General features: G+C 41.2%; 11 protein-coding genes across 13 annotated transcripts in view; 9 read left to right on the top strand and 2 right to left on the bottom strand.

Annotated features, from left to right (window-relative positions):
• Positions 1-13,343: 13,343 nt before the first annotated feature.
• Positions 13,344-81,368, top strand: LOC137901733 (protocadherin-16-like). Its single transcript, XM_068745778.1, has 21 exons — positions 13,344-15,143; positions 64,237-64,425; positions 65,120-65,351; positions 65,461-65,697; positions 66,145-67,173; positions 68,309-68,496; positions 68,584-68,680; positions 69,459-69,638; positions 70,427-70,431; positions 70,601-71,441; positions 73,715-73,954; positions 74,488-74,613; positions 74,736-74,945; positions 75,219-76,085; positions 76,177-76,290; positions 76,374-76,585; positions 76,780-76,931; positions 77,456-77,586; positions 77,748-78,034; positions 78,150-78,291; positions 78,784-81,368. Exons 1-21 carry the CDS (start codon positions 13,344-13,346, stop codon positions 81,366-81,368), a joined length of 9,864 nt encoding a protein of 3,287 aa, XP_068601879.1.
• A 24,434-nt stretch (positions 81,369-105,802) lies between these two features.
• LOC137901325 (arfaptin-2-like) lies at positions 105,803-111,113 on the top strand. Its single transcript, XM_068745346.1, has 9 exons — positions 105,803-105,898; positions 106,679-106,787; positions 107,596-107,658; positions 108,196-108,282; positions 108,411-108,514; positions 108,631-108,852; positions 108,932-109,089; positions 109,186-109,360; positions 109,891-111,113. Exons 1-9 carry the CDS (start codon positions 105,803-105,805, stop codon positions 110,044-110,046), a joined length of 1,170 nt encoding a protein of 389 aa, XP_068601447.1. The 3' UTR covers positions 110,047-111,113.
• Positions 111,114-114,187: 3,074 nt separating this feature from the next.
• LOC137901732 (FH2 domain-containing protein 1-like) lies at positions 114,188-120,040 on the top strand. Its single transcript, XM_068745777.1, has 11 exons — positions 114,188-114,241; positions 114,358-114,419; positions 115,687-115,789; positions 116,237-116,322; positions 116,404-116,504; positions 116,600-116,670; positions 116,753-116,860; positions 116,945-117,015; positions 117,111-117,228; positions 117,361-117,525; positions 117,622-120,040. The coding sequence occupies exons 1-11, from the start codon at positions 114,188-114,190 to the stop codon at positions 118,840-118,842; spliced, it is 2,160 nt and encodes a 719-aa protein (XP_068601878.1). The 3' UTR covers positions 118,843-120,040.
• A 4,474-nt stretch (positions 120,041-124,514) lies between these two features.
• Positions 124,515-125,747, top strand: LOC137901731 (general transcription factor II-I repeat domain-containing protein 2B-like). The gene has a single exon (XM_068745776.1). It carries the CDS (start codon positions 124,515-124,517, stop codon positions 125,745-125,747), a length of 1,233 nt encoding a protein of 410 aa, XP_068601877.1.
• Positions 125,748-127,766: 2,019 nt separating this feature from the next.
• Positions 127,767-133,243, top strand: LOC137901220 (tripartite motif-containing protein 3-like). 2 transcript variants are annotated; one of them, XM_068745231.1, is made up of 12 exons: positions 127,767-127,912; positions 128,415-128,655; positions 128,840-128,991; positions 129,241-129,421; positions 129,513-130,242; positions 130,361-130,464; positions 130,541-130,708; positions 130,800-130,968; positions 131,501-131,560; positions 131,764-131,834; positions 132,866-133,006; positions 133,091-133,243. In XM_068745231.1, the coding sequence occupies exons 1-12, from the start codon at positions 127,767-127,769 to the stop codon at positions 133,241-133,243; spliced, it is 2,316 nt and encodes a 771-aa protein (XP_068601332.1). The 2 variants fall into 2 exon arrangements, with proteins under 2 accessions (XP_068601332.1, XP_068601333.1); XM_068745232.1 differs by lacking the exon at positions 131,501-131,560.
• A 4,003-nt stretch (positions 133,244-137,246) lies between these two features.
• On the bottom strand, positions 137,247-183,090 carry frem2b (FRAS1 related extracellular matrix 2b). Its single transcript, XM_068745326.1, has 24 exons — positions 178,080-183,090; positions 177,213-177,302; positions 161,478-161,624; positions 157,704-157,934; positions 155,462-155,587; positions 154,534-154,785; positions 147,869-148,018; positions 146,964-147,173; positions 146,675-146,872; positions 146,378-146,542; positions 145,743-145,925; positions 145,532-145,662; positions 145,248-145,403; positions 144,671-144,974; positions 144,358-144,489; positions 143,877-144,208; positions 141,775-141,967; positions 141,578-141,682; positions 141,257-141,384; positions 141,042-141,176; positions 138,918-139,044; positions 138,441-138,628; positions 138,208-138,354; positions 137,247-137,753 (listed from the first exon to the last, which is right to left on the bottom strand). The coding sequence occupies exons 1-24, from the start codon at positions 183,088-183,090 to the stop codon at positions 137,247-137,249; spliced, it is 9,348 nt and encodes a 3,115-aa protein (XP_068601427.1).
• Positions 183,091-191,132: 8,042 nt separating this feature from the next.
• On the top strand, positions 191,133-198,615 carry trpc4b (transient receptor potential cation channel, subfamily C, member 4b). Its single transcript, XM_068745105.1, has 10 exons — positions 191,133-191,513; positions 192,700-193,218; positions 195,736-196,072; positions 196,296-196,435; positions 196,653-196,966; positions 197,080-197,275; positions 197,385-197,579; positions 197,768-197,809; positions 197,923-198,012; positions 198,103-198,615. The coding sequence occupies exons 1-10, from the start codon at positions 191,133-191,135 to the stop codon at positions 198,613-198,615; spliced, it is 2,727 nt and encodes a 908-aa protein (XP_068601206.1).
• Positions 198,616-203,565: 4,950 nt separating this feature from the next.
• postnb (periostin, osteoblast specific factor b) lies at positions 203,566-216,190 on the top strand. Its single transcript, XM_068745184.1, has 22 exons — positions 203,566-203,684; positions 204,115-204,213; positions 206,717-206,781; positions 207,012-207,169; positions 207,250-207,414; positions 207,498-207,644; positions 208,004-208,145; positions 209,985-210,197; positions 210,334-210,468; positions 210,609-210,757; positions 210,893-211,029; positions 211,202-211,332; positions 211,435-211,565; positions 211,845-211,947; positions 212,029-212,096; positions 212,330-212,375; positions 212,500-212,529; positions 212,922-213,641; positions 213,751-213,798; positions 214,202-214,261; positions 214,520-214,558; positions 215,615-216,190. Exons 1-22 carry the CDS (start codon positions 203,566-203,568, stop codon positions 215,641-215,643), a joined length of 2,934 nt encoding a protein of 977 aa, XP_068601285.1. The 3' UTR covers positions 215,644-216,190.
• Positions 216,191-243,428: 27,238 nt separating this feature from the next.
• spartb (spartin b) lies at positions 243,429-249,514 on the top strand. The gene is made up of 8 exons (XM_068745372.1): positions 243,429-243,518; positions 243,990-244,789; positions 245,528-245,725; positions 246,430-246,574; positions 246,662-246,856; positions 246,943-247,101; positions 247,167-247,257; positions 248,026-249,514. The coding sequence occupies exons 2-8, from the start codon at positions 243,995-243,997 to the stop codon at positions 248,228-248,230; spliced, it is 1,788 nt and encodes a 595-aa protein (XP_068601473.1). The 5' UTR covers positions 243,429-243,518; positions 243,990-243,994; the 3' UTR covers positions 248,231-249,514.
• Positions 249,515-251,322: 1,808 nt separating this feature from the next.
• dclk1b (doublecortin-like kinase 1b) lies at positions 251,323-263,855 on the top strand. 2 transcript variants are annotated; one of them, XM_068745179.1, is made up of 15 exons: positions 251,323-251,680; positions 251,885-252,231; positions 255,553-255,652; positions 256,521-256,631; positions 257,120-257,214; positions 258,224-258,311; positions 258,396-258,565; positions 260,255-260,374; positions 260,579-260,725; positions 261,136-261,269; positions 261,440-261,517; positions 261,605-261,701; positions 261,787-261,867; positions 261,954-262,070; positions 263,688-263,855. In XM_068745179.1, the coding sequence occupies exons 1-15, from the start codon at positions 251,323-251,325 to the stop codon at positions 263,853-263,855; spliced, it is 2,211 nt and encodes a 736-aa protein (XP_068601280.1). The 2 variants fall into 2 exon arrangements, with proteins under 2 accessions (XP_068601280.1, XP_068601279.1); XM_068745178.1 differs by having other exon boundaries at positions 256,521-256,637.
• An 8,161-nt stretch (positions 263,856-272,016) lies between these two features.
• nbeab (neurobeachin b) overlaps positions 272,017-288,358 on the bottom strand; it is a 143,968-nt gene continuing 127,626 nt past the window's right edge. The window contains 11 exon segments of the mRNA XM_068745474.1: positions 272,017-272,107; positions 273,460-273,611; positions 273,939-274,135; positions 274,323-274,424; positions 277,203-277,373; positions 278,063-278,218; positions 278,395-278,466; positions 279,221-279,413; positions 280,338-280,427; positions 284,842-285,009; positions 288,021-288,173. Of these exon segments, the coding sequence (XP_068601575.1) occupies positions 272,017-272,107; positions 273,460-273,611; positions 273,939-274,135; positions 274,323-274,424; positions 277,203-277,373; positions 278,063-278,218; positions 278,395-278,466; positions 279,221-279,413; positions 280,338-280,427; positions 284,842-285,009; positions 288,021-288,173 (1,545 nt within the window).

Below are 288,358 nucleotides of genomic sequence, written 5' to 3'. Positions count from 1 at the left end.
CTCTTCTGAAGTGTGATATAGATTTGTACATGTTTATGTTTTTTAACTCCACTTTCCCAAGATGTATCTTACTTAACTTGCTAATGCAGTTTTCACTTGGCATGGATCTCAGCTGACCAACTTGTCCAGATCTCGGAAAATTGATGTACAAGGTCACAGCTGAGGCTTACTGCTCTTTGATGTCACAGAATTACTGATATTCTCCATATGAATATGAGGTGAACTTCATAGATCCAGCAGCTGAGCCTGGCCACCGCAAAATAGAAGTTTTGCACTTTGAAGTCTCCACTTCAAGGATAAATACAGCAAAGGGACCGGAGGCCATATAGTCATCTTCATATCCGTCAATTCTTAATTACAATATAATATTTAGGTATATAAGTAGAAAGATTAATAGAAATATACGATTATTATTTGATAATACCTTTCGATATGATCAGAATGATTATGTGATGTTGCAAAATAGGCTGTGATGAACTCTAAATAAAAAGCACTTTCATTGTGCCTAGTTTAGCTAAATGCCAAAAAAACAAAGATAAATACTCAATCTAACAAAATTTTATTAAATGTTACATTTTGATATATTAATCATATTCTATATTATCACCTATAATATGCACTATTTCATTTTATTCTGAGTATTTAATTCATGATCTGTGGCCATGACTTGTGAATTATGTACATATGAAGCCAGAAAATATGTGCACAAATGGCACTTGTGGATTATGAATTACTAGAGATTTACAGCCTAAGGATGAGGAGGCATATCCTCCTGAGACCCAGCCCGTTGACATGTGTCCTCTGTCGTGGATAGTAAATGTATTGGACCATAGAGTAGGATGTCGACCCCACCATTGGAGAGGGTTTAGAAAACCCTGAGGATGAATATTCTCCAGGCTAAGCAGCTCCCGTTTCTTTTCATTGTTGCTACTCGGTGTTGGTGAAGGATAACCTTTACTTAATTGTCCAAAAACCTTACTGTTTTAAGACGTACTTCCTCAAATGACCAGAGACAATTGGCGTCTTATCCAATATTCCTGTTGGAAAAATCGCTCGAGTGATTATGACAGTAAAACCTTCTATGGCTTTCAGGGATCATGTGATGTGTTTGGAAAACAAAATAGAAATGAAAAAATAAGTTTATGTGGACAGCCATTGCAAAAATATCAAACAAAACTGATTGCACCTATTAAACCTAATAATAAAAATGCAGACTAATGACAAGTGAAAAAAAGAAATACATTCGGTGATCCTGCTTTTACATTTGGAACTTCACAGAATAACATGACTATCAAAATACTGGTGGAATATTATACACTAGGTATATTTTTTACATTTGAATAAGGTTAAACAGATATATATATATATATATAAAGAGTAAATCCTCAATTTAATTTCTTAAAATATCTCATAGTCAGCGTTCAGAAAGTGTTCAATTTGCATTTCTATAAGGAACTGTTTACCATTTCCAAGTATTCAGTCCTGTTTCTTGTTATGTTAATGTGAATGTTTTCTCAGGAGAGTGATCTTATGGATCACGTGACCCTTGGATGCTGAAATTGCCAACTACAAGGCCTCACGTCTAACCCATGCAACGTCTGGGGGCATGCGATCCATAATTAGACTAAGCCCTGTTCTAGCCACTGTCTGCATCAGGTCTGCTTCTCCATATGGACTTGATTCAAAGAGGTTAACCCGATTTGGTGAGACATATTTTTCTTTTTTTCCTGTTAACTCAAGCCTGGTCTTTGGCCATTAGTTACAAATCTCTATTTACTTTGTCAATAATCTCATGTGTTGATGCTGATTGACAAATTGAAAGGAGGTTGTGAAATAGGATGACATTTGCTCCCCATGCAGGGATATAATTTAATACAGATAGCAGAGTGTGGCTTATTTATGCCTCTTGAGAAAGCAACTGAAAGCTTCACATCCGCCAAAGAAAATCATCACAGCAACTGACTCGTAGTACAGAAAATATACTTTCAGTGGTAGCCTTTCTATTCCCTTTTATTCTCTCACACCCTTTGAAAAGAGCTTCCTTTTCAGCCATGTCGGTCAGGATTGTATGCTGTGGTCAAGACATGCAGTCTTAAGTGTTCGGTAAGGCTGTCTCGGTGAAGAGATGCAGGAATTTGCCCGGTCCGCTCTGTGCTGACCCTGGTAGTGATTGCTCATTTCATTGCCAAAGCCTGCAGCTATGGTGCGTTTCAAAATGACAGACCACACTTTCAGAAAGCAATGCATTGTCATAGAATTAAGGCTCCCATTACTTCAGTGTGAAGTACTCAAAGAAATGTTTGCTTGAACAATTTAATTGTTTTGGGAATTCCAGAGCATCCCTCTGAATGCTGCACATTCCTTTCTTGCAGAACAGAATGCATTCCTTGAGACTAAAAGTGATCTCCATCAGAATCATTTATAGGCTCCCGACAATGTCTGAGGAATTCCATCCTTCAGAAGAACGACACGCTGCACTGTGTGATTGATAGACTATTAATTAGAAAGCTTTCACTGTGGACAGCCCAAAAGACATGGTTTTTCTGAAGTGGGTGTTATTGTTAAAATTCAGACTGCTGGGTAAGAGCCAGAGGCAGAGCAGATCTGTGTGGCGTTAAAGAAAGAAAGACAACGTGAAAGACAGAGAAAATCTGGGATGTACTCCGATGTTGGCTGTACATACAAAAATGTAGTTTAGATTAATGGCATTAATTGTTATTCATTCTGTAAGACTAAAGCACTCAACATGATTATCACAACACATTAGAGCTGCATCTTCCAGCAACAAAAATCCGCTCATGTTTGGCACGTCTTTTTCATTACAAGTCATTCAGAATCATCAGACTCACAATTATGTTATGTACATAACATGTTATGCAACAGAGATACTTTATTACTGACTGTGACTTTGGATAGGTTGGCCCCTAGGTATACCCATATATTGGGTCACCGTCTGCCTGACTTGGACTCAGTTTACACCTCCCGAGTCCAGAGGAGGGCCAGACGCATCGCCACGGACCCCACCCACCCGGGCAACAGACTGTTTGTCCCGCTCCCATCAGGGAAGCGGTACAGGACTTTAAGAAGCAGCACTGCAAGGCTCAGGAACAGCTTCTTCCCCAGAGCTGTGAAAGCAGTTGTTCCTCTGCAGTGATCTGGGACTCGGAACGGGCGCTCTGTGCTTGTCCCACTGTGCTGCTGTTGCTGCTTTGCACTACTGTTTCTTTGATTCCATTGATGTGTATATATCTCGTTGATTTAAAATATTTTGTTCTTCGTTTTATGTTCCCCTGTGTGCCTTAAGCCGTGGGCCTTCATACAATTTTGTTATGTTAGCATAATGACAATAAAGAATCTTGAATATTGAATATTCAATTCAATTCAATTAGTCTCAGTCTCCATGAGAACATGATCATATTTCATCTGCCACCATTAATCCTGCTGCAATGCGTTTAAGTATTACAGCATTTTAAGACTTCAGCCTTTGGAGGTGGTAAAGAAACATAAAAGCCAAAACCAGACTTTCTCACTTTGTGTCCTTGGTCTATCCATGTTGCTTCAAATGCACCCAACTGAACTCAAAAGCTCTCTTCACTTGCACTAAAATGTGTGGTTTTCTAGATGTTCTTTGAGAACCTGCATCCATGTTTGACCAGTTGAATGTAAACCTTATAGATGCTAATTTAGCAAACCACAGAATGGATGTATACACTAGTTATTACAAGTGTATCTACTGTACTTTTAGCTTGTCCCATCAGGGGTCGCCACAGCAAATCAACTTTCTCCACTTCACCCTGTCCTTTGCATCGTCCTCCCCAACACCAGCCACTCTCATGTCCTCCCTCACTACGTCCATGTATCTTCTCCTGGGTCGACCTCTAGCCCTGTTTCCTGGCAGTTCCATCCTCAGCATCCTTCTACCGATATAGTCCCTATCTCTCTAAACCTTATCTCAGACTCCTTGATTTCATTAAATATATAAAAGACGGATCAGGATCCAATAAAAGGATAAATTATATTTTTTGTTCATAACTCATAAACACATTGTTTGAAATGCAGGGAATGGGATTTCATTTTCAGGCATGTCCAAGAAAAGTGACATCATCATATGGGCGATACACCTCTGAAATAAGTGTCAGAGGAGTTGGTTTTGACGTAACTTGGAAAGACTTTTCTGATTGTTCAGACGCCTGTGATGGTGGTGTTGTTGGAGGTATGAGCGCTCCTTGAGGTTCTAGTCCTTTCTATTTGTTATATAAGTCCGCCTGTGCTTTTCTTGCCATGCAACCAGCCCGTTGTGCTTTGCCTCCTGGAGAGATGATAGACCGTACAATCGTCAGTCCATTTCCTGTTTTAAGTGCATCTATAGAATCAAAGATATAGTAAAAATATAGTAAAACAAACCTATTTATTTTATTAACTGCTACTGTACTTGGTCAGGACTATAATATGTCCCACAGTGCAACAAATCAGAATAAAAATAATTTATAGTGATCATCATCATCAACAACTTTAGTAACTCACTATACCGCCAGGGTACAAAGGAGGTTTTTTTTTTACACTTACAATAACTTAAGATCTTACATTTATAAAGAGTCTGTTAGTCTTGATTTCGTATTTTTAAAGCTTTACATTTAGCTGTCATTATTATTGCATCAAGAGGCAGTAGTAACATTAAACAGAAATAAAGTATATTTTATGTTGTAATAAAAATAAAAAAAGGACAAGGAGAGAATTACCTCTAGCATTCATCTTAACCAAATCAAAACCAGCTGTGCACTCAATATTTAATATCTTTGGAGAGAAAAGCAGTGTTTAAGTTTATATAAAATCTGTGGACACACACATACACACACTACACAGTGTACTTTACCTGACAATACTCTTTAACTTGATCAATAACTGATCTTAGGTCTTCTCATCCATAAAGTAAGTGAAGCACATTCTTTTTGAGGTAAAAAAAACAAAAACATATATCTCATATTTCCTCAAACACAGTCTGCAGGAAATGGTTCAGCAGCTCCTCTGGATAATGTTTTACCCCAATAAAAATCTACGGTAGAACTCTTCTAGGGCAGAGGCCCAATGCACTAAAACCACTGCTGTGGTTTCTCCATCAAATATCCCCAACAATCCACCTGAAGAACAAAAACATTAAAGGCTATGCTGTCCATGTTTATCCAGCGAAGCTCTGGTCGTTCAACAATACTGAGGTTTTAATATTTGTATTTGAAGAAAAAAAAAGGGTCCACAACTTTTTACATTGTGTTAAAGTTCTTTTGTCCCCCCCAATTATAATCTGTGCACTGTTTTTGAAAGAAATGTACTTTGAAGAGTTTAATGTCATAAAAAGAACACAAATGAACAAACTATGAAGAGGCCATGGTCAAATGTAATCATCCTGTTAATTCCTTCAATTATATACAACACTAAACCTGTTTTCCAAATGTTTTAATTGTCTGTCATGTATCAATACAATTGGGTGAAATCGGGGTATGTTGGTTGTTGTAGGATTTTATTGTCCAAGCTGTGATATGTTTCAAACTGTTTTACTCGTGCCCTGCAAGGGTGTATCTTGCCTCTCGACCATCGACTGCTGGGAAAGGCCCCAGCACTACCCGTGGCCCGGTTACGGATGGAGCGGTTATAGGAAGATGAATGCGTTTTACTTATACATATTGTAAATACAGTACCTCTCTTTCGTTACCTACACATGCAAATACAAATAAAAACACTGTAGCACAGACCTCCGAAATCTGTGTTTAAAATATTCAATAGTTTAATGATAAGAACAATCTCATCAAAATGTAGGTAATATTTACAACATCATAGGTTGTTAAGAGATTGGTGCAGCTTGTAAATCACTGGATCGCTTCCCTTTATTACATTTGATGTACAAATGCTACAATGAAATTAATTCCATCAGAGAAGGAGCTGAAACATTAATGCTGATTAAACTTGATGTGCTTGATATTTCTTCAAATGGATGTTCAGCTCAGCTACAGGAGCCAAACTCAGTGGTTTGCCCTCTATTCATGGTCAAATGTTTCTAAAATAGCCATCACAGTAAAATTACTAAGACCACAGCCTTGTGATGCGGACAGCATCCAACCTCAAAGCAGATTTGCAGATTTATGCACAAACCTCTTTTAATTCCGGGTGTCCTATGACTCATAGCAACAGTCAAGATGCTGTCATGCAGTGAAGAAGAGGCACCGGACTCACAAGATTGCATTCACTGAACTGTTTTGTACATGGAAAAGACATGAAAAATGGAGATGGGACCTTGGGTAGGATGAATGTGGATTAAATTTGAATTTTACAGCAAAATCTGATCAGAGTTCTTATTAAACGAAAGTAAAATAGGAGCTACTCTGATGTTCTTCTTATGCAATATACAAACAGTGTAATCCCCAGCCTGCTTACTTTAAAAGCATGAATGAATCCGGTTGACAATTTTGCAGTTTGACTTTCATATCTTTTTATATTTTATCATCCGTGAAAGTACACACAAAGGAATACACGATTCTGTCCAGTAAACACTGTGTCTGATTAGTATGCTGTGTACCAAAATAAAAAACAAGCTTCTCAACAGCTAGTGTTTATTGCATTTGTATGTATATTTACATTCAAGACGCATTGTGGTAATATAATAAAAAGTAATAAATAAAATACCCATTAGGTCATATATTGATGATATAAAACAGTTATATGTGTTTAATTGGATCATACTATAGATAGTTTCCAAAATATGTAAAAGCAACATATCATGATGACTCACACGATCATACGACTCTTTAACGATGAAAATTATCTCCTATAATTTGGAATCATTGGCATCATTATCAGTTTGAGGCTTATTCAACCAAATGTATATTTGAATCAGGATAATGCTGAGTAAGTTTCGAAGATATGTAAGATTTCAGACCAAATTGAGTGACAGCACATATATGATTATATATTATTATCATTTGTTATCTTCCTGAAGGGAATTCTGAGTTTTATTCATGTAAATTATTTGAATGATCATGATCAGACCTACATTGTGTCATTTATGTCCAAGCATTTTGGGAAATAGTTTGTCAGTTGAAAGATTCAGTAATTTTCTATCTGGTGGTATAGATGGTAAAGACATATTTCAAATAATTGAAGCTACAGATAACGACCTGGATCATGACAAAAATCTGAAGGGAGGTCAGCAGATCAAAAGGGGAAGACTGTGCAGCTGGATAGCTGTGAGCTCTACCAACATCATTAGAACGTGTGTGTGAGCATGCCCACGTAAGACATGGTAATGTGTGCATGTCTGGTGTAATAATAAAAATAATAATGGGAACCTGTTTGCTTGGCGATACACCGGGACAGTTCGCAGATTGAGCATGTGCAAACAGAACCAGGAATCCAGGAAGAAAAGTGTGAGCCAGTGCAAATGGATGACTGTTTTTAATTATCAATGCTCTGTCACAACAAGAATGAATAAACCAACGAAAGAAAAGAATGGACGTAAGATGACTGGTTGCAAGCACTTACTCCATTAAAAGTATGCCAACTGTTTCTCAATAACAAATATACTTATTGCCCCAGCGGGGCTTCTCTGTTGTTCATCAGCTCTAAATACAAACCGGCTAATGTCTAATAAGTTTCAGAGTGTTCGCCGAGTGACATGAAAGTCAAACAGGGTTTTGGCTCCAGCATCATTTAAGATAAAAGGAAAGCTCCTCTCGGGGCTCGGCTGGTGATGCCAGCTGTACTCTTTTAAAGACGGGGAGGTGAACTGAAGTTATTGACAAAAATATCCCCAGGAGATTTCTTTACGGCAACATCTGAAGGAAATTATTTCTACAGGTATGCAGGTCGCCCTGTGATGCTGTGGTTCGTTATTGCTGAGATATGCAGATCCCCGCCATGGTTTCAGAACACCTGAATGTAATAAGAAGCTGATGTGTCTGAAGACCTGACGCTGCCACTACTCTCTGCCCAAGTGGAGTAAAAAGGAATATGGAGACATCTCCCAGTGTCCTTTCCTGCAATTCTCCAGTTTGTCTATCACTCCTAACAAAACATGCAAGTGAAATCTGATCCAACTGTTCAGACTGCTGCCACACCAACAATTAGATCCCTGCCAGATTTAGGAGCACACAGTTGTCACGGACAAAAGCAAGTCAGAACCCAAATGCACGACAGTAGAGGGAAAATCCAGAAACTGAGCTTTATTGTCAAAAACCAGGTAGTCAGTCAGTCCAAACCAGCAGACAAAGCAGAAGGCAAATGGAGAGTTCCAGAAATCAGGCAAGGGTGTGTCGCCGAGCTGAGTATATGTGAGTCTGGGCTGATTACGGATTAGCTCCAGGTGAGCCGGAATGAGCTGATTGGAAGACAGGAGACAAGGACAAGCTGTGACACTCGTGGTGGAAGGGGAAAAACAGGATCAGATTCATACCACCAGGAGGGGGAAAAAATAGATCTACGATTAAAATAGATGAATCTGGCTTTCATTCTTTTGTCTGCAGTCTGAACGCAGCCTCTGCGCGCCTCCTCGTTGGAACCAGAACCAGCTCCGTGAGTGCCGGTTCCGTCTGTAATTGACACTTCCCTTCAGCGTAGTGAGGTGGCACCAAAGTTCAGCAACGACCTGGCTCGCCTTTCCGCAGCCGGCTGCGGCTCCTTGTGGCAGCAGCAGCAGCAGCCGCGGAGCGGGAGGCTGCGCGCCGTCACGTGTTGAATACATTACGCACGGAGAGGGACGCCGAGCACGTTGGCTTCACTCACTCAGTGTGCGGCAGCGGAGTCTCCCTGACCGGACGGACTGACGGCCGGTGTGCGCGTAGTTGATCTGCCTCAAGAGGACGCAGAGAAAGTTTTCCTGTTTCATTTTGACCCATTTCTGTTCTGGCAAGTCGGGACGGACTGAGCGGGACTTCAGCAGGAGGCGCAAGTACCGCTCACCGGGCGGAATCTTTCACCGGCCGGTGGTTATTAAGTCCTGGAATGGATGTAACTTTCAGTTTGAACGTCATACGGGAACGCTGAGACGGATTCGGAGAGTTCGGAACTTGGCTTGACTTCGCGTGATTACGCAGGAGCAACAGATGAATGTGAGTAAGCCTGTCCATCAGCGCGCCACCGGTAACTAGATGCGGGGAAGTTTTCCATCAGTGGAATCTACGCAGCTTTTCTTTCACTTATTCTGATGTTTAACTCCGTTCTGCAGTTTTCTAACTTTCTAATGTAGGAATGATGAAAGTCAAGGTTTTTTGTTTTCTGATTTGTTTACAGCGCATCCATGCTCTGTGTGGTCTGGTGATAGACGTGCAGATTATTATTATTATCAGCACGAGTTGTCCTCACTGATCGTGAATGCGTGTCCCTTTCTCTAAAATAATGAATACATTAATTAGGTCTCCGTTGAGCTCCATCACAGCGCACTCTGGCTGTGAGTGCGATGGTTGTCATGGTGCAGCAGAGAATGAAGCTTTTCTGTTTTTTGCTTTTTACTTGAGACATAAAAAGGTGCACCTCTTTCTTCTCCCTTCCTGACCACCGGTCTATCCATTCATCCATCCATCCATCTTTAAATAAGAATAGCGACTAGTGTTTTTTTCCAGGAGTCAGCATTCTAATGCTTCTGTATATCACGGATAAATGAATGAAAAGAGAGAAACAGGAGAAGGTTACAAATGGATAAAACCAAAAATGCAGACCTGCAGCTTTAATAGCAATCCAAGGATTATGTCATGATCCCACACAGTGCATGAAGTAAACATGCCTCGAGTCTTTGGAGCTTGTGTACGTTGTCAGACCGAGTGCTCCAGACTCTGAAAAATAATAAAAAACAAAACAAGAAATGTTTCATTTATTTACTCGCAGTGTCCAAATTGGTAAAAAAACCCAAAACAAACCTGTATTGCAATCGTATCCTTTGGATGTTTTCTTGGACACACATGCATATTTAACTGGTGACTGTTCACAGAGTAGATGAGCTCTGGCTTGACCTGTAGTGAAGTTGCCCTTGCACTTCTTGCACCCCTGCTACTGTAATTTGATGCACATGTGTTTTTAATGATGCAACCACTAGTACCGCCAACGCAATATCAGCCGATGGCATCTTCAAAGACATGAAGTGTGTTTCTTTCATTCGATCCATAACGTCTTGCACAAACATCCGGGCTAACCTATGCTGCTCCTGCTGTGGGAAAGGGATGATCCTCCTCGTCACAGAATCTCAGAGCTCCATGTTTTACCTTTAGCTTCAGAGTCAGGATGGCATGCGAGGCCTGTGAGGACTTCCTCCTGGACTTTTTCCACGCAGAGGGACTGATGTTTCAGAGACGAATGCAATGTGCTTTTGAGAAGCAATAGCTTGGCAAACATTGAACTCTTTAGTTTGTTCTGTGCAAAGCCTGTCACCCTTCTGTCCAGTCAATCTGCAGTTCTGTCTGTGGGTTCCATTGTGGCTTCAATGAGCCTCCTGCAGACCGGCGAGTTCTCCAGACCACATGTTTTCTTTGAGATGACTGCAGTTATAGGATGAAATTAGAAGTTAATTTGACAAGTCTGTCACTGTCGGTGACCCTTTTGGCCTGTTCATTATTAAATGGGTTTGCTGTATTAATTAAAATACTGCAGTTGCGATTTGGTCATTGAGAATATATTTTTAATGAATTGGGAAGCAAGCAATATTAAGGTCTTAAGTTGGGATATCAAATACTCCTAAATTTAATTTATTTGACAATGGATAGTTTGAGACATTGGATTAAGATAATATTTGATAATTTCACAAGGACAGGACTTGTCCAGTTTGATCTTTGATAGTATGCAGTATTATAATATTTAAATGCTTAAAATATTGAATGAAAGGATTTTGATCCTTCTGTGTAACATGGATATTTGCTCATGGAAAGAGGCAGCGGTGATTGTTCAGACTGAGTCAAGCATTGCCAAACCAATGACCTGGATGCCTTGAAGACAACTGATACTTACAGAAAGTTGAAGAGTGAATAATAAATCACCTACTGTGTTTTCAGCTATCACGAAATTAAAATAATATAATTTTTGCCAGATTGATGTAGTATACCGCAGTATAGAGGTAGGGGTTCCCAGAATTCACAAATGCCAGGGAGTTTGATGCTGATTCCGGTCATTGACACATTTCCCAGAATGATATCCAACCGTAATCAAACAGAAGTTTCATTTGAATGCAAATTCTATAAACCTGGGATCTGGTTGTTGGAGTTGCTTTAAGAGAATTCAAGCAAATGTGGGTCAGTTTTATGGAGAAGTGGTAAAACATGTGCTACACAGACATGCTGGCTTCAAGAAAAAGTACACTCAATTAAGCTTTTTCAATGTGCAGATTAATACATTAAATGTTTTCGCTGCTTTGCGTGAGCTTTTCAAAACTCTTCACTGAAGTTAAACTTCTAGCAAGCTGCAGATTTGTCATGATCGAGGACAGCAATGCAGGCAAAAATCTAAGCCACAATGAGATTCACTTGTAAAAAGCAACGGCTTTCAACCATCAGTCGTTATTATGAACAGTTTATTTTCTCACACTCATTTCTTTTAAGCCCAAAACACTTTCCAGTTTGCTATATGGCCAATAACGTTCCAACATGAAGCTCTTGGTAATGGAGGCCGGGGTGTGAGGCAGTATTTCTTATACATTTGGTGAATGCCTTGGCTTTAAAGTTCAGAGTTTTTTTTCTTAAACTTTGCACTGATTCTTTTAAAACCACATGTCCTGCTCAACCTGGTATGGTGCAATTAGCCTACCCGACTGTTTCTGTTATATCCATTAGGCTGCTCATTGTGCAGAGGTCCTTCACTATGGCGCGACCAGAGAATGCAGTATTTCAGTTGTGGCATTTGAACAAAGATTCTGTCTTTGAATAGGCATCCTTTGTGCTTCGAATATATTGTAAAATACATCCCCAGTTTTTAGCAAAGCCTATCATGACTTATAGGTCCTGCCTTGATTTTCAGACCGTTCTGCATGTGCTTACGTTTTGGCTAAGAGCAGCCCTCACAATGCATCTCGCATGATCATATTTTCTAGTGCTCGGCTTTATGGGCATTCCATTTGCAATTATAATGACCTCTGTGAGATTAATATGAATTAGGAATGATTGCTACAATCTGGTCCTCAGTTCCTTTTTTACTCCTAAAACGTTAACCAGTAATTAGTTGCTAGAAAGAATCTCATTTTAGGTTTCTATATCTTTTTTTAAATTCTAAATACAATAATAAATAATTTATGCTCTGTATAATTCAGTCCAGTTTATGATGTTTGAGTTAACATTGATGGTGATGCAGGCTCTGGATCATGGCAGAATGAAATTGGGTCTGGAATCTTGTGTGCTTATGGCCAACTTTCAGCGGTCCTCAATTACAAATCTGCAAAACCGGAGAAAGGAGAGAGGTAGACTACATGGAGCCCCTCAACTCTGCTGTACTGCTCTGTCACTCAAACCCACCGTCACCATGGCGAACACAGATGGGGCCACACTACTTTCAAGGACACGCACTTACACGCACACATCCACGCACCCACACACACACAGGCACGCGCATGCAGGCACAGAATTGTTTTCTTGTAGGTTTTAGTTAAACCACTGGGGGGAGCATTGAGATGTTTTTACTGGAAACTCAATTACTCGGAATGTGATGCAGTATAAGGTTCATTCAGATTAACATTGATTTACTTTTCAGAGAAGCCAAAGCAGTTATGAATTGCTTGAATTTAGACAGAACCACAGAGATTCAAAAGCTCCGCTCTTTATTTAATGGGGAAATTTATTTTCTGTCTGGCATGCCTAGTGGCTTCACATGGAGGGTGGTGACAGTCGTTGTTTCACAACATCCGCGATGCTCATCATTCTCATCTACAGAGCCTTTCCTCTGGTGTGGGACCGTCTTTGTTGTTTATGGAAAGAATTCCAACACGATTGTTAAAATCACTGCTGAAATGATTTCCAGTTTATTGACAACAATGTTCATTTTAAATTAAAAGTTGAATAGCCACAGTCAAGATTCCCTGTTTGAGGTACGACCTGTGGTTTTTAATGTTTCCTTAGCAGAGGAGAGTGTTCTGGTATGTAGGAGGAACAAGGTGTTGACTTGTATAAAAATGTAACGTTCAGGTGCTATTGCATGAGCTGTGGTTGGGAACAGAGCTCTCAAAACATGTGGGAAAGAGCTTAATGCATACACTTATTTTTCTAAAACTTACTGTGTTTTGACACAGCAACAGTACACTTTTGAATTATAGCTTCTGCTGTTTCTCAAGTTGTTATATTGCTTAGTTTTCCTTTTCTGTGTGTTTGCAGGTTTAAAAAGAAGCCAGAATGAAGAAAGCTGCCAAGGGGTTCGGGTTGTCTATAATGGACCCTTCGCACCGTGAGGGGTGGTGCAGCAGGAGGATATTGCTATTGGTGTACGTGGCCTTGGAGCTTCTAACAGTCCATTTACCTGTTGTCCTGGGGACACTTGAGCTACAGCTAGATGAAGAACAGCCAGCTGGTACAATTGTAGGGGACATCAGCGCTGGACTTCCTACTGGCATCACAGCATCCCTGTACTTCATCTCAGACCACGAGGGCACCGGCGTGGGTAGTGATTTGGACATAGACGAGAGCACGGGCATTATTAAAACTGCTAAAGTTCTGGATAGGGAAATTAGAGATAGATACAACTTCATTGCAGTCACCATGACAGGTGTGACTGTGGAGGTGACCATTAAGGTAAATGACATAAATGACCACGCCCCGATGTTTCCAAGAAAGCGAGCCGCATTGAAAATCCCGGAACAGACGGCTATCGGCACCAGGTTTCCTCTTGAGCCAGCTGTGGATGCTGATAAAGGCGAGCTTACCACCCAGGGTTACCTCATCAAGGATGGAAATGTTGGCCAGGCATTCACTTTGGAGACCAGGAGGGCAAGCAGCGAGGTCCTGTATTTAGACTTGGTGGTCAACACTATTCTGGACAGAGAGAAAAGATCCGCCTATACTTTATCTCTGGAGGCCTTTGATGGAGGTTCCCCAAAAAGAACTGATCAAATGACATTCGATATTACTGTACAAGATATTAATGACAACGCTCCTGTTTTCAACCAGAGCCGCTACCATGCCGTAATATCTGAGAACCTCCAGCCAGGAAGCAACATCCTGCAGGTGTTTGCCACAGATGCTGACGAAGGAGGCAATGGGATGGTGCTGTATGAAATCAACAGGAGACAAAGTGACCCTGACCGCTACTTTGATATTAACCCTCACAGTGGCATCATCACACTCAACAAGCCCCTGGACTTTGAGATGCGGAGAGTCCATGAGCTGGTGGTTCAGGCACAAGACAACGCAACCCAACCAGAGGTGACCAATGCTTTTGTCACCATTCACGTCAGAGATTACAATGATAACCAGCCTACCATGACTATCATCTTTCTCAGTGAGGATGGATCTCCCCGAATCTCTGAAGGTGCGCAGCCAGGCCAGTATGTTGCCAGGATCTCGGTCACTGATCCAGACTATGGAGAGTATGCTAATGTTAACGTTTCACTTGAGGGAGGAGATGGAAAATTTGCCCTAACTACTAAGGATAGCATAATCTACCTAATTTGTGTCGACAAGATTCTTGACCGGGAAGAGAGAGATGTCTATGAGCTGAGGGTGATGGCAACGGATTCCGGCACACCTCCTCTCAGAGCGGAATCTTCCTTCGTCATCCAGGTGACTGATGTCAATGACAACCCTCCTCTGTTCGACAAGCCGGTATATAGGCAGCTCATCCCCGAAGTGGTGTTTCCAGGGAGCTTTGTGTTACAGGTGACGGCTAGAGACAAAGACCATGGGCCCAATGGGGACATTAGCTACAGCATCCTGAAGGACTATGGTGCTTACTCTGATTGGTTCAGTATAGACTCGGTTACGGGGATTATCACCACACTCTCACAGCTGGATTATGAAAAGAACCCCAATCCCAGTATAACTGTGGTGGCCTCGGATGGAGGGAAACCGCCCTTGTCCTCCACTGCTGTGGTAAACATTGTGCTTCAGGATATAAATGACAATGAGCCTGCTTTCGAGAAGAACTTCTATAACGTGTCAATCAAGGAGAACTCCGCTCCAGGAACCTGCATTCTTGAGGTAGGGCATTTTCTTGTAGATTTATTTCATTTAAGAAATCTTTGACGTGATTGATGTTTTTTTTTTTAGTTCATTTAAGAGTGTGAACTCAACGTTGGGACATCTGGGAAGAGCTGAACAAAAATAAATGTATCTCTGAGAAGAGAGCATTTCTTATGTTAAAGCTGTTTAAATTGGAGTGTGTTCGTGAAGATTTACCTGCATTTTTAGGCCAAGATGATCTCGTCTTTGGCTGTCCTCCCTTTCACCTCTCAAAGTTGTTTCCAGGGTAACAAAGACAGTGGTCGTCTGTCAGCCCAGACAAAAAGCGTTTTTCCCACTTATTCACAGACAGAGACAAATTTAGGCCTTTATCCAAAGGAAGAAATGTCTCTTCACTCTGAAAAGACATTTAATTAGGCTGGTTTGGCCCAAGATGAGAAGATCAATTACAGCAATCACGACTGCAGTCCATATTTATTCAAATATTTTTAAAATAGTTTTGACTGTCTTATTAAAAGGTAGAACTTATGAAAAGATGGCTTCTGCATCATGCAAGTCATTTCTCAAGTACAGACGTTCATACAAATTCCATTTCACAAGAATCTGCTGTAATATTGTGGGGATCAAGTAGTTGGATACAGAGTGTAGTCCAGACAGACGGGATCTTGGCCCAGCGTTTGGCCTTGGGAGAGGGAGGGGTAAAAGGAGACAGCCTTTACCACGACTTCTTGCTTGACTGCAGAAATAGAAGCTGCAAGGGTTTTTTTTTTTTTTTGGGAGGTCCCATAATTATGAATTACAGGGACCTCAAGGATGAGGAGAAAGCAGAATGTACTGAAATTGATCATAGTATTTTGAAGCAGAACCAAAGAGAAATTTTAAATTGTAGTTTTTGGAGAACTGGAAAGTTCTGTGATCACTCTTTCCAATGCTGGATGAAGTTCATGGTCTATGAAAATGAAATCCTGCATTTTGTTTTCTTTCAAACTAGCGCTGGTCAGATTTTAGGTTCTCTCTGATTGCCTTCAAAAACCATTAGGACCTGCACTCGGGCTCGTCTCAATGTGTGACATGTTTGATGATTTTTTTGACATGGCCTCTTGACATGTGTTTGCCATGCCTGTCTGAGAACAGACTCTTCTTACTCAGGGTGCCAGCTCAATATCCAAACATCTCAGCGAGACATCTGATGACTGCCTTTTCTTCCTTCAGATGATATCACCAATTCCCTTTTTCCATATGCGATACTGTCCAAACAACCATTCCGATAATTATATTGTGATCGGTCACTCAAACGCTTGAAGCAACTTGATGTTTTTGTCCCTCTAGTACCTCGCCATCACAGCAGTTCATGATTATTATAATGTAGTCTGGCTCCAGAGTACCGTTCCTATGATATTTTGTCACTTTTCGTTATACATAGATCTGTTTATGGATGGCTTGAGAATTAGCTTTGTGGGAAAAAAAAAGCAAACTAAATATAAGAACTTAAGCCTGTTAAGAGAAACCAGTCTTGTAATTTAATATAGAAGAATAAAATGGGTCATCCTTGAGAGTGGAAATCAAGTATAACATGAAAACCATATCTGCATTGTGGAATACATTTCATGAGCCATTACTAATTCTATTCTCTTAGTTTTTAAACGTGGTCACATTTTAAAGGAGTTCTGGATGAAATGTAGACGAATAGAACAGGTAGCCTGCAGCTCTACACCACAGATTTGATGCTCGACAAAACCACAATAACAAATTAGCTTGCTATAATATAATACATATGCCTATTTGATTTATTTAATTATGGTACCAAAATAGACTCAATTTTTGCCCTGTGTATTGCAAAGCAAGGAAGCGTTCTGTTACGTGGCACTCTGTCAGCGTGCAGTCTCCAAGAATGATAGGAAGGGTAACAAGATGAAACGACAATTAGTTCAAGATTATTTATTGAATTGGGTCATTAAGTGTCAGGGCTTGTCAACTGACTTGAACGAAGGAGGGGAAAATATGATCTCATATAATTAGGAACCATGAAGTATGTATGCCAGACTCCTTTCACCACTTTCAGGACAGTTATTTGCCATTAACGATCCTTTGTGTTATTTCACGTGTAATCAATAATATATTCCAGTTGGTTATACCTTGAATTATTTTATTTTTTGTTGCTGTCTTTGCAAGAATTGTCCCTCTGTCTGGTTTTTGGGGGTCTATCTGGCTCCAGTAGAGAGGTGTGAGGGGGTCTCCAAGCAGCTGAAGAGGAAATTAACCCTGACAAGCGCTGGCATGAGTGTCGGTGGTGACATGAAGGGGGGCTTCCTTATATGTCTGTAGGTCTGTCCCCCTCAAAATGCTTATCTGATCTCACTTCGTATCTCATTAGCTGGGTGTGAGGACAAGGCAGACCTAATTTTTTAACCCACCTCCACCATGATCGTGATAGAAAGGACTCCTTGTCCTTCAGCAACATGAGACGAACCCCCATTTCTACAGGAGAAGGAGCATTCACCTATTTCTCTTTTTGCCACACAAATATGCATTCATTGGTTCCTTTGCCACCCAATGTGCTTCCTGTCTCAGTGATACCTCTGCAACATTTTGACAAACACACCACTTCCTGCTGAAAAACATCAGTGATCTTGTGGATTTTAATGCGTTGATTTGGATAGCTGGCATGCAACGTAGCACCATGAGCCTGCTGGGTTTTACATTATAGAACAACACATCCAGAGTCTTCTAAAGCAATGTAAGTCACAGTACCCCTCAAATACATTATTTCATTGACTTCTTTAAAGGCCGCCTAGTTGAAAGAGGTACCCCAGTGAAGTGGCACTCCAAATCTGTTCTCCATTCCTGGCAACATAAAAGCAGCCAGTCCGGGGAAAAGGAATAGTCATTGCAGTGGGAAGAAACTATATTCATGATTGAAAGAATGTGTTTCTTTCACACAAGTTCTTTACAATTTCAGGGGCCTTTATATAGTGTAGTAACCGCCTACTGGCAACATCCAGGCAGATGCATATCCCTACTCCTTGAGCCATGGTGTCCTTGAGATATACAAACTAATAAATTCCTAATATAAATTGTTTTTGGAAATGCTTCGTGTGAAAATGCTCCCTCGTCTCTTTCAATAAGAGGCTGACCATATCCACCAGAGAGACTGCTTTCGCTCGAGGCGTGCCGAATCTCTTTTTGTTCTTTCTTTTGCCTCTTGCTCGTTACCAAGCCTCACTGTGGCTCTGCGGTATAACAGTATTTCCATGGAATGGTGAAATTGCGGGAAACTGGATGTGCTACTTAGCGTGTTTTCAAATGTAATACTTCCTTGTACGCTTACTCCTGGGCCTAGCAGGGGCATTGAAGTGAACATAAACACTGATGCACATCTGGATAGAGTGTGGGTGTTCAGGTCAAAGTTGCTGCATGTGCTTTAGACAGCTGAGCACATTTTACTGTGCTCGTACATCCATCCATCAGCATTTCTGCTGCTCCTCTGTTTCCAACAGCACAGGAAGTGGAGAAACCTATGACGAAACATTTAATTTGGTATGGTAGGATACAGAAGCAGAGAGGTTGTGGGTATTTGAACACCAAAATGGAAAAAAAATATTGACAGCATTTACGGACCTTTTATTCATCATTGTTGTTTAAAAATGTATAAATGTAATCATCAATGATGTATGTCTGCCCAACATGAATTTCCAGAGCTTGTGGTGATAAAATAATTTTGTTGTGCTGTGAGAAGCCCAAAACACAATTTTTTTGAGAAACAGTAACTTCACACTTTTCAAGCTGAAACAAGGGAAAGTTTAGCATTTTTTACAAATGTCTCAAAACATTTATCATTTACTGTTGAGCAAATCAAACTGCATGCACATCTGTTTGTTTTTCAGAAAGCCAATTGCTTCGTAATAGTAACAGGTTCCTTTTAATTATCTACATTTTTTTAAACAATGGAGTTATTTCCGCACTGTGACAATATTGTTGCTGTGACAGGTGCAAAAAGCAGCTGTGTTTATTTTCAAAGACTTGCAATCAGAACTCTTTTTTTGGGGTAGGTGTTTTTCAAGAGTTCTAATTGGTGAAATAAGACTTTAGGGGGTTGTAAATTCACTACATACTGTAATGCAGCCATTCAGAATGCGAGCATTCAAGTAAAAACGTTATGTATAAAGTTCTGGAAGGGATTCCAGCCTACATCGGTCGGGGACGGACGATGGGCTAATGTGGTTCTCTTGTGGGACAAAATATTTCACTAACAGGATCTGTCTGCTGCAGGTCAGGCCGACATCTCAGCAGTTCTTCAATTTTCTATGAAAGTGTAAGAGTGTTGTAAAAGGAGACAGACAGAGGAGAAAAGAAAACAGTTGAAAGTTTCCAGAGGGACAGTCTTGCAGCTGTGACAAAGCTCTTACTGAGCAGCTGGATCCAGCTGTTGGTCCCTCTAGCATCCATCCTCTGACTGAGGCGAAGGATGCCTTCATTGTTCTCGTCTTTTCTGTCTGTTTTTCTACTTTCTCTTTGTTCTTGTCTATCCAGACTGCTTATCTCTTCCCACTTCCCTTTCCCACACTGCTGTGTCTCCTCTGTGATCCAGTTTCACCTCTTCACTTCCCCCCGTTTCCCCATGGACTGGTGACATGTGGTTTAGTGCAGGTGAGCGCAGCACATCGTTCGCCTGGGGACGCTAAGGCCTTCCATGCGTAATGCAAACACCTTGTGGGTGGGTGTCTTGAGGGTCCCAGGCAGATCAGGCCCAGGATTATCCAATTTGATGATGTAAGAATTAAATGGGTGTAAATTACAAAAAGACATACTGCTGTGGGTGCCTCATGCCTGTGCTGTCGATGTCACGTTGTGTTCAGAGTCAACAAAAGCACTTTTAACTAACTTTTTACAATTGTGCACTTTAGTGCTGTCCTCCTTTTAGATCAGTGGTCCCCAACCACCGGGCCGCGGCCCGGTACCGGTCCGTGAGACATTTGTTACCGGGCCGCACAGAAAGCATATCTAATGTATACAATTTCCGTTGTATTGATTATTAGCGTCTAGAAGGTGTTTTATTTTGAAAAACGACCTGATTTTTGCCAACGTGACATTCGCCTGTGAAGTTTCATGCTTTACGTGATGCGTTATTAAAAACAGACGTAAACTAGTGAAGATTAACCCTTGTGTGGTGTTCGGGTCTGTGGGACCCGTTTTCACTTTTCAATCAAAGAAAAAGGATACAATTAATTATTTTTTCAAACTGAGACTCACTGGCTTTGGCTCATTTTATGTGAAGAACATATATCAGAATACATATTTAATAACAACACACCATACACCCCCCCTACACATTTCTATTACATATAAGATGTTCGGGTCCACTGGACCCGGAGCTAATAGAAGTGTGGAAATTGATGTTGTGTGTACTACAAACCCACCTACACACCCCCACACACACCCACACACACACACAAACACACCTACACACACAGCCGGCCTAGACAGGAGGATGACAGAATGTAGGTACACAGAAAATCTGTGGGTCAAATGTGCGAGATCTGGGGTGCCTGTGATGCTCAGAGCTCCCACCTCAACTGCTGACTTCAAAGAACAGGCCTGTCAAGTCTTCCAAGTTTGTATAAACGGCTGACACATCCCTGGTATCCTATGTGCCAAAGAAAGGCAAGAATGTGGTACTCATGAGTACACTGCACGGCGATGGAAGAATCTGTGACCAGGAACATCACAAACCAAGATCATCATGGATTATAATGCCACAAGAGGAGGGGTAGACAACATGGGCAAGCTGGTGACGGCCTACAGCTGCAAACGGAGGACTCTACGCTGGCCACTGGTGATATTCTCTCAGCGTACAATGCCTTTGTCATTTGGATGGCACGAACCCAGAGTGGAAACGAGTGAAGCTCCAGAAAAGACGGCTCTTTCTTGAGGCTCTGGGAAAGGCATTGGTAAGACCACAAATCAAGAGAAGAAAACATATCCCCAGAACCCCAGCCTCTGCAGCCATGGTGAGGATGATTCAGGAGGAGAATGCTGGTGCCCTGTCCACCCAACCTACAGAACCACAGTCTGCAGAGCCTGAAGTAAGTGTGTGACGCTGTTGCAGTGCATGTCTGGCACTCATGTCTTGTGAGAGAGAGAGGTGCAGATGTCTGATCTTTTCATTATTCTAGGTTGTGAACACCAGGAACAAGAAGAAGCGGTGCGAAGTGTCCGACCCAAGATGGACAGGAAAACACAATATACATGCATCAAGTGCAAAAAGTATATCTGCAACACACAGTGAAGCTCTGCCCCTCATGTGTTGTATAGGCTAGTGGCTAAAGGCCATGTGTTCAATGGGGCTGATGTGTTCTCTTGACTGATATGTTTACTCTGTGTTCATGTGTTCAGCTTGTGTTGTGCACCTGAATGGGTTAAATTTCAAGTTCAAAGAAATAAAAGTCAGTAGTTTTGAAAAACCTTGCTTCACTTGTAAATGTGTTTCCACTCATATCTTGATTTTAATTGATTTTCTTTATTATGTTTTAAACAAAAGAATTTTTATAAATGTGACCTAACAAAGGTAAAGGGCAAATACTAACCATATATATTGTTTATACTGCTTGTAATTGGGATAAGGTAAACATATGTTCAGTATTTTAATATAAAATTGTGATTGTGAGGCATTAAAAGCCACAAAATGCAACGGGTCCATCAGACCCACGAACACTGGCTGAGTAACAACAATATGAACACCACACAAGGGTTAATAAACAAATGTCTTTGGAGAGCTTCTTTGCTAATGGTAAAGTCCAACTGAGGAGGAAGAAGAGGAGGAACAAAAGAAAACTTCTTTTAACAGACAAACAAGGAGTCAGACCTAAAACTCTGGTTTAACTACAGCTGACAATGAAGGGTTCAAAACTGCTTCGGCACATAGAGACCAAGAACCCTGGATTAAAAGACAAGAATGTGGAATTTATGACACAAAAAAATGTTAACGTTAAGGACAGAAGAAGAAGTTATTGAGAGCACAACTAATGGTGAGTAGATATTGGTGTGATACTTGTTTAATAGTTATTGCAAGTGCATAATATAAAGATTATTGGTAATTACTCCCCCCCCCCCCCCCCCCCAGTCTGCAGAAAAATTGCCCGCCATGAAACCGGTCTATGGCGAAAAAAAAGGTTGGGGACCGCTGTTTTAGGTGTGTGTGTGGGTGGGGGTCTTGCTATGGTGAGGCCTGCCAGACCTTCTGTTCTCACTGCCTATGGTCCCCTGCACATGTGCAAGGCAGTTGGCACAGCCAGCTGGGCATTAGGAAGCATCATCTGCTCATGATATTCATTCTGTTCCAAGCTGAAGGCGTGCTAAATCACCCATCCAGTCCTCTGCTGTCACCAGACTGGACAGCAGATGCAGAGTGACAGCTAGCGAGGCAAGAAAAACCACTCACCAGGAAACTGCATCACAAATGCAAAACAACGATAATGAAGCTTTACATTCACAACGAAACTGCATGCCTTCAAAAACAAAATTCAATAAAAATGTGTAGCTTTCCTTTTAACCATGGCGTAAGTTGTCTCCACGTAGAACCTGACTCTTAGAAAGATGAAAGTGATGAAAGTGTGATGAAAGAATGCATCGCTTCTTCCTGCCAGCAACCCTAAACTCCTTTTTTGCTCCGTTCTCACTGCTGCAGGGAGGACCAGTTGAAGCAATGATTGAGAAAAATGTAAGTGAGCCCAGCAAGCGCATCGAAATAGCATAGCATCCACTTACATGATGTGTGGGAAAAACAATCCTATTTATGATCTCGGTTAGTTCAAGGTTAGTTATGTCTGATTCGGTCTGTGAGGGATCTGTCAGTGCCTCAGCTTCCCTTATGAAAAAAGGTTTTCTTTGTTTAATTGCTCTTGGTATCGTTATACACCAACAATAAAAAGTAAAAGTGAATTGGAGTTTTTAGCTGAATTTTGGCTCTGAAAATGAGATTTTCAGTGTTAACATCAAATCTTTTTCTGGATCACATCGAGAAGACATTTTGCATGCGATTGCATATCGGACCCCTTTATGACTGTGATTTTTGGTAAGTGAATTGAATGCATATTTTATATTTTAAGATGCATTCCATTATAAATCATTTTGAAAATCCGGATTCTTTTGCTTCCAGAATTTTTTTTTCCCCAAGTTAAGATGCCCAATTTACAGCAAAACTAAACATGTTATTTGATCACTGGAGAAAATTTCCACTGGAAACTATAGCAACTGTAAGGTGGCTGAATTTCTTATAACTCCCTTATCTAGAATATTCAATAAACTATTAAAGTTGAATAATGAATGGGATGGGTGCTTTGAGTGACAGGAACAGCAGCCAACAACTGAGTGTTGAGCTTATTCAGAGGCTGAAATGAACACACAAGACAAACACACCTTTAGTGCAGTCATAGCTCTGCCCATAGCTTAGGGCTAATGTGAAGCAAGTTATTCTGCTGTTTGGGAGAATAAAGCAATTAAACATGTAGATGGAGTGTGGATAAATACTTCAGTCACATAAATTAAGGGCAAAAAAACAGCTTCTCTTTAAAAAGAAATATGCTAATGCTGGTGAAGACATTAGTCTCGCTTTCGCGCTCCAGCATGCGTAACTAGCATGTGGTTCGTCTAATTCATTCACTGCCAAAATGGTGACTGCTTGTGAAATCCACCCTGAGCTTCACTATGGCTTTTCAAATCTGCAGGTGATGTCACAGTCACTGCGTGCCTGTTTCATTCTGTCTGTGGGACTAAATTACTGCTTAGGGCTGGCAATGAACATAAAACACTTTTTTGGCTCTTTGCATAGTTTTGAGTTGTTTGTAACGAAATATAGGTAGAGAGGAATTAGCAAATTTTTGCGTTCTAGTTTAATGTTATTTATAGCAATCACCTTTTTAGAACTGTGGTTGCACAATACTTAAGCTAAGGTGTGGTAAAAAGTGTGTTTCTGTTTTGTTTTGACATTTACATATTTAGTAATGTTTAATCTTTTTTTTTCTTAAGCACAATTACCAGATATTTTCTGGTGCTTGTACCTTGACTCTCTTCAAATGAGTACCGGTAAGTACTTTTTCAGAGCTTTATGATATACAAATGATAGTGAGAGAGAGAGAGAGAGAGAGAAAAAACATGAAAAAATAGTTTTTTTGTGGTAAGACGCTCTACTTTTACATTGTGGTCACCCAACATTGTCTGTCATGGCTTCAGACAGAGCGGCACCCAGGCTTGCTCCAACCAGACTCCCAGTCTGTGTGTCCTGATGCTCCATGGTGGTCCTCCCTCACCCTGTTACTTGCATATCTTGAAAACTTTGCCACATCTACCAGAAATTCCCAATGTGTTATAGGAGAGGACATCTGTTATGCCTTATCTTTTTTTTTTTAGGTAGTGCATACACCCTGCAGATTAGTCATACCGAGGAGACTGCTAAACTTAAGGAAATTTAAAAATTTAGGAGGAGAGCTAATTATCACAGGGCTGTGTACCTCATCAATAAGTTTAATTTGGTCTGGTGCCGCAGAGTTTCTGTTGGTGGGGGTGTGCTGCTTCTTACAACCAGCATATTGAAAGGCCAAATCTTTGTTTAGATTATTCTGCACAGCCCGGTGCTGCGAGGAGCCCAGAGGCAGAGAAGGGAGCTGTGGGACTCTCTGCTGCAATTAGGAAGAGATTGTATGCAGAACTCAAGACGTGTGATGTGGTATCAGAAAAAAACCAGAGCCTGCAGTGTGTGTGTCTTGATGTTGACAGAGTCTTGAGGTAGGATAATTTTTTTTTTTTTTTTTATATATCTTTGTCCTTGCTTCTTTGCAGATTTTTTCATAAACATATCAAATGACATAGAAAGCGTCAACACGGGAGAATCAAGAGCAGGGAGATTTATTAAGCAGATATTATTTTGGCTTTCCATGGTCAAAGCAAAAATGATGCACGAGTATTTGGCACCACCTTTTTGTTCTAGTGTGGGTTTCAGGCTGGTCATGCAGCCAATGTGATCCAAATGGGGGCAGAGCCATGCTGAGTTGGAGCACCTTGGAATGTGACTGACCAAACCTTTTTTGTGTTTTTACTGTGAGTGGCCTGTGCTCACTGTACAGAGGTTCTATTCCAGGCTTCCAGTAGGACCTGATGACCCTCAATAGTTGTAGGAAAAAAAAAGATTCTGGTTAGATTCCCAGAAAAAGTGTGTGTTGTCTGCAGCAAAGTCAACTCTCCATTCAAATTGATGCAGACAAGGGGCCGGCCTGTGCAGTAGCCGGGATAATGGAGAATCAAGTTGTTGATGCTCGCTACAAACCTATTCATCATCACCAGAGCTAAAGGCATCCAGACATCTGGATTCAGAAGCTCACTCCATCCAAACCTGGCTGTGTCTTTATTGAGGCTCCTTGGAAATGGTGCATAGCCTAATATATTTCATCAGATCTCTGACGTGGCTACGACGGCATCAAATCCCAGGTGCTTTTCTGAACAGTGTATCATCTTCTCTGGAACCATCCGCTCATTTCAACTCAGTAAACTTTTCCATCACCTGCTGTCTCACTACTTGTCTGGTACAGAAGGCCTGCAGAGGTTTATTATGCTGATGTGATTGGCAAAATATCTAAATGCCCTTGGTTTTTATAGCCATTTGCTTTGATTCCTGAAGAAAACAATATTTCTGATCAGTAAGTCAAGACTTGAACCTGATTAGCCCTGACAGTGGACGTTATGACTCGGCGGTTTGCTTCGTGGAGTCGTATTTTACTGGAAGAGGCACCAACTTATTTAAAGGCCTGCCTCTGTAGTAGTTCTGGATAAATCAATAAATGGCTTCTTGATCCATCCTCTGGCCAAATCACTATGCTTGAGTGTGACCGCAGACGCCTTTTTTGCTGGTTCCCTTGAGCTAAACTAGCCATGAAGCAAAGAGTTTCTTGGCAGATCAGCCAACGTACAAGACACGGGCATTTTCATTAACACAAGTATAACAAACACTTTGATTAAAAATAAATACTGTTTGCAGCCCGGGAAGTCATCGAGCGATGTTTAATGTTGACTTTTACAGCATTCTCCCTGTTTATGTCCAAATAATTTGACTCATTTTCTGACTTTAAATCTCAGCCAGATTCAGTTGGTGTTCTTCTGCTGTCACCAGTCTTGTCATCAGTTTGACTCCACCATTTTTTATTTATGGGCCTTTCCATTCATGTTTTTTCTTTTATCACAAGCTTACTACATTCTTTTATACTAGGCTTGGTGGTCGTCCCCCCCCCAATTTCTATTTGAAATATCGCCCCTCTCAATAAGACATCAGCTGCATATTCTGCTCATGTAACCTGTCTTGGCTACTAGAAGATGTTATTTCTTCAAGAAAGCATATTTTAGAGGGCAAAGAAAGTTTTCCAAAGTCTCTGTATGTGAATTTCTGAGTGGAAGGCTTTCTAAGGGAAACTAATCCAAGCCTCTTTCATTCCTGCAGTTCTGCAAATGACTTGTAAACAGGCTGTTACAGTGTGAAGTCCCCCTATGCCCTGTTGCTTCCGCTCTTTATTCATCACACTAACTCGCATTCACATAGAAGTATGGTGTTTTTACTAAAGGGTTGGGGGGAGGGGCACCACTGCTATTGGACTCGGCAAACTGCATCTGCTTTGTAGAAAGTAATTTCTGCAGAAGAGATACAGTAAAAAAAATACAAATAGACAAACGTGTGCATTAGACACGTTTCTGATTTTTAAATCCAAATCCCTCTCAGCTATTAGAAAGAAAAAAAAAAAGCCAAAAGCAATGATGGAGGTTACCGTGCCCACGCCCTCCCTTCCCTCATCCAAGGCGCGCATGTTCTCTGACAATGCAAACATGGAGACAAGTCAAGTGTTGGCTTGCACAATTTAAAGTGGAAGAGGATTTTATGATTATTAAACATTCAATTTGGGATTTGCCAGTTGTTTGTAAAAACCACCACTAGAAATTACTCTCCATTGAAACAAGTGAGACGGAAAGAAAGCAGCGATCATGAAGTGAGCCACGTCATGCAGTGAATGGAGAGAGGCAGTGCTGTTAACATGAAACAAGCAAGCGAGCCATAGAAATATAACATAATTTTCTTGTGTCTGTGTAGAAACAGCCTCATCTGGAAAAACTGTCAAAGTTTGCATTTTGCAACTGAAGTTGGGTTAAAGAGTGAATACTTACTACTTGTGAAGATGCTAAATGAAAAAAATTAAAAATGGGCAGAAGAACGTACGGCCCTCTGACCTGCACTCTTGAAGAGATTGAGTGGAGCGCATGGAAAATAATTGGAACAAACAATGTGGAGGGACGACGGAAAGCAGATGCTAAGAAGTAAAGGTGATTTACCTCATGCAGTGTACGTGCAAAAGTGGTTTGCAGTTTGAAGCTCAAGTGGTGGTTTGTTACCATGACAATATTGGAAACAAGGGTGAGGTAAACAAGTAATCCCATTGATTTCAAAGGCAAAGCGTCATCCTAAGTGCCTGTTTTCCTCTTGTAATTGCAGCGTAGCATTTATGTGCTAGAACAGTCCTTAGAAGAGGAGTGTAGAGTGGAACATATGAACCCCTGTTCACTCTGCTATACATACACAGTTCAGACATTCTGCTTTTTTAAAGTTCGAGACTGTTAAGTAGTCCTTTTTCCAGAGTTCATTACCATTTATTCTTCCTGTCTCACTGTCTCAGCTATCAAACAGCATTATCAACACACCCTAGAGGTCTGGGCAGCATGCAGCCGAATCTGAGGATGTTTGTTTGGAGTTAGAAACATCATGATCTTTTTGCGAGGGAAGGTACATTTGTCCTTGTGTGTAAACAACCGAGCATAAAAGCATAAACGGAGCTATCAGGTTAATATATATGGTAAATTAAGTGAGGTTTTCCTTTGGAGGTGTAATCAAGGGTGTAGCAGAAGGCTGAATATGTTTATTCAATATGTTCGCCCTCCTCAATTCTCCCATCCTTGCATGCTGTCAGTGACTGGGCCTCTGCATCCGTCATGCCTGACAGACACGGGGGGGTGGGGGGGATTCACGGGGCCTCCGCTCTCCAACTCTGCTTCGACCTTTTCGTCCATGGCTTTTGTCTCGCTGCAGGGACTTCCCTTAACCCATTCTCTCCCAGTCCTCTTGAGTTCTGATATCAGGGGCATCCTAATAAATCCCCTGCCTGATTGGGTTGAGTTTGCACTTCTTTTTCCAAGGGAAGAGCTATCAGTCTAAAAAACACTTCCCTTCAGTAACAGACGCCCCCCCCCCCCCCCCCCCCCCCAAAGATCACAGATTATTGCTAATGTTTGGTCTTTATCACCATGAAATGAGCCATGGGAAGAAACAAACACAAACCTGTTATCTAGGAGTGGAAAATGCCTTTGTGGACAATAGTATAAATACCTTAAAGCATCTGAAGCTTTTATGGGCCTGACGGAACCGGTCTGAGGGATGAGGATGTCCATCAATACATTTTCTGTAACTTCCTATCTCGTGCAGGGCAGCCAGTTCAACACTGGGTCAACACAGAGGGACTGTTCACACATTCATACTTACTTATGGGTGACCAGAGTGACCAATTCATCTCTATCGTGTATTGTGGGACTGTGGGGAGGAAGTGGGGAGAAAAGTAATCATTTATAATTTCATGGGTATTTGGCAGAGTAACGTGCAAAAGTTTCTTTTAAGAAATTTAATATCTGTGAGGTGTGTTTAAAATGAAGATATGGATACATTTTGTAAATAAAGATCTAAATATTTACAAAGAGGAAGTTTACTGAGGGGATGAGTAATGTGAATTCTGCAGTGGTTTGCGTGCAAGTGATCTTTTCCCATTCTGGGAAGGTGGATTTGGCCAGTGTTTGTGCAGCAGGAGAAGAGAGCATCAAGATGAAGCCAAAACACACAAGCTGAAAAGTTTTTTGGCCTGACCATTCAAGAGACAATGCCTCAATCACAGAAGATTCCTCCTCAGTGAACACTGAGATCTGAAAGCAGTCCATGTTTTAACTGACATAATCTTTGCATGTGTGCTTATGATTAAGCTTAACTCATAAAATCGCCCTGCTAATGATAATATATGACAGGAAAAGTACTTAAAGATGGAAGCTAACTGAAGAGAATTGGGTAGTCACTCTGCACACTTAACCAAATATTGTAGATAGAAGACGACCTCTTGTACTAAATTCAGAGTGAAGTCTGTAGAACTTTCTGTGATCGTCTAACAAATGCAAGTGAACTAAACTCTCCGTCTTGTGCAACAACTCCCTTAGTTCTGGCAGCTGTTGTTTAAATTGTGTGGGACTCGTGCCAGTGTAAAGGCGCATGCACAATTTTGCAGTTTCGAATGTTAACTTGCTTTGGGCTCTGTCTGAAGGGAAGTGAGGAATGATGCACTTAATGTCACAGGCCATGATTATGGGAATAAGTAAATGACGAAAGAAGTAGATGATCTTAGAAAAACAGCCCCCATGGATATTTTGTGTAGCTGTGGTAAGCGCTGGCAGCGCAACTTCTGGCCTTTGTAAAAAAGTTTTAACCACTTAGGTCACTTGTTATTTTCAGAAGAGCATTCTGTCATCTATAGAGGCACTAGACTTGAAATTGTTGAAATGATAAATACCCAGCTGATATATTGTAAACCATAATGAAGTGGTTCAATCTTTTCCTTAAAATGACCACGCCAGTATCTTGATATTAAATGAGTGAGTTCAGTGACCTTACCAGTATTTTTTGTTTTCATGTTTTGACTTCTTAACTCCAGGCCTTGGACACAAGTTGCCCATTTTTAAATTCATACCATGCTGTCTTACATTCTTGGATGCATGCGTCCGATCATTGCAGACAGCCAGTTTCCACTCATTTCAGTACGAAAATGAATTGGCAGGCTCTCAAAACTTGTTTAAGTAATATAATCCATTAAATTTCAATCACGTCTGCATAATTCTTTCATAATGTCATGCATGCAGTCCGTAGCATTGGACTGCATGGATATATTAGATTTGAAGCCTATGCTTTGTATTACAATTACTATCATAAAGGATCCATGTCTCGATGGATTACACCATTGAAGTAGGGTTCAAGAGTCTGCCTGCTTATTTTAATTTGACTCAGAAATGAACAGAAGGCTATAGAGGCCAGGAACAAATGAATTGATATGAATACCTGTGATATGAATTACCTGTGATCAGAACACGATCACAGGTAATTTATATTTATAGAATTTATATTTCTAAATGGATTACTAGACCAGGACCTCATTTTTTTCAACTGTACTTTGTCTCCTGCATGCAGAGGTGATGCTTATTATAGTCTTACGAGTTCGACATCACTAGTGCAGCTCTTCAGTAGTTTGCAGAGCGTAGTAATCTTAATTAATTTGATCCCCCAGTGGCGCTCACTTTTCTGCTTAAAGAGGTGACTTCTGGATTTGGCTTGGTCTCCCCAATTCATGGGTGGTATGGATTCACAATGTGACGTCAGATTGCTTTGACTGGACTGTGGCATGATATGTCATCTCATAGCTGTGATCACTCTGGGCAGTAGGTTGGTTTCCAATCCCTGCTTAAGCTTGGGAACCTTAAGATGTGGGCACCAGAGGAAGCCAGTGGAAATGAACACCGTGGCAGCGGCGTGCTCTGTGGATGAGCGAGAGGAAATTGCTTGCTCAGAGAGAAGCAAGCTCTTTCAAGGTTTTCAGATCTTTTCCAGGCTCTCCAAAGGAGGCTATTATATAACTCACTGCTTTTGTTATCTGTTTCTTTGCTCATTAGATATACAAAAACTAAGAACAGAGGGAAAAGTGATTTTTTTCTAAAGCAAAGTGTCAAACTAGATTGATGGATCAACCATTTCTCCATATTCATGCTATTCTACATAGTAAATTATTCAAATTAATTCAAAGCAGCCGGAGCAGCTTATAGAATGCTCTGTGTGACGTGCATTTTTTTGAGACACTGGGCTCATTTAGCCATGGTTGTTTGCAGAGTGACGGGTGATGGTAAAAGGAAAACAGATTGGTTCCAAATAGATCAAATATTTCCTTTATCTACTGCCAGGGCCTTCTGACGTCGATTTATGGTAATGATTTATTTAAGACAGCTTTCCCTCAAGTTTCTAAATTAATGAAAATACTAATATACATTTAGTAGTGTGTTTGATCATGTCTCCAATTTTCACCCTCGGAAAACCGGTCTGCACTGTTTGTTCTAGTCTAGAGTTCTGGTAACCTGTCCTAATGAAGGTGTTATTTATAAGTACATCATCCTGGTTGTAATGTTTCTTTGAACCCAGGCTGCTAATGTGAAGCTCTTCAAAGGATCAGTCTAGACCGTTTTCATTCTGTGAACTTACTGTTGCCAGGCTGTTAAATATGCAGAAGGAGCTGCCACAAAGTTCTTGTATAGAATGGCTTATGGCACAAACAGGGCACTGTCTGTGTCTATAGGGACTGTTGATGTGGGGCAGCTGCTTTATGATGGTAAACTCCTTTCCTGAAAGCTGAGGACCCCCTTCTCCCTCGCCAGCATAACCACATTGTACATGAATGGACTCAACATGTTGGATTAGCTGGTTAAATACAGTGATCATTTCCCTCAAAACTACAAACCTGACATTTAGAGCATTAGAATACCAACAGAGCCTCTTCAATCGTTCTCAGGGCTTTCTTTTCATTTTTAACCTTGGCTCGGTTAAGGACAGATAGCAACCTGCGTGTTAATTATGCTGCTCAAAGCGGCACCAACGAGAAAATTACATGTCGAGGTCAAATCAAAGCTTGATGGAGGAAAAACCATGAAAAGCTGCAGATTTTTTATGTGTGCAATGCCTCTGTTGTGATAGAGATAATTACAGTTTAAAGTACTTCAAATGTATTAATTGCATAGATACTGTACTGCAAAACCAGTCACATGGAGCTCTTGCCATCCTGGCAAGTTTCTGTACAAAATAAATACAGCAATAAAGGAAGTGGGGGGGGGGGGGGGGGTAATATTTGGATCCAGACCAGAAATTAAACTGTGCATAGCTTTTCATTTTTCTGTCATCCGTTCAGGCCGAAACACATCTCAACGTAGACAAAGAGGACAGTAGTGGGGGTAAAAGACAGAAAAGGCAAAGCTAGATATCTGGGAAAAAAAGAGGCCTTAGTAGAGGAGAAAAAAAAGCCAGAAAATGGAATAAAAATAGGCTCATGATGGAGCTGGTGTCTCCATGAGGCAGCCCACTAACCTCAGAGGCGCCACACTCCCTAGCTTATCCCAGCCCAGTGAAAAGGAGGGGCCACACCACAGACCTTTCTGACTGCCAAAGCTCTAGCGCCAGGCCGTCTCTCTCTTTATCTGTCTGGTTGTGCAGGCACCATTCATATTTTAACCAACAGTGGTACTGGTACCTGGAATTTGATATGGAAGTCAACTCTAACTTTGTTAGGAAATGTACTCTCTCTATAATGGTAGAAGTGTAATTCCATCCATTCATTTCCTTGTGGATCAGATGACCGTCTCATCTACAGGCGTTTTACGGGTCAAGGGTGAGCCTATCCCAGCTCGCCATGGGCGAGAGGCAGGGTACACCTTGGACACGTTGCCAGCACATCACGGGGCCACACATAGACAGACAACCACTCGCGCACACACTCATACACTACGGACAATTTTGAGGTAATCAATCACCTAAATTGCATGTTTTTGGAGGTGGGAGGAAACCGGAGAGCCCGGAGAAAACCCACGTTGACACGGGGAGAACATGCAAACGCTGCACAGATAGGATAAAAAAAAAAAAGGCACAATATGGTAAAACAACATTGCTTCATAGGAGAAAGTTCTGGGGTACTATGAAGACTCTCCATGACGATGGGAGGCTGTGGCTCAGGAGTTAAAGCAGGTCGTCCAATAACTGGAGGGTTCATACTCCGCTCCAGTCATTTTCCTTCAACATGTCACTTCACCCACCTTGCTTCCAGTGCCCCTCACACTGGTGTATGAATGTGTTTGGTGGGGGTCGGAGAGACGATGGCGCAAATTGGCATCCACGTTTCTGTCAGTCTGCCTAAGGGCAGCTGCGGCTACAGATTTACCACCACCGGTGTGACTGTGGAGTGAATGAATAATGGATTCAGTGTGAAAGTGCTTCGAGTCCCTCAAAAAAATGTATAGATTCAATCTATTATTACTATTATTATATTTCATTTTTCTTTCCACGGGATACTGTTGCCTTCTGCCCCCTGCATTGGGTTATTCTCTCAGGCAGATGTATTCTCACGTATCACGGGTGGCTCTGATTCAGCATGGATTTGCACAGACATGATTTTGTTTATTCTCATATAGGTATACAGGTTTGTACCCAACTTTAGGAGCCATGCATCTCAAGCTATTTCACACCTTTATTGTGCCGTATTATTCTGTATAAATGGTGACAAAGGCATAACTGTGGGGATTATTTTTGTTCCATCTCTGAACTCTTGCCAGATGTCACAACAGCATTGAATCAATGTCCATGATGATTTAGTGATGCGTTAAGTGTGTGACCCCCAATCAGGGGATTTTAAAATGACAAATAGCAGGAACCTTGAATATCAACTGAAAATGACTTCATTTTGAGATATATCAAAGACTGTGCACTTCTTACGATCTGAAGAGCTTAACGTCAAATAACAGGGAGTCCAATTTTTGTTTCTATCATGTTACTTTGTTGTTTACTCCGTGCATAAGAAAAACTTTGTACTAAACGCCAATGCTGCTCTGTTCAATGTCACACCAGCTTGCAGAGCGCTGGCATTATACGGAAAAACAATTCCACACTGGGGCAGCATTTATTTAGTGTGACAATGGCAGCATTTTCCTTGCAGTGCAATTACATGATCTCTAGCTAAAAAGTATTTAAGATTAAGCAGCAAGCTCCCACACTGCAAGAAGTACGGCTTAATACGTGTGACTTTATCAGTCAGGTTGTTCCAGCTAAGAAACAAGTAGAGGAAGGAAAAGAAAAAAAAAGTAGAGATAATTAATCTCATGTTTCCAGATCTAGGAATCTTGGCAAGTACAGTAATGAAGAAATGCTGTACTAATGCAGCTAAGTGTCACCTCACGTTTGTGTGTTTTTTTTTTCTTGCATGTGTGTGACTGCTGATGTGAGTCTGTTTGGTGAAGTTACTCACTCAGAGTGGGAGTTGGGTGCTCCCGAGTCAGAAGTCTGACATTTGAACTGGCCAGACGGTACGCTGTGGTGGAGGTCGATGTCAGCTCATTGGACAGCAGACACTGAAGCTAGCAGGAGCCCACCAAGCTGGCAGTGACATTTCACAGGGTTATCGTGACTTCCTGCCATCCAGTTCAAATCGTATAGAATATATTGCTTACGCATTTTAGCAATTGAATTGATCAGATTATCAAATCATAAAATAGACCTCAGATCTGCAGTCAGCATCTTTGTACGGGTTACCAGGTGTCTGAGGAGGCAAGGCATAGCCCGTTGTTAAACTGTGCTCATGGTCCGCAGAGTCATTGCAACTGAAATCGCCTTAGTTCTGAGTCTGATCTCAGGAAGTCCACACTGTCGCCTGGGAAATATTGACAGACAAATGAGGGAAGAGAAGTAGACGGGTCAATGTGCGTTCTCATCTGGAGGATATTCAGAGGAAAAATACTGTTTGAAATTTTACATATTAAATGGATTAAGGGGACTACACACACACATTTCTCCTCTATTGGAAAAAGTGCATCTGGATTACATTAGTTATGCCATATGAAAATTGTGATACAGTAAATTTGTCACTTCACAAAATAACTCTATAAAACATGAACAAATGGAATAAATGGTGACATTTTTTGTTTTTTTTCTTCATTTTGGCATCTTGCCTTCATATTGCAAGTACATACAGTATAATTAGATGGTCAACATTTGAAGCCTATATTTTCAAAGCCACAGAGGTTTTAAATCTGCTGAGTGGCTGCATTACTCTTTTATTCTAAATAAGGAATTCTTGCATTTGAGTCTTCCTTTTGTTGGAAACGCTAACGGATTCATTGCAAATGAATCTATGATCATGTACTCTTACTAGAGATTGTTGAAATCAAATGGTTTTTTTAAGTTTTAAAAGTTCAGACTGATGACCTAACTCTCTACTGTTATATAAATAGTACAGGTAGTGTTTCTGAAATTGGGCATCAGATTTTAATCTAACTGCTCTAAAATTGCTATAGTGAAGCACTGCTGTTGAACGAAGAGGAATTAATATGCCTGTAGGGTTATTGATGGGATCTAATATGAAAAGGTTAGCAAACCATAAAATTGATTTGAACAATTTTCCAATCTTTTGTGTTTTTGTGAAGACAAATATAATTTAAGAGATTAGGTTTACACCACAGGTGATCATAGTGGGACTTAAAAACCACAATATAACATTCCGTAATGGAAATGCTTTGTCTTCCAGTTGCAAAGTGTGTATTTTTCATTTCCTCTCAGACATATTCACCCAACAAGCAAGACCAAATGAAAGCCACAAGACGGTGCTGAAAACAGATTTTGTAAAGCATTTTTCTATTGTATTTGAATATGGTCAACCTCAGAAGACCTTTAATACCTCAAAATATATTGCTTTTGGCAAACAGGGAGAATACGTTTTTCCAACAGTCAGCATTTCTTTAATTCAAAATTCTCATTATTGGCCCATTTAGGGCAATTTCATTTCTGTCCATGTCAAAGTGGTGCTCTTTATTTAACGTGGTCCATGATAATACTCAGATACTAGAGCCCGAACTCCATTCAAAACCACCAAGTTTTCACTCCAAGACCTTTTCATCTGGTAGCAATCTCCCCATGAACGGTTTCAGCCACCAGAAGCCCAATCCATCAGCCACTGTCATGTGCTGCCACTGAAATGTGAAGGGGAGCATGAATGCAGAGAGACATAATGCGCTTTTAAAATTGAAAATAGTTTAAACCTGTGTGTAATTGCTTTTTGGATGAGTCGGATGAGAATATGTATTCAAAATTCCACTTATTTAGCTCAAGATGAACGCAGAATGAAACATGTTTCCTAATTTTAGACTTACCGCTTGTCCATTACTTGTAGAATAATGGTGGGATTATGTTAAACGTGTTGCTTTGATTCATACACAAAAGTCTGGTTTTAATTGGTTCTTCTTTCATGTTTTATGTGACCGTCACGTTAGGTCCCGGTGCAGAAAATGAGCAGCAGATTGCTTAAATTCCACTGCAACGATGAAAAACGAGTACTGTGTGCATCCAGTGCAAGTGATTATTGCCACATTATATGCCCCATATGTATTCCTTCAAGAAGGTAGACCTTATTTCCATTTTAATAAAATCCTCCCAAGTTATCACTTAATGCTACCCTATTTACCTGGACCAGATAACGGGTTCCATGCCTTTCAGTCCAAATTGCCTTGAGCTGGTGGACAGATGATAGCAGCACAAGAGGTCAAAGAAGGACAGGACAGCCTTCACCTATCTCCCACACAAAACAAATCATATCCTCTCAACTTAAAGGAGTAAGGCCCGGGATAAAAGGCAATATCAACTGTCTGTCTAAACAGATGAAAGGCATTCTAAGGATATGCAGCCTCCTCACTCCTGCACTGAGCATTGGGCACCCAGTCAATACTGTAGAATCCACCCACAAAGGTCACTGGAGACCTGCATCATGGGATTATGAGATTCAGGATGTCTGTCCTAACTAAACCAAGAGCAGGAAATGAGAGGTGTCTCAATAAAGCCATTTTAAATGAGTCGGAAGAACCAGGAGCAAGTCTCTTGCTTCATCCACATATGGCACGGGGATGAGAGAGTGGCAAACCAGAGAAGGCGGCTAGAAAGAGAGCAAAAGTTGAAGGCAAGCGCGAGGGAGAGAGGGACAGTCTTGTGAATGATAGATGTTAAGACATCAGCCGATGCACAATCATTTAAACAATACATTATTTTTGTTTTCTTTACATTTTCACCAGAAATGACAATGTTTGCACTTTCTTAATAAAATCAATGAAGCTTTTTTGTTGTCTTTGCTTTCTCATCGACATAACTGTGAGTTTTTGAACTGGATGAATGGCGGCCCAGCGAGTAGCCAAATAATGAGCAGCTGCTTCTCATCTTTCTCTACAAGCATGTGTGTTATGACTCCAATCTGATTGGGTATCACATAACTCCCTTGTATCTCCAAAACCCTTTGGGACTAGTCTATAGGCACTGGTTGTTTTATACTTTTATGTAGGCTAACTGCTATGTGATTGCAAAGAACAGGAAAAATACTAATAAATGCTATTTTTTTCATATAGGGGTGGCCATAAATATTGTATTAGTTTAATTTAGCTCATGTGTGCTACACTATTAATGTAATAAAATTGTAAGTACTTTTTTCCCGCTATTGCATAAACCAAAGAAAGCAAATATTTATGAGTGGGTCCACCATTAGTCTCACATCCACCCTCAGTCAACATCACATCTACATTTTCGGTGAAGCCATCTTGCCGAGATATTTTCTCCCTTTTCCTGTTGTTAGGGGTCACTTGTTGAGATATAATCCTGATCTCCTGCCAGACTGTTTTGGAAACGGGTCCTCTCCATGGCTCCTCTACTTCCCACTTCCTGCACGACAGTCCTTAGGTTGTTTGTGAAATGGAAGTAGCGCCCGGCTCCTCTGGGATGTAACAGAGAAGGGAAGGTCTTGCACGCCTTCACCTCTGTGTTCCTGCAGAGTCCCCAGTGGCTCTGCCACTAGAGGTTCTCGCACTTCTGGTCTAAAGACATCTTGTGTGTGTTCACCACAGAAAGAGGTCTTTACGTTTGTGTGTTAAGGGTGAGGTTTTTTTTTTTTTGTGCCTTAGAAACCAATGTCACTTTGAGTTAGTCCAGCCGTCTGCTAAATCCTGGCTAGACTGGAGAACAATATTTTTCCAAGATTGCCCCTGGGTGCTTGTGGCCAAAACGAAGCGATGCTGCTGTCTAAACTTCTGCAGGTTCTTCTTGTTGCTTTGTGTTCTGACTGGGCCAAGGGAAACCTGAGCGCGAAGAGCATCACTGCTCTCTTTCCCGACTCCCAGCAATGGCCATTGCCACAGTAAATGCACTCCGAAATGAGTTAATTTATTTCAGTGTCGGGATGGATGTAGTCCAAACAAGAATCGGAAAAAGCTTCAACACTGTGTCAGTGAAATGTTATACGAGCATAAATTCCATGACACCATTTTATACATTATATGAATAATGGAGAGATGACATTTATGCATTACAAACTCCTGCATATCACAATCTTACACAATGTCCGATATCAAGCAGAGTTCTGGACTATTCCCCAGGGAAACACCAGTTCAACAACATGCTCGTGCACTTACATTATTTCGTAGACCTCTCTGCATTAGTCACCCTCCACCTTTATACTGCAACATTACAACAGGTCAAAAACTGTTTTTTAAAAACAATTTCTCATTGTCACTTAACCCCTTCAACACAGTGAGCTGCAGCGAGTTCTGTAGACTTTTAACCTTATATTCAGGATGCACCAGGCAGACTGCAGTTCTGAGTTCGGGACCCATCCGGTCACACAGTGTCCATACTGTGAAAATCCATCCGATCCATGGTGGGATTGTTCTCTGTTATTTAAGCATAATTTTAAATATGCACACCACTGGTGGGTAATTGATTTGGGTTAACATGGCGCCTCTGGGAAGCTGTATCAGGCAGTGATTGCACACTGTCCAGGCCTGAGTATCAGAATGAGGTGAGAGCAACACACTTGGCTCTCCAACCTTAGCATAAATTCCATGAAACACATGTCGTCTGCCGGCTGTGTTAATCTGAAGCTGACAGTTGTGAAAATAGGGCTGTTTGCTGGTAGATCTCCCTTTATTGATTCAGTCTATGGCAGCCCCCTGACTTAATCTCACAGTTGTCCCCCTGATTAGGGACAAATGTGTCCTTAATCAGCAATCGCTGAAACTAAAATTCCTTATTACTGATGAAAGCTGCAACGGAAGGCATATTAACAAAGTGACTGTCATTATTGAACATTGTCACTAGACTCTCACTTATTTGTAAAATGGTAACGCTGGCATGGATTGAAGTCCATATAGCATGACTGTTGTTGTTTTTTTTAACATTTGTTGCCAGCACATGCTGATATCAGAAGAAAACACTTTAAAAATGCTACAGGCATTGACCAAATGCATCTGAAGGCATAATTTAAAAGTCTTTTGCATGAAATCATAACAAAAAGTGAGAAATCTCAATAGAAATCTGATACATATGGTTCTGACCACAGATTCACACAGGTTCTGTCAGAGAGATGACATTAAACAGGAGGCGTAGCAACAGAGGCAGTCATAAAAACACATGATCGCATGAACAAGCTCTGTTTCATTGATTGATCCTCAATCCCATCTGTTTAGTCAAAATGAAGAAACAATCCAACACAGAGCGTTTCTCCCCATGTCTCCCCTCTCTGTAGCTTTCCCCAGTGCAACTTTTGTCTGTCTGTCTGTCTGGCTATGGTGTGATCCGTTAAATCCATCAGTCAGAGGAGGGCTGTGGCTCCGTCTGAAGGGATATATCAAACTGTCTTATTGGCACATAACATCGCACGGAGAATTGAAGCATGTGCATCAAACGGGAGAAAGGCTGGCAGACAAACAGAATGGAGTCAATAAGCCAATAACCATGGAGACTATTTTGTCTCAGCCGTGGCATTCAAACATGCTGACAAAAGATAGCAATTTGTCATTTTCCGATCAATGCTGATGCAGAATGTGTTTAGAGAGACGAATGAAGGAGATTGAGCCAAACATTTATATTTAGATCTGAGCAGCCAACTGACTTTTTCAAGACTTTAAATCACTTGTGACCAGTTTTTCTTCCCATGTCTCAGTGACTCCTGATCACACAGCTTTGTGTTAACATTTAATAATATATTTTAAAAATAACCATTAAGTTGTAATTTATGGGTCTATTGTGGGGACCCTTTAATAGATCACGGATGCTTTAAGGACGGGCATAAACAGAATATTCTTTGTGTACAGAAAGTAACTGAAAGGAGAAAATTGCAAACAAATTGGCCGAGCCAATGTCTGGATATCCAAAGGACTCCACCGAAAACAGTGGGATAGAAAGTGAGAGGGAGATCAATAAAGCTGATAATACCTTTTGATAAATGCAGTTTTCACATCATCTGTGAATCCATTCAGTCTAAACACCTGCGCCAGCATACAATGATAATTTCTAAGAAAACAAGACAAAATGAAATTAGGTAAATTTGTACTCTCGTTCTTCACACAAAATCAGCGCCAGTCCTGGCTTAGTTGGTTTATGCATGGGCGCCTTGCTATTTCCCATCCTCCAGCCTGGCTCTGTTAGGCAGTGCACAATGTTGTGTTGCTTGCGGTGGCCACGGATGCCATCTAGAAGCCAGGCCTAGAATTGTGAGAAAAGACTGTGATGTGTGATTGGATTAGCTTTGAGTGCCACGTTGCTTAAGTAATGAAAATGACCCAGGAGTGGGGTGTGTCGCCATTGTTAGCATCGGGACAAAGTTGCTGCCTATCAACAATATCCTTACCAGGATGCCAGCAGTTCTTAATTTGTTGCCTTCTTAGACCGCTGCAGAAGGGCCGTTGCGGCTCAGTTGTTGTCTATCCTTTACTTTGGATTTGCAGCCTTTCAGAAAGGCTAAATTTAAATCTAAATTTAAATTGCTTTTTTGTTTTTGTAAAAGTAGTACATTTGGCCAAATGGTAGAAGAGCCTCTGAGTCTTCTGCTCATCATTTGACTCCACATTTAAAATGCGATTCAGCGAACTCACACAATGCATTTATTACACAGAGGAGGAGGAGCCATGGCTCACTTGATGATGTGTGAGCCACTCTCTCTTTCGAGCCTCCTTTCACTCCTCTTCCTTTAACTTCTATTGAAGGGGCATCTACACGTGGCCTGGTATTATGAGGGTAACAAGCCTGCAGCATCTTCTGGAAGGTTCAGTAGTCGAACCGGTGTGACCAGATTAGTTTGCATTCCTCAGTCCTGTCTCTCTGGAAACTATTACCTGGAATTACCCCAAATCAAAGACTTCTTGTTATCTCAGCACATGAGAGAAAGCGGACACTGCTCCAACTAAGATTTTAAAATAACAACACTTCAAGCCTGTTAGGAGTCAGCCAAAATAAGTCGTTCACATTTCAAACGCTTTGACAGCTGCAGTATCATTTGAGGATATTTTCTAAACATAAAAAATTGAAGCTACAATGAATTACTTCTTAAAGTTATGTATTTGCAGAAGTCAAAGACGCACACCGTCGTAACAGAAAATAATTGAGAAGCACTGGTGTAGTGTAATATTAGGACAACTCCAATCTGTAAACTGACACTTAAGTATATTAATTTTAGGATTTCAAATATGCCTGTGCGCCTGTTTGCATTAAATGTTTTAATATTAAGGAATGCTTTTAAACCTCTTGTGTGAATTATTAGTTAATTTATCAAGCTTGTTTGAAATAGGATGTGACATTTGGAAGAACACGAACAAATGAACTTGGTTTCGGAGCTGCATTTCACAACTCCTGTGTTGAAACAGTTTGTCAACCTGAACGTGAAAGGAAAGTTCACTATGTTGCGCACAATGCAGGACTTCTAAACATGCATCTAAGTCACACCTCTAATGGACATTTTAATATATTTTCTGTAATTGAATTCTTATGGCAAAACAATTCAACATAACAGTTATTCTCTTCTTGAAACGGGGACTTGTAGTGTGATACTTTTAAATTCTGATTTAATCAGTTGCGTACAGCAACATTAAAGTTACAATATATTGTGTATTGGAAGTATTTCTGGAACAATATTGTAGCCAACAAAACCATTTATCTTAACAGAGCCATACAGCTTAATTTCTTGATCTGTCCATTCCAAATTCTTATGATGATTTTTCATTTATTGACCAGTCAATGGGCGAGAGGCGGGGTACACCTTGGACAAGCCGCCAGTTCATCGCAGGGCAACACAGAGATGGAAAATCAGCCACACACACACACACACACACACACACACACACACACTCGCACCTAGGGGCAATAACCAATCCACCTAAGGTACATGTTTTTGGTGGTGGGAAGTCGAAGCTGGCGAACCCGGAGAGAACCCACGCAGACACGGGGAGAACGTGCAAACTCCTCACAGAAAGGCCACAAGTCGGATTTGAAACTGCGACCTCCTTGCTGTGTGAGGCAGCAGCACTTACCACTGATGATTTTTGGAGCATCTTAAATCAGCAAGTTTGGGACACTAAAGAAAATGGACCTCTAAATACATCTGCATATGTTTTAACTTCTTCCTTGATGTTTATTTTATCTCTTCTGAAAGCAAAACATGGTTTCAAATTTCTCCTTGGCTCCTTGGAAATTTCTGCTTTTGACAGCATCTGGAATGCCACCTTAAATGGTCCAAGATAAACATTTTAGTATGATCAGTAATGCGTTGTAAACATCTCGGTTTCCATTTCACGATTATAAATTGAATGCATAATTTTTTTAATTAATTGTTACTTTAGAAGAAAAGGAGAAAAGTAGCATATCCTCTGCTGCTTTCCAGTCAGCGAACTGAGCTGTACAGTGTAAACAAATGGCCGGGACAAAAGTCATAAACGAGTTAGATTGCCATTCATTTTGTGCACTATTCACATTCTTCATTTTGGAGTGGTGTTGAGGCTCAAGCTACTTGGTTGGATCTTTCTTTTGGGAGGAGAGCAACAGCTCGAAGACAAATTTGCCTCATAGCGCTAAGACCAAGGTTCCTGGGCAGCTTTCCCATACAAGTGAATTTGTAGTCCACCTTAAGTGCAACAGGCTGTGCGTGTACTGTATGCATGAGTGTACATGAGGGATCTGAAATCTGAAGCGTTCAGCAGAGCATGTATGCAGCACTGCTGACCAAAAAACACAGAGTAACTTTTTACCGTCAATGAATGCGTGCATTAGAGTGATAAACCTGCCAGCATCTTGCTTTCATCGTTGCATCTTCTGTTTCTGCCTGTAAATAAGGCGGTGTCAAATCAAGAATGGTCTTTCATTTCCACCGTTGCTAGATTGGCGGGGAACTTTGGTCTCCGTCCAGCCGGTTTGTGTGATAGGAAAGGTTCTAATCCCTCAGAGCTTAACTGGCCTGCTCTGGGGAAACTCCATATGCTGGTCACAAAAGTGTGTAGCTCGTTGGTCATGCTTGCTGGGTTTTAACAAATTCTCAACAGCAGCATAATCACAATTTGCATAAATCCTCATATGCTGTGAAATTTTTTGAATAGTAATTGGCAAATTATCCTCAAATTATGTGTGTTTGATTCCTTTGAGGTATCTTTTTGTTACATATTTTGTATGATGAGTTCATGGGTAAAATATGTGGTGCTCTTTTAATCATTCAAGCCAAACTGCTATGAAGAGCTGGCGGGCGTCTGAGCGCAGGCAATGACTCAACCACACTAGATCTTGTTTTCACTCGGAGACAGAAAACAAGTTTCGAACCCAACATTCTGTGTCAAACGCTATCAAGATGGGAGCAGCGAAAAGCTTTTATTCCCCTGGCGGTCATTATTAACGCTCAGCACGCTTGAAGTAGAGCGATCGTGTGCAGCCCTGCAGGAATCTACTATTTTAAATGTACATCATAAAAATGTCAGGTAGAGAACAGTCATTTATCGTTTCAGATTAGAAACAAATGGGTCCAGAATGTTGGGGGATGATGCTCCGTAGTTCACAGGCACTTGACACTTACTGCTGCTATCCCAACCTGTAGCTCCCATTAGCTCCCCAGTCGTAGCCCCGTTTGTCCACACAGACATGCACTGATATAGAAGTGTTTGCTTTAAAAACACCTCAGACCCAGGTGTGAAACTAACGTTACTCATGTTTTTAATGAACCGAAACACTCAACAGATAGCAATAGTTTGCAGGCACTGTTTTTATTCATACGCCCTTATATGTTTTTATGTGTAAACCTTATAGGCTCTAACCCCCCACATATGAGGTACATAATTATACACAAGAGCAAACGCCTCTCTGAAGATGACTTGGAAGTGTTGCGACGATAAATATCAGAGGGAAAATAAATGTGACATAAATAATGCAGTGTTTAAAAGCTTTTGGTGCTTTCCCTTAATCATTTTAATATCTGCTCAACTTTACCCGCCAACATCGTCGAGTATGGATTTTAAATTCACGCTTGTATGTCGGTGAAAACAAAAGGTATGCTATGAATTTAAAAGGATCAAAAGGGATATGAAACATTTTGTCGTCGCAGGAAGATAAATAATTGCCGGAGCAAATGTGCCTCGCTCACTGAATCCTAAATAGAGCACATCTGAATATTGCTGATTCCATCTCCAGTACCTGTTGTATCTACAGCATCTGTGAACACTGAACTAATCCTCTAGACAGGCTGTGAAGACCCTGGAATAAACACCTACCGTGTGTGTGATGTAGCCAACATAGACTGTACTGAACTGTTTATAAGATGCTAGAGATAGTCCGTGCTCCATGTTGAACTCAACCGTCAAGGCTGACTTAAACATCAACAATAATAATTAATTAAATACAAATAGAAGAATATTTGTTGCATGGAATCTTTTCACAAGCCTGAGCACAACTCTGCTATGATTAATGCCTTCCAGTCATATCAGAGTTATGAACCGGGTAAATAACTCTGTCTCCCGCTGCTGCATTGTAAACATCATTTGACTTTTCTTGTCATGGACTTTACCATCGCTGCCGTTGATTGGCGCTTCAGCTTTGCACAAAAATAAGTGCTATATTTTTGAGTCACGGTGGTCTGTCCTGAAATGCCTCGTGAATCGCCTGGTACCAACCAACTCTGATACGACATCTCTGTGTGTGTGTGTGTGTGTGTCGGTGGGTGTGTGTGTAACAGGCCACACACGAACACCGCCTTTTCCTTCAGCAAATTTACTCACCGTTCCTCCTTCATTTCTAGGATTCTCATTTGGGCCAACCAAACAGCCACCTAACATGTTTTCACAGCCGGTCTGTGACATCATCACATTTCCAAAACACCCCCGAAACACTAATTCCTTGGCTCAGGTCGGGGTCTGGGAATACACGAATCCACTCCTTCATCCTCGTTGTCATTGTCTCTCTGGTCACAGCGATCTAAGAAACCATGAATGATATGTGCCTCTTAATAAAGTAGTAAATTAAAAAGATAATAGGCTTTTCTTTTTTTTTATAATGCTGCATTATCTTCCCTTTGTTAGCTTCAGCATTAATTACTGATCAGGTTCAGGATGTTTTCCCTGGTTACTGCACTCCAGGTACCAAATTTTCTGTTCCATTAAAGGTTTCCTGGAGCGTCTAAAAATAATCCTGCCTTGAAAAAAAATAAATCTCCTTCAAATAGCAGCAAAATATGAAACAAAGAAGAGCTTACAAAAAGCTCTGGTCTCCGGTCAGCCAAAGGGTCTTAAGTCAGGTTATCATTAATAAGGCCAAAGAATTCAAATTTGAGAAGTGGGATTTTTCCTCTTCACTTTAGACCTATTACTAAAGGCCACACAGTGTGAAGAGCAAAAACGGAAATACTATCAGTAAATATGAGACTTTGATCTCCATAATGAGTGTTTAGCAAAGAATTTAATGCTTTCCAACAAACCCGTTCAGTCAAGCCAGAGTAAAGGCCAAAATCATCATTGACATTCCCTTAAACAGCTCGTTTCTAAGGAGTATGGATATATGTCGCTCATGAATTATTGATTCAAGAGTGAAGCTTTACAACAGGATCAATATTTAAAAAAAAATTGTAAGTAATTGTCAGTGTTTGTTTCTGCTGTGCAGACTTTTTGGTGAATATGTCAGACTTTCTTGTGCTGTGACACCCACGTCTGGGAGGAGAGTAGCAGCAGCTCTTTTTCGTAGTTGCCTGCTCTCTTAAATTAAATGTAATCCCTCTGAGGATCAGTTGAACTGCTTATAGTTTTGTTTCAAACGGACCTTTTTTCTTCCCCCAAGAAATCCATCATGTGACATTTGAATCTTTAACCCATCAAATGAGCTTAAGGTAGATTGGCCAAGCAATGTTCGAAAGATCCCATGACTTGCAAATAATCCACCGTTCCCATTTCCCATTGGCTTTTTAGACTACAATATGTTTTCTTTGTTTGCTTTTTCCTTTCTGCATTAACCACATATAACCTCCGGGGTTCTTTATGAAAACCACATCTAATCCCTCATTAGCCCACATTCAGGCATTTATTGAAATGTTTGCAAGCCTTGTATGCGGCCCTGCTGAATTAGTGGATTCAGCATTTCACACTTGAGAGGTTCCAAAGCACATGTAACACATGCGTGTAGGTAATGCATCTTTTCTGCAGCTCTTTGCAGCAAGGTTATTTTTCTATGTTCTCCCATCTGTCTGTGGAAACCAGGGCCCCTCTCTGCAGCGACTGTTAAAGACACTTTTGTTAGACGCTGACACTGTTTGTAGTTGCAGCGAATGGACTCTAGTGTGCTGATGTAATGTGTTGAAGGGAAGGAAAACATTGTATAGTTGTTGCTGAATGAGCCCTGGAAGGCCCCAGCCATGGAGGAAACTGGCAACAGGGAGTTGGAGGATTACTGGGGTTTTTTTTTTTTTTTTCACAGACTTTACTTTCCCCCACTTTTTTCACCATTTCCTTTCTTTGTAAAATTTGCTTCTGGCCTCTTGAGACAATGCAGCCTTTTACACCGAGATCAAGTAAGAAGGGAAGATTGATCAAAACATCCTTTACAATGCAAGATCTGTTTTTAGCTTGTTTTTCAGAACCAGATCGATTCACCATAGTGCATTAACAGGATTCATTTCAGTTTTCAGAGAAGAACTTTAGATTGAAGCATAAACATGTGGTCACATAATAGTTATGTATTATCTCATAGTTATGTATTATCGCGAGCTTTTTTGGTTTTCTTTAATGTGGCTTATTTTCCAATCTACGCTTCCAATAAAGAGTAGACATCAGCATTTTTTAAACCATAATAGAGTTCAAACCATAATTTCTTTCCCCGTTATGTGCGCAATATACGTCTATAAGTCCCACACTTTGAAACATTCGCAGAGGTTTTCTGTGCCAAGTCCCAAATGTGATGATTTCCCACAAAAAAAAAAATCTAAACCGAGAAGTGCAACAATGAGATTGTTACTCGATCTTTGACATCTCAGATAATGCTACCGCTAATGTTTCCATGACAACTGTCGCAAGGCAGTTCTAATCATCATCAAGTGGTACCACATGCTTTTTTCCTTACAGTTGATCTCCTTCTTTTAGGCTCCTCAAAACGAACCCTGCACTTCAAGAAAATGTGGCAGTTCAGTTCAACTTAATACATCGTAGTTGTCCTGTAAGCCGACACAACAGATGGGTTATTATTTTCTCTCTTTAACAGCTGGCACTAGTGTTTAACAAGCCTCTTCTTCCATTTCACAAACAAAAACATTTTTCTTTCATCTCAAACCAAATCTCGGTCTGCTCTTTATTTTCATTTGAGCTGCTTATTTAGTTAATCTTTCAGCACTTCTCCTCCGACGGGCCTTGGAGGCACTCTGCTGCACACTGCACACGGAACAGGTGACCCTAATCTCAGCCTGGCTGTGTTCTTGTTGGGTCTTCTCCCATTTCAGAAAAGCACCAGAGCCGTAACACATGGGGTGCATGCGTCTTATGAACTGCTTATCCCCCCCCTGCTACAAGGACTTGAATTGCCTAGAAGCCCATGTCATTAAACAGCCCACAAGTATCTTTGATCTTGTCATGGTCCACGACGCTACCTCTTTATCTGCTCTGTTGCATTCGTGACCTCTCCCGCAGGCCTAAATTGAAATATTACTGAGATTGCTGATATCACTTAGTTTCAAAACTAACACCAGTCCTCAAATATACTGACAGTGTTATATCAAGAATGATCTCTTTAAAGTACAAGTACAAAGTACTCTTTTACCGTTCTGCCTTTAATATAAATACCATTTGATGATTCATCTTTAGCCAATTAAAAAATACATATTTCTGAGAAGCTGGGCCATGAAGAATGAAAAGATCAAGAACAATTCACAGGAAGGGTTTTAATTTTGTGAAGAAGAAAACCAAGTTATAATGAGGAGTAACTCCTCATTGAAGAGCAGCAACTTAATCCTCCATCCAAGGACAGCTGGGCCGTCTTGCTGCTTGTGCTCTGGTTGCATTGCAATCAGTGCTGCTAAGTTAGTAAACAGGATTAAACAGAATGGCTTGGATAATTTTGAGGATAATTTAATTTTTCATGATTATATGATTTAAAGTAAACGTTTACCTCGTGCGGTTTACAGTTAGCTTTTGCTGCTGTTGAAAGGCCTCGTATAGTTAGCGATGTTTAGTCTTCTGTCTGTCGTTTCCCTGCATGATTTGAGAGCGCCTGATTGCACCGTGACACCATACCCCCCCCGCGCGCAAATAGACGAGGAAGAGAAACGGCGACCTTTGACTGTTGCTGCTTTGTCTGTTAGGTCGGACACTCTTTACACACGGAGGCGCATTCCACTCCTTCTAATACATCTTTCCTCTGGAATCAAAACTGTGATTTATTGCTGCCATTGTCGCAGGGGTCCAGAGTCAAAGCGCTCAACAGAGTCACGGAGGTTAGTGCCCAGGGTCTCCCAGCAAGATGCGATGCATTAACCCATTCAGTGCTGTGCAATGTCCTCTTACACTGCTTTAATGGGCTAATTTGTTTAACCACTATTGGCCTGTAACTTATAAAAGACTAATGTGCTGGACCATCAATTGTTCAACTGAACAATAGCATTTGCAAGACACACAAACTAATGTAGAGTAATGAGTTTCTCAACCACGGATTACCCCCCCCCCCCCCCTTTTCGCTCCTTCGTCGCACGGCACATCATATTTGACATTCGAGTGATTTGAGTTACGAGGTTGGTCCAAGAACAAATTATACACGTATGTCAAGGTATTACTGATTTTTTATTTAATCTATGTTGGCCCTCCTAAATTTGAGTGCTTCTCATTTAAAGCATAATTAATGTCAGTTTCATTTGCACTGATTTTCATGCTAAATTGTTGTCATTCCATTTGGATTTAAGATGTAATGCACTCGGTTGCATAATAGTAGCAGTTGCTAGTTAAATGTGAGAAACTCACATTGAAGAACCACTCAGGAATTTGACCGGATCAGAACTACATGGAGTTGAAGAGACGTGTGGCATGCCTCCATGGACCAAGGAGTGAGAGAACTGCTGAGGATACAGTACGTCTGATAGTGAGCGATTCTCCAGGTTATGGTGTTCACACCAAATTGATGATGATGATGAAGCTGTGCTGGCATTCAATTAGCTGTTCTTATTCAGATTTGATATGAACCATTGCAAAGCTTTGCTATAAATGGGTCTGCAGATAAGGATTTGACGGATGATGACCAGCTTACCTCTCCTACGTGCACGATGGATCCGTTCAATTAGAATGATGTTTCTATGCTGTGCTCGAGTTCATTTCAGCTCAGTGCAGTTTGTGACTCAGATTTCCATCACTCACAGAACAAGTAGCCACAAATTGAGACAAAATGAAGCACTGATGATGGCAGGAAATGAGGTTACAACATGGCCAATGAGGCATTGATTCCAACATTTAAATGACAGAGTGAGAATGCTGCAAAATTGTAATGTAACGGATTGGAGCATTAGATTAAATGTTGCCTTTTAGCCTCACTTTCCTGTTAATAAGGGGGTTACTACTCGTGGCTTGTTTGAAGACCATTTGCTGGTCTGAGGTGCCCCGTAAAATCATACTCCAAAGCATCAGCGCAGTCTTTAATTACAAAGTCGGAACAACATTTACTTGGATAATGGAAAAACCACCTAAGACTTCAGGAAGACGTTAGGTGCCAATTTGTCTGTTATTTATATTACCCTTCTTTTTTCATGTGCCATAATTCACTTGTCTGTCTCTGGTGAAGGTGGGATGACCTTATATCCCTCCGTGACACAAGTGACATGTGGCTGATGACCAGATAAAAGGCAGAATAGATGGTTGTCAGGCCAAAGGTCACAGAGGTCAGCTGGATTTTTGACTGGCCTGTGATTTAGGACCTTATGTTAGCCATAATGTTTTTCTTGATGGGATTAGATTAGGCATGCTTTGTACCCTTTTGTACCGACAACAGATGCAAACACGATCAAGCACTTAGATGGGTTGCTTTGACACTTGAGACTTTTGGAGATTTCTCAAAGGACTATAGAAATTAATTGGATCCAGTCTCACATTTTTCTAGTCCTGTTCGGTGTCAAATGTAATTTGGTTGGAAATGATAGTGAAACAATATCAGCAGCACTGAGCCAGAAAGTACATTTCCGAACAAATGGAAAACAAAACATTTTAGCTTTATCCAGAGAGAAATTAGGGAAAACATAAGCACTGTATTTTTATTTTCTTTATAGGTGTTTTAATTCATTGTGATTTTATTATTATTCATCCGTTCATTGTCTCGACTGGCCATCTCAGTGTCACAGAGTCTGTAGCCTGTTGTTGTTCCCCTAGGATTATTGGTGGGGGGGGGGGGGGGGGGAGGAGGCACCAATGAATAGGCTATTAAAGTGAATAAATAAAGGTAGATTCAATAAATTCTCTCCATCATCCTGACCTCATGATGTGCCATTGCTTTAACTCTGACCTGAGTGCTAAAAGATGGAGGACATCATTATTTGTAACATTTATTTATTTCTAAACATACCTCGGGTCAACAGTGCAGGCCCTGCTGTTCCCTGATGGAGAATGTGGGAATGAAGTGAAGAATTGTCTGCAGGCAGGCTGGAACGGGTGGAGGAAAGTATCAGGTGTGCTCTGTGATAGTGTCAGCGAGGATGAAGGGGAAACGTCTACAAGACATTGGTGAGGCCAGCCATGTTGGACGGCTTAGAGACGGTGGCTCTGAGGAAAAGACGGGAGGCGGAGCTAGAAGTGGCGAAGATGAAGATGCTGAGGTTCTTCTGGGAGTGACCAGGTTGGATTAGAAATGAGACAATAGAGGAACAGTGAAGGTCAGACGTTTTAGAGATAAGGTCTGTTCTTGATGGTGGGACAGGGCTAGCATCCCTCCCCTGAGCAGTAGAGGATCTATTAGCATCCTCACCACTGGTATTAGGTTAAGGTTGAGTAGGGGCAATTCTGGTGGCAACAGGTGGTGGAGCATTGTGTCTGAAAAATGCATTTATTTTTGCACACTTCAGTCCATGTTCTGTTTCATAAGACACCCATATTTTGGCGGTTGCCCCGCCAAAGGAATTGTAAGAGAAACACTGACATGCATTGGCAGAGAAACATAAAATTCCCTAAACATGCTTACTACTCATTTTACATACCACAATGAGTGAGACGGAGGCTGTAGGAATAGGATCCGTCCATCTGGCCAACTTTTATAGTTTCCAGAGTAGATTTCAAATACTAATTTGTCATGAAACCTTTTTCAACAACCTCCTGAAATTATGCCTTTGCTCTTCAGTGACTTCTTATTTTGGTAGTTGAATTTTGGCTCATTCCGTGAGTGAGATTTGTCTAAGACGAGGATGTCAGGCTAGGCTGTTAGGTGTATAACTAACAAACTGCTCAACATTTTTCAACAAAACTTTATGTGCACACCTCCTGGAGAAATATTTTGTGATATTATTTGGTAATTCAGTGCCTTAAAGTGAATGGAATCAGTCTAAAGGGACTTTGGGAGCATAATGTCTGTTATAGTAGTATATTTTTACTGCTGTTTTGTTTTTTCTTGAGTTGTTGTTTTTCATTTCTCACTCAAGGACATTCTTCCCTTACTTTCAATAAATACTAGATAAATTCTTGATCACAGTGCCAGAGAAAGTTGAACCAAATGTGGTAGGTGGTGCTACCTCTGCAGAACTTCATGCTGATATTACACTCTGCCTTCATAAAAAAATATCCAGCTTCGCCTCCCACACAACTCTACAGTACCTGCCCTCGGTGCACATTTCTGCTTGCTGAGTAGTAGGATATTATTTTAAGTTCTACCCAAGGAATGCATCCAACTTTCTGTTTTTGGTTGAGGTGACTCATGCTTTATTAATGAAAGTAACATTCATATCTCAATATCCTAGGAAATAGTCAGTTCACAGAAATCCGATAAAAACAACAATATTTGTAGATAGCTGTGGGGACATTAATTTTGTGATATCATGACCCCTCCCATCTCACACACACACAAAAGTGTTTGGGTAGACACAAGATTTTCCACAAACATAATTCCAGTGGTTTGATTAAAGTGATTCTGTGATGTGGGTGGACGTTCCTTCAGTGTTACTAGAATATCATCACTGAGCCCCCCCCTTCTACCAGATGCAACAAGTAAGCAAGCTGTAGCTCGGCTGGCCAAGCAATTAATACTGCGGCGCACATTCTGACACTTGATGATAATAACCCCATCTGTGCATGTCTCGTTAGGCAGAAAAAAGCAGGGAATGCAATCACTGAGCAGACGGATGTTTTGAGGATAAGTGCTATCAGGTAATGTGTGAGGTAAATCTGAGGTGTGTGTGAGTATATTGTTGGCATCTTCGGAGGATATCAAGACCAAAGCTCATATTTTGTTTAACCTATAAGCAGGTTTTCAACTTTCAAATGGATTAAACATGTTTAATTCCGATTTGTGTGTGTTCCTTTTGGGAGCTTGCATGAGTAAAATGTTGCAGAAGACATGTTTACTGTGGAAGTCCCTTTTGGTCTGAGAATCAACTGAAGTGTTCACCGACTACCTTATGTATACTCGGAAGGGATTGTTTGAAATGAATCATATGAAGGAGGGGACTGGACACGTATACAAGATAAAATATAATTACCCCATTACCTAAATATTTTGCTGCCAACTAAATAAATATCCTAGCAAGGAAATGAAACCCACCGATTGCTGCGGAGGCTCAAAAGACTGCATGAAAAAAAAAGAGCAATCGGCGTAAACATCAAATGGTAAATATACAAATACGGCACGAACATGTGAAAGAAGAAAGAGGCGGGAAGGTAACGAAGTCTGTTTCGGGTTTGGAGGTGACTTAGTTCTACATGTGGAAATAGAAAATAGCATTTTCACATTTTTGAGCAAGTTTGAAAACAATCTAAAAGTTAGTGCTGGCGGAGGTCCGTATCTCCAAACGACAGCGTCGAGGATTCATGTGGACAGCAGCTCTTGTTTTTTCTTTTTAGGAAACCACTTTGAATGTTACTCCGTTAATGTCTGTTTGCACTCATCTGTCCTGAGTCGTCATCTGCGCTGAAGGGATCGCTGTTGGCTTGCAGTTATGTGTCCTAGTGAAACAAAAGAAAACGATCCAAACAGACACTCGGCTCTGCAGTCCACTTTCATCGCCAGAGCATCTTGTCTTTGTATGTCCAACCCCAGCCGAACCGGGGATGACTTCCTTTAGTTCAGACTTTACCGGAGAAATGCTGTGTACACCAGAACCCCGCCTGGGCAGACTTCATTTGTTTGCAGTGTTTATCAGTCAGTGACAGAGTTTGTTTATGTGCATGGCTCCAGTAGGCCTTCGCGACCCCCGTGTCCCGACTTAACCACCATCACTCTCTTGTCTTCCTCGGCTTGCAGACAGAAATATTAAGCGAGTCATTCGGTTCTCCTTCCACGAGACTGATTACATTACTCGAGACTAACATGGTGAAGCTGTAGCTGCTGGAGACGGGTTGCAATCACCATCTTGTTAGACTTAGAGTCATATAGTCTTGATGAAATCCAGCCGTGTCAGAGGACTCTGAAGCAAAAAATGTCGGCTCGACATGCTGAGTGTAAATGAAGCACAACAATTACTGATGGGTGCAGACAACTGCATTTATTAATATTCATCATGTCTGATCTGTCAGAAAGATGTGAGACAGATTCGTCCTGAAATGCGTCCTGCAGACTTCGTGCTGAATTGATGCTGTGCTTTGTCTAAGTTTTGATTGGGGACGCGCTGTTACCAGTATTGGGCACTGAGATTGACAGAGAGCTGGTGTATTTGCACCTCAACTCACAAAATGAATCCATTACCACCACACCTGATACCACTTTATGTCACTGCAGTATTAACCGTTTGTTGAGCATGTAGCTAGAGGAGGTGCAATGTCCGAAATAGTTTGGAAATAATGTAATGCCATGGATCTTGCTGGCACCATGCTATCAGCTACAGTCACCTTTGCAGAAAACTGTCTCATTAGTGTCCATCAGTCACTGTGTGTGTTGAAATGTCTTTATTTTTTTCTTATTGCAGAAACCATGCTGAGTAATCTTGCATCATCTGCATGCTCGGGTTGTTACGTTGCATCATCGCTACTGTAATTAATAATTCAAGTTCCAAAGTTTCTGAACATCTCGTTATTAATGCAAACTCTGTTTAACTCTGCAGTGGATCGATCAAGAATAGTATTCAAATGTGAGTACAGTTGCTTGCATTTTGTCTACTTTTGTTTCTGTGTGTGGAGGCTGTAAAAAATAAATTGGTTTTTGGCATAGGTACAGTTACATAAAAGGATGAATAACCTAAATTAGGCTGTCAGTATACCACTGAGGTCTTTAAAAATGCAATTAAATGTTTATCTGTCCAAATAAATGTCCATTATTTCACTGAAAAAGCAAGACCATGCTCTGAGCCTCCAAGGGAAATTTGACATAGGTTGACTGATTCTCTTTTAAAGTGAATATAAATTAAATACCTACGTGACTCAGTCAAGCTATTTCATGCAAATAACCTGAAAATAAAAAGCTGCATCTCTGTACAATACTATCACTGAAGCTATGTATTTAAAACAACACGTGTAAGCTGAAGTTCAATTTGTTCGAAAAATTACTTGTGTTTAGTTTTATTGCAAATATGGGCCATCTTGCTGTGGAAGAGTTTAGTTCAGGTGATCGTCCAGAATGTATAAGCGGCTAATGCCACAGTGCCACAATACTCCTAGTTGCACACTTCCTGCTTAAACAGTTATTCAACAGCATTGTGTTAAATGACCATGACAGTAAGACTGTCAATAAACCTGTCCTTTAATCTAGCTAACTGAATAATGTCAACCTCCAAAAACGTAATGTCTTTATGAAAGATGGAGGCAGGTAAAAGTTGGTCTGCTCTATCCTGGATCAGTTGGAGCTGCAGCGCTTTGGAAGACCCTTACCACACTACAGATCTGGCTCCCCCTGCCGCACTGGGAAACTTAACCGGTTCATGACGGACTTGCGTATTGAATGTTGACTTTAGTAGTACCCGAAGGACAGAACTGCAATGGCCAAATAAATGCACACTGCACAAGAATCTATCAACGTTGTTGTGTTTCATGGAGGAGAGAATATAGAAGCAGAATAGAGAGATCAGCTTCCTGATTAGACAAACTGTCAATGCAGACGAGACAATCTGATGTCTTGCGTGTGTTACTCATCGCTGGCAATTATACTATTGTATTGTGCTGCTTTGTGCTGCCCTCTAATGAAGTTAGAATGTGGTTTCATGGAAGTCGCTTTGAACGTCTCCACATGAGATTATCCATTCACGGCAAAATAAGATCTTACTCTCTCCCAGAGGATTCAGGGAAGTTTAACTCCTTTGATTCTGTATTGATAAATGTTTTCTTATTTGTTGCCAGTTGTGATCATACATTTTGCTGAAGGAGCCTGAAGGGAGGAATGTGCAGCCAATCGTGCAGATAGGACTCACAGAGAGGAGTGGAGTGTTGATTAGTCCCAATAAACAGGTTTGTGGATCTCTGGAAACTAGGGTCCAATCTGCAACCACATCTGCACTGTGTATGTGCGTGCCATGCTCAGTGGGCATTCTCCCACCCACTGTAGGCAGCTGGAGCACTAGCCAAGCCCACATCAATGCTCCTGCACCCCCACATGCTGTGCATGGTTCATATTAGCTCCCCTCCCACCTCCCCAGATCCTGGGATTCATCGTCTGGCCTGCCTCAGCCGACCAGAACTCAGCACATCTATTGGATGTTTGTGAAATGGATGAGAAGCTGAATCAGAGCCAAGCGTCAGGCTGACAGGCTCGGCCCCATGCATATCAGATGCATCTTTACCTCCCCTGGTTGGTGTCTTATGAGAGTGGATTGACTCAGCAAACCTTTGTTTACCTACCTCACTGGATCCTGAATGGTTCTCCTGCTAACTTTTGTTGTTTCAGCTTATTGGAGATCATTAGAGGTACTTTGTCCCACAGCAGTGTGCAATGATCTACAATGCCGCTTCAAATAGCGTTCATGTTGATGTTAACCTTTTATATGTAAAGGTTACTTAACATTGTTGTGAAATTGTAATTTAGAGTGATCTGCCTTTTTGTGGTCAGCACATATTATAAACTTGTGTTCAGTAAATAAACTATGCTGACTTTTTAAGTAGAATCCTCTCATATGGGTTGCAGGTTGTTCAGGTGGCAAAGGATGAATAACACACACACACACACACTAGTTCAGTTCCAGTTTGTTTGTTTTTCTATTTTCTATGTGTTTTCTATCTTTTACCGATTTCCACTCAGACATCCTTTACACCCTTCTCCTTTTTCCTCTTTCAGCACGTCCCATCCGGGGTCGCCACAACAAACCAACTATGTCCACTTCACCCTGCCCTTTGCATCCTCCTCCTCACAGCCTTTCCACCCTGGTGCACAACATTTATTTTGAAATGAAAATTGTTGCATGTTTAGAACACAAAAATGCCTTACAAGGTGTTGAAATCACTTTCCTTGTTCATGTCCCAGGGCCTTCTTGCAGACACAGCAGTACGATACACAAACTCTTATTATAAAGCAGGTGCGGACAGCTATATATGGCATTCTTGTTAGTATGCATTGTCATCCTTTTTAGTGCACGAATTAGCATTTTATTAATTAACCTGCACGGATAATTCAAAAGCTGAAAAATACTATTGTCTGCTCTACAGTTCCGCATCTACTCCAATCGGCTCTATTACCTCTACCTGCTTCTCTCAGCTGCGTAATATCTCTGCTCACAGCTCATTTGGCCTTTTCTGGAACCCTTTTTCTTTTTAAATGGTTTGACACGTAATCACTTCCAGATGTAAGGTCCAGATGAAAGACAGATGCTTCAGTTTTAGAGGAAAGACTAATGAAAGCTTTAAAAAAGAAAAAAAAAAAGTAAGGCGCCCAGAATCCAACAACAGAAGTTTATCACAAATCTAAAAATTGGAACTAAAATGAGTATTTACATGTTCTAATAAAGTAAGGTTCTATCAGACTCACTGATATCCTGATGGAGCTCATTTATGTGACTGTTTTGAAAGTTAATCCATCTTTAAAGTTTAACACTAATATCACATAATGGGTGGAATCGTACTATTTTTAGCCAACAGACATGTGTATTGTTTCAGAGAGAAATGTCTTATGCTAACAATAATATAAGGATGTATTAGCAATCATGCAGAAACAGAATTAATCACTACGCTGTGAAAAGATGTTGCCTATTCTTAACCCAGCTGTAATGTTTGCTCTAATCTAAAAGCTAGAATAAAAAATATATTATTTATTGAAATATCAGCACCTCCTCTAGCTAATATTTTCAGAATGTCAAAATCTTTAGTCATAACAATATTTGGTGCTGGAATTACATTTTTAAATTGGATGTTAACTCACATTAATGAATCAGCACATTGACCTACTCGCTTTATGCAGAAGCTCTGTCACAATGTTTTGACTAACGTTTTTCCAGCGGTGTAGTCGTTATGGTGAGTGATGTGTTAGAGGAAAGGAAACAGACAGAAACCTTATCCTGTCCCATATATCGGCACTCCAGAACCAAGTGTCATTTTATCCCTGTCGGCTATTTTACATGCCCTCTGTTCGTCTGCCAAATAAGTAGACCTTACCCGATTCTCGCCTGCTGCCTTTGACCCAAGAAAGACAAAAAGCCTTGTGGAACCATTGTTGATTTAGAAATCAAAACGTCTTTGTCTGCTCCTGTTGGAAAGGACTAAAACAGAGAAGACCATCTCCTTCTAAGAAACTATAATACAGTAGTAGACTCTAATGGGACAGTGAGGAAAGCAAAATGTTGCTTTAATGCTACTAAATGTTCCCCAGGCTGTCATGTTTATCCTTCAAACATGCAAAATGAACATTACTAGCATTTCTTTACAGCTATAGTCTGGTTGAATCTTTAGCACTGCAAGGACAGTTGGAGATCATTTCCTGAAAGAACAGTTTGTGACATGACATGAATAGGAACTGGCATACAACTGTGTTATTACATGCTTATGGAGCTAGATGACATTAACCTCAGTATTCTAATGGACATCTAGACCGATATACAGTACTTGACAAGTCTGATACAGTTGCCATTCATAATTATGAGGAAAAAAATATTCTTCTCCATGTTAAAACCAGCCATGTTAATATTCCTGAGACTGCTACTGCTATGCAAAGGACAATTGCGAGCTGATGCAAAATGCTCAAAGAGACGAGCTAGAATTGCTGAGCGTGTTTTCTGTGAAGTTATTTGTCTCAAACATATTTCCTCCAAGCCAAAAAGCATTTTCACTGAAGTGGTGGTGACACACGCCAACACGCTGCAAACCCTTGTGTTATGTGCATCCTCATTTGGATCAACAGAGGTGGACTCCTCATGTTTGTTCATTCCCATGTAACTCGGATGACTCATGTGGCATTTTGACTTCTTTGCAGTCAAACTTCTGTGTTTTCAATCTCTTGCGCATAATAAGGCTTTCAAGAAAGGTCCATATTTATTTTTAAATCATTGAACATAAGGGTCCTCAGGCAGTGAAATCCAAAGTCAATCGTCACCTCCCAACCTTTCCTGCAAGCATCACTGTCAGTCAAACATTTCTGTTTGTAGACGTGTATCACAATCTATTAGTTACATTTCAGTTAGTTGTAATCAAGTTGTGGTCTCGCTCCAGTGCAACAGAACTTTCATTTTAACTCATGTTTATATTTTTGTCTCAAGCAAAAAAATAGAATGTCAATTTGCAAAGCCCTTCGCCCAGACCTTATGCACTTTTCAAATCACAGTTGAAGTAGTGAAATATGAAAAGTCTATAAATAGTATGAAACTTAGCAGAATAAAATAACACACAATGTTTTAGATAACACACAAACCTTAACTCAATCAATCATTCTAATCTCACACCCAGTTTAGCAAAGTCTGTCAGCCAAGAAAATGGCCCTGTGCGACATCAGTGTTTCTGCCCTGGATTTCTCAGAGACCTGTATGTTGACAAGCTGAAGAATCCAATTACCGGTATATGTCTTTGGTGAACATCCTTCATTATGTCTTTTGAGATTTTAATACTGAAAAAACACTAACGCAGAAACAGCAACACATCACGGTCTAGATTAGAAGAAAGTCAGAACTCTTTAGATGTAACACAAGTCTTAAGCCAGACGAATATTAAGCCAGTTAAGATTTAAGCTTTTCATCCAAGCACCAAAATGGTTCACACAAGGTTTGCCAGAATCGAGACAATGTACTCTACGTGTGGCAAATTTGGGGTTTCACATGCCATCAGCAGGATGTTGGCTTGTTTCCTATTTCTTTATTGGATGGGTTGGTCTCTGTGTAGGTCTTCAGGGTGGTTGTGGACAAGTCACCTGCCTGTCTGCTAGTTTCGTGAGCATGGACAGAAATCCCGAGGAGGTGCTCATTCCCGCTTTCCTCAGAAGTGCTGCCAGGACAATAGAAGCAGCGTAGTGTGCATGACTCCACACCAGCTGTGAAAGCTCAAAGCAACTTTCTGCAACTAAACCACTTTCTTTGAGCCTACGCTTTTCTCTTTGCCTCTCCTGTGTTTTAATGATCTCCATGTCACTCCTATCAATCTGATTGCTCCTGCAGGCGTCCGGCTAATACGGGCTTAAATGATCATGTATGTGATATTTAAAGTGCAAATATATTTTACATTAATTATTATTAAGATATTATTAGATTGATATCTGGAAAGTTTTCACTTTTGGGGAAAATGCATGTCTAGGCCTGTCAAACTGTAAATATCTGATCTCATGGACATAATATGCGGTATCAAAGACGTTTCAGCCAACCACCATGAAGAAGACGTCTTCCATTCGTTCATCTTCTTGAAGACGAGTTCCTAATTGTCTCGTCTTCAGCCGTTTATCCAAAATACAGGTTTGTGGGGGATGCTGGGGCCAATCCAGCTGACTATGGGCGAGAAGCGGGGTACGCGCTTGATGAGATGCCAGCTTATCACAGGGCCACACGGAAGACAACCAGTCACACACACACACTCATGCCTATGGCCAATTTACAGCAACCAAAAGGTGAAAGATATGAATGTTCCTGAGTGTAGCTACATAAGGTTATTAAATTAATAATTTAATTGGAACTCTTTCTGAAAATTATAAAACTTAAGTATTTCTGAACAATTTTTCATGCCACAAAGTTTTAGAGTTTAAATTGGAGAAGAGTCACAAAAGCCACTGTGCTTATTTTATTACTCTTTTGTGAGCTCCTTTCTTTTGCGAAGAATATGTATGCAAAGACAATTGTGGCGGAATGACACTACAAAATCAACTCCACAGCAATCACCACAAAGTTAAAATCGATTACTTTGTTTCCAGTTTTTGCACTTTCAATTCTTTTCTTGTAGCATCTAAGGAAAACCGAAAGAACATTTTCGTGCAGAATTTGATTGATGTCTGTGATCATTTCCCAGTTGGCAACTTCATTTATTACATAATGATATGAGCAGAGCCCCGCAATGGATCCTGAGCGTACCAGGACCTCCCAGCCGCAGTCAGTTGGATAGGCTCCAGCAACACCCGTGATTGAGGTCGTCTCGTCTACAAGAAAATTGATGAATTAGCAGACTGGTTTTGTCTAGATTTAAAATAAACAGATTTTATGTAGACTGGACACTCAAATACAGAGAGAAATATTGAAAATTACATCGCCTTCATTTCATCCCTTGTTGTCCTCTGTGGTTTCAGCTGTACTTCATCTGCTACTTACTATTTCGCAGAAGCTCTTCCTCCAGCAATCTTGCGTGGTTGAGAAGACGAGGACGGATAGAGAAGCAGTAGAATTGGCAACTGCGGTCATGCTGACACACGTGTATGTGTTGACCTATCCAAAAACTATAAGAAGACGACGATCATAGTGGTCACTCCTATACTTCTCTGAGGATTATTACCGGAGTTTTCTGGAAGAGACAGAGTGGAAACATTAAATGGTTAAATGGTTGCTGAGCATCCATAACCTCAGGCTCATTAGCTCATTCAAACATGTTTATCCAAACACATGTAATGATATCACTTGGTCAGAAAGTTTCATCTGGTAGGCTTCTGGAATCTGCTGGGAGAACCGCACAGTGCCATCAGTTATCTTTGGATTCCACCAGCTTGTTTTACTAAGGAGTCGGCCAAACGTTGCCTTTCCCCTGCTGATAAGACAGCTCCCATCATGCCTCACTCACACAGGCGGAGTGCAAAGAGAATACTGCTGGCCGCTGCATATGATCTGAGATCACTCCTGCTTTTGAACTTCAAGCCTTGTGGAAATAGATGGTTTGCATAATAGATGGATGCAACAGTGAGAGTTAAAAGTACGCAGGAAATCGTAAACACGACTCGCGTATCGGTGTCAAGTTAGACTCAATAATTATTATTTTTCCTCCCCCCATGCAGAATGAAAAAAGACTCCTTGACTTCACAACTGGCATATCTTAAATGAGTTTCTTTATCACATACAGGTATTTTTTCATAATAGGCACATCACTCTATTCCTTGTCTCGTCTCATTGTATTTTTTTTTTAGCTCCGTATCTTTATATAGTTTACATTGTACCACTGTACTTCTCTGAAGTTTATACTTTTTAAACTTTTGAATTCAATGTCAACTCCCACCCTGTCACAACAAAGTATTTTTAAACTTTTCCTTTCATTTCTCAGTTTTTCATATTATAGATATAAATGTAGGTTTTTCTGACTTTCTATGAACTCCATGTGGGTGTTTTTATGGATGGTTATAGCTTAAATGGAAAGCGATAAATAATTCATAAAGATTATTGAGAGATGTGTAAATGTGACATGCTATCAGTAGGAAGCCTAAACCTGGGATGATGGTACATGACCATATTCTTCTGGCAGGGGTGATGAGAGGCAGATATGTAGCTCCTGGTCTACAGGACACAGAGTCTCTCTGCACTTGAATAGTGATGCAAGTTAGCTCATTCCACACAGACGTCACTGAAAACGGTCGCAGCATTAGCTTTACTAAAACGGTTGGTTATTCCTTCTTCAGTGATGTCCAAAACCAAGTTAAATTTTAATGTTCCATCTTCCTTGCTCTCTGCCAGTTATTCTTGTGCCACCAGTGGTAAATATTTTGATTTCCAAGGGTCCCAGACCTGCAGAACTGCGCAAAGGTTTCAGATAAAAAAAAAAAAACAGATTAAATATCTGTTATAGAATTTTCTGATGCTGAGAGATCAGACCAGACAGTGTGCTGCATTTTGAATGTTGACTGTGCAGGAGAAAAATGGCCGTGCATGCCATATTCTACAAAGCAAGGTAAAGGGTGAAAAGAAATAGTATTACTGAGTGTCTTAGTCAATACATTAACATTGTGGCATGAGAAACGGGGCATGCACGTTCTGTGTTGTATGAGATGTGTAATAATTTATATTACCATTATAAGTGTAGTTCTTTATGTTTTATTTTGGTAAATTATGTCATGTCAGCAGCATATGCATATTGTTTGGGTCCCCCACCCTCGACAATACCAGATGCCATGTTGACTGTTTTTTTAAAAACACTACTGAATGCAGCTGACACGCATCTTATTACTATCCAAAAAACAAAAGCTGTGGTGTTGTTATGAGCATCTTGTCCCCGTGCAAAATAAGATGCTGCCTCCTTGTATGAAAAGATGTACTCGGTTCCTAGTGTTGCTCTTGGTTTCCCCCTTCCTGCATGGTTTATTATTCTTCTCTTTGGCTTGAGTTCCTGCCAGCTTTACAGCTCCCTTACTCCTACACACCATTCACCCTCTGTCAGGAGTGGAGGGCATGCTCTCGGCTGAGTCCCCCATCTGCCATCTGCTCAGGAAAGAGCTGGAGCCTGAATGACTGCAGCCAAACCTTCATCACCTCCAATGAAGGATTTCCATCTACTCACACTCATACCAATACCATCCTTTTAAAAACTTGGCTTTTGATGATAAACATGCCTTGCTGTATTTTTCTTGGCAATGATCCTGATGACTACTCTGTCTTAAACAGTGGAGCCTCCCCACTGCAGAGTTTTGACGCACCGGAGCATGAATCGAGCCTCTATTTTCCTCCAATTAGTGTTTTCCTAAAATGATCCATTAAAAAAAAGATGCAAACAAACTTTTAATCAACCTTACTGTAATCTCTCATAAACTGTGATGTGAAGCCCATGCTTGTAAACGATTATACTTCTGGTACCCAGGGGCCTGATCTGATTGGTCTATTTGCCTTGTCTTGGGCGATCCTGTAGTAACTGAGTTTGCTCCCTGGCTGATGGCTTGTGAGTTGCTTTTATAGCTCCAGTGGTTACAGTCCTCTGTAGTTGTGCGCCGTTATTAAAACCAGACCTCAAGTGGGACGTTGCATTAGAGTCCAATCCGCTGCGCTGGAGCATACTGTGTGGTATCCCAGCCGACCCGGTCACTGTCCTTTGTATTCTGACGCCACTCCTGTGGCAGTTTTCCCTGTTGGCAGCCATCCCAGAGTCTGCAGAAGTTATCCTCCTTCTCACTGCCCTCCTCCACTCCCTTTTTGCCAAAGGGCCTGTTTGGCTCATGCACGGGCCCAGATAAACAACTAAGATAAGTTCCAAAGATGCTTTCAAAACCCACCTGGTATGGTGCTCTTGTTTCAATTTGTGGAATTACCTTCACTCTTTCAACCCTCTAATCGAGTTTAGCTTTCATCTGCCGTGGTTTTAGAGCAGTTATTAATGAGTACGGGAACATCTAGTAACATATTTTACTCTCAACCCTCTTATTTCTAATTGTGTCGGAATGTATTTCAATGTCGGAATAGCATTTTAACTAGTGCTTTCTTTTCTTTAGGTGACTGCAGCAGATGCTGACAGTGGCTCCTTTGGCTCCATCACCTACACCCTTGGTTCTGGCATTAACAACGCTGCGCCCATTCAGTTCACCATTGGGAAGGAGACTGGCCAGATCTGCACTAACGCTGCACTAGACAGAGATCAAGGGCCAGCCAGCTTCGACTTTACTGTTACTGCAGCGGATGGGGTGAGTGTCTGTATTTTGAAATCATGCTTAATATGAATCCATTGAGCCGCGGCGTAATCCTATAAACACAGCAGTCGTGCTTTTCATGCAGACAGAAGAGCAAAGACACGGCCAACTGTTCAGTAAAACCTTGATTGAGTAGCCAAGTATTAAATAAAAGTCTTGAATGGCTCTTAATGGCAGGTCCTCTCAAAACTTAGTATATCCTGTTCACTTGAAGCCAAATAATACTTTAAAAAAAATAAAGGGTTTTTAATGAAAGAAAATTACGGGTGCCGTGTTAAAGCAATCAGATGCAGAAATGCCTCAGCTGTCAGGCAGTAATATTTTAACAAGTTGGACTGCTGCCTCTTTCGCTTTTGCCACCTGGTCCACATGAAAAGTCCACACTATATTTTCAGCAAATGAAAAGCCTATGAAACCGATTGTTTGGTTGTGGTGAGCTCCCTCGCCCTCGGCAGGTCATGATATATTTCTGTTGTCCGAGGGAAACTATCAATCTCCATCCAGCACAAACCTGCTGGGACCATAGTTTAGAGTCGACCCTACACTTTGAAATTTTAACAGGGTTTACTGCTGTTTTTCTTACTTGCGCCATTAACGTGGCTGAAAGCCTGCTTTCAGGTGTGTTTTTGCTGTTCCCGATGTAACGCATGTGGAGGGTATAACAAAAGATCTTTTTGTTTCTCTGCAGGGTGGACTGAGCTCAGTGGCCTACGTGAAGGTGGATCTGGTCGACGTTAATGATAACAGACCCACTTTCTACCCAGTCAGCTACGCTGTCAGTCTAAGCACGCAGAGTGCTCCCGGGACATCCGTTGTCAGAGTGACCGCTTATGACCCAGATTTAGGAAAGAATGGGAGAATTGTATACAAAACAGCACCTGGAGGCGGCTCCCCTTATTTTACGCTCAACAAAGACACAGGTTGGCACACGAATCATTTTAGTTCCTTTATAAAGTTTAGCTGTATTTTCAAGAGTTCAATAAGGAGTTGATTAAATGTATCCTGCTAATCCCACACGTTTTTTTGTAGGTGTGATCTCCCTGTCTCGATCTGTCTATGGGAAGGCCAACACTGTCATTCCCGTAATAATCTCTGCCCAGGATGGTGGCGGCCTGGTTGCCATCGTCAACGCCAGAGTCAACATTAGCGTGGTGGCAGGACTGGTGGCGCCACCTGTCTTTGAACAGACACAGTACTACTTCGTTGTATCAGAGACCGTCTTGCGGGGAACAGTTGTAGGCACTGTCCGGGCCACAAGTAGGACAGGTGTGGTTCTTCTTTGGTTCTCACTCATTCACTCACTCATTCACTCACTCACTCACAATAGGTGTTAGGCCACTATGCATACATAAGTCTGACAATCAACAATTCCATTTCAAAATTTTGTCACCTCAATATCTCGGTTGATTATTGACCGGTGTTTATGGCATTTGACACAGCCATGTAGGGTGGGGGCCTCTATCTCACCACCTAATTTCATCTGGATCGGATCCAGAATAACGTTGGGGAAAACGTATTGCATTTTAACATTGAAAACTTCATTTACGGATCAACTCCGATTCACTTTTACGTTTCATGGTTGGTGTATAAACAGTCAGGAAAACTTCAAAAATGACAGCTTTGAAATGTATCGTTATTTAAGTCCTTTTAGCGCCGCCTTCTGGGCAGGGTGTGACATGTCTCTGGTTTTGTCATCTTTGTTTGACGATCCAGGTACCTTTCAAGATATATCCTACACCATCAGTACGGGGGACCCTACTGGATACTTCACAGTGGATCCTGAGACTGGAGCCATAAGGACCAGTCTGCCCCTGGATCATGAAGCTCAGTCTGCCCTAGATTTAGAGGTGCAGGCGCGCAGTGGCAACCCCCCTGCCTTTGGGCAGACCCGTGTCCATATTACTATCGCAGATGTCAATGATAACCCACCAGTGTTTTCCCCCTCGTCTTCAGAATCATTGCTACTTCCGGAATTCACAGAAATAGGCACAGTGGTGTATCGGGTCCAAGCTGAGGACATAGACTCTGGAGTCAATGGACAACTCACCTTCGATCTTTCTTCTCCAGCGGGAATCCAGAAGACCTTTAGCATAGAGCGCAGCAGTGGAGAGGTCCGACTGATAGGGGCTCTCCGCTATGACAGTTCTTCCCGTTATGACCTTCAGGTGATTGCCAGGGATGGTGGAGTACCCCAGCTTAGTGCTACCTTCATGCTCGTGGTTCATGTCCAGGCAGAGAATGACCAGGGACCTGTTTTTGATACCCTTACCTACCGTGTAGAGCTAAAAGAAGGGACCCCGATAAACAAACGCTTCTTGCAGGTCAGGGCTTTGAACAGAGAGACCCCTGGCTCAGCTTATCTTAGCCCCCTGGCATATCACCTTCGTCCAGATGGAGATGCGGCAGGGTTTGGCATCGCTGAGGATAGTGGTTGGCTTTTTGTAAAGAGTGCCCTGGACAGAGAAGTCAAGGACATGTATCTTCTAACGGTGCTGGCAACCCAAGGTCATGGACAGTTGAAAAAGACCGGCAGTGCCACGGTGCGGCTATCAGTTACTGATGAGAATGACAACGCTCCTCGACTCACTCAGGAGAGAGTCTTCATGGCAGTGAGAGAAAACCTGCCAGCCGGAACAGGATTTGGTCACGTGTCAGCCACAGACCGAGACAGTGGATCCAACGGACGCCTCAGTTTCCATTTACTGCATCCTGATCGTCACTTCCAGATAAACTCCAACACAGGTTCATTGAAAATGTTTTGCACTTTGATTAATCACAGCAGAGATCACAGCTTTTCTGCTGGCTTGTGGGGTGTTGGGAATTGGTAAAGTTTGCATCATAAGACAAACGGGAGCTTTCAGTTTCAATCTCTGCCAGTTAGTGCTTGGTCAGTTCGCTAAGTCATCTGTAAAATATGAACAACTAGAGTTCTGTCTTCCCCACTGTTATGAATTAGTCAGATTATGGTGGCAGCAGAACGAAGTCTCTGACTGGGCTGTAATTGGCCTCCTGAGCTGGTTCGTCTGTGGGTGGAGACACAGAATCTGAATTATGATAATTTACTGCAGGGGTGTCAAACTCATTTTCTCCGAGGGCCACATCAGCATTATGGTCGCCCTCCAAGGACCAGTTGTAACGGTAACACAGTGTAAATGTAACTAAATGTAATGTAATGTAAATTAAATGTAACTACTCCTTAACATGCTCCTAAATAACTATTTATTATTTATTACTTATTACTACTTGATACTTAATTAAGTTACAAACATTACATATGCAATTGCATAGGTTTAAAAATATATGGCTACCTTGCTGCTGTAATAATCTCCACTGAGGTTATGTAATCGTCGGCGTCTGTCTGTAATTTGTTCCTCAATATCTCGGCTGATTATTGACCAATGTTTGTCAATGAATTTAAATAGGGGTTTCTATCTCACCACCGAATTTCATCTGGATCGGATCCAGAATGGAGTCGGTAACAAATATTTAATTTTAACATTAAAACCCCATTTACAGATTAAAAATCAGTTAAAAATACACATGAACTCTGATTCACTTTTACTTTCAGCATTTTACAAAAACAAACATTGGCACACAGCTCTCGCGAGCCACAAAAAATAACTTGGCGGGCCGCATTTGGCCCCCAGGCCTTGAGTTTGACGCCTATGATTTACTGGATTCCTGCTTCTGCAAAACATCCTCAATTTATATGTGAGTTTGTGCAAATGTATGAATACATCTGCACAATCTAGATATTTCTCACTTGTGTGTCATTGATCAAAGTCTGCTGTTGCATGAGTGTCTCATCATTATTCCAGTGCTCCGGAGTAGTGCCTTGGCATAAAATCCATCTGATCCACCCTTTTCTCCCCCCCAGGTGAAATCAGTACGAGGAGCATTCTGGACAGAGAGCAGCACTCTAGCTACCAGCTGGTGGTGGTGGTTCAAGATAGAGGTTCGCCTCCTCGTAGCGTCACAGGCACAGCCTTCATCACTGTCCTGGATGAGAACGACAATGACCCCGCTTTCACTCACAGCCAGTCGGGCAAAAAGCTCATCATTCAGGTGATACCATGAGACCAGCAACACGGAGGAGCAAAGAATGAGAAAGCTTTCAAATCCGTTGATCTGTATTTCATTTTTTATTTATAGGTGTCAGAGGGTCAGTCCTCTGGAGTTTTACTAGGCACACTGCAAGCCAAAGACCCTGATGAAGGAGAGAATGGCACTGTCTTCTACTCTTTGTCAGGTGCAGTATTATTCTGCAGAATGTAAAAGTGAAAATAAATGTTACAATATTTACATACCTAAAAGTGGTGTGTGTAGTGGCTTAACAAGGTGGGACTCGGGAACTGATTATATCGGTTATGAGGACACCCTTAACCCTGTAAAGCCTGAACTGTTAAATAATTGCCAGAAAGATCTGCTTTTTTAAAGTAGTGTATTTATTGAACCTTCTGACAAACAAGAAAAAAAATACATAACTTGCAACCTTTTTGCTATATGTGCCATTTTTGTCTATGCAAAATGCGAATATATGTATTTGATTGTATAAATCAGGTTTTTCAGGACAACATTATCATTCTTATGATGTAGAGGTCTCAAAAACTCTATGAAATATGATACACTTGGCATTACAGGGTTATGGCTAATTTACCATATAATCTGATGAAAGCATGGATTTTGTATGCTTATGGGAAAAGCATATCATTGGATTTTTTATTCAGAATACTTTATTAATCCCAAGGATTATAAGGGATATTTTATATAGTTTTATTCAGGTTTTTATTTATTTTAATGTGATTTATATGTTAATTTTAGCATGGAGGCCATTGTCACTGTATTTAAAAACAATGGACAATTGGACAATTGAAATGTATAATTTATCCAAGTCGGCAAATTCTGTAAATGTATTACACCATCACTGAGTCTGATTAAAACTCACTCACTAATGCTGACAAAACATTTTTTTTATTGTCCTTCCTGACATACATAATCGTCGGTTAAAGACCCTCTGCCTCTCCCAGGTCCCAGGGCCGAGCGTTTCTCTTTGAACCCAAACTCCGGGGAGCTGCGTTCGTCATCCCCTCTCAGCCACTCGGAGCGAGCCGAGTACACGCTGATGGTGACAGCGACCGACCGAGGACTGCCTCCTCGCAGCACCTCCTGCTCGCTCTCTATTCAGGTCAGACCTTCACTGGAGCTCAGCCAGCACAAACACCTTCCCCACTCACCTATTTAATATCAAAGAATGAACTCGACGCTGAGAGGATCCATGTCTTTGGGCCCCTCAGAAATGCCAGCATATCAGCCTCACTTCTGACAAGCTACCCTCCCATCCCCTCCCTTTTTTTTCCCCTGTGACTTTTCTAAGGGGAAATTTCTATCTGAAATGGAAAAGTGGGTCTGAATCAAATACTCCCAGCTGGCTCATGATGAGGGCCAGCTGTAGACTGCCCTGATCAAGGGCTCAATGGCTTCAACACTTTTTTTTAAATACAGTAGCCCTTGTTGCAATGAGTGCAGGGCTGTACAATCACATAAAACATAGCACTGAACATAATTCAGCTAATATTTCATGTAGAACAGAAAATGGACACAATGGAAGAACCCTGGAAAGAATGTTGATTTATAGGTTCCAGGAAAATAGGTTAACCATATAAGCAGCCCCATTAAGTACCCGTTCAGTTTTTCCCCTTTTCAAATGAAAACAATTTAAAGTCATAATTATTAGTTATTAGGATTAAACAGTACAGTGTTGTTCTTGCTCACTGATGCATTTCTGTCATTTGCTTTAATCATCTTTTCAGACTTATTTCTGAAATGCATCAATGATATGATAGGGCCATAACAATTTACTTCTGGAGCACTTCTTTTCCATCTAATGTGGAACCATTTTATGTGTCTGAGTGTTATTAAGCTTAGCAGGCCGGTTATTTAAGTCCATAAAAACCTCTTGTAAATGGTTTAATTTATTTCTAGTGTGCACAAACAGTACAAGTGAATGAATTGCAAAAAACAAAATGTGTTGCTGCTTTGCCAAAAGTCCATCAAATATTAAGTTTTGTCGATTGTAAATTCAGTTACCACAAAGCACTTAAACAAAGCTTCAGATCCACTGTCATGTTACTACGTCCTTAAACACTCCTTTACTCCTTCTTTATTGCAGGTTGTCGGCACAAATAGACCAACTTCTCGTTCCCGCTCCATGTCTTTCAATTCTGTGGAGGAAACCAAACCTGGCTCTGTAATTGGTTCAGTCCGGCTCAATGAAAAAAAACCCTCGGAGGAAGGAGATATGACCTACACAGTGGTTGGGGGCACAGACAGAGATGGAACCTTTGTTGTGGACCGTCTTACCGGAGACGTGTACCTGGCTCATCCTCTTGACTATGAAAAAGTCTCGCACTACACTCTGGAGATTGAGGTAGATAACTTCTCTGAGGCCCCCCCTAGCAGCACCCTGGTACGCCTGGACATTGATGTTGAGGACAGCAATGACCATGCCCCACAGTTTTCAGAAGATCCTATCACTATTGTCATCTCTGAAAGCATGGAGCACGGTTCATCCATCTATACTTTCCAAGCCATAGATAAGGATGGCAGTGGGCCCAACAGTGAGCTGAGGTACTCCATAATTCATCAGTGGCCAAGCAGCCCTGGCCTACTAACCCTTGACCCATCCACTGGAGTTCTCTATTTGGACCAGGAACTGGACCATGAGATCAGCCCCAAATTAATACTGGTTGTAAAGGCCACAGACTCTGCTCATGATGTCAGTCAGAGGCGCTGGAGTTCTGTCACGGCAAGGGTGTATATAACCGATGAGAATGACAATCAACCAGTATTCAGCTCGCCAACAGCTGTCAGTGTGATGGAGGACCAGCCGGTGGGCTTCGTGGTGCTCTACATCATGGCCAGAGATGCAGACCAAGGGGAGAATAGCAGAGTGACATACAGCATCCAGACAGGCAACAATAGAGGAGCATTCCGCCTCAACTCCAACACAGGTAAGTCCTGCCTAGTTCCAATGCAGGAGATAGTATGTGCATGCTGTTGGCTTTTTTGCAAGGCGGTCAAGCTCACTTGGCATTGTATACATTATTCATGGTGAGTCTGGCTTTAGTAATGAGTAAGTGATCTGAGATAAATCTGTGAAAACAAATGACAATATTCTGTCTGTGTTCATTTTGACTACTGGAACGTCACCTGTTGGAAAGAGAGAGACGTATATGCAATATCATGTTAGTGTCAAAATGATTACTTTCCATTGCTGATGTATATCCCAGTGGGCCCAATCATTCTTGCTCCTGTTTCTTTATAGTAAATATACTGATGTTTTCAGCTTGTCCTCCATCTTAATATTTCCAGCACCTGTTGGGAATTCCAGCACTTATCCCTAGCTCAATTTATAACACTTTCAATTTAGAGAGACAAGCAAATCAGAATTGCTCTTCTTTTTTGTGGTTTCTCATTGACTCTTTGAGCACCTCTAAAATCTACTTTGCTTCGCCTGTCTGCTCACTATTCCATGTACTTCCACACAGCGCCCCACCACAATCACCAAACCTCCCCATCATAAACACACACTCAAGGTCTTGTAGTACTCTGCTTACGTCTAAGTACAGAGCTACTCTTGGTCCACTTTTCATGACTTATTTCTCTGAGTTGGAAGTCAGACAGACAGAGCAGCATGCCAGATATATAAGACACACTCACACGAGAATGCAGAAGTACACACACAACCCATCATCTGTTATTGTGGATCTATTCCCATGAAAGACCAAAGAACCTCCTGCCCGGCCTTCTGGGAACCATTAGAGCAGGGATCAGTTACGTGTGTTGTGTGTGTGTGTGTGTGTGTGTGTGTGTAGGCATGCCCATATGCATGTTTTCCTTGCTCGCATGAGACTCTGTCACTTAGTCAGTGCTGACCTTTGGCTATTTGGCCCTATGGGCTTTGTTGTGGTGTTTGAGACACGTGTCATGGAAAGCCCCGCCTTCCCTTTAAAGACACCAACCAGGATGCCCCCAGAGCAGATGAGGGATAGAAACTTTCAGGGTCTTGTCATGCACGCCACTTCTTCTTCAGCCCAGTACGTGTGTTCACCTGGATGTGTTTTTATGCACACTGGTTATTTGTTAGAATGATGACAGAGTTAATCCTTTGAGCACCTGGTTTGCTTCTGTTTTTAGTCCAGGGACTTGTAGACCCATGACCATCTCTACACACTCTATTTTCATTACTTTGGCATCTAAGTCAACCACAACAGATATAACTCTGCAGCTACTATAATGAATATATAAAGTCATAGTATGAGGCATTTTCTCATCACTCATTGTCAGATGGAAGGTCATTCATTTCCCTCTGAGAGAAGGGAGAGTCCACTGGTGATAATGTGAATTGCTTCTTTGTGAAAGACAACAGTATTCCAGGATTAATACGTCAAATGTTGATGAATGGAAATATGTGTTTGTTGTCTGAGCAACTTCAGCTAACCCTCATGCTGCAATCTACAGAGTTGGTGCCACAAACATCAAATAGGCTTAAGATGTTGGAATTGAAAACATCCCTTTTCCCACTGTCTTTTTTTCCACCTCTGTGTTCTCAGAGACCAGGCATACAGCAGGATCACAATTGAGTCAAATTTGGTAAAATATTCCGGTCTCAAATTCTTACCAGATTAAAGGCTTTGGGGCAAGATTTCTCAGTCCTTGCGAGATACAAGTTAAAAACGTGCTGAAAAAGTTCAAACAAAAACAGGCCAGCTCCCTTTCTTTAACAGTTGCAACTCATTCTAAAGCACCGAATTGAAATTGAATCAATGCCTGGTCTCATCTCTGAGGCTAGGACGATGAAAATGCAAGGGTGCCCCTAATTACCGTAGAGCACGACAGGCCTGGCTGTTGCGTGTCTAGAGTGTGTGTTTACTGCTTCTTTTTCAATGGTTGCGGCATTCTCCTTTGGAAAATCTCGTAAACTGTGGCCAGACTGTGGGCTATAACTGCAGTGGTGGTGGTCGCTCTCAGGTAGGCAGAGCCTTGTGTGGAGGAGATTAGCTCTGATTTATCCCTCGCACGATAAATATTTTCTCGTTTGTTAAATGACTTGACTGCATACGATTGTTGAAAGTGACATGATTTATTGCCTCTGATAGCATGCACACACACACACTGCAGTGTGTGTGTGTAATGGTTGGCGTGAAATTTGCTGTCGAAAAGCACACAAATATACATTCAGAAAATCGATTATGGTATTCAATCCTGTTTCATCTCTCTGCAGGTTCTCTGTCTATTTTCAAACCTCTGGACCGTGAGGAGGAAGATGTCTTTAACCTCACAATAATCGCTGAGGATCATGGGATGCCCCAGCTCTCGTCCAGCCAGCTGCTGTGTGTCCACGTGATTGATGTTAATGATGAAGTGCCGTGGTTCGAGGAGAGCCAGTACGAAGCCCAGATTTCTGAGAACCTGCCTCCAGGAACTAGTGTGTTGACAGTGTCTGCCTCTGATCTTGACCAAGGTGTGAAGCTGCTCTCAGCTAATTTTGTTAGTGCAAATAAATTGGTAAATTAAATATATATTTTTTAGAAAATTATATTTGCTCGTGCTTCGGTAATTTGTATGGCACATTATGAGTAAAGCGCCATATCACCATTATTTCAACACAATTTAATTAGCCAAATTGTAATGTTAAACTATATATTAAAGTATGGCAGCACGGTTGCGTACTGGGTAGAGGTAGAGAACAAAAAGTGTGCATTCTCCCAGACTTAGTCAGAAGAGTATAAAACTGAAAGATTATAAACATTCCTCACAAATGCAGTCATTGAAGTACTCAGATGAGGTTGCCAGAGTCCTCTGTTAGTTCACAATCTGGCTTCCAGACACCTGAGAGGAGTCCATCGATGCCAAAGACTTAGACAGCAAAAAAAAAAACTATTTCCAACAGAAAACCAAATACCTTCTGAATTCCATTTGGCCATTATTTTGTCAACCTTTTGATCTTTTAAAGGTTCTTCGATCCGTATAAGCAGTCACTGTGTTTCTCTTTAGGAGCGAATGGGCAGGTCACGTATGGCGGAATCTCAGAGGAGGGTTTCAGTGTCAACCCAGTTACAGGTGCAGTAACAACAACCAAGTCATTGGACAGAGAGCTCCAGGAGTACTACACCATGACAGGTAGGCAGACAATACCAGAAGACTGACTGCTTCTAAGAACAAAATATTATAATTCATTTTTAACTGTTTCATCTCCCAAACCAAAAATATTGTTGTGGATTTTATCTTGTTTTTTTATATAGTTTATGCAAGAGATGGAGGACTCCCCCCTAATGATGCCAAAACCACGGTGAGGATAAGAGTTCTTGATGAGAATGACAACTCCCCTGTATTTGGGCGTCTCTATAACGGCATCGAGGTGCCTGAAAACCTGGAGGCATTGCCTCTGTTTACCTTGAGAGCAACTGACCAGGATGTAGGAGAGAGTGGGGAACTGAAGTACACAATTACAGGTGAGAATTTCTCAGTTTTCATTCAGTTGGGTAATAAGATCAACTGCTCTAAAGATTCACCTTTTCTTTGTTGAGTGTTTCTCATCATACATTTCAAATACGAAATGTTGTGTCTGTATTTCTTCTTCTGAAAATACTTTTTTTGAATGTCAAAAAGCATGTCCTGCTCTTATCAGAGCATTTTTTTATGGCAAATTTCACAATCTTTTTCTCTATCTTCTTCAACTCATCATCTTCTTATTGTTATTTTTCTCACTCTTTACCATTGCTCAGCTGGAGATCCATCTGGCGACTTCCATTTGGACAGACGTTCAGGTGCGCTGTCTACTACAAGGCCTCTGGATAGGGAGAAGATGGCTCGGTACACGTTAACAATCACAGCTCAGGACCAGGGCCAACCTCCCCTCAGCAGCACCGCGCCGGTGGTTATAACCGTTATGGACATCAATGATCATAGCCCCAAGTTTCACAGCAGCAGCTACACTGTAGACATTTCAGAAGATGTGCTTATTGGCTCGCTGGTTCTGGAGGTAAACGCCATTGATCTGGATCAGGGCCCCAATAGCCAGGTGCTGTACTTTCTAAGTAGTGGCTCCCAGAGCACGTTCATCATAGACCAGGACACAGGCCGTATTATAACAGCAGCACCCTTAGACAGAGAGAGAACTGCCTCTTACACCTTTGAGGCGTGTGCCACTGACTCTTCTCCTGTGAACCCCCGTAACTCCACAGCTCAGGTGACCATCTACGTTCAGGATGTGAATGACAATGCTCCATTCTTCATTCAGGATCCACTTATTGTGAATATCTCTGCGAGCGTCGTGTCCAGCCACAGAGTGCTGGCCACCATGAGGGCAGAGGACAAGGACTTTGGGGCTAATGGCTCTGTATTTTATCGTTTCGCCAACCCTGTGAGGGGCTTCACTATCAACTCACTGACTGGAGACATCCAAGCAACAGAGAAGCTGCAGACTATGACCCAAAACCAGAGGACTTTGATAGTTCAGGCCATGGACCAGGGCAGCCCTGCTCAATCTTCCCTGGGGGTGGTTATCATTTATATCAGGGAACAGAGTTACAGAGGGATCCGCTTCTCCCGCTCGACCCGAGACGTCAGTCTGCAGGAGAACGCTGCTATAGGTTTGAATGATATTAAATTCTAATCATTTTATTAAAAATTGATGAATGTGGAAATAAGATTTTTTTCAACAGTGTGTTTTTCATCTCAAAGGCACAATAGTAACACGAGCTCAGGCCCAGTACCCCGATGGCTCTCAAACTGGCATCAGTTACAGTATTTTCACTGGAAACAGAATGCAATCTTTTGGAATAAACTCCATTACTGGTAAGCGCAGAAATGGCATCACACACACCGCAAAACTGTGTTTTGAGTCTCTCATGTGACTCGTTGTTATTTTGGGGAATTAGGTGAAATATGGGTCCAGAAATCTGAAGGACTAGACTTTGAGGAGACCCCAAAACTCCGCCTCGTGGTGAAAGCTGAGACGGCATCCTCCAACTCCTACGTGGCTGTCAACTTAATCCTGCAGGATGTTAATGACAATTTGCCACGCTTCCAACTCCAGAACTATGTAGCCTACATTAGAGAGGCACAGGGCTATGATTTTCCTATTATCCAGGTGCAGTACCTTGTCCTTCACGCTTAAAAAAATCTTTAGAAATCTGAATCAGAAATGAATGTGTTCTCCATGTTCCAATATACTGTAGAATCACGTGTTCCATGAAACTCATTTGGTAAACTATGAACTTGCATAATATATCTCATATGTTAATGTTTGACTTAAACAGGGATCTGTCTATATGCATTCCTCAGGTTTCTGCAGATGACCTGGACCTCGGTCAGAACGGGCAGGTGACCTACTCTCTCAGATCATCATCCATGAGTGGCCTGTTTAAAATAGACCCATATTCTGGCAGCATCACCACTGCAGCCATCATGGACAGAGAGATCTGGACGCAAACAAAGTGAGTTTTGCTGCTTTACTGTCTTTAGCAATAATCATGTCTCGCCTTGGCGGCTCTTCCTAGTTCGTCACTGCCCTTTACATTTCCATGTACAATGTTTGGAAGTGTGATGATATTCATCCGCTCTCACATGTACCTCAATGGAGCACTCAATAGTGATGCGGATATTTGTTTCTGGGAGAGGACAGCACACTTCAAATTTTGATGAGTGATTTCTCCATAGAAAAATAGAAACATGTGCTTATTGTCTGAGCGACCTCAACTAACCCTCATACTCCAATCTAAATTGTTGGTACCTAAGAGTTTCATTTATTCCTTTAGTTGTTTTTTTTATCATTGAAATTAGATTCCATTCTATAAATTCAAAATTTGTAAAAACAATTCTTGGAAAGAACGAGTTAAAAAAGGAGAAAATAGAGTAAACAAACGTATTCTGTAATTATTTTTTTTATGAAACCGTGAAACATTGTGAAACCACATAAAAGTTAAGGGTCCATGCACTGACATTCATTCTGCGCCACTAGGCTTGTAGTTACAGCAACAGACCGTGGAACCCCACGGCTGGCTGGCTCTGCCACACTCACTGTGATCATCATCGACCTCAATGACAACAGTCCCATGATCCCTCTGCCTCAAGAAATCCGCGTTCCTGAGGGTAAGTCGGCTTCTTTGTGGAAGTTGGTCTTGGAAGTTGGTCATAAAATCCATGTTGCTGGCATCTGAGAGTTACTGTAAGGAAACTTTCCAGAGCAGGATATTTTTTTAATAAAGAAAATTCCCCTCCCTCCCCCCCCCCCCATGCCTTCACACATGCAGATACACTGATTGGAACAGTTATCACCCAAGTAACAGGAAATGACGTGGACTCTGGGCCGGCCCTCTCCTACACACTACACCTTGATACGAACAGCCAAGGTGTGTTTAGTATCCATCATTATGGAGGAGGCGTGTCTCTGACTGCCCCTCTGGACTATGAAGAAAGGACGTGGTACACCCTGACTGTCCGCTCATCTGACTCCAAACATCAAAGTGAGGCCAACCTCACTGTGCTGGTGGATGATGTGAATGATAATGCCCCAACCTTTACGCAGGATTTGTATCAGGTACAGCTCCTCTCATACCTCTCTTCTACTGCTTTTCAGAGTATTGGTATGCATTTTGAATCCGTCTGTATCTGTAATGGGTGTGTATCTACTTGCATTGTGTGTTTCTCATTAGGTGACTGTGTCAGAGCACCTCCCAGCAGGCAGTGCAGTCATCACAGTAACAGCCACTGACTGTGACTTTGGGGAGAATGGCAAGATTTCCTACAGAGTAATGTCAGCAACTAAAGGCATCTTCTACATTGACCCAAACAACGGTAAAGTTCCCTTCTACGTGTTCTGGAGTATTCTGATTGGAGTTCCCCCTCTTTGTCGACGTCCATAAAAACACTATTCCCCAAAGATCTTCTTGGATTCACATTGTTTTTGAGTTTCCAAGAATTTTCAATAAATGTTGCAAAATATTTAAACATTTTATTTATCATGCCATTGAAAGCCAGATTAAATGTTATCTGCATCATATGTTTCGCTTGAAATAACATCTAAACATAACTGAGTTATAAAGAGTGCCTCAAGCTGCTCTATTATTCTGAAATGCAATTACTTTGCCTCAAACGCAACTCCCCTTAATACCTTTTGCCAAACTTGCTGGAGTGTTTTAAGTCAACGTTCATTCATTCACCCTTTTGTGTGTGTGGTTGGCAAGCAACACCACACAACGAAGGCTTCTGATTATTAACTGAATAATATCTGAATAGAAGACTAAAATTAAATATATTTTTCTATATCCATGTTTGTTCACCTCGCAGGTACTCTCTTTGTCAACCAAAAGACAGAGTTTGATTCAGAGAATCCCTCCATCCTTGTGGTAATTGAAGCGCGGGACCACGGCGCGCCAGCTCTTTCAGCCATTTCCACTGTCCAAGTCCAAGTGATCGATGTCAATGACAATGCTCCCATCTTCCACCAGTCAGAATACAGGGCCACTTTGTCTGAAGACGAGCTTCCTGGCTCAACTGTTTTGACCTTGGAAGCTGTGGACGGAGACATGTCCCGGGACAACTGTGGATTTGATTTTGCTATTGCTAGTGGCAACTCGGGTAATACTTTCCAGATTGAGAGCAGCGTGCGTTTCTTGGAGGGACAAGGCTTCCAGACAGTCGGCAGCCTGATCCTGGTGGAAGAGCTCGACTTTGAGGCAATGGCAAGTTATAGCCTGTCCGTCGTGGTGTCAGATCGTGGAATCCCCCAGCGGAGCTCCTGCGTGCCGATCATCATCAGTGTTCTAGATGCCAATGACAACGTTCCGGCTTTCAGCCGAGCAGAGTATAGTGTGGCTCTGAGCGAGGGAGCTGCTGCAGGGACAGAGATTTTGCATCTATCTGCCACAGATCAAGACTCTGCCCCCAATGGCGAAGTGCAGTACTCCATAAGCTCAGGGGACGAAACAGAACTTTTCCAGGTAGACCAGTGGACCGGAGCCTTGAAGCTGACGAGACCTCTAGACAGCAAGAGACAGTCCTCCTATATGATTGTTGTCCAGGCCTCTGATGGCCAAGGGCACTACACTTTGGCCCCAGTCAGTATTGAGGTGAAGGACATCAATGATAATCGGCCCTTCTTTCCCCTCAAACTATTGACTGCGAGCATCAGGGAAAATCAACCCCAAAATGCCTTCGTCACCACACTTCATGCAATTGACCATGACAGAGGTGTTTTTGGACAATTAAGGTACTACATGTTAGACAGCTCTAAAGAGGGAAGCGAGGCCTTCCTCATCAACCAAACTTCGGGAGAAGTGCGAACTCGCTCTTCTTTTGACTTTGAGAAGGTAAACTCCTTCCATTTTTTGGCTGTTGCCATGGACGCTGGTAACTATTCCGCTAGTGTCACAGTGCAGGTTTATGTAATGGGAGAGGATGAATATGATCCTGTGTTCACATCCTCAGATTTCTCATTCGAAGTGCCTGAAGGAGCAACGAAAGGTCAAATCATTGGTAAAATACAAGCCACAGACGAGGACGGGGGTGTTGACGGCACTGTCCTCTACTCGCTAAAGGACAGTTCACCTCATTTTGAAGTCAATAAATCAACGGGGGCAATTTCCTTGAGGATGGATGGCTACAGTAGACAAATGAGTCGCTCTAAAAGAGAGCTGCGTCTAATGACGCTTGACGTGACTGCTCACAGCCCACTGGAGAAATCTCGCATAGCAGTGGCCAAAGTTACCATAGATGTGACTCGTACATCTTTTGGTCTCATCACAAGCGTTAATACTCTGCTTATCAGTGTAATTGCAGTTTCACTTGGGATCATAGTCATACTTATAATAATTGCTGTGGCCCTATTCTTTGTTAAATTAGGGCGTCAGAAGAAGGAGCAGAAAGCTTGTGGTCGAAAACTAGCATCAGGGAACATGCTGCACAAGCTGGAAGAAACCAAAATAGCATCAAATGAAATGATTTACCATCAGGCCCTTCCTGGATACACGGCTGATCAGAGCGGCACTAATGGCGGTCCGTATACACGTGGAGGCTCCTTGGATCCCTCTCATTCAAGCGGCCGTGGCTCAGCAGAGGCCGCAGAGGATGATGAGATCAGAATGATTAATGAACACCCTCGAGTGTCAAGTATCTCATCCTCCATGCAGGAGCGCATCTCTGCTCGAGGTCCAGATTCTGGAATCCAACAGGATGCAGATCAGCTATCCGACGTGTCCTGCGAGCCCTCTGTTGATTGGTTCAGAGGAAAGAAAGCGGGTAGTTTGAATAGTACTTTATTAGCTGGCCAGGTGCCAGTCTACAGGGATGAAGGGGGTGTATATGTGGGTGTGGGTCGTGGACTCAGCATCTCCCACCCAAAAGACTATACTTTTCCAGAAGATGGAAAGCCTGCTGCGGATGGCTCCCTCTCAGCCATCGTAGCCAGTGACGAGGAGTTGCGGGGCAGCTATAACTGGGACTACCTACTTAACTGGTGCCCCCAGTTTCAACCTTTAGCTAACGTTTTCACAGAAATAGCACGTTTGAAAGATGAAACGGCACCTCCTCATCCTCGCAGGTCATTTCATCACAAAGCAAAGGCTGAGTCCAGAATAGACCCGCCTCCTCTAATAACTTCTGTGGCCCATCCTGGGGCCAAAACTGTACCTCCGAAGCCTGCAGTAGGGAGGACATTCCCCCACTTGGCTTCTTTCCGAAGATCTCCGCTCAGCGCCGAGGGGTCCATCTCCTCAGTTGCTATGTCTCCAAGTTTCTCCCCTTCTCTCTCACCACTAGCAGCACGTTCTCCTGCAGTCACACCCTTCAGCGTCTCACAGGGTCCTTCTGCATCAATGATCAGCACAACTGAACACAATCTGGAGCACATTGAGGAGGCAGAGCTGCGGATTTAAAAATTTAGTCATTGCTGCCCCAGACGTCTTGTACTGTATGACTGCAACCTGAAACGAGTCAAAGCTATTTTCATTTCCATTCTCATTCACAACGATGATAAAGCTGTTGTGGTGGTGCTTACTGAAGAAACGCTGAACTTCAACGTGTTTGTGTTGATCCGTGTCATTTTGCACATTCGAGTGAAGATCCATATAAGTTGTCAATATTTTGTTGAAATGCATTGTCCTATATTTTTATACTTACATGTGGCGTCTGACAAGAAATGGCATGAATGTGTCAAAAAGGTTGCCTCAGCCTCAGAATATATTTCTATATTTGTATATTTGTTGCTTGTGGTGTATAAATGTTCATGCTATACTTGTTTAAATCTCTTTATTCTTACTCTTCTGGGTGTAATTGAAGGTCTTCATTAATGCTTTATGATTTTGGATCTTTGTAACAGATTGCTTACAGAGGGAACGACTACCATTCTCGAACAAATGAAACAGTCAGAATGGAACATTGTGTGATCACATTTTCTATAAGCCTAATGTTTGAGCTCATATCAAAAGGTAATCATGAATGTGAATATGATGAGAAGTTGCCCTTGTCTTCAACATACGTCCGTTTATTTTCTGCAAAGCAAAAGGAAGTTTGACGTCCAATGATCTTGTCCTTCACGTGTCCTGGCTTTAATTTCTCACAATGAGCCTTACCGCTTTCATTTTTCGTGTGATATCATGTCATATCGTGTCATAAATCGTGTGAGGGAGAACTTTGAGCTACTTTGTGGCGAGTGTTAAAATGTTTGCTCCATTAGCAGCCTAATGTTTCCAGAGAATGTAAATGAGTGTCGGCGGGTCGTTTGTCTATTTGTCTAATGTTCCTCAGTGAAATATTTAAGACACATTGCTACATCAGTGTTATCCTGACCGTGTCTTTTTCTAATTTGTTTTTCAGATTTATTGTATATATTTACTGGCAAACTGTAATGAAACCATGTCCCTTATTTTCAATGGCACGATAAAAATGTGCTACAGACTTAAAGAAACGCTAACAAATATTTCATATGATGTGATAAAGTCTAAAAAATGTCCAAACACTACCAGAGAATGTTTCTTGTCAATAAGAAGAAATTTGTGAAATATACAGTCATATTCCATTTGATGTTTTTACAGATGCTTACATTATGACTACATTCTTGATTATAGCTGTTTTTTCCAGTCACCCTTATTAAATAAGTGTAATTTCAATTTGCATTAATAATGACCGAAAGCCCTGTTGTGGCTTTAATGCAGATTAGTTTGCGTGTATTGTTTGTGATTTTAGACCTTAATTGTCATAATGTAAAGCAACACTAACATACTGTAATATTTTATTTATTGTATCAGTAAAGAACCGAGAGGCTTGGTAAGTTATTCCCAAGGACACTATTTTGACCATGGCCAAATAAAAATGAACGCTACCTATTGACAGAATGAAGGTGCCTTGCTGTTTTTATTTCTTTGTATTGAACAGTGTTACCTACCTACTTATTTTGCCCAAATTGTATGTATTGTGGTGCCATAGAAGAGAAATCGCTCCAAATGTTCCCACATAGAAATGTTTTGAGCAAAAAGTGCCTGATTAAAGTACTTGCGAACAAACTGTTGCTTCTGTTTTCAACATTTATCAGCCCAGAATAATTATGTATGAAAATGAATCATAATAAATGTTATGTGCAACTAATCCATATATCATTTAAAATGTTTTATTTTTGATTACAAGTGAATTATACAAGTCTGAAATCTTGTAGTTTAAGATTTGCCAAAGCACATAACTTGCTCTATCGTGACGGTACCCCAATCAAAAGTACCCAGCAGTATATTCAGCATCCAAAACCTCCAAAATCTGAGTATAGATAAACTCATTAACATTAACCTGTGACCTTTAATATGCAAAGCAACCCAAAACTCCCAATTTTGATTAATGGCCAAACGTCAGTCAGTCCCAGAGCAATATTTTATTTAATGATATAGCCATTGAGTGTTATTCATAATTTATTTATATGTGTCACAGACCAAGACAGGCAAGAACCCAAATGCACTACAGTAGAGGGGAAATCCAATAACTGAGCTTGATTATCCGAAGCCAGGTAAAAACAGCCAGTCCAAAACAGCAGACAAATCCAGGTAAGGGCAGGCAATGCGACAATTCCAGAGATCAGGCAGAGTTCACAAACCAGGTAATCAGAACAAACAGGCAGACGGATCCGAGGATCAGGCAGGGTCGAAACACGGGAGGTCAATCTGGAATGCTAGAGAGTAGGAATCGTCACTAAACAATCTGGCAGGTGGGTGTGGTAGGAGCAGAACCTACGTAGTGTCAGGACTGATGGGGGATGAGTTGCAGGTGATTGCAGAAACACAGGTGACAGGAATGAGCTGATTGTAGGGGAAGGATCTGGAAGACAGGAGAAGTTAGTGTGTAATATGAAGTAATGTAACTGACCACACCAAAACGCCAACTCCGTTTGGTTTTATCTATAGGTGTATGTAAATTGACATTTTCATTAAAGAATCCAACATTATTTATTATCCCTGTTGTCCCTCCAGTTTTCCTCACTTTTTTAATTCAGAAATGTCAATCTATGTTGATTGTATTGCTAAATGTACGACTATTCACAAATCACATAACAAACAAGAACATTGTGAGAAAAGAAATTAGTAAAATTTTGCAATTACTGTTTAGTTTTCATGTTTTCATTCTGTATATAAAGTGTATATATATATATATAATGTATTCACTACATATTCACTAGTGTGTTTTAATATCTACCTCCTGTCATGGGAATTCATTGCATCACTCTGCCTAAGGCTGGACTATATACCCCTGCTGCTGGATGAAACCGAGCTGAAACTGGACCAGAACAGTTTGCCAGCTCCAAGGCCTGCCTTCGAATGGTCGTGGAGCTGAAACCTGAACCCTGTGGCATTCATTTACACACACACATGCACTCTCACGTGCACACACAAAATACTGAATGATTGTGTATATTTCTTGTCTCCAGACTGAAAATGTGGGTGGAGCTGGACGGCCCGATGATACATGAACTCTGGAGTGAAAACAGGCTCAAGTTATGAGATGAATGCTGCGACCAAAACTGAGAACTTATGATCAGAGGCCAGCGTATACACAACAGAACCGACTATATGAGAAAGAGGGAATAAGCCAAATCATTACTCAAAGCTTAAATTAAAGGCTCAGAGTAAACCAAACGGAATCTATAATTTTCCCGTCTACACAAAGTGAATGCACGGAAGGCTACGATCTTCAGTGGCTTGCTGCTCTGTTACCTTTAAACTTGTCCTATGGGGATGCACTAGTATTATAAATTCTTAATATTGCAGTTTTTTTCAGACAACTATAACTTTTATTAGATTACTGAATAGTTAAATTCCTGTATGTTTTTATCTTATTTTTGAGCTTTAGGAGAGACTGACACAAGCTGAAAATGGCCCCAAGTGCATCCAACATTTATTCCATATGAGTTGAAGTTGAAGCTGTCAGTTAATTCCAATGCTAATTCTTTTGTAACATCAATGCAACTTGATCCAAATTGAACCACAGCCTCACATAGGTATAAATCATTATCATTATAAGGGAATGAATGTCATGTAAGTCTGCCAGCATTGGAAATTAATCCACAATGCTATGTAGTTGTTGTCCAAAAGCTACAGTACACATATTTCCAGGGTTTATTGCTGGTTAGAGTTGGGATGGGGGGTTAAATCTTTTCTTCTGAATTTAATTTGGAAAGAATTAAGTGGCTAGAGCTCTCTGCCCCGATTAACATTGCCTTTGTCACTCACAGCCATCCATTTTCTTGTAGATGAGACAATCTACTGCTTTTCTGCTTTGCGGGTTACGGGTCTACTGGAGCCTATCCCAGTTTGCTATGGGTGAGAGGCAGGCTACACCCCGAATGTGACAACCATTCACGTACACACTCATACGATACGAACAATCTGGCATCATGAATTTGCCTAAATTGCGTGTTTTTGGAGGTAGGAGGAAACCGGAGAAAGCCCACGTGGACATGGGGAGGACATACAAACTCGACACAGATAGGAATTCGAACCCAGTACCTTCTTGCTGTGAGATGGCATTGCTACACACAACGCCACCGTGCCGTCCGTTCCTTGTCACTCATATTTCCTAACTCTCTACTGGAAGTTGTAAATAATATGTTCGTATGAGTACTATATGATGATGGAAAAGAATATGAGAATATAAACGTAGCCCTAAAATATAGGCTCTCATAACTTCCCTTTAAACCTGTGGCAGCTCTATTTATAGTGTATTTCATTGTGTTTGTTAAGCTGCACATTTGTGTTCATGCTTAAAGGGAAAAAAATCCACTTATCAACCTATCACTCGAATTACATGTTTTGTTCATGATTTTCCTTTGTTAACAACCAGGACAGCGTCCTTCAAAAGAGATTGAATATTCTCTTTTCATTGCATAATAGTAAGAATATGAAATAGTTCTGTTGTGATAGCAATCGCTCTGTGAATCATTTTTATTCCAAGACACTTGTATTAGATAGATTCTCAACCATTCGTTCAATTGATTTAATAGAAAACCTGAATAACAAATCAAATTCTACAAACTACAAAAGGAATTGCTGCCATAAAATTCGGAACCATCATCAATTGTACAGGATTCTCTGATCAAGGAATCATTTTTAATACAATTGATACATGTTGTGAATAGTTCCATGTTTACTCCATTGTTTACTTTCTGGCAACATTTGCTGCCTAATTACAACTGCATATTGAGTGTGCTTGTGTTTGTTGCATTGTTTCCTTTCTTTCAGTTTAGCTTTTACCTCCGGGCAGCTTCTGGAGTCCCGAATGCACTCACAAATTAGAGAGCCAATCAGGTATGTCATGGATCTTCGCTGGTGTGGTCAAACAAGCTGTTAGTCATTATCGACAAACGAAGCACATACCTCTGCTGAGGCAAACTGTCTGCATGTGTTAGGCTTGCCATACCCTTGCCCTACCCCTCCACAAAGTTTTGAGAATATTTGTTAGTACAAAAGAAAATTCATTCTCCAGCAATGATATATGTGACTAAATCTGAGTTGGATTTACACCATCCACATGGTTATCTGGATCATCACCAAAAGGTTCTAAATTGCTCTTGGTATCTTTGTACACCATGAAACCATGAAAAGTGAAAGTGAAGTAGTTGATGTGTAATTGTAACAGACTCTTGAATCCGTAAATGGGTTTTTCAATGCTAAAATGTAATGTTTTTTTCACTGACTCCATTCTGGATCAAGATCAAATTCAGTGGTGAGATAGAGCCCCCGTACATGACTGTGTCAAATTCCATAAACATCGCTCAATAATCAACCAAGATATTAAGAAACAAAGTTTGAAGCTACATTGACTGCAATGTTAACAAAAATATCAAAGAGATCCAGAATCCAGATCCAGATCCAGAGATCCATCTGTTCCTGGTAATATTCCCAACATTTCCTGTATATTTTATCAAGATCCATCCAGAACCATTTGAGTTATCTTGCTAACGGCCAGACACACAGACAGACCGATAAACACCTGCGTTTACATAACCTCCGCCGAGGCGAGGCGGATGTTAATAATTTCAACAAAAAATGTTTTTGTTTATAACCTAAAAATAATAGTAGAGCGCAGAGGAAATATTTATGGGCTGCTTTGATTTTTAACTAAGCTTTTTGTCCTTTTTGTTCTTGATTCCTTGCATTGGTGTAATTTGTTCTTATGTTGTTGAATATTATCAAAACGATTGTTAAAAATTGTATTGTTCTTTTATTTGGGAGTAAATGTAATTACACAATGTTTAATGTCAAATTATTTGCATTGGTCAATACTTCAAGAAAAGTACAGCTAATGCAAGGGTAGATTTACACCTCAATCTAGAACGAGTGAAACGTGGAGCCGAACATTTGAAAACTTTCTCTGCAGAGCTACTCCACTAACAAGAAACCGGGACCAAAAATCGAGACCATAATGCCACATGTTGCCAAGAGAAGAAGGGTTTCGAGCTGCGTGCCCACCTGATGGACTCGGGAGCCAAAAAATTTAACCCTGACTCAGTTCTTCCAAAGACCTTTCATGCTCTTTAGCATCAGAGAGCTTATATAGTGCTGAAGGCATAATGACTCCAACGACTAGAGAACATAATGCTTTTAGCATGGCCTCTGCAGAATAGATTGTGCCATTGGTCTCTCGCAATGTCTGGTGTTCAAAAGCCGTTCAATAATGAAGCCTTGACTTAGATATGCATATGCGGTTAATAGAAGCCTCTGGATTTCGATCTTCATGATGAAGTATACAATGTAGGAGATAATATGTGAATCCCAGCTGCAGAGGCATACAGTATCGGTATGCGAAGCGAAGCACAGTGAAGGATGTAGGCTTATGGACATCAGGGATTCTTTGCATTCTGGTGTGAGCTGGTTTATGCTGGTCCTTCAGCAAGGATCAGGCTGGATGAACAGGCTAAAATGAGGCCAGATCAGAGGGAAGTTTTGCTGTTCTTGCTTGGATTACCCATAAACCCCTCATACCTGCAGCTTGCACGGAAGTCTCTGCTCACTGTTCTCTCAACAGAGGGCCAGGCTCCAGGGATGCTCCATCCTCTCCTTTCTCCAAACACTCCAGAGAGGCATTTTCCTTCCTCTGATCATCCTTTCTCTCACGGGTTCTGTTTTTCCCCTGCTCTCTCTTCAAGATCTTGCCAGGCTACTTGCGTGACTGGAGTGAGTGGAAAAAGGCTTCAAAAACCATTGGCACGCGAGCCCCAAATCTATTTTTGGAGAGTGTTCATTTTCTTTGAAAACACAAAAGCCACAGGGATAAATAGGCAAAACTGGGGTGAAGGGGGTCTGTTTCTCATTTGGCCAGGCCTGCCTCCTGTCCTGCCCCGCCAGTGTCAGAACCACCGCACTATGGGGAAAGAGGGTGGTTCACACTCGGGAGGAGAAGTGTTTTTCCTGCAAAACCATGGCCAAAACTACGGACCCTCATTTTATTCCCTGTCACTTGGCAACCAGCCTAACCCAGTTCCCATTAGACCATCTGCTTGTGTTTCAGGCATTGATTTGTTTCACCTCTTTTTACATTTTTTTCTTAACATTTTCATGATTAAATTACAACGTACAATTTTGTGTTTCATTGTTAATTAATTTTAATCAGGCTTACTTTAATAGGCCTGCTGCTGAAGCATTTACCGCCGTGTAGCCCATTGCTTAATTCTATCCTGCCATGATAATTTTGTTGCAGTTACTGTGTCGAACGAGTTTGGGGAGGAGACAAATAAACGACTTCAATAAATCATGTACAAACTGCTCGTTTTTGAGTTAGTTGAATATGTTGTTCATAATTTAAATTGTTGCATGTTATAACTCATGCAGTTATTTGCATGAGTGTAAAACAATTAGCATGCGTATGGAGTAATTTTACAGCTGGTCAATGTCATGCTCTTTGATTAGCCTAAAGTTAAGGCAACCAAAGACACAGGATAAATACTGCCTGTCTGAGAAATACTGTTAGAAATTAAAATGATGATGATGTGAGACTTTTACGCAGAGCTAATAATGTTGACGACAGATCTCGGATTATTATGACAACAGTTGTAATTGTGGTAATTTGGGCGAGTAATGCTGAAGTCTGTCAATCTGATGGGCCAATGCATTATGACCTGAACGAAAATGGAGCGCTTTGTTGTTGTAGTCGTGTATAATGACTCACTGCAGTGTGCTGCTGCTCTGATGACGAAGTGTTTCCCAGCACTGGTTCTGTGATGGGAAATTTCTTGTAGCAATCCACGAGGAAATCATCATCTCAACCAAGTCTAGCCTCTCTATTTCAGCACACTACAACAACAGGGTGCACGGTGAAATGTGTTATTATGCAGTTTTCTTTTACAATGCACACGCATAGATTCCTTATTATCCGTTTGAAAGATCTCGTGTGCAAAGTGTCTATTCTTGCTTCATAAACACAACTGAAAAGGAAAGAGCTAATAACAACAAGTCTTTTAGATTTGTTGCAGGTTGCAATTTTAATCCTTCATTCAATTTTGAGACGCGCAGTCATAGACAAGCACACAATCAAATCTCTCTGTTACATGAGTGAAAACTCATCATGCTCACCTTTATCTGGTTTCTGTTTAAAGAATTGAAGAGGGTTATTTTGAAGGTAGCATATGTCTATCTCAAATGAGTAAAAATGTTCCACAATCTTCAATTCACTGGTGATAAACAGCGGGCTAGTATAACGTGTTCCACGCATGAAATGATTGTGTTGATGAATGAATGCATTTGTCACTGATGACTCATTCAGTATCGGCTTAGTGAGTTATTTTAAAAGTTTGGACACATTTATTTATTTTGCAATGAGCATTTTCCACTGGACCAGCTGATTGAGAACATAAAAAAAGCAACCATTTAATCCTTCATTAATCCCCTGACATCCAAATATCCCAAAAACAGACAGGTAATCCCAGACGATTTGAATTTAAACCCAACCAACAGATTGATAAACAGATTTCTGGATATTTACTCAAACCCATTGCCTTTTTGAACCTGGCCTTTAAGTTGAAATGTGTTTCTGCTTCGCATGTAAAAGAAAAAACAAAAAAAACTGCATAAGATAACAGACTATTTTTGTTTTCTTTGAGCCAGAGGGATTCCAGCATGGTCCCACCAGACGCAAGCACCACTGCCTGCCTTGAGGTTTAAAAAGTGTCTTGACATTTTTAACCTCATCATTCACTGCACACTTTCTCATTTGAATATAATACTTGGCTGGTGGAAAAGGGCTAGGCCCATCGCTGAAGTTGCAGGGGCACCAACAATTTATGATGAGCCTGATAGTTATGTCAAATTCGTACACTCTATTCTGCTTTGAGGATTTATCGAGAACATGTGGCTGTGCTTAGCTGCCAAAGGTTTTTCCTTTTTTCCTCAGACTTACTATCCTCTGAGCTCAATGAAGGTTGCTGCGATTACTAACACTGAATGGGTATATAAACACAAAGGAGCACAGTTACTTATCGTGTCCTTTTCAAGATACAGCTCTCAAATTCCCCTCATTGTCATTATTTTTATTCAGAACAAAACCTCACCGAATGCAGTTAGAATATTTTAGACGAACGAAGTCTATTTAACCTCCTGCAGTCAAACTGTCACACAAAGCTGCTCAATGACTTTGAATGAGTTCTTCTATGTTTGAGAAATAGACAGAATTCCTTGCCATTGGTTTCATTATCCTGCATTATTCCTTCTAATGAACAACTGAGCAACGTCTGAGTCACGGGAATGCAAGTAACTACAATTAACAACCTTTTGTTATACAGAACAAGCTGTACCTTTTAACCAAGTAGATCAGCTCTGACTGTGGTACACTGTTTCAAAATTCTAGCAAACATGCTTTATGGTACGAGTGCAAATATACAGCAACAAATCAAGGTGCTATTGTTTTATGATATTAGACAGAAAGAGGGAGGGAGAGAGACTCTAATACACAACTAGGATCATATCATCCCATACATCATGCAGATTTAGAAAGGGACATCTGTGCTCCTTTTATTCCGATAAATGGGGTTTACTGACTCCATTCTGGATCCGATCTGGTTGAAATTCAGTGGTGAGATGGAGACCCCATCCCTACATGATTGCGTCAAATTCCATGAACATCGGTCACTAATCAACCGAGTAATTAAGGAACACATTTTGAAGCTCCATTGACTGCAATGTTAATGAAAATGATCCGGAAAATGCGATCTCTTCTGGATCGTCACCAAAAGGTTCTAAATGTTTTGCATTATCTTGCTAACAGAAAGACAAACAAACAGACAGACAGACAAACAAACCAATGTAGGCAAAAACATAACCGGTGGAGGTAACAAATCTTGACATTATCTCACCGATCTCATGAGCCAATGAGAAGACATTATTATTTGTTCCATTATTCATCCTTTATTAATCTGTTCCATCTGTGGTTGACCAGCAATGGTGACAAGACAAAATATCTTCTGTGATAACGGTAAACAGCATAGCACTAAAAATCCCCATAGAATTAGACTGGTGGGTCGTTTTCTGGACAAAATGAAATTAATATGTTCTTGCAGAAATGTTTGGTGCTACCATGAAATGGTGAAGTATATTTTCTGTTTTGGAAAATGCCTTAATCTCCTGCAGCATTCTGGCAGATTTATAGCTTTGTGCAAATTTGGTGTTAATTGTGTCACAAAATGGGAATATAATATTAAATGGGAACATGATATGGTTATTATGATGCCTTTGGCTATTAGTTAGCAGCCCAACAAATGACTTTGAAATCCACAAGTCATAATAAATTACTATAGTTATATTTACATAAACACTATAAATCAGACAGTGAAAGAGTATGATTAATAATACAGTTAACAGCATTAAATAAATTAATGCTTTGTAAAAAAAAAACAAAAAAACAATTGTTGTCGTGTTGAATTGGTTTCTTTACATGATGATAAAGCAAAATACAAAATCCGCAGAAGGAATATTGAAAAACATTTTGTATTTTCTGCTGTAAATCATTTCAGTCTCATACTAATCATCATGCATTTCACCTCCCTTACGTAGTGGCAGGCAGGGTCAGGATCTTTATCTAATGGCCGTTTATGTGTGGGCATCACAATCGGGCGTAAAAAAGCCTCTTCAGTTTTCCATCAGGGAACACGTGATTTGCGCACTCCATTTAAAGTTATAACAATGTGCTGTGTGTGTTGAGTAGTGTTGAGAAAAAGGCTACAGTATGAAAACGGTGCCTGTATTTAATTGAACTTTCCATCTGATAGAAGATTTACAGGTCAGTTGAGAGAAAGCTAAAAGCAAAGCACAGCTTTCTGCAAATGTTATAATACTTCACTTATTTACATTCAGACACTTACATCCTACATATAGCTTCAACATTCACATCAGGACATGGCATTTATATCAAGCTATTATTTTAATCTCTCTCATGCATTACATCCTTCTGGTAAAGTATTTGTCTTTTCTGTGTTGCAGCTGTGTTCCTGTACAATGTGCTAATAATACCTAAATACCCATAAGAATACCCTATTTGGTCTGGATTTTCGGGTGCCTTTTTTCTTTTTTTAAATCCCTGTCCCAGGTTTGTCCAGTCCGGAGAGAAGACCTTTGTTGTAAATCAACATTCTACCCAGCAGCAGTGGTGAGAGCTGTGGAAGCGAAGTAGTTTGAACTGCACTCCAGCCGGGCGTCTGGAACGCGCCCAGCTACTGAGAGAACTCAGTACAAGAGCGGTCTACTTCAAGTGGAAAGTATTTTAGCCTACAGTCCCATCTGCTTTCACTTTTATTCCCCTTCTAAACAGATAGTGTCTATAGTGTGTGGAACAATTCTGTGTTTCACACTGCAATTCACTTCAAAAATATTGATGTTATGGAGATTTTCTCTCATCAGCATAAGTTGCTTGCTACGCAGGTCCGCTCAGATCAGAGTTACACACTCAGCATCTCATAAAAGTTATGGCTCATAATTGCAAAACTTTTTTACTGCTCTCAGGAAACTATTCAGTTTGAAGCTTTTCTCTGAATGTCTCTGATATCCTCAGACATTGCCAGATAGGGTTGCAAAACAAAAAAAACCCTGACATTTAATCTAGACGACGTGAAACATTTACACCTGTGTCTAAGTGTGTGCCTTCACTAAAGGCTGCAATATCTTTCTCTTTAAAGTCTGATTTGGCTGTAATAGTGTCCTCAGACCATGTCAACAAAATCTTTCTGTTACTTGTTAAACAAAATGCAAGCCCAGCACTTTGCAGCAAATGTTTACTGGAAAATGCTGTTAAAGCGGAATAGCTTGAATAAATAAAGCAACACTTTATCAGACTTAATCTTGTTAAATGTTTGGGTTTTTCCATTGGCTCGCGCCACTCCAAGACATAATGGCTCCAATAGAGGATGATAGTGCTGTCCATGCTGCCGCAGGCTCTCCATGAACTGATTTTTTTTTTAAAAGAAAGAAAAGAATTGAAAGCCCTGAAAAATGAAGAATGTGGTCATTTCTTCTACCGCTGGGTAGAACGTTGCCACCCTGGGTCGGTCAGCACCTACATCGCCCCACATATTTTACCTCACTAAATGCCTATAGAAGTCTTTCAGGTAATGTTGTCATGTATGACAGGAAGAGGGAGAGTACAACCCCATAACCACAAAAATAAAATTACACCTGTTCTGCTTATCTTATACCTGGAACTATCCTTCTGACATACTGCAGATATACCCATGATCAGTTTTACAAGTGACTTGATGGATCTTATGTTACACAATACCTAGGATGGTTTTTACCTTCCAAGGTTGGGTCAGGTTTGGTTATCGTGATGTTTACTTGGAACGACTACAAAGGACTTGATACCGTTCTACCTAAGACGCAGATGCTGCAAGGCACAGTTCAAAGGCGTATGCAGGGAAAATAATATAATAAAATCATACTCTGATTATTAAATAATGAATTTGTAAACGAGATGACAGACTTGCATTGTTCGGCTGAGCAGGTAACTGCTGTAAAGGGAATATTTACCACCCAAAATTTGACTCATTTAGCTATTTCTGACCCTCAAGAGGGTAATGCTGAGCTTGGATTTGGGGATGTGGATAAAAGAGTAGAATGTTATCTTCATTTTCATTTTCATTTTTTTCTTTGCATAGTTCACATACCATATTTGAATAGTGACTTTACTTTTCTTTATTGTAATCCCTTATATTCTGACAATTAAAAAGGTAAGCATATTTTCTAAGACTACCGGTAGTTGTCAATACTGTTGTTTTTTTTCTTTTCTGTTTTAGTTGTAGTCAGATGAAGATTTTGTGTTGGAACCAAAAAAGTTTTTTTCAGTTTTGTTCTTGTGCTAAGTCCAGATGGATGCTCTGTTTGACGGGTTTCAGGGGTATTCCAGGAAGTCGGATTGTTGGCTCACCTGTAATAAATATTTGGCTAAAAGTTTTTTGATTAACTGACAAGTCCCGATTGGTGCGTTACCCCTACCTGAACTTGAGTCTCTAGTCCATTGCATACAAGGTGCATCAGTCAGATGCTGACGGAAAGTGCGTAGCAAACAGTCCAGATATCTTTCTGCACTTTTCCATGAAAGTAGTGTTACTTTAAAAAAAAATTTTTTATGTATGACCTGTAAAGATGAGGGCGCTTTCTGCAATAAACTTAAAACCATACTCTCTATAGAGCGACATTTCTTTACTGTCATGAGACTTCTATCTTTTTACTATGTTTGCGTATTTAACTTTGTTCAGTGTGCTTTGGTTTAGCAAAGCAGGCACCACTGGTGCAATCACAGCAGCATGGATTAGACCCAAATGTAGACAAAGGCAGCAGTGTAGTGAGTGCAGATCAATTATTTATTTACAAAGTAAGCTTACATGACGATGTGGAAGGCAGGGGTAATAACCAGGGAAGCATTTCAAACACACAAATAATTCCAATGGGGAAAGCAGAAAATCCAAATCCAAAAAAGAAGAAACAAGTTTCAAAAATGAGCCTAATAAAAAAAAGGCAGACAGGTTACAGGAAATTTCTGTTATCATTAATGCAGGTAACAGAGGTTATAGTGATTAAAGGCATGAAGCACATACTCTTCACAATAATGCAGGAGAGGAGTAGAAAGAAGCCAAAAGAAAGAAGCAGGCGAGAGACTGGAGGAGCTCAAGGTAGGTCAGGAGGCAGCGGCTGAGATTGGAGTCAGAGGACTTTCGGTGAGCAGGTAGAAAAAGTAAATGAAAACTTTTGTAGATGTGGGAATCAGGCTGGAGGCAGAGACAAACCAGGTCAGGGTTGGCAGAGTCCAGTGGCTGCAGGAGCAGCACCATCCTGCCAGCATTGTAAGGCAATGACAAAATACAAGGACAGACATTCTTTTCACTTTATTTTCTTGGTCATCCTCTATTTTATTTATTTCTTAATCAGTCCAAAATTGGGCTAGAGAAGCCAAATGAAAATTTTTGAAACATCTGGCCATCGCAACAGGTTTGCTAAGCTCTGTGTTATGGTCGAAAGCTGATCCATAGGGAGGTTCAAAAGCCATTTCATGGCAATTTGGATATTTTTATTTTGACTCTTAAACATTGACTCCTACAATGTACAGAAATTCCTGTTAAATTGGATTTTAAGCCCTCTAGATAGCCCCTTCTGTTTTCAGAGTTGGAACAGATAGAACAATTACATTAAATCTGTCTAGGTGGGAAGCACGGTGGCGCAGTGGGTTGTGCTGCTGTTTCACGGCAAGAGGGTCACAAGTTCGAATCTGACTTGGGGCCTTTCCGTGCAAAGTTTGCATGTTCTCCCTGTGGTTACATTGTTTTTTGAAAATGAATGAATGCAATCTAGACTTGATCTGATCAGCAGGGATTTGGGACTTGCAGACTTTGAGTGGAACTTCACATTAAGAGACTGTCATCCTCTCTTACTGTGTTGACGAGAAGGTGGTGCTCTGATTTACAAGTCTGGTTTGAAACTTCAAAGGGATTCCTTTTGTGCTCTTAGGTTGGAAGGTGAATTCTCATTCCACACTTAAAACTCACAAGACTTATGTCAAGACTGCATCATCATTGTGTGAAAATAGGCCATTATCTCTCTCTCTCTCTCAGACACACACACATTCAGCTGCGCATGTGCACGCAATGAACTTAGTTTCGTTTTAGTTTTCAGAGGCTTTTCTGACAGAGCTGTTTCAGACAGAAAAGAGGGACGCTGTCCTGCAGCATCTGTTTGCTATTTTGACCAAAGACTGTCACAGTTATTTCATAAAAGTGTCTGGGAACTGCGTTAACTTGTGGAAAAAGAGTATAATATGTGATCTTTAAAGTTTAACATCAATGTCTCTCCTACACACACTGAGATACTGGATACAGGGACGTTTGTAAAAACTATACAGGGTAAAATAATCCCATTTGGAAAAAATACTAGTTTTCTCAAGGCTAAAGAAAAACACAATACATTAAATAAGAATTACAGAAGATTGGTATGCAAATATCAGACATACATGCAACATATTCTTTTGTTTACACAATCAAATGATCTCACCCAGAATCTATGTTTTCTACTCAACTTTCACTTTCTTCGTTTACTGGGCCTCACTTCTGTTCAAAATCCGAAACAATTGATTATTGCTGACAAAAGACCCATTTTATGCTGCTTGCCACATACACACATACACTACATAATGTTTAACACAGTGCTGGAAAAAAATATGTTTGCACAGTATTTTCAACTTGGTCGCTATTGGCAGTGATTGGAAACATGTGGTCTGTATCTTATACAATATAGTATGTAGTTTATACATGGAGGAAGATACATGGATGCATTATGGAAGGACTTGAGAGTGGCTGGTGTTGGGGGGAGAAGGATGCAAAGGACAGGGTATGGAAAAGGTTGATTTGCTGTGGCGACCCCGGATGGGACAAGCAGAAAGTACAGGAGTACTTAGTAGCTTATAGAAAATATCAACAGGACCAGGAAAAAGAAGTTGTTACAAGGAATTGGTCATCTAGCAGCGGTGGTTGGCCCCCTCATGGTCATTTTGATTATCTGTTATCATTTGCCTAACTGTCAGAATAAGCCCTGGTAATATAATTATAATTAATAATAATGCAAATTATCGGTTGTGTTGTCTGTTGCATTGGTGTAATAGAAAACAATTGGCTGCCAACTTTCAAAGAGGAGCAGCCAACAGGGAAACACCAACTCTGGATTGGAGCAATCACGGAACTTCATCACGTTGCTACTTAGCTACATCATGGCTAAACCACATCTGTTGAGCTGGCGCCTTGTGGCTTTGGCAAAAAAAAGTGAAAAGTAATTGGCTCAATTCTTCCCATGCCAACCTCTTACAAAACCAATCTGCAGCCTTGTCAGAAACTTTTAATTTAAACGGAATAACCACATGTCTTCTAAAGCCCCCAAATTCTATTATAACAACCTCGAAACAAGATCTGTTCATACCAGTCACCTAATCCGCATTTTCAGTCACATAGAGCTGTATGGGAGAAACATTTACAGAAATCAGACACATATGCTGAATGATACATCACTCGAGCATACCACAGGAAGTGAAAGGATCTTTCTGTCTACGCTTCAGACTTGTCGTTCGTTTGAGTTGTTGCAGCATAACGATGCACATACTGGCAACAATTGTATGTCACCGCAGCTGCACAGGCTCAAGGTGCCAGTCCTGCAGGAACAAGTCAGTGTTCAGTGGCATGATCAAAGAAATGCAGTCATACATCTCCCCTGCACTAGATTCTTTCTAAATGTATTAGGCTTCAGATTTTTATTTTCAAACAGATTTACATATTGCTCCAAAGGACCACTCAGGACCAATTGTTCCTCATACAAAAAAGCAGACAAAAGTTAGAGCTCCAGCTGTTTGTGCACAGCAGATACGGTCTGCAGCTGAGATTTTAACAGGCACGAGACACCTTGTGAAGACGCTTGTGTTTTAATGAGTGACAGAGGACAGTGAGGGATGTCAACTGGAAGAAACTTAAAAGTCTGAGCTGAGCGTGGCAGAGCGGGAAAATTGCTTCATCACATCATACCTGTTCATGTGATTTAGAAAGCAAGGAGCCCACAAGGTGCTGTTTCAATCAACCCTAACCAGGTTCCATATCCAGATGGAACTATGGCATTGTGGCCCATGATTAACGCCACAATGACAATGATTTTACTAAATTGTGGAAAATTGTCCTTGACATTTTGAATTGTTAAATGTCAATTTATTTATACAAACCATTTCTGAAAACAAAACAACTGAAAATTCTGTGAGATGGAGCTCATGCCAGGGCGATAGTTGGTGGTGAATCGTTTCAGAATAATTACAAATTAAAATCACTTGTTTCAGCAAATCTATATTTGTGGAGCATTAATAAACTCTACAAAAAAATTTGTTGTGTGCTGTTAGCGAATTCCCAAAAGCTTAATAGCTGTGTGCAAACTTAGTTCATGACATTGCTTGATAGAACTGCATTTACACAGCAGTGGAAACTTTGGTGTTTTCATAATGTTAAACTCTTGGAACTATTTGCATGTCCATGCCCCTAAAATGCTGCTGTCATGTAAACAGACAACCAGACCACAACAAACGTTTACCTTTTTATGCAAAAACAGTTCTCATGCACACAACCTCTGATTACATTCGAATACAGTATCGTGTTGTGCACTAATATTTATCCATCTCATCATTGTTTGTATAACACTTACAATAGGATTCAAGTAGATTTTTTAAAACATTTTAAGTAAAAAGAATACACCAATCTTATATTGTTTACATATGCTGTCACATGCTGTATATCAGTGGCCTGCACTCTGATCCAGGGGGCTCTGAACCCATATCCTCCACGTATCCTGATGTAGTTCAACTCTATAAACCGGTGAATGAGAGCTGAGCTGAAACACTGAATTCTCTTGATATCGGCAGATGTCGTAAATCAATACGGCACAGCCTTTGTGAAAAATCACAGGTCAGTTTTGAAACATGAATGACGATGTCCATTCTTTCAATACACGGCGCATGTGATTATGTGTTTACCAGGAGTAACACATTCTCTGATAAGCCTCTGCCAAGGCGCGAGAAGTGAGACTGCAGCCAATTGTCGATCCTAGTCAAAAGAAACATTTGGATGCCTTCTTGGTTGCAGAATGTTGAGGTATCACAAGAGTCGGGAACCCTCCCGACATCTGTTTTGTGAATTTGGAAAAAGCTTGCAACCAAGTAACTCAAAGAATGCTGTGTGATGAAGTGCACGAGTATACTTTTTTCCCCCTGTCCTTTTACAATCAGGAGTGAGATGGTTATCTTCTTTATGAAATTGTGGAACACCTTTCGGAGGGATATGTTCACCTCCAAACATGAATAAATATGACCCAGAGCTGAGATGCAGGTGAAGCCACTGGTTGAAGGAAGACTGATATTTAAAAGCCTCTTCAGACCCAGTACTCTTATGAACCGGGGGGATATTATCACAAGTGGACAGCATTGAGTCTGATGGTTGACAACGCCCCCCCCCCCCCCTGACCCTCAGACTCCCCTACCCCCATCTCCATCGTGGACTCTCGGCTTGTTTCCACTGATTCGGATTCTGACGGTGTATCAGACGGTGTATCAAAGTTAGACACAACCACTGAGGTTTGTTGTGTCTTCTTGTTATTTTGGGAGCGCATTAGCAGGGTAGGCAAACATTCAATTTGTCCCTGGACACGTTAATAACAGGTCTGAACAGGCTGTAAATGTTCTCATGTGTAAAAGTTGTCGTGGAAAAAATTGGTTACGGTAAATAATGATCTGAGTCAGTTCACACAAGCTACCCTTCCCCCACTCCACCAATGTAATGTCAACCCCCATCAGTGTTCACACTTCAAAAGAGTTGGTTCAAAGTTTATTTCACGCCGGTCCAAATGAGCTAGTTCCCATTAGGTGTACATTTTGACCTAAGTTCATGGTCTCACTAAATAAACTAGTTCACATTCAAAGTTAAACGAACCCGGGCAGCTGCCAACCAGTAACTGATCTGAGGCTCAAAGACTGCAGCTCTCCCCCAGTACTTGAGTCTGTGTATTTATTGGGCAACAACAGTCCAGAGTATCCTGTTGCTGGAGTTAGTCAGGATAAAGATCCATGGTTGTTGATTTCTTTTTCATCTTCTTTCTACAGTGGAGCCAGAAGCACCGGGTCCTCTGGAAAACCTGGTTTTCCAAGGATGACAGTCCACCCAAATGCATTTTCTATGTTTTCCTGGTGAAAAATTAAACACAAGTGTTGCACATAAAAAGGAATCCAACTTGTGGGACCCTTCGGAGGCGATGCTCAGACTTGGTAGAGGTTTGAGTGATTCTGTGATTGGAGTGTTCTGGTTTCAGACAGGAAGAACTTTCAACATTCTTTTCAGTCATGAAATATGTAATGAAATGAAGTAATAATAGACAATAGGCATTGGGTGGCCATTCATCACTTAATTTAAGCCATAATTTATAGTATCCACAAATGTATTTTGTTATGTTAAAAGGTGCTACAGCATAACTCGAATATTTTATACATATATGTAGATGTCAAGATATTATTGTATAGTTATCATCTATAATGCATTAGAACTTCCAAGAACAACAAAAAAAAGGTTGTTATTAGTGTTTAATTTACATAATCCTAGTTGGATGAATGGATGGTTACATTTAATATGTACTTTAAACCTCCAATGATTCTAAGATGGGATGAATTCATGGTTTGAGGAGAAAGAGGAAACTAAAATAAGTGAGATTTTAAAATTGGAGACCTTCAAGACATAAAATTGCACGACTAAGTAAATAAACAGTATAAAGAAACTAAACAACTGCCCTTTCCGTGCATATCGTGGCCACAGAATTGGTGCGTCAACCAAGGGTAGTATTCTCGAAAACAAAATTAACAACTGCTTTTACACTTCAGTGAAAATGCCAACAAGCCCTTGTGGGATTTACGATTCTTAAATTGGCCCCTCGGTTTATTTGCGGCCACTGACTGGTCGTCCCTCTGATTATGCAGGTGAACCTAATTGAAAACATCAGAGCAATAGCAAGGACTATATTTTCCCAGGGCCAAAGCTCTCACGCCATACGCCCAAAGTCAATGTGTTCATTGCTTCTAGGGTAATTTGAACAGAGGGGGAAATCTGTCCTGAAAGTTAAAACCTTCGTAAAATGTTTATATGTGACATTTACCAAATAACACTCTCAAGTTTGTATTTGTTTCTCTTTTCATGTGTTATTTGAGACTTAACAATTCTTTGTCCTTAGATGAAGAGGATAGTTGTAAGGGATAAAGCAAAGTTGTACTTTTCCAAACTGTGTTTTTCCACCTAGCAGAATAATTTGAAGTTAACACATACATTTATATTTGTTTTAAGAGCAACATTCAATAAAGGAAAAGCTTAAAATATGCCTTGTTCATGATTGTGTGAAAGTCACAGGATACCGGAATTCATTATCGTGCTGTTTCCCTGCAAAAGCATTGATTGAATCACCAATTGAAAAGGTTGAAAGACAGTTTGAAAATGTATTAAAGACACAATAAAAATTGCTTCCACATGCTCTATTTATATGCTCTGTTTTTAATTCCCAAGAAAAAAAGATGCAGGCAGCACTGCTTTTCCTTGATTTTCTGGATTCCCTTGTCTGACTCCGGCATTCTCGTTGGCTGCTGCAAAACACCGGGAACCGTGTGAGGATGAATTTCTCTCCTGACATCTGGAAGCATGCTTAATGATCATTAAAAACAAGATGGACTATTTTCTTAAATGACAGGCAGCGTTGTATATTGTGGTTTAGGTCTCGTGCTTTTTTTCCTCATGCATGTTCTCGCTTAGTGGCATTCAGTGCAATCTCAGGGGAAACCCTGTCTGAGACCTTTAAAATTTAATTTGGTCTTGTTCTAAATTTATAGGCGACACTAAATTTACATTCTCCTGTGAGGGAATTTTCTAACTGAGGGTGAGAGTTTGGAGAGCTTTACGACTGGTAGAAACCCACTGCCAGTGATGTTAAGACATAGAAGTTAGGATTAATCAGATTCACACACTGATCCGTGAGATCATTTCTGATTGCAATCTTATTTAATAAGTCCTACTTACCAACCTGTAAAGCGCTCGTAACTGCTACACATAATTTCCTCTGCCTTCACTGCAAAAAACAAAACTACTAGTTTTAAAATTCAAGCTGCAGCAACAACAGGCTGTTTGTGGCCCGTGAATAATGTGAAGGTCAAAGGTAGCAGAGCTAAAGGATGCCGAGTCGCTGAATCGCTCTCTTACGAAGGTAAGTCAAAACATACCCTTTCAATTATTCACTCACCAAAGCGGAGCTAAAGAAGCTGGCCAACCACACCACAATGCTAAACTTTCAGATGGTGGTACAAGCAACAGCCTCATTACTAATGCACTTCTCTGACCCAGGTTCCTGCCCTTTGAAGAAAAAAAAATACATTCATGGGTTAAAATAGGCGACTGACTAGATGCGTTCATGGCTCATTATGACTAACAACAAAATACAGTACTTGGAAATGTGTGGCAACATTATCAACTGAAGCCTTATTTCTTTGCATTGCAAGTGATGGGATATATATTTTATTATAACTGATTAACTTGGAATCTCACCTAGACTTTTTGAGCATTATTTGGAGAGACTGGGGACAGTTCTAACAAGGGACAGTTCCAACAGCTTGAATTCCTACAGAAAGAAACAACCCAGAGTGGACATGCGCGGTATAAAAATATATTCTTGTTCATTAAAAAAGAGTCGTGTTTGACATTATCAAATACAAGTTGCAAACATATGGCTTACCGTATTTATGCTGCATTTAATGACCCAAATACATGTGTCCATTTCAGATGGTCACATACGCCAATGCATTCTTTTTAATGCTGGCATAGATACGTCCACAAGAGGGCAGTGAAGAGTTAAATACCAAATGAGAAATGTATTATTTATTATATATATATATATATAATTGTCATTGAAGAAAAATGCAAAATGTGTTTAACTTGTCCCTGCTCTCACCTTCTCCTGCATGTCACCAAAGTGCCTTGATTCTACAGCATGCACTAAGAATTTAGAGAACAGGACATTTTAACAGGCCAAGATAGTAAAGTTTGACCTCAACGACTTCCGACTGTCGAGTTCAAACATGTGCATCTGGTTTTAGCTGGTTCTATTGGATTTGCAGGATAGAGTTCACTTTTCTTCAACTTTGACCGTGCAGATGTGCGAGGTTGGCCAATAAAAACATTGACATAATACGTCTAGGAATGAAAAACATGTTCTTCTTCTGTTGCATCACCAGTTCTACTTTATCTGTCTCCAGCTTTTCTCTCATTCACTGTACGAAGTGACAGTGATGACACTGGCAAGTGTTTATTTGTTCCCTGCCTATATCATTGTCTTATTTTGTGTGACTGAGCAAAGGGCCGTTCACTCGACTGTAAGGCCACCGTAGCCTCAAGGCCTGATTATGTTCCACGGTGACTTCCTACCACATCATAGAGAAAAAAAAGACTGTACCTATTACAAATAGCTTTCCACAATGAAATGGAGTCAAATGGTTCAAAAGGGACACTCCACAATGAAATGCACATTAAAAAGGTTTCGAAGCGAAACTCTTAAAGTCTTCCACATTGTCCTTGCAAAAGTGTCTTTTTTTGGGGGTTGGGAGATTCCTTGAATTTTAAATGCACAATGCAAACTTTATGCTACATTCAAGTTCAGGTTTTAAGGAAAGAATGAGAACTAAATCAATCTTTATTTGAAATATATATGCATGCAAATACACACACACACACAATGAAATGTCTTTGGATCCACATGTAACCACATGGCTGACAAAAGGCAAGATATAGAAAAGATTACTTTAATCTATTTACTCTGGGTTTAAACAGATGCAGGCACAATGAATACAATAAGTTATAGAGGACAGAAAACAATTTCAGCCCTGCAAAGCGTTCGTTTCAAAAAGAAACAAAAGAAACACAAACTTAGAGGAGATGGGACAGCCTGGCTGGAATACAGGAACACAAAAAAGTAAACACTGGAGATCATGGGGAAGAATAACAGACACATGGACAAAGAACAGCTTAAATGTGGACGGGCAGGGGACATACAGGGACATAACACGGCAATGAAATGCAGGCGGCAAGGGAGTAGGAGACAATAGCTCCATTTGCACAGCCTTTAAAAGGAGGGACTGGTGTGCCTGTATTCCACCATACTATTCTGTATAACCACAAATGAGTTGTAATGGAAGACTGTGCTGTTCCGCCTCTGTGTCTCCTGTAAGTAGTAAAACAGAATCACACATCTGTGTAAATGAGAGTAAGAAAGACAATACGGTGTTGATGCATTTGATGGCCTATTAGCTAACAGTTGGGAGAAAATCAGCCGTAATTGCCTTATAAGGAGGGTCGGCGTTCTTAAATGAGGAATAACACCAGGGAAGACAAATCTTTGTTTTTGTGAAACCATATGTTAAAAAGTGCTCACGACTTATGACCCTTGACCCAGACAGTGTTGTGTTGTTTGCCAGGAAAGGATGACTTCAATCAACTTACGTCAAGTTGAAACAAATGTGGACATTATGAATACAATATAGTGATTAAGGGAAACACATGAAGCGGCTTTTTGGTCCTTGAACTGGGGGGGGGCAACAGTCAAATTCAGCCGTGTTAAGAATTAAGCTTAAAGAGGAAGAAGGATAAAGAAGAAGCTAGAATTTGTATGAAAACATTTTCTCAACGTGAGACTGTTGTTGAGAGTGAAATGTTGATTCTCTATTCACAGCCGGATCAGTTACGGGAAAAGACTACATTTGGAGAACATGTGCAGTTCCGTTGCTTCCCTGATTGAAATAAATGAGGCAAATAATTGTAAATGTGGTCCCTTGACTAGTGTGAGGTCTACCTGGAGGCCTTTCACGTCTCAAAACAAACGACTGTATTTATACAGTTTGAGTTCTAGAGATATTGCAATCAACGTGGCAGGCTGGACGCGACAACCTTGATTAATACTCAACATCTGAAAACGTAGCGACGTATTGGAATCCGTCCTGTCGCGTGCGCGTGCGCGTGACGTTTTCGTTTTACCACTCAGTGTGTGTCGTGCCTGACATCTTCTGGTGAAGATGAGTACTGCAGCCAAAATAGAGCTACGTCAGCACTGTTGAAGACGTGGAAGAGACAGCGGGGGGGAGGAGCTTGACGACAATGCCACGTTTAAGGTATTGTCCTTCAAAGTAGAGTGCGAATAAATCACAGTAAACTACTCAAAACACTCATTTGTAAAGAAAGTCATAAGAAAGAGCTTGTATTATTTCACCACTCAAAAAGGCGTTCTACTTAAGGTCATGGGCGAGGCTTACAGTAGAAATAAAATCGCAAAAGCTCTTATTTTGAAGAGACATCACCATTCCTGTCAGCTTGGGGGGTGCAGGGATTTTCTGGCTATGTTATGCGAGAACAGCGGGATAAAGCCCGGGCGTTGCGGGAGAAATAATCATGGGCGTAGAATTGAACTATTATTTGAAACAATAGCGCTTTCCTGTTAGAAATATTGTACATTGCAATCTCCGCCATCCGTGTAAACAACGGCTTGTGTCTTCTTTATACCTCCCTACGATATCGGGCTACTGCAGTGGTGAGGAAGCTAAGCTAGCTGTCAATTAGTAGCCCCCTGGGCATCCACATCAGCACCGCTAATATTAGCATCTATATTAGCAACGTAAGCTAAATGTTAATATGCGATGGTACAGATGAGAGCATTTGGTTAAATCAAACGTGGTGTAATCTTTGCATGTCTGTGTTTTGCTGTCTTGTAGTGATTTCATGATGGCAGAAAGCATCATGAGTAAAGCTGCTACCATGGAGATTCCCATTAACAGCAACGGAGACACAGGGACACCAGAGGATGACAGCCTGGAGCAGGTCAGCCAGCTCACATCCTCTCACTTATTGTACACCCATTTAAGAGGAAGTGTTTTTTGTGTGTGTTCACGTTTCACCTGACAGCAGAACCCGGGATCAAGCCATTTGCAGACGTAAAGTAGCACCAGCAGAAACTGCACCCGACACTTGAGATAAGAACAGGAGCGGGAATCCCTCTGAAAGCATGCTTTATTATTGTTATTACCTCCGGCCAGGTGGAGCGTTTGTCCGTCTGTCCGGCCAATCGTTAGCAAGATAACTTAAAAGGTTCAGGACGGATCTAGATGACATTTTCCAGGAAATGTTGGGACAGGAACAGATGATTACATGTTGGTGACGATTGTGGATCGCTTTGAAAGTTCCGTTAGCATTGCAGTCAAGTGGGCTTCCAAACTTGTTCCTCAATATCTTGGGATTATTGACAGATGTTTATGCAATTTAACACAGTCATGTAGGGGGGGGGGCTTTATGTCACTGCTGAATTTTATCTGGAACGGATTCAGATTTGGAGTCAGGAAAAAATATGACATTTTAACACTGAAAACTCCATTTACACATTCATAAATCTGTTACAAAAATACACATAAACTCTGATTCACTTTTACTTTTCCTGGTTGGTGTATAAAGATACCAAGAACAATTTAGAACCTTTTGTCTGCGCTCTCTGAGTGCTTTTCTAGTTAATAATATTAGAATTATTATCATCATTATTAATGAATCAATAATAATAGCTTTCTTTAAACCATATGTTGTCTCAGAATTGTGTTGTGAATCCATTAGGATTTACAGCAGGTGATGGTGTCTGGACCCAACCTGAATGAAACCAGCATTGTCTCAGGAGGTTATGGAGGACCTGCAGGGGGCATCATTCCTACCAGCACCATCAAAGGTACTGCCAGAAAAACAAAATTACCTCCGCTCAGGATGGGATTTTTATTCTGGCATTGGCTTGTCTGTATTCTAATAGGATTACTTAGTTGTGATCAGTTTTTGATTTAATGTTTTAGTTAAGTAGGGAATGGCCCAATAAATTCATTAAATATAGCCATCATGATGATGTGGATGGGGGTAATTACAAGATATCAAATTGAAGCTGAGAGTTTTCATTCAGTAAGATGTCAAAATGTTCAAATATTAAGAGATAAATCCCAAAGAAAGCTGCCATTAGTGAAACATAAGTTTGAAGTAATTTCTGATATAATTCCAAATTCTACGGATGGGTTTTCATAGTTCATATTACAAGGGCCAAACCAATGGGACTGCAACATTTAGGTACAATGATATACTTGATAAAACATCCTGGGTGTAGTTTTGCACTCTCTGGGTGTTTTTTGGCTCACTATAACTTCTAGTAGCTTTTATTCATTTTTTTTATTCTTCTATTTCTCTCAAGGGGTATCCTGATTTTTATGGTAAAGAATAACTTAACTATAATAACTTTAAACTGTTGTAGGGTAATATATTCCTGTAATTACTTCTAACACACAAAGATCTTCTGTATTGTAAATTAACTGCTGTCATGCACTGCCCAAAAACCTGTCAATATGCTGCAATCCTGAAGTCAATGAAAGAAGTCAATCGTTAATGCCCCTCCATGAAACCATAGAGAGCGTTTCCCTCCTGACATTTTGAAGTCTCACTGAGAGCTGCTGACCTCGAGGCTCCTGCTTCATATTACAAACATCCATATCCCATAGGGCCTGCAATTCGCTACAACCCTGCCTATCTGGACAGAAGACGAGCCCCTGCATCAGGACCAGGTGGCAGTGTGTTCTGAGAACCTTTTTTGTGTTCCCTTTATATTTTTGGTTTGCTTTGGCCCCGTATAAAAGTTTTTGGTGTTGCTGGACGACGTTGTATGCGACCTTGCTTGTGATTCTTCAACTCACGGCTTTAGCAACAAGAAATGTTTCAGCAGCTTTCAAAATGAGGGATGTACTAACACTGATATGACAGGGCTGTCTCTTGAAATGTTGTCAATGAAAACATCCCTTTTGTATTTTACAATGCATTTTGGATGACTGCTTCATCATTGCTTCATTCCATGAAGTCATTTTCCATCTTTTTTTTTGTAAATCCTTTCACTCTGCATGGGAAACCTGCATGGTGGATTATTTCAAATCCCCTTAAACTCCAACTTTTTATGTATCCTCCACTACAAAGCATAACTTTCTTCTTTCATTCTACATAATCTGTTTTTCAGCTGCATATATCACTCCAAAGCTTTACTAGCGTATTTCACTCCATGCCTTTTTTCCTCATCCTCACTTTTTTTGTCATCGCCATGCTCATTTCAGACATTCGCATGAAATCCAGGGGTATTAACTTGCCTAACAACCAATCTGCAGCTACTCGACTTGCTCAACACACAAACCAGCATCCAGGTATCACCAGATTCATGATGTCCTCACTGTACTCACTCATCGTCATCATGATTCATGCAATTTCAGTCTGTCTGGTAGAATCTAATAGAATAACATGCAGTAAATCTTAAATTATTCTATTTTGTTAGGGTCTACAAATCACAACGCCAGTAATTCAACTGAAGAAGTTGCTCGTGGCGTGGCTGTGGAGAAACTCGACAGTGTAAAGAAATGGGGCATAAATACATACAAGGTATTTGTGTACTTTGTATTGATACTTAACGTTGTGCATGCCATGAAGTCATGAAATTGTGTTTTGCATTTTTAATGCGTGTCGTAATGGCAGCACTGTTCTGTTCCACCACGCAGTGCACAAAGCAGATGTTCTCAGAGAGGTTTGGAAAAGGTTCGCGGACCGTAGACCTGGAACTGGAAGCTCAGATTGAACTCTTAAGAGACACTAAAGACAAGTACGAGAACATTTTAAGACTATCCACCGCACTCACCAGTCATTTCCAGAGCATGGTGCAGACCCAGCAGGCCCTCGGAGACACCTTTACTGAGCTCAGCCAGAAGTCGCCAGAGTTACAGGTACAGTGTTGCCAAAACTCCCCGTTTGATGTGACAAGAAAATGAAGTCGGCATTCAAAATGCCTGTTTGTGTCTGCAGGACGAGTTTGGGTATAATGCAGAAACTCAAAAGCTGCTGTGTAAGAATGGAGAGGCTCTGCTTGGTGCCATTAGCTTCTTTGTGTCCAGTGTCAACACTTTGGTCAACAAAACAATGGAGGACACTTTGATTACCATAAAGCAGTATGAAAATGCAAGGTAGTAAACCCTGACATCTGTATGTAGAATAATTGATTGGACGATCACCTGAAAAATAAAAGCTTGTGAGAGCCTTAACTGTTGTTTTCTCCACAGACTTGAGTTTGATGCCTATCGTTCTGATCTGGAAGAGCTGAGCTTGGGCCCAAGGGATGCAGCTGCCATGGTACGCATTGAGATGGCTCAGCACGAGTACCAGGCTCACAGAGACAAATATGAACGGCTGCGCAGTGATGTCATGATCAAGCTCAAGTTTCTGGAGGAAAACAAGGTTAGTAGTTACGTTTTTTGAGGTTTGTTTTTGTGCTGACCTACATGTGAAGCATTGGACAGCTTTGACCACGTGCCACCACTCTACTGGTCATCAGAGGAAAATCAGGCTTAATCTTAACGCCTGTGCACAGACGTGCGTTTGCTTTTCTTAGTCAATGCTGAACGGCAAAGTAGGTGGCGCATATTTGCAATATCGTACATTTTAGTGTCTTACACATTTAGAAATTTGTCAAAAGTCATTTTGGAACATTTGTCTGCTTCCTTTAATGCTGTAAATATTTACAGAAAAAGAGAATACCACCATTTTGGTCAAATTGAACACAGACCTCACTGAATCGGATATAGTTTGGGTGTTTTTTTCCAAAATCAATGAAAAATAAAGATCAAGGTCAGCTTTCGTTGCCATATGGGTAATTTGACATTTGAGAAAACATCTGAGAAGATTGTAATGTGTAAATGAATTTTAGGTTGAGTCTTTCTGAACACCTTCTGTATTTATTGTCCACTGGCCTCCTGTTGGTCTTCTAGGTGAAGGTGATGCACAAACAGCTGCTCCTCTTCCATAATGCTATCTCAGCCTACTTTGCTGGAAACCAGCAGCAGTTGGAACAAACTCTAATACAGTTCAACGTGAAGTTAAAGCCAGCTGGGTCGGAGAAGCCATCCTGGCTGGAGGAGCAGTAGAGAGAGCTCACAGGGTTCAGCGCTTTGACACGACGTGTTGGTCAGTGGGAAACTTGGCATTGTGGTTCGACAAGAATTTAATACAGCAAGGAATCTGTTTTAGGAGCAGTGACAAAGAAAAATGAGAAATCGTTTTTCATGATAATGTGTGACATAGATGTTAACTTTTTTTGGTCGACACAAAGTTGACCATTAATTATTTTCTTAATATTTAGGTAGCACAATCGTATACATGGACATGGACTTGTTATTTATGTACACTATACTATAGTCTTCTATTGTGGAGCAACCCCTTTGCAGTTTTGCACATACATTATTTAGTTGTGTGTTTTTTCTATGTTGGCAAATTTTCTTTTCTTTTTTTAATAGTTCGGAATATGTCACAGTAGCGCAATTCCACAAATCAGATTGGTAAAATTAGTGGGATAATGTCCAAAACATTATAAAATATATTATTATTCTGTATTGTTTCTTTTGAGTATGAATGTCAAATTTAGTTCTACAGAGTTAAATTAAAATAATTTATTATCAAAGTTAAACCACTATTCTTTTTATATTGCTTTGTGGAATATCTGCTTGAATGGTCAGTTTATTTTAGACAAAATAAAAAATATATACTACATTGCTTGTGACTCTTCAACTATATATATATATATATATATATATATATATATAGATAGATAGTTGGTCTTTATCATTTGGAATTCCTTCAGATATGTCCTTATAAATCCATCACAGATACAGTAATGTTAATTTAATCCAGAACAGAATATGAAAAGAGGCATCACAAACAGATCAAACATTTAGCTCATTATAAGTCCATATAGGATTGGATGATTAAATACAAGCATCTCAACTATCATAACGAAATCACAATCAGAATGAAAAACGGTGGTGAATTGATCAAGTTTCAGATGTGTCTGTAAATAAAACTAAAACATTAGGGTGGTCTAGTAGGAATGGTAGATTTGTGTGATTTTATATGCATTGTAGGTTATGATACAATTTTATACGTCTTCAAGGGTGGGATGTATGGTTACAGCTTTCTTATTTTACGCTATTTATTTTCCAGTACATAACATTGTATGTAATTTACTTTTATTTCCATTCAAGTTTTGTCTTCTTAATTTCCAATAAAATCTGCTGGAAGTTTTGTTTGCAGTTGATAATTTATGAGATTCACAATATACCGGTATGTAATATTTATTGCACTGTAATTATGTACATGATGATACAGTCTGATATATGTATAAAATGATTCCAGAACAGGTCTGATCTACCAACATGGCAGTCAGTACAACATTAAAATCACAAATGATGATTCCCTTTTCGCACATCCTTCCCAATGAACCCAATCCCATCTGAGTAGTTTCTGACTGCTCCGGGATTAAAAGGACTAAAATACATTTGTTCTGATTTCTGTAAATGCATCCCTAATCTGCTTTTATTTAATGCAAGGCTCCCGGTTCCAAACTGTAACTTGATACATCAATTTCCTTTAGGATTGATAGAATATCTTTAATTTGAAATGACACAAGGAAACATTTATCTAAAAAGCGGAGAATCTTGACACTTAAAATTGTCTGCCTAGTCATAGTCTGGACATGCATGCACCTATTACTCTAACTAGAAAAGCACTTGTGGTTGGTTTATAAAGATACCAAGAACAATTTATAACCTTTTGATGGTGATCCAGATCACCGTGTGGATGGTGTGAATCTAATTATGAGGGGACTGAGCTGCTCGGTGGAGGTCTGCGTTCTCTGAGTGCTTTTCTACTTTCTTTTTGGGTTATAAGTCACACTTTTAAAAATCAATGACTATCTCCGTCAGTGAGGACCTTAATCACCGGGGGAGCCTATAACCCAAGTATAGCTCAACGGAAGACACAGCACTGTCAGAGTTCAGCCAAACCCCCCCCCCCAAAAATAAAAAAAAGTCCTGTTACCAGGAGGGTGTGCGTTGTCCAAGGCAAGCTTGTGCATGAATTTCCTGGGCGTGTCATTCGCACAGAGTGGTTTCAACACCATCCAGGTTGCTGTCAGTATTTCAGATGAAGTTTCTACACGACGCCGGTGGAGTAAACCAGAGGACGAGGACAACGGAGCAGCTTCTGTATTAAAAACAGATGTAAGTTGTTGTTGTTTTTCTAATGAACATTGTAACAAATAATGTGTGTATTATTTTTAAGCTCCAGGTGGATAAGATGATTGGATACAACATGAATCTTCAAATTAACCTTAATTATTAAAATTATTATGTACTATTGCCATGGTGTTTTTCTCAAACACCCCTCTGTAGTAACAAACTCTGTACTGGATTGAACATGTTTATCTTACAATTCTGTGCCAGAGGTTAATCCTACAGCGGCTAGTTAGTATTGAGATCAATTAGGAATATGTGCTATATTGTGATTCCAAAGTGTAGCCTTTTTCATTTTATTATAAGACTTGTGATAACTTGTGTCAATGTTTTACAGCATTACGTTGTATTTTATTTGAAAGCTTTATTCATTCTTAAACAATGTTGCTTACAGGCCGTGTTCATGGCGTGTAGGAATTTAGTAAGCACACGGTATGGAAGAAGCTCATGATTCCTTGAAATAAAGGAATGGTTCTAGTACATGAAAGATGATGCGCATGATTAGTCTTCCGGACCAGACGTCAGTCGTGCTGGGTCCTTTCTCCTCACATGTAATACGGCAGGTAATGTTTTCTAAAATGGAGTCCGCTTCATTTGTCACTTGAGTTACAGTAGAGTGCAACATATCTCCAACCTCGATTTCCTGAGAGACAGGCCGGCCTTATCAGAGCAAATACACAGAATCGCTGAGCAGTATCATGTTCCAGCCTGAATAATAGGATCCAGCTAAGGAATGAGCATTTCTTCACACTTTGGAATTTTTGTTGACACCCGTTTCTTTTTCTTTCAGTTTGAATAGACCATCCTGACCAACAGTACTTTGGACCCCTTGATCCAGCAGAGCTGCAGTATTGTAAATAGTTGTTCATTCTTTATTGGCTTTAGTGCAACCTGTATGTTTGAGGGAGACCATGATAGTAACCCAAACCTGTTGAGAGCTCCTCAACAAAAGATGCAGCCAGGAGGTCCTTCTGCACCATCCGCACCCACCCCATCCCCACCACCACCACCTCCGCCGCCACCCCCACCGCCTCCGGCTCCTGGCCTTCCTCCATTCGGACATGGAATTGGTCTCACATCAAAAGGGAGCAGGAGCTTCAAGATGCGCAATTTCAACTGGGAGACCCTTCCGAAGAACAGCGTGATAGGAAAGCACAACATCTGGACTGTCGATAAGACTGATGAGGAATATGAGCTGGACACTCATCATATGGAGGAGCTGTTCAGTCACAAGCAGGACCAGCAAAAAGTCAAGACCCAGAAGCGCCAGAGCCTGAGGGGCTTGCCAGTCAGTGGCTCCGGGGACCAAATGGTGAGCGCATCAAGACACAGGTTACAGGTAGCAGTTTGTTGTTAGTGTCACCTGGAGAGGTTGAAAACTTTGGCTTTTTCTTTCATTGTGTGATATGGACATACCGTATCACATGACAGTGGATGTCAGTCACATCACCTGGATGTGTTTTATTCTTGATACACAACTGATATAAACAGAAAATATTCTTACCACAGATTACAATCTATGTTATTTGTAAAAAAAAATAGAAATATACTGCTGGTGTTGATGGTAATTTTTAAGAAAAAAATAATCCATTCATTTGTACTTTGCCTAACCACAATAGTAAAAACAAACGCAATTTAATGTCTGTTTGTTCTGATACATAATTATTTGACACAGGGGTGGAGTCTTAATGTTCCCCGTTTGTTTGCTAAAGGAAGTGTTTTAATAATTTCCTCACACAGCACAATTCAATAGAGTAACTGACACCAGTTCCAAACACAAGCCACATAATAAAATAAACTTCATTTGTTTGGATTCATTCAAAGAAAATTCGATGTAATTTCTATTTTTAACCTGTGCTGGCACTATTTTACAGATCAATTAAAGTCATTTTCCAACAGAATTAGGTTAAAATCAGTTAATTCACTTTTACTTTAATCTACGTTGCATTTTCCACGGGAGGCAGAAGCAAAATGTAATAATAATAAAACAAATGCTAAAATGGTATCTTTTCCCTGCCGGTTCAATAAAACCAACCTTTGGAGTCAACAATCTGTTTGGAAAAACAGAGGTATCTGCGTTGCAGTAAACAGCGTTAAGGCCAATAATGAAATTATCTTACTAGCTGACAAGCTGAATGTGTCCACATCTATGTCTGTTTCTAAACCCAGGTTTCCATCCTGAGTGCCAAGAGAAGTATGAATGTCGGAATTTTCCTGAAACAATTCAAGCGGTGAGTCAGCCATAGTGTTCTTAAGGTGTGATTGTTTTTGCACAATGCTCCTCATATTCTCCTCAGGGGAAAAAAACAAAAAACACGATGTAGACAAATATGTCTGCAACTCGGCTAGCTCACGCTCTGAGTGCCAACAAGTCCTGACAGATCTTTTCCATTTCGCTATTTAGCTTCGACAGGTTACTGCACTATAAAAATATGAAAATATGTGCATAGATAATTGAAAATTCATAAAAGTGCACTGCTCCAGGTTATTAGGCATTTAAAGAAGAGCTAACAGGAAATTATACACTATACAGCTGTACTCGAGGGATTTACAAACACAACATGTAATTTTTGTCAAATTTTCTCAATTTGGATGTGTAATAATCTATAATAATTTCTAACACATGATCTTGAGTCATGCTTAACCGACTTTTCTTCCCAGAAGCAAACATTTTAGAGAAATAAAATGACAGCATCATCAAACATGTGAAATGAACACTCACTTTTTAAAGCAACTTACTCTTATAAAAAGAGCGAGTTGCTTCTCGGAGAGAAAATTATACCTGCAATAAAACCACTAATGAAGCAATATGATCACGCTGAAAGGGGCGTAGTCTGCTATGTACGCAGCCAAGGCCATGCTATAATGTAGTCAGTGGAACACCAGAACACCTTGCCACATAAAACAACCCAGAATCGTCATTAATATATCAACCAGCTGCACCTCAACAACAGGCTCAGACCTGCCACTGCAACCCTAAGAAGGATTGCTGACGTAATCAATGCCAATGAGGGCCACCATGATTACTGATTACGCACTACAGTTGCATCACCTGAGAAAATGTATGATCTTAAAATGTTTGGTGCTGTTCTTCTTCTTCTTCTTCTTCTTCTTCTTCTGTATCTCTGTTTTGGTTTCTGATTAAATTTGGATAATCAGGAGCATAATGTTGGTCGTTACTTTAATATGGTGCAAAATACACAAGCAAATTTATGACTAAACTGACTAGTGTGTTTCAGAATCCCTTGATCGTCCAATGCATTAGCATCAAATATGTACACCCAAACAGAAATATATGCCTAGTATTTCTTGCGAAAACAATTTCCAATTTTGAAATAACCTGTTTTGTGTTTGTCTTTGACTAACATCTGTAATTGTCTCCTAAAGCTATTTGAGCAGGTTAAGGCTTGTTGATATAAACATCCTAACATCTCCAAGGATAGAAATGAAATGGTGACTAATGATGATTCCTGTCTGTCTCTCCTTGTCCATGCGCAGGCCTGTGAAAGATATGATTGAAGAAATTAAATTGGGAAATAGTCAAAGTTTTCCTTCTGGGAAACTAAAAGAGTTGTGCAAGCTGCTCCCAGACGAAGAGGAGGTACTTATTTTGTTACAACTTCATTTAATTTGGGATAGGTTTTCTTTATTCTTTCACAACCCCGATTGCTGTTTAAAATCCACACATACTTAACTGAATACAGAATCAAAGACAAAAGCTTTAAAGTTTTTTTTCTTCTTTTTTTTATATGGTTGTTCCAATGGGGGTGGGAAAGTTATGGAATGCTCATAATATGAATTGCATTATTGGTTATACGAGAGGCTTCTGCAAAAATCTCTGTCATGAGGATGGGTTCAACAATTTGCCAAACTACTGTGTCTAAATGGTTACAATATGGGCTGCGGGAATCCTCATAAAACCTCTGCTGGTTGCCCAGGCTTACAGATGATTGCATTCTGTTTTTATCTCCATTGAAAGCAGCCACACAACTTGGTTGGTTATTTTACCCCGATATATGGTATCTTTTTTCTCCCTCTTTGAACGCAGGAGAAGCAGCTGATCAGATTTAAGGGCAGTCCGTCTGCTCTCCCGGAAGCAGATCTTTTTACCCTCATGCTGGTCAGGACTCCCAGGTGACAATCGGAATGCAATTCTCTGTATTTCAGATGTTAAATGTGATATTTTATTAAGGATGTAATCCTTGTGTCTGCTAGCTATAAAGAACGCCTCAGCAGCTTGGTCTTAAAAGAAGAATTTTTCCCCCTCATGGATGAAATGAAAGAATTCATCAGCACCTTGATAGCTGCCGGGAAGGGTATGATTTTACATGGATTTTAAATGGATGACACTCAGGACTCATTTTTGAGCTGAATTACACTTGCAAATCCTCCTCTATGTGTCCTCCTTTAGAGATGTTGGAGTCTGACAGCCTCCATTCTGTCATCCGTCTGGTACTAAAAACTGGAAATTACATGAATGCGGTGAGTGTACGGTACGTTATATGAGGACGACTTCCTTTTCCTTCATGCCGTTTGAAGTTTGACACGAGGAATCTTGCCACAGGGGGGATATGCAGGCTGTGCTGTTGGGTTCCGGATGGCCTCTTTGTTGAAGTTAGCAGACACCAAAGCAAACAAACCTGGAATGAACCTCATGCATTATGTTGTGATGGCAAGTAACTTCTCCAATTTTGAGCAATTGGAAACACAAAGTTTGTAAACTTCATTTTAATGCAAACTTTCATATTCACTTCAGCAATGTCAGAAAGTAGACACAGTCCTGCTTAAGTTTCCACAGCAACTAACACATATTGAAAAGGCAGCAAGGTAAAGAATCTCCTTTCAAATGTATTGAGCATATTTTAAGAATTATTTTCTTTGCTGCAACATCAGAATTTGTTCTCTCTTTTTTCTCCTTTCAGAATAAATAAAGGTGAACTTGAGGCAGAGTTTAAAAGTCAAGTCAAGAATCTACAAGGTGCAAAAGCCAACTCCTTGAAGCAGGAAGACCTAAAGACTCAGATGGAAGGTTTTTTCACGGTGAGGAAGGCTGCTCTTGAATAAGATTCAAGATTCAAGATACTTTATTGTCATTATGCGAGCATAATAATGTTAGTGTAAATTTCAGTTGTGATTAACTGTTCTAATATTTTTTATTTGGTCTCCATTTAGGAGACTCAGGTCTGTTTGGCAGAAATAGAGACAGACCTGCAGAAACTGCAGTCGGTCAGTGACTCTGTGGCGGAGTACTTCTGTGAAGACCCGAGCAAATTCAAACTGGATGAGTGTTGCTCCATTTTCAAATGCTTCTGTGAGAAATTCACACGGGCTATGCAGGTGTGTACGGATCATGCTTGTTCTCTGGCATGCTCTAGTCCCCGAAGTAAAACAAAACAAAACAGAACTCTACTCTTTAACCGTGATTGTCTTTAGGAAAACCGAGCTCGAGAGGTGGCAGAGGTGCAGCGGAGACACAAAGACAGATTGCAGTGCGCTGCCAAGCGCAGGTCCACGGCTACCTGCTCAAGTAGAGACAAGGAAATGGAAGGAGTTGCATTGGAGTCCATACTACAGAACTTCCTGAAAAATCGCGTCTCTCGGAAGAGGTCTGGAAGATCATTTGGAAGCCCCGTGAGCCACAACCCCAACAATGGTAGCCTATCGGAAATTACCTCTCAGATAAACCTCTCCACGGAAAATCAAAAGATAGGAGGCTTTCTTAAAGTCAAAGAGATCGGTAGAAAGCCATGGAATTCAGCAGCAGAACTCACAGAGAACTCTTCACAACAGGAAGTCCAGTTGAATGGAGAGGAAGGTGGGATTACTCTTGAAGTCCTGAAAGTCTCTGAACAAGAGGACTCCAGTTATTTGTCACTTTCAGACAAAGGAACCGCCAATATTTCCTCCTCGGGCGGATCGTTCTCAGCCACCATTGGTGAGATTAAAGAAGATCTAAAGGACAATAATGAGCAAGAGGCCCAAAAGTTGCGTGAAGCATCGAAAAAGGTTTTGCACTTTCAGAAGAGCCGAGTCAGTGTCTCTGTGGACTACACTTTAGAAAATCATAAATCTCCTGGTCCAAGTAATCACATACCTCATCAACGCACCTTCAACGAAGACACTGAGAGGTATCCCGACGACCCAACCAATGAAGATTTGATGAGACTGCTCAATACTCCACCCTCAAAACGTATCCTTGGTCGCCGCCATACTTTACCAACCAAAGTCCTTAGAACTGAGCAAAAGAAAGATAGTCCATCTGATAATCCGCCCCGAGCTATTAAATCTGCAGCGAGAGACAAAGCAACCCTGTCAGCAGAGTGGGCTGAACATAATCAGTCAAGCCAAGTGTTTGACCATACTAACATACCTCCCAGCCCTCTAAAGTCAGCTGCTCAAGATGACAGTTCTCCATCGGCAGAAAGGAAAAGCCAGCCATATTTTTCTGAAATTCTTGAAGAGGAAAAGAAAGATGTTGAATCGTCTGAACTCAGAGATAACCACTCACGGAGAAATAGTGAAAATGTTCCCCCTAAGAGTACATGGGGTAAGACTGAAAGCTCTGGGCTGTTCTTTAACTTTTTAAAACGTCTTGGCGATAAAAGTAAACTCCTGAACAGCAAGGAAACCAAGGGTGCTGGTTCCGGTGTATGAGCTTTGTAAGACATAAAACCCAATGTATCTAAATATAAATATTTAGTGTTCAATGTTTATGACGATGGCTCCCGAAAAAATGGGAATACAAATTGTCTTGGTTTTGTCTGTTCAGGGCTGCTGTAGCAACATAGTGGTGCAGCTTGACTCAGTAGAAAATGACTGACTCCCTCTGTAGATACAAAAAGGTACAGGTGACTGTGGTTGTTCTTTTCAGGTGATATTTAAAATGATATATATATATATATATTGTGAATATTATAATGCTCCTGCCTTATAATCATGACACCTTGAAAGTCAGGGAAGTGCAACTTAAACAGTAAAGCAATGCATCGTGGTGATGACGAGATACGGTTCATGTTACGTTCAGTTAATGGTTGACAGAGGCTGGAAAGAGATGGAGAGAAGGTTCGAGAAAAGTGATTGGAGAATGTTTTTGGTAAGGATGTCCCATTTGTGTGTTTAACCACTAGATGGCAGAATATAACAGGAACGTGGAAAAAGTGTTGCTTGGAAAAAACAAGGGTGTTGTTGACCTCTAGGCCACTGCATATATTCATAAATGAAAGCAGAGAATGTATTGAGGAAGTAAATGAATGGAGAGTGCAAGTGTAAGAGGATAGATCAATGAAATGTCGATAAAATGTAGAACGTGGATTGTTATTATGATGCTTTAGGAGGTTGAAAATAACGCTCTGTCATCAGTGACCGAATGCTCTGAGTGGGTTGTAGGAGAAAGGTGCTGTCCAACAGTAGCCTTAGACACCTTCAAGGACTGTTGTGTTTATCATGCTTTCATTTGCTTGTTGTCTCTTGGTTTTTCTGATCTAATGTTGTCAAAGAATCACATAAAAACTGATGAGGATGCTATCGGGGTCTAACTCTATTCAGCCAACGTTTTGGTATTGCAGTGATGGCCGCAGACTGTCCGATTCAAAGTGTCCATGGTTGTAGGTTCTACACCATGGGTCCATTATAATGAACACAGCATGCCACCGTGCTTTTACTGCTTTACACTCCTCCCAGCAAGGCAAGGCCTCAACCTCAATGCCACCCCTCCCTCCATCCATTTTCTTCCTCTTTTCCGCGTCACGGATCATGGGAGTTGTTATGGGAGAGAGGCGGGGTACACCCCGAATGCTAGTATGAATTACCTTCTGTTTAATATTCTTCTGAATTAAATTTCTCCTGAAGTGATTGTAATGCTTTTTGTATTTCTTTGTGCTGGAACATTGACACAAACTCATTTGTCAGATTGTTCATTGCAAATCAATGTGCATGTGTTTACGTTTACTGACATATACAATCATTTGTTATCAGTGTGTGATGCGGCTGGAAATCTGGATTGCAGAGAGACTTACCTGCAGCATGCTGTGTGACCAGCTGCTGCTGAGCCAGCCTGCAATGGCCGTCTTGACTGAACTACGAGGGAGGCAGTCACCATGGCAACTCCACATTGCAGAATAAAACCACAGAGATGTTTGCCTCTCACACAGGCCCCACCCCCAACAATCTCCCACTGTGTATCCCATCACAGCACCTCACAGAGTGCATCCACACCACACTAAAGTACCATCCGTTCTCATCCTCCATCTCCTGAGACTTCACCTATACAGAATCTTCTCCTCCACCCGTTTCACCTTCTCCTAATAATAATCAAGCATTTGTTGCAATTCCAAGCGGCATTTTCTTCCTTCCACACACAACCTGTACAGCACACATAGTGTACTGACAACAACACCCAGACCCCCACCTTACTCCACCCAAAGACTGTCTCATCCACACGAGAACAAGCGAGACTACATTCATTTTCTTGTAGACAATCACAGATTACAATAGTCTCAAATCATCTTTCTCTACAGCGGACTAACCGCCTTGCAGGTCACGGGTCTGCTGGAGCCGATCTTCATTTCCTTTTGACCTGTTTACTGTTTAACATTGTGAAAACCCTAAAGCATCACACAATAGTGTAGCCACTATGCAAGGACAATAGAGGCTTTCTATTCTATTCAATCCGATATGATGTCAGACTGTGAGGACATAGGTTGTTTTTTCTTTCTTTTTTCAGCCTGGTGGTCTCTTTTTATTTCCGTCCAATAATTCTTTGGATTATTATGATCCAAAGTTTAAACGTCATAACCTGCAAGCCTTTGTCCTTTTATGGGAAATGGGCGGTATGGCAGGAAACCAAACCCTTCTGCACCAGACTGCGTCCCTTACTCAAATAATTTGCATAATCCCTGCCTACCCCATTTGCTATTGGCCTCTTAGACTCCGCCCGTCCAGCATGTGACCAATCCTGACAGCGAGATCCTCCCCTGATCTCCTCCTTTCTCTCCTCCTCCCCCCTCCTCCCCCCTTCTTCCCCAGACAGACCCTGCCCTTTCCTTTCTGTCGCCCGGTCTGTGCGCGTTTGTTGTTGGGGGGGATCGGGACACTGACAATGGGAAGTTTTCTCTGCAATCTGCAAATGCTGACGCTCCAATCCCTGCTGGGAACTCATGTGAGTACAGTCTGGGACCATATTCCTGTTTCTCATCTCTGTTTGTGCTCGTTATCTTTGGAGCCCTCATTTAAACAATCACTGGGAGGAGAACAGATGGATAATGGATTTATTATTCCATCCCATCCAGCATCAGTGCATTAATGATTGTGCTTATTAACTCTGACTTCCAGTCTGGTTAGATGTATTTTTTTTTTTATTCATTAACTTTCAGTAACACAGATCAATATGTTTTTCGTCCAGCTGTAATCCAGATTAAGTGCTGTATTGAATCACTGTGCTGTTCTGGATTATCTTGCTTCCTCAGCCAGCCTACACACTTCTCCATTTTAGCTCCCTGGCTGCTGTGAAGCAGGTGGTGGATCTCTGCTGCGGTCTGAGGGCTGGGCTTTCTATAATTAAGCGTACGCTCTTTTGTTTGGAGGATTAGTGGAGCTGGCGTTGGTTTTCTGATCTGAATTTGCATGGGATTCAAATGCTGGGAAGCTTTGTGTGTGTGTGGCGTGTGCTGATGTCATTCTCAGTCCTTGTGTCTGCCGTACTGCCGCAACAAGCCTCTGTGCCGAGAATGAAAGCAGATTGTTTCTTATTGATTGGCCTTTTGTTCTGAGAGATTGCTCTTCTTTGTGAAATGCTATCTCAAACCACGTATATTGCTGATGCTTGGATTTTCTTTGTGTGCCGCCTGCACTGGGTCATCGTGAGGCTGCAGACGCCGCTGGATGCTGCACCCGAGGGCAGATCCTCAGCAGCAGTTACATCAGTGTTCCATTCGTTCCTGTGAGCTGTGTGGGCTTCTTGTCCCAAGCCATGCTTCTTATTATTTAAGGCAGGCAGGGAAGCACAACCAATGTTTAGTACTCTTAATTACATCAGTAAATCTAAGAAGGTAGTGTACGTCGTATGGAGTCCAAGTGGCAGTGAGCGATATGTAGCACTATAACCTTACCAGATATATTGATGAATATACTTTTAAATAGATTGATTAACCAGGATTCATCTGAAACGACATGACTTTTATCTGAGTGAAACAAATAAACTATGTAAGCAGAACTATAAAGTCTGAACTGAACTGCCTGATTGAACCATATTGCAGTGTAATTTAGATAATTTCCTGTGCTTGCCTCCTCGTGGCCCCGTGCAGCCACACTCCCCTTCGCTTTTTTGCTTTTTATTGTGCAATGATTAAATATTATATATTTATTATTGTTGTTGTTGTTGTTGTAGCAATTGGAAGAGAAACTCGGGTTTCTCTTGCTATGATTCATGCATCTGCTAACTTCAGCAAGGAATAGCAGTAATTCTAATGATCCTCACCGCAGCTTTAAACTATTATAGCCTTAAAACATGCTCAAAAGCAACATTTCACTCTGAAGCAAGCAATTAGTCAATATAATCCATTTAAGCAATTCTCTTCCTGAATAATTTTATAGTAAATGAGTAAACTCCACAATGTGTAGTTTATAAATAAAACTATAATAATTATTATACTAAATATTATTTTAAGTAGCATTGAAGGTGTCACACAGATCTGACCCATAGAACTGTGGCTGAGAGGCAGTGCATCATCCATTTATTCTGAACACTGCTTATTCCAGGGGAACCTTTCCTTATCCAAAACATAAAGCATTGTTCCTTTTTAATTATGGCGAACGGAAAAGCTGTAGAGCGGTGATCTCCAGAGAGCATGCATTGCTCACATCTACAAACACATTACATTCCATGCAGAGATGAAGAGCTGGACTTTGCCACATGATTTCTATGATGCAGATCTATTCCAAGAAGACTAAACTGAGAACATTGTTTTCTCTGAATGCTTCTGAAATCCAAGTAAACCACTCAAATTAGACCTTTTGAGCTCCGTGTCTTCCATGGACACACGGTGACTGTCACTGGCTCACCTGTACACTGTTAATACACAACTCAGTGAGGGGTGTGCTGTAAAGCCAATTTGAGTTGAGTGTGCATGATGGTGTCGTTGAAGTCTGGAAGACGTTGTAATCCAGCTAGCAGACGGGGCCTAGCCCTGCAGGAGGACATTAAGCCACTGAGCTCAGGGGGAGAGTGGCAGGAGATGCTCGGCACTGGTTTCACAAACAGAATTCGGGTTTATCTGATTTGCAGGCATCATCTTCCTGTCTGGCAGATGCAGCACACAGAAGCAGCAGATATGCGTATCTGACCTCATCTGTGTAAACTCCTGATCATACGGTCCCTCTCACGGAGCCTGGAGGAGGATCTGGAAGTCACATGCTGCTCCAAATGTTTCTGTGCACAGCAGATTATCAACTCGAGTCAATATTCTACTGTCTTTTTGTAATCAGTGGTAAGCGCTGTTGCCTCACAGCAGGAAGGTCACAGGTCGGAATCCGACTTGTAGCCGTTCTGTGAGGAGATTGCATGTGTGTGTGTGTGTGTCCGTGTCTGTGTGGGTTCTCTTCGGGTTCTCCGGCTTCCACCCAACACCAAAAAGATGCAAATCAGGTAAAATGGTTACACTAAATTTCCAATATTGTAGGATAGGCTTCAATAAGCATTGCTTCTGCCTATTCCTTTTTTGGTTGTAATGTATATTTAGTTTTGTTTAAGTTGTATTTATTAATTTTTTTGTCTTAATCTGACAACCAAAATAAAAAATCATCATCATCATCATCATCATCAATAGGTGTGAGTGTGTGTGTGTGTGTGTGTGTGAATGATTGTCTCTCTATGTGTGGTGATGAGCTGGCGGCTTGTCCAGGGTGTGCCCCGCCTCAACCGTAGACTGCTGGGATAGGCTCCAGCCCGACCCGCGACCCAGTAACGGACAAAGCGGTTCAGAATATGAATGAATGAATAATGAAATGTTCTTGTCTTGCATTAATCAGATCTAGGTAGATAGATTTATAAGATTTAGTGAGATTCAACTATGCCTATATTTGGTGAAAACCGAACCCTTCAGAGAGAAAGGTTTATATTTAATCCATCTAAAGAAAGAAATCTACAAAGTGTCTCAGTCCAGCAAAATATCACGGGGGTGTTTGTTTTTTTTTTGCAGGAAATGGGAGCTAATGTTGGGTTAAATGTGAAAATCCAAACGTTCAGCATAAACATTCATTATTTGGCCCTGTAGCCATTACAGGGGTGCCCATTGGCGACCGGTCGGGGGAGCGGGAGCGACGCAGCCCAGATGTGCGTCTTCATTCGTATGGTGTTTAGTGATCTCACTGCGAAAGAGGAGCTATTAACAGTACTTGCCATGAAAGAACACGCACGAGGAGAGGAGGTATTTCTGTCGTTTAAAAACTTTATTGAGAAAACTCCGCTTCCAGTGTACAACTTGGTGTCTGTCACCACGGACGGAGCGCCCGCAATGGTTGGCCCCGTGGATGGATTTATTGCCAAGTGCAGGGAGGACGACGCTTTCCCAGACTTCTTGAATTACCATTGCGTAATCCACCAACAAGCGTTATGCGCTAAAATCCTTAACATGAAAGAGATCATGGATGTGGCAACGAAGATCGCCTGTTCTATTCGAGCCAGATCTCTTCAAAGATGGTTATTCGGTGCACATCTTGAGAAGGCTGACTCTGATGTGAGATGGCTGAGTCGAGGGAAATTCCTACAAATATTTCGAGAGCTCTATCCGGAGATTAAGGAGTTTTTCTGCGAGGCTGGACATGCAGAATACGTGCTGTTAAATGACGCTCAGTGGCTGGACTTGGCATTTTTAACCGATCTGACAAACATGCTGAATGATCTTAATCTAGAGCTGCAAGGAAAAGACAAAACAGTGATTAACATGATTAGCTCAGTTAATGCGTTCAAACTAAAGATGAAACATCACTCCTCAAAGCTCCAGCGTCATGATTTGGCAAATTTCCAGAACCTGGCGTTGGAACTGGAGACGCAAGGGAAGGCCAGTGTGCAACTTGACGGCGCTCGCTACACGGAGCAGATTGACAATTGTCTGTCGGAGTTTGACAATCGCTTTCAAGACTTTTCTTTGATCGAGCCAGTCGCTACATTCATGTGCTATCCTTTTCGGGAAGATGCTGATGTTGATTCACTCGCATCAAAAATAGCAACACTGTTTCACCTGAACTGTTCCGGAGTGGAAAATGAAATTTTGACTCTTCAAGCCGACATCGAACTTAAGTCAAGACCTCGTGGACAGGTCTGGAACTTGCTCACGGAGGAAAAGTACCCCAACATGAGGAAGTGTGCTGCCTCCTTCACTGCGTTATGCGGCTCCACTTATTTATGCGAGTCAGCCTTGTCTCACATGAAGATCATTAAGTCCAAGTACCGTTCCACCATGACTGATGAACATTTGGAAGTGTGCTTGAGGCTGGCTGTCAGCAGCTACTGTCCGGACTATGCATCCCTGGCTGATTCAAGTCAATGCAAGTCATCAAAGTAAACTGATGTAAATACAAAAAAATGTTCAGAGTTAATTCAATTGTGTCCATGCGCTTACGCAGGGTACATCAACATGCATTGTAAATAAAGAATCCTTGATATATTTGAAAATAATACTGTGTTTTGCATTTTTTTTAAGTGGGTAGATCTTTGTGACTTGCTCATTTTATAAGTAGCTCGCATGCTGAAAAAGTGTGAGCAGCCCTGCTGTAATGCATTGGAACCTTCAAATGGACAAAAATGACCACCTGCCATGTGTACATGTCATTATTATTATTTTTATTATTCTCCAAATCTTTCAGGTCGAGTCACACGAAGTCACTTTTGATGTGGATTTCAGGATTTTAACCGCTTCCAGCCATTTTGAACACATCTGGGTGCTAAAGGGTCAGGGACCAGATAAAAATGCATTACAGGGTCAAATTCTGGATTCTGCTGATCTTCACTGCCTCACCAAATTGTTTTATATATATATTATTAACCTTTATTTAACCAGGTAGGTCAATTGAGAATTAATTCATTCCTTTTTTTTAAATAATGACCTGGACCTAAGTTGCATGTTGCAATTCCTGTGAGGAGGGTGATTGGCTGTGAGGGAGTTTTGAATTTATTAAAGGCGGAGGGGGGGGTTATTGAAATACAGGAGAAGGGGAGATGCTCAGGGAGGGGAGGGCTTGAAGAGGATTCGAGGGGAGGTGGAAGGAAAGAAGCTGACTGCGTGGACAGTGATTGGTCCACGCAGCGCTCCGTTAGCAGTAGAGACAATAGTCTCTTGGCAAGACGCAACAAAGGGGCCTGGCGTGCTTGAGAAATCTGTAAGATGCCACTACTCTGCTTTCTGAGAGGGACAGCTGCCTCTGTGTCCACTGGGAGTCAAGGGAAGGAACTGGGAGGAATTTGGGGAGTGTTGTTTTAAAGCTTCCTCTTTCCTCTCTTTCCTCTCTTTCCTCTCGATGAAAAGAGGCCGAGCTGTGTTTTTGAAGCCGCTGATCAGAGCTGAAGGGGAAGCTGGGATGAAGGATGAGGCAAGGATGACATACTGCACAGTCATGGCTGTGACTCATGAAGAGGCACTTGGTGACCGGAAATTCCTTCCCAATTGATTTTAGCAGCGATTATAACGAGTGCAGTTGTGCAGCATTAGTAGTAATTATATTTACATTATTTCATAGGCAGGGCAAACTCAACGGGTGTCTTATCCCCAGGTCATAATAAAATACGCATCCTTCGTTTACTTGGCTCCTTTTTCAGCAAACCTCATTTAAAAAATAAATAATAATAATCATATATATATATATATATATATAATAGTATTTTAGGTTTGATCCTTGGTCGTTTCACTCAAACATGATGGCTGAGAGATTTTAACATACCACTGCTCACAATTAGTACAACCATGTCTGTGTAAAACTAGAAACTTAAAAGCCCACCTTGTTGTGCTGATATCAGTTTTAAAGTGATTTTAAAAGCTCCGATGCTCGATAAACTTCATTTGTGCTGTTCAATAAATATATTTCACTCATTCAACTGGACTCTCTGTTAACAACCAGCAGATGTTAAGAAATACAAACCATCACGTTTGGTACAAGATGCAATTAAACATGTTTTTTGCTTACCGCATACTTATATACACAGATACTACTCTACCACTGCAAACACAGACATGCTGGCTCCAAACTGAAACTGTCATGTTTGCACATTCTGTCCTGCAGTTTTGGATCAATGTTTCTTCTGCTGTGTTAATGGACAAAGTCTGAACAAAGTTTGTTGCTTATAAAGTCAAACAATCTCTAGCTGTAATGGTGTTTGTCCAACTGGCATAGTTTGGCAAAATAAAGAGCAGCGAGCATAAAACGGCAGCAGACAGACGGAGGTTTTGTAATATTAACAGGGTGATGACTCATGTAATGACAGCACACAAATACACCCTCATCGCCACGTCGGAATGATTCCTGCAGGCTTTTTATGACCACCTTCTCCCACCCTGTTTTAGGTGAAGTAGTCTCTGCGCTCCCTTTGGATGTCTGTCACCATGGCAAAGCGTGAGACTGGCAGCACCAGCCCTGTGGTCAGGCAGATAGACAAGCAGTTCCTGGTCTGCAGCATTTGCTTGGATCATTATCAAAACCCCAAAGTCCTGCCTTGTCTGCACACCTTCTGTGAGAAGTAAGCTTAGTGACGCTCAAATATTTGTACACCACCTCCTCATAAATTGCAATTTGAACTGTTTTACTGCATGTGACCTAAATATGTGACCCACGTAAATAAAGACTGATGTTGCTTACGGTGAAAAAAGTTAGAAAATAATAAGTAGAATGCATTAAAAGGATGCTTAAAGAAATTAAATATAAGGTCTAACTGCTTGAAATGACATGACTTATGCTGGCTGTCCTCTCACCGATCTGCAGCTACTCTGAGAGAAAACAGGCTGCATTTTTGTATTTGTTGGCAGGAAGCGCTGATTTCCACAGCACTGTTGCTCCCACACAATGACAGACACGCAATACTTGAAAAAGTTCAGTACCCAGTAACACTTGAAGGTTCACGTTCTTATTTTAGTTACTCTGAAATTAACGTTTTGCATCTTCACACCAGGATGATCGTGGAGTAGCTGCTAAATTGTAGCTTCAGCTCTTTAATGGATCTGTTACATCCTCTGCCTGTGTAGATGTCTACAGAACTACATCCCCCCTCAGTCCTTGACACTGTCCTGCCCAGTGTGCAGACAGACATCCATCTTGCCAGAAAAGGGCGTGGCAGCCTTACAGAACAACTTCTTCATCACGAACCTAATGGAGGTATTGCAGCGAGACCCAGAGTGCAGCCGACCAGAGGCCTGTAACGTTCTCGAGTCAGCCAGTGCAGCGACAGCTTCTCAACCCCTCTCCTGCCCCAACCACGAGGGCAAAGTAAGTCCAACAATGCAGTGGGATCTATAGCACAGTCGGTGAAGGCTATAGGTCATCCACAGATTCACGACAACACCGTTGGAAGAGTCCAAACTGAATACGTTTACTTTGAAATGTTTTTTTTGCTTTCCAAGTCACACAGAATTCTATGTATTTGTCATCTGCTCCACTGCACCATCTGCAGGTGATGGAGTTCTACTGCGAGTCATGTGAAACAGCCATGTGCTTGGAGTGCACTGAAGGAGAGCACAGGGAACACGTGACGGTTCCTTTGAGGGATGTTCTGGAACAGCATAAGTCTGCACTAAAAAATCAGTTAGACACCGTGCGCAACAGGTACGTACGATTGTCAGTAGTCGCATCGATTTTACATATAAATAATGTTTGAAAGAAGAGCAAAAAGAAAAATCAACTGGACATGCTTAAGGTTGGTTTGAGGAATTTCACCTTTTCGTCCAAAAGGCTTCTTCAGTTTTTTTTCTTTGCTCTTCTTGATTTATGTCGACCTCCTGGATGAATGAGAAGCTGCACAGAAATATTTTAAAGTGTCATTCTGTCTTCGTCTTCATCTCCTTCCTCTGGCAGACTACCTCAGCTTACGGCTGCCCTGGACCTTGTGAACGAGATCTCCAAGCAGCTTACGGAGCGCAAAAATGAAGCAGTGACTGAAATCAGTAAAACGTTTGAGGAGCTGGAGAAGGCCTTGCACCAACGCAAGAGAGCCCTCGTAACTGAAGTGGAAAATATCTGCGGCACCAAACAGAAGGTCAGCCATTATGAAGTCCCTCCTTCCGTGTTTTAGCGTGAACGCCACTGACTGTCAGCCTCCATCTTTTTTTTTTTTTGCATATTCTTAGGTGCTTCAAGCCCAGCTGACCTCTCTGCTTCAGGGTAAAGAGAATATCCAAAGCAGCTGCAACTTCACGGAGCAGGCCTTGAGCCACGGCAGCGCCACTGAGGTCCTATTGGTCCAGAAACAGATGGGTGAGCGGGTCAGCGCCCTGGCGCGACACAGCTTTCCTGAACATCCTCACGAAAATGGGCATCTTGAGTGCCAGGTGGAGACGGATGGACTGAGGCGGTCCATCCAGAACCTGGGAGTCCTGATCACAACAGGGGCTGTGGGCCACACCAGCGTTGCCACGGGGGAAGGTCTGCGACATGCATTGGTTTGCCAGCACGCAACTGTCACAGTCACAACTAAAGACAAAGACGGTGAACTGGTGAAGACTGGCAATGCTGCTCTGAGGGCAGAGATCGTCTCTGCAGATGGAGCGTGCACTGAGGCCGAGGTGGTGGACAACAAGAATGGCACCTATGAGGTCGGCTATACGATCCGCTCAGAGGGAGAATTCAGCTTCTCCTTGCTGCTGTATGAGCAGCCCGTGAGGGGAAGCCCGTTCCGTTTGCGGGCTGTCAAACCGTCGGACGTCCTGCAGTCGCCAGAGGACGTGAAGAGAAGAGTGAAATCCCCGAGTGGAGGAGGAGGTCATGTTCGACAGAAAGCTGTACGCAGGCCCTCCAGCATGTACAGCACCACCAAGAAAAAAGAAAACCCAATCGAGGATGAGCTGATCTACAGAGTCGGTGGGTGAATATTAGGGCAGTTCTGTTGTTAATGATGCTCGTCACGGTAACGCCAGAATACGCAGAAAGCCAGATGTGCACATTGCTCAAGCGGCGCGCTGTCTTGTTGATATGACAGGGACACGAGGACGAGATAAAGGAGAGTTCACTAACCTACAAGGCATCTCATCCTCCAGCAATGGCCGGATTGTGGTGGCAGACAGCAACAACCAGTGCATTCAGGTCCGCGTCTATGCAAGAGCCTGATTAATTATCCCAACGTCAGGATTCAGAGTAACAGAATGTTTGCTTCTTCTAGGTGTTTTCAAATGATGGCCAGTATAAAATGAGGTTTGGGGTCAGGGGTCGTACACCGGGGCAGCTGCAGCGCCCCACGGGGGTCGCAGTGGACGTGAACGGTGACATAATTGTGGCCGACTATGACAACAGATGGATCAGCATCTTCTCTTCTGATGGCAAGTTCAAGGTGAATCTTCTCAGCCAGACAGATAAATGTTTTCACGGTGCAAATTAAAATGTCCCAGTGAATAGCAAAGCTGTTCCTCTATGTGTCACAGAACAAAATTGGTGCTGGAAGACTGATGGGACCCAAAGGTGTGGCTGTGGATAAGAACGGGCATATCATCACTGTTGACAATAAGGCCTGCTGTGTCTTCATCTTCCAATCAAATGGAAAGCTGGTGACAAAGTTCGGAGCGAGAGGGACGTCAGACAGACACTTTGCTGGTACTGTTTTATACGATATTTATGTCATGAATTATGAATCTAGAGGAAGACAAGATGCACACTGAACAACGCTTCACCCCTCAGGGCATGCGATTCGGCCAGATTTACAATATTATTTATGTTTCATATTCTCTAGCCATGTTCTCATTTCTTTCTATACACCCTTTATGTTTGTCTAAGGTATGTAGGCTTGCAGAATTTGTTCCTTGATTATGACATCAATGCAGTGAATTATCATTCATGGTTGCGCTGTAAACTTGGAGACAATCCTCACAGCACAAGATTTAGACTTAAAGGGGCAAACATTCATAATAGTCATGCATTAAAAAGATCGGCCCTTTAATCTCATTGAACAGGATTTGATGTGGAGGCAAAAAACGAAAACGGAATTGAATTGGAATTTGCTTGCATTTCTGTTTAAATAAGACATTTCTGTTTAAATAAGACTTCAATTGTTGCAGTACTTCATTTCAGTTCAAACTCTTTGCTCTTTCTATTTATTTTCTCACTTGGACCTTTTCTTTTCTTTCAGAAAAGAGTGGTGCAAACATTGCACTGGAACAAAAGCTTAGTAAATCTGGCCCTGTTTTCAGTAAGTAACTAATAAAACAAATCATTATTCTTTTGTGTTAATGCATCAGCTCTGTCATGTGTTTCGTTTTGTCCCACATCAACGAGTCGCATTGTTACCATTGTGTCTTATCCCAAAATAGATTGGCACTTCCTCTGAATGCTGTGTAGCACAAGATGACTAATATTGCCTCTTTTCCTCTTTGTCTCCTCTTCTGTTTTCAGGTCCCCACTTTGTATCCGTAAATAACAAAAATGAAATTGTGGTAACAGACTTTCATAACCATTCAGTGAAGGTACGGTGAATGAGAACATGCGTCCCTATAGTGAACGCATATGGGAAGTATTAAGATGAAAATGGTTCTAAGAGGGGAAATGTCTGGTTTTGAATCAGCAACAGAAAACAGGTTCTTTGTTTTGTGGTGCTTTTATTGTCTGTTTACCTCCGCCGATAAATTTTCAGGAGATGTTTGGAATCTTACCAGGAACATTTGTTTACATTTTTGAGATGATCCAGAAGAGATCCATGTTTATGGATCACTTTGACTTCTTTGGTAACATTGCAGTCAATAGAGCTTCAAAATTTGTTCCTCAATATCTCGGTTCATTATTGACCGGTGTTTATTAGATTTGACACAGTCATGTAGGGTGGAGATCTCTATCTCACCACCAAATTTTATCCAAATTGGATCCAGATTGTGTTTACTGTTGCGATCTGGATTTTCCCATTTACGGGACTTATAATGGATGCTTTTTCACGATCAATCATATTTTGTGAAATATGCATTAAATTCACTCACCAAAAATCACAGTCATAGAGGGGTCTGATATGCACCATCATTCAAAATATCTTCTGGATCTGATCCAGAAGGAATTTAGGAAAAAATATTGAATTTTAACATTGCAAACCCAATTTACTGATTCATAAATCTGTAACACATACACATCAACTCTGATTCACTTTTACTTTTCATGGTTGGTGTATAAAGATACTAAGAACATTTAGAACCTTTTGGTGATGATCCAGAGCACCATGTGGATGTTGTAGATCTTATTATGAGGGGAATGAGCTGCTTGGCGGAGGTCTATGCTCGCTGAGTGATTTTCTATTTATGGATGTTTTTGTCTGGCATTCCATTTGGTATTTTTCTACTTAAATATGATGAGTCTCTTTCATATGTTAATATGAAATCATAAAATAATTCTCAGAAACAGAAACCATTGGGAAAAAAAATGTAATTTAACTTAGTTTTACCAATCATTTTTGCATCTTATATTCTATAGAATCAAGTTTTTATTTATTTTTGTCCATTTTCTGTCTTTGCAGGTGTACAATGCAGATGGGGAGTTCCTGTTTAAGTTTGGCTCCCATGGAGAAGGGAATGGCCAATTCAATGCTCCAACAGGTGTAGCTGTGGATGCCAATGGGAATATTATTGTTGCTGACTGGGGCAACAGTCGGATCCAGGTTAGCTTGAGAATGTGGAGGGCAAATTTGTAAATGTGTTACTCCTTCATCCAACATATTTGCCTGTGCTGTGTAACCATCTAGGTGTTTGACAGCTCTGGGTCCTTCCTGTCCTACATCAACACATCAGCAGACCCTCTCTATGGACCTCAGGGCCTGGCCCTCACATCGGACGGTCATGTGGCTGTGGCAGATTCTGGGAATCATTGCTTCAAGGTCTACCGTTACCTGCAGTAGAGACCCAAGACAGTTAATGCACTGACAACACAACAAAGTATTCCCCAGGTGCAATGACCTTTCCAATGCATCCTCTGGACAAGTATGGCCAGAAGTGGAACTGCTTTTAAAATCTGTTCGTGTTATTATTAGACCACACATCTGTGAGATCTGATGAAGGAAATGTTAAAGTATTTAATGAGCCATAAATTGTCCAAATGCATGAAGATTGATTTTATCTTGATGCCGAGGCAGCAGCACAATATATCCATCAGTTGCTTTTCTCTTGAACTAGCTAATGCTTACAATGAAATTTAAAGCGCAATACTTCTCTAGCAATGAAATATAACATTTAGCATTTACTGACATTTCATAAAAATGTCATCACCATCTGTGTGTACATAAATGTATATTCTGTATATTAGATCACTCCATGTGTTTGCTATAATTACAAAACATGTAGCCTTTTGGCTACTCAGAGAGCAGCAGTCAATGGTTTCAGGATAAAATGTACGACATGCTTTAAGGGAGACTATATTATTGACACAATAATCAATTGTGTTAATATCATTTGTCTTAAAGGGAGAAAAACGAAATAAAAAATTATAATTTATTTTATACACTAGCGCAGCAGTTAGATCTCTTTTTTTTTCTGAACTGAGATGTTCACACTTGATCCTATTCACTTTAAACAAAATTCAGTGTCCTAAATATATGAAAAAATATATTGGTGTTTCCAAAGTGACAGACCCATTTTGTTTTAATCTCAAATGCAAAACGTTTGTCTTCAGAAATAATATCTAAAGATTGGAGTTCACAGAATGAATCTTTTTGCCCTTTTCCATTAAAGAGATGTCTTTGTCATAAACCAGAAATAATGCATATCTCATGTAATAAATCAAAATTAGATTGCCACATTAATGTAAATATTGTTTCTTCTTAATTTTTAGAAACTTTAAGGGCTTTGTGTAAAAAAAAAAACCCCAACTGTTAATTTTCGCAGATGGACTTTGGATTACAAAAATTACAAGGATAAAATATGAAATCTGTTTTACATTGACAGTATTTCATGGCTTTCACATGAGAAACAATGATCATTTATCAGATGCCATTTGATAGAATTATCATCCAAGTTTGAGAATAAACTGACGGACGGTCCTGTTCTGAGATATCTAGCAAAACACTGAGTTTATGCATGCATTACATCATGATTCTGCGGTTTGACTTGCTGCCAAACAAAAGCCAAGATTTGAAGAGTGACTGGCTCATCTGACATAAATATGTAATGTCTTAAATTGTTTGCATTGTTTGTGTCACACCAGTTCAAGTATAATTCTGTTCTATCAATAGGGGATGGTAAAAAAAACACATGGTTTACTGACTTTATGAATAACCACTGTTAATAAAAGCACATGATTTACTGACTATATTCTATATTCTTCTAAGGGACCAGCGCCTAAATGCGTTCATGCGGGTTTTTATTTTATTTTTATTTACGTTTTAGTGACATATGATGTCACCGTCGACCCAGGAAGACTTAGGGTTAGTGGTCGCCGGTGACGCGCTGAGTGAGAATGTTTCCGGTTTATCCAACGTCTCTTTGCTTTGGTGGTGGAGAAGAGTCCGAGACAATAACGCTGTAACAGACCTGGGTCAAAACACACAACAATAATCTGCGTTTTCAAATTTCATGGTTAAGATAAAAATAAAAAATAAAATAAAATAAAATAAAATTACTCTGCTTTTAAACGTTATTCACTTCCTGAACGGCTAAGACGTAAACAGAAACCTGTTGGTACAGGCCCAGCCAATGGCGTCTTAGATTTGTTTGACTAGCAATCTCTTGTTGATAATTCATTGGATCAAAGTACAAAAAGATCTTTGGGAATGAAAATGATGCACAAAAGGTGCCTGTTTCAACCCACAACAGTTTCATTACTGAAACCCTTACAGTGATGCGTGAATGAGCAAAGGGCATATTAGCACATCTGGAGAATGAGCACGATGTAAGATATTGAGTTACAAGGCAGTCGAGCCCCTCTTGGAAATTACAAGTTTAGGATTGCATAGGACCGCAATCCCAAAACAAAATAGAGGATTTCCACTTTCCAACAGACATGAAATACAAAGACACAATAAAAAAATGAAAAAATGGCGTTTCTATTTTGAGTACAGAAGAAAACAGTTTTCAGTATTTTCAGGAAGTCCTTTCATTGGACAAATTGCAGGTTCCCATTTTTCTGCTTTCTGACTACTTTACAGATTCGTTGTCCATTTTGTGTCAGTGTTTATGATGAAAACAATAACGTAATTTGATTATCTCCATACAAACAAGTTAAATGTGTCTCTTTGCTGGTCGTTCTATTTTTTTCTTCAAGGAGCTATTGTCAGCTCAGTGGTTTCTCAGCAGAAGCCATAATTGATTTCTTGAAAAATTATTTATTTGCAGACCATGCTGTTCTCCTGGTCTGTTACAAATACTTACAGAACATTTAATATGCATGTTTTAACAATAACCATTCCCAAAACATCCAAACGGTATAGGTAATACATATGTATATACAAACATGTGCATAAAAAGGTCTGAATGCAGTCCAAGTTGAGTGGACTAAAAGAACCACAGTACAGTGTAACACCGAGATTGCCAAGTAAATTTTGTACACAAAAAAAATCATACTTGGGGTAAACATTTTATGAGTATATCATATTACAGGTTGCATAGAGTTCCTTTGAATTTCAAAATAAAAAGGAAATGCACATAAAGTAGTTATTATGACCTTAGCGTCTATCATGACTATGAGGTAATCAGATTTTATGGCAATCTGGTGCCTGGATCTTTGACAAAAAATACATGGAAATATTGTATGATTGTAATCTTATGTGCACAGAATTAATGCAAATATGACACGTAACCTGTATATGTGTATTGTATATGAAAATGATCAAAACAGGAAATGGTTTCAGAAAGATATGTTAACAGCAACATTAAAAGATGAGGCCATGCGGGTATGATTGATGTCACCACCAAAAGACAAAACAAAAAACAAACATTGAAGAATAAATAAATACATTAAAAAACCAGTGATTCAAGGAGAGTACAGCAGTTGTGACAATTCATACTATTACTGTGGATTTAACGTTTTATCCCCTTTCAGTGGAAGCTGTTAAATGTCAATGCTTCAGAAAAGAAAAACAGCACACAGTAACTCCATGCGCTGTTATGAGAGGGATTGTGTTCCACCTAGTTCTACAGAGCTACAGCAGTAAACACAGACATGTTACATACCAGTTGTACCAAGAGTGGAAAAAGGTCCTGCTGGAAGTTGTGGGCTTCCAGCTTGGAAACAACACTTTGTTTATTACAGACGAGCTCTCTTGAATAACTGCTCCAGTAATACGGACAACTTAGAAATTCCTAACATAATGTTTTAGCAAGTTGACATGAGGGGAAAATGTGCCACTATAATTCACCAAACGTTTGTCATTGGATGCATTGTAAGATAAAAACTGATAATCCAGTAAATTAATTACACATTTGTCAAAATTCCATTCAAAATCAGACTTTGCACTTCTTTTGCTTGCAATTTCAAACAGTCTTAAAATATAAAAACAAATACATGCAAAATGCGCACAACAAAACATGGTGAAAGTTGTTTATGTTTTGAGTAGATGTCTGACTGATAACACAGGAAAAACAAAATGCAATAACTGATGCAGCAAATCAAAACTCACAAAGCCCATAACACCTTTTTTTTTTTTTAATCAAATGGCATCAAAAGCAAATCATTGACTGAATGGTGACAATTTGACAAGTGCCTTGAAACACAGTCCATTTCTACCAGCTACGGTACCGACCACTGCCTGGCTGAAGAAGTGATGCAGTATTTCAAGTAGATTTCTGAATAGAATCAAAGCTCTAGTTTAGTTTGTGTTGCATCACACACAATCTTCAATTACTATCTAAGATGCGAGGCACTTGCAAACCAAAATGATTCATTGAAACTCTCAATCATCAGTCTGTTTGTTACACCTCTGAGCTGTCGCTGCTACCGAGGGCGTGGGTCATCATTGGCTCGGCGCTGCTGGAGCTCTTGGGCGTGTCTTTCTTCTCTTGTTTGGACCGGACCAGTAACACCACGATGACGATGACGAGCAGCGTGAGGAGCAGTCCGACAAAGATACCGATGATCAACACTAATCCGTCATCACTCTCGTCTGTCCGGTTGAGCTCCTCGGGAACGATCCCTTTAGTTATGAACTCACCCTCTGGGCTTTTCCTCCGCTGGCTGCTGCTGTCCAGCATGATGTGGAGGATATTGGTGCCACGGTTGTTACTCGCACCAATCTCCTCCATTAGCTCCGACACATCATCGGCTGATCGTCTGTTGCGGTGTTTGCTCTTAGGAAGCAAATTTGTTGGCTGGCTCATCAAATGGTATTCCAAGCTTCTCTTCCCTATGCCGCGGTTAGCGTTCTCCCGAGAACGGACTGTGTAAATGGTGTGAATGTACCACTCTCTGCCTGCAGACACCTGGAAAGTGCAACAGCATTCATAAAAATAAAGTTCACTTTCATGATATAGCTTTCTGTACGACCAATTATTGATGTTCCTAAAGAATCGAGTAATAAAAAAATCACTAAAAATACAAGTTCGAGGACCAATTTGCTGTCATGTTTTTCCGAGCAAAAGATTAATATTACAACTTTACATGCACACATGTTCACTGTACAATTTTACAACACAATGGATAAAAGTTTTAAACCACTAGCAATAAAGTTTCCAAGAACAGAGAGTCATTCTTTACACAAGCTTCGTAAGAAAAGAGTAATATATGTGTAGAAAGATATAATTTTAGGTCACTTTCTTTGAATTTTGTTGTCAACAGTTGCTTGAATATCTCAAGTGTCTCACAAATTACAGAAATACGTGGATTATACTAATGTTTGTACTGACTGTGTGTCTCATTCTTGTAATTTCTACTGACCTGGAAGAGGGCCGAAGAATCCATTCTGAATCCATCTGACCCGGGCTGCCTCACTAGAGCTAATGCACTAGGATCGTCCACCGCCAGGAAAGCATTAAAGGTTACACTGCCAAAGGATCGGGCCTGTGTCTCTGGCTGGGCCTTGTCCTGTCACGTGAGTTAAATACATACAATAGGTTTGACTCGACAGAAAACATGCTTGACGTGGTGTGAGATATACGGTCGTTGCTTACAATTATCTTGAATCTGTAGAGCAGTGATGGAGCATCAGCCAGGCAGCCGAATTCAAAGTTTGTGGGGTTGTATTTTGGGACATATCCATCAGTTCCAGTGCACAGGAAGACTTTCTCTATGCTACAAATAAAGGAGTCTCCCAGGTTCTGCACTGAATCGACCATCACCAGTCCGTAAATAGTGTCCCCTGAGGGAAGAAAAATATGATTTTCATCGCTGTAAAACACATAAAACACAATGTACCACAATGCATCTTTCAAATGGTCCAAAATTGATGTATAATATGGCAACTAAATTTAAATATTTTAATATAGTGATTCCCCTTTTAGCTGCAAAATGAAGGTAGTTCACTGAGGGAAACATTTATAATTATATTTACTATTTTTGTGATCCTTATGTTTAATCTATAAACACATTCCCGTAAACATGTAAGAGCACGTTGACATTTGATGACTTCCGGTACTTATAAGCCTTACCCAGTGAGAAAGCAATGTCGCTCTCCTGTCCAAAGCCCATGGAGCCATCTGAGAGCCAGAGCGTCTGTTTGGAGAGTAAGATCATCTGTGTGTTGAGACTGAACTCAGCAGCCACGGGGTCGCTAACCTACAAGCACGTGAAGGGCACACAAAACACAGACAATCCATATTAAAGACAGAGATACTGTATGTAAGGGTACAGTAACAACATGTAGACATGAAAAGAAATGCATTTTTAGATTTCACTTTCAGCTGGTGTATATTTTGAAGGGGATTTGTCATATTTGTCCCTTTATTGCAAACTATTCAAGGTGGTCTTTTCAAACTGGGTGGTCACATGCTGGCATCAGCATCAAGAGTTGGACGCATAACACTGCAGCTGCAGGTAAATATTTATTTATTGAGAGGTTTGTTATTTGGAGACTTCCTTCCTGCCAGACTAAGTGAGATGACTGGCAGATTCCCGAGTGCTTAATTAGACGGAACGAACAAAGGGGAGTTTCCTCTGGGATCTTTCATGTAATGAGAGGCAAGAAAATGAAAGACAAGCTGAGAAGCAAGACGTGTGACTTGCAGGAATTAATGGATTAAAAGGAATAGGTGTCACGGCTGTGCCGCTCTCCACGCCCATTTCCCCGCCTCCACAACTCCGCTCTGCAATCAGCTGATCTCTGTCACCTGTGCTCCCGTCACCAGCTGCAGCGGATCAACAATCAACCCCGGCCATTACATAAGCCCAGACAACACACCGACGCCCGATCGTAGTGTCATGTATGTCCTCCTACCAGCAACCTGCCAGCGCGTGCCTCCCCGTGTACCGACCTTGCCTGTCCCCGGAGCCCCGTCTGCTCACCTTCCGTCCCGGACCTGTCTGCCCGACCTGCCTGATCACCTGGTGCCTGACCTTCGCCTGCCCCTTGGACCTGTCTCTGTGCCTGCCCCTAACCTGCTCTGTCTGCTACTCTGGACTGACTCCCTGGTATTGAACATTAAACCTGTTTTTGGACTCCCGCTCAAACCGCCTCGCATTTGGGTTCTTACCTGCCTTAGGCCTGACAATAGGTGAATGGATTAAAAATCTGCTATTCTTATTTCACTTGCAGAAAGATGCAAATGCAGATTTTTCAGGGATCTGTAGTCAAAGATGTGCATCAAGACAAATACGAGACCTAATCCATAGAAAATAGCCTTAATTTTCATCGGTGCAGCTGTTTTAAGTGAGACTGAAGAGTCTCACATGTGATTTCAGCTATCATTAAAGCCAGGAGAATTAAACATGAAAAGCTTTAAAGGTCCCGTATTATGAAAAACTCACTCTTCCCATGTTCCTACTCTACTAGTTTGATGAGTTTGGGTTATTGTCAACCCAAAAACAGCTGAATGAACCATCCACTCAATCCTTCATAGTTTGTGTACTTCTGTAATCAACAACTCAAACGCGTCTGGCAGAAATCCTCGTCCATGTGAAGTCACATGGTCGGCTAAAACGTGCACAAGACGTGCGTGTGCGTGAGTCCCCGTGTCTGCACTCGGCACATTCACGCTCTACCTGCGGCGTGAGTGTACTTTTGCTTCCGGGTTTATGGCGTTTCGAATGACGGACGCTGTCCTGCAGCATCTGTTTGCTATTTTGACCAAAGACTGGCACACATATTTCATATTAGTGCCTCAGAACTGCGTTAACTTGTGGAAAAAGGGTATAATATGTGATCTTTAATATGTATCAACCTGCCGGTAGTCTGAGTTTAAAAACTACTGCCAAAAAACCATTTTAATTTTTATCTTGAATAATAACACTTGATTCAAAATTTACACTAAACACACGTTATTATTCATTAAGATATAGAAATGTTTTGTGAAGAGCTTTGTTGTTTATTGTTGTAGATTGAGAACAGAAAGTACTGCCAAAAATCATTTTTACTTGAGTAGAATATCACTGAAGCAGAAATATATTGATGACTGTCATCTTCTTTTTTACGTTGGTGTCAACTTGACAAATTTGATTACTGTTTTCTACTTATTGTGGCCGGCATTATTTTGACTTGTACCCAATTGCATCTTGCTTTTGCTGACTACGTTTCCCTTTATAGATTGTGCATCGACCACTAGGCAAAGTGAGGTCACCTGTTGAAAGCGGATGTCCATGTCGAAGGTAAGAGGCTCTCTGGGGTTGCAGACAGGAGGGATAGTGTACTCCAGGCCAGGGGGGGATGTACATGGGATCAGTTTCACTGTGTATGTGCCAGAATAGTCACGAACCTGTGAGGGGAAATCTTTTTCAGCAAGCATTATTGAATATATATATATACATATAAAACAATCAAAAAAAGTGCACTCACAGCAAAATCAGAAGCAAATGTCCACTGCTGGATGGGCTGGTTGTACGTCGGCTCATTCCGTACAAGACTGAGGTTAAAGGTCAAACCAGGGTGATCCGGACACATGACCATAGAGGTGAGTGGTGAAGCTGAAGAAATAACAAATCAATTAAATTACGTAAACCATGTTAGCTGATGCAATTTGTTCTGCCTAAAGTCTATTATAGTGCAAACTGAAATGCATCCTCAGCAACAGTCGACATATTCTCCAACAACAAACATGTAAAAAAAACAAAATTTAGACTACACTGTTAAACACCAGCTCTCTACAACATACTGTACCTGGATGTGCAAACACAAACAGGCCTCTGAATCGAGCCTCAGTACGGAAGTTGACAACCAGCCTTCCCTGCACATTGATACGCATGCTGGTTGGGTACAGAGCGCCTGCAAAGATAGTGACAATCAATTTTACTGCAGCTAATTTGTATAACCTAATTTATTAAACATGATTGCAAACGCCTGTCACAGTCTCTAACCTTGGAGCTCAGCCTCCGGTGGACTACCGACACCATCCCTCCATAGGATGGCAGTGTCGTACACAAAAGTAAGCCTCAGCTCTGACTGCAAGTCAAAGTGCTGCCATCCTCCTGCTCCCACAGGGGAGTGGAAGACATAGGAGACATGGAGTGGGACTCGGAGAGTCACGTAGGATTGGACCAGATTCAGCACCTGCAATTAAAACCAAAATGTTGTGTCAGAGATACAACATGTTTAATATTTCAAAGATAAATTTATCACTGTTAGAGACAGATTGAAAGGAAATTTCACATGAAACAATTGTGCAGGTACAATTACTCTAGAGATAAAGAAAAATAATAGTAATACTACTACTAATAATTATAATAATGCCATAATGCCATAAGCAAGCTCTGTTCTATTAGACCACGTATAAAGAAGAAAACACTTTCTTAAAAAAATACCTGTTCTTGTAATTTTAAGTAGGCATTATTAAGTTGACGCAGCTATAATATTAAGTGTATTCTCAGTGTTCCTAAACTGTAAATTCAGTAGTACATTTTAACCTCTCAAATAAAAAAAAGAAACACTTAACACCCCCCCCCCCCCCCAAACAGAATGTCCTACATTTACGATCACTAGAGTTGGTGGATTGCTTAAAACTTGACATCTCTAAAAGAGTCGTCTTAAACTGATTGACTAGTCCATAGTGCTGTCTGGTAACTGCACTTTCCTTTGACCCGTAGAGGAGCTATGTTTAGGTCCCTGCCTCTTTGTTCATGTGGGGACGTGTCCAGCCTCTGGGCACTAAAAAGCAGAAATGCAGAATGGTCTTCCAACATGACCTGCTGGGCCTTAATAGATTCCTGTGTTAGTGTTAAGCCAGGTACTGTGAAGTGGCGCTGGCCTCGGCCTGCACAGAGCTGTCTCTGCTCAGCCTGCCTTCACACTCGAAGGAGCCCTTGTGTTAAAAGGTACCCACAAATGAAAGTGCTTTTTTTGGCCATTGATCCTACCGTCTTCTTCCTGAAACTGATCTCGTTATGCCTCTCTCTATGCATCTACATACTGTGTTTTGCTCTGTTCAGCAGTAACCATAGCAACACAATTTACATACAGAGCTGCACAGGAGCTGAGCGTATGCAGCTAATACCTTTGCTGGAATGACAATTGAGATGAGAATATAGTTTTTATTGTTCAATATGTAGTCTGGATTTTGAATAATCTGAAGCATGACTTGTAATTTATTTAAACCTTTTGAATTTCACTAATAAAGGCAGGATGAATTGAAGTAACACTACTTTTTGCTTTCAGATCTCTGGGTATAATTTCTGGCCTACATAAAGTTTATATTATAGGTAGCAGCCTGCTGACCTGTCAAGACGTGTTTGTCTCAGCCATAGTCACATTAAATCCTGTGGCTACACGCAACAAATCTCGGCTTGTTGTTTTTATTAAATAAACCCCAAGCTATGAAAAATGTCCTATTATAATTGCAAACCAATATATATTCTTGTATACCTTCAAAGCCAAAACACATTTGTGAGTGCTGCAGGATGTTAATTAATAATATGGTCTAATAGATGTGCCCTTTCTTCATCAGTACCTTAATTAACTACAAGTCAACTAACTGTAGGTTTCCAAGGTGAATGCAAATGTTTGAAGGCTTCAAGGCATTGGAGGGTTTCAGGATCCGCTGTGAGCATTGCTTTATAGAAGTTGCACAACAAACAAATACAGACATTTATGAGGCTGTTGGTTATTGGCCTGACAATAAAAAAAAAAAAACGGCTGCTTTTACTTGGAGATGTGTGTGTGTGTGTGTGTGTGTGCAGCACTGCTAGTTATTACTACAGAGTTTAACACGTGACACCAAACAATAATGGATGACTTTGCTACAGACTAATATTTACTCGAACATTTTGAAGAAAACCTAGAAAGTAACCGCAGTTTTAATATGTGTATATAAATGATTGATGATGATAGACATTCCAGCAATATTTTAAAAATGAAAATGGCAAAGTTCACATTCATGTCCTTAGTGAAGTCTGCTGCGTTATCATTTCTGGAATTGATAGCGAGGGTCAGAGGTGAGGAAAAGCTCAACGGTGGAGCTACGTACCTGTCCGTCAGTTCCAATGGTGCCTCCGCAGTCGCTCAGCAGCTCAGACATGTCGTAGTAGCTGGTGAATTCCCACAAACAAGCCTCTAAGTTGAGGTTCCTGTAGAATCGCAGTGTATTTGATCCCCTGAGGGAAGCGCTGTATTGGTATGGGGCCGTCTCACCGATGACTTCTGGGTTTTTGGTGGCTTCGGTGAGGAAACTGTAGCGAGTCTTGACCTCAGCATAGTCCAACAAGTTGGAGCAGCGATGGTTGCCAACACGTGTACCATCAGGGCTCAGTGTGAGCTCAAAATTGGACAAGGACCTGGTAGAGACGACAGGCAACATACCTGCCGGAGGACGAGACAATAAGGAAATGCTAACTGAGGCAGTTAATTGTTAAAATAATTTGGCTGAGATATGGAAGAAACGCGAGGATTTTATCCAGCTTATTGTAACTGATTAAAAGACTTCTGATGATTCTGTCTGCTGCTCTCACCATCCATGTGTGGCATGGTGACAGTTAGTTTGATGAGGTTAGGGTGGTCTGTGTCTTCTGTTCCAGTGTACCGAAGCTTGGCAGAGAAGGGCTCTGCACCCACTGTGCCCGTGACACGAGGCTGGCACATTCCTACAAACACGCCATGAACAAATCAACAAACATCAAACACGTCATCTCCATAAAGTTCCTCCGCCGAATATTTATTTCAGAGAGTACCGCAATGGGAGAGCAAAACGCAGCCGGCAGCTGCTTACGGTGCTGCGACATTTCCACGAGAGATGAAACAACCTCGAGAGTGAGCGACACTCACCCTCATCCAGGCTAATGGACACGATGGGGCTGCTTAGCTCCAGACCTTCATCCCCATTGGAGTTCACACCCCTTGCAGCACACTGGACTCTTGAACCAGCCTGGAAGTAGACTGAGTCCAGAGTGATGAGCTTTGAGGAGGTGAAGAAAGTGTCGAAGTCGACTTCCCTCATGGGGCTCGTGACGCCATCTGGGCTGGATGGGGCGCTGACAAGCCAGCGGTAACGAGTTAGGGTATTGTTGATGTTCTCGCTTTTACAGATGGAGCCTGTTTTGTCATAGTCTGGGTACTTTGTGTTACAGGCCTGGACAAAAAGGAAAGTACGTCAAGCAAGTAAAATGCACCAGAAAAACAACAACTCAACTGCCAAAGTAGCACCTGTTGACTTTTTTGAAGCCCTCAATGTACCTGATAATTAAATGCATGTTAGTGTATACCTCCTATACTACTTAACTAAAAAAACATTTACCGGTACATGAAAAGCACCAGTATATCTTGTTAAATTAAATATCGGTATAAATGACAAGCATGAAAAGTTTTCCCCTACATAATTACTGGATTATCTTTTGGGACTTACAGTGACACATATGACAGGGTATCCGGCCACGGGGAGAGAGTCCCTGGTTTTACCGATGTCATCGTAATGCAACAGAGAAGCCACTCTGGGTACAGAGGGGAAGGTGACATCTGCCATGCTGTTGGTCTCCTCAATGTAGATTATGGCTTTGCTCATCTATTCATCAATGAACAAGGTTGATTAAGACAATGTCGGTGGGGGAAAAATGGATGCCTTCTAATTTGAGAATGAGGTAGTTGCGTATTTTGCAGTGAAATTATATGCTAATTTGTCTCGATTTACACCTTTGTTTCTGCCACCATGTTCTCATCAGGCTTCAGATGCAGCGTGAACGCCTCCCTCATTTCTCTGATGCCATCATACAAAATCTCCACCTCCACAAAGTGCTCTGTGTCTCCCGCCTTGAAAACAATTTCTGCAGGGAAACAGAGGGATTTGAAAATAGTTTTACAGCCAATTTTCAAAAGGAATCCGTAGTGATTTTGAAACATTTACCCTCAGATATAGGATGGTAGTCCTCGCCAGAGGTAGCAGATCCATCCTTGGTATGAACTCTGACAACAGAGACCTTGGAGGTGTCCCCGACACGCAGCACGGGGATCTTCACCACAGACACTTGACCACTTTCTTTGGGCTCATTCACATTGAATTTGGTCTCCCCAAACCTAATGAGAGCCTCTGAGAAAGCAATGCATTTAGTTTTCACTGTGCCATAAAACTGCTACTATACAATTACACTATTCAGTGAACAGTATTTATTATTATTATTATTAATCTTTTATTTAAAAAGCTCATCTCATTGAAATCTGAGAGTTGTGTGAAAAGAACTTAACATGTACAGTTAAAACATGCAGAAACAGATGCAAAATCTACACCCATAATTAAGTTGTATTAACGGCCCGCAATGTAAATCTTTCTGAATTTACTGCCCAAGTGCAAATATCATAAAAGCACCATGGCATTTAGGGGCACACTGAGATGAATGGGCTGTGTGCACAGACAAAACTAATGTTCTCCTTTTCCACAAACAAAGCTTGATGTTATGATCATATAAAAATTCTGCACATGGTGGCAATTAAAAAGAAATACTGTAAGGAACAGCTTGAAACTGCAAATCAAAGGACTCTTACTGTCGGCATCGTCATTTATCTTGATGAGTGTTTCATTTCGCTTTCCGATGGATGCTCCAAATGAAGATTCACTCTTGGGACTTCCCAACACAAGACGGAGTTCTTCCTCTTCCTCGTGTTCTGTGTCGTCAACCAGAACCAGTACACATGGCTTTTCAATCTCTCCTGGGAGATAAAAAAAACCCAAATGAAAACTACTTACAAGAATATTTGTGCATCTGAGTTGCCTTATAACTTATTTGAATGAAGAATAAAACAACCACACAAAGTTGCATGTGCTTGACTTTACTACATCACCTGGTAAAAAGGTGATGATGGAAGCATCTGTGTTTGGCCTTTCATTGAAGTCCATCATGACCTGAGCTGTCCCCTGCCTGGTGTAACAGCGTACTGTGGACTTGTAGCTGAGATCACCACTGCGAGATACTATAGCTGAGAGCTGCCCTGAGTTCTCATTGGCCACATACACGGCATCATGGAACTGCACCTTTGGCACTAGAACAACATTAAAAATGCAGCATAAATATTGCAAAGGACTGTGTAACTGTCTGCATGATTTCTGATTACAAACAAGACTTTTACTCACAATCTGAAACAGAATCATTGATGAGGATAGCGGTCTTGCTTGGCTCCCCGAGGATCCCATTCATGGGCATCCGGAGCACCAGTTCAAACTTCTCTGGCCCCTCCAGCACCGGCTGGCCCAGGTCATCCAGGATGGTTACACGAAATGTCTGCATGGTGACCCCCGGTGCAAAGTCCAGATTCTGGCTGATCCCCACATAATCCATACCAGCTGCACCACAACACAATATAGGTCAGTCAGTGCTCATGAGATACAGGGGGATATAGCACAAATAGATGACAGCACTGGTTCTCATATTACTTCATTATTTATTAGTGACAATCAGGCAGCAAGTGTCGCTTTCTATTCCATAGTTGATAGAAATTCATAGTTGTTGTTGTGAGATTACCTCCAGGCTTTTCTCAAGAACTTATGATGCAGATATGTACAGAAGTGTGGCCTGTATTTCTACCCATTTCGCGTTTGATTAAATGCTAGTAATATGTTTTAATGCAAGCAAACGCAGAGATGTTGATAATCTCTACAGTGGGAACAGGACTTTGTGGGTGTACAAGATAATAGAGGCTGAAGGAAAGGGTGTAAAAGATAGCGACCAGTCTTTACAGTACAAAGCCCTTACCAACCTGCAGCACAATCAGAATGCATTCCTAAAGCTCTTCCTTCACTCAAAACACTATTATCCTCACCACGGTGGGTTTATCTGATGCATCTGAGGCAAAGACCCATTGAGTTCCCCCCCGCCTTAAGCAATGTTTACATTGCATATGACATCCACTCCCATATTCAGTATTAAAATCTCCATGGAACCTTAAACTCAGGGAAACAGAGAGGGTGATTGAAGCCTGTTGTATTCTGTCATTTACATTTCTTTAAGCAATAACTAGTTGTCTCACAGGTACACGTACCCTCAGCAGAGATGGGATCTGTCTTCCTGGAGCGAACCGTGACGGTTCCTCCTTTGGAAAGATCAGTCCCCGTCCTCCACACCTGAACCTCCATGAAGCCATCACTCTCATCCACGTTGTAGGTTGTGTCTCCAAAGTAGAAGACAGGAGCTGGGAAAAACAGCGGAGAAAGGAGTTAAAGAGATGAGGAAAGCACACTGTAGGATGTAATCTATAATCATCTTTTGGCTGTTACACAACAGGATGCATGAATGCCAGTTGTAATTGCGGAGTTCAAACCGTAATAGCTAGAATGCTTGCTAAAATTATTACTGATTCCAGGATGAATTGAGAGAATGTTTCCATTCAAACACCAGCAGGTCGTCAACACAGTAATTATAGACTTTTAGACATTGCTTTCTAATTTTGTTTTGGGGCTATTCCTCTACAACTATCTGCAACAAATGAGAGCAACCTGAAGGGACAGCTGATTTGGCTGGTTTTTGTTCTGGATGAGCTCAGTGGTAAACCTGACTTGATAGTGAAGATTCTGAGAGGACGACAGGAGGTCGGGGGAATGTAGAGCTCGATATGCCAGCCCAGGCCTGCATGGCTGCAATTAGTGTTTCTATGAGCTGAGATTTCAGTGCGGCCAGCTCACCCACTCTCATCACATTTAACCATTTCAAATGCTGCTTTGTGTCATCAATGCACGTGTCCTGCTGCTTGTAGTGATTTAGAGGCTGGGCCTGCTGTATATTTTCACTTTAGGTGGCATCGGCAGCATATTGAAATTGCTGTCATTGTGAGAAGACAGATGTGCAAAAACTGCAGGGAGTCAAAGTTATTGAGAGCAGTACAGCAACCAAAGCAGGAAAAGATGAACCAATAAAAAAACAAGCAAGTTTACTTACAGCCAAAAAATGCTTACTTTCAGTCCTATAACGCTACAATGACTAAAGGGAATAAGCCACTACTTAGTACCGAAAGCTGATTGCCTTTTAACTGTGACCAAATAAATAAATTAAGTGATTGCCACTGGCCATGGGCACAGTTGGAGTTTCCTTGACAATGGACGTCCACTTATCAAACGGAAGTAAGCCATTTCTCATCGGACAAAGCAAAGAATAGAATAGGCAACTGAATGATAAATTCAGTAAACAACAACAAATGAATGCTGCTGTTACTGTATGATGGTTATGTTACCTAATGAAACAAAAATGCAAGAGCATGACAAGAAAGACGCCATCAAAGGGTATTTTGTAAGGCACAATAACTGATCAGGAAAGAAGTACTTATCATTTTGCACTGTATCATTATTTTTCAAAGTAATCTGAGGCTCAGAAGAAATTGCATATTTTGTTGGCGCCTGCTTTGGGAGCAACATCTCTATAGTGACAAGATAAGACAAGTTCTAAAAGGGAAATAATCATTTTAGTCAAAGTGTTGGGGTTTGTGGTTCTCAAAGGAGCCATCTCTGTGTCTGAAATAATCTCCTAAGAGCATGCAAAGGACAGAAAACTTTTATTCTTTAATCTGCTCTCAGAGCACAACCAGGACAATGAGTGCTGCATCAAGAGGCTTGCAGCTGCCAACAATTCTCTCCACAGAGAACCCAAACAAAGATGGTTTTGGCTGCCTGAACGGAGTCCCCAACAGGAGAGGTAATCAGATCTACAAGGGCGGCAGCCAGGAAGTTGGGCCCTGTTGTACGAGTCCAGTAATCAGATAAGATTTGTGAAGCAGACAGTGTGCTCCAAAGATCTATGGCCCATTAACTGAAAGGTAAACCAGTATCAGAACTACCAGCAGCAGACTCATCCATCCCACAGCACATCTAATGTTACCAGAGGTAGTCCATATGTATAGCTTATTATTTAGCAAAATGATTTTGCTACTTACCATAAAAATAATTTGTTTCAGTGTAATGTAGTTAGGACTTTAACATTATATTCAATACCAGGTCCATATTTATACATTTAATTTAAAATAAGGGCACCTTATGTATAGTAGTTATGGTGCTCATTTTATTGTGCCTGAATATCAAAGCCAAAGAAAATATCTTTACTGCATCATATGTGAATATAAAATAGAGTAAGAGTCACAAGGAGAGGCATCACACACAGATGCAGGCATCCCAAAGGGACTTCTACACTCCCGCTGACGGCTTGATTTAGCTTGAACTTTGCATGATATTCCCACAGCAACTGTGTCTTGTCTAATGGTGAGATTCAATTGAACCCTGGCGATTGTTCCTCTGGTCACAGCCTTCTTTGCAAATCTTTCTCCAGGAGAAACAGCATATGAAAGTAGTTCCACATTCAATACAGAATTCTATAAAAGTCAAACCACTGATGACCGTGAGAAATGCTGCAATTTTTAAATAAGGGTCAGGATAGAGTGTCTTGAGAAGGCCAATTTACGTCAGCACTTCTGTTTAAATACTTTGGACATCTGTTTATATCAAAATGAATGGGAATGCAGGTGAGGCATAATGAAAGGGCCAGAGGGTTCCCCTCTGATTCACCCCATCCAGGATATAATGCAACGCACAGGATCCGCCCATCCTCAACAGCTCATAATCATACCTTCAGAACCAGAGCAACACTTACTGGCAACGGACGCACGACTATAAATACACGAGTCAAGTCCTGCTGTACAGGCATCCTCATGTTTTACAGCCCTAACCAGCGCACATTTCCCCGGATGCACAGTGTGTATCAAACAACAATTACATGTGCAAGAAAGGACACGTTTCTGTTTATGTGCAGATGGTCTGCAGCTGGGAAAATAGTGAGATAGTTTGAAGGTAGCATGATGTCCGTGCATGCTACTGCAGAACGCACCACTCATTTCCTTTCTCAATTTGTTGTCCCTTGTGAATATTTAAAAGCTTTGGTGTTATTTATATTCTGTTTGTTAATCCGATTGTTATCTTATCCTTAGTGTCCAAATATTAGGATACAAATATTTGGCTGTTGTAACTTTTATTTAATTTTTTTTAATCAATTCACCATTGCTATTGTTTCTTTTAGGACTATTTTTTTGTTTTTCTACCTCTTTGTCTACTTTGAATTGTTTGTGGCATTATCCAGATCTACATTGGAGTGCCTCCTCTGAAGTATTAGTATTGGGTGCCCACAGGTAAATAATAATATTGTAATATTGTAACTTTTCACGACATTTATGCTCACAGGAAACACGCTGTTAACATTTCTTAACTGCATTCTCAGTGTAGCAATGTTGTACCATAGAAAGAAAGGCCTAGTTAGTGGCCTGGGCAGAGATAAAGATGGTGATGTGGGTGAACAATTCACACAGTTATATTGAAGAAGTCTTACAAACAGAAATGGGCCATAGAAAGACAACATCACAGAGTGTTTGGTCGGATAAGATAACTTTGTCATTTGTTAAAATGTCAAATCTACCATTCATACCAATAATTAATTGAAAGGCTCAGTTTGCATAATTTAGTGGGATCGACCAGTGTGGTGACAAAAAAAAGAATATTTAAAATTTTTAAATGTCCTCTCGAAAGCCAGGAATTTACTTTTCTTTTCTTGGCTTCCATAGAAACATAGTGTTGGAAAATGGATCTGCTTCCTGTTGTGGACATAAAAAATGCCATTCTCTGAACAAAACATGATTAATGTCCGTTTTATTAGATTATTTATGGAAAAGCTATAAATAAATGAGCAAAACTTTATTGTAAATACTGAAATATAGTATTTTGTGTCAGTGCAATGATGATCAGTATTTAGCCAATCATCAATTAAATGGTCTAGCCTTCCCAGTTTAAAGTCTTACTAAATGTTAAAATCTATATTAATTCATGAATCAATCTACTAAATTTATTTGTATTGCTATTTATTAATGTTTTGTGAATTCATTTCTTTTTTTTTTCTTGCTCTTTCTATCTCTGATCAGATGCCACCCTAGTTCTATCTGAGACAGAAATATAAATGTATTTGCCATGTGAGACTCTGGTGGTTTTCAGTCTGTATAAAACAGATTTGAATTACTCCCCATCTGTGGGTGAAGGTATGCAAATTAGCAAATGTTTTTCTTGGAAAGAAAGCATCTCCGTTTTTCCTTGGCACAAAACTGGTCTTCAAAACTAGTTAAACAACTTCATTTGGGTGTAAAAAGTATTCTCAATTTAAATTCACATAAACAGTCAGATTAACATCAGACACTTTGCAGAGAGCAGGAGTGAGCTTGTACCTTCATGGGTGGCCAAGAACGCATGTGCACAAAGCAGAGAGTGTGTAAGTGCTGCAGGTGCCCTATTTCATTACAGAATGCTACTCCAGTTGGTTGGCTTGAAATGAAGATATATTGCATTTACTGTGTGTTTCTGAGAACCCCTCGAGCCCACAGCTCAGTGGAGCTTCTGAAAGCCCTCCTAGGAAGCTCCAGCATGGAGCTCTCACAGGCACAGACAGGTGCTCCGCTAGGCACCATTGCTTTGCTCCCATGTACAACACCCACTGGACAACCGCTGCAATAACGGGAATGACAAAGAAGGATGCGGTGCCCCGACTGACTCCGCTCCATATATAATGAAGGAGAGTTGGCTGCAGGAAAGGAACCTGGATTATGTGCTTAAATTCAAAGCCAAGAAAGGATATCTGAACTTTAAGAGGGAGAGATTCTCCTATTGGCTCTCTACTCCTCTGGACCGGAGATCAGTCTAGCTCTGCCTGCCTCACAGCTTTACGTTACTGTCCTTCATTATCAACACTTAGGTGATTTAATTATCATCTCCTTCAGGGAGATATGAAGGTTTGACACCACATCAAGTCAAACGTGTTCTATTTATCCAGTGCAGGCTCGCATCCAAAACACCACCAGCATTTAATCCAAATTATACTTTGGAGGTGCCGCTGTGCCAGGTTAACACATATTTTGTGGGTCTCTGTGTGAGTGTGTGTATGTGTGTGCGCATGTTTGCGTGCATGTATTCAAGCTGTCAGGTGATGTTGGACACATTTTATAACACGGAGCCAACAAATAAACTCTAGCGTCAGGCACACTGAAAGTCTGGACAACTGTAAATGACAATGCCAGAGGCAAAACAAAAACCACAATTCAGAATAAAGCAGGAATAAACCTGATTACTAACACACCGGTTGTCAGTCGAGGTAATCCTGTCATGCATTCAGCCTTTTTTTCTCCAGCGTCAGTGTGAAAATACAAAGTGTCTGATGACGGTAAAGAGATGCCAGGCAGTGTCAAAGACATATCAAACCTGTGAGTGAAAACATTTACGAGGTATTTTATAATAAATTGAAATTTCAAGCTGCAGAACTTGGATTACGGTACTCCAGCGAGTCACTGTTTCTAAAAGTTACGAAACTAGCGACTCTCTATAAATCAAAGACAGACTATACTCTGCAGAACTACGATGCAGAAATGCATGAATATAAACATGCTCCTCACAGGAAACTCTAAGGGAAAAGTTCAACGATGAACAATTTGTCTTTCTTCTTCTGAGAGCCCTTTCTTTGTATTACTTCCTGAGGTCTACGTGATTTGTTTGTCAGCGTCCCTGTTTCTCAATTGTCTGCTGTCCTTATCTTAAATGTAAATGACAAATATAGTTATGCTTACAGATATATCAACAGCCTATCCAATCAGTGAGCTCTCTAGCCATTGTAAAGATGGAGGACATGAACATTTATTCTGAGCCACTCATTCAGATTGTGACAGCTGGACCAGTAAAACACACTTGTTTGTGAAGCAAGCTACACAAAGAGTACAAACAAATCCACTTAAAGTGTGTCTGTCTTAAGTTCTGCTGACACTTATATAACTTGAAACACATGGACTCATGGAAATTAATGTCCATGATTTCAGCCATAATCTAAAAAACTGGAAATGTCTTAGTAATGCAATGAAATTCTTGATTTTCTCACTATCTTAACCAGGCACATTAGATCAAATGTTGCACTGAATATAGCACCATGAATGCAATTATCTAGCTTCCAATGGATTTTGATTGAAGGAAAAAACGTGTTTCCCCAGTCATGCTGGGGTTTTCAACTACAGTGTTGCCTGTCTGCAATTAGAGAGCCTTGATTTTACAGCGGGGTTTCCAGAGATCATGAGAGTGATAGGAAACCGAGGAATGGCCGTCAGGTGGTGTGGAGCAAAGAGGCGTCAGGAAGATATTGGAGACAACCCCCCCCCAGTCTGAGCCTGCAGATACAAGATAAATGCGTCGTCTCCAGGAAGGAGGCGTGTACACGCAAACCATTCTGTAAGTTTCTTTTTAAAAGCCAAACGTAGACAAAAAAGAAAGAAAAAAGAAAAATCATCACACAGTTCAAAACCACATCAATAAAGCTGCTCTGTCTTCGCCCCACTTTCTTCAGCATTTATAAAACTTTACTTTTTAAACATTAATTTTTAGTTCCTGTCAAAAGGGATTATCCATTACAAATATAAGATACAAGTACCGTATGCAATAAAACCTCAATCCAAAAATCAGACAAATGAGTCCTTCTAGCCAAGAAACAGGCGTGCTGCTTTTTCTTACACACACACACACTCAAAACATATCTCTAAACGCCACAAAGAGATTCAATTATCAAAGCCCTTCTATCTCTTTTATACCTACACAAACCACCAGACACTGCATTGCATTCAATTTCACACTTCAAATCTGTAAAATGTCATTTTACCGTCTTCCATATCGGGAATGATTACAACTCTGCCTGTGGGAAACTCTGAGCCCAGGCGGCCCCCCATGGGCATGCTGAGGGTGACATTGAAGCTTTCCTCGTCTTCATATAGAGAGTCATCAATGATCACGACCCGGCAGGATTTCTCCACATCTCCCTTGTCGAAGCGCAAGATACTGTGATGGTCCTCGGGCCTGGAGATGTAATCAGAGTAGGAGAGGACGGCAGTGGGGATGGTGCCTGTGGCTGAAACTGAGTGGGAACAGAAATGATAGAAGCCATGAATTAATGTTCAGTCTCAGCAACAATCATTTGTTAGACTTGAAAATCTATAATTAAACATGTAATTTCTCTAAAATTGTTCTCCATTTGATGACAATGATGACATACATCAGAGAATAATACCAGCATTGCATGCCAACACTATATTTCTTCACCTACTTTATTCCCTTAATGTACTTCCTATATTGTATAAGCAGAAGATCTTTCATTAATTAGGAGAAAGCCAGGCAGAAAAGACAAGCACTCACTCACATAAGCATTTTGAAACAAGGAACCTCTTTATTAAGTCTTTTTCTCTCCACTTCTGACATTTTAAATGTTGCATAATGCAACAGCTGCTATCGAGTAAAAGATGCAAGATGATGAGGTGGTGGGTTTCTTCAGTCTTTGATACACTAATTAATTGTCAAGTTGCAGCAACATATTCTGAGTAAGAATGACATCGTAAGTTAAAATACAGACCGAATGCAAAGTCTTTTGTGCTAAAGAGTTGTATAAACAGGGAAAATTTCACTATCTGCTCCTTCAGCAAATGTTTGCCTTGACAGATGCCTCCTATATCAGTTCAGCCAAACTCTAGATTTAATTTCAAGGAAGAAATGTGGTCAAAAGGAGCCATATATATTTGCAATTTTATCAGTTTTACCTTGTTGTGTGAAGCAGACGACCATAAGTTCCTGACTGACATCTCCACTTCTGTACACCGGGATAAATAGCTCACCAATGTCCTCCTCTATATTGTATACAGCGGAGGGTATGAATACTGTTGACTCTGTGTGGGAAAAATCAGAAATCACCACATTAGCTCAACCGGATGTTAGTTAAGCATTCACAGTTATACCTTTGTGTTAAATCTGGTTATTAATGCGTTTGATTGAATTTAAGCTAATTTGATTGTAAATGAATGAAGAGGAGAACCTTCAGAGCATCAAATCATTTTGTCAGTATTTGCATCAAAGCTTTTTAACACACAGGCTTGCGGATTACGCTCTGGCACCAATGACAGCTCTGATTACTGCTCCACTGATGGCACCTCCATCATATTTAATCAGAACACAGCATCTACTGTTTGTTTAACAGCAACAAATATTCCAGCACCGTCGGCTCACAATGACACACGCCTGGTCAGAGATAAAGATGGTGGTGTGGGGGGACAATTCAGACAGTTACCGTGTATTGAAGAAGTCTTACAAACAGAAACGGGCTATACAAAGGCGTTTTCATGTTTTAGATAGCAGAGACACCCACGATACCATCTCTTTATCTCCCTCCTTCTCTGAGCTGCATTTCACAATCAGGGAGGTACAGCAATGACTTCTCAATGTTTTGGCCACTGAGGTCAGAAAAAAGGCTTCCTATCATTCTCGGTCAGCATCGTGGTTTCCCACATTATCAAGGTGTTAGGAAGTCATCAGAGCCTGAATGTTCCACTGCCATCCTCTGGACCACCCAAACACTTGCACAGGATGATATGGCCTCTCTTAAGTTCTTGCTTCTAACACTGTAGTCTCTGGGTTATTTAATTTAAACACTTTAAGTGATATGATACAAAAAACACATTTCTAATTTTTAGGAATCTAAATCTAAGTTTTGTAAATCTGTTTTTTTTTGTCTTTAAAATGTATTTGACCTTGAGGGACCCACAAAAAAAACATTTTAACGTATAAACAGTATAACACGAAGACAACAGAAAACAATAAATGTAACTTTTTGCAAAGAGACTTTTTTTGATTGCCATCGAGAAGCCATGTGGGATGAGGAAACTCATTGCGTGTCTTCATGTTATTCAGTACTCTAGCTCAGTTCTTTCAGAGACGAGCTGATTTCAGAAACAATGTTCATCTGTAGCATTCATTTAGAATTCAAGGCAGGGTCGGCATTGTTCTATTATGACCTTGTTTATCTCATGGAAAGGAAGTATACTGCAACTAAAGACGATTTGCTTTTACTCATTATGTTGCTATCTTCCACCCAGATTTATTTTAGTTCATGATGTTTTCAGTTCCTCTCTGCTTTCAGTATTCATGCGATTGTATTTGAAATACAGTATTAATTAACTTGTCTGATGTTACCAGCCGGATGGAAGCAGTTCTTCAAAACATGAACAGAGCTGAGGCAAGAGCTAAAGCAAAGCCCACCCTAAGGATACTTGTAAATCTCGATAAATTGGTTGAGACACATTTTATATAAATTCCTAATCTTTGTTCATCTACTTTCAATACAAATGCCTGACTTCTGCCTAATGTCTTCCACTTTATTACTGCCGGCAAGGAGGTTATGTTGTTGACGGTGTTTGTAGAATAGAATAGGAAGTCTTTATTGTCATTGCATAGTGGATATACAACGAGATTAGGAGCGCTGCTCTGTTTGTAAACAGGATTACGGAAAAACTGATGGGTGAAAAACAATCAGAAGACAGGTCTTCGTCGAATTTAGATCCCATAACATTTTGAGAGCAATCCGGATACCCGACTGGATACAAAATAATCTGGATTTTCCAATTAATTTAAAATGAAGGCTTTAAAAAAAAAAAACTAATCTTGTAAAATATGCATTCAATTTACTCATCGCAGTCATAAAGGGCTCTGATATGAACTATCATGAAAATATTCATCTGGATCTGATCCAGAATTAGGTTAGGAAAAAATATAACATTTTAACATTGAAAACCCCATTTACGATTCAAAAACTGGTTCAAAATACACATCAACTCCGCTTTGCTTTTAGTTCTCATGGTTGGTGGAGGTTGGCGCTCTCAGAGTGCTTTTCTAATTGATTGTTTCATGTTCTTTCCTGAAGAGAAAACACATGCAATGTGTCATTTGTTGCTGGCCTTTAAAGGATGATTCTCTGACTGTTGAAATCCGGAAAATGAAAACTTCACTGACCATCTTCTGGGTCCAAGATCTTCACATTAGCAGCCTCTGGAAATTCAAGGCCTGCCATCACTGGCTCAGACAGAACAATCTGGAAGGTCTCTGACACTTCATACTCCCTATCTGCCAGGATCCGGACCTTCCAGGTGGCTGAGGTTTGGCCCGGGTTGAACTGCACCTGTTTTTGAGATTTTCCTCTGAAATCTTTGTCCTTCTCTGCTGTACCATCCTTTGTGCCAATACCTTAAGAAGAAGAAAAAAATACACAAACCAAGTCATAATCAGGATACATTTTGCATAAGTAATATATATCTGAAACATGTATTTTAAATATTCGCCCTTGAACAAATGCATTTCTTTATTGCATTAGTCTGCTGTTAGTCACTGGCATTTGTAGAATTATGATTGGTCATAGTAATATAGGTAACATCAATAAAGAAGAAAAATGTTACTCCCCAGTTAAACATGTGCTAATCTGGATGCACATGTCCCAAGTGTTAAAATGACCACGGTGAAAATAAAGCCAAGTAGCCATCATGGTCTCCGGGTTGCAGCAATGGTTGACGACAAATTTAGATGGTTTGACCTTAAGTATACATTTTTTTGATGCCACCTACGGTCAATACAGCTGTGATTATTGTTGGATTCATGTTGAGCAGGAGCTTACAGCCTCTGCATATCTTTGCTAACGACACACACAGTACACAGCTGGGGACTGAAAACGGCTACACCCCACAAGGCAATCCACAGTGCTCGAGGCCACCACAGATGTAATAAACAAGAAATTACTGGATAAATGGGGCACTGCAGTAACCAGAGTTTTATTTAATCTTGTTTGTTTACAGCTGAGAGGAGGAAGAAAGAAAAGACAAAAACTCAAATATTGCATCAAGACTATACACAAGATTTTCAAAAGACCACATATTAAGAAATGCATGGGTTTGGGTTTAAAAAAATGTCCATTCGGTTATTTGATGCAAATAAAAAGTGTGCTTTGATATGCAAGTGCACACAGAAGGAAAATAACCCTGCACATATGTGCTGAGATAAAATGGTCAAGCTCAATCAAGCTTGAAAAATCAACAGGCTTCAAAGAGAAACTACTGTTGGAGAGGAGAGAACATTTGCATTTAACTCTATTTCCAACACAATGCCTGCATTGGATATCCTGGATCAAAGCAGTCTTTTTGAGACTTTGTGGCAGGTGGGCTCGCTGTAGCCTCTGAACTGGTCCTGCTTGCTCTGTGCACAGTGGCCAATGAATAAGTAGCCTCCCAAAGGGCTCATAATGATCTGTGTTCACTCAAGCAGGGCTTGGACAGGAGAGATATGCCTTATCTCTGTGAGGAGGCACTGGCCTGAGATCAGTTAAAATCTCATTGCACCACCGAGGATGGGTGGCTGAACCTGTCAGGTGGTTTGTTTATGCTGGTTAAACAAAATGGCCTGCTACTTTCGGTCTTCAGTCATCAGCAGGGGGGGCAGCTAAACTCTAAGCATAACTGCTGAGGAAAAGGTTATTCGTTTTCTCTGTAAAGGATAGAATGTTACGAGCATTATGCAGTTTCTATTTCATCTTTTAGCTTGGTCTGGAAATACTTCGTCCCTCCAAATTCAAACATACATTTTTCAATAGCTATTTGACAAGACTGAAACAAGCTGAAATGATCAAAGAAGATGGCACGGTGGCACAGCGGGTAGCGCTGTTGCCTCACACCGGGTAGTGCTGTTGCCTCACACCAAGAAGGTTCCGGAGGATAGAGGAAAGGAGGGAGGGAGAGTGAGTTGTACCTTACACGTAGACTTACATAAACTTAGACATAATAGTTCTGCCTTTGGAACGCTTTGTGTTCTTAATAGCATCCTTCTGTTTTAAGATTGTACATTTCGTCAATGTACTCCGCTTCTACTCGTACCAAATCACTTACGTGGACACCGCGGTCACGTTTAGCGATAATTTCATACTTCATCTCCATCCTCGTCATTTGTTTTTCTAGTCACTGCCATCCTTACCACTCGCTTTCTTTGGACCGATCACTTATAAAGAATATTCACAAACACAGCAAAAATCATTAAACGAGCAAACGTGCTCGCATCTTAAATTTAGGCTCGTATCTCGGAGCGTTTGTATGTCAAAGCGCTTGTATTTCCAGGTATAACTGGATTGCTATTTCGAATTTGAGGACATTTTATAACAGAATGATTCTACTGCTGTACTTTGGGCTTGTCCCGTGAGGGGTCACCACAGCAACACCATCCACTCTCATGTCCTCCCTCACTACATCCACGTATCTCCTCCTGGGTCGACCTCTAGCCCTGTTCCCTGGCAGTTCCATCCTCAGCATCCTTCTACCGATATAGTCCCCGTCTCTCCTCTGGACATTATAAAAATGCAAAACATTTTTCTGTGAAGTGAAACAGAGTTCACAATTGCACTGCTTTAATTAATAATGGAACCGTTAATAAAACAGTAGCAAAGCTCCAGAAAAACAAAACAAGGGATTTGTTATTGTTTGCTCAAACTCCTATACGATAATTTTTTCATGCTTCAGTATTTTGTACTGTGAGGTAAATACACGGGCATGCCAGTTCATTTATTTTCTGGTTTTTTTTGTTCTTGCACTGAATTTATGAATATACTATTGTATATTTTAACAGTTATTTACTGTTTACTGTGGATATATCTACCTATGTTATAGTATAGCAAATCGATCTGTCTGCCTTCCTTCACTGCAGTAGAGTATTCTGTACACGCTGCAGTATGAGTCACTACAAAGGTCAAAAAATGTGTGTATTTCAGTGATGTGTTATTTTTAGTGTGGCATTCAAGGATACAGAGAGAAGTACATAAAATGATCCTTGGGGATTGGACTTTTACCATCTACTCATATTATTCTATTCACATTTTTATTGTCAAAATAAATTGTGGTATTAAAAAAATCTAATGGTGCCAGGAATAAGAATTTCTGCCTTTCAGAAATCCATGAATCCAGTCATTACTGTTAATTTATTTACAGCCATTAAATTACTTCAGATAACATGTGGAGAACATTGTGCCATTTTCACAACCAACACATCAGAGTGACCTTTCTCATGGAGGCACGCCATCGCTCAGTGATTGTCCTGGGCTACGGTGTTAGTGGCACATTAATAAGACCTGTGTGACCCAAAGAGTGTCTAGACCAGCTGTAGACTTGTCCTAAAATAAGTAAAACTTTGTGTTTGTGTGTGTGTGTGTGTATGTGTACATGTGAGAGTGTGTATGGTGTCTGTCTGTCTTGTTTACAAATACTTGCCTCTCTGGAACTTTGCCCTAAATAGAATAAATTACATTTTAAAAAATTATAACATTAAAATGTTTCAGATGGTTGATTTTCCTTCATAATGACTTGAATGATACTCTTACTGTTTTCACATAAGAAAATGCATCAATACATCAAATGCTTTAGTATGTAGTATATGTATTTGTAGCATGAAATCTGAGTGCAGAGGAGGATTTGGAACCTCGCCATGATCAAAGTCAAAATATTTTAATTAAAATGATTTGGGAATGCTGAATAGAATTATAAAGCAACTAATGTTATGTGCCCTGTACTTTTTGTAACTTAGTCATTACTGTTTACATGTTGTACGACTTCAGAGAAAACCTAGTCTGTGAACCCTCATTGACAATGGCAACAAACTACTTCTGATTCTGATTCAAAGGAGGAATTATGGATATTTTCTCTCACTTTGGGTGGAATTATCACTACAAGTAACTTCATGAAAACAAAAGAGTCATCTTACTAACGAAGGAGGTCTCCCCGAGGTATCCCCGACGTTTCAGCACAACCTCCAAGAATTTGACCTCTTCCTGGACCACGTAGTGTTCCTTCTCCAAAGAGATCCAAGCCCAGTTTAGACGGAATTGCTGGTTCTTCAGTTTATTGCCTCCTGCAAGCAAATATAGTTGAGAGTTAAAGATAGAAAACAATCAGAACTCCTAACACAGCAGGGGAAAGCACAAATGCCAAACAGATTGACTAATGGTAACTAACTAAATGGGACATTTCAGTGTCCCTTGTTAGAGTGATTTCTTGGATAACTTTGGAAGAAGACTGCGAGACTCCTAGCCAGCATTCAATGGGTGGTATTAGGGGTGCACTGCTCCTTTATTCTAAAAGAATAGCCTCTGTGTTGTCTAATTGTTTCAGTTCTAATGGAGATGAAAGTGTCTATTTCCTGTCTGAACTATTTTAGCCTTGCCCTTTGAAGTACGATTCAAACACCAAGGCAACAGTTCTGGAGGGCATCACTGCTGCCATTTGATAATAAAGAGAGCCAAATGCAGAGGCTTCACACACACATAGATGCACAATACCTTACGTGCAAAGACATTCACACACTGCGTGGCACAGAAAGCTTAGCGCACTTTATTGCTGTAATTTCTGGAGCAGCAACTATCGACTGTCTAAATAATAATCCACTGGTTCTGATAAATCCGCATGCATTCCCCAGACTGTAGTGAGAGCTGCTGCCTGCTGCTCTAACCGAGCCACTCAACATATGGCAGTTGTGAAAGTGGGGAAATAAAAGCGTAACTGCTAGGAGAATTCAGGGACATTGTTATAAGGTTTCAGAGAATTGCTGTAGTTTATGTTGGGCGCGACTCAGAGCCTCTCTCTTGCTCTCTACTGTGGCCCACCCCGGTTGAATGGCCAGTAAATCTGTTACGTCCACCTGACTGCTCCACTGTGTCCATTTCCCTCCTTTCTGGGCAGTGAGTCCTTTACACATTCACCCTTGGTGTTTTATTATGGGTGAGGGTGCATGCATTTATGAGAGTGTGAAATGTTCTCTGCACCTGCTCAGAGCTTTTCCCTGGGGTCTTACTGTGTACATATTTCTCACACAAAGGACGGGGTCTGAGTGCCCTGGGCCCTGACAAAGATTCCTTGTGACAATATTGAGCTGTAAATTGGACAAAGGGACAAAATGTGACACATAAGAACAACAGGGAGCTCCAATGTTTCTTCATACAAATCCAAAAACTCATTGAAATCATTGAGCTGGACAAATTTATTTAATCCATAAAGAACCCATGGAGGTACTTGTATTGTTTCTTTAACGTCTCACCTGCAGTGACGTTAAAGAAACCTGACATTCCCCAGTTTTATTTTGCATTCAGAGTTGCCCACATGTAATGCAGAAGACAGTTGTTCATACTCCTTGGACTTATAGATCCAGATCACAGCAACCTTCAGACGGACTTGTTATCAACTCAGAGCTGTAATTGGGACAAACGGCTGCAAGATCTGTGAAGCTCCAGCAGAAATGAGCAAAGAAAAAATACAAATACTTTCACTGTCCTACAAAATTAACTAAACATTTGAAATAAGTTTGTTAAATACATTGAAATTCTGATGAAATATTTTTTAGATATATTGTTTGAATATATCTAAATATTTTCCCCCCCAGAATATCACAGTTATGTTCAACAGTTTTAGTTCTGCATGTATAATAGTTCAAACTGTGAGAAACATTTACTCAATTATTAAAGTTCAATAAATCGTGCATTTAATTTTCTTATATTTATGACAAAGAGATAAAAGATAACGAAGTTCGCTGAGCGCTAATGTTCTCTTTCTCTTCTGCTTAACAGCAACTTAATTATTAATCACAGATAAGAAACTATTACTACAATTTCTGTTGGTACATTCAAAGTTAAAATGTGTAAAATAAACCCACACTTTTACCCACATTGTATGCTATGGATGTCTGTTAAAGATCTGATGAGCCACTATTGTGTTACATATAATTAGTGATAAATATATTTGTCTCTTTTACAAAACTGTCTCCACATAAATCTCACGCATTGCTGAGGTCTCCCACAGAGCTGGGTTTTGCTCCCTGTGTGTTCCACGTCCTTATTCTGAGACAGGTGACCTGTGTTTGACAGGACCTCCCTATTACTTTTGGATAAAAGCCAGCAGGCACAGCACGCACATAACCAGTAAATACAGCTATAAGCTTGTGGACCAGGTAGTGGAAGGTAATGGAAATAGAGAAGCTATTTATCAATTGACTGACTTCACGGTTTGGCAGACTTTGTTATGTTTATAAGAATAGTAATAATTCTAAGACTGGTGATATACATTCCACCAAGCATCATTCTTGAGAATGTAATGCAATATGCCTCTATATAATCGGAAACTCGGGTAAGGACATTTCTGTAGGCTTTATCCTGAGTGCTTCATACATTTCAGTAACAACAATAAATGCTTATATTTTGTATAATTAATTACATGGCAATGAAGAAGGCCTCGACACCAAAGATGCAGTTTTCTCTTTCTAGATGACTCACGTTAAACACTTGTTAGCCTTCAACACTTCACGCAGGCATAATGTGGCTCTGTCAATCGTTCATTCTTTAAATAGGAGGAAGGACTGTGGAAGATGAGTTAAAGGCAGCACGGAAAAATTCAGAAGGAAGAATTTATGTCCATAGCTCACATTGAAAACAACTCGAAAATCACAATAACAGAAATACAGAAGACTGGTTAAGTCCCGGTAAAACTGAAGCGTGACCTTCAGGGAGCCGAGGAGTGGGGATACTCTTTTCCAAAGGACCACTTCACTCCTCCAGATTTCTGTCCAATTAAGATAAGCAGAGTCCGGAATAAGTCCACTTCAAAGGGGCCCCAAGAAAAACACCAGAGTTAATCGTTAACCTGCAGCACAGCACTGACGCCGAATGTATTGAACATCACCCATGTCGCAGGCCTTTGCATTGCTATGCAGTTTAATGCAGAGGCATGCATTTCAAGCATTGAAACAAACCATAAAAGCTACTCATAGCCAACACAAGGGGCCCATCTTAGAAAATGTATTTCTGCACAGCATCCCCAGTCCAATTACATCCATGGTTTTTGTCAGGAAGCCTATACACACTCGCTTGCAAATTATTTAATACATTTAGTGAATTATTTGATTACCTGGCTATACTCTCCTTTCTGTTGATTTCAAGCAAGCTTTTTTTTTTTACACTCATGGTGCAAGTCTGTTTAAATAACACTGCCATTAAACTGTTGAACTCTCTATTTTAAACTCCTCATCGAAAAAGGTGTTATGAATGAACCTTTACACAAAAGGCCTCCTGCAGCTCATGTTGATGATGTATATACAGGGTCTGCTCCCCTTGTGGATGAGTGATGAGGGACAGAAGTCTTTTGAGAGAGGCCAAAGAATGTCAGAGAGTAGACTGTGCCAACTTAGTGCCCCTGTCTCCTGCCTGCATACATGTTGCAGACAGCCCATATTTGGTCACCATGAAGAATCGTGGGGCTATGCAACCCCATAGAATCTCATCTGTTCATGTGGCCAGGCCGACAGAAGGCAGCTCCATGCCCACAGAGCCAGCACCGCAACGATTAGGAAGGATACATTGGGACTAGCCTGTGAATCCTGAATAAAAGACATCTAAAAATACTGAATGATCCTATACTGTACAATAACTTCAAAAGCCAATAGTCGCCACGATTATTAATAACACATCTAGCAGAATCTAGCGTGTCATGTAGCGCTGAAACATCTAGCAGCATTCTGACATATATACTATAAGATAAATACATATTTTAAAAATGACTAAACAAATATTCACAACATTTCAAATGGTACTTAAAACCCTTTGACTCCTACAATTATAATATCCGCCTGGTTCTTTTTGTCCTTTTCCCCCCTCAATAAATGTGTCAGACAATGCCCCTTTATTGCCAATTATTTGCCCCTTTTGACAGGACAAATGGAAGTGTCCTTTGCCACCAAGAGTTGCTAATGGACAACATTGTGATTGTCCTTGAGTGGCCTTGTCAGTTTTGAAATGAAATGAGCATCTCCATAAGAAAACAATTGTCTACCGACCGATAGTCTAAAAACATACAGAGGCATGAGAGGATGTGCAGGTATGAATGTCAGAAAATCCCCAAATCCAGGTGAGCAAAGTTTGTCTGTTCTATCCAAGAAGTGAAATGCTTATGGCAGGTTCTTACTTATTGTATGAGCCAGTTCAAGTTTCAAATACACCTTTGTTTTACTTTTAATGTCAAATTTTATGTTTGAAAAATGTAAAAATAAGATGTGGCTTTAAAACAAAGTTTTCACACACATTGTGAACCAGTGCTGTTTCTATCATTTTGGCCATCCAAAACACATATTGTATCAAAAATTAGGACAAATCTCCTTCGTTAACAATTCCCAATGTTACAGTCTTGATGGTTTGCATTTTCCGACTGCTCTTGTTTAATTATTGACATTTCTAAATTATTGATTTGCATGAATATTAAATGATGCAATAAACAGTTCCTTTCATAAGTTTTGAATGGAAACTCTTTACCAAATGTAAATGAAAACTTAATTTTCCTCAAATAAATGTGTTTACAAGCATGTGAATATTTCATCTTGTAAAAAACAAAATGCTGACTTGTTTTAGCAGTAAAGATCTCACGTGATAAACACATTCTGTCTGACCTCAACACTGCAGTGTATGATGAACTTTGCAGTCTCTAGAGGCTTTTAATGGGATTAATGTTAATGTTAATGAGACTTTTAATCATGTTTATTATAAATTCTGATGCTTTATCCTCTTTGAAATTTCTGGCACCATGCTGCTTCCGGGAGAAAATGTCAAGCTGAGTTTACATTAAGTTGTAGAACAAACAATAGCAAATTCTGTCCCAATATTAACTCAGTCTGGGTTGTGTTTGGATCCTGGAATGTACCAGCGTATACCAGCATACTTTTCATCTATCCAATTAAGGAAAAAGCGATATGATAATCCTGTTGAAAGAACGAAAGCACATAGCAGAGGAGAGAGACCGAGATGTGGTCTAATCACCCTAAGCCTTGTATCAGGAATAATGAGTTGGCCGCGGCTTGAAAGATTTAGAATTGTTATGATTTCACAGGACTTAATCCCTTTTCTAGCAGCACAGACTTTCAGGGAACTGGTCAGCCATAAATCTGAATGCGCTGCAGGGTCCATTCAGGCTGCTGTCACCTCTGTGTCCACTCTGACATAGTGGTCACTCTGAGGTGGCATTTAAGGGGCCTGGAAGAAAGGCAAAAGCCACTTCTGTATAGAAGTGTTGGGTCAGAAAGCCATGCAAAGCTTAAGCCTTAAGGCAAGCAAGACTTTGCCCTCCGTAGGGAAAGTTCGTTGAGATTAACATCTGTACCACAACTATAAAAGAGATTTTGCTCACAGTGCGACATTTTCTGAATTTGAAAAACAAAGGATGGAATTACTCTCTCAAATAATGAGTGATCATTTCAAGACAAAATACTTGGGAAGCTGTTTGGAGGGTGCTCAGAGATTCAACAATGAAGAAATGCATACACTAAATACAACACTGCTCAGACTTTTTGACAATGCTGCAACATTAACCAACAATTTAAATGAGGTAAACCAATGAACTTTCCAATTAAATATGTTGTCCTCCATAGTAAGAAACAGTTAAAGTGAAGCAACAACCTTCATCTCATTCTGAGACTAGCATAAGGTTGTTGAAACTCCTCCGTGACTTTCTTCCTTTGCCAGTGTGAAAAGGTAGTGAGGAATTCCCAGAGCTCTTATTTCAAATAGACCCCCTTTATTTGTGAACCCTGGAGACACAGGTGTCAAAAACAATACAGTACTGTACACTGTGATTGTGGGGGAAGGACACTCCTGTCCTGTGAGTCTGCTTCATGCTCTAATGTCTGCACACACTTCTACAAATGATCTAACCTGTCATTTGTTACAGAAAACACTTCCAAATAACTCACATCCTGCTTAGAGAGATTATTATTACCCTCGCCGAAGGGGAGGCGAGGCTATTGCAATTGGGTCTGTCTGTCTGTCTGTTTGTCTGTCCACGCGCATAACTCAAAAACTAGTAACCCAATCGACTTGAAATTTTTACACAAGCAAGGTTCTGTCCGTGGCTCGGTCCGTGGCGTTGATCCGGATCTGAATCCAGATTCTAGAATGTTTTAAAAGATTCTTTAACATTGCGAGATAGGGCACTTGGAGGCGAGGGTCTGTAATCTCAGATTGTTCAGCTTGATTAGAATGTTATTATAAGGTATTTAGGAGGAAAAACGTATTGAGGCCATTTAAAAGACATTTCAAACAGAAGACAGAATAAGTCTCAACAGAGTGTCCTTTTAGAAGTATGCCAGGGCAAATGTGTGTCCAGAAATTACTGGCATCACGTACCTGAAAACATCCTAGGTTTTAAACTGTAATCCTATTAGCTTTGGCTGAGAATATTAGTTGAAACAAAATCTATTCCAAACACCTTGAGGATTAGTAAGTGGCTAACTGTGGATGTACAAATCTGCAAAGATTGCACATTGCTGATTTACAACCCGGAGCACAGGTTGCCCTGCCAAGCATCTGAGTTCAAAGCGTATCCATGGTCATGCGCGACTGGTCTTTCATGTGTGGGCACAAGCTATTCGAAAATATTCCATTTTTGGTAAGGCTGATTAAACTCAAATTTGAGCAAATCTTCAACTCACAATTAAAAGCATATGGAGCAACTGAATAATTTACAGCATGAATACACTTTTGACCTTTCAACATGCTTTGTTGGCTGACTTTGTACAGCATGAGGAGTACTATTACATTTGAATATGATTAGCAGTCAAATTCTCTATTAATGTTGTAAAAGCAAGTACATAAATAAATTATCAATCCTTGAGTTGGAGCCATTCAAAGGGGTTATTAAAGCCATTAAGAGTTCATTATATTTTAAATACTAGAAATGCACTTAGAGAGGTAATGAGTTCCTAGTTTCCTCTGCATGCAAGTTCCATAGAATTTGAATGACCTGAGAGGGACACGGTCAAAGTTACTGAAGCAGCTTTTGCAAATATGTAAGAATGAAAAAGGTCAATTCTGAGCATAATGGGAAATTGTCAAATAAACTGAACTCATTAGAACACCTTTCTGAATAGCGAATGGTGAAATAGCGAAATAAGGAGATGCATGTGGAAGTGTGAAAATGAGAGAGAAAACAAAGCAGCATAAGGGTCCGCAGGTTAAAGAGACTTAACAAAAAGTGGGGGGTATGCTTTTCCCTTATCCTTGAATGCACAGTCTTTGCTCTCTTGTCAGACCGAATAATGGTAGACTGTTTGCTGAATGCAGCAGTGTGAGGCCATAGAATATCAAATCCCATCCCAGTCCCACAGATTCACGAGCTCCATACTAATAGAGCTGTCTGTTTGTCAAGGTTGTTCGCAGGACTGGCCTCCATTGGTTTAATTCATAAGAAAATATTTCAGCTGAATTTCACAGCTGTTACTTGCAAACCCTCAAATGCTAGGTTTTTGACCCAAGAGGAAAAGCTTCCACAAAAAACAGGGATGTTAATTCCTGAAAAAGTGTTAAACGGCGGTTGCTTTCTTGTTTATGACTGTTGAAAAGGAGCCTTCAAGTAGAACTACACAAATCCAGTCTGCTATTCTGTCCTCCTGAGATTAGAGTATCTGAGGAAGTGATGTTGTTATAGTTTAGTTCTTGTAACACTGGGTGGATTTCTGAAAGAAACAAACCTTCCATTCCGATTTCTTTATTGGATAATTTGAATTTTACATTGTAAAAATAAGATCCTTTCGTGTCACTCTTTGTTTGCCTTGATGATTTCTTTTGACTTGTTGGGAAGGCAGCAGCTACCCAATAATATTCAGAAACTACAGTGATTGGTATACAACATACTTGTGAATAATGCGGAAATTTAAATCTTAGGATTTTTTTTGTTGAAATCAAGATAAATATGCACTAAATACATTACATTTAACTGTTAACGTTTCATCCATGCAATTAAGCTTCATTTACAAACATGATACGAGTGTAATTGAACTAATAAAGTGACATTAGAATGAGTTACATTTGCAACATAAAACCTTTATCTTAGCTGTGCATCTATCTCATCTCAATTCAACACAGTGTCCATACAGAAATAACATAACCAATTGGGCACCAACTGTCAGTGTATTCAGATTTCATTACATCCATCCATCCATTGTATTGTTGATGAGACAACCACGATCTTGTCTAAAGCTGCCTATCCGGACAAGACGCATCGCAGGGCCACACAAAAGAAAAACAAACACACAGCTTGACACTCTACACCTACAGAACATTTAAATGGATATATTTGGTATACATATAACTTCTAACCGAATAGATTATTGCCCAATCTAATTTACCATCTAAGTCTAGGTAGATAAGGTAACAACAGCAATTCCCCACAAACATAAAGTAAGCCCAACACTTTGATACTGATCGCAGAACTGTAAAAGAAATGTGTCTCTCAACAACAAAAAGCAGCTCTCGACGCAAGGCTGCCATTCAAAGCTAGTACATAGCCTGATGTACAGAATGCAACCCTGAACCCAGAGGAATAGAACAAAGTAGGAAGATGTGATGAGCTCTATTTCCCAGACGGTGAAAAGTATTAGATCTGAACAACAAAAGCCAAATGTCAAAAGGGAGGAACATATAATTCTTGCAGCAGTTGCATTGTTGTCTTCAGCTCTATCTGTGACATTTTAAGTAAAGCACACCAAGTGCTTAAAAATAAGAAGCTGAGTTAAGTTAAAATGGCATCTGAGCGGGATGGATGGAACAAATTTTGGTGGGTTTTGGCGATAGCTCCATTCCAGACTTCCCTGATGTCTAAACCTGAAACTTGTGGCCTATTTTTGCTTCCCTTTTCACATTTACCTACTAATACTTAACTTTCCACACTAAGCCCACATCCCTGAACAACGAGATAAGCCCAGGTATGGTCTGGTTAATTTCAGACAACAATAAATCCCTGTGTGCCCTTCATGGGGGAGGGGTTTGTCTGAATTCTGGACACTTCCCTAGCTGTTTAGTTCCTACGTTCCCGAGCAACATGCATCAGTCCATCTGTGTCAGGTATTTCTATTCATAAATAAATTACACCACACACTTGGAGAGCTCACAATGCTGCATTAGAGCCTTCGCAACCTGTCAACACAGGCGGTGTTTAGAGAATGCAGCGCATTCATGCCATCGCTACAGGCAACATCCTTTCCACCATCAATACTGGGACCAACATAGCACTTATATCTGTCATCTCCTTTCTGACTACTCTTGTCTTTCTCAGCTTGATGACTTCTCATATCGTGCCTATCAAGCTCATACGGAGGAAAGGATGTGGTGGAGGTGTGGGACATTTATTCACACACGGAGTCCCCGAAGAGTTTCATCCACCCCATTAATAAGACGAGAGCTCATGACTCTCCCCCACCGTGTTCATAGGAAATGCATAAATTACAAACCTTCTGACAAGGTGCTGGAAAACATGCAACATTTTCTCTCTTCTGCACATTTCTTTTGAATGTTGGAATGCTGATTATATCAAAACAAAAGGGCCTGGTGTTTTTCCTGGGATACAACATAGTATTCTCATCAAAGGACACAACAGCTTGAAATCAAAGACAAAGCAAACTGTAGTTGATACCCATTTTAGAAGGGCCAGCTTCATCTCTGATTAAAGGATCAGGCAGCTGGCCCTAACTTGGATAGACGCTTGTGAGTGTGTGTGTGGATAAATAGTGTGTGCAAATGAGGTGTACCATGCAATGGGCTCCAATCTTGAATCCTCAGCTGGAGAGAGTTGGAACACTATAGGCCTCGCCCAGCTGTCAGAGGCTTGTCATGCAGCAGGATTGTGAGGAGCATCTCCGGCCCACTGCTGGGACTCGGGGCCCAAAAACACATTATCCAGAGTGATTTTGTAAAATTGAACAAAAGCTCTGCGAGTGTGAAAAGAGTCTCAGAGTCCCTACTGTTTTCAGATTTGTCAAAATACAGTAATTTGATATGCAATGGCCAAAAATCAAACAACACACCATGTGAAAAGAACTTTCTTTTCCATCCCACACATAATATAATTTTAAGAAATTTTCCTGTTCGTGTGAGAAAAACATGCATTAAAATTGATGTATTCCTTTGGTTTACTGGAGATAGTGAGACTCTCGATGTTCAAAAATCAAAGCTGTTGACAAAAACTTTAGCTTGCAATTTTTTTTTCTTCTCAAAAACAGAAGGATATCTGCCCTCTCTTTGCTTGAACAACCACAGTTCTGCTAGACTGATATCCTAAGGCATGTATGACAACACATATCATCATCCAGGGAACAAGCCTGGGCCTGGAATGTCTCCTTTTGGGAATTTGTCTGCTTTGGCTCAACATACTCACTTTGGCAGCATATGAGAACCGAAGAAGGGACCCTTCTGGTTTCCCAAATGAAAATGAAGTCACATCAACTTGAACATTGGTTGCATACTTACATCTGGCAGTAAAGGCAGTAATGTTACACCATGTCAATCAAATGCTTTTGCATTTTCATTACTGCCAGCACAATGCTTAATTCTAAAGAAATGGAACACCACCTGTCTCCCCACTTTCATACAGTGGATCAAAGAATTAATCACATCAAAGTGAGAAATTGAGAGCCACTTCACCTCCACTGCAATGTTTTAATATTCTTCCATGATGGTGAGTCAGGCCACTAGTTCAGGGCAGGCTCGAATTATTATTGCGTTACTGAAAAGGACTTCAATCTTATAATAAATTTATTTATTTCTGCTCTTGATATCTGGAATATGAAGATGATTTAATGCCTGATGTTGTTTCATAATTTCACTTTTTCTTATTGGTTGACATAGCAATTAATGTGGACCTGTCCCAATTATATGGAAAATTGAGAATTAATCAGTAAAATTTTGCGGACTTACCCCTTCACATGACTGCAGCATTCATTCTAATAATTATGTCACCTAATGTGAAGTGCAAATGTAGGTTTGTCAACTTGTGATTTAAGTTACACAAGTAACTTACTTACACAATTAACATTGATTGCAGACAGGTAAATGGAAGTCTGCTGGGAAGTACAAAAATCTCAGGTCTAATAAATGACATGACTTTTACTGCTCTGTGATTCACAATCACATTTCTCCAGGGCATTAACAATACTGCTATCATGACTGTGATAGCAGTCTGTCTAGGCACCCCTAAAACAGCAGATTATGTATTTTCGTACTTTTAAGCAGTCATTTACAATCATGAAAAAAAGACTAAGTAAACTAAAAAAAACATTGATGTGAAATTGGTTAAATTAGTACTCCATTTATAACTCAAAATATATTTAATCTTAATCACTTGATACAACAAAATATATAAATGCACTGATATTTTTCTAGGCATACTTTGCTGTAGCCCAAGGTGAATGTTTCATTCACTTTATTGGGGACTGTAGGGACATCGATATGTGCATTACTTCAGTCATCTCTGCACCACACAAACATAAAGAGTCAAAGAAAAGTCATTCACAGATACATCTTGTTACGTCGCGTGCAGAGGAGACTGGTGCTGCTGAATTAAGATTGCAAATATAACTCCTTGCCAACAAGTGACAAATGTATGTCTCTACATTAGTAACTAATGGCGTAAAGGACCAGTGAAACATATAAATCACTCGCCATCTAAAACCATTAGGCTAAATTCTCTTTTTTTAATCACATTTTTTATCCTCAAAGTGAAGCAGATATTACTTAGGAACAGCTCATCTAATCAACTCCCAGATGTGTTTTCACATGACATTTTTCCATAACAATGAAATGACAGCCTAATATTTTATTAGCTGCAGCACAGATGGATGAGGATGAAAATGTAACACCCTGAAATCTCTTTTAAATCTCAACAACTGGCCCAGCTATGTAGTTTGCTGATGCTTAAAACATATTGGATGGATAGAATTCATATTCTAAGATTTGAAGAAAGAGTAATGCCCGCCGCCAAACTAAAGACGGTAGACGGTTCCATTAATAACAGGGTAGAAACACACAGCCTAAATGCAAGGCGAGCTGTCACCACACTGTGATGGGATATTGGAGAGTACACAAAGTTCATATTAACCTCACAACTGCATGTGGGAGCATGTTGCCTTTCACTTGGCTTGTGTTGTAACATGTTCTGGGGACAATTATAATCCCTCCTAACCTGGGATTAGACAGGAAGGGAAAATAGGGAGATGCAATTCAAGTATGCACTCATTGTCACAAGCAATTACATTCTGATAACAATGAAGCTGTAGAAGATCAGCACAGTAGATGCTATTGTAGGCTGCAATGGTTCAGAGGATCTATTAAGTTGAGGTACACACAGTAACCTGAATTTATCTTGTTACACGAAGCAGAAATAACAAACAGAGCATGCTTGTGCTGCAGATTAGGACTGGAAAATGGAAGCGGGAAACATTATTCTCTTTTTCAAGGGCTGCCATATAAAAAAAATAAGGTTCCAAAGATTTTGTCTGTGTTGTTGAGACCCATTCCACTACAAATCTAAATGGTTGATTTTCATGTCAGATGCACTAAACATATTGAAGATGTCTTACTCGTCAAATTGGAAAGCACAGGGAACTTGCTCTATTGGCCCACCTTCAGCATTACTACATTTTTGCTGTCACTTGTGCCTCAGTGAAAGAAAAAGGTACATTGATGGCAAGTACCTGGACAGGAATAAAATAACAAGACCACCAGTGTATCCGTCAGGAACATCCCTGATGAATGACTGATTGTCTGGGTAGGGGTAGACAAGGATTCAGCTCTTCAAACAACTGCTTGGAAATGCAGAGGCTTGCGTGTGCTCAGGTAAACTCAGGTAAACTCACCTGAATGCACCTAAATTATCAGGAGACAAGGGGGTGGGGGGGCTGAAGACAAGTAAAACACAGTAATTATTGTAAAGCCTAAAATGACTAAAATGACAAGAGTGCCCCCCCCCCCCACACACACACACACACACGCACACATATACTAATCTTGTTCTAAATAAGACACTTTCCAAGTAAGTGAAGACATTTCTGGCCCACCCCTGTGTCTGTGATCGCGCGCCAGGTGTGATATTTCTCCAACACAACAAACAGATGTCCACAAATTAATGTGTACTTCTAGTCCTCTGTGATTATTCATTCAACCTCTGAGAAGCTTGACAAATAGTGAGGCACAGAAGCGGATCTGAGAAAATAAGATGTTATCTTATCTTTTAGAAAAGCACCTTACATACAGCTGTAAAGTACATAGTGGCACCGTTATGATAAAAAAAAAATGATAAGGCTTAACATCCACATCCAATTACCACTGCTGCTGTAATGGAATATTCCAATTTGAGGTGATATCAGTGCATTTAAGTTTGTTTTAGCACATTAGGGTTACAAGTTGTCGTATGCACACTGCCATAATTCTGAATAATTATTTTTGTAGCATCTCATACTGTTTTAGAATATTCACCATTTTGTTAGTTGTAATTAAAAGCACATCCTTTAGCCAATAATTGAATGAAACAGCAACTTTTCTTCGGTGAGAATGTTTTATCCAGCTGAACAAAACTATTAACTTTGGCTGTAACATCGTTTTTAGAAGCTGTTTTTAAATCCTGAATATTTGCCCACTAAAAGCAAAGCCATTAGTGCAGCATAAACTGGTTAGGATCAAAATAGATAAAAAGAAAAAAATAGGCACTGAACACATTTAAGTTTAAATTGCACATCAAGCTTCGAATAAGTATTCGGCCTCTGGCAACTCAATTTAAGAGAGCTGGGACTATGTTCTGTACCTGGGTAATCCATCTGTTGGTGGAGTTATGGTCTCAACAGCTAAAATTACCTTGTCAGATGTCAGATGGCCATAAGTATTTGAATTACGTGTAATGAGTGGCTTGGCATTTTCCATGCATTCTCCAATTGCAAACAAAGACTTGCCATGAGTAAATGAGTGTCATGCCTTGTAATAAGTCCAGGTTGTAAGCCTATTTTTTGGCTGCTAATAGAGCCTCCAGAAAACTCGGAACAATGGCTTGCATGGGCGACTGACGACAGAGGAGCAAAGCCATAAGAGAGAAGAGGCAGAGATATACAACATATATAGCATTTTACAACGAATCCTGAAATGAGCAGCTGATTATTCAATCAACCAAAATAAAACTACAATTAGAGACATTTATGGACTGTTGAGCAATTTATCAGGCAAGACCTTATACAGTCAAATGTGATTGTTTTCCACCTCTCTCTGTTGGAATTTCACATATTTAATGATGAATCTGTAATGAAATCAAATAACATCATACTAGTGAGCTTTCAGTCCTGGCTTTATTTCTGATCTGAAATTGTGTACATTATATGCACTGTAAATAAATACAAATATGTCAGTGGTTAATCATACAGATGCTAAATGCTTTCATTGTTCATCATTGCTGTTAGCAAAAACTGTGAGATGAAGAAGTAACTTTTCACCCTAAAAATGCAAAATGGAGTTGGCAAATTTCCAAATAAACTTGAAGCGTGGAGGAAAAAGTTTTACACTGCTGAACAAGACAGAGTGCAGCTGTGTGCCTCTTTAAGTGCCTCCCCAACACAACTGTTCAAAGCCAGAGGCTCTGTCTAGGGAATTAGGGCAGCCACCAGCACAGCTTAAATCTTATTAAAAAATGTTCACTGGCTGCCTTGCAAGCGTTAGAGCAGTATGTGACGAGTTCTTATGGATGGAGCATGCAACAAGGCTATTCATCAAATTTTCAACCCATTTAGGTGCCATTATAAAACATAATTTCCATGTCATATTTGACATTGTAGACAAAGGGATTTTGTCTGACCACTATTTTTTAGGACATAAAACAAGTGATGTTTTGAATCCTATCAAATGTAGAAGTAATGTTAAAGAGAATGCCAAAAAACAAAAAAATAACTAGTTGCCAATACCAACAATACCAGTGTTAGATACAAGTATGTCAGCAAGTAAATGAACAAAACAAACCTCAATCGACAAGAAACAGCTCTGTGAGGGCTCAGTAGTGCCAGCAGCTCAGGTGAAGTCCTTTTATTCACCATCAGCTCTAGATAAAGACTTGTCCTCTGGATTTCAGTCATCACTCATTAGCATCCCATCCACATGTTGCCATTGATGTTAAGATCTGTATTATTCAGCTAAAACCACAGATTAGTCCTGAGTCAAGAGATGAGAAAATGTGCACAGGGGCCCACTGAGGTGATTGTGGGAAAATAAGGCCCATGTTAGAGAGTTCTTTTGTGCTCATTTATCACAGCTGAATAGTAGCAAAAAGGACACACTGTCAGGCACACTGCTTCTGCTAATCACCGGAATGATTGCCTCAAACCATTCATCAAGCTTGTGCCTGATTACATATCTACAATGGAAGAAATGTCTCTGCAAATTGTTCTGTTAATTACTTACTCACTGAATCCATCATTACCTTCTTAATCAGGAAGCCCTCGCCGTGAAAAATCAAAAGGTGATCATGGCTGAGGTGCTATGAGACTGACACATAAGTGAATGACAAAATTCAACTTTCAGCAACAAAAGTCTGAATTTCAAGGACTCCTAATGTTTCTCCAATCGCATGGTATGATTTTAAGAGAGCATGGTTAGATGAAGTAGCTTACCACTGTCCTCGATTGAGAAATGGAAGATGTCATTCGTAGCATTGTCGTTATCCCTCAGTACATAGCATATTTTCATGTCGTCAATTTCAGCTGAAAAACAGAAAATTGCATAAATATAAAGTCTGTGAAAATCCATTATTTTGCTTAAATAACAAGTGGGAAGATATGACAAATGTATTTCTCTCAGGCTATTTGTCTGGAAGCACTCCTAAGCCCTGGCATAAGATGCAGGCTGAGGCTCTGTGATCAAATGTGCACACTGCATAGTGTCAGGGGTATCTGAAAGGAGAGTCCACCTGCTAACAAGGGCTGCATTTCTATTAGACTCCCAAATAACACATAACACAGAATAACCTGATTAGCGGCTACATCGTGCTGATTTGTTTGTGATGCTGTTAGTGTGTTGCTAGGGGTTCTTCATGGCCCTGGGTCTGGAATATTTCACTTTACAGCCTTTACCGGCTTGAATATTTGATGGCAAAATATTTCCCTTCGAAGGGATCACATAAAAATGCATAGCTACAATTTGTAAATGCATTTCTTTGTTTGGTGTCTGTTTATTCTTGTGAGAATGGTTTAAATATTGAAAAGCCTCTTGGGGGGGGGGGGGGGGGGGGTTAGGGTGTGCTCTCTAATGAGCTCTGGTCAGACTAAGGTATACTTAATTTCCGTGAACAAGCAGTCTCTAGAGAATGTGTACAAAAACCTTTCTATTTGAATTCAGGCATCAGAGGGGAGTAAATATAAAATGAGTTTGAGAGTGTGCTCCGGGGAATTAAAACTGTCGTAAATGTGAGTCAGTGCAGCACATTAGAAAGCTGAAAGAATGTCACAGGATTGTAAAGCCGTTTGAACTGCAGCACTTACCCTGTGTGAACGTGGCAATGGTGGCATTTCCTTTGCCGAGGTTGATCAGGTATCCATGAACTGGGGCAACTGTAATCCTAAAGGTCACAGAATCATGAACGCTGTCTCTGTCTTCTGCTTTAAGCGTCTTACTGGTAATAACAAATCCCAAGTGGCCAGTCTCAAGAATCCGCAATGATGGGGCACCTTTATTCACCACAATCTGTGGTATTCCATTATCCATTGGGAGGACAGTAATTCTCATCACTTGAGGCTTTCGAGTCTCAAATACTGTTTCAGGGAAGATGTAGAAGTCTGTGTGAGTGCCATCCGTAACAGTAAAGGAAAAGCTGTCCTCTGCACTCTCTGTGCCATCATGCTTGTAGCTAATCATGTTTTCATTCAGGTCCTGCTTTGTGAAGGCGGTGACAGGCTGGGTGCTATTGAAGAGCAGGAGACCATGAACCGGAATTTGAGTGACCGTGAACTTCAAGAGGCGATCGGCGGTGTCTCTGTCTTCCACAGTTAGCTCAAAAGGCGTAATGAGTTTTTTCTCGCCCTCGGTCACCACCAGGTTGTGTATTGTGACCACAGGCTTCTTGTTGTCCACGTCACTGATGGAAATGCGGAAAGTACGAAACACGGGGTTGTAGCCATCGGTCACTTCAAATTCAAAGCTATCCATTTTCACTTCGTCGTCTGCGGTGTGGATGTAGTAAATCTTGTTTCCAGCCATTTGGAGCTGCGTGAAGGACGAAATGGGCATCCCAGGTGTGTCTGTGCACTCGAGGTGTCCTCTCATTGGAGCTCTGGTGATTGTGAAAACCAAGTGTTCGTCTGGGCTGTTGAGATCACTGGTGCTGAGCAGGTCTGTTGTCAGAGTAACCCTGCCACCTTCTTTCAGCGATACACCTTTATTGATGACATCTGGGAAAACCATGTCAATGCCGCCAACCGTGACGTAGAAGTATCTGTCAATCAACGGGTTGATTCCATCCGTCACATCGAATTTAATGAGGTCACGGATCCCCTCTTGCCCATTATGGATGTATATAATCAAGTCTTGATCCACTTCATTCTGAGTAAAGTTCGTGCCCACTGTGACATTTTGCAATGTCCCTGAAGACGTCGTCCTCTGTAAAAGACCCTGACCAGGCCCGTAGCGTATAATATAAGTTAGCGTGCTGTCGTCAGAGTCCAGGTCAGTGGCTTTTAAAACATTGCTGTTTATGATTTTTATATCACCAATCTCAATTTCGAGGCCGTCATTGATCGCCATCCTTGGGGTCTCGTCATCCACAGGTATAATCATAACTACCAGTGTTTTCTCCACACGGAACTTTCCGTCTGTGAGCACAATATCAAAGCTGTCCTCTGTGGTCTCTGAGTCATCATGCTCATACACAATGCTGGAGGCCTCTCTAATTTCATCCAAGGTGAAGTTAGCGATGGGGACAGTGCCAGTAGTGAGCTGATTGAGAATAAACCCGTGCTTGGGGGGTTTGCTAATCACAAATGTGAGCTGATCAGTGGGGAGATCGGCATCAGCGCCGTTTAAAATGGGAGTGTCAATGACTATGTTCATGCCTTCCATAACGACAAATTCCCTCATGAAAATCTCAGGCATTTCATCATTAGAGGGGATAATTGAGATTGGAAAAAAGTGCCTTTCAGAGAAATTGATGCCATCAGAGCACCTGAATGTAAATCTATCCTCTACTGGCTCTACTCCTTTGTGAATGCTTTGAACATAGTAAATATGATTCCGTCTAATGTCCTTGATGGTGAAAGCGCTAATGGCTGTCCCAGACCTGGATTTCTCTGAGCCCGGGGCCGGGGAGATGTTTTCCACATACCCTGAAGTTGGCTGTACAATGATTGTACAAAGCAGGTCATCGATGGGGGTGTCGACATCCTCACTGCTTATGTGAAGAATCTCAATGACATTCTTCTGTCCCTCAACAACGGTAAACTGTTGCCCCACAAAGACCTCTGGAGCATGGCTGTCCAGAGGAAGTATAGTTACATGCACTCGGACACCTGTGATCTTATTCCCTCCAACAGTCCACTCATCAGACATGTCTGTCAATGTGAGATTGAAAAAGTCCTCCTTTGTGGTCAAGCCTACCTCCCCACTGGTATGAGCGTAGATCACAAAGCCATTAATGATGTCAGCCTGGGTGAATGTGACCGATGGAACACCTTTCACCAGAATTTCACCGAACGATGGTGGATTCTCCACGATGAAGGTCAAACGAAGGTCATCTGTGTCCTCATCTCTTCCCTGAATAACATTACTTGTAATTTCTGTTGCTCCATTTTCCAATACATCAAAGTATGAGCCAATTGTGCCAGCTGGGAGACTAATAATTGGTGTTTCATCATCAACTGGCTTCACATGAATCTTTATAGTGATTGGGACAACATGGACTCCGTCGCTGACTTCTATTTGTATCAAATCTGCTGTGGATTCGTCCCCATTATGGATGTATGAAATTCTGCCATTTCCAATATCCTCTAGGTTGAAAGTGACTCCTTTCGTCATATCAATGAATGAAAACTGAATCCGGCCATGCAGTGGAAGCTGAGTAACAGTAAAGGATATCTGCTTGCGGTCTGTGTCCGTGTCTGAGGTGTCAAGCTCAGCACTTGAAATCACATGCATGCCACTTTCAAGCACAGTGAATCCAGAGTTGGTTATTTCAGGTGGCTTGTTGTCCACAGGCTTTAAAAGTATAGTAAAAACTCCTTCTACAATATTTGCAGAAATATCCTCTACACTGTACTTAAACTGCAAAATACGAGTGGTAATTCCAAGCTCGAGGTCAGGTGGCTTGTAAGCGATTTTATGATGGTTAATTTGTGCCTGAGTGAACGTTGTGATTTCAGCGTTTGGTTTTTCAGTTAATACCAGAGCTCCAAATACAACAGGACTGTTCTCATCTGTGTCTGTAGGCGGTTGGACGATTGTGTATTTCAGATCCCGATCCTCTGAGTCCAGGTCAGTGTAACGGAGGAATTTCTTTCGGAAATAAGTAAGCTGATACTCGTGTACAATCATTTGCAGAGTCGTTTCAGGGTATAGTTCGGGTGGGAGGTCATCAACAGGAAGAATTTTGATAATGAAAGCGCTCTCACCTGATTGGTTCGGTGGGTCATTGTCATCTTGAACTTTAAACAAAAACTGATCCATGACTGTGCTGGTGCTGTGGCCGCCAATGTGTTTATAAAACAGTTTACCGTCAGTAATATCCTGCTGCAACCATTCAGTCACTACTTTCTCATATAATTCATCCTGTGTATTAAACTTCCAGGTTGACGGATCCTCCGGGGCCTCAGACTGACGCAGCAACACCTGCCCAATTTTGGAAAAGGGAGGCAATATTGTGAATGTTACTGAAGAATCCTCCGAGTCTATGTCTGCTGCACTGAGCATTAGTAAGGAGATCGGCATCATTTGATTTTTGAATAAAACCAAGCCAGTGTTGGCATTAATTATCGGGGGTTCATCATCAGTTGGCACAACAGTGATTGGAAACAGAAACTCCACATCATTTGTGCCATCTGTCATTCTGAAAATTATATTGTCACTGTATGTGTCGCTTCCATCATGTTGATAAATGACCAATCCAGCATCGAGGTCACCTGGTGTGAAAAACTTCCTCCTTGAGCCCAGAACAGTTAAGTCTCCATGCTTTAGCCCATCAATAACAGTGATTTTGACTTTGTCTAAATTGTCCTCGTCACTGATTTCCAAATTATGCGAACTGGACAGAGATCTGGACTGACCCTCATACAGCAGCTGGCCGACATTTCTAGTAACCACAGGGGCCAATGTGTTCATGGGCTTAATAACAATCATGAACGCGAAAGGGTCTGACACGGCTCCCTCTGTGTCCACAACCTCAAACTCAATCTGGAAAATCCGCTCAGTGTTAGAATCCACAGCAGGCGGTTTGTAGGCGATTTTCAGCTCTTTCAAGTCTCCTTGGTAAAATGACATTATTGGTAAATTCCTATCATCTGTGCTAACAATGTAGCCCTCCTCAAACGACAGGGTGGATGTGATGTTGAAAATTAACTCATCAGGATTAGACTCGACATCCTCTGCAGCCAGCATGTCCACGGTTAAAGCTGTCATTACAAACTGATCGACTTCCATCATCATCATCGCCACAAAGCTGGGTTTGGGAGCCGTGTTGTCTTCTCCTTCTTTAATTCTCACCAAAATTTGGAAAAATTCCTGCTTGAGCAAATTGCCTTCCTTATCATGCAATGCCACCAGCATCGGAATGTAATCTCTGCTTGGTGACTTCAAAGCAAAGGTGTGCTGATAACGGAGGTTCATTCTAGTGAATTCATCGCAGTCCACCATCATGCCGAGGCTGCTTTCATCCACAAGTTGTCCATACCTTGGCAGCGCGCTGCCGCCAGAGAGAGGGATTATTTTGCATTGTTCTACACTTCTATCAAAGGTGAATTCCAAAACTCTTCTGTCAATAGCGTTGCTCGTGCCGAGCAGCTTCTCAACGACGAGCGGCATATTTTTGGAAAGCACTTCCAGTTGCGTGAAAATGACTTCCACTTCAATCATAAAAGGTATTATAATGGTATCCGTTTGAGTGTCGTACCTGAGCTGCAACCTTACGCGGTCCCTCGGGGGGCTCCGGGAGCCGAAATGAGAGTACTTCACGTCGTTAGGGCCAAATTCACACGGAAACTTTTTCGGAGACAACTGTCCAGGCCTTTGGGACAGCGGGTCGTTTTCCAGGACCGTCACGCTGCATCGATCACCGGGCTGAACTTGGATGACTAAATCGTTGATGGGATCAATGAACACTGATCTCCCGAAGGGCACCCGGATCCCATTATTGGCAACCAATATCGTATCCTCTGACGGCTCGGACCTCAAGGCGTATGATAATCCATAGTTGTTAAAAACCTGCGCGGCTGCATCACCTGTCAGAATGACTGCAAGCAAAGCCAAAGCGGCGCCGGTCCCACGCAGACGCGCGGAATTGATCCAAGCCATTTGTAGCGTGACGCAGAGAAGACGCGCTGAACTCTAAACAGAAACGCTTGGAAATCAAAGTTACACGTAAGTAAAATCAGAGCTGGATAATATCACGCATCTGTGAACACTAACGCGCACCATCCTCCCACGGCAGCAGCAGCAGCGCGCACTGATAACGCGCACTAAACTTCAGACTCCTGCCTCGGCGGAGTGAGGAGAGTCACGCCCACCTCTCCGCCGATTGGCCGGTGTCTCCGCTGGAATGCGTTTGGCAGGTTGTGAATGGATGTGGCCTGTGCCATTCAGGGCAGACAAAGCAACGCCGTTTGTGGTGGATCGCATTAAATAATGTAAGATAAAAGAAAAAGAAAAGGGAAAGAGGTGATATTTGGGGAGAACAAAGATTTATAACCTGCAGTATGACAAGAAGAATAGATCATGAAAGTATGAAGAGGTTCAAACGTCTCTGTCAACCCAGAGATAGATTCAGAATCCTCTATATATTTTTCAATCCAAAGTATTCATTCGCTCCAGACTATTCTTGTAAATAATGGAAAACTCGGAGTTCAGTTGCTTGAGATTCACGGTCTGGAGGGGGACTTTGTCTCCCTCTCATGGCTGGCGCTGGGTTGGTTACACGCCGTTTTTCCACCAGGATATATCACTTCTATCTTATGCAGTTTACTCAGTTAATCTAAAAAAAAAACCCTGCTCCTGACAGTCAAAGTGTGCGTCCAGCACCTCTGCAGTATACCTGTTGGGCATGTTTTCGCAGTGACAAATGATTCTAACTGCATCAGAACGCGAGGTGGTGTGGTAAGTCTGCAGTCACACCAAGCAGAGCGAATGGAGAGAAATCACTGCAGGAACTGGCACGATACTCTCCTAAACTACGAGTCGAAGGTTCTATTTGTTGGACTCCTCCGGTGACACTGGCGTATTTACTGATGCACTGCTGTCATCACACAGATCCTCCATGTGCCAGACGTTTCCCTCAGCAGAGCATTCTCCTCTGGCTCCTGACAAGCCCAGTCATGATTCAGGATCTCTCTGCTGCCACTCATCTGGAGAACCAGTGTTGATGAAGAGGACACACATGCAGACATTATGGAGCACGAAAAGGCAGGTCAAAAAGACTTAGTTATGAATGTACACACATTTAAAAAATGAAAGACAAAAAAAATAGTGTTTGTTCCTTTGTAAATGTTGCATGTTTAAATGGGAATTATATCATATGTTATTGAATACCTGTACCATGCCTCTTGCCCATAGCAAGCTGGGATAGGCTACAGCAACACTTGTGACCCGCAAGGCTGAAAAGCGGCTGTAGATGAAACCATCATCTTATCTACAAGAAAATGGATGGATGGATGGATGACATTGAATGGTGTTTTTTTTCTAATTGTATTTTTAAATATACTGTTTTTAATGAAAACAACATAATTTAAATCAACTTATTGAAGAAGAAGAAAATTGCACTTCGGTGTTTACTGAGTTTCCTGTCTGGGCATGTGCAGACACACGCTACCACAATGTTTTTGTTTTAGCCTTTTGACTGCAAGCTTTGCAGCATGGCACAGAGAACATCCACAGTCTATAATGAATGTTTTGCTCTGAAGCAAGCAAATAGTAAATATAAATTTAGTTCAAAAGTACAAAGTAATAAAAAAAAGCTATTCAATACTAAAATATTTCAATGCAACAAAAAAATATATACATGGCTTTAGACAAAATTATTTGGGCAATGTTTGGCATAAAATCAGGTTCATTCCAAAAGCCACTGTAGGTTTCCGTTTGACACGGTAGCCAAGACATGCTTTATATTACCTCAGCACTAATTGTTTTTATTTGGTGTGTTTCCACATTGCATCAAAATACCCTGAAATTGAAATAAATCAGACACAACTTTGTTTTTAATTGTAACTCACTAAACACTGTCTATTTGATTTACCAGCCTTTGTATGCATCAAATGCAAATGTGCAGGCCTACCTATGCTTCCCTGTCAGTGTGCAGCATTCCTAGCGCTTTAAATCGTATGGAAGAATTTGACCTCAATTGTGCTCCATCTCCTCTGATTCGTTTTAGATAATTTTCATTCCATTGACAAAGTTGTTTGTGTAGTCATTGTGTTTGCACCTGCCTATGGTTGTGCATTTATAACTCACAGCTGGCATGTGTTGAAATCGGTACACAGTAGCTGTCATAACAAATTGTTGCACTGGACACTGTTGACTGGGCCCAATTATAAATATAGCCCAGCAAACTGCAAGGCAAAGCCCCCAGGACTTGACAGCTCCTAGTTACAAGAGAAAATGAAAAAGAAGATGAACAGAGCACTGCTGTCAAGCAGTGATGGCAGAGAGGGAGTTGGATCATACCCAAACCTTCAGGCTTATTTTTGAGGAAAGAGGAAGTTTGATGATATTCTGTCATATCAGATTTAAATCAAATTTATCTTAAATGACCGTGTCTTCAGAAAAGAGAGAATTTCAGTTTATAAAGTAAGTGAAGACTCCAAAGTGCAGGTGATTTATTGTATATGGTGAGGGTTTAGAGTGACGTGCTCACCTCTAAGTTTAACATTTATACAGTTTCACCCTACAGTTTGTCTCAGTATTGCTTGAACTTTTCAGGTTAATAATAGAATGCTGACCCCACTTTTGCCATGATGACTATTTTAGTTTATTAATTCCACATCAGGGACAATTTGTTCGGTAATTGAAACTGAATATACTCTCAAGTCCATCCATACAAAGCAACATGCAGTCAACTGGCAGCCAAATCCATCTTTCCCAGTTTATTTTACTCCTGGGATACCAGAGAACTAAAAAGGCTGCAGAAACAGGCAAGCTTAATCATATTGTTTATTTGTGCTCCTACATTCCCCAGGTGTGTGTTTGGACCTGTGCTTTAAGACTATGACATATGGCCATAGTGCTTACAAAAATACACAAATTAGGTTGATTTACAGTACGCTTTAAAAAAGAATGTAAACATTATTTTGCTTCACAGAAAACGAGACAAAAAAAAATTCAAGTATAAAAAAAATTAAGTGAAACAACAACTTCTAAGATAGGGCTATAAATCTATATGTGTGTGTGTGTGTGTGAGTGTGGCCGGCCTCAGAATTTTGCAATTTATCTTCACAATGCAGGAGTAAGACCACATGTGCTTTGATAATAATAATCACTTGTCTAATTTGGAAACCCCAAAAAATGTTCACAAGGAAACACTCCATAAATTTTCATTGTTATGTGACAAATGACACTTATCAATGAAAACAGATGGAACTGATCTACAGTTTGAATAATTAGGATTATGAGGCTTTTAGGAAGGACTGCTTTCTTTATGCCACCTATTATTGAAAATATGGAACTTTTTTCTAAAATAAATGTTTTTCTATGCATTACTTCCAGGCTGGAGTATAAGAGAGCTAATTTTATTCTGCCTTAAAAAAAAGGGCACCGAAGTCAGGCAGAAAGGTTTGGACCTTTTTAAAATTTAAAATAAAAAGGATGGTTCTGTCCTGCTAGTTTTGAAAGTATCATGACAGGGCATGAAACGAAATGAGTTCTTAGACATTACGGTAAGTCAGTTCTGATCAGAATAATTATGAAAAGCATCTAGAACAGAATGTGAATTCCCAAAGAATGTTCAGTGAAGAATTCACTTTAAGGTGTTGTTGCACTCTTAGGACATTGTATTATAGAGAGATTTTAATGAACTATGAGATGTAATGCTGTGCTCAAGAGACTCTGACAGTGCAAAAGCAATGGGGTATCAGGGTAATGTCAAAAGTGCCATCATTAATTTCTAAATAACTTGGCTGATGTGGTGGCAGTTAAGGACACATCTAAAAGCCATATGGAATCATTCATCCATAACCAAAAACTTTATTTTTGATTTAGGAGTTTTTAACGATATTTATGTGGCGCTTTGGTCATGTAGAGGTCAAAAAAATATATAATTTTGATGAGTTTTAAAACAGAGAGCTACTTAGCATTCATGCCCATCCTGTCAGAGTTCATTTTCAACCATTTTACCTTCCGCCGATGCGACGGTGAAGAATTCACCAGTGTTGGTTTGTTTGCTTGTCTGTTAACAACATAATTCAAAAAGTTACAGATGAAACTTGATGAAATTTTAGAAATGTTGGGAATGTTACAAAGAACAGATTATTAAATTTTGGTGACTACAGTTAAAATAAGCGGCATGTTTTTGGTGTTGAAAAAAAAAAAGAGAAATGGAGATTCATCCGGCGAGAGCCATGAGCCTTTTTAGTTTCCAGCTGTGTTGAGCTGAATGCATTTTGGCTCTGCTCTGTGTGATGTAAGTTAGGGAGCAAGTCAGATGAAACAGAATGCATTCATTAGGTGCTCATGGAAAAGCTACACACACCTGCACAAGCGAGGAACATTTTTCTCTTGGATGATTATGTTTCAATATTATCAATGTTATTGCCAGGATTTCTTTTTATTTACTGTAATCATAATTAAGTACAATTTGTTAAATTTACCCTGCCATAATGAAATTAACTGCCTCTGATTGACACACACACACACACACACTCACACTCACACATCCATCCCCTGCTGACAGCTCTAATAAGTAGCAGCACATAAACTGACAAACTCTTGCTAGTTTTTGTCAGCTGATGAAGTGCCGCTGGTCTCATTAAGTTTGGTAAATATCCCTGTAGACAGACATAAACAGAAACTATAATCTCCACACATCATCACCTACAGATCCTTCAACAGATTCTGCTCATATGCTCTTTTTAATATGCTCATTATTGAGCATATCTAGAATTTTAATCATTTCTACAATTTGGTTTTTATTTTTTGCATAGCAGAAAAAATCATACAGAATTAAAATATGTGTATTTTAAATCTGGTACTTACATAAATTCCAAAAAAACATGTGCAATTTACTTCACTATCACTTCCAGAAGGTGACAACAGCACAATTTACAGTCTGTTGCACAGAAATGTATGTAGCATAAAGTTTTGCATCATAAATATATTATTCTGAAAAAAAGCTACGTTATTTATTGGAGTAATAATGAAGTATAATCCATAGTTATTTGAATGTATTTATGTAGTTCAAGCAAAAAACCACAATTAAAACAAGAATAACAATGTTTGAAAAGAAAGAGGAAAAAAGAGGAAGAATTTACTGTATATTTATATACTGTAAATTCCTACACCTTTCTCACTGCTCCTTCATTAAATCAAAATACAATTCATAAAAAAAAGAAATATCTAAAATGTATTTACGACTGTTTTCCAACCAACCCATAGATTACACCTGCTAAATCAGATCAAAGTCAAACTACTTTGGTTAATATATTATGAAATGTTGAGTGGAAGTAACATAAAGCTAACACTTTACTTTGATTTATATACAGTATAAACAATACTTCACAGTGATTCTGTATCTCTAGATGACACAGTTAAGAATGTCAAGTTATATACTGCTGCTGTGTTGCTTCAGCGCTGGAAGACTGGCACGTCTAATTATTTCAAGACCTCATCTAATGACTTAGAATTTCTACTTCTAGCTTGAATATTGCATCAGTGTTCATTTTTAGAAGCAGGGTCATAGCCTGGTCGAAACATGCGCTGGACTGCAATGCCAAATGTGCTCTGGACATGTAGTGAGCAAAGACTGATTACCTCCTGTGAAGTCAAAAGAGATATGTATTATGTATTATGCATGTTTTTTGATGCTTAAAATATAATTATTTAACATTTTTCTCTTAAAGTATGCAAGTAATTTGTTAAAAACTATTTTAAATAATAAACAAAAGCTTCAGATGGGAACAGACTCCATGTAGGCTCAGACAAGACTATTCTTTTGTTTATTAAGAAAAAAAACTTGGTTTATAAGGGACTGATATCATGCTTCTGGAACTGTGTGCATCTGAATCTTAAAAAAAGAAAGATTGCCAATTGCATCTTTTAGCACAAAATTCAGATTTATTAATTTATTTATACAGACCAAGTGTTGGCACAATGGCAATGTCACCATGAAAGTCAGGTACGACAAGTGAGAGCACTACAATTGACAATACTAAAATGGAAAATAGTTTTTACTAATTCATTTGAAATCATATTACTGGTATCAACTCAACAGAAATGCCTATAGTTGTTTACAGTGATATGAGACAATATGCAATATCAGTCACTAATGGTGTTGTATTGAGAATAAAAGCAAATAGATTACTTTATGCAAAAATAAATTCCTTTTGAAGAATAGGAAGCAGCACAGAATAGATTATTCACTGTAAAACATGCCACAGCTTTCCTTTTAGTACCTTATTGCTTTCCAGCATCTCAGAGCGTGGTTGAAGCAGCTGCTGTGCAAATACTTGCCCCAGGGAACATCAAGCATTTATAAAAAGAAATGTTTTCATCTGAAATGTAAGGGTCCTCATATGGCCCTCTTTTAGATATTACCTGCTATTTTGAATGTTCCAGTCGAATTACCTACCATGATCAATTAAATTAAGGTCACACAGTATGTTCCGCTCGTATCCAGTAATCAGAAAATACCATTGGAAGTAAGCAGTGGAGGGCTGCTGATGACATCCGACTGCAGCATGTGAACAAATTCAGAGCAATTCCTTCTGCTAGACTATATGTAATGCATGACATGTGTTTTATACCAATCTACTACCACAAAATTAAATGAGTGATGTTTTTTGTCTTATTGCAGATATATTTAGATCAGTCTTGTAAATTTAAGATAGGCCATGCTCAATTATCAAGGCATAATGAGATTTAAAATGAATATTTAATGAAAGAAAAGACAGATCAGATATTTTTTGTATTAAGACTATATTCTCTTATTGTACTGCTGGTAAGAAATATGCTGCATAACAAAGTGCACAAACCAGATGGCTGTGCAGATAAATGCAATGAATGTAATGAGATAATAGCTTCAGCGAGAATGATAATGACCACAAGTCCTGTAAGTGGGAGATTGGGTTCATTCAAATGGAGGGAAAATGCTTTTTATCATGCACAATGTCCTCTCACAAACATAGGGTGTGCCGCAATCACATTGAAGCAGGCACACTTCCTGTCTGGTACATGCTTATTACAATGGCATTGAAGAAAAGGAGGAAGTTTTTAATGTGAACCCATAATTCATGCAGCAAGGGCCACTAGGAGGTTGTTAGTGTTAAGTAAAGGTTTTTATCAGGTTTATTATGATGAAAGATGCCTAAATGTAAATATGTTATCACAGTAAATCAATGTTATGTGTATATATATATTATTTTACTTTATCTTATCATATATTGCTCTCACTAGATTTGGGATTAGATAGATATATTAGAGCTGTCTTGTTCTTCAGCAAAGGTGAGACAGATGATCAGCCAAAATATGTAGTAGTAGTATGTAATATGTAGTAAAAATATGATTGAAGATTAAAATAGATTGCCCAATGTCGTTTATGGTTGCTCTGCATCTCCACAGCTCTGCGACAGCTGACGCTAAACATTAAATTCACGCATAACGCATCATCCGAAATTCCCTGACAGCGAGAGCGCTAAAGGGGTGGGCAGAAGATGACACGGAGACTTCGGTAACAAGATAAGGATGCAATCACGCATGTTTCCTTCCTGCCAGCCACAGTCTCTGGCTCTCCGTCGAGTCAGCACAAGCCGTGAGGTAAAGTTCCAGCGTCGAATGAGGCTTTTATTTTACATTATGAGGCGTGTTTTTTTAGGGATAGTTAACTCTTGTAGTAATTTACTGTCTTGATGTTTATCTATCTTATGGAAAACAAATGTAGTTGTATGTTCATACTCGAGGACTGTTTCCAGAATAATTATGTTTGCTTGAAAATATTAAATATGCTTTGGGGGCATTCCCATAATTATAAACTATTAATTTATCTAACAGTTTCTAAATTGGTATAAAGCGTGGTTGAGGTGGATAAGCCTACCTGACGTTTAAAATATCAGTTTCTATGGTTGTAAAAACTGAATTCTGACAGATACATTGATGACGGTTATATTTCTCCTGCTAGAGACTGTGACGCTCCAGCAGCAATGTCACAGCTGTATTACGGGAAAGCTGATAACTCCACCACGCACAAGGACCGCATCCCTTTGCGGATTGTGCGGGCCGAATCGGAGCTCTCTGCCATGGAGAGGGCCTACCTGGGGGCTGTTGAGAAGGGGGACTATGCCAGTGTGAAAGAAGCCCTGGAGGACGCAGAGATCTACTTCAGGATCAACATCGACTGCATCGACCCACTGGGGCGCACGGCGCTGCTCATTGCCATAGAAAACGAGAACCTGGAGATCATAGACCTACTGCTTAGTTATAATGTGCATGTGGGTGACGCGCTGCTTCACGCCATCCGCAAAGAAGTGGTTGGGGCCGTGGAGCTGCTGCTGAGCCACAAGAAACCACGTGGGGAGAAACAGGTAGGTCTTCTGTAGGTCTATGGTAATATTTACAATTCATATAGCTGGAGACATTTCTCATATTGAGCAACGCTTCACCCTAAACTTTATTTTTATATTTCATTAATTTTGAGTTCACAAAACCTTTTTTTTTCTGAGCCTTTTGTATCAAAACCAACCTAACCATAAAATTATTATTTTTTTAAACAGTATACACTTATTTGTATAGTCCGATAAGATAAGATACTATAAGATTAATGTAATATATACCTTTATTGAGCCCCTTGATGGGAATTCACATTGACATTGCAGTTTAAGTGACAAAGTAGCAGCAAGACATTACATGAAAAAAGTGTAAAATACCTTTAAAATAGTACAAAAAAGTGTGGCAGGAAGATAAATACTGTAAAATAGAAGTAGATTGATACCAGATGAAGTACTTGTTGATGCAGCTGGATAGTTTTACTTAACCTTTACTTGTCTAGACCCTATAAATAAGAAGGTTAAATAAACAAACAAAAACTAGGACATTATTTTCAAAACAAGAAAATTAGTGCCACATTTCTCGATTTAAGATTTTAAATCTCATCCAGAACATTTAGCAGTGTGGTTAATATATGTTGCTGCCTATTAAGACTGCGTTCGACTGATGCAGTCTGTGTGAAACGCACCGATGACCTAAAAACAAAAGCGTGTGATGCCGCTAATCTTCCTTCACAGCAAATGCTGATAACTGTGTAAACAGGTAAACATTGTGTGCACCTTCATGCTCCATGTATCAGTTGGTATTAGATGATTTCCTTATTTTGTATTTAAATACATTTGTGATCAAATGTTTCTCTATCATTTACACATCAGACATTTTTAAGCTGGCAGTTACTTTAAAATACATTCTTGACATGTACTGTATGTGTTTTTTTGTTTGTTAATGCTTCTCAGTCTTTGTAGAATGGATGTGGTGTTTGTGAAGAAAACAAAAACACTGTAGTTTGGAGTCAACTCAACCTCAATCCATTAGCTTTGTGTTCACACTTAGACCTTATGGGCAGAGACTAAAGCACGATGGAATTGGATCAATAAGATTCAAATTAGCTTCTTCAGTTCCTGTGGGGAATTAGGAAGCAGTCTTCTGATGTAAACTATCTGATAAAGTAATATTGTTGCAGTATTTCATGCCTTCTTTTGTGTGTTTTCTCTCTCTGAAAAGGTCCCACTAATTCTGCTGGACAAACAGTTTTCAGACTTCACGCCAGACATCACTCCAATCATCCTTGCAGCCCACACCAACAACTATGAAATCATCAAACTACTTCTGCAGCGAGGCGTTTCCATACCGCAGCCACATGCTGTTCGATGCAATTGTGTGGAGTGCGTGTCCAGTTTAGACGTGGACGGCCTTCGTCATTCACGCTCTCGGCTGAACATCTACAAGGCGCTCTCCAGCCCATCCCTCATTGCCCTCTCCAGCGAAGATCCCTTCCTCACAGCTTTTCACCTCAGCTCCGAGCTGAAGGAGCTGAGCACAGTAGAGAACGAGTTCAAGTCAGAGTATGAGGAGCTGTCCCGCCTGTGTAAACAGTTTGCAAAGGACCTCTTGGACCAAACTAGAAGCTCGAAAGAACTGGAAATAGTTCTCAACTACCGTGACGACATCAACCTTCTGCTGGATGAGAATACTAATGATCTAGCTCGACTGAAGCTGGCTATCAAATACTGCCAGAAAGAGGTAATCTCTTTAATGATTATGATAACCTTTTTGTTAGAAGAAAGCTGCAACCCCTCAGGGCTACACTTGTCTGGATAGAAAAGAAAGATAGTGCAAGTAAAGTGACGCACAAGGATTTGTCTTGGTAAAACTTGGTATTACAATTCATAAAGGCAAAGTACAGTGAAGGATAACAATTAAAGTGATTGGACATCATGGAGCTAGATTACAAGAACGTTGCCAAGATGGGCTGTAAATGGCTTGAGATGGGTGGAGATGTCCATGGGGATTTAGAACAACATGTAATTGTCAGACTGGCTTTTAGAAATGCATTACAGTAGCTCTTTCAGACAGCTCCGTGACAGATCGATAATTGGGGATAATGATGGAATAGATGATGTCCATTTCCCTGAAATACATACTCATAATATTTCAATTAGAGAGTGAATGTTTTACTGTCTTATCATCTTCTTTATAGTTCTTGTACGCTGGATAAATATCACCTTAAAATTTACACATAACTACAGCAACTGAGTGAATGTTTAGTACAAGTACAAGATAATGTTATGTATTGTACTGCAAATACATTCGATGAACCAGGGCGCACACTCTAATGCAGAACGTCTAAACTGGCAAAAGATTTATTGCTTTATTTAAAAAAATGTTTTTTAATGCATTCGAGGAATTAAACTCAGTCCCTTAAAAGACACAATTAAATGTTAACAGTAAGATATAAATGTTCTCATTAAAGATTTGTTGGGGCATATTTCAGATGCAAGTTGGATTAATCTCGAAAGTTTTGTGATTTGACTTCGTCTTAGAGAGATCAGTGCATGTAGGTCATTTAGCACAATAGTAAAAAGTCAGAGAGGAGTATCGTTCTGATTTCAGGGTCTGGCGCTGAGGGAGGTGACTGCTACTTATGTTAAAATAGAGGAAGCGCCACTACAAGCCTCGGTGCATCAGACTCCAAACTGACACCACAGAGCTCAACAGCAGGAAGTAAAATTATGTGTGTTCACTGCTTGTACCACATTTCTGAAATGGCGTGGCTGAGCGGCAAGTGGAAGGCTGTTGTGAACTTCAGTATGCCGTGTTGTGTATAAGGTACATAGAATACCATTTTCTTTCATCTATTTGTGGAGGAAACAGAAATATAACACCCGTACTTCAGGTGTACAGATCTACCGGGTTGCCATTTTTGAAAGTGCACCAAATTATTACACAACCTGAATGGACTAGTTAAACCAGCGGCTGGACATGCTCATAATTGGAAATCTCTTCATTTCATATCTCCGCTAAAATGTTTTGTGACCTTTCTGCATTCAGATATATATTTAAAATCATATTACTATGCAAGCAGTGATTCTATTTACACCATTCATGTAAGGAAAGATGAACTGACATGTTATCTACAACCCAACCAACATTTCAGGATAGGTCTGAATTATCCTCTGAGGAAATGTTAAAGGTCGTATTCACATAAAATCATTAGGTGTTTTTAATTAGCCTACTGATTGGCAGCACACATAATTCTCCCTTAGGACACAATTAAAACTTGTTTTTGAATGGAAGACTGGATGGGGTGATTTTCACCTTACAGAAAGGTCTAGACTACCCAGATGCCATCTTTTGCCCCAAGTCATGTTCTGACTCCTCAACTCAGAAGGACAAACAGGAACATTTAAAATGTCAGATTCAGCATTGATAAATTACCTCATTACACTGAATTTAATGCAACATAGTACTGTAATGGAGGCCCATTTAGCTCTAATTTGGTTAAATTGAAATTAACTTCCATCAGCATCAACAGATGTCCAACAAATGCTGAGATCAAATCTCACAGACCATATAAAATGTTTATGAGCAGCACATCTTAACTCTTAGAAGCATGTTCTGCATGCTTGTAACAGTTGTGATTGTTATTAATAATGTTATTATTACTAGTTTTTTTTATTTCAGGTTTTTACAAATTATGTGATAGAATAGATAGATGGATAGATAAATGTTTTTCTGCCCAGTGGAAGAAAATGCAGAATAATTGTCCATTTTTAGGTGTGGTTTAGCAGCAGGGGGTTTAGCAGTGTTTGTCCAGATTCCCAGATATTAGTGGAATGGATTGCCGTTTCCAAAACTGAGGCAACTTTATATGCTTATTGAACGTCCTTACATACAAGGACTACTCAAGCGTCATGTAGGAATAAAAGGAAGGTTCTTCATGTCCCGCTGATTAGCATGTAAAGAGTAAACACAGCACGTTGAAGACCACTAAAAAGGTAATTATTTATTTTAGTTTATTATCACTTTTTTAGCATCAATTTAAACTGACTTGGGGATAAGGATCTGAAAATCAACATTTCTATTTATTTTCAAAAATATAAATAGGATTACAGCTTCACTAAACTAGATGGCACATCACACGAATAAATAAACATTGTGGTTGCAAAGATGGATAAATCTGATTCGTTGAATGTTTTCTGTCTGGATCTCAAGATGAGGAGAGTTTAAGATTAGATTACGACGCTCTCTTTCTTTCAGTTTGTTGCTCAGCCCAGCTGTCAGCAGTTGCTGGCCTCCCGGTGGTATGATGAGTTCCCCGGTTGGAGGAGGCGACATTGGGCTGTAAAATTCATCACGTGCATCTTCATCGGCCTCCTCTTCCCACTGTTATCCATCTTCTACGTGATCTCTCCAAACAGCCGCTGTGGCCTGTTCATCCGTAAACCTTTCATCAAGTTCATCTGTCACACTTCTTCCTACCTGACCTTCCTCTTTCTACTCTTCTTGGCCTCACAGCACATAGTGTCTCCACAGCCCAACTTTCAGGGCCCGCCACCCACCACTGTAGAATGGATGATCCTGCCCTGGGTGCTTGGTAACAACAAACAGACCCATACATACAGACTAATATAACTCCCTGTGCTGTCATATTGTGCTGTTCATCTGCACACTGTCACACTCATTAGAAGAAAGTTAAACTAAAGTGATTACATGGTCATCTGTACGCTAACAGACTGGCTGTTGTAATATTTCCTATGGAGCTTAAGTGCGGATGTAACAATGATAAATGATCTCCGGTGTTTGTTCATCTCTCCAAGGCTTTATATGGGCTGAGATCAAACAGATGTGGGCAAGTGGTTTCCATGATTACTTGGATGACTGGTGGAACTTAATGGACTTCATAATGAATTCCTTGTATCTTGCAACCATTTCGCTGAAGATTGTTGCCTATACAAAGGTACTGTATATTTTATAGAGAATTACACAACCACAGATCCGACTATGTTCTTATCAACAGAGTACATTCAATATGTATTGTAAAATATAGCAGTTTCTCTTAATGGAAGAAAAAAAAAGTACAATCGGAGACTAACATTATAGTTTAATTTTAGTAGCGAAGCTGACTCCTGTTCTGAAAACAGTACACTTTTAATGCTCCCCTTTTTTTTTCTTAGTTCAGTGGGCAAAAACCCAGAAGAAGCTGGGAAATGTGGCACCCAACGTTGGTGGCAGAGGCACTGTTTGCAATAGCCAACATCTTCAGCTCCTTGCGCCTCATCTGCCTTTTCACTGCCCACTCTCATCTGGGTCCCTTACAGATTTCATTGGGCCGAATGCTCCTGGACATCCTTAAGTTCCTCTTCATCTACTGTCTAGTGTTACTAGCCTTTGCCAATGGCCTCAACCAGCTCTACTTTTATTATGAAACGGAAGCAATCAATAACTGCAAGGGCATTCGCTGTATTAAACAAAACAACGCCTTCTCAACGCAAGTTATAGCTCCTAAATAAATTGTGCCTGACATTTTTTGCAATTCCAATAATTAATAGGTTTGTTTTTAACCACAGAATGATTTGATTTATGTGTTATCTTTTTCTTCAGGTTGTTCGAGACATTGCAGTCATTATTTTGGTCCATATTTGGCCTGATTTCTCTCTATGTAACCAACGTGGAAGCAGATCATGAATTCACTGAGTTTGTGGGCAGCACCATGTTTGGCACATACAACATCATCTCCCTGGTTGTGCTTCTGAACATGCTAATTGCAATGATGAACAACTCCTACCAGCACATTGCTGTGAGTGTTGCAGCAGCTTACCTATTTTATGGTTTTGCTACCAAGCTAATTTATCTTTAAGGCACTTTCTATAAGGATTTGAATAATCACTGGTTGTTTTGCATTTCAGGACCATGCAGATATAGAGTGGAAATTTGCAAGAACTAAGTTGTGGATGAGCTATTTTGAGGAAGGAGGGACTTTGCCATCTCCATTCAATATAATACCAAGTCCAAAGTCAGTTTATTACATAATTGGGTGGATAAAGAGGCATTTCTTTAAGCGATCATGCAAAAAAAGACTGGAAACCTTTGAAAGTTTGGGGGTAAGTAGTTTTGAAACTTTTGTTCTAATCTTGGTTGTGACATTTCAATGTAAATATTTCCAATACATTCCATACATACATAGTTGTCTTAACTAACTGCTAAAACATCTTATTGCAAAAGGAAAGGGAAGAAAAATTCACCCTGCACTGCAAATAAATATAATTTGTTGCTTTCTTTTTAATTGTAGGTACGAGCATCTGAAAATGTAAAATCAAACCATGAGTATCAGGTAGAAATCTGTTTTCCACACTATACTGATACTGTAACATTTCTAATTTGTGTTATTGTTTTAGTCTGAGATGCTATGTAGCATTGCTTGTTAAACATATGCATATGTTTTAGGAGGTTCTGAGGAACCTCGTCAAGCGGTATGTGGCCGCAATGATCAGAGACGCCAAGACAGAGGAAGGCTTGACGGAGGAGAATTTCAAGGTCATTATTTTTATTCAGTATTTTAATTTCCATTGCATGCTTGTTTTTCCTTGTTGGTGTTTTTAAATCTTACTTCTCAATTATGAACAGGAGCTTAAGCAGGATATCTCCAGCTTTCGCTATGAAGTCCTGGGAATGATGAAGGGTAAAACTCTTGGCGGGACCACTGGCAGAGTTGCAAGCTGCACCTTGGCTTACCCTGGAAATTCATTCAAATATTCCCCAAAATTTCCTGTTGATGAGCCTCAAGAGAAGCTGAACATGTTTAATTTAGCCACTCCATTTCAGAGCAAGGCTAAACACAATACTAGTTCTTTTTTCTCTGACAGGCGAGCCAGCTGCTCTGTCCTTCTGTCCAGTAAAGGACAGCCTCACAACATGCTATCCAATGATGTTGCAGAAGCTGGGCGTCTTCAGAGAGGAAGCAGGCCCCCCTCTCAGACATGTGATGAAATGTATTCTCTGTCAGAGAAGGATCATTTCGGATCTGCTGAACAAAATGAGGAACAACTTCAAACTGAGAAAAACTTACAGAAAGAAGAGAAGGACCTTCAGGAAATCAAACAATTCTGTAAGGAGCATGCCAAGCAAGTGAAAAATTGACCAGAGGAACTGTAAAAATAAACGAGTGTTTGTCTGTCAAATGAAAAACTTCAGTTTTTAAACATTGTAGAATTTCATTTTCCATCATCCAACTAGTTTAACTACTTCTCTCATTGTAGACAATACTTTAGTTCAATCATATATATTATATTAAATTAACATCCTACAATGTGTATATAATGGTATAATAATTCCATTGTATGACAATATATTACATACTTCCCTGCTCTCTCTCAATGTGGGACACAACAATGCTGGGTGAGGCCTGACCTCGATGAGTGCTGAGTTGTGAAGTAAGGTTGTGATTCATATTTTACCTTGAGCATTTAATTCTGAAGAGCCCTGAAACCCTGCTGCCTCCTATCCAAATCCACCTTGGTATATCCCTTTACTGTGAAATATTAACGCTCTCATATCTAATGGATAAATTATTACTTTTCATTTGCTGTTTGCACAGTATGGTGGCTCACCTTTTTTATTTTATTTTTTTAAACAAAGCGAACAGCAAGTAAACACAATTGTATTTTACTTGGGCAAATTCTGTATTGAATATGGAGAAATTTTCAGGTTGATCAAGCATCAAGTTAATTCAGAGATTGCGGTTGATTCTTTTGCTCCTCTATTTATATACGTATTTGCTTGGGGTGTGAAAATATAATGCATAACTCTGCTGTTTGAAGAGTAATTTAGTGCAATTCACTTAAACTTTGTGAGATACTAAAAATTTAAAAATGAATTTTAACTCAAAAGAATTGTTTCCAACTTTTTGAACCCAGACTTCACATCCCATTCAACAGGGAGTAAACTTTAGTCCATGCAATCTAATGCAATATCAACAGAGAGTGCATTCGTCACAAGAATAACGAATCTGACACGGATTCCAATGAATTTTGATTTACCTTCCCGTTAAATTTTCAACTTTCATCTTGTTTACCAGATGAAATATTTCAGTGAAGAGTCATCACCTTATTTTTCTTACAGTCTGGGATGAGTCTGCCCACACAGTAGTTGCAGCATTCACATGGAACTCCTCTACTTTTCCTTTTGTACTTTGTGACCTGAGTGATGAGACACATTATTCAGGGATTTGTTTTCTTATTTGCAAAATAAAACCACTGTTCATTTTACCACATTGATCAGTTTTCTTTTTCTTTGGTATTGATGATGTAATTCTTCCCTCTATTCCAGTGGCTCGAGGTTGTTACACAACCTTCCACAAAAGTAAATTGACCTTATTTTCTGTGCTTCATAATTTGCTCTCACCACCAAGGAACAGTGGCAGAACGTTAAAACGGTTAATTGATTTAGGACCTGCATGAGACAGTGAGGCACATTGTGGCATAATGATTCCAAATATATCTGTTTTATGCCACTTTATACCTTCCCAACATACAAAACATTGATAACAATCAGCCTGTGAAATATGATGCATTGTTATAAATGTAAATGCCCAGAGATATAATAAATGTAATTCTATTAAATCTAGCTCTACACTGAAAAGCTACAACTATAAAATCCCACTTGTGTGTTAATGCATCACACATAATGATCCATTAGTACAGTAATATGACTCTGAATAGGGTCATTATGCTTTCAAGTATATTTTGTGCTAACCCACCATTATTGTGATTAGACTTCATGGCATAGATTATTATAGAGGGCATTGTGGATGGGAACAGGACATAATGACATCAGTGACTGATTGATTCGATAGATAGAAATAGCTTCCAGGCAGGTACAAGAAAATGAGGACAGTTAAGCAGGTGTGCATAGAAGGTCAAGTACCTGAAGGGCTGATGAGAGGAGAGGGCAAAGTGAAATGGGCCAAGACAGAGCAATGATAAAATTAAGTTGTACGTAAGTTGTATTAAATGTAGGACCTTTACTAGTTTTGCCTAGTTTTGTAATTTAACATTATACTGATCATGTTTAGTTATTTACAGCCCTTTCTAATAATTAGTTTATTCTGTGGTTAGCAGAAAAACGAACTTTCATTTCAGACCTTCCTATACTTCTCAGACATTAAGCACCAATCTTACAGTTCGTGTTTTGCAACACTTTATTGTTAATAATTTGGGAATAAACAAAAAGAAACAATTGGGAATAACACTTTCATTGCACAGGAACCTCATACATTTGTAGCTTATGAAGGTCTTTATATTTTAAATCAAAACATCTGTAAGTATAAAATAATGACTCATCAACGTTTCTATAATTAAGGGCACCTGAATGACGGACTGTTCTGGCTTCACTGGGGACCTGACTTGCTACCTTGAGCAATGACTGAGATAATTATGGGGTATAGTATTAATATTTTTACTGGTATGAGTTCTGAGTTGTGTAAGTGCTATGCTGAGAGTGTAGTTGCCACGTATAATAACAGCTCCATAGGTTGAAGACACAAGCAGCATGAGGCCTCAGTTGAAGTCCCTTAAAGTCCATACCAGTAATCTCTTTTTGTATGTGTAAAAATCCTGGAGCGCTCAGTTTGCATTTCTGTTACACCGCTTTCCATTTATATTCGACTTAAAATTAGTTTATAGCAAGATACAAAGAGAATAATCCATATGTGAGAAAAAAAACTATTTATCTCCTCTTTGTGACACATGTGGTCTTTGTGCCAAAGGGTCAGTCTGTGTAAAAATAACTGACGCTTGTTCAGAATTTACAATGCAAACCAGGAAAGAGAGCTTATTCTTATTCTTGGCTGCTCATTGGAATGTTTGAATTGTAAAAATATTTTTTTCCAGGGTTTGTGTCTCAAGGACAGATGAAAGCTTTGGCTGGGATTTTATGAGTACGAGCGTTCCCAAAAGCCATGAATCATCAAATACATTTAAGCCTCACTGAATTAATGTGTCAACCTTTTATTGAACATGTGGCTTGATGAATGGTTAATATTCTGATATTTTAACTTTCCTACTGCTTACTGGTTCAAAACAAGATGTAGTAAACAAGCAAGCACACTGGATTCAGTCCCGCTGCGCTTTTTCAGGATTGGATCTGGTCTTTTGCCCTTTTTAACAATCTACTAGCTCGTCTTCCTTTTACTTTTGCTGCTCACAATTTGTCTGTCTGGAGATACGGATGAACAACATGTGGTAGAATAAATAGTGTAAGTGCTGGCATTTGTTACCAGCATTAGCAACTGTTGCCAACTATGACTGAGTAACATATCATGATATACATACAGCTTTATACAGTATGTTCTCAACAGATTTAACATGTTATTTTCATTGTTACAAACATTAAGACTTCATTAAGGAGTTGCCTTAGTAGTTGATTTTTGACTCACTGTGTCGACTCCGTCTCTAGTTCTTAGTTTATTGCCCTTTTATCAACATGATATTATATGGTCAATATGATGGACAATTTTGAAATGCTTTCAAATGTGTTGTTCTTCATTTAATGTGATCAAGTCTGGATAAGTTCGACTGTTTTATTAAATATCATTGTTCTTATGAATTGGTGTACTTTTATAGCACAGGAAGTTTATCTTATTACAACCATCCCCAAGTCCGAGTGCAGGTCTTTCCTAATTATTATTCAAAGTATGCAACTGTATTTTTTTTATTTACATGAAACTGCTCCTTAAAGATGACTATTTTGTGCTATTTCTTCCTGCTGCCCATTTAGCATCAGGTAATAGTGACTGAAATGATTACTGGCTCTATCAGGATAAGTTTTTTTTCTGAGAGAAGCCTGAAAAAGATCTCTGGCAGACCTCTGTCTTTGCTGCACCGTGTCTGAGCCTGTAACCATGCACATGTGAACATGAAATTGATTCTGCTTTATTCTTTGTTCTTCTGTTTCAAAGCTTGTAGTTTTGCTTTAGTTTAATTTAATTTGTTTTGTTTTGTTTTGCTTTCAAAATCTTGTAAGGGTCCAATGATACTATATTCAACAATATGATTGGAGAATTTTACAAATATATCCAGGCTCATGTCGTAAGAAAATGTTTGTACAATGTAGGATTTACAATAGCAATAACCAGAAGATCTGCATAACATTTTGGATGTTCTGATTGAGCCGTTTAATTATTGATTTATCATGAAGCCTTTCATTATTCATACCCATATTCTTGTTGGGATCAATTCCCTCTCAACTTATAAATTTGTAAAAACAAATATCCATATGGGATAGCGATGTATGAGACATATTGCTTGCGCCCACTAGATGGAGCAAACTTTACACCCTGAAAAATGTATTCAGTCAGTTGGCTTATTTGTTCAGGGCAGAGATTCAATGTTTTTTTTAATTAATGTGCTCTCTGTTCTATCTTAACTTTTGTTGTATTCAGCTTCAGAGACTTAAAATGAGCTATTTCATGGTGTTGCACTAACATTTAAATATCTTAAAAATCTTAAATCTTTATTCTTCTGACATTATGCATCCAGTACTCAGTACAGACACACACAACATATCTTAAACATTTATTCATTCATTCATTTTCTACCGGTCACAGGAGTTGCTGGAGCCTTTCTATTTATTGATGAAATCTTTATTTAAACAAAGCAGAACAAGTGTTAATGGTCCAGATAATGTTTCTAACTTTAAGGGCAATCAACTGTAAGCTACATGATTTTGATCTGAGTTAAATTTTGACTTCATATAAAGTTAAAACAACTAAAGTAATGATTTTGCAAGTTTACTTTTATTAAAAAAATATGTACACTGGAAAATTTAAGACATAAGAAATGCAAATGCAGTAGTGGTTGCTAAAATGCTTCAATCTAGCTGTTTTAAAGTCTATAAAAGAGTGCACTAAATACAAGTCAGAATAGTTCATCATGCCTGATATGCCTGTTTATTGTGTATTATTGTTGGGAGGTTTTAGGTTCCCCATGAATGCATGAAACATTGACATCCCTCTTGACTGGGGGAAGAGGCTTATGGTAGCCTATATAAACTCCCACTTTGAGTCGCATCCCATTCATCTGGTTTTCAAACATGAAGCTCCCGTTTCTAGTTGTCTTTGCTCTCTTTGCATTCTCCACATTTGACAAGGCTGACTCTTCAGCTTATGACAAAATAGTCGCCCACAGCCGTATCAGGGCAAGAAAAGAAGGGTAAGCTTATCAATACTTTTCATTCTGATTTTCCTTGAGAGTTTACTGAGGTCATTTCATTCAACATTGCTTGCAAGTCTTGAACCTCAATGCAGACGAGCTTGAATAGTTCTGCATATTTTTTTATTTTGTCTTTTTATTGTAAACAAAATTTATTATCAGGAATTTATACTGACAAATAATTGTCAAAATCAATCAGACCAATTTCATATTTTTAGGCATCATTATTCATGATTGACTGTATCTGTTGGCTGTTTCACAAGCACAGCTTGTGGCCAAACATTTATTCTTATTTATTAGTCTCGTTCTACCAAGAGCCGTTTGTTAAATATTGATTATAGTATGAATAGTTTAAAGATTTATAGACTCTTGCTCATGTGTTTTATGAGGTGATTAATCCCTCATCTTGTTTTCTCTCATCTCTCATCAGACCCAATGTTTGTGCTCTCCAGCAAGTCATGGGGACCAAGAAAAAGTACTTTAGTACTTGTCGTAACTGGTACCGGGGGTCAATCTGTGGGAAGAAAGCGTAAGTGTTGTGTCGTATTTCCAAAAGGGCAAGTTGTTTCTTCTTTTCAATGAAGCCAATCGATTAAGTTAAGCGAACCATTATATGCAAATAATGGTAGCAATTATCTTTAGTGTTTGGTTCATCTTCTATTGTTTCTTAAAAAATACTATTTTTGTAACTACCTGGTACGCAGACAGACAAATTTATTATCTTAATATGAATTAATGATGTGTGCTTACTGCAATATCCTTAAGTTTAAATATGAATTGAAATTTTCTTTCAATTACGGTAAGTTAATTAAATGGTTTTGAAGATTGTTCTTGCTGGACCAATATTTATATATTTTAAAAAGCAGTTTAACTTAAACAGATGAAATCTAGTATTCTTCCACCTCCAGATAATCATTAGCACATGTTATGTTACCTCCCCCAGCTATTTCCATGAAGTTTACAACCATGGTAAAGAGTGTGTTTCAGTTATTTAACATTCAGTAGTAATCCTGCTAGTCAGATGTAAATGTCAGTACATGTACATACTGCCTCTGACATCAGCGTCTCTGCTCTACACGGATGAGGACTATATCAATATTTTACATGGATTTTGTTTAGCTTTCATTTTCAGCAAAGGAAATTTGTGCATCAATAAAGGATATAATTTCTCTCCTGCAGAAGAAGCAATGGACAAGCATTATCTTCATTAACTCATATTATTCATGCTTACTTTCTAACAAAGGTTACTTTACTTAAATTCCATGTTTTACAGTAGTTTCTGGCATTTATTCCTCACTGTAAATTAACCCATTGAGATTTAATTTGTACAAGTGTACTGCGTATGTTTCCACAGCAGCTCTGTCTCAAATGAAATGTACAAACTTTCCGTTACCCACTACTGATGGGTTGAATTGGAATAAAACCACATATGGCTTTGAAAAAGTTATCACAAATCTTAGGGGGAAAGCTCTTTTATAAAAATGCTGACAAAGGTTTCCAACCAAACGCAACCCCTCAGTGTGGGAGGACAAATGTGCCGAGGGTTTGCTGACTCTGCCCCAATGGGGTTAGTGTGATCTCATCTCATTCCCTCCAACTCCATTCAACTTTGATTGAAGCTGTTGAAGGGAGCAGTTAACTGGGATTCTGAAGCCGCAGTCTGTTTTCTGCCTGAGACATCAATAGCAGTTAACAACTATGAGTAACCCTGCAAGTTTTATAAACTCCCGAGCTGACTCTGGGCAAATTTTATATAGTTTTTCCCCTAATACAATAGGTACAGCTGTGTTAAATGTCATGTTAAGGTGAAAAATAGCCATATCGAAATAGCTGGTCTTCCAGAAACTGGATTAACGCAATAGTTGCCACGCCAACCTGTATAAACTTGCTGATGCAAGGGATACCGTACATGTGGGACAGTTTTACTGGTTTCCTCAAGCTATTGTATCCTGTATATTTAGAAAAAATAGAGAGAAATCACTGCCTCTCAGTAACTGGTGACGGTTGGATTATGCTGTCTCTCAGATTTACAGGCCCCCCGAACTCTTCAATTGCACCGTGAGCCAGACACATTTCTTGAACTTTGATTCCAATCGCATTAAAGTTTTTCTTGGTCAAAATATTTCTGAAGTGAATAAATGTCAAGAAAAGTCAGAACAGCTTGCATTAGCTCAATCCAGATGGACCCTTGTGTTTATTTTAGCATATGCTGTTGGATGAAGTGATCTGTGTGGACAATTATTATATAGTAACAAACATCTGAAACCACAGTATGGGCAAGAACAATCATAGATGATTCAGCTAAAAAATACTAGTCAATTGTTTTAAAATAGTCTTCCAAACATCCATCCAATCATTTTATTTTATATCAGACGAGCGGGGTGTTGCTGGAGCTTATCCCAGTTGACCACGGGTGAGTGGGGGGGGGGGGCACACAGAGAAAGTAAAACACTCACGCACACACTCACACACTATGGACAATTTGGAGTGACAAATTCACCAAAGCTGCATTGTTTTGGAGGAAACCAGAGAACCCGGTTAAAACCCACGCAGACATGGGAAGAACATACAAACTCTGCACAAATAGGGATTGAACCCAAACCTTATTTAGCAACTGGGCCACACTTGTTTATTGTGCTTTTAATGCATATTGCATGTTGGAAGGAGTATTCTTCCTCCTCTGCTCCTTCACATGCACCACACTTTCAACATCCAAGGTAAATTGTACAATTATTATGGTTTTAGTATTATCTCGACTGTGCTTTTCTATGATTAAGGTTATCTTTAATTATTTTCAACATTTTTGCCACACATAATCCCATGAAAAAGGGTTTAAACAAAGTGTTTCAAGGGCTGGAGAATGGATTAACTAGATTTACATTAATTTTAATATAAAAAAAAAAAGATTTCGGTTGACGAATGTTTCGAGACACAAATGGAGTCATAGAAAATATTAAATTCATGAACCGAGGTTCCACTGTATTCCAAAAATGTTTTAAGTCATTTTCATGTTGGTGATGTGTCTTTTTCAGGATGGTGCTTTATGAATGCTGCCCAGGATACATGAAGTTGGAAGGCTTGCGTGGTTGCCCTGCAGGTACAGAGTGTTTGCAGCACAAATGTAGTTGATGTATCATGGCCCCCTACTCCAAATGTACAGCAGCTGCTTCTCCGAGCCAAACACACTACAGCTGCAAGATGTAGCATACCGTCAACATATGTAGGATCTCTCTTTATTGCCAGCCCATAAATATTTCCAAAATGTATTTTATAGTTTAAGAAACACCAGCTGACAGCTGCTAATACTTTCTGTAATGTCCTTCTTAGTGGCCCCAATTGGCAATGTGTATGAAACCTTGGGATTGGTTAAGGCCATTTCAACCCAAAAGTATGCGGACCTTTCTGAACTCAGGCCTGAGATTGAGGGGTCTGGATCCTACACCCTCTTTGCCCCCAGTAATGAGGCCTGGGAGCGTTTGGATGAAGTGAGTCAAGAACAAAACAAAAGATTAATGTATTTGCTCTGACTGTGAAGTTTTTATATCCTATTCTTCTCCCTTAATAGTCGGTGAGGAGCACACTAATCGGCAACGTGAACAAGGAATTGTACCATGCCCTGCATTATCACATGGTCAACAAACGCCTTTTAACTAAGGATTTAAAGAATGGAAAGACATTCCCCTCCATGTACAATGACCTCGGTCTCCAAATTAACCACTATTCAACTGGGGTGTGTATTATCATTTAGTACATCTTTGCTGTTTTACTTGGAATGTTTTAATGCTAAAATAAAGACACGTATTAAATGTGCAGGTGGTGACTGTGAACTGTGCCAGGGTCATCCACGGCAACCAAGTTGCCACCAACGGAGTTGTACATGTCATTGACCGTGTTATCAGCTCTGTTGGAACCACAATCCAGGATGTCCTTGATGCAGATGATGATCTGACAACTCTGAGTGTAGGTATTCGTTCGCAGGGAGAGATCAAATATCACTATCAATATAAGGACAAACATTATAAAACTCTGCTGCAGAGGTTGCTCATGCTGGGATGCATAGAGGAGCCAGATGTTTTCACAATAACTTGAGAGAATAAGCCAAAGACAATGGATAATGTCTTTACATTTTCAACTTATTGAACATCTTTGGTGCAAATAAAAAACAAGAGCATAAAAGTAAATGTGGAACAAATAGCAAATATCAGACATATCACAATTCTTCTAATAATTTTGATGTTTTGTACATCTCATGAAGTTGTTTCTACTGTGTTCTACTGTGTAATTATGTTTTTTCAACATATTTTACTGGTTAACTCTAGAATGTGGCACAAAGTGCTGGACTGTTGGAGAAACTGGGTCAGCCAGGACATTACACTCTGTTTGCCCCCACCAACGAAGCCTTTGAGAGACTGGGAAGTGAAGTGATGGAGAGACTTTACAGTGACAAGGAGGTCCTTAAAGGTAAAGCACATAATTCTTAGAAGTCTGTTGCTGTTGCTTAATGCCTGAAAGAGCACTTAAGGCCATTTAAAAGACCGACTACAGTGGAAACTGTGGATTTATATTAATGGTGGAAAACAATGCCCATATTTATATTGCACGTTGAAAGTACAGGAAAAGCAATGCATTGGCCAAGACACCCATTAAGTGTTTTTCAGTATCTTTCAATCTGAAACAGATGAAGCCACAATTGGTTGGAACGTACATGCATTTGGCAAACAGCGTAGCACAACAGTGTGTAAAAGAATAATAAAATAGTAACATTGGCTTTTGCTGAGAGGCAGGAAACATCTGCTTCATTTAGCCAGCTGATTAAATTGGCAAAAACACAGAATATATTATCAGCACATATCTTGTCCCGTGCTATGAGATCAGTCAATCTGGGTCTAAACACTCTCTACGTGAGATAAATGTTAATGATTTCAAGGTCACAGTCGATAATACAGTAATCTCCAGCAAAGAAGAGATTACCTATTTGGGCTGTGTTCTTGACAAATACCTGTCTGGCGATAGTATGGCAACTAAGGTGATCAAAAAAGTCAATCAGAGAACAAGATTTTTGGGCAGAATGTCTGCTTTTGTCAACAAAAGTGCTCTCCGGACGCTTGCTGGAGCCCTCGTTCAGCCCCTCTTTGACTATGCTAGCACCTCCTGGTATTCAAACATCAAAATGTCCCTGAAAACCAGGCTCCAAACCTCCCAAAACAAACTGATTCGGCTACTCCTCAATCTGGGGCCCATAACCCACCTTCTTCCTGGACATTTTGCTAGCCTAAAATGGCTCAGGGTAGAAGACAGGGTTAAACAACTCAAAATGGGATTGGCATTTAAAATAGTCAATGCAGCTCTGCCCTCAGTCCCCTCAATCCCAGCATACCTGACGGAACACCTCCACAGATTTAGTGACACCCACAGCCACAACACTAGAGGGAGCTCAAACAACAACCTGATTACCCCCTCCTATAGGACTAACATGGGTAAATCATCTTTCTACAATACGGCCACCCAAGGGTGGAACGGATTGACTCCCGCCCTCAAAACATGCACCTCTTTGGCCTCCTTCAAAAAGGCCCTAAAAATACACCTTTTATGGGGACAGAAACGGAGATAGTCATCACGACTCTCTCCGGGTCAAACCCCCCCTCCTTTTTTTTGTCCACCTATGTTGCACGTATTAATTGCTTTAGTAATTTATTGTAATTTATGTAAGTTATTTATTGTCATTTTGCATCAGTGGTGTAATTTATTTTAGATTAATTGTTAGTTTGCACTGGCGGTGTAATAACATTTTATTTTTGTTTTTCTAATGTTACGTTGCATCAATTGCGTAATTTAATATTGGTTTTATTTTTATTTGTATTGTTATTTGTGGATGATTTATGTACGAAGGACTTTCAACGGAAACAAGCCCGCAAGGGCTTTTTTGAAATGCTCCTCTTAGACAGGATGTTTGACGTTATTTGTACTGTAATACATGCTACTGTGTGACTGTACTTGTACTCTAACATTCTATCTAATAAATATATTCATCATCATCATCAGTCCAATTCGTTCAAATTTAAACACAATTCTAAAGAAATCCTCTCATTCAAAGATCCAAATGATCGAAGGGGTCGTCAGGTATTGCATTCGCAAAGCATGTTTTTTACTTTAATGGACAAACACTTCACAATTTTGCTTTTACATGCTGACGATGAAAAATTGTCATGCAAGGAATGACTGATGCTGAGCAATAGCTGTAAAATATCCACCTTTAAACCAAATCTAAAATTATTTTAAACATTTTTCTTTCTCTTGCAGCACTTATCAATTTCCACCTCTTGGACTCGGTCCAGTGTGCTGAGGCCATCATGGCCGGGAGCTCTTATGAGACTCTGGAGGGCAACAACATTGAGATTGGCTGCGATGGAGAGAGTTTAACAGTTAATGGAATCAAGATGGTGCGCAAGAAGGACATTGTCACCACCAATGGGGTCATTCACCTTATTGACCAAGTGCTCATGCCAGACTCTGGTTAGACCCCAGACTCACATTCCCCTTTGCACCGCCTCTCTCTCTCTCTCTCTGTTTTCTTTTTAGTATTTGCAAGGTGTGCTTATTTTTCCGTCAATCCTATTTTAATAATTTTGAATTCCCTGTACCTTTTAAGCTAAGCAGGTGATGGAGCTGTTAGGAAGCTCGCAGTCAAACTTTGGTGACATGGTGGCCCTGTTGGGACTTTCGTCTGCCATGAGACCAGAGGCTGAGTACACCTTGCTAGCTCCGCAAAACACTGTCTTCACTGGTGAGTCACATCAGTTGTAGCAATTACTTCTACTAGTAATAATAACTCATTATCATCAGAAGTCTGCTATTTCTGTTGCATAGATTGATGTACTTGGTGATAATTTTAATGAGAAGTATAAACCATTATTTTCTTTTTAGATGAAGTGCTGACCATGGATCAGAGATTGCTCAGGTTTATCCTTGAAAGCCACATCCTGAAAAACAAATATATCCTGGAAGAGTTGTACAATGGGCAGAAGCTGGAGACAATAGGAGGAAAATTTCTGAGGGTCTTCATCTACCGCACAGTGCGTTCTTTAAAAAAACTAATCAGGAATGGGACTGTAAATGTGCACTATGTGCATAAGACCAATCTCGTTATCGACCTTATTCATATTCATTGACTTCATTCATTGGTTTTTAATTTTTAATTCTTTCTGCAGGCTGTGTGTGTTGAGAATTCCTGTCTGATCAGAGGCAGTAAACAAGGAAGCAATGGAGCCCTTCATCTTATGAGGTCTCTGTTGAAACCAGCAGAAAAAACTATGTATGAGATTCTGACAGAAAATGGAGGGTACAAGTAAGTATAGTGCAATGATGGTGAAATTCTGCATTGGTATTTAAGTACAGCATATAATTTGCAACCACATTCTTTCTTTCCAGTGAATTTGAGGAAGTGCTGTCGTGGCAATGTGTCCTCCTTAGTTGTTTCTGTGAGAGCTAGATATGGTTTCTTTTATAATGCGCTGCAGGATCTTTCTGTCTCTGATGGAAGTTGCTGGCTTGACTGACCTGTTGAAGCAGGAGGGAGACTTCACTCTGTTTGCCCCCAGTGATAAAGCCTTCGCTAGTATGGATGAAAAGGATTTGGCCTTGTTGATGGGTATGCCTCCCATACTCCTGACTCTGTTATATGGACTCATCATGCACTGATAATCACACAGTATCAGTGCATGATTTATGGGATAGTTGCTCTTTGTTGCAGGTGATATAAATGCTCTCAGAGCCATCCTTCTGTACCACATCAATAATGGTATCTTCATCGGTGGTGGTTTGGAGACTGGGGTGACAAACCTTCTCAAGTCTCTCCAGGGCAGCAACATCAAAGTGATGTCTGTAAGTATGAAGTTTAATTACAGCTTTAATTACTAAACACTTTTTAAATCAATTGGCTTCATGCCTGAAGCAATACAGACTTCATGTGTTCAAATATATTGAAATATAATATGATTTATTCAGTCAAGTTTTGGATGAATTCTTTCGTGTTCTGTATTTCTGAACTCACTGATGTCAGTAGGATTCTAATAGTATCCTCTTAAACATACAGTATAATTCTTTTTTAAGCCCCAAATTACTGCTTTTCCTGTCTTTATTTGCGTTCATTGTCTCTTTCAGGCAAACAACACAATGCTTGTAAATTCTGTCACAGTCCCAGAATATGATGTCATGGCCACAAATGGAGTTATTCACTTTATTAACCATGTCTTGTATCCTCAAGGTACAATTTTAAGCAAGCTAATATATTCACACATATTTTAAAAGCCCAAGTGTAGTACGGCTATTGATTTTCTCCTTCCAGATATCCCCGTTGGAAGCCAGGCTCTCTTCATGCTGTTGAAGAGGCTCATCACTTACATGCAATTCAAGGTGTCTTAACGAAATCTGAATTCTCACTATTATTAGGGTACAATTTACAATTAATTATCTTGCTGCTAACTATTATTTATGTACAAAAAGTAAACTTCTCATGCAAAGCAGTGCATTTAAAACAGGCTTTGGTTTACTTGACCTTTAATACTGACAGATTAATTGATTATAGCTGTTGTTAAGGAGCATAAATACACGTTTGCCATGTTAACAGATTCTTACCATTATTGTAGTACATTCCAGGATTCAGATATCAGGAAATTCCTCTCACATTCTTGAGTAAGTAATGACACAATTAGTCATGTTTTGAATTGTTTGAACTTTGTAATACAATTTAGCATTTTAATTACATCAATGCTTTCTTCATTGTCATAAATGGAATTATATCTCTTATTTTTATTAGAGAGGATTGTCACTCATGTCAACCAACAAGGTACAGTAATGATGATTATAGAATGCCACTATAGACATACTGCATATATCGTCTGACAACTGAATACGCTCAGATCATCAGAAGAAAATCTCTGATTGGCTGCTGGCTAGTTTATGGACAATTTACAATAGCATCTGAATATATGATTTTCAAATAAAAAAACAAGCACAACTACAGAGAAAATAATAACATAATAATTATGATTAAAAGACTAAAATGTAATACATGACATAAATATTTGTATTATGAATCATATTTGCCATTGCCAGAGCAACCATTGGGATCAAGTGAGCATCCCATTTGTTGTCTTACCTGCATGTACAATAATATCTTTCTGTTGCAAGGATTAATAGTGGCCTACTAGTGACTTCATGCCTTCTTTGATTCTACAGTTCCTGAAACAAAGGTGACAAGAGTTTTCCAGGAAGAGCCCTCTATCACTAAGGTCACCAGGGTTGTTGGTGGTGATCACACCATCTCGAAAGTCACCAGAGTCGTAAGCGGTGATCCCTCCTCCATCTCCAAAGTCACCAGGGTCGTTCAAAGTGATCCCTCCATCTCCAAAGTCACCAGGGTCGTTCAAAGTGATCCCTCCATAATTGAGTACACCAAGGTCATTGAAGGTGAGCCTTCTGTCACCAAGGTTACCAGGTTCATTGAGGGTGATCCTTCCCTCTCTGAATTCACCAAGGTCATTGAGGGCGATCCCTCATTCACCAAAGTCACCAGGTTCATTGAGGGTGATCCTTCCCTCTCTGAATTCACCAAGGTCATTGAGGGCGATCCCTCATTCACCAAAGTCACCAGGTTCATTGAGGGTGATCCCTCCCACTCTGAATTCACCAAGGTCATTGAGGGCGATCCCTCATTCACCAAAGTCACAAGGGTAATTGAGAGTGAGCCCAAAGTCACCAGGGTCATTAAAGGTGATCCCTCATTCACCACAGTCACCAGGTTCATTGAGGGTGATCCCTCCCTCTCTGAATTCACCAAGGTCATTGAGGGCGATCCCTCATTCACCAAAGTCACAAGGGTAATTGAGAGTGAGCCCAAAGTCACCAGGGTCATTAAAGGTGATCCCTCATTCACCAAAGTCACCAGGATTGCCTCAGGTAATTATTGTTTTTTTTAAATCAATATACTACTTTAATTATATATTTGCAAATATTGTTATACATGTCACACATCATAATAAGAACTACTGAATACTGTCATCCACAGGTCCTCAATTCTCAGTCAGCACTGGAACCACCAACATCAAAGTTGAAGGTTGATGATGCTTACTCTGATTTTAACACACGCATTAACATTGTCCTTCTTTGTGTGACCAAATGGTATACAAGGTTTTATAGCCCACTTCTCTTAAAATCAGTCTCCCAATGATCAACATGGTTAGAATTTGTTTCAGAAATGTTTCCCTTGTATGTAAGTGGTGTAGTTTTACACTGACACATGTACTATTTTACAGGTTAGGGTTAAGATGCAGGCATGACAAACAAGGCTTGACACATATTATTTAGATCATTTCACATTTTAGCTCATGTTTAGGTACAAAGATAATCTTATTATGATCTGTAATTTTACAAAATGAACAGAATATAGAAGGACATTATAGTACATCTTTGTAATATACGTATATTCCAGCTTCACTCATGTTTTATTTTTGCTTCAGATGTCGACATTTCAGAGAATCCCACTTTTGCTTCTGACAGATTGGCTAAAATGATCCGAGGTAACTTTGAGGCAACTGTACATTTCACTAATTGGGAAAGAATAATTATTATTATTATGTTTGACTGATATCTATCTATCTATCTATCTATCTATCTATCTATCTATCTATCTATCTATCTATCTATCTATCTATCTATCTATCTATCTATCATCTATCTATCATCTATCTATCTACCATCTATCTATCATCTATCTATCTATCATCTTTTTTTCTTTCTTTCTTTCTTTCTTTCTTTCTTTCTTCCTGACATTATAGAAGGTGGTTCAAGAAAAAAAATCCCCCGAAGATTTTTAGGTAAAAATGTATTGAAAATGTCATATAAATCTCAAGTCTGCTGCAAAGCCTTCTTACACGTACCATCATGCAACCTATCAAAAAAAAACTTCAATCATGAGAGCTGAAACTAAGATAACAACTAATCATTTTGGGAAATGTGCTTGGGTTTCTTAGCTTTATGCTGTCATCTTTGATGCCAATCCTTTGTCTGTGAATATGGGTTTGGTTATGTAAAAAAAACACAGAAAATGTAGATTAGAGCTCTCTCTCTCTCTCTCTCTCTCTCTCTCTTCTAATACTAAATCTTAAGAAATATTCTGTTAAAGTCCCATCTTTGAAGATGGTAGATTCAACAATTAGTCACTTTTATCCGTATTCACTACAAACACATTTATTTCATGAAACAGGCCTCAACCTGCCAGTCACTTTCTGGAATCTGCATATGTGATATTGAGCAGTCCAAAAATCCTTATCATCTAATTAAAAAATATTTTATTGGTTTCTTCCATTATAAGTACGGTATGAAAAATCTTGCAAATGATGCACTGTAAAATCCAAATGAGATTTTAAATATTGTTCTTTTTTATTTTTACTTTATTTTAGGTTTTTTACAAAAACACACCAACAATATATAAAGTGTTCCTAAACTTGGGAGATGTGTTTTACTATGCTTCCAGTTCAAACATCAGACCCGCCCATGGTTTTAATGTCATAAATAATAGGAACTATATCAAGCTTCATAGCACATTTCCCAAAGTTTCAAACTATTACATCGAGTCATCAGTGTCTGCTTGCTCCATTACTTCCATGCTTGCTTGCTTACTGTAAGTAACAGTTAAGCTGACTGTGCCATTGCAATTGCCATTCATAGTGTTGAAGAGCATCAACTCAATTCCACTGTTGATTAATAGGTGTGACTTCATTCACTCATTACCACTCATTACTCCGTGTTATGCTGAGTTTTGTCTTTGTTTTTGGGGAGTGGTGGGATCAGAAGTAAAACTTGAACCTCAAACATACCCACGTACGCTGGTTGGCTCACATTGTCTTCTATCTTTTCTCTTCTTTCAACAGCCCGCAACAAGAGGAGAGGAAGGAACTGAGCAAGGACGGATGAGAAAATTAATGTTGTAAAAGCAAATAAATACACCAAACCCGCGTGTTAAAAGAATACTGGGGAGACATAAAATGTCAGTGATTTAAAGTGAAATGCCGAAGTTGTACCTGGCAAGAATGAAACTATTCTCTTAAACAATTTAATGGTGCTTTCAATGTATATATCTCATGAGTGTGCAATGCATGCAAAGGAGTATTTTCAGAACATGTAAACAACGTTCAAATGAGCGTTTTGAAAAGAGTTCAAAGACATGAAACAAGACAGCTAAGCAATAAATGCTTTTAAACACAAGCCATTAGGGGACCAATAAAATGCTTCGCTAGTAAAATTCTGCTGTGCCTCTGCTAAAGGAGAAAGTTAATGGAATTCTACTAGCTATTTTTTTTTTAAAGGATTTTATATTTATCAATCTCACATGAATCAATGAAAAAAAGGAACTGTTGAACTAGTCTAATTCATCTGGTTGAATATTCTTCAATGTTTAATGTAAATGTTTTCTATGTCTGTATGATTTGGAAAAGTATATTCCACTGTAGGTCTTCTCTGGTGTAACAGGTCATGTACTTGTAATGATCTAGTGCAGTCAATCTCGATTTAATAAACAAGAATCTGAGTTAACAAATGTGAAAGTATCACATATGTATTCATTGAGATAATGAGTTATTATTTTCAACCACTCACACCGACAAACAAGTTAGTGTGATCAATTCACCTAAGCTGCATGTTTTTGGAAGAGAAAGGAAGTCAGAGAACCCCAGCGAGAACATACAAACTTAGCTCATAAAGGAATCGAACCTGGAACACTCTTGTTGTTAGGCAACAGCGCTACCCACTGTGCCACCCAAAAACCAAAGAGATAAATCATTTTTCACAGCTGCAATTTTACAATAACAATGAACAGAATGCCTTATTTATCCCAGCAGCCGGCAAACCACTACTTGAAGTGATTAAGTGATGATACTTATGTGGCTCCATTTAAATTATGACTTAATTTGTTATATTTCAAATGCCATACGTATTCAATCATTTTCACGTCATCCAGTCAGCGGGTTTTGTGAATTGAAATTATAAAATTGCCTGTCCATCCAAAAAGTACACAAATATACATTGCTTTTATGTTTACTATAAAAAAAGGCAAATTAATGCATGAGAAAAAATTAATTTACCATAAAAGTCATTAATTCCATAATTACACATATTATCATATCATTATAATTAACTTCAGGTTGCAGACAGTAATGCACTGTTAAAGGTCTCCCTACCAATGAGGTCACATTGGACATGCATAAAAACAGAGGTCTCTGTGGTTATATTAAACACACATCTTTGATGGTGTTAGATCTAGACAGCAGGCAGACTATTTGGTTCATGAGTTCAAGTTCATTTTATTGCACAAGATGAGTTCATGATTTTATTGTTCATGTTTAAATCTATCCATGGCTTGGCACCCCGATACGTCTCGGAACTCATTCACATCAAAATCCCCCTTAGGCCACTGCTCTCCTCTGATCAGCTGCAACTGATCCTCCAAAACCAACAGAAAGACGAGAGGTGATCGTGCTTTCGCAGTTGCAGCACCCAAACTCTGGAATGCTCTGCCTCCACTCATTAAATCAGCCCCCTCAAAACCCACTTATAGCTCTAGTTGAGAGTTTTCTGTGATTTTTACGCCTGTTTTACTCTGTTTTTGCCTGTCTATTTTTTTAGTGCATAATTGTATGTACTGCGTTGTTTTTATTTGTATTTTTTATTTTAGTTTTGGGCTTGTACTTTGTTGAGTCTTCACGACTTGTGAAATGTGCTTTATAAATAAAGTGGATTGCATTGTACTTCCACTTCACTGTTGGCTTGTGTCACTAGAATAAAAGCAAAGTTTTTGTCTGTTCCATAGTCAACAGGAGCTTGTATAATGAATGTTTCCTGTCTCAAAAAAGGTGGTCTCCAGTTGAAAGCCTACTTCAGTGGACAAGGAAGGGATGGCATGACTCATCCAGTCCCCTCTCATCACTGCTCATCCTGCTCTTTCAGTTGATGGACAACCTGCCAGGAACTGGCCCTTTTGGCTGCAGTCCAGCAAAGCCTAGATTTCACATGGTGCAGACTTTCCAAGGGAGACAAGAGAAATCCTCCTAGATGCATGGCCTCCAGGTAACTTGAGGAAGAAGTGGTGAGGACAGGGCTGACAGGGCAAGTTCTCCTGGAAAACAGGATTAAGCGTGTTTGACTGAGGATGGGGACTGAAGAGTGAAAGGTTAAATTTATCCGTTGTACATTACTGGAGGTGATTATCAAATCCAAAAGGCTTATGTGATTCCACCCTGTCTGATTCACAGACACACTGAGCTCGGTGAACATTGTCGCAAGAAGTATTAAAAAATAGTATGTGTACCAACAGTCTTTTTCCAGGACACTTCCCTCCATTTAGGTTGTTCATCACTGAGATGCAGACTGACAAATATTCATAAGGTAAAATCTTTATGGAAACTATATAATTTGGATTAGTTTAGATAAATGTGGTGATTCCAGACTCAGTGCAGACACATCACTGACAGAACGTTAATTAGGCCCGAGCGCCTATTCTAGGCGTAAGGGGCTATTGCTTTTGCAACGCAGAAGACAAGTTGACGAGCGAAGCGAGTCAACCCTCGACAAAGTTGACGAGCACAGCTCGTCAACCCTCGGCATCCAACTTTGCCATGCTGTTGAGGACGACCAACACACTCACGCACACACACACCGACACTCAACAGCACACACACACACACCGACACTAAACAACACAAATGCACACACACAGAGATCCACAAACACGAGTTGACGAGCGCAGCGAGTCAACTCGTGTTTGTAACTGTCTTCCGATGGTTGACGAGCGCAGCGAGTCAACCATCGGGCGACCAACACACCCACGCCCACACCCACGACACTCAACAGCACACACACACACACCCCGACACTAAACAACACAGACACACAGAGACACACACAGACACACAGAGACAACACAGAGACAACACGAGTTGACGAGCTTCGCTCGTCAACTCGTGTTTGTGTGCCCCCACAGACGCGTAGCCCTCGTCGAGACCATTCCGAAAATGTATTTTGTGTAGAAATCGCACACTCAGAAAAAAAGTTATATTGTTTTTGCAAAAATTCTTTATTAGGCCCGAGCGCCTATTCTAGGCGTAAGGGGCTATTGCTTTTGCAACGCAGAAGACGACAAGTTGACGAGCGCAGCTCGTCAACTCTCGACAAAGTTGACGAGCGCAGCTCGTCAACCCTCGACAAAGTTGACGAGCGCAGCTCGTCAACCCTCGGCATCCAACACACTCACGCACACACACACCGACACTCAACAGCACACACACACACACACACCGACACTCAACAACACACACGCACACACACAGACATCGACAAACACAGTTGACGAGCGCAGCGAGTCAACTGTGTTTGTAACTGTCTTCCGATGGTTGACGAGCGCAGCGAGTCAACCATCGGGCGACCAACACACCCACGCCCACACCCACGACACTCAACAGCACACACACACACACCGACACTCAACACACACGCACATACACAGACATCGACAAACACAGTTGACGAGCGTAGCGAGCGCAGCGCAGCGAGTCAACCATCGGGCGACCAACACACCCACGCCCACACCCACGACACTTAACAGCACACACACACACCCCGACACTAAACAACACACACATACAGACACACACAAACACGAGTTGACGAGCGCAGCGAGTCAACTCGTGTTTGTGTGTGTCTGTGTGCCCCCACAGACGCGTGGCCTTCGTCGAGACCATTCCGAAAATGTATTTTGTGTAAAAATCGAATACTCAGAAAAAAAGTTATATTGTTTTTGCAAAAATTCTTTATTCTTTATTAGGCCCGAGCGCCTATTCTAGGCGTAAGGGGCTATTGCTTTTGCAACGCAGAAGACAAGTTGACGAGCGTAGCGAGTCAACCCTCGACAAAGTTGACGAGCGCAGCTCGTCAACCCTCGGCATCCAACTTTGCCATGCTGTTGAGGACGACCAACACACCCATGCACACACACACCGACACTCAACAGCACACACACACACACCGACACTAAACAACACAAACGCACACACACAGAGATCCACAAACACGAGTTGACGAGCGCAGCGAGTCAACTCGTGTTTGTAACTGTCTTCCGATGGTTGACGAGCGCAGCGAGTCAACCATCGGGCGACCAACACACCCACGCCCACACCCACGACACTCAACAGCACACACACACACACCCCGACACTAAACAACACAGAAACACAGACACACACACACACACACACACACAAACACGAGTTGACGAGCGAAGCTCGTCAACTCGTGTTTGTGTGCCCCCACAGACGCGTAGCCCTCGTCGAGACCATTCCGAAAATGTATTTTGTGTAGAAATCGCACACTCAGAAAAAAAGTTATATTGTTTTTGCAAAAATTCTTTATTAGGCCCGAGCGCCTATTCTAGGCGTAAGGGGCTATTGCTTTTGCAACGCAGAAGATGACAAGTTGACGAGCGCAGCTCGTCAACTCTCGACAAAGTTGACGAGCGCAGCTCGTCAACCCTCGACAAAGTTGACGAGCGCAGCTCGTCAACCCTCGGCATCCAACACACTCACGCACACACACACCGACACTCAACAGCACACACACACACACCGACACTCAACAACACACACGCACACACACAGACATCGACAAACACAGTTGACGAGCGCAGCGAGTCAACTGTGTTTGTAACTGTCTTCCGATGGTTGACGAGCGCAGCGAGTCAACCATCGGGCGACCAACACACCCACGCCCACACCCACGACACTCAACAGCACACACACACACACCCCGACACTAAACAACACAGACACACAGACACACACACACACACACAAACACGAGTTGACGAGCGAAGCTCGTCAACTCGTGTTTGTGTGCCCCCACAGACGCGTAGCCCTCGTCGAGACCATTCCAAAAACGTATTTTGTGTAGAAATCGCATACTCAGAAAAAAAGTTATATTGTTTTTGCAAAAATTCTTTCTTCTTCTTTCTTCTTCTTTCTTCTTCTTTGTTCTGCTGTTTAAACGGCAATTTGACCCCCTGAACATGCTCGAAAACTCACCAAACTTTGAACCAAGCTCAGAACCGGCGAAAAATTAATTATTTTATGTGTTTTGAAATTGGGCATGAAAAAGTGGCGCGCTAGCGCCACCTACAAAAATCACAATGCATTGTGCCTATGGGGGCTCCAACGCCAACTTTGTCGGACAGCCACGAAATTCGGTACACACATGCGTCAAGTCAGGGCAAAAAAAAAAAAAAATTATGGCCACGCCCCCAGACACACAGGAAGGCGGCCATATTGGATATAATTTTAAAAACTGCTGAGTCAGCGTTTGCACACACACACACTCCAATCCAAACCAAATTTTAAACACTTATTGACCCTTCCTACCTGGACATTTTAAAAGTGAAACTTTGACAATTAGCCTTACAGCGCCCCCTAGAGAACGATAACAAAAATTGAATGGGAATTAAAAAAATACTTTGTCAGAAATGATTGAAACTTACCAGAAAAGTCCCTCATGTGGTCCCGATCAAAAAACACAGCCGTGACCATGTTGTTGTTTTTACGGTGTTGCCGTGGCGATGGCAACCCCGCCTATGGGGAGCGGTCCGACGCCAACTTTGTCGGACAGCCACGAAATTCGGTACAGACATGCGTCATGTCAGGGCAAAAAAAAAATGTATTATGGCCACGCCCCCAGACACACAGGAAGGCGGCCATATTGGATTGAAACTCCCGATGGCAGATGGCCATATAATCCAAGTAACGATTTGACTAAACTGTGAGCTACCAATGCAGCTCAAATCTAAACACTTGCGAAGCACTCAGGACAAAAGCGGCGTGCGTCGGCGGGTCAGCTCAACGGCCTGTCGGCCGGCGAGGGCCTACAACGCCGCTTGCGGCTTTAATTAGGCCCGAGCGCCTATACTAGGCGTAAGGGGCTATTGCTTTTGCAACGCAGAAGACGACAAGTTGACGAGCGCAGCTCGTCAACTCTCGACAAAGTTGACGAGCGCAGCTCGTCAACCCTCGACAAAGTTGACGAGCACAGCTCGTCAACCCTCGGCATCCAACACACTCACGCACACACACACCGACACTCAACAGCACACACACACACACCGACACTAAACAACACAAATGCACACACACAGAGATCCACAAACACGAGTTGACGAGCGCAGCGAGTCAACTCGTGTTTGTAACTGTCTTCCGATGGTTGACGAGCGCAGCGAGTCAACCATCGGGCGACCAACACACCCACGCCCACACCCACGACACTCAACAGCACACACACACACACCCCGACACTAAACAACACAGACACACAGACACACACGCACACACACAAACACGAGTTGACGAGCGAAGCTCGTCAACTCGTGTTTGTGTGCCCCCACAGACGCGTAGCCCTCGTCGAGACCATTCCAAAAACGTATTTTGTGTAGAAATCGCATACTCAGAAAAAAAGTTATATTGTTTTTGCAAAAATTCTTTATTCTTTAGGCCCGAGCGCCTATTCTAGGCGTAAGGGGCTATTGCTTTTGCAACGCAGAAGATGACAAGTTGACGAGCGCAGCTCGTCAACTCTCGACAAAGTTGACGAGCGCAGCTCGTCAACCCTCGACAAAGTTGACGAGCGCAGCTCGTCAACCCTCGGCATCCAACACACTCACGCACACACACACCGACACTAAACAACACAAACGCACACACACAGAGATCCACAAACACGAGTTGACGAGCGCAGCGAGTCAACTCGTGTTTGTAACTGTCTTCCGATGGTTGACGAGCGCAGCGAGTCAACCATCGGGCGACCAACACACCCACGCCCACACCCACGACACTCAACAGCACACACACACACACCCCGACACTAAACAACACAGACACACAGACACACACAGACACACACAAACACGAGTTGACGAGCGAAGCTCGTCAACTCGTGTTTGTGTGCCCCCACAGGCGCGTAGCCCTCGTCGAGACCATTCCAAAAACGTATTTTGTGTAGAAATCGCACACTCAGAAAAAAAGTTATATTGTTTTTGCAAAAATTCTTTATTCTTTTTCTTTTTAGGCCCGAGCGCCTATTCTAGGCGTAAGGGGCTATTGCTTTTGCAACGCAGAAGACAAGTTGACGAGCGTAGCGAGTCAACCCTCGACAAAGTTGACGAGCGCAGCTCGTCAACCCTCGGCATCCAACTTTGCCATGCTGTTGAGGACGACCAACACACTCACGCACACACACACCGACACTCAACAGCACACACACACACCGACACTAAACAACACAAATGCACACACACAAAGATCCACAAACACGAGTTGACGAGCGCAGCGAGTCAACTCGTGTTTGTAACTGTCTTCCGATGGTTGACGAGCGCAGCGAGTCAACCATCGGGCGACCAACACACCCACGCCCACACCCACGACACTCAACAGCACACACACACACACCCCGACACTAAACAACACAGACACACGGACAGACACACACACACACAAACACGAGTTGACGAGCGAAGCTCGTCAACTCGTGTTTGTGTGCCCCCACAGACGCGTAGCCCTCGTCGAGACCATTCCGAAAATGTATTTTGTGTAGAAATCGCACACTCAGAAAAAAAGTTATATTGTTTTTGCAAAAATTCTTTATTCTTCTTTATTTTTCTTTTTCTTTTTCTTCTTTGTTCTGCTGTTTAAACGGCAATTTGACCCCCTGAACATGCTCGAAAACTCACCAAACTTTGAACCAAGCTCAGAACCGGCGAAAAATTAATTATTTTATGTGTTTTGAAATTGGGCATGAAAAAGTGGCGCGCTAGCGCCACCTACAAAAATCACAATGCATTGTGCCTATGGGGGGTCCGACGCCAACTTTGTCGGACAGACACGAAATTTGGTACACACATGCGTCAAGTCGGTGCAAAAAAAAAAAAATATTATGGCCACGCCCCCAAACACACAGGAAGGCGGCCATATTGGATATAATTTTAAAAACTGCAGAGTCAGCGTTTGCACACACACACACTCCAATCCAAACCAAATTTTAAACACTTATTGACCCTTCCTACCTGGACACTTTAAAAGGGAAACTTTGACAATCAGCCTTACAGCGCCCCCTAGAGAACGATAACAAAAATTGAATGGGAATTAAAAAAAAACTTTTCCAGAAATGATTGAAACTTACCAGAAAAGTCCCTCATGTGGTCCCGATCAAAAAACACAATCGTAACCATGTTGTTTTTATGCTGTTGCCATGGCGATGGCAACCCCGCCTATGGTGAGGGGTCCGACGCCAACTTTGTCGGACAGCCACGAAATTCGGTACAGACATGCATCAAGTCAGGGCAAAAAAAAAAAAATTATGGCCACGCCCCCAGACACACAGGAAGGCGGCCATATTGGATTGAAACTTAAAAACTCCTGACGGCAGATGGCCATATAATCCAAATAACAATTTGACTAAACTGTGAGCTACTAATGCAGCTAAAATCTAAACACTTGCGAAGCACTCAGGACAAAAGCGGCGCGCGTCGGCGGGTCAGCTCAACGGCCTGTCGGCCGGCGAGGGCCTACAACGCCGCTTGCGGCTTTAATTCTTTTTCTTTTTCTTTTTCTTTTTCTTTGTTCTGCTGTTTAAACGGCAATTTGACCCCCTGAACATGCTCGAAAACTCACCAAACTTTGAACCAAGCTCAGAACCGGCGAAAAATTTATTATTTTATGTGTTTTAAAATTGGGCATGAAAAAGTGGCGCGCTAGCGCCACCTACAAAAATCACAATGCATTGTGCCTATGGGGGGTCCGACGCCAACTTTGTCGGACAGCCACGAAATTCGGTACACACATGCGTCAAGTCAGGGCAAAAAAAAAAAAGTATTATGGCCACGCCCCCAGACACACAGGATGGCGGCCATATTGGATATAATTTTAAAAACTGCTGAGTCAGCGTTTGCACACACACACACTCCAATCCAAACCAAATTTTAAACACTTATTGACCCTTCCTATCTGGACACTTTAAAAGGGAAACTTTGACAATCAGCCTTACAGCGCCCCCTAGAGAACGATAACAAATATTGAATGGGAATTTAAAAAATACTTTGCCAGAAATGATTGAAACTTACCAGAAAAGTCCCTCATGTGGTCCCGATCAAAAAACACAATCGTAACCATGTTGTTGTTTTTACGGTGTTGCCATGGCGATGGCAACCCCTCTTATGGGGAGGGGTCCGACGCCAACTTTGTCGGACAGCCACGAAATTCGGTACAGACATGCGTCATGTCAGGGCAAAAAAAAAAAGTATTATGGCCACGCCCCCAGACACACAGGAAGGCGGCCATATTGGATTGAAACTTAAAAACTCCTGATGGCAGAATGCCATATAATCCAAATACCGATTTGACTAAACTGTGAGCGACTCATGCAGCTCAAATCTAAACACTTGCGAAGCACTCAGGACAAAAGCGGCGTGCGTCGGCGGGTCAGCTCAACGGCCTGTCGGCCGGCGAGGGCCTACAACGCCGCTTGCGGCTTTAATTTTCTTTTTCTTTTTTCTTTTTCTTTTTCTTTTTCTTTGTTCTGCTGTTTAAACGGCAATTTGACCCCCTGAACATGCTCGAAAACTCACCAAACTTTGAACCAAGCTCAGAACCGGCGAAAAATTAATTATTTTATGTGTTTTAAAATTGGGCATGAAAAAGTGGCGCGCTAGCGCCACCTACAAAAATCACAATGCATTGTGCCTATGGGGGGTCCGACGCCAACTTTGTCGGACAGCCACGAAATTCGGTACACACATGCGTCAAGTCAGGGCAAAAAAAAAAAAGTATTATGGCCACGCCCCCAGACACACAGAAAGGCGGCCATATTGGATATAATTTTAAAAACTGCTGAGTCAGCGTTTGCACACACACACACTCCAATCCAAACCAAATTTTAAACAGTTATTGACCCTTCCTACCTGGACACTTTAAAAGGGAAACTTTGACAATCAGCCTTACAGCGCCCCCTAGAGAACGATAACAAAAATTGAATGGGAATTAAAAAAATACTTTGCCAGAAATGATTGAAACTTACCAGAAAAGTCCCTCATGTGGTCCCGATCAAAAAACACAATTGTAACCATGTTGTTGGTTTTACGGTGTTGCCGTGGCGATGGCAACCCCTCCTATGGGGAGGGGTCCGACCCCAACTTTGTCGGCCAGCCACGAAATTCGGTACAGACATGCGTCATGTCAGGGCAAAAAAAAAATGTATTATGGCCACGCCCCCAGACACACAGGAAGGCGGCCATATTGGATTGAAACTCCTGATGGCAGATGGCCATATAATCCAAATAACGATTGGACTAAACTGTGAGCTACCAATGCAGCTCAAATCTAAACACTTGCGAAGCACTCAGGACAAAAGCGGCGTGCGTCGGCGGGTCAGCTCAACGGCCTGTCGGCCGGCGAGGGCCTACAACGCCGCTTGCGGCTTTAATTAGGCCCGAGCGCCTATACTAGGCGTAAGGGGCTATTGCTTTTGCAACGCAGAAGACGACAAGTTGACGAGCGCAGCTCGTCAACTCTCGACAAAGTTGACGAGCGCAGCTCGTCAACCCTCGACAAAGTTGACGAGCACAGCTCGTCAACCCTCGGCATCCAACACACTCACGCACACACACACCGACACTCAACAGCACACACACACACACCGACACTAAACAACACAAATGCACACACACAGAGATCCACAAACACGAGTTGACGAGCGCAGCGAGTCAACTCGTGTTTGTAACTGTCTTCCGATGGTTGACGAGCGCAGCGAGTCAACCATCGGGCGACCAACACACCCACGCCCACACCCACGACACTCAACAGCACACACACACACACCCCGACACTAAACAACACAGACACACAGACACACACGCACACACACAAACACGAGTTGACGAGCGAAGCTCGTCAACTCGTGTTTGTGTGCCCCCACAGACGCGTAGCCCTCGTCGAGACCATTCCAAAAACGTATTTTGTGTAGAAATCGCATACTCAGAAAAAAAGTTATATTGTTTTTGCAAAAATTCTTTATTCTTTTTAGGCCCGAGCGCCTATTCTAGGCGTAAGGGGCTATTGCTTTTGCAACGCAGAAGACGACAAGTTGACGAGCGCAGCTCGTCAACTCTCGACAAAGTTGACGAGCGCAGCTCGTCAACCCTCGACAAAGTTGACGAGCGCAGCTCGTCAACCCTCGGCATCCAACACACTCACGCACACACACACCGACACTCAACAGCACACACACACACACCGACACTCAACAACACACACGCACACACACAGACATCGACAAACACAGTTGACGAGCGCAGCGAGTCAACTGTGTTTGTAACTGTCTTCCGATGGTTGACGAGCGCAGCGAGTCAACCATCGGGCGACCAACACACCCACGCCCACACCCACGACACTCAACAGCACACACACACACACCCCGACACTAAACAACACAGACACACAGACACACACACACACACACAAACACGAGTTGACGAGCGAAGCTCGTCAACTCGTGTTTGTGTGCCCCCACAGACGCGTAGCCCTCGTCGAGACCATTCCGAAAATGTATTTTGTGTAGAAATCGCACACTCAGAAAAAAAGTTATATTGTTTTTGCAAAAATTCTTTATTCTTCTTTATTCTTTATTTTTCTTCTTTGTTCTGCTGTTTAAACGGCAATTTGACCCCCTGAACATGCTCGAAAACTCACCAAACTTTGAACCAAGCTCAGAACCGGCGAAAAATTAATTATTTCATGTGTTTCAAAATTGGGAATGAAAAAGTGGCGCGCTAGCGCCACCTACAAAAATCACAATGCATTGTGCCTATGGGGGGTCCGACGCCAACTTTGTCGGACAGCCACGAAATTCGGTACACACATGCGTCAAGTCAGGGCAAAAAAAAAAAAAAATTATGGCCACGCCCCCAAACACACAGGAAGGCGGCCATATTGGATATAATTTTAAAAACTGCTGAGTCAGCGTTTGCACACACACACACTCCAATCCAAACCAAATTTTAAACACTTATTGACCCTTCCTACCTGGACACTTTAAAAGGGAAACTTTGACAATCAGCCTTACAGCGCCCCCTAGAGAACGATAACAAAAATTGAATGGGAATTTAAAAAATACTTTACCAGAAATGATTGAAACTTACCAGAAAAGTCCCTCACGTGGTCCCGATCAAAAAACACAATCGTAACCACGTTGTTGTTTTTACGCTGTTGCCATGGCGATGGCAACCCCTCCTATGGGGAGGGGTCCGACGCCAACTTTGTCGGACAGCCACGAAATTCGGTACAGACATGCGTCAAGTCAGGGCAAAAAAAAAAAAAAATATGGCCACGCCCCCAGACACACAGGAAGGCGGCCATATTGGATTGAAACTCCTGACGGCAGATGGCCATATAATCCAAATAACGATTTGACTAAACTGTGAGCTACTCATGCAGCTCAAATCTAAACACTTGCGAAGCACTCAGGACAAAAGCGGCGTGCGTCGGCGGGTCAGCTCAACGGCCTGTCGGCCGGCGAGGGCCTACAACGCCGCTTGCGGCTTTAATTCTTTTTCTTTTTCTTTTTCTTTTTCTTTTTCTTTGTTCTGCTGTTTAAACGGCAATTTGACCCCCTGAACATGCTCGAAAACTCACCAAACTTTGAACCAAGCTCAGAACCGGCGAAAAATTAATTATTTTATGTGTTTTAAAATTGGGCATGAAAAAGTGGCGCGCTAGCGCCACCTACAAAAATCACAATGCATTGTGCCTATGGGGGGTCCGACGCCAACTTTGTCGGACAGCCACGAAATTCGGTACACACATGCGTCAAGTCAGGGCAAAAAAAAAAAAGTATTATGGCCACGCCCCCAGACACACAGAAAGGCGGCCATATTGGATATAATTTTAAAAACTGCTGAGTCAGCGTTTGCACACACACACACTCCAATCCAAACCAAATTTTAAACAGTTATTGACCCTTCCTACCTGGACACTTTAAAAGGGAAACTTTGACAATCAGCCTTACAGCGCCCCCTAGAGAACGATAACAAAAATTGAATGGGAATTCAAAAAATACTTTGCCAGAAATGATTGAAACTTACCAGAAAAGTCCCTCATGTGGTCCCGATCAAAAAACACAATCGTAACCATGTTGTTTTTACGCTGTTGCCATGGCGATGGCAACCCCTCCTTTGGGGAGGGGTCCGACGCCAACTTTGTCGGACAGCAACGAAATTCGGTACAGACATGCGTCATGTCAGGGCAAAAAAAAAAGTATTATGGCCACGCCCCCAGACACACAGGAAGGCGGCCATATTGGATTGAAACTCCTGATGGCAGATGGCCATATAATCCAAATAACGATTTGACTAAACTGTGAGCTACCAATGCAGCTCAAATCTAAACACTTGCGAAGCACTCAGGACAAAAGCGGCGTGCGTCGGCGGGTCAGCTCAACGGCCTGTCGGCCGGCGAGGGCCTACAACGCCGCTTGCGGCTTTAATTAGGCCCGAGCGCCTATTCTAGGCGTAAGGGGCTATTGCTTTTGCAACGCAGAAGACAAGTTGACGAGCGTAGCGAGTCAACCCTCGACAAAGTTGACGAGCGCAGCTCGTCAACCCTCGGCAAAGTTGACGAGCGCAGCTCGTCAACCCTCAGCATCCAACACACTCACGCCCACACACACGACACTCAACAGCACACACACACACCCCGACACTAAACAACACAAATGCACACACACAGAGATCCACAAACACGAGTTGACGAGCGTAGCGAGTCAACTCGTGTTTGTAACTGTCTTCCGATGGTTGACGAGCGCAGCGAGTCAACCATCGGGCGACCAACACACCCACGCCCACACCCACGACACTCAACAGCACACACACACACACCCCGACACTAAACAACACAGACACACAGACACACACACAAACACGAGTTGACGAGCGAAGCTCGTCAACTCGTGTTTGTGTGCCCCCACAGACGCGTAGCCCTCGTCGAGACCATTCCGAAAATGTATTTTGTGTAGAAATCGCATACTCAGAAAAAAAGTTATATTGTTTTTGCAAAAATTCTTTATTCTTCTTTATTTTTCTTTTTCTTTTTCTTTTTCTTCTTTGTTCTGCTGTTTAAACGGCAATTTGACCCCCTGAACATGCTCGAAAACTCACCAAACTTTGAACCAAGCTCAGAACCGGCGAAAAATTAATTATTTTATGTGTTTTAAATTTGTGCATGAAAAAGTGGCGCGCTAGCGCCACCTACAAAAATCACAATGCATTGTGCCTATGGGGGGTCCGACGCCAACTTTGTCGGACAGCCACGAAATTCGGTACACACATGTGTCAAGTCAGGGCAAAAAAAAAAAAAAATTATGGCCACGCCCCCAAACACACAGGAAGGCGGCCATATTGGATATAATTTTAAAAACTGCAGAGTCAGCGTTTGCACACACACACACTCCAATCCAAACCAAATTTTAAACACTTATTGGCCCTTCCTACCTGGACACTTTAAAAGGGAAACTTTGACAATCAGCCTTACAGCGCCCCCTAGAGAACGATAACAAAAATTGAATGGGAATTAAAAAAATACTTTGCCAGAAATGATTGAAACTTACCAGAAAAGTCCCTCATGTGGTCCCGATCAAAAAACACAATCGTAACCATGTTGTTGTTTTTACGCTGTTGCCATGGCGATGGCAACCCCTCCTATGGGGAGGGGTCCGACGCCAACTTTGTCGGACAGCCACGAAATTCGGTACAGACATGCGTCATGTCAGGGCAAAAAAAAAAGTATTATGGCCACGCCCCCAGACACACAGGAAGGCGGCCATATTGGATTGAAACTCCTGACGGCAGATGGCCATATAATCCAAATAACGATTTGACTAAACTGTGAGCTACTCATGCAGCTCAAATCTAAACACTTGCGAAGCACTCAGGACAAAAGCGGCGTGCGTCGGCGGGTCAGCTCAACGGCCTGTCGGCCGGCGAGGGCCTACAACGCCGCTTGCGGCTTTAATTCTTTATTCTTTATTCTTTATTCTGCTGTTTAAACTGCAATTTGACCCCCTGAACGTGCTCGAAAACTCACCAAACTTTGAACCAAGCTCAGAACCGGCGAAAAATTAATTATTTTATGTGTTTTAAAATTGGGCATGAAAAAGTGGCGCGCTAGCGCCACCTACAAAAATCACAATGCATTGTTCCTATGGGGGGTCCGACGCCAACTTTGTCGGACAGCCACGAAATTCGGTACACACATGCGTCAAGTCAAGGCAAAAAAAAAAAAGTATTATGGCCACGCCCCCAGACACACAGGAAGGCGGCCATATTGGATATAATTTTAAAAACTGCAGAGTCAGCGTTTTCACACACACACTCCAATCCAAACCAAATTTCAAACACTTATTGACCCTTCCTACCTGGACACTTTAAAAGGGAAACTTTGACAATCAGCCTTACAGCGCCCCCTAGAGAACGATAACAAAAATTGAAAGGGAATTAAAAAAATACTTTGCCAGAAATGATTGAAACTTACCAGAAAAGTTCCTCATGTGGTCCCGATCAAAAAACACAATCGTAACCATGTTGTTGGTTTTACGGTGTTGCCGTGGCGATGGCAACCCCTCCTATGGGGAGTGGTCCGACGCCAACTTTGTCGGACAGCCACGAAATTCGGTACAGACATGCGTCATGTCAGGGCAAAAAAAAAATGTATTATGGCCACGCCCCCAGACACACAGGAAGGCGGCCATATTGGATTGAAACTCCTGATGGCAGTTGCCATATAATCCAAATAACGATTTGATTAAACTGTGAGCTACTAATGCAGCTAAAATCTAAACACTTGCGAAGCACTCAGGACAAAAGCGGCGTGCGTCGGCGGGTCAGCTCAACGGCCTGTCGGCCAGCGAGGGCCTACAACGCCGCTTGCGGCTTTAATTCTTTTTCTTCTTTGTTCTGCTGTTTAAACGGCAATTTGACCCCCTGAACATGCTCGAAAACTCACCAAACTTTGAACCAAGCTCAGAACCGGCGAAAAATTAATTATTTTATGTGTTTTAAAATTGGGCATGAAAAAGTGGCGCGCTAGCGCCACCTACAAAAATCACAATGCATTGTGCCTGTGGGGGGTCCGACGCCAACTTTGTCGGACAGCCACGAAATTCGGTACACACATGCGTCAAGTCAGGGCAAAAAAAAAAAAGTATTATGGCCACGCCCCCAGACACACAGGAAGGCGGCCATATTGGATATAATTTTAAAAACTGCTGAGTCAGCGTTTGCACACACACACTCCAATCCAAACCAGATTTTTAACACTTATTGACCCTTCCTACCTGGGCATTTTAAAAGTGAAACTTTGACAATCAGCCTTACAGCGCCCCCTAGAGAACAATAACAAAAATTGAATGGGAATTAAAAAAATACTTTGCCAGAAATGATTGAAACTTACCAGAAAAGTCCCTCATGTGGTCCCGATCAAAAAACACAATCGTAACCACGTTGTTGTTTTTCCGGTGTTGCCGTGGCGATGGCAACCCCTCCTATGGGGAGGGGTCCGACGCCAACTTTGTCGGACAGCCACGAAATTCGGTACAGACGTGCGTCATGTCAGGGCAAAAAAAAAAGTATTATGGCCACGCCCCCAGACACACAGGAAGGTGGCCATATTGGATTGAAACTTAAAAACTCCTGATGGCAGATGGCCATATAATCCAAATAACGATTTGACTAAACTGTGAGCTACTCATGCAGCTCAAATCTAAACACTTGCGAAGCACTCAGGACAAAAGCGGCGTGCGTCGGCGGGTCAGCTCAACGGCCTGTCGGCCGGCGAGGGCCTACAACGCCGCTTGCGGCTTTAATTCTTTTTCTTTTTCTTTTTCTTTTTCTTTTTCTTTTTCTTTTTCTTCTTTGTTCTGCTGTTTAAACGGCAATTTGACCCCCTGAACATGCTCGAAAACTCACCAAACTTTGAACCAAGCTCAGAACCGGCGAAAAATTAATTATTTTATGTGTTTTAAAATTGGGCATGAAAAAGTGGCGCGTCAGCGCCACCTACAAAAATCACAATGCATTGTGCCTATGGGGGGTCCGACGCCAACTTTGTCGGACAGCCACGAAATTCGGTACACACATGCGTCAAGTCAAGGCAAAAAAAAAATGTATTGTGGCCACGCCCTCAGACACACAGGAAGGCGGCCATATTGGATTGAAACTCCTGACGGCAGATGGCCATATAATCCAAATAACGATTTGACTAAACTGTGAGCTACTCATGCAGCTCAAATCTAAACACTTGCGAAGCACTCAGGACAAAAGCGGCGTGCGTCGGCGGGTCAGCTCAACGGCCTGTCGGCCGGCGAGGGCCTACAACGCCGCTTGCGGCTTTAATTCTTTATTCTTTATTCTTTATTCTTCTTTGTTCTGCTGTTTAAACGGCAATTTGACCCCCTGAACATGCTCGAAAACTCACCAAACTTTGAACCAAGCTCAGAACCGGCGAAAAATTAATTATTTTATGTGTTTTAAAATTGGGAATGAAAAAGTGGCGCGCTAGCGCCACCTACAAAAATCACAATGCATTGTGCCTATGGGGGGTCCGACGCCAACTTTGTCGGATAGCCACGAAATTCGGTACACACATGCGTCAAGTCAGGGCAAAAAAAAAAAACAATTATGGCCACGCCCCCAAACACACAGGAAGGCGGCCATATTGGATATAATTTTAAAAACTGCAGAGTCAGCGTTTGCACACACACACACTCCAATCCAAACCAAATTTTAAACACTTATTGACCCTTCCTACCTGGACACTTTAAAAGGGAAACTTTGACAATCAGCCTTACAGCGCCCCCTAGAAAACGATAACAAAAATTGAATGGGAATTAAAAAAATACTTTGCCAGAAATGATTGAAACTTACCAGAAAAGTCCCTCATGTGGTCCCGATCAAAAAACACAATCGTAACCATGTTGTTTTTACGCTGTTGCCATGGCGATGGCAACCCCTCCTATGGGGAGGGGTCCGACGCCAACTTTGTCGGACAGCCACGAAATTCGGTACAGTCATGCGTCATGTCAGGGCAAAAACAAAATGTATTGTGGCCACGCCCCCAGACACACAGGAAGGCGGCCATATTGGATTGAAACTCCTGATGGCAGATGGCCATATAATCCAAATAACGATTTGACTAAACTGTGAGCTACTCATGCAGCTCAAATCTAAACACTTGCGAAGCACTCAGGACAAAAGCGGCGTGCGTCGGCGGGTCAGCTCAACGGCCTGTCGGCCGGCGAGGGCCTACAACGCCGCTTGCGGCTTTAATTCTTTATTCTTTATTTTTCTTCTTTGTTCTGCTGTTTAAACGGCAATTTGACCCCCTGAACATGCTCGAAAACTCACCAAACTTTGAACCAAGCTCAGAACCGGCGAAAAATTAATTATTTTATGTGTTTTAAAATTGGGCATGAAAAAGTGGCGCGCTAGCGCCACCTACAAAAATCACAATGCATTGTGCCTATGGGGGGTCCGACGCCAACTTTGTCGGACAGCCACGAAATTCGGTACACACATGCGTCAAGTCAGGGCAAAAAAAAATAATAATTATGGCCACGCCCCCAAACACACAGGAAGGCGGCCATATTGGATTGAAACTTAAAAACTGCTGAGTCAGCGTTTGCACACACACACTCCAATCCAAACCAGATATTAAACACTTATTGACCCTTACTACCTGGACACTAGGGAAACGTTGACAATCAGCCTTACAGCGCCCCCTAGAGAACGATAACAAAAATTGAATGGGAATTAACAAAATACTTTGCCAGAAATGATTGAAACTTACCAGAAAAGTCCCTCATGTGGTCCCGATCAAAAAACACAATTGTAACCATGTTGTTGTTTTTACGCTGTTGCCATGGCGATGGCAACCCCTCCTATGGGGAGGGGTCCGACGCCAACTTTGTCGGACAGCCACGAAATTCGGTACAGACATGCGTCATGTCAGGGCAAAAAAAAAATGTATTGTAGCCACGCCCCCATACACACAGGAAGGCGGCCATATTGGATTGAAACTTAAAAACTCCTGATGGCAGAATGCCATATAATCCAAATACCGATTTGACTAAACTGTGAGCGACTCATGCAGCTCAAATCTAAACACTTGCGAAGCACTCAGGACAAAAGCGGCGTGCGTCGGCGGGTCAGCTCAACGGCCTGTCGGCCGGCGAGGGCCTACAACGCCGCTTGCGGCTTTAATCTTGTCTTGTATTTCACATGAAAATACTGCGCATTTGTTAAGGATTAGGAACCAGTGTGTCTTTGCATGCTTATGAAAAGACACAAGAGGACACTCTACCACACTAATTATTGTTTGAAACAATTTATGGCCTGCTAAACAAACATGTTGCCAACTGAGATAACGTCAGGCGTCATAACCAGCAGGGGAGCTTGATGATTTTAACTCTTTCAGAATTGTGTCATGAAAGGCAGATAAATTATAGTTGTAAGGGATTAGGTGTAAATTGTCATCTGATAGTAATTTCCACATAGCTACAGAAGCTATCAGATCGATCAGTCACTCTACATTTTTTATAATTTATCTTTTTCATCTTAAATTGATAAGCCAGATAATTTCTGTCAACTCAACTTTGCTGATTACAAAAATCATCAACACATGTCTAAGTATGACTTTAGAGAATCTGGCATAATTTTAACAGGACTATTCTACATTCTACTTGGCCTCCATTCTGTCATAACACATTTTGAGCTTAACGGATATGAATTTAGATAGTCCAGCTAGAGATAATTTAACAAGGGGCAAGTGCATTACTGTTTAAATTAAATAATTTACCCAGTAAACCATTCACATATTTGCCTTAAATTGTGTTTTTGTGTTTAACCTTGTCAAAAACATCTAGGGGTGGCAGTGGCACCAAAGGAAGATATGCAGTATTGTATTTAAATGTGTGCAAAGGACAGGGTGAAGTGGAGAAGGTTGATTTGCTGTAGTGAAACCTCATGGGACAAGCCGAAAGTACAGTAGTAGTAGTAGTAGTAGTAGTAGTAGTATTGGAGGTTTAGAGTTTGGTTCTTGTTGTTTTTTTGCAGGATTCCACAGGAAACAATTTCTTGAAACTTTATGGAAAGATGGGGTTGCCCAGGAAAGAACCTGCGGAAATATTTTGTTTCATATAGGTGGTAAAGGTAGATGTATTCTACTACAAGATTTTCATTATTATTCAAACATAACTAAATATTTGTATTTTTTTAGGTACCTGAATTATCCAAGTGTGTACATAGTGGTGCAAATCCACAAAATAATCTGGACTTTCTGGATCAAAATATAGATGTGTAGATTACTTTGACCGTATTTAACCTCTGTACAGTTTCCTTGAAATGTTCCCATTTAAGACCAGAAACTACCACCACAGTGTAGCTGTTATAACTTGCTATTGATATTGATTGGTTTCCTTAGGTTTAAAAGTATTACTCAAGTACTCAAATGAAAGGCTTTATTTTTTGTAACTGGTGAAATAAACAGTTATGTAACTGGGCCACCAGTTGCATAACTGTTTATTTCAGCACCCGAAAAAATCGTAAATTCCATCTATCTTGGGGCTACTTATTTTGAATTGAATCCAAGCAAGTAAACTTGCTTGCAAGTACAGCATGGAGCCAAAGAAACTGTGAATTATGTTACCACAGGGGGTTGTGTAGAAAACAGTTGACTGCATGTGAGTTCATAGTTAAAGTATTTGTTCACAGATTCACAGTGTAATCATTGTCTGTTACAGGCCATATAAAGGTTTTGCTTGAGCTAATTAGGAAAGTAATATGTTGTTCTTTTTTCCATTGTGATCGGGCACTTTAATGGTAGCCCACAACACCCCTCTTGTTTCTGGGAGGCATAAGCCACATGGATGAGACTCCTATGTTTCGGCATCCTCAAAATACTTTACTGGAAGAGGATTTCGACCTTTATCTTCTTTAGATTTAAGTATTAAATGTAAAACAGATACTCAAGATGTTCCTTTTTCATCTCTGAGACTATGTGTACTGTCTTGTAATTGGTTGAGCATTTTTGTTCCTATCCCACACTTTCCTCGAAGAATGCACAGATGATGTATATGAATCTTTCAAACTGGTTTTGTCAGTGAAGAAGATAATTTACTCGATATTCTGGGGAGAACACTCAGTGTCTTTAGGCGCATAGGCAAATATGGAGCGATGCATTTGACCTTACTCCTCATCCTAAATTCAGATTATAATGATTCCCAGTTCAGCCCTAATTATCAAACACAGACTGACAGAGACAATCTGAATAATAAAAAAAAAGAAAATCACCAAAATTCTTTGAATTGGTTTCAAGTACATTTACAATTCCAAATGTCCCCACCCTAATGACTGTCAAATTCCATAAACATCAATCAATAATCAACTGAGATATTGAGGAACAAAACATCAAAATGTAATAATCTGTCCCTGCTAACATTCCCAACATTTCCTGGAAATTTCATCCAGATCCGTTCAGAACCTTTTGAGTTATCTTGCTAACAGAGGTGTAATTAGAGGTGTTTACATTCATAGAGCACCAGTTTAGGTGAAAAGTAAACACAATGTAGAGACAAATGGACACGAGCTGGATGAAATAAAACTTAGCTGGTAAGCACAAGTGCACTTAGCTCATGGAATGAAGTTATAAACGGTGTTTATGTTCCATCGAGCTGCAATAATCCCACAGCAATTCTACTTAATGTGCTGTAACCTTGGAGTAATTCACAACTGCATTAACACAATTCACAGGTTGATCGCTGCAAATAAAAACCTCAATGCAACACTTTCCTCCATATTAATAATGGGATTACAATACAAGAAGAAACCAGCAAACTTAACTTCAATATGTTGGCGTTAGAATATTAAGAGACCAAAATGTACAACAGCCTTCCTGAGTTGACATTTAAGGGAAACATGCTCAAGTTCCGTTCAGCTGATGTCCTTTCTCCAGTGGTAAGAACGGGGCTCGTGATCATGAATGCACGACTCTCAGGTTTCTGGAAGGTCTCTGCGCTACTAACTTCGTAGCAGCTGATTGAGTCATTGAATACACTTTATTTTTAGGAGCAGGCACTTACAGTTTACCTTTGTGTAAATAAGTCTTCGTCTGAGACCGACTCGGATTAGTTGTGCCTCATTCCATACCTAACAATTAAGTACAGAGATTGAATTGAGCATTACAGTATTGTTTCTTCTTGACAATGATAGCTTGAGACTCCAGGGCTTCTTACCATCAAATAAGAAGGATCTGTCTGCCCCATAAATTTCAAGGAACCGCTCAGAGATCATGGCTTAGAGCAGATCCAGACCCATTTATCTTTATCTACCACTGGAATAAAACTTGTTTTAACCATCCATTAGTAACTCGAGATTAGCTCAAATAAAGACAGTTAGTGGAAAGCATTTGGGTATTATTTCCACGTCCTGCAAATCAATGATTCGGTCAGATACACATGCAGATAACAATGTTTCCAAACCCCTGCTTGTCTCCGTACCGAACTCTGTGTGCTTTGAGACTGATGAAGTGTTCAAAGTCTGTCAAAGCATAGCATACCTACATTATATGATGTCCATGTTATGATGTTTCTTTAGTCGGGTTTTCTTCATGCCCATATGCAACTAAATCTTTGACCCTGGAAACCTACTCAGCATCATGTATTTATCAACAATAGTTTATAAGTCATCAGCAAATATGATTGTCCACATTGAAGAATCAGGGTCGGCGACACGGTGGCACAGTGTGTAGCTCTGATGCCTCACAGCAAGGAGGTTCCAGGTTTGATTCCCTTCTGTGCGGAGTTTGTATGTTCTCCCAGTGTCTGCATGGGCTCCCTCTGGGTTCTCCGGTTTCCTCCCTCCTCCAAAAATATGCAGATGAATTGGTCACTCCAAATTGTCCGTATGTGTGATTGTGTGTGTTTGTCTTTTACGTTGCCCCGCGATGTGCTGGCGTCTCGTCCAGGGTGTATCCCACCCTTCGCCCATAGCTGGCTGCGATCGTCTCGCCTACAAGGAAATGGATGGATGGAGAATCTGTTCTTCCGATGGTTCATCATTTTATTTTTATTAAAAACTATTGTGTGCTGGTATACAAATAAAACGAAACAAATTCTACTCATCAGGATTTATCTCAAGTTCCTGAACTTCCTGCTGAGTAACACGTTTCTTGAAAGCAGGACACATTTTCGTGCCTGAAGGATGAACATAATGTAACCAGTCTGCACTGGTTGGACAATTGCACGTTATGAGACTCGAGAGTCGGTTGAGGGGAAACTGTGACTTTCTGCTGTCTTTCAAGAACTGCTTTCATCCTTATGGATTCTATTATGCACATGGAGTACATATTCATTTTTGAATAAAAAAAAAAAGGAAACCAAGGCTGTCCAGATCTTCCAGCTCAAGTATATCACAACATAATTGGAAAAAGGCAAAAAATAAAATAAAAATCAATTGGTGTCATGTGTTGTGTTATTTTCTCTCTGTCGGAGTCTCATACTTTCCATATGCTTCCATCTGGTTATGGTATAGTTTGATTTATAAAGCAGTTTAGCTCATGAACTTGAAACATATGGAATTAAATTGAGCGCACATTTTTTTTAACTTTAATGTTACAACATTTGAATACATTGTTCTGTGTTGCTTTTAGCATTACGTATACAGTAATTAATTGCTCACATCTCTATTCAATTACTTTCATATGGCAGTGGATTGTGCAGCTCATGTCTTATTGAATGGACAATGGCTCTCTATGCTACACATGAAAGGTATAATGAGTAGAAAAAAGTGCACCCATTGGCAGAAATGGACAATAATATGCAGAATGATCTCACTAAGACTCTTTGTGATTTGGCTACCTTTTTATTTCTGGATCCTCTTCCACAGTCTGTCATCTTTTGTGTTTTTAGAATAGACCAGAATAGACAAATCTGCATATTTCCAGGTGACCAAACTATGTTTAGACATAATTTGTAACACAGAATAAATGTAATCACTGTCTGGACTATGTTCAGAAACAACATCTATGTGACAGAATCTTTATATTTCCATGGCCCAAGTCCTGTGGAGGTGGCTGGGGTGGCAGCTGGACTTACGAGATTGTGTTCCCATTAAAAATAGTAGGGAAGGTGAGAGAACCAGAATAATAGAGAACAATCACAGCACAGAGGGTAAAAAGGTGTAGTGTAGAGCTACACAATCATGTTGAGCCTCAGGCAACAACTTCTACATAAATAAATTTTAAATAAATTTTTTGTGGATGATTTATGTACGAAGGACTTTCAACGGAAACAAGCCCGCAAGGGCTTTTTTGAAATGCTCCTCTTAGACAGGATGTTTGACGTTATTTGTACTGTAATACATGCTACTGTGTGACTGTACTTGTACTCTAACATTCTATCTAATAAATATATTCATCATCATCATCATGACTTGATGTGAATAAAGCATTGGAAATAGGACCTGTATGAAAATACAGCTTCGTGAATTCAACTTATCCAAATAGCTGAGCTACAAATGACCAAGGTTCCAGTCTGAAGTCACAGTTCTTGTTATTTTCTTCTCAGCATGTGAATATCATTTGATTGTTGGCTGAGTTGTTGTTTATCATTTGTCATTGTGTCAATGTTCCCTCCAGATTATCAACACTCAAGTCTGCTCATTGTAAATAAAACAGATGGCAGGCTCTTTGAGGTGAAACGAAATCTTAATGTGGCAACTGGTGACAGTGAACATCAGTGAATTGATAACATTGAGAAGAGCGATAGATGGCGTGCATCAGTAAACCGTGCTATCGTAGCATCATCCTCATTTTTATCGTGCAGTCGGAATATTCACTAGTGACTCCTGATGTTCTCGTGTTGGATGGAATCTGTATTATCATTACATGAACTCATTAAGATTCAATTAGTAGTAGTAATATTAATAGCAATACTTGTAATAGTATTAGTAGAAGTAGTAGTAGTAGTAGTAGCAGCAGTAATAGTACCAGTAGTACTACTAAAATTTGTAATACTAGCAGTAGTAGTAGTCATAGTAGTGCTGATAAAAGTAGTACTTTGGCAGTTCATTTTAACAGCCACCCCCCCCCCCCCCCCCCCCTCGGTCCCATAAAGTAAAGCATGACACATATATTATTATAACATCAGCAAGAGAGCGGCTCAGTCGAGTTCTCTCCAGCTCAGACTACGGATTATATGCAGAAACAGGTAACATGACACATAACAACATTTAAAGTCAAGGTAAACATGTTTTGTTTGTGGTGTAAAACAAACCATGCCTATCTGGACTCGTGCAGAAACTACAGTCATACAAATGAAGAGGAGATGTGAAAGTTGATGACTCCAGTGCTTCTTTTTTCATCATTCCTGTGTGTCCCTCTGCTGAACTTTAATGCTTGAAGCCTTGTTTTAATTCCCTTGGAAAAAATGCTGATAAAATGGTCATTATAGTCAGACATTACTTCCAAGCTGGAAGTCTAATCATTTCCATTCTGAGACAAAATACTTGAATCATGAGTGTTAGAAAATGTGGCCGCATAAACCCAAACTCACAGCAGTGTAAACATCACTCGCCCTCCAGTTTCAAGCCTCATCGCATCTTTCCATTGAGAATGGATCCGACGCTCTCAGATTATTAACTTCACTTATCAGCAATTATCATATTCAGATAATTGTACACTTCTGTACATTTAATTATTACTGTACAGAGCACATTTAGTGATCATTTAATAAAAGATGAAAGTTTGCAGTAAACAAAACCAGGACTTCCTTCCTCTCTCTCTCTCTCTTTTTAAAGCCGTCAGCACAAGTTAAATATTAATGTGTCCAGGCATAGAGATTGTAATGATTAAATGATGATGTTTGAAAAACATCTTTATTATTATTGTGTGTCTGAAATTATTGACTTTCACAATCGCAGATTAAATATTGTGAAACTGAAATAACATTAACTAAAGTGCATTTGTTGCCGATAAACCTAAACAGAGACAGATGTGAACGCTGGGCTCCAGCGTGTGAGTCATGGACTTTGTATTCCTGCATGATTTATGAATGTCGGGTTTTATTTAGTCAAAGAAATATGTTGCAGGAACAAAAGACAGTCATGCAGACAATAAAAAAAAAACACGCAACACTTGCATCAATGTACACAAATTGTATTTTGCGACTATGTGATGAAACTCTGTTTTACTGTGTTGCAACATTTGAAACATTTCAACCAAAAAGGTTACAGTGATGCTGCCCAAATAACATGACATGAGCCTTGGATACATGAACACGTGAAACATGACATGCTGTTTTCCAGAGCTGTAGCCAAAGCTCTCTTTTGCTTTCCTGCTGTGATTTGGTTCTGAGTTTGATTAATTCGCTCTCTTCACTGAAGGTGACAGTATGTCAGATTTTCCTCGAAATGTTTGAGTATTTTCAATTAAAAAAAGGAAAGAAACAAGGAGAAACCATATAAAGAACTTGTGTCTGCCTCAGTCTAAACTCCTCATTCCTCAAAGCAATCAGAGCAATCATCAAGAATATAAATATTATTTTTGTGGCAACTATAGTTGAAACAAGGAAGATCCATCAAACAACTATGTTGCTTGACATTTTCAAGAGAGTGCAGCGTGGCTGTTTCCCCATGTCATGTTCTCTCTTCTTTCTTCCTCTTAGATTCAGGACCCTAGTGAGCAGATATTCTTGGTCCCATTCTGAGCACATTTCTCAAATTAATATTGGATCTTGCCCCTGGACATCATAAAAAATGCATGTACAAATTCAGCACAGTGCAAAGCATTTTATTTAAAGCACATGTTTAAAGGTATAGTTTTTTACTATCACTAGTAATAGCAATGCCATCTGTTGGCTTGTTAATTTTTAAATTCACTAATTAAATTAATTTTGCCCGCGGATTCCATAAAATTATTTTAGAGCTTTTTTGCTGAAAATATTTAAACTTAACAAGAATATGTATTACATTTAGCTACATATTTTGAAAGTAGTTACCGGAAGTGGGTCTTTAGGCTCCTCGAGACTCTTATAATTTGTTGCGCGGTAATTATCCAATGGTTGTACTCCACGTGGTAAAGGGTATCATTTATTATCATCTATTGATTAAATTACTTCCCCCGAAAAACGTGCAACTGTATTCTTTGTGATTACTTGAGAACGTGTTTGTTTCGTTTCTGAATGCGACCAATTGGTAAGTGTAGTTTGAAAGTGCACACTCGGAAGTGGTCAATATATTTTGTGAATTGATGGAAGCTTTACTCATTTAAATTAGATGCAGTTCAGAATTTGGCCACCAGACGGCAGTAAAATCTCCTCTTTTAATTTATCTCCCATACTAAACAGTAGTGTCGCGTATATGTACATACTGCCTCCCAGTGGACAAAGTGATAAACTGCAACACAATAAAATAATCAAGTTGCCGTCAATGCAGCAATGTTAGCGCATATTGCAACTTCCTGTTAGCTATCTTCAAAATAAGTGTTAGCTCAACAAGGCGCTTGTTTTCCGCTTTGTAACACGCGCGTCCCTTTATTGTGTTGAGTCGATTCTCCCTGTTACGGAACTAAAGGTTTCCCACGAGAACTGCGTGGAGCGTCACAGCGCGACACCACAACTTCACCCGGGGGACCTGCTGAAGTAGGTTCAGGCGGTTCGGTAAGCTAACCCCACAGACCACGGAGCATTTAACCTCCTTGTCGAACTGTTCATTGGAGTTTTTTCCGCTCGCTGGCTTAATGGTGGATACCGTTAGCTGAAGACTATGCTAATGCTAACCTAGCGAATAGTCTTGTGACGTCAACCGAACTTAAACAGGTGACTGTGACGTTAGCTGACTGTTATATTTGTGTATTTGTTGGTCGGGAGGAAAGATCTTAAATAACATAAGTAGCTTAGCACAAGTCGAGCAACTTGCTTTACGGGCCAAAAAGCCGTTTTCAGTGTCGGTTTTAATGACGCATTTGCTTCTTTATAGTGGATGAGGCGACTTTAGCCCCGAAGCAGCGACGTGTGATATATTTTAGCCTCGAGGCTAGGCTTTAATAGCATGTTTGTCATGTGCTCTGCTGTCCTAGGCCATCAGCCATAAACTCGGCTAACTGTAGCTGGGTCTGTCTATATTTTCAGAGGGGATGGAGAAAGCTAAACAAGATGCGTTTGACAATGCCAGACTTCAAGTGATCAAAGATGGCTACGACAGTGCCTTCGTGTGCATCAACGAAGGGCTCACAGCGGACGAAGCCGGAGAGAAGACCCAGGCTCTGGAGCTCTACAGGCAGGGACGGCAGCACCTGCTGAGGGCCGTCAGCGTGCCGTCGCGGGGCAAGGAGTGCTCCGGGAGCACGTGGGAATCCGCCAGACGGATGCAGCGGAAGATGGAGGAAACGCTGAACAACATCGCCGCTCGGCTGGCCATGCTGGAGACCGGCTCCGAGCTCGATGGCGCGCCTGCAGCCGGGGCTGGTGCATCCGGCCCTTTCGCTGAAGGCCTCGGCCCAATGCTGGCAGCCAAAGGCAAGCCGGAGAGGCCGTCTCCTCCGAACGTGCTCCCCGCCAATGGCCGGGCGGCAGGGCCCGCACGCGGCGGCCCGTCCCCCACCAGACAGCCTGCGGCTCCGGCCGAACAGCCTCCAGCTTATTCTCCGCAGGCGGCTGACGGACACCTGTCCATCTCTTACGGAACGGAGACGGGAGAGATGTCACTGGTGGGGGAGGAGTTCTACAGCAACGCGAGCAACTCGACCGCGTCCTCCCTCGTGGGTGAGGAGGGGGAGGAGCTGCTGTACATCCCTCACGGTGTGCAGATGTTCTTCGTTGCACCCGAAGGGCGAGTGAGCGCGCCCTCGTACCCGGGCTACCTGCGGCTGGTGAGGTTCACGAGCGATCACTCTGACAGAACGCCCAACCGGCCGCCGGCGTTCTTGCAGGTAATCCAGATATCGTAACTCGGTAGCTTAAAATGTGGGCGGTAACTTGTGTTCCCCGTAATTTAACACACGACTGAAACGGCCAGCGACTGCTTGGAGAACGTTTAACCTTTGGCCTGGTTTCCTGAGATGTTTTCTCATTTGAACCCGCATTGATGGCCGAGTCATGACCAGGAGGAGATGAGCTTGAAAACAATCCGTCTCACGTGAGCTGTCTTCACTCGGCGCCAAAACTCCTGAGGTTTTGATTTAAATATTTCTTTTGAAAGCCTCCTCGCTGTCGTGCTCCCGGTGCTTTTCCTGCAGCGTCACGCGGACGTTAGTGCAGATCGCTGGATGATACTCGGCTCCTCATCAGGTGCTTTTTCCAGCGGATGATGTCAATGATTCTCATTGACTGCAAGTAATTATCTCAGGCCTGCTAATGCTAGTGCTGCTACGCTACGCCCTGCGACCCTGCGAGACAGTGCAGTGGATTGTCTCCTCTCACACGGATCGCTGTGTTCCGTTAGCGAGCCTCATCGTGTGGCTTCTCGCTTTATATGGAAACTCGTGCTTCAGCCAGATGGCCTCCCTCCTGCTGGTGACCTCCTTCGGGACAATCCGGTCTTTTAGAAGCGTGTTGGAAAGTTCATCCTGGCATAATTCCTTTCATACTGATTGTGAGCACATCGGTCCTTCTTGATGTAAGTCCAGTCTGCTTTGGGAATAACTGACGGGCTGCTTTCCTCCTGGCAGGTGTGTGACTGGCTCTGCCCCCTCATGGCCGTGGACTCTCCGGTGCTGCTGTGCAACACCGGCGTGTTTATGTTTCCGGACATGATGGCGCCGGCTCCGGGCTACTATGTGGGCGTGGTGTTGTCCTCTGAGCTGCCTGCTGCACACAGAGCGCTGTTCCGGGACCTCCTGTCCCAGATGACAGACCTCAGGGTTCAGGTCAGTGTCGACGTGCGCTCGCGTCTACAGCAGCGCGACACGCCTTTTGGCAGACAGGCTAATCGGCTGACACACGCGCCCTTTCACCCTCCTAAGTGCATTCTCAAAGCGCGGGGAACACTGTAGATATTACGTCTGCTTCTACTTCCTGTTTGTTGGTTTTAGGCCACACACAGAATGGATTCAAACGTCTCATTGTTTTACACTCTTGCTCTGAGCCGACTCCCTTCGCCGAGCTACGCCTGCCTCAGCATTTTGGAGATTTGAGGCGGGTTTGTGAGGAGAATTAATCAGTCGTAATGCTCTTATCTGCTGTAGTTAGAACAACCTCAGCGCTTCGGTTGAAAGACGAGCAGCAGGTCATTTCTGATGGATGCAGAAACGTTCCCTCCGATCCGTGTCCAACGGGGCTAGATGTCTCCCCCGATGGACGTAATTCCTAATCAGCAAGTAGGTTCTTTTTGGGTGACTTTGAAGGATTGAAGGTTTCCACCACAATTAGCATATCTTTGTGGCAACACGTCGACTATTGCAGCAAACGGCACAGACTTGTAAGAGGAGCTATCGTGTGAACCGGAGGCTTTAGCTGGGGGGGGGCAAACCTCTGAGTGGAGACGTGCGCAGATCGCACATAGGAGGGCGCGAGTCGGCCAAACATTGGGACTGTATCTTTCTGTAGCTAACCTGTGTGTGTTCATGTTCAGGCTCCAGATGAAGCTGCAGAAACGGATAATCTCAGTCAGAAGGTGTCCATCGCGACGCCCGAGGAGGCCGCACCCAAGGGCACGGAGGAGGAGGAGGAGCTTCTGCCCGAGTGGAGTGAAAAGGTGGCAAATGGAATCCTTACAGGTGAGGCCACGCTGCGTCTTCTCTCTGAGAATACGCACCCTTTGTTGGAAGTTAGTAAAGCCTTCCGTGATCGTTTTGTCATTTCAGGTGCGTCCTGGCTAAGCTGGGGCCTCGTGAAAGGGGCGGAGTTCACGGGCAAGGCCATTCACAAAGGGGCGTCTAAGCTCCGGGAGCACATCACCCCAGAGGACAAGCCCGCCCACGTCAGCCCCACTGTCACCAAAGGCCTCCATGTCGCCAAGCAAGCAACAGGGGGCGCCGTTAAAGTCAGCCAGTTTCTAGGTGGCCGAGCCGCCCCCAGTCAGCATGCGACACTAGCCGTGTGGCTACCGAGCAGTGGCCCTCTGACCGATCCCGTGTCCCTGCAGTGGATGGGGTTTGTGCCGTCGCCGGCTGCGTGGGCCGAGAGTTGGCGCCTCACGTGAAGAAACACGGAGGCAAACTGATCCCGGAATCTATGAAGAAAGACAAAGACGGGCGTTCCAACATCGATGGAGCCATGGTGGTGGCTGCCAGCGGAGTGCAAGGTGGGGAGCGCTTCCCTTTTATATTCATTCAAATATGAAATGTAACCGTTCGTGCTCCTGTGCAGGCTTCGCCACTATGTGGACCGGCTTAGAGGTAGCAGCAAAGGACATTACCACGAGTGTTGCAGCAGAGACGGTGACCACCGTGAAGCATAAGTAAGTCCTCCCGTGTGTCGCAAATGTTCTGAAGCTTGCTTCGACGTGAGGAAAAACAAGTTCCGGCTCACGGCCGCCCGCTGAACAGGCGCCTTGCACACTGGAACTCAAACGTTTGCCCACTTCCTTTGCTTTTCTATTTGCTTTACAGATTTAGGGGTCTGCAAAAGACCTTTGACCCGCCTAATGAGGAGAAATGTAATTGTTCCTAATTATGCACAGCTATTAAATCTGGCATCACTAATCACAAGCATGATACGAGCCTCCGTTTACTCACCATCCCTGTTCCAGTTCTCTACTTTCACACACAGTGTCTGCTTTTCACTGATTTCTCAAATGTTTCTGATGTTTCTGTTTCTAATTGGCAACAATTAGTTTCTGTCCTGATGGATTTTAGGATAAAGTCAAAATAGTGTTCTTCCTTGCTCAAGTGAAGCAGTTTGATTATAGATTAATTGGATTAGTCAAGCCGAGCTGCTTTATAATTAGATTCTTGAGTCCAGTGAAGTGAACATAGTGTGAGAAAAGCTTCTTCATCAGGATAGATGTTCCCACCCATTACCTTAGTGGGGAGTAGATTCCATTCAACATTCTTGCCATCAGAAATGTATTGGGTATATTCCACCCTTGAATGGCTGTAATTTACTTTACAGTTTAAATGCAGCATGCCATCTTTACAATCCTTGCACTGCATATTAATCAACTCCGACTTAATCCCGTTTCTCGCCGCCTCCTGTGAACAACCGTCCATCGTGGCGTGCGACGAAGGTACGGGGCGGCAGCAGGACAAGCCACAGACCACGCTGTCAACTCTGCCATCAACGTCGGCCTCACGGCCTTCAATGTCGACAACCTCGGGATTAAAGCTGCGGTGAAAAGGACTGGAAAGCAAACGGCACAGGCCATCCTGGAAGACCACAAACTTCAGGAAAAGCCAGGCAACGGGAAACGAGTGGAAAAGTCAGACAAATAGCCGACGATGCCCTGCCTCACTCACTCCGGCAGAATTGCCTTAAAGCTTTTGTATTCTTCTATCAAATCTATATTTATTATAAATTATTTACTAATGATTTATCTTTGCAAGATAACTACTGTTAAATGTGCGTCATGTTGTTTGATGTCGCTTTTCAGCACTTTAGTTCATATACATTTATTTTAAATAAAGATTAATTTCTAAAAAGCAGAAAATGATAGATACAGTGAAATTGATGCACACGCTCACATTCAGAGATCAACACTTAACCTCGAAGGAACTAAGAAAGCTTCGCACTGCTGTTCACTTTCCAGGTAAATCGTTGGTCATCTTCATGAAGCGTGTGTGTGAGTTTATCCCAGATAGGGTAGGTGCAGTTTAAATAATTGGCTACAAAAAAAATCTAGATTTGTGTTTCATTGGAGCTACTGACCAACAATTATGAGGGTAATCAAAGTCTTTGGGTTTTGAACTGTTTGAAAATAAGCAAAGAAATGTGACTTTGGGTCCTTGGAAATTGTTTCATAATTCTCTGACATTTTATGAGCTAAAACGGATGATGTCGTAAAAATAATGGATATTTTTGATGGTAAAAAATAACCGTTAAAGTAATTGGTAGTTGCATCTGTCAGTTTCTTCAGACAAAAAAGAAAAATCTTAATTTTTTCCAGCAGTATTTGAAATTAATTTTCACTGCTACTGCCCTGTGCCTGCAAATATCAGATGATATGCAAAAATGCTATGTTTTGTAAAATAGACTGAAGTGTATTATTTATTTTTGTTAGACCTTCACACATTAATGGAGGTTACTAATGTGTTTCACTGCTGTCTTTTGCATTTCAATTTGATCTGCAGCAGATAACCTCGGAATGTTAATTTCCTATTCCAGATTTTATAAAGATGGTGTTCAGAAAATACATTAAATGAAATATGAATTTTGAGGTACGACGCTTAACCCCCCCCCCCCCCCCCCCAGTAATCTGACATTAGTATTAAGATTTCTTAAGGGTTTTGAATCTAACAGCAGAGTGAAATTAAACATTTTCTTTATCCTATTTTTGCAGTGACCTTCATTGAAAGGGTCGCCTAGTGGTCAAGTGTTCTGTGAAATGTTTGAAAAACTGTGAAATATTCAACCCTAATTTACACAAATGGAAGTGGAGAGATTTAAATTCATGTTTATAAATTATTCCTTAATTCTGTGTGTGTTGGGGAGGAGGGTGTCACTTCAAAGAAATGAAAATAATGCTCCTACTTTCACTATTAAACAAGAGTTCTACTGTTTTTCCGTTTTTTACTTGATTTGATTTGGCCAAACGACGTGATGACCGATCATGATCGTTCAGGCGTTTTCGTTCCTACCACATTTCTTCCTGGGAGACGATGGTTCCCCACCATCCTTCCAGTTTTTATTAATGTGTTGGACAGTTCTTAACCCCATTTTAGTAGTTTCTGCAATCTCCTTAGACGTTTTCTCTTCTCGATGCATGCCGATGGTTTGACCCTTCTTTAACAGACACACAACGTATGTATTGCATCAGCTGGGGTCAAATAATTCGTTGCAAGCTGAAAGATAATTGCCCATGCAGTAATTATCCAATAGGAGGCTTGAACCCATTTGCTTAGTTAAATCCAGGTGGTGACTTTTTATTTTCGTCAGGCAGTGTAAGTCCAACACAAGTGGAAGGCTTGGCCGGTATTCTAACATGTTTTAGCTGGAGAGCTGGATCAACAAATGGCTTTCTGAAAATAGCCTTCCAAGCTCTGGATCAGTAGATTTCTCCATCAGCAGGTCATCTGGCTAAACGCCCCATAATAAAGTAAGTGTGTGCATCAGGTTGAGCAAATTCAGGAATGCTGATTGTCACAAAAGTGATGTAAGTCCTCAACCAAACTCCTGCATGAAAGGATGGAAGTCCGCTGCAATGGTTTGGATAGAAACCAAATAATTACATACATACTCATGATTGAAAACATTCTTTTTTTTTGTATTATTATTAGAGCTCTGCGCTTTGCAAATAGTTTGAGAATGCGCAGCATTAATGCATGATTTTCAACGTAGATGTTGGTTTAAAGCCAACAGTTAAATTACTTATTTATCTTTAAATGATGCACGCCAGGGAAGACGAGCGCATTCTAAGTGCGTGTGCGCGTGTCCCTGCAGCACAGCGCACGGAGCGCGTCCGACAACCTAGCGGCCCGGTGTAAATCACCGCAATAGTAGGGGGGGGGGGACCGGCTCCAGCCCTGCCTCCTCTCTGCACGTGAGCAGCGCAGACCCGGTTAGCAGGCAGGCAGCGCGATAGCAGGGCAACAAAGGGAGGCACCGAATGAATCGATAATCCGGTAAAACGACGCGCCCCGCTTCATCCGTCCTGTCGTCACTTCAAAGGTAAGCGAATGCACCAGAACAAGGAAATCCACGCGTCTGCACTGATGTCCTGTTCTGTTAATATCGATTTCAATCGATCGTCCGTCTGTTGTAAAACCTTGCATGTTTGTGCTCCGCATGAAGGTGTGTGTTGTTTGTAACTGTCCACTGCAGCAAAATGCACTTTCCTCGCGTCCAAAATGTAGAATTGAGAAACGTCGTGGAGCAGGCACTGGGTGTGACAGGGGGGGAGGGGGGGGGGGGGGGGGTATTTGATGTTCCACTTGATTTATTTATTTATTTTAATGGGGCATTTCTCTTTCCGTAGCTAAAAGGTGAGGGCTGAAATTTGAAAGTCACTGTATGATCCAAAATTAAATCACACACAAATAAAGGGAAAGGTGCGTTTTAATTTTGGACTGGATACAAAACAAAGGTGTAAACTGTGGCGGCGTGGCCCTACCTGTGGCACAGAGTACTCTACAATGAACGAGAACACTGAACATCATTAGAGCATTAGGCATTCTGTAGTTTTTATACACCAAACATCAAATCAAAAGATACACGGACCGACGTGCTGCTTCATAGGACACCGGTGAGCAGCACCATCGGGGTTGCATCAGGAGCCCAGACGGGGCCTCCATTCTATCGTGTGTTAAGATCATCTGAGTAGGAAATCATGTGCTTGTGTTGTTCAGGGTTCTAATAGCACTGCGCTGTCATGGAGCTGGAGCACTTCGATGAGCGGGACAAGGCTGAGAGGACACGGAGGGGATCCAGAGGGAATGGGCTCCCGAGTCCGACTCGTAGCGCTCACTGCAGCCTGTACAGGACCAGGACCCTGCAAGCGCTGAGCTCCGGGAAGAAGGCCAAGAAGATTCGCTTCTACCGCAATGGGGACCGCTACTTCAGAGGGATCGTCTATGCCATCTCTCAGGATAGGTTCAGGTCCATGGAAGGGCTCTTGGCTGACCTCACAAGGTCTCTGTCAGATAATGTGAACTTGCCACAAGGAGTGCGGACCATTTATAGTGTCGACGGGTCAACAAAGATCGCCAGCTTGGACCAGCTGGTGGAAGGTTAGCAGTGTTGGTTTTAATAATGCATAATGTGTGGCCAGACTGCACTAAGCAATTAAATCTAATGCAGATCAAATGGCACTCGTCATCCTCAGTCTTGAAGCACAGAAGTCTATCGTTAGGAGGTCCTGAATATTGGTGGTTCTTTTCGTGAGTCTTCATATTTTGCAGGCTGAAATCTTGACGTCCCGTATCTTTCCGCAGGAGGCAGCTATGTTTGTGCGTCCATAGAGCCCTACAAGACGCTGGACTACACAAAGAATGTAAATCCCAACTGGTCGGTTGGAGCTCGGACTGCCGTGTCCCTCCGTGATCCCGTTTCCCTCGCCAGTGCCAACTCTGGATCCACAGAAACCAAAGAAGGCAGGGACTTTATTAAGCCCAAATTGGTAACCATTGTCCGCAGTGGAGTAAAGCCTCGCAAGGCTGTCCGGATCTTGCTCAACAAGAAGACTGCCCACTCCTTTGAGCAAGTCATGACTGACGTCACAGATGCCGTTAAGCTGGACTCTGGAGTCGTCAAAAGGCTGCATACTGTTGACGGCAAGCCGGTAGGTGTTCCTATTATAGAGCCTGTGACCTGCCGTTTAGTTACATTTACCTTGTTATAGACGTTAAGCCAGTTATGCAGCCTGTGTGTGTTTTCCTTGTATAGATGATGCTTTTCTGAATGTTGCTTGTTCTAAGGGAGTGCCATTATCTTAGGTTGGTCTTTGATGGAAGTCAAAAAAAGACTGTTCACCTTGTGTACATCTGCTCATAATGTAACCATGTGGTGTATCATCATGATTCATTTAGTTTCAGGGACTTTAGTTTGCTCTACTTTATTATCCCAGCATGCAACAGACCTGGTGCACATTCATTGTTGAATATTTTGAGCATGGTGAGTGAATTCTGAGTTTTTAGAATAAGAGGAATAATTTGTCTCTGACATTTGAGGGGTTTTTTTTATGATTTATTTTTTAACACTTCAATCTTGCATGAACTCTCTCACCCCATCACAAAATATAAGAGGGACCCCCCCCCCTCGGTTCCGTCGGCGAAAATGGTTTCCTGAGCTGGTTGCTAAGGAACAGCCTCTGCGGCAGAGCAGTGCAGTAGAGGTGTAGGACTGGAGGTGTCGTATGAGAGGACTCAGGCGATAGCAGCATTTCTTCCCTTTATTTTGCATGTGGTGGAAAGATGAATTGCATGTATGCAACAAGAACAGGAGCCGTTCTGTGATGCTGCATGGAGGGGAAAAAAATAATACAAATGATTTTCACACCAAATAACAAACCTGCTTTAATAAAGAGCACAGATTGTTGGTAAAGCCTAAATGCACAGGACATTGCAGTGTCTTCATATGGTTCTGTCGTGCAGGGACCGCCAAACATTATCTTCCTCTGAGTGGCGTTAATGTCGTGTACGCCTTCTCTAGCAGTAAGATTGGGAAGTTGTGTGTTGGGAAGTGAAGCTCAGCGTTTTTGGCTTGCTGTGGTTACAGATGGCCACAAAAGCTCCTGTTATCAGAAGCCATGATTTCATGTGAGTTTAACCTTCAGTGAATGACCTGCTTGTGGTTTTGTCCCAGAAATAATGACAATTGGTGGATGGCAAGATCCAAAGTGTTGTAAAATGCATCTGATCAGTGAAACGAGTCTAAGCATGAGCTTCTAAGGCATTTATTCTGTCGGTGAGTATAAAAAGGTGGCTCAAACAGATCACGTTGTGTACTTCTGTAAATCTGTAGCAACAAAAGTAGACAATAGGTATTTGATCTACAACCGGGAGTAGTATTCACAATAGTTTCTAGCAATAGACGCACAACCTTTAGGTTGGAGGTGGAAGGAAAACACACATGGACACAATAAGAACACACAAACTCCACGCAGATAGGAATCGAACCCATGTAAGCAAAAATAACGAAGTTATTTATATTACTTTAACATTATTTAGACACAATTGCAGTATAGTTACTGCATTCTACAGCAGACCTAATCGAAATCTGGGATTACGTGTTAATATTGCGTGCTGCATCATCTCGTCTTTCCTCTGGACTACTGAGCGCTTATGATAATGCAGACAGTGTGATATAGACGGCAAACAATTGATGCAACGACTAACGACAAACACCATGCAAAATAAGAACGAGAGGTTATATTTTGTTGCACGCTTTTAACTAAGATCAATCTGTACATCGTACATGGCATGCATGCCTACCATTTTACCTACCAGGAATCCTTTGGCTTGAGGAAATTAATGTTCAAACGGTGGTGATCAATATTTGCACAGGATGCTCCTGGACCACAAGTGTGTTTGTGCTCGAGTGTGTTAGGGGGATGGTAGGCCTGATGGAGCTGCTGTGTCACTGAGCCAGCAGACATAACCGAGCACACAGCTGATATCATACTTATTTCTCTCTGGATTTGCACATTACACATTTAAAATTTTAAGTTTTATTGTGGTTTTTAGGTAAAGAGAGAGATAATAGAGGTGATGGCCACCCAATGTGTGAAGCCGTGTTTGAACTTGCATCATCACAGTGATTATCAGCTCTGTTGTTCTGTTATGATGGGGATATATTCTTGTTTCCTGCATTTTGTTGGTCTGTTTTCCAGATTGGATCTGAAAGCAGATCTTTAAAGTAGCTTCGTCCCTCTCATCTCCGATTCTGTCTCCTTGGTAACTGCTGGGCTGCTGTCCTCCCTCTATGATCTGGGGTGGGGCAGGGTATATCGGGGCGGTGCCTGTGGAGAACTGGGCCATATTAAGCCCCCCTCTGTGCACAATGGCTGGGTTTCCTTTGCCTGTTTGAAAGTGGTCTTGCTGCAGTTTACCGATAAACCAACCCAGTTGTTTGTATTTCATCTTTTTTATTTTTGACTACAGTCAGAAGATCAAAGCTCCATATGCTTGTGTTATTGATAATATAAAATAATCTCTCACTGGTGCATTAGAAAGTAGAATATTGGTAGATCGTAACTAAAAGATATAATCATAACCTTTTAATAAATGGTCAGAGGCTGGTTTGCGCTATGTCTCGGCACTTAGACACCTGCTGAAACCTATATGCTTTCTAATGACACAATTAATAATGCATGGCCACCTGAAGTGATTGCACTTTGTATATATTGATTTTTCTTTTTTTTTCTAAACCTTGTTGTTCCCAAATATATTGTAATAAAACAACCAGTCTGCAGTATTTAACAGTACTTTTTTTACTCAATAACATACAATATCTAAAGTTTATTTAATCAAGGATTTTTAAGTAAATTAAATGTATAATCTGTCTAAATGAACAGCTAATTCAAGGCAGAAATATTTCTTCTTGCTCATGTCAATGATTATAAATAATCATTGTTTTTGCTGATTTTGCCTTTTGTTGCAGAGGAAATGAAAGGAGGACTAGGTTCTCCTCCACCTGCTGCTCTTAATGCATCAGTAATCTCTTTTGAAGAGAAGGTCAGGACTTCATCTGCAGCTTCATTTATTTATCAGTCTGCTGTGATTCGCCTCTGTTCTGATGAGAGCGGCAGCCAACTCATAGTATCTGAGACGCAACTGTTCTGTGTGTGTGTGTATATATAGTGTGTAATTTTACAAAGGTCAGTTAATGGGAGGCTTATTTGGGAACACATGGGATGATACTTTGGAATTTTAAGCATGTTTTCAATTTATTTAATTCGGGGAAAAATAGATTAATAACGATCAGTTTACAGGAAGAATTTAACTTTATATATATGCTTGTACTGTATATTTTGACATGATTCAGTATCACAACAATAGTGCTATTTATTTATTTTTGTGTTGGTCAGTCTTAACATCTGGGACATATGAAACTTGTCTTTCTACTGGAGCTGAAAAACAGATGCCATTTTCTTTTTCTTCAGGTCACCTGTCTTCAGGACTTTTTTGGGGATGATGATATATTCTTTGCCTGTGGCCCTGAGAAGTTCCGTTATCAGGATGACTTCAACTTAGATGACGGTGGTAAGTGTCATCGTTTCTCCCAGGCTTGGCTCACTCACTGGGGAGGGTGGAGGAATGACACTGGTTACTAAATCCTGAATCAATCAAAATGATTATCGTTATGCCTCCAGCGGGGTTGCAGTCAACAGTGTTCTCTCTACTGCTGCAACTGCTTCTGAATATGCCAGTACCACAGTATAAATAGTCTTGGTCTCTATCTATGCTTGTTGGAGGTGGTGCTTGAGTCGATAATGGGTGGTGCTTTGAAATGAAGTTGCTATTTAAAGCCCAAAATTCATATTGGCTGATCAGAAACAGCCTAAAACATTGATCTCAGACCGGCCTCACAACTGAGCTGCTTCTGATCGACATAGTCCAACAGAACTACCGGTATTTGCAAAATATTAATAAAAGCTAATGAATGAACCTCTTTGAATCAATGACATGAAAACCATTAAGAAGTCTGATGTTCAAGGTTTGGTGGTTGGAGACGGACTGAACTAGAAATTAGTTTCCCAATAGCTTCATTTATTCACCTGACCTAGTTTTCTTGCTGTTGTACACCGTGTGTGTGTTTGATTAATGGTCCAGACAAAATGGAGAGGGACACCATTATTCAGTTTGTGGCTTTGTTGTCACGTCTTGCTTCATAAGCAATATAAAATAATGCTTATTAATGGAGTCACAGTGCTGCTGTACATCTTATGGTGTCCCGTATCTGTGGAGCTCTTGTTTAATCCCTCTTTCTCATTATAAACTGACAGAACCTTAAATTGTCACAACTAAAATCTGAATCAAAGAGTGGAAGTGGCTCATTTTCTTTTTCTCTTCAAGAAACATTTTTCTGCAGCTGTTGTTAAAAAAATAATATTTCCTTCTTTCTCTACAGAATGTAGGATGGTAAAGTCTGCATCATATAGCCGGCTCCCCTCTTTGCAGGGCCGCTCTTCCCCAAGAAGTGGAGGAATATCCCGCAGGAGCAAGTCTCCATCATCCAATAGTTCAGGTTTGTGCGTTTGAGGCGGGGGTTGCTGGTTTGTCTTTTTTTTCTGTCTGTTAGCAAGATAACTCAAAGTTATAAGAGAGCCTGAATTTTGGATTACTTGGACATTTTTGTTAACATTGCAGTCAGCAAATGTTTTACATTTTAACATTTAAAAGCCCATTTATAGATTCAAAAATCAGTTAAAAATACACAACTCTGATTTACTTTTTACGGTTGGTGTATAAAATATACCAATAACTATTTATAGCCTTTTGATGAAGCTCCAGATCACCATGTGGATGTATAAATCTAATTACGAGGGGAATGAGCTCTGAGGGCTTTCCTAGTTTCATGCTACCTCGGCAGTGCCCTGGAGGTAGACTGTCCCTAGAAGATCTTTTAAATGCATATACAGTACATTATGTTTACATTAATGTATTTATTTTTGTGCAGTACTTCCACATTGTGCTGATTGTTTCCTTCCGTATTCTCTGTACCATCAGCTAATGGCACTGCAGGCAGTCAGCTGTCCACGCCTCGATCTGGAAAGTCTCCAAGCCCGTCTCCAACCAGTCCAGCTAGCCTGCGAAGACGACAGGTACAAATTGGATGTTCCATCAATACATTCTTGAAGGTTTCCCCATTTGAAGGTTCTCTATCATTGTAAATTTGTTTAATGAGATGACTATTTTTCCACATTAAAATAGTGTAGGTCAAATATTTTAAAGCTTCTTCTTGCTGCACATTATTGACCTTACTGTTTTGTTTGACTGTACCAGTAAGGCCATCTGTGTGTATATTGTTTCTGTCTGGAAGAAAAGCAATGGCAGGGCACCAGGGAGTGCTGGCATGAATTGTGTGCGTAGCAAAACAAATAACACCTTTCCATTTACAAGCTACCTTAAGGCTATATATATATTAAAAAAAAGAGGCCTGGCCCCACACAACAAAACGCTCAGAAGGGTAAAGACAAAACGCTCACCAGGAGATAAATGGATGTTTAAATTCTGTCAACTGTTTACCTGTTCTAGTCAGGTGTGTTTCATTGATCCAGAGTCTTTGTTGCTCCTGACCCAGCTTTTCAGAATAAGCATATAGTTCTGAAAATCCATTTAGATAATGGTTACAGATTTAGATATATTGTCTTTGCACTGTTTTCATTAAAACTGAATGTGAAAATTGAGTGGTAACTGAGATCACTGTTTTTGTTAAGGTTTTACAGTTTTTTATTTGGAACCAGGGTTGTGTATGATGATGATTATGACTGGGGAAGACGAGTGCATTTTAATATTATGACGCGCAGTCCATTCTGCAGTGATACCATTACTAATGAATCATAATGCTGGATGGTTTGGTATTGTGGCTGTAATGGAGGATATTATTTTCAAGCCACATGCCAGGATGATTGTTGATGTTTTGCCACGCTTTATTTATTCCTATCAGATTTTAAACTACATACTCTACGCTTGCAGAGTGGAACAAACGGGCTTTGAGTAAAATGTCTGTAATCTCATTTTTTACAAGGTCTACCTCCTTTGAATCTTGGTATATAAGACAGGGGAATCAGTTTGTATTTCCTGCTCACTCTGACTTGCTTTTCATTCCAGGGCTCTCAACACAGCGGCTCTTCACTCTCTTTAGCTTCTACGAAGGTTTGCAGCTCAATGGATGAGGGAGATGGGCCTGGCAGTGAAGGCAAGCAAAAGAATGGAATCTACGTTAAGTACAGATCGCTTTGTCCCTACCTTTTATGTTAGCTTCTTTTGTTTTGCTCCACAGCTGAGCCCATGGATGAGTACCCCTCAGTTCCTGCTTCCATAGCAGAGAGGTACAAAGTTGGGAGGACATTAGGGGATGGAAACTTTGCTGTTGTCCGTGAGTGTGTGGAGAGATCCACTGGAAGGGAATATGCTCTCAAGATCATCAGCAAAGATAAATGCAGGGGAAAGGTGAGCCTGCTGTTCATCAGCTGACTTTAGTCATAAGAAGTTTCCTAACCCCTCGAGCTGTTCATTATGGTCTTGTTCGGTTTGCGATGCTCTTTCAATTGAAATTTTCCACATCATTAAACGGTGTCCTCACTGATAATCTTTGTAAACAACAAATGAGCAAATAAGAATATATTTCACTGACTTTCTTTTTATAAGGCCGTTGTCGGTAAAGGAGTTTGGGCATGTTGATAATATATCTGAAGTAACGCCATTGGGAGGGATTGGGGTGGAAGGCCTGATCACAGACAGCTGTGGAACGCCATTTAAGGACACGGTGGCAGTTTTACTACACGCTTTTATGATACCCAACAGCCTGCTTTCAATTTTGAGGGTCATTAACCCAAACCAGTTGACAAAGGAAAATGTGAGGACAAATTCCATGAAACTACAATATAACGTTTTATTTTGGCCACATAATGATTGCAATAAAAAAAGGAATGCCTTGGTTTTTTTTTTTTTTTTTTTTGACACACACGCATTAACATGAAGATTGAAAGCAGCAGTTTCAGAATAATTCAATTGCAGAAAAGCCTCAACAGTGTGATCACGGAGCAACATGGAAGCATTTACTGTAGGATTCTATTTAAAACTGACCATCTTCTTAGTTGTAGACATATTAATGTCCAACAGGCTGATGAAGAGATGCAAATGCAATGATGTGACATCTCATCTGTTTCCCATGACGTGGTGGTATAGAAATCCGAGGTGGGAGGACGCACCTCTGGAACAACAAACAGGCGGCACGAAAACGACAATGATTTGGACAGCTAGGTCGCCTTAATGCGGGGGTGTCCAAACTGTCCCACGGAGGGACACTGAGACACTGCAGGTTTTCCTTCCAGCCAGTTACTAAAGCGGGTGATTTTAATTATGAACACCTCCTTCAATTTGAGGGAAGGCGCTCTTTCGTGAGATCGGCTGCTGGAGAGATGGTTGGAAAGGAAACCTGGAGTGGCTAGGCCCTCCATGGAAGAGTTTGGGCACCTCTGCCTTAATGCTTTAAGTTAATACAGACGAACCAAAAGTAACACATTACTTTTGAAATGTCCTTGATAAATGAAAGTGTCCAGTGACAGGGCTACACATTGTATTACACAAGTACGCATTGTATTTTATTTTCACAAGATATAGATTGTTTGTAAATGTGTTCTCTGAAGATCAGTAACCTACAGCATCAGAAATAATTCCCAGCTGTGGCGAGGCTCCCACTCGCCACCAGGAAAAAAGTGGCCTCAACGTGAACAAGGGCTGTCCAGCAGAGTTGAGTCATTGCTGCTCCATATTCATTCACATAGATAAAACAAATTAATTGGTGGTATCATCACAGGGTAGAAAAAGCATCATGAACAAGCCCTTCTGCTTGTTGCCACCTGGGCTCCTGTTGCCATCGGTCAGCAGATGGTGCTAGCGTTCTGAGATTATAATAATGGCTTATTTAAACTATTAATTTCTTTATTTTTCTTTAGCACCGGCGCCAGATGAACCTAGTTAAGCCGCGGCAACGAATGTCGACATGATTTCATCTAATTCCTGAAACAGAAATGTTATTTTATTTCTGAGAAGGAGGCTCTCCAGTATCATGTTCATTATTTTTATGAAGTGATCATTACATGCTTTTTTAAATGGCTAAACTTTACTGTTAACCAGGAGCACATGATCCAGAGTGAAGTGTCAATTCTTCGGCGCGTGAAACATCCCAACATCGTACTTGTAATTGAGGAAATGGACACCCACAGTGACCTCTATCTTGTAATGGAGTTGGTTAAGGTACTACAATTTTTTTATTTTATTTTAAATGTCAAGGTAAAATTCTGCACAAGTTTAATTTTTTATAATTTTCAATACATTTTCTTCAGCTTTATTTTGTGTAGATGCCATTTTTCCTGGATTTCATTTATCTGACATAATTTCTCAATACCGGTACATCTTTTAAATTGGTACTCTTCCACATCTCAAATACTTCTCCTCCAGGGTGGTGATCTCTTTGACGCAATCGCCTCCTCTAATAAATACAGAGAGCGAGACGCCAGCTGTATGCTGTTCAATCTGGCGAGCGCCATCAAGTACCTGCACGGTCTCCATATCGTCCACAGAGACATTAAACCAGAAAACCTGCTGGTGAGTGACACGACAATTATTGTCACATCATTGTTGTTAATCCCCTTGTAAGTTTTCTTTGCTTGTAGGTTCATACGGCTATGAAGAGTCTCAAATTTCTAAATTTTGAAATGTGTTTTTTTTTCCAAGTAGTCTTCCTAATGTCGTCCATTTTTTTAAACCTTTTATTTAACCAGGAATGTTAACTGAGAACTAATTCTCATTTTCAAGAAAGATATAAACCCAAGTTGTATGTTTTTGGTGGTGGGAGGAAGCCAGAGAACCCATGCAGACATGGTTAGAATGTGGCCTTTCCTCACAGAAAGGCCACAAGTCGGATTTGAACCTGTGACCTTCTTGCTGTGAGGCAGCCGTGCTACCCAGAACTTTGTATTGCGGTTTCACTTTGCCTCGCTATTTCTGTTCCGCAGGTTTATGAACACCATGATGGAAGTAAATCTCTAAAGCTGGGTGACTTTGGGTTGGCTACTGTTGTCAACGGGCCCCTCTATACTGTGTGTGGCACACCAACTTATGTAGCTCCAGAGATCGTCGCTGAAACCGGGTGAGTCAGAGGTGTTGCATCGTTTTGGTCCGCTGAAGCATGATCGGGGAATGAATCTGTAATATGCCAATCCAAACTGCCTCATGAATTCTCTGTAATTAACATGCATAGTCTCTCTCTCTCCTGGCACCTTTCTGTGTAATGTCGACCATTGAAATGTCCTGTGTAAGATATGGCCTCAAGGTTGACATTTGGGCAGCTGGTGTCATCACTTACATACTGCTGTGTGGCTTTCCTCCATTCCATAGGTAAGTGCTACGGTATCAAATATAAATATGATGCATTAACAACATTTAAATCACATCATAGACTATTATTTGGCTTCATTTCAACAGCAGTGGTGAAGATCAGGAGGCTCTTTTTGAACAGATTTTAAATGGTCTGCTTGATTTCCCCGCACCGTACTGGGACAACGTGTCTGATACCGCTAAGGTTCGTGTCAGTGATCTGTTGCACTGGTAGCTCCGATTTCATCATTATAGTGGATGCTAATGACCAACATGTCATGATTCCCTAGGTTCTGATTACTGGGATGCTGCAGGTGGAGGTGGATGAGAGATATACGGCTGGGCAGGTGCTTGATCACCCATGGGTCAATGTAAGTTCAATATTTTGAATACAGTCCTCTCACCAACAGTTAACAGTAACCGGTTCAGCCAGTAGAGTGATATGTTTTGTTATTAGCGGGATGATGGCGTGTTGGAGAATGAGCAGCAGCTGCCTGTGGCTGGGAAGATCAAGAAGCAATTTAACCCAACGCCCAAGGTCAACAGCACCGCAGCAGGAGTGTCCGTAATCACAGTAAGCGCTGACACTGCATGGCCATCTGCAGATGACATCATGCTCATCTACAGTGTGACTATGCATTAGAATCTATCTTTTGGATTTCATTCAAAATTTCATGACTTCAGTTTTATAGGCACCGGATGTTTTAGTTCACAAAAGTATTTTATTTTTTCTTTGAAAATTATTCAAATGGCTTTCAGTTGAGTTGTGATCATCATTCATCATTTTTTTTTTATATTATTGATAGATAACTGACTTCTCTGTTTTATATGCATGCACATGTTCGTTCATCTGGTTCTTGCTGCCAGGTCTTCTTGCATGTGTGCTGTGGTCTGTCATCCCCCTCTGGTAGATGGACTGCCAGCCCTCTGTCAAATTACATCGTGGAACGACAATATCTTGGTTTTCATTGATAAAATTTCTTGTGTAGTTTCAAAGTGAACTTAATTTGCACAGTAAGCAGAATGTGATAGAAAATATCCAGTAATTATATTCTTGTTTGACATTGATCAGGGAAGGAATTATTTGAATCGGTCTACTTTTCTCCTGCTTTTTTATGATCCCACACCACAAATAAAGGGATAGTAAAAAGGTTTATATTTGACCCGCACATTTTGTATCTGTATTTTGTATCATAAACATGACTGCTTATTTTTTTTTCTACACAATAATTGAGTACTAAAGTTTGGACTTTTGCTTTTCAGAAATATAGGAATAAGATTTTACTTTTGTCCATTTTTATTTTCTTTTGCTTTTCCATGGTTCTAATTGGTCTCATTCTGATTAGGATTTATCTCATGAGGGTGTTTTTGGGACATGACTTGAACACTTAAATAATGTTTTCACACCCTTAAAATTTGAGCACCTTCCTTTTAATATAGTTTTCAAAATTAATATTTTTCTCAGTAAAGCAGTCAACAACTTAAACCACTTGTGAAGCGGGCGGATCTTGATTATTTCATGCTTTTTTACTTTGTAGACAATCAGTTAGAAAATATTTGAGCATTTTCTCAGTACAAGAGTATTAACAGTGGTTTAGAGCTGGTAAGTTCAAGGTGATTCTGAGTTGCACTTGTCTCTCTGCTCAGCTGGACCAAGATTTAACGACCCCAGAGGTCAGGGTCTTTTGATCACGACCGGAATACATGATTGTACTGGATAAGGTATGGCATTTCAGAGCACTAATATGAGGTGCTTCTATGGCAGAGTGCTGGCAGTCTCTATTTCCCAGTCATCACCAAGGGTCTGAGCCATTGACCCTTGGCGGAACCCTTTTCATGCCTCATCAAAGCCACCATTTAGTGATTTCACTTCATCTCACTGGTGCCGTGGCTGTTTCCTCTTCACTGATTGTGCACTTTAATTTTCTATTTACTCATTCCGTTTATAAAAACTCGCACTAAATTCACTTTAGGTTTATAAGGTGTATAATGGTGTATAACGTTTTATACACCTGGCACTGCAGAAGCCGCCTTGTTGCTTGTCCTTATCCTATCTCAATGATACTTTCTTGAACATCTTGGTTGTGACTATATGCTAGCATTCCAAGTATTTCACTGTTTAAGAGGATGACGCTGCTCATCTCTATGGTTACGTGGAGAATCAACCAGTAAGCTGCTGTGTTTCTCTCAGACCACAGCACTTGATAAAGAGAAGCAAGTTTTCAGAAGAAGACGCCACCAGGATGTGATGCCTGCTCCACGCCTCCCTCATGGTATTGGTGCTGGTGTCACACCAGAGTCTGAGGACTATTCTCAAAGTTCAGCAGACACCGTCCGTTCACCCATCTCTCCGTTCTAACTGTCCTCTTTGATACCAATGCGCCAATCACAACTGCAAAAGGCATTGGTAGAGGCTAGATGGCAAAATGCAATAGCCTAGCACTGGATTCAGTTTTCTGATATGGACATTCAGACTGCATACTTACCTGTGCCTGTTTTCTTTTCACGGTTCTACTTACCGGTACATTTCTTTTGCAAAATACATTGAGCATGCAAAAAATATTCAGATTTTCCCTTTCCTTTAACAGAAGCCACCAAGTACCCTCTCTTGGTAAAGATTGTGTACTGCAACGGAAAACATAGAATATTGATTTAGATGCAAATTTCTCTTAAACAGTACTATAACTGTTTTAATACAACCCTAACTCTTTGTCACCTTTCAAGTATATGACATATAGAATACTTTGCTGTGGAGCCAAGGGTTCTGTTGCACAAACCTTAGATTCAGTTTATAAGAGGACCCATGAAACTGGAAAGAGATGCTGCTAATATTCTACCATAATTGTACTGAACATGCATTTCTATGTAGGACAAATAATTCCCTACTTTAGCAGACCTGAGCTTCTTGTGTTTGGGTGATGGTCCCTCATGTGTGTTTAAACAATGGTTTTGTCTCGCGTCTTGAAGAGTGGTTACAGTTCAGTTGTTGCACAGCTGAATGTCAGTCTGCTGGTAGTAAGTGTATGTTTAATGCCTTGCCTTTGCGCATATCGATTTAAGTGCAATTAGTTGTACAGCCCATTTAGCACAGTATTTTCCAAGTACCTCCTTCAAAATACTGGAATGGGTTAGAATGGATCTGTTGCAGGTGATATTGGCAACCGGCTGACACACTTCTCTTTCAGATGGGTGCATTTAGCTGTTAATATTACTCTTTCCACCAGAATCTGAAATGAAACGACAGCAAAAAAAAAAAAGTTGAATGTTGGTCAACACGGCAGTACCTTAGCACGATTACGTTGTTTTTCTTGCTGGTACAAGAGCCCAAATGTTCATGAATGTGAATGTCCTAGCATCAGTTATTGTAATCTGCATGTGTAGTGATCAGCCATTCTGCCCTTGTGTTTGCTATATGAAACCATTCCTGTCTTTTTGTATGTGCTGTCTTGGGGATTGCAGTTCAGATAAGGAAGACTATGAGAAACCACAGCCCGGTTAAGAGTTGAATATACACGTATGAACAGAACTTTACCATTGCATCAGTCATTTTATTAAAGTGCTTTTGAGAAGTGAATGAACAAAAAGCACAAGGAAGTCAAGATTTGCAGGACCTTTTGTGATTGTGTTTGACTTGTTCTCATTATCTGAAAAAAATTGATGTTCATAAGTGTGGAAAAATGGTTGGCAATGGCAACTAATCGCGGAAGCAGGTGAAGAATGCTAATGTATTTTATTCATTTGTTTTTTCCATTATGCTAAAGATGTTGCAAAACGATCTAAGAACAAAAACTCATTCTCTTTTAAATTCATAAGAAAAATCTATTGCCATGATTAGAATGCAATGTACTGTACTCTGTTAAGAAACCTAATCTAGAAAATAAATTATTGAATTCAAATACGTGTGAAGACAACTTAATGAACTTCTCGCAGCTGATGGACAGTAGATGGCAGTATAATCAAACAATACAAGCACGTCAACAAACATCTACAGCAAGGATTCACTCATACGTAAAGGTGCTGTTATCCATATTTAGGTTGACATACATGACTGTCAGGACTTTCATGTGGGAATCAGTATATTGTAACGGTTCATGTTTTAAGAGTGTTCGTTGTTCCTACGCTGCAGAGAGTCCGCGAAGGCATCCCAGGGAGGAGGGGCGGGGTGTGTGAGAGGGAGCTGCGGGAGTGAGGGATAGTTACCCGTTCCGTTGTGGCGTGGTTACGGCCGACAGTGACCATTTAATAAAGAGCTCTTTGTGAGATCCACTGTGTGCTTATTCCAGCGTCCGACGGACGCTACATTGGTGTCAGAAGTGAAAACACGGATCCCTCTGCGCTGAACTCCGTTAGCCGGGCGGAGCTAACTAGGTGAGCTACGGCTAATTCTGCTCGTCGGCTACGCTAATGGCTGGACGCGACGGAAAAGGGGCTCGCCCGAAAATCAAAGAGGAGGTAATGGACGGTGGCTACGCCGGCAGGCGGGTGTATGAGATGGAGCTTGAACGCGCTGTGGAGCGCACAAGGCAGACAGCCAGGAAGCTAGCGGCGGACGCCGGATTCAGCCCTTCAATCGCAGCCACGAGGAAAGGCTTTGCGGGCCCGACCACGGTCGTGGATGGCGCCGCGCAGTGTGTTCGGCCGCAAGTCAAGACCCCGAAGTACTCCGGTAAGGCAGACTGGGAGGCATTTCATGCCCAGTTCGAGCTACTGGCTCGGGCCGCACACTGGTCAGAAGACACCAAGGCCCTCCAGCTAGCCATGTGCCTCGCCGATGACGCGCTGCCGTGCTTGCTGCAGCTGAGCCCAGCGGAGAGAGAGGACTATGGGGCTTTGGTCGGAGCCCTCCAGCGTCGGTTCGGGCAGTGTAACCAACCAGGCGTCCTGCGTGCGGAGCTGATGAACAGACGGAGGCAGCCGGGTGAGCCGCTCCGTATGCTGGCTAATGACATTGAGACTCTGGCGAGGAAAGCTTATGCCCACATGCCCGCTGCTGTGCAGAATGAACTGGCCAGAGACCAGTTTATACGAGCCCTATCACCGGGGGAGCTGCGCGTGCAGACACAGCTTGCCCATCCTTGTAGTCTGCAAGAGGCCCTGGAGCTGGCGGCGGAGAGAGAGGCTGTAGGGGGCGCTGCCGAGGGCTACCAAGGGCCAGTGACAAGGGCTGTGGTGCATAGTGACCCAGGTCAGGAGAAACCGGCTTGGGTTGCTGAACTGACTGAGCTAATCAGAGCCGCATCACCGCACCAAGCACGCGACAACCACAGCCCTCGCCGAAACCCCCCGGTGTGCTGGACGTGTGGTCAGCAGGGTCACATCAGCAGACGGTGCCCGAAGCAAGCTGGCGTCCAGGGAAACGGCTCGGGACCTGCGTAGATGGGACAACGCAGGCTCCTTTCTCTGTGTCCCACCCGGCCTCGGTTCCAGTGGACGGAGCCCAATGGAACGGCAGGGGGAGCGGGGCTCCGCTCCCTCCAGAAGCAGACGACAGCACCGAATCTGCAAGGGTGGTGGGCTGGACCAATGCAGGGGACTTTTGCCATGTACCCATCGCCCTGGCAGGAGCTCCATGCACAGCCCTTATTGATACCGGCTCCACTGCAACATTAGTGAGACCTGATGTGGTGCCAGCAGGGACACATTTAGAACACACTGAGGTGAAGCTGCGAACCGTGACAGGTGAGCTAGCTCCTATGATTGGGAGGGGAGTGGTCACCATACGGCTGGGGGGGCTGTCAGTGAACTTTAAGGTGTGGGTTGCAGCAGTGCAGGATCCCTGCATATTGGGCCTGGACTTTCTTCGTGCCACACGAGGTGTGTTAGACCTGGGGGGGAACACGTTGACTTTCCCAAGGGGCCCCACAATTGAAATGGTGCGCCCCGCTCAGACCCGTGGGCTGCAACAGCCAAGCATGAGAGCAGTAAAGGAGCAACGCAAGACACAGCCCCTACTACCAACCTCTCAGGTGCCGCAGCCCCTTGCTTCCCATCTCCCAGCAGTCACACAGCCTCCTTCTCAGGTGCAGTGTCCCACGGCAGGTGAGGGAGACAGGATGGGGATGGTGAGGGAGGTGTGGAAGCACAACTGCCACAGCTTGGATGCCAAGCAACAAGCGGAGCTGTGGCAGGTGTTGTTAGAGTTCCAGAACATTTTTGCATTGACGGAAGAGGAAGTGGGCCTGACTCACCTGGTGCAACATGACATCGACACCGGGGATGCCAGGCCCATTAAGACACGCCCTCGCCGCCTTCCCCTAGCACGTCAGGCTGCTGCTGACAGCGCAATCAGCGAGATGCTGCAGAATGGCATCATTGAGCCTTCTGACAGCCCCTGGGCCTCTGGGGTTGTGATGGTCAACAAAAAGAGGAGCTCAAAAATGAGATTCTGTGTGGACTACAGGCCATTGAACAGCGTGACGAAAAAAGACTCGTACCCGCTGCCCCGTATTGATGAGTCTCTGGACTTAATTTCCGGCTCCTCCTGGTTTTCCTCCCTAGATCTGCGCAGCGGTTACTGGCAGGTGCCTCTCAGCCCAGAAGCAAGACCGAAAACCGCATTCTGTACTGGCAGGGGGCTGTGGCAGTTTCGGGTCCTCCCCTTTGGCCTGTGTAATGCCCCAGCCACGTTTGAGAGATTGATGGAGAAAGCTCTGGCTGATGTCCCCCGCCAGGAATGCCTGGTTTACCTGGACGACATCCTGGTCCATGGGAGCACTTTTGGGGCGGCTCTGGCATCTTTGCAGCAGACGCTGCAGAGGATAGCAGCGGCTGGGTTGAAGCTCCACCCAGATAAATGCTGCTTTATGAGGAGGGAGCTGGAGTTCCTGGGGCACAAGATTGGGGGCGAGGGCATCAGCACGCTGGAGGAAAAAGTGCGAGCAGTGAAGGACTGGCCAACCCCCACCACCCTGAGAGAACTGAAGAGCTTCATTGGCCTGGCATCCTACTACAGACGGTTCGTGCGTGGCTTTTCTTGCATAGCCGCGCCTCTGTTCCGCCTGCAGCGAAAGGACAGTGACTTTGCTTGGTCCCCAGACTGTGAGCAGGCTTTCAGCCACCTGAAGGAGGCCCTGACGGAGTCGCCCATCCTTACCCCCCCCGACCCGAGCCTGCCGTTCCTGCTGGACACAGATGCAAGCGACGTGGGTATGGGAGCAGTTCTGAGCCAAGTGGGGCCAGAGGGGGAGAGAGTGGTGGCGTACTTCAGCAGAACCTTTAACAAAGCTGAGAGGCGCTACTGCGTGACGCGCAGAGAGCTCCTGGCGATCGTGAGAGCAATAAGCCACTTCAGGTATTACCTCTGCGGCCTGCCGTTCACTGTCAGGTCAGATCACGCAGCCCTGCAGTGGCTGATGTCCTTCAAGGAGCCAGAGGGACAGATTGCACGCTGGCTGGAGGAGCTGGCGCCCTACACCTTCCACGTGGAATACAGGGCTGGCGCTCGCCATGCAAATGCGGATGCTATGTCCCGGCGCCCCTGCGCTTCTGAGAGCTGTCGGTACTGCGAGAAGAGGGAGGCCCGGGAGGTGGAGCTCTGCGCCGAGGGGAAACACGACCCCATGCCCAGCGAGGACAGACTAGCCTGCAGAGCAGCGCAGGTTGTTGGGTCTGTAGAGTGGAGAGTCCAACAGGAAAAAGACGCTGACCTCCAACCAGTGTTGCAGTGGATGGAGTCCGGAAGGAGGCCCCAGTGGAATGAGGTCGCCGGGTGCTCCCCTGCCACTAAGGGACTCTTTGAAAAATTTGCAGCCCTTCGGCTTAAGGACGGGGTGCTTCAGAGGGCCTGGAAGGCACCAGCTACTGGAGAGGAGAGGTGGCAGGTGGTGGTCCCTGGAGCCCTGAGGGAAGCCGTGCTAAAGGCCTGTCATGGCACGGCTGGAGCCGGGCATTTTGGGATCTCAAAAACCCTTGGCCGGCTGCGGCAGAGTTTCTACTGGGGCCAGCTCAGGCGGGACGTGGAGGACTTTTGCCGCCGCTGTGACCTCTGCACAGCACATAAAGGCCCCCCCGACCAATCCCGCGCCCACCTTCAACAGCTGGCAGTGGGAGCCCCGATGGAGAGAGTAGCAGTGGATATAATGGGCCCATTTCCACGTACAGACAAGGGGAACCGTTACGTCCTGGTTGCTATGGATTATTTTACGAAGTGGCCGGAGGCGTACGCCATACCGAACCAGGAGGCAGAGACTGTTGCTGATGCACTGGTGGAGGGCATGTTCGCCAGATTCGGAGCAGCTGAGACGATCCACAGCGACCAGGGGAGGAACTTCGAGTCAGCAGTCTTCTCTGCCATGTGTGAGCGCCTGGGAATGGAGAAGACCCGGACCACCCCGCTGCACCCACAGAGTGACGGGCTCGTCGAACGGTTCAACAGAACCTTAGGGAAACAACTGGCCATACTCACCGCAGAACATCAGCGTGATTGGGACATGCACATCCCCCTTGTTTTGCTGGCCTACAGATCTGCTGTGCAAGATTCCACCTCATGCACACCTGCTCTGCTGATGTTGGGTCGGGAGCTGCGGGCCCCTGCGGAGATGGTGTTTGGAAACCCCCCGGACACACCAGCAGTTCCACCGGGGCCAGAATATGCCAGGAGGCTCCAAGATAGGATGGAGTCAGCTCACGCTTTTGCCCGTGACCAGCTCGGGAAAGCGGGGATGAGGCAAAAAAGGAATTACGACCTGAGGTCCAGAGGGAGAGACTTCAGCGCTGGTGACTTAGTGTGGGTGTACACCCCTAAACGGAAAAAGGGACGGTGCCCAAAGTTAGACTGTCACTGGTCGGGGCCCTGTGAAGTTTTGGAGAGATTGGGGGAGGTTGTGTACAGGGTCCAGCTGCCCCCTAGAGGGAGACGGGTGGCGCTTCACAGGGACAGGTTGGCCCCATACAAAGGGGATGCGCGCCCACTTCAGCGGCCCAGGCCCCGTCCCCGTCCCCCAACACCCCCTCCCAGAGACAAGACACCACCACCCCCGGACTCACCCCCTGCGCAGTGGCAGGAGGCTGCAGCACTGCCCACTCGGCCCCGAAGGCGGCGAAAGCCCCCGGGCCATCTCAGAGACTTTGTTTGTGATCCCTCGGGGCGAGGGATTCAGTAAGGGGGGGGCAGTGTAACGGTTCATGTTTTAAGAGTGTTCGTTGTTCCTACGCTGCAGAGAGTCCGCGAAGGCATCCCAGGGAGGAGGGGCGGGGTGTGTGAGAGGGAGCTGCGGGAGTGAGGGATAGTTACCCGTTCCGTTGTGGCGTGGTTACGGCCGACAGTGACCATTTAATAAAGAGCTCTTTGTGAGATCAACCGTGTGCTTATTCCAGCGTCCGACGGACGCTACAATATTTTCAGTTTTAAGATTTTTATCTCAAATTTTAAGCCAATGAAAAAAAACAACTAGACATGTCATGCTGCGATATAAATTGCATGAAATCAGATGCATTGTCTGATTTGAAACAAAAAAAATACACCCAAGGCCTTCAGTATCTTTTGACATGTAAAACGGCTCTAGGTCGGGTGGTATATTGTCTCACTACTGGATTCGGAATCCAAACTCAACCATTTGCAGTGCCAATTTTTGTAGAATACCTTTAAATTATGTATCCTTAACAAAATGTTGTGCAGCTTGATCACAACTTGACAGAAAATACAGTCAGACAAATTTGGTATCTCCTGGATATGTTTTTGAAAAATCAAACAAAGATTGACTTCTACTCCACTGATCAACACTTCGAACGCACCTCGCGGCCCCGGGTTCCTCCCAGGGCTATGCCTGTATGTCCCACGTGACTCATTTAGAGACTTTGAAATCAAATTGAGATTATTTTCCATCAATAAATGAGTCCTCAATTTAAAATAAATATGGAAGTGTCACTTTTTTTTTTACTGACATGATCAAAAACATTTCACGAGAGACTAAGTACACAATGAACATTTAGGTTTTTTTCCACACTAACATTTGACTATCAACAACATACATATTTTACTTCCCAACAAATATCTGAAATGCAATGAGATTCTGAACACTTAGTCACATGAAAACATTGGAACTTTGTCTAACATCATTTAGATATTTATCTTAGCCTCTATTTATTTACAGGTTTCTTCTTAGAAAAGTCAGTATTTGCTGTATAATTGTCATATAAATGCTCTAACCGGACTCATTTAGTTGCATATATTCAGTTTGAATTTATAAACTTTTTTTTTTTTTTTAAGAAATGTCGCTACATTGGCTAATGTCCGCCTCTCCTTACCTGCAACAACAGACCACCTCGACTCACTTGGGGAGGTTCATTAGCTGGTGATTAGGTGATGCATGAAACCAATGGAAAATGTGTCCAAATTGTTCACCAGCAGGCTTTGTGTCAGAGTCCAGAGGAACACTTGGTAGTGCTTCATGTTCTCCACTGGTGTCGCCACGCTGTTGTTCACCAGTGCACGGAATCTGTTCCACTCTGTGTGGATATAGCTCGGTCACTGGTTAGTCACCGTTTATCTGAAGTCTCAACACATGTAGCTCTCCTTCTGGTCAGTACCTGTTTTGATGCTCATAGTGCCATCGGTTGAAATCAATGTTAAATGCCACAATACTCCCGGATACCATGCCTGTGATTAAAGTCCTGTGGAGAGGAAAAAACCATGAGATCCCAGTGTGAGCAAACATAACTTGAAGAATATACATTTCAACAAAAAATTAAGCTAAAGCTCCAAATGAACTCTTATTATCTGGTGTTTAAATGCAACATTGAACAATCAATGGTGCATTTATGGTCAGGACATAATGTTAAGATGTGCAAAGTAGTGAATGAAAAAAACACAGGAGGTCAGCAGGGATGTGACAGTAAATTACCGAGTTCCTCTGAGAGCTAAAATTGACCATTGACTCTCAGAGAATTCTTGCAACCCCTTCAGCCTTGTGTCAACGGCTGAATGGTATTTAGGAAAAGCAGCTGATTTCACAGGATCGTCTTTTACTGATACGCCCCGAGGGCTAAAACACTGAATGCACAATGAACAGAGATGAATCATAATGCCTTGGCATAATGGAGTTGGTGTAAGGCTCTCGTGTGTTGCCAAATGTCAACCTACTGAAGAAAAGAAAAGTACACCTTAAGCAATTTATCAGTTGCATGAATTTCTTAATGTTAAAAAGCATGTAGTGCCTAATATTTGTCATGTTACCCACTATTTTAAGTTGTTTAAGAAACGGGTCTCTGTTTTGGAACAAACTGTAATGGCAAGGAGTGATTTGGCCTGTGGCTGTGATGTGCAGTTTGAATGATCAGAGTCTCCAAACCCTCTCTGAACTGCAAGGGTCACATAATCATGCAAGGCTTATGGCCCCAGAGTTAACGCTGAGTCCTCTGCGCCTCTATCCAGAGACCCATTATGACTCCTGTGGATTCTCAGAGAATGAAAATGTTGAGGGAAAAAGATACTGCTGTCCTGCCAGAGGGCTTGTGCATTATGCATGTGTGCTCGCTGTTGTCTCTCTATCCAAAATGAGTGCATTCACAAGATACCTTGGTAATTTTTGTTTCTATGGCAACTGCAACTGATTCTATTCACAACAAAAAAGCATCTTAGATGTTTTCGAAACCAAAATGCACAGTGACAACCATGTAACACAATAATTTCACCTCAGCCTGCATATACATAATGTTGAAAATGAGGGAACATCCACATGCGCACACACACATACATATACAGTAGATTTGCTTAATGCGCTCACACATGCACATAAACCACACATCACCCTCATGCACTGCTTATTATCGTAAACTAAAATGGCTAAAACATTAGGAAATGACTTGGTATGCATCTTAATATGTGTTTGTTTTTTTAACTGGTGGAGATTAATTAAATGTTTATTTCCTGAATTCAAGTTACTGTAGGATGTTTGAAAAACACAAATGGGAAATGCTTTGTTAATTTTTCTTTGGGCAAAACGAGCTAGCACGTCTGGTCTGACCGTTGATCATGTGACAGGTCCATGGCTCGGACACCGGCATCACAGCCGGGGTAGATGTAGAGCTGTTTGAAGTCACAAGCCTGCCATACCTCCACCACACCGTTATCCCCACCTGTGACCAGATTGTGGCCATCGCTGCTCAGGAGAAAAGCCTGCAGGGAAAGAGGATAGTGGTTCAATGTTCACTTCCAGCCTTTGTTGTGCCTTCTATGTAGCATTTATAATATGTCACTGAGAGAGAGATGGTTATATCATTCAAACGTGCCACATCAATGTGCTCTCATAGATAAGTAAGAATTTAAGATTGATTATCGTATTAGTATCACTAGATTTGGGCCGTCTAACCAACTCTATCCACATACATATATTTTTGTGGATGACATACATATCAGTCAGAATCCTTTAAGACCCTTATGATGAATAAAGATACAACCACATAACAGTGCAGAAAGACAATGGTAAGGCAAGTGTCAGCTTACCCTGGTGGAGTCATTGACCTCCATCTGCGCCAGCAGCTTTCCATTAATGCTGAAGTTGCAGAAGCAGCCTCTCTCATAGTAGATAATGCAGTGGCCCTCGCTGGACACTGTGATGAGCCGTGGGTGCTGATAGTGGTCTGGCCCCTCCAGAGCCCGCAGCAGGTCCCCTGTGATGGTGTGGACCAGACACGGACCCTCTGCCGAAAGAACAGCCACAGACAAACTCATAAACATGTCCTCGACATTTGACAGTTCCTACTGTGTGCTGTGAACACTGGTCTACACGGGCTGGTAATACATTTGTAACCTGCAATATGTATAATCAACTGACGTCCTCTATTCTGATTGCAGTTTAAAGAAAGGAAGACAGGAATGAAAGATGACCTTTGGCTCCGCTGATGACCAGGCCCAGCTCTGCACATACTGATACACACACGACTTCCTGGTCATGACCTGTCAGAACTGCTCGTGGTGCTGGGTAGTCACCTAGAAGATGGCAGATACACATTGTCATAAAACATATAATTTCATGTATTTACTATTTAAAAACCTTGAACCTCATCCTTAAACAATCTAGAAACCTGTATAGCATATCAGGGTGTAATCTGTATTTACCTATCAAAATTTCTGTGGATTTCTGTGCAGTAGTAAACAACATAATACAACTAGAAGAGCACTAGGAGAGCACAGACCTCCGTCGAGCAGCTCATTCCCCTCATAATTGGATTTACACCAGCCCCATGGTGATCTGGATCATCACCTAAAGGTTATAAATTGCTCTTGGTATCTTTATACACCAACCATGAAAAGTAAAAGTGAATTGGAGTTGATGTGTATTTTTAACTGATTTTGAATCCGTAAATGGGGATTTCAATGTTAAAATTAAATATTTCTATTGACCACATTCTGGATCCAATCTATATGAAATTTGGTGGTGAGATAGACCCCAACCGTACATGACTGAACAAACAATAAACATTGGTCAATAATAAACAGAGATATACTCATCCATAATCCAGGATCTCTTCTGGATCATCATTAAAATTTAATCATCTGTTACTGGTAACATTGTCAACATTTCTTGAAAGTTTCATCAAGATCCGTCCGGAAATGTTTGAGTTATCTTGCTAACAGACGGACGGCCAAACAAACGCCGGCAATTACATAAACTCCGTCTCAGCGGTGGCAATTATAAAAACATGCACAGCGATTGTTGCACACATCTGCTGGTAGGGAGGTCTCTTTGAATTGTCATGGAAATTCAAGGATGCCCACCGACGGCAGTCGGGCCACTTGATTTTATCACGTGTGTCACATGATTGATGATGGCCAAGGGAGAGGTTAGTTAGGGGAGTTTAACGGCAACTGGAGGCGTGCCAGAGTGCTGCCAGAGTGGTGTCTGGAGAAGAGCCTGAAAGCAGTGGTCTTTCTGAAAAGCACTGATCATCAGTCTGCCTCAAGCATGTGTCATTTTCCGTTTCCTATCAATACTTGAATCCTCTGAATCTGTCATTAAATAACTGCAATTATTAAAGCCATATTTGAAAGGGAATATAAAGAAATGCAAATTAATCTAAAAAAATTATTTTAAAATATAAATTTTATTTTAATTATTTTTGTTGGTGCACAAGGCTGCACTTGCTGTAGGCCCTCTTGTTCACTGTGTTTCATCCCATTAGTGAACACTATTAAAATTTAACAGGCAAAGTTAAACTGATTCGGGAAAGTTTGTCCACCTTGATGACAGCAAACCCCCCCGAAAGATGAGGTGGACGTGTCAGACCTCCCTCTTCCTCCTCATATCATTTCTTCTTCCAGCTCAGCACATCACCTCTGCAGCTGCAACGGCCTAGTCAGTGATCTGGACTGTGATCGATGCAGCACAGTCCCTTAGAGACCAGGACCTGAGCGGCGCTGTCAGTCCCAGCACCCACTGTTGATGGTGGCTGAATAGGACAAGTGTCAGAAAAAGTCTCAGGGGGGAAAGGGGACCTTGTGTGGCTCACCTATCCGACAAAAGATTAAATCAGCAAGCACCGCATACCCTCACCTTTTACAAGCCCTTGGGACGAGCTAAAGTCAGCTAGTACAATTACACGGTGCAAACACCCCCTCACACTGGTGTGATGTCCCGTGTCTGAGAGGCAGGGCCATGATTGAGCTGGAAGTTATTTTAATTATTACACATTTAAGACACATGCATCCTTTTGGGGCGCAGGTGAAATCAATTCTATGCTACATCTGTGAGATGAAGGAGCAGCGATCCAGAGGCCTGCCAAGACATATTCACACAACCTTCAACCAGCACCATAGAAAATATAATAAAATCACCAGAATGCATCTCATAGAATGCAAAGCACTTGCAAAAGATTTGAACAAGATTAACAAACCAAGTTATGTCATTTGCTGCCCGTAAAAATATTTCTGACATAATTTATTGTTGAGATATTGATAAGTAACAATTGGATTAAGTTAAAAGCACATTTTGTCTCTTGTTTCTTGAGGCGAGTTATGTGAGTTCGCTTCCCTTTCATCTGAAGCTGTATTAAACTGCACTAGTACAGTAAATATCGGGGGAATAGGATTTTCCTGCTGCAGCAACACAAGTGCTATTGCCCCTTGCTAATTGGAGGCAATCAAGCAGAAATTCTTGATTACCTGTTGTCGCTTCAGTGGAGTTAATTAGGGAACACTCAACTAATCTGGAGCTACTAGATACTGTGACAATTGGAAACACAACATCTTTTAGGACACACACGTAGTGTATCCTCATTCAGACATATAATTAAAACACACTCCATTCCTCTTATCGAGTGTTTATGTTTCACAACATACATGACCCTCCTCTCTTCTGTAGTACAAAAACCTGCTTTCCCTGATCTGATAGATTGTTTCGGGCTCAGACTATTTAAACTAAATTAATCTAACAGCAGAAATCACACACTGGACTCAACCAATTTAAATGCCAAGGCATCTAAAATCCTCTGTTTGAAAAAGGTTAAGCTTGGTGCAATGGATCACACTAATTTATTACGGCTATGGTGCAGATAAATGATTGCCTGTCTTGGCCCATTATTTGATTTCTTTGGAGTTTGTGAAATATTATTGCTTCCTATATCACTTTTTGAGATACAATAAATGTGACCACCTTTACAGGCTTTGGCCCTGAATAAAGATGCACTGTATATTTAAAAAATGCAATACTAAAAAGTACAGAAACATAGACTTTAAATTTGTCTAAGAGCCGATTCTTCTCTTACTCACTGTTATTCGGGGTGTCACCAATAATATGATGTCTTCCACTCCAGTACCACAGAAGGAGTGTTGCATCCCTGGACCCAGAGACGATGTAGCAGTCTCCTCCAATGTAAGACTCTGATCTGGCAAGACATGTCACCACATCCCAGTGGCCAAACACTATTTGGGTCAGCTTGCCTGCCAAGAAATATGTACAAACATGTTTTCGGCGTTCCCCAAAATTGCTAGTCAGTTAGGGTCAGGAAATGCAACATGCTAAAACTACTACCAGCTGTGTCTTCAAGTCCCCCGTGATGCCATTTAAGTGAGTACTACCAGAAACTCTGCAAAAATATTTCCAATACTGTTAAACAAATGGTTCTCTTTTTTGTGATCCCACATCAGAGATTGTAGGATGAACAGATTTGCGGTCAGCCGAATCTTTTTCTGTATTTGCTGTACTGTTAGAATTTTATCAGCCACAACAGTGAAAATATCTACTCTTTAGGATAAATATTAGCATTGCTTTGCTTAAATTCTCGTGTGACCATTTAGATTAATAGATTATTCTTTGAACTTCTTGTGGCAGTCACTGCCATTCCAAAAACAAATTGCTTACATGTTTCCTCTCAAGCTGCTAATCATTTAAATAATCATGAAGATTTGGTGGAGACATTGCTGTCTTTCTCTTGCTAAATTGTTGTTAATTAAATAGAAATTAAAATAAATATTTCTCCTTGTTTTGCTATCGGTGAGTTCTCTATTACAGTTTTCTATGAGACTTGTCAGGAGAGAGCAGCAACAACACTACCGTATATTATTCCATCATAGTCCTCCACACATCAGTGCACACCTCTACAGGAAACAGAATTTACACTGCAACCTACCTGTCTCAGAAGAATATACACGAAAGCTCTTGTCCCAGAAGCCACAAACCAGAATGTAGCAGTTGTCAGCTGTCACCACGAAACAGTGTGAGGTGATTTGGATGCTCTGGTCAACTAGGTCTGTGATCTGACGCTTGTTGCTTCCAGTATTATTGGCTATAGAAAAACAAATCGGTAAAACATAACACCAGTCATCGCCAGAGGTCTAAGTCTTTTTTTATATAGATATTTAGTCCTTTACAGATAAAATAGATATAAAAGTGACTGTTTAATTTATGTATTTACTTTGTTTGATGCGGTATTTTGCTTTAAAAACAAGGAAGCTTACTCACCAACCAGAGAATCCATCTCTATAGGCAGGTGATGAGCCTGCTCCAGAGAGTAGCCCGGTGCTCCCCGGAGACCTTGATACAGACGGGGATAGATCAGGAAATTAATCATTCAGGATATTTCTAACCTCTGTACGTGTGCTTTTTTTACACACACACACAACCCACACACGCACACACACCTGTTCCTTTTACAGAACCAAAATTAATTAAGAGTCTCTTCCAAGAGATGGAAGATTCCCATATTCCAGGAGATTGTCATCCGGAATGGAGACATTTTACTCATGCGATGTGTTTCTGGAACCCGTGTAGAAACAGCAACATGTCTGAAAATATGGAGGCCTTATTATTCTGAAAAGCCAAACCACATTTCCCTCCTCTTGGACAGGATGGCAAGGTTGCTGCAGCTGTGTTCATTAGTGTGGGAGCAGTCAGAGCAGCCACACGGTGTGGACTCTTTGGTCCTGAGCTCAGTGTGTTTCTGCAGTGACAGATGGGGACGTGTGAGGAGAATGTGGTGCAGTTGTGGCCTAATTTCCCTGTAACCGTTGCTTTGGCCTTCTGACCCTGAGGTGAGGCTGATTCTCAGGGAGGGGCTCTGTGGGTCATGTTGTACGCACATGTCTGAAAAGGAACATGTGGAAGAACTCATGGTCAGCTCACCTAGAAGGTACTGGCCTCTAACAAAGCCAGCTGGCTGCAGCTCTATTATGAGCGGTGAACAGGTTTGTGTGAGAGTGATGAAGTGATTTTACAGGGCTGGTAGATATGTAGCGTGTCACAATTATTTTTACGACAGCATGTGTGAATTTTTGTGACGAACACTCACCGACATTGTTGTGCCATCGATTGACGGCGAATAAGCGACTGCAGGTGACAGTGACCACAGCAGGTATGGTAAGATGAGGCAGGGTGTTGGCCGCCACGTGTGTTACAGGCGAATTGGATGGAAACTTTAAGACCATGATAACGTCCTGCTGCATCTGGTCCTTGAACATGAGAGGACTCTGTGGAAGTAAACACTGTTGAGTAGAAGAGAGGAAGATGGAGTGTGGGGAAGGATGGAAGGATGTGATGGCAGGAGAGAGCGGGATAGGCGGGGAATGGAGGAGATGAAAAGAAGCGGTATGAAAAGGAGAGAAAACAGAATGGAAAGAGGCAATTAGTGGAGATGTTGGAGGAAAACTTGATTGAGACACATTGGATAGATTAATGCACTGTGCTCTCCAGACAGCGCAGTCAGACAAGGGGACTGGCCAGACAAAGGTACGACATGGAAACTGGGATGAGGTAGGCTGTACACATGGAATGGTGAGTGCATGGTGCACATTTATCATGTAAAGATGAAAATGAATCTATATTTTACAACCCACAGTTAGACTTTGATAAAGTACAGAGTTTGTTTGGAGTTTTTCCTCAATTTCAGCCAACATTCTTAATTTTACAGACTTTGGACCGCAGTAAACACAAATTCACATTTGGTGGAGTATAAAACTGAAATAAACTGTCTTTGAGGGATTGAAGTTGTTTGAACTGAGATAGAAACTGAGTCATGTGGAGATAATGAGGGCCAGGCAGGCTATCACATGGATTAGACAGGGAAGAGCAGCTTAGCACAGAGAATGGGGAGTTAGCAGTACCAGTAGGGAGCACTATTCCCTTTACCCCATAAAGACAGAAGATGGTAACAGCAAAAAATGTATTGTTATATTGTCGTCTGTGACCTACATGAGAAAAACCTTCTGAAATATTTTCTTAGAAGAAAGAAGAATGAAGGAAATATATACATGTGAAAAATCAGGAAACACCTATCACAATTTTGTGTCTGAGTATAAACACAGATACTAAACACACACACACCGCCCAGGATCACCACAAATCTTTCTCACACACACTAACACCAGCAGAGGTGCATGGAATTTTTCCAGCATGCTCAGTGCTCTCACCAGGTGTATGGCAGAGCTCCGTGGAGGATGTGGCTCAATAAGCAACTGACATGGCGTCTGTCCAAAGCACTGGATCTGTGCCTCTATGGCCTGCGGGAGGGAGAGAGAGAGAGATGGGGGGAGAGAGTGGCTGTCACAATCAATATGCATCAAAGTGATGGGTCAATGCGTTACTTGACAATGCAAGCAAATCCTAACTCAGCCGTGCCTCTGAGGAAAGGGGGAAGCAAAGGGAAAAGGGAGCACTCCCAATCCGCCTGGGTGCTCCCCCTTCCCCCCTCGGCCTGCGGAGTCATCCAAGTGTTAGTATGGAAGAGACAAGCCTTTTCCTATTAACATGCTTCAGTTAACCATTCCCATTTCCAGGCGCTGGGGCCCCCATTGCATAAATGTTAACCTGGAGTGACATCCAGCAACGACTGCAGCAGGCTGGCCTGCTTTCAGATGTTATTGTGCTTGAAACAAAGGAGAGAGCATGTTCATGAACACACATGTGTATGAAACGGAGGCACAAAAATCACAAGCAGACCAAAGGCGTTTGGCACAAAGGAGCTTTGATGAATAATGATTTGCGGGGTCTGAACACTAAAAACTAAAAACAGCACAAGTCGCAGCCTGAGTAGACGAGAAAAACAAAATGCAAGAGGATTATTTTACTAAAACAACTTCCACTTAAATAGATAAAAGATGTTATTTGCCTCCAGTAAGTGAAAGAGAAAATCCACTAAGAGCTGCTGAGCTTGTCTGAAAGTGGGACACTCCACAGTAGAGGTGATTGATGTGACTGGAGCCACTTCCACCATCAGAGGGGAGCTTGTAGACGTCTGTCAATGCCACTGTCTACAATGGAACATGCACCGCTCAGCCTCTCATCCACCCGTCTGACTGCCTAGGTGACTAGCCCCCATTTTCATCTGCCTGTACATACCACTCACAATCAAAAGGGACCATTGGGTTACACATGCCACAGAAGGAGATGTGGTTGAGCAAGTTTGAAGGTGATACTGAATTAGGACAGGCCACCTGCAAGTCCAACAGTCACCCCCCAACACCCCCAGGTCACTTCCTATCTTCCACAGCACCACAAAAGGCACTGTCCCCCCAACTGAGCACCATCTCACAGCAGCGAGAGGTTCGTGAGAGCCGGTGAGCACATTTGGCAACCATTAAGTGTTAGCTGGTGTTTCTTTACAAAGCAGTCCGTCAAGTAATAAGTATCTGACATTATGGCTATTTAGGGTTAGGTTTGGGGTTGGGGTCACGATGTCGGCTCAAATAAAGAAAGCTGATACAAAGATCAGAACTAGTGACTGGGCCATGTGGAAAATATCATCGTATCTCTGATGATGATTATATTACCAGGGAAATGCTTAATGTCCATTTTTGGTAGTCTTAGGCAGTCCTTAACACCCAGCAAGTTTTAAAAGAGCTCAAGAGGAATGGATTTGTGTTTAAGTGTTTGTGTTTCGGTGTGTGTCGGGGGAAATGTGTTCTGATTTGTTCAAGGTTAACTCAAGAGCGTGTTTCTCTACTGGATGATCATCAAAACATGTCAATATCTCTCAGCAGGTGCTTTGACACTAATCCTCTCTGAGGTGTGTCAGAAAATGATTTCTATCTCAGTCTGAGATGGAGAGCACGTAACAGGCAGTTCATTAGTTTAGATCACTTCAGGCTCTGCTTTTTGGCTGATAAGTGACACTTATTGCCAAAGCAATGTGGATGATCTCCCCTTCCAGCAACAACTGCCTTGCTTGGGCGCGCACCTAACATCCATCAGGACATAACATCACCATGTCTATATGACTTAGTTCATATCATCTTTAAGTGTGATGTGAAGGTTTCATGGGTGAGAACCCAGATTTATCTCTATCTGGTTCCTAAACTGGTGGTGGAGAGACCACGAAGATGACAATCCCTCAACAACATCCTCCAGTGCACTCATGCAATACAGCAACGCAACAGCTCTGTCAGACAGGATGAAACATGGCCTAGCAGTGACCCACTCAGCAGTGTGGACTCATGCTGAGTCACAACAATGAGGATCAGCAGTGTCAACTACAAATATGAAGCTGCTACACCTTTCACCTTCAGATAGATCCTATAGATTACAGATGCAAGTTGCTATGGGTCTGAAATAGTGTTAAACTATGCAAATAAACATACACAACTAATGTAATTGTAGTTTAAATCCGGGTAATTTTCTTTTTTCCTTTTTTTTACATGCAAAGGGAAAATAGTTTATGGTAAGCAGTTTTCTTTAGTTCGTAAGTACAAACAAAGAATTACCCCAAGGGTGCTTTTTTTGATTGACAGCTTTGGAGTTCATGTGTTCACTACTGTGCATGGGAGAGGAAATGTTGCTATCAAAGTGTCGGCCAGTCGGTGCATGGTTGTCTCTGCTGGATTCAATATTCTATGTGATACTTATGTAGGGAAATTAATAACACTAGGGTCAAGCATTTAAAGACTTTTGTTCCATCGGTATGCGAATAACAAGGTGAAATCAGTTTAATGTATGCCAGATGCTTCAAAGCGCTGCACTGGCCAGCAACAGCTCACTTTGTTGTCTTTGTTGATTCAGAGGCGGCGGGAGGGGCTGAGGAGGAATAGAGTCCCACTGATGAATAATTTGTCTGTTTACTTCTGAGTGACACTGCGGGGTCTGAATCAAGGGGTTGCTGTCATGTTTTTCCATAAGAGAAGGCTGTCAGGAGGAGCATCACAGAGGAGGACTGCTGTTCCGGCAGCATGCCCGGTAGAGCTGTCACTGTGCCCACAACCACAGGCCCAGCGGCATGTCAGAGGTGTCATCATTTCCATCTGACTCACCGGCGGAAATGATCTCTCTCAACCTCTAATTTCCTGACATTTCAAATGCCTTAATTGTTATGACTAATACCAGATCTGCAGTTACACCTGTCAGGCCCAGGATGAATCAATACCCTTGAGTCAATTGTCAAATATCTGCAGGTCTTTGCTTGACATTCATTGGGCAATTGTCAACACTCCACCACCCGTAGTCAAACAGCTCACTGAATGGCCTCTCTCAACAGATGGATTAGTATTAAACTATAAAAGTATTTATGTGGTAAACAATTGCTAAAAAATCATGATAAGTTAGATTGTGCAGGAAATTGTTGAATCAGTACATGCAAGCAGAACAGCTTGCAGAAATGGTCAGGCAATTGTAACATTTGACATAAAAGCCTTCTTTATGTTCTCCACTAATCTTTTTTGGATGGGTGCAGGAGGCAGTTGGAAGACTACAATGTTGCAAATTATTGCATCATTGTTGCAAAATCAGTTGCAAATTGCAAATGTTTGGCTGTAAATCAGTGTATTTAAGTAATTACATTTAACATCTCTCTGTTCATAATGCATTTTCAGGACATCGCTAGATATACACGGTAAGATTTAATGTTGCAGTAACAGGAATAATAGATCTGGAACACGAAACAGAGCTGAAGGTATGAAGGCTTAATTAGTGCTCATCATACCAACATTGCATCAATGGCAATTAGCTGTGCCAATTTCTCTCTTCGGCACAAATACCTTCATGTGTCACATTGGTATCAACTGGGCACAATTAGGGAGTCTGAGTAGCAGGGTTCCTAATGTGCAACTAACGTCTCGCTACTGTCATCTCTCTGGGTAACAGTCAGGTGTACGACAGCTGAAAATCCCTCAGCCTGATGCAAAACAAAAAACAAAACAAAAAGGATCACCAAATCCTTCCTCAAAATGATGAAAACTGAACCTTTCACAGAATGTTTTGGTAATTTGATTGGTCAAATCTTCTGCAGGTAATTTGCATATTGGTCACTTGATAAATAAAGGCGCCCCTGGAAGTGACAGTATATAAATGACTTGTTTTGCAGACAGCAGATGGTGGATATCACAGAGAGAGAGAGCAAGAGAGAGAGAGAGAGGGCTCACAATGGAAAGTACCACAAAGTACGCCAGCTGCTTTATTTTTTGCTGCTTTTTCCCCTCTGCGCAATTAAGCTATTCAGGAGAAGTATGATCGAGCTAATAGATATTCATTTGATTAATTGAGAACAAGAGGATTCACTCCCTCATTTATTGACTGAGTGGCCTCTGTTGACTGATCAAAGATCTCAATCTGATCAAGGTACACAATTTACAGTAGGTTATCTTTAGCTCCCAGAAAAAAAAAGCCCAGAAGAAGACGTTAAGATGGATTCATGACTAATGTGGACAGCTTTTGAAAGATTTTTGTTTAACTGAATAATAGGCAATTAATAACTCAAGTCATCACAAAATGACACTAACCTCAAGGTGAACTTGGTGAGTCAGCAGCTCTGCCTGATTCTCACGAGTTGTATTTGCATGACACAGTAATTGATTGACAGATGCATGATATGAATGTTCCTTGAGCTGTAGTGCATGCATGCCAGGACAAATAGAGGAAGTTGTTCATCTGTGGCAAATAAGACATTGGGAGGGGATTGTCCCCACATTATGCATGTTTGTGCCTTACCTCTCTGAGAGAAGGATCAGTGATACCATCCAGCTTAGCAGAGCCTTCGTAAGTCAGGTAGTGAAAGACGTTGAGAGCACGTACTGCCTCTGGGCCCCGCTGCTTGTAGCCGAAAATAAGGTCAATCCACTGATGCAGCTGACATGACACAAACTCGCTTTCCAGGGCCTGTCAGAGAAGTACGGGGCAAGTAGAGGTGAGAGGCACCAGTAGCACTTTGGGGTAAAGGGGACAATGCATGTACTTCACACACAACATCGCACACAAGAAAACACTGTCTACTTTATTGTATACAGATGACTTACCAGGGCTTTTTTTTATGCATAAGACATCACAAAGCTTACTATAGATGGGGTAGAGTTCAAACCTCAAGTCCGAACGAATCTACTTGTCTGTTTAGCTCTTATTATACGAAAAAAAACCATACTTTACTCAATTACTGACATAAACGGCATAATTATATTTCACATTTTTCTTAATTATTTTCCTTAAAATTAAGGAAAATGCTGAAAATGTCTCACAATGCTAATATGGATTACAATTTAATGTTTAAAGGGTGTGTTTTGGCCAAAGCGCCACCCACTTATAAAAGTTTAAATGGAAATTAGTTAATTAGATGTTGCTTCTGTTAAGAGACCAACAAACAACTACACTGACTACACCAACAAAGAGACACATGAAAAGAGAAATCCTTGATTGAGATAATTAAGAATTGTTTGAAGGACAAAATAATTAGCATAATTCATATCGCATGAAAAGATTATAGAAAAAAGGCAAAGAAGCTGCAGCCCTTCATTTTCATTGGCCATGATCTCTCATACCAAATTTCTCTGTCAACTCAAAATTCAGGTCTATTACCTTTGCATGGAGACAAAGAAAATGGCTCAGACTAACAGGAATCCAATTGATTGTAAAACTGTCTGTGGGAGCTGAACTGATAAATCATCTGTGAGGGTGAAAAAATACTAAATTTTTTTGTGCATGCGAGATAATTATCCTATATATATATATAGTGAGGGTTTTATGCATTGTTCTGCACATTACAATATAATTCCCATGCATGCTGGTGTAAGGCTTTTACACTCCTCCCCTCCCGTCAGGAATAACAGCCATTACCAACAAAGCTTGCTCGAGCACACAGAAGCGGAGTTTGCCACAGGGCATGTCACTACAATTGAAAGTGGCACATGCAAAGATGGGAAGAGGGAGGGAGGCAGAAGGAGGGAAGGAAAAGAGATGAGAGACCGAGAGGAAGGCAGGGAGAGAGATTCACTGACAGAAATGAAATAATAGAGGCAGTAAGACTGTGGCTAGCTATGAAGCAGAGCAAAAGAAAGACAAAAAAATGGAGGCAGAAGACTATTATTTTCTGGGCATGTGAATACACTGGTCTGTGAATGTAACAATGCTCAGCAACATCACACATGCATCCTTCAACAGTGAGAAAATATCTACTGTAATCCTTTTGTCATCCTCTCTCCTTGTTTTAGAGATACAGACGTGCACGTAACAACTCCTAGCCTCTACCCTCTCGCTCCCCTCCTACTTCTCCCCCTCTCCACCACAGTATGCCAGTACACAAGCCTGATAGAGCTTGAACAGGAAGCGTGGTTAGAGCACAGGGAAAGGTCGCCTCCATAAGACCAGCCCAGATCTGTCACTCTAGCTGAAAAGGTCAAGTGTGTTCCCATAGCCTCTTTCTAGCCATGGTCCTAAAATATTGTAAACCATAAATTCAGGACACATAACACATAATAAAGCCAAGGTCTACCAAGCGGCACTATTTAATTTTTTCTGGTTTTAAATATTAAACCACTTATCGAGCCTAATTTAGAAAGCGGGGAACGGGGATGCAGCTGAAGTAAAGCGGTGAACCGCTCATCAGAAGGTCGGTGGCTCAATCTCAGACCTTTGCAGTCTACATGTCAAAGTGCCCTTGTGAGCAAAGACTGAAACCCAATATGCTCCCGGTGCCGTCCCATTGGTCTGTGAGTAATTATATGAATGGTTGTCAGTTCTGATGAGCAGGTGGTGCTATTATATTGCTGAAATTGGTCCAAGTCTAGGTCAACACCTTGTAGCTTTTTCACCTTCAACAGTCTGACTGTTTTAACATCAAGTATTGTTTAAAATATAAGGATATGTGCATCTGCACTGTTGAAAGTAGATGCAATTACCATTCATCAGTTAATTTTGTAAATATTATTTTAGTTCTCTTTTAGGCCTCGTTGTGGAGGACAGCTGTGGACTTAAATAAGTGATTCCAGATTAAAGGGAGAGCAGAGTTTATCTTATGGCAAGAGATATAAGATGGATCTGTTCTGCAAACCTGCTGGTATTTGTGGTCCACATGCTGATACGCTGTCTGTGTGAAACATGCACATGCAGGAATTCACACCAGGGTAGACGTAAAGGGCCATGCCAAAGTGATGAGGCCCGGCATTAGAGAAGGCAACACTGTAGGGTAAACTTGCCCTCAGCCATGTCCTTTAGTGACATCACTGGGATCAGGGGCACAGTGTTCTGTTGAGCAGTGCACTTTATTTGATGCTTCATGAATGAGATAAAGACACACGGATGTGTGGGGTTACAAAGAAGAGCTGGAAATGGATTTTAATGCTGCTGGGAAAAATGGATAGAAAAACTACATGTAAAGAATGATTCATTTTAGTACTTAAAATACTTAACACTAACCTTGAGTAGATTTAGGTAAATGGTAAACTATTTTCATATGTAATGCATGAGGGTGGTCTGAACCACGTTGTACAGTACAAATGATAGTTTGTTGTTACAATGAATTGGACAAGAATGTGTAACTATTTATTTTGGTAGCAGCATTTGGCAAACTGTTTACTAACAGAATAGTGCCAATGTCTATGCAGGAGTCTCTGTTGACAAATACACAAAGAAAAATAATGTACACTTATGAGGTGGAACATATTACTGAGGAAAATGTTTTAATATTTTATGTGGTTAATAATGTATACAGGCCCCGCAATGCGCCAGCGACGCTGGCATACTCTGCCTCTCGCCCGCAGTCAGCGGGGATAATGGATAAAGCAACTGTAGAGGAGACAATTGAGTTTGTCTCGCCTACAGGAAAATGGGTGGATGCATGGATAAGGTATACACAGGATTAATTTTATCTGATGTATTTATACCATTTGACAAATTCTTACCATCCTGTTGATCCTAACGAGATCTTCAGGCTTCTTTGCCCAGGCTGGAAGGCCCACATCACACACCATGGTCCTGTCCTCCCTCATTCCCAGGTAGTAGCCGTTACTGTTGACAAACATCTCCGGCAGGTAGTAGAACTCAGGAATCAGTTCCTGCAAATTTAAGAAGGAAAGATGTTTAACAGCTCAATGACAGAACACATTTGCAACCCCAGTTTTCACCATGTAATCGCTAAACAATTCAGCAAAGGCCAAGAGGACAGAGCAACAAAAGAAAAAGTAGAAAGGCTCTGTAACCCCCTCACATGAAGTGAGAATTCAAGGGGAAAGGTAAAACA

Source organism: Brachionichthys hirsutus, chromosome 11 (assembly GCF_040956055.1).
Source record: "Brachionichthys hirsutus isolate HB-005 chromosome 11, CSIRO-AGI_Bhir_v1, whole genome shotgun sequence".
In the NCBI taxonomy this organism is placed as follows: Eukaryota; Metazoa; Chordata; class Actinopteri; order Lophiiformes; family Brachionichthyidae; genus Brachionichthys; species Brachionichthys hirsutus.
Note: the sequence above shows the minus strand (reverse complement) of the source record. Positions and strands in the feature narration are given on the sequence as shown.

Coding starts and splice junctions, on each gene's coding strand:
- LOC137901733 (XM_068745778.1), top strand. CDS start 13,344: ATGAAGAAAGCTGCCAAGGGGTTCGGGTTGTCTATAATGGACCCTTCG. Junction 71,442..73,714: donor CCGCCTCAACTCCAACACAG/GTAAGTCCTGCC, acceptor ATCTCTCTGCAG/GTTCTCTGTCTATTTTCAAA. Junction 76,932..77,455: donor GAGATCTGGACGCAAACAAA/GTGAGTTTTGCT, acceptor CTGCGCCACTAG/GCTTGTAGTTACAGCAACAG.
- LOC137901325 (XM_068745346.1), top strand. CDS start 105,803: ATGGCAGAAAGCATCATGAGTAAAGCTGCTACCATGGAGATTCCCATT. Junction 106,788..107,595: donor TCCTACCAGCACCATCAAAG/GTACTGCCAGAA, acceptor CATATCCCATAG/GGCCTGCAATTCGCTACAAC. Junction 109,361..109,890: donor AGTTTCTGGAGGAAAACAAG/GTTAGTAGTTAC, acceptor TTGGTCTTCTAG/GTGAAGGTGATGCACAAACA.
- LOC137901732 (XM_068745777.1), top strand. CDS start 114,188: ATGGTATCTTTTCCCTGCCGGTTCAATAAAACCAACCTTTGGAGTCAA. Junction 116,505..116,599: donor CTTGATAGCTGCCGGGAAGG/GTATGATTTTAC, acceptor GTCCTCCTTTAG/AGATGTTGGAGTCTGACAGC. Junction 117,229..117,360: donor AGATGGAAGGTTTTTTCACG/GTGAGGAAGGCT, acceptor GTCTCCATTTAG/GAGACTCAGGTCTGTTTGGC.
- LOC137901731 (XM_068745776.1), top strand. CDS start 124,515: ATGTGCGTCTTCATTCGTATGGTGTTTAGTGATCTCACTGCGAAAGAG.
- LOC137901220 (XM_068745231.1), top strand. CDS start 127,767: ATGTCTGTCACCATGGCAAAGCGTGAGACTGGCAGCACCAGCCCTGTG. Junction 128,992..129,240: donor TTAGACACCGTGCGCAACAG/GTACGTACGATT, acceptor TTCCTCTGGCAG/ACTACCTCAGCTTACGGCTG. Junction 131,561..131,763: donor TAAATCTGGCCCTGTTTTCA/GTAAGTAACTAA, acceptor TTCTGTTTTCAG/GTCCCCACTTTGTATCCGTA.
- frem2b (XM_068745326.1), bottom strand. CDS start 183,090: ATGGCTTGGATCAATTCCGCGCGTCTGCGTGGGACCGGCGCCGCTTTG. Junction 155,588..157,703: donor GATCTTGGACCCAGAAGATG/GTCAGTGAAGTT, acceptor TTTCCCACACAG/AGTCAACAGTATTCATACCC. Junction 148,019..154,533: donor CATTCCCGATATGGAAGACG/GTAAAATGACAT, acceptor TGTTTTTCCCAG/CTCCTGTCTTCTACTTTGGA.
- trpc4b (XM_068745105.1), top strand. CDS start 191,133: ATGTCACAGCTGTATTACGGGAAAGCTGATAACTCCACCACGCACAAG. Junction 196,436..196,652: donor AGATTGTTGCCTATACAAAG/GTACTGTATATT, acceptor TTTTTTTCTTAG/TTCAGTGGGCAAAAACCCAG. Junction 196,967..197,079: donor CAAAACAACGCCTTCTCAAC/GCAAGTTATAGC, acceptor CTTTTTCTTCAG/GTTGTTCGAGACATTGCAGT.
- postnb (XM_068745184.1), top strand. CDS start 203,566: ATGAAGCTCCCGTTTCTAGTTGTCTTTGCTCTCTTTGCATTCTCCACA. Junction 208,146..209,984: donor TGACAAGGAGGTCCTTAAAG/GTAAAGCACATA, acceptor TTTCTCTTGCAG/CACTTATCAATTTCCACCTC. Junction 214,559..215,614: donor AATCCCCCGAAGATTTTTAG/GTAAAAATGTAT, acceptor TTCTTTCAACAG/CCCGCAACAAGAGGAGAGGA.
- spartb (XM_068745372.1), top strand. CDS start 243,995: ATGGAGAAAGCTAAACAAGATGCGTTTGACAATGCCAGACTTCAAGTG. Junction 245,726..246,429: donor TGACAGACCTCAGGGTTCAG/GTCAGTGTCGAC, acceptor GTTCATGTTCAG/GCTCCAGATGAAGCTGCAGA. Junction 247,102..247,166: donor GGCTGCCAGCGGAGTGCAAG/GTGGGGAGCGCT, acceptor GCTCCTGTGCAG/GCTTCGCCACTATGTGGACC.
- dclk1b (XM_068745178.1), top strand. CDS start 251,323: ATGGAGCTGGAGCACTTCGATGAGCGGGACAAGGCTGAGAGGACACGG. Junction 258,566..260,254: donor AAGATAAATGCAGGGGAAAG/GTGAGCCTGCTG, acceptor ACTGTTAACCAG/GAGCACATGATCCAGAGTGA. Junction 260,375..260,578: donor TTGTAATGGAGTTGGTTAAG/GTACTACAATTT, acceptor CTTCTCCTCCAG/GGTGGTGATCTCTTTGACGC.